The 288358-nt window shown below is 43.8% G+C and overlaps 18 protein-coding genes and 1 long non-coding RNA gene across 32 annotated transcripts in view; 6 read left to right on the top strand and 13 right to left on the bottom strand.

Annotated features, from left to right (window-relative positions):
* LOC129859912 (sodium/potassium-transporting ATPase subunit beta-233-like) overlaps positions 1-1828 on the bottom strand; it is a 10087-nt gene extending 8259 nt beyond the window's left edge. Inside the window, exon 1 of the mRNA XM_055930145.1 lies at positions 1560-1828. Within this exon, the coding sequence (XP_055786120.1) occupies positions 1560-1650 (91 nt within the window). The 5' untranslated portion in view covers positions 1651-1828. The remainder of the gene's footprint in view (positions 1-1559) is intronic.
* Positions 1829-55246: 53418 nt separating this feature from the next.
* pcid2 (PCI domain containing 2) lies at positions 55247-62760 on the top strand. Its single transcript, XM_055930155.1, has 13 exons — positions 55247-55350; positions 55890-55944; positions 56107-56196; positions 56326-56465; positions 56646-56687; positions 56794-56848; positions 57599-57702; positions 60772-60847; positions 60963-61205; positions 61338-61411; positions 61528-61653; positions 62312-62435; positions 62552-62760. The coding sequence occupies exons 2-13, from the start codon at positions 55909-55911 to the stop codon at positions 62639-62641; spliced, it is 1200 nt and encodes a 399-aa protein (XP_055786130.1). The 5' UTR covers positions 55247-55350; positions 55890-55908; the 3' UTR covers positions 62642-62760.
* Positions 62761-62764: 4 nt separating this feature from the next.
* Positions 62765-66717, bottom strand: prozb (protein Z, vitamin K-dependent plasma glycoprotein b). 2 transcript variants are annotated; one of them, XM_055930150.1, is made up of 8 exons: positions 65942-66717; positions 64786-64949; positions 64589-64613; positions 64375-64488; positions 64135-64266; positions 63962-64047; positions 63691-63811; positions 62765-63578 (listed from the first exon to the last, which is right to left on the bottom strand). In XM_055930150.1, the coding sequence occupies exons 1-8, from the start codon at positions 66141-66143 to the stop codon at positions 62953-62955; spliced, it is 1470 nt and encodes a 489-aa protein (XP_055786125.1). In that variant the 5' UTR covers positions 66144-66717; the 3' UTR covers positions 62765-62952. The 2 variants fall into 2 exon arrangements, with proteins under 2 accessions (XP_055786125.1, XP_055786126.1); XM_055930151.1 differs by lacking the exon at positions 64135-64266 and having other exon boundaries at positions 63962-64067; positions 64335-64488.
* Positions 66718-66819: 102 nt separating this feature from the next.
* On the bottom strand, positions 66820-70889 carry f10 (coagulation factor X). Of its 2 annotated transcripts, XM_055930149.1 has the most exons (10): positions 70874-70889; positions 70527-70678; positions 69866-70026; positions 69588-69612; positions 69220-69333; positions 68910-69041; positions 68360-68637; positions 67936-68053; positions 67473-67660; positions 66820-67306 (listed from the first exon to the last, which is right to left on the bottom strand). In XM_055930149.1, exons 2-10 carry the CDS (start codon positions 70585-70587, stop codon positions 66884-66886), a joined length of 1500 nt encoding a protein of 499 aa, XP_055786124.1. In that variant the 5' UTR covers positions 70588-70678; positions 70874-70889; the 3' UTR covers positions 66820-66883. The 2 variants fall into 2 exon arrangements, with proteins under 2 accessions (XP_055786124.1, XP_055786123.1); XM_055930148.1 differs by lacking the exon at positions 70874-70889 and having other exon boundaries at positions 70527-70744.
* A 453-nt stretch (positions 70890-71342) lies between these two features.
* On the bottom strand, positions 71343-75330 carry f7i (coagulation factor VIIi). Its single transcript, XM_055930153.1, has 8 exons — positions 75156-75330; positions 74840-75003; positions 74655-74679; positions 74299-74412; positions 73627-73764; positions 73350-73456; positions 72789-72909; positions 71343-72661 (listed from the first exon to the last, which is right to left on the bottom strand). Exons 1-8 carry the CDS (start codon positions 75211-75213, stop codon positions 71952-71954), a joined length of 1437 nt encoding a protein of 478 aa, XP_055786128.1. The 5' UTR covers positions 75214-75330; the 3' UTR covers positions 71343-71951.
* Positions 75331-79042: 3712 nt separating this feature from the next.
* On the bottom strand, positions 79043-85335 carry LOC129859913 (coagulation factor VII-like). Its single transcript, XM_055930147.1, has 8 exons — positions 85205-85335; positions 84656-84819; positions 84496-84520; positions 84248-84364; positions 84013-84153; positions 82062-82189; positions 81838-81958; positions 79043-81749 (listed from the first exon to the last, which is right to left on the bottom strand). Exons 1-8 carry the CDS (start codon positions 85260-85262, stop codon positions 80977-80979), a joined length of 1527 nt encoding a protein of 508 aa, XP_055786122.1. The 5' UTR covers positions 85263-85335; the 3' UTR covers positions 79043-80976.
* Positions 85336-85520: 185 nt separating this feature from the next.
* On the bottom strand, positions 85521-88758 carry f7l (coagulation factor VII, like). The gene is made up of 8 exons (XM_055930152.1): positions 88579-88758; positions 88071-88243; positions 87938-87962; positions 87345-87458; positions 87077-87220; positions 86677-86771; positions 86462-86582; positions 85521-86333 (listed from the first exon to the last, which is right to left on the bottom strand). The coding sequence occupies exons 1-8, from the start codon at positions 88673-88675 to the stop codon at positions 85789-85791; spliced, it is 1314 nt and encodes a 437-aa protein (XP_055786127.1). The 5' UTR covers positions 88676-88758; the 3' UTR covers positions 85521-85788.
* A 661-nt stretch (positions 88759-89419) lies between these two features.
* LOC129859922 (uncharacterized) lies at positions 89420-92742 on the bottom strand. Of its 2 annotated transcripts, none has more exons than XM_055930168.1 (8): positions 92605-92742; positions 92192-92402; positions 91875-91997; positions 91463-91695; positions 91084-91215; positions 90562-90835; positions 90358-90441; positions 89420-90264 (listed from the first exon to the last, which is right to left on the bottom strand). In XM_055930168.1, the coding sequence occupies exons 4-8, from the start codon at positions 91559-91561 to the stop codon at positions 90116-90118; spliced, it is 738 nt and encodes a 245-aa protein (XP_055786143.1). In that variant the 5' UTR covers positions 91562-91695; positions 91875-91997; positions 92192-92402; positions 92605-92742; the 3' UTR covers positions 89420-90115. The 2 variants fall into 2 exon arrangements, with proteins under 2 accessions (XP_055786143.1, XP_055786142.1); XM_055930167.1 differs by having other exon boundaries at positions 92572-92742.
* Positions 92743-93189: 447 nt separating this feature from the next.
* setdb2 (SET domain bifurcated histone lysine methyltransferase 2) lies at positions 93190-98451 on the top strand. Of its 4 annotated transcripts, none has more exons than XM_055930158.1 (10): positions 93190-93293; positions 93588-93664; positions 93805-93918; positions 93989-94141; positions 94289-95129; positions 95260-95429; positions 97127-97402; positions 97614-97825; positions 97905-97993; positions 98106-98451. In XM_055930158.1, the coding sequence occupies exons 2-10, from the start codon at positions 93637-93639 to the stop codon at positions 98221-98223; spliced, it is 2001 nt and encodes a 666-aa protein (XP_055786133.1). In that variant the 5' UTR covers positions 93190-93293; positions 93588-93636; the 3' UTR covers positions 98224-98451. The 4 variants fall into 4 exon arrangements, with proteins under 4 accessions (XP_055786133.1, XP_055786134.1, XP_055786135.1 ...); XM_055930159.1 differs by having other exon boundaries at positions 93210-93297; XM_055930160.1 differs by having other exon boundaries at positions 93220-93293; positions 93591-93664.
* A 2689-nt stretch (positions 98452-101140) lies between these two features.
* creg1 (cellular repressor of E1A-stimulated genes 1) lies at positions 101141-104621 on the top strand. Its single transcript, XM_055930169.1, has 4 exons — positions 101141-101862; positions 102478-102597; positions 102699-102899; positions 103229-104621. The coding sequence occupies exons 1-3, from the start codon at positions 101569-101571 to the stop codon at positions 102897-102899; spliced, it is 615 nt and encodes a 204-aa protein (XP_055786144.1). The 5' UTR covers positions 101141-101568; the 3' UTR covers positions 103229-104621.
* A 99-nt stretch (positions 104622-104720) lies between these two features.
* cd247 (CD247 molecule) lies at positions 104721-118964 on the top strand. The gene is made up of 7 exons (XM_055930170.1): positions 104721-105289; positions 116350-116450; positions 116578-116619; positions 116714-116788; positions 116893-116922; positions 117015-117104; positions 117409-118964. The coding sequence occupies exons 1-7, from the start codon at positions 105229-105231 to the stop codon at positions 117475-117477; spliced, it is 468 nt and encodes a 155-aa protein (XP_055786145.1). The 5' UTR covers positions 104721-105228; the 3' UTR covers positions 117478-118964.
* A 62-nt stretch (positions 118965-119026) lies between these two features.
* On the bottom strand, positions 119027-131543 carry LOC129859921 (POU domain, class 2, transcription factor 1-like). Of its 4 annotated transcripts, none has more exons than XM_055930165.1 (13): positions 131436-131543; positions 128318-128380; positions 127954-128036; positions 127074-127265; positions 126880-126988; positions 126701-126789; positions 126389-126565; positions 125927-126068; positions 125620-125774; positions 125172-125418; positions 123725-123959; positions 123566-123624; positions 119027-123335 (listed from the first exon to the last, which is right to left on the bottom strand). In XM_055930165.1, the coding sequence occupies exons 1-13, from the start codon at positions 131479-131481 to the stop codon at positions 123067-123069; spliced, it is 1866 nt and encodes a 621-aa protein (XP_055786140.1). In that variant the 5' UTR covers positions 131482-131543; the 3' UTR covers positions 119027-123066. The 4 variants fall into 4 exon arrangements, with proteins under 4 accessions (XP_055786140.1, XP_055786139.1, XP_055786141.1 ...); XM_055930164.1 differs by having other exon boundaries at positions 123554-123624; XM_055930166.1 differs by having other exon boundaries at positions 126862-126988.
* Positions 131544-132211: 668 nt separating this feature from the next.
* dusp27 (dual specificity phosphatase 27) lies at positions 132212-143526 on the bottom strand. 2 transcript variants are annotated; one of them, XM_055930157.1, is made up of 6 exons: positions 143423-143526; positions 142506-142643; positions 140624-140742; positions 137498-137729; positions 136615-136832; positions 132212-135534 (listed from the first exon to the last, which is right to left on the bottom strand). In XM_055930157.1, the coding sequence occupies exons 2-6, from the start codon at positions 142616-142618 to the stop codon at positions 132794-132796; spliced, it is 3423 nt and encodes a 1140-aa protein (XP_055786132.1). In that variant the 5' UTR covers positions 142619-142643; positions 143423-143526; the 3' UTR covers positions 132212-132793. The 2 variants fall into 2 exon arrangements, with proteins under 2 accessions (XP_055786132.1, XP_055786131.1); XM_055930156.1 differs by having other exon boundaries at positions 142506-142672.
* A 9730-nt stretch (positions 143527-153256) lies between these two features.
* Positions 153257-208652, bottom strand: LOC129859925 (prolactin receptor-like). The gene is made up of 9 exons (XM_055930171.1): positions 208066-208652; positions 181364-181476; positions 164566-164707; positions 162404-162573; positions 159290-159468; positions 158445-158598; positions 158212-158299; positions 157886-157955; positions 153257-156860 (listed from the first exon to the last, which is right to left on the bottom strand). The coding sequence occupies exons 1-9, from the start codon at positions 208077-208079 to the stop codon at positions 156147-156149; spliced, it is 1644 nt and encodes a 547-aa protein (XP_055786146.1). The 5' UTR covers positions 208080-208652; the 3' UTR covers positions 153257-156146.
* Positions 208653-214136: 5484 nt separating this feature from the next.
* On the bottom strand, positions 214137-215607 carry LOC129858862 (uncharacterized). The gene is made up of 3 exons (XR_008760105.1): positions 215326-215607; positions 214536-214619; positions 214137-214312 (listed from the first exon to the last, which is right to left on the bottom strand). It is a non-coding gene; the product is annotated as an uncharacterized LOC129858862 (long non-coding RNA).
* Positions 215608-244934: 29327 nt separating this feature from the next.
* Positions 244935-251459, top strand: LOC129859927 (cytochrome b-245 heavy chain). The gene is made up of 13 exons (XM_055930177.1): positions 244935-245043; positions 245140-245232; positions 245782-245892; positions 245997-246081; positions 246218-246366; positions 247103-247284; positions 247508-247640; positions 247730-247822; positions 248051-248304; positions 248707-248869; positions 249317-249463; positions 249831-249955; positions 250109-251459. Exons 1-13 carry the CDS (start codon positions 244999-245001, stop codon positions 250224-250226), a joined length of 1698 nt encoding a protein of 565 aa, XP_055786152.1. The 5' UTR covers positions 244935-244998; the 3' UTR covers positions 250227-251459.
* On the bottom strand, positions 251202-254104 carry LOC129859930 (dynein light chain Tctex-type 3-like). Its single transcript, XM_055930180.1, has 5 exons — positions 253969-254104; positions 253585-253626; positions 253138-253261; positions 252889-252966; positions 251202-252429 (listed from the first exon to the last, which is right to left on the bottom strand). Exons 1-5 carry the CDS (start codon positions 253990-253992, stop codon positions 252353-252355), a joined length of 345 nt encoding a protein of 114 aa, XP_055786155.1. The 5' UTR covers positions 253993-254104; the 3' UTR covers positions 251202-252352.
* Positions 254105-254297: 193 nt separating this feature from the next.
* Positions 254298-268846, bottom strand: rpgrb (retinitis pigmentosa GTPase regulator b). Of its 4 annotated transcripts, XM_055930176.1 has the most exons (17): positions 267632-267863; positions 266367-266492; positions 266030-266122; positions 265241-265303; positions 263816-263974; positions 263473-263622; positions 263117-263275; positions 262654-262809; positions 262359-262483; positions 260533-260730; positions 259717-259909; positions 259372-259484; positions 259209-259268; positions 255489-255653; positions 255355-255403; positions 255097-255221; positions 254298-254966 (listed from the first exon to the last, which is right to left on the bottom strand). In XM_055930176.1, the coding sequence occupies exons 1-17, from the start codon at positions 267660-267662 to the stop codon at positions 254733-254735; spliced, it is 2199 nt and encodes a 732-aa protein (XP_055786151.1). In that variant the 5' UTR covers positions 267663-267863; the 3' UTR covers positions 254298-254732. The 4 variants fall into 4 exon arrangements, with proteins under 4 accessions (XP_055786151.1, XP_055786150.1, XP_055786148.1 ...); XM_055930175.1 differs by lacking the exons at positions 254298-254966; positions 255097-255221; positions 255355-255403; positions 255489-255653; positions 267632-267863 and adding exons at positions 255661-258860; positions 267892-268846; XM_055930173.1 differs by lacking the exons at positions 254298-254966; positions 255097-255221; positions 255355-255403; positions 255489-255653 and adding an exon at positions 255661-258860 and having other exon boundaries at positions 267632-267876.
* Positions 268847-269017: 171 nt separating this feature from the next.
* Positions 269018-288358, top strand: part of tspan7b (tetraspanin 7b) — a 64177-nt gene continuing 44836 nt past the window's right edge. The window contains exon 1 of the mRNA XM_055930178.1: positions 269018-269226. Within this exon, the coding sequence (XP_055786153.1) occupies positions 269146-269226 (81 nt within the window). The 5' untranslated portion in view covers positions 269018-269145. The remainder of the gene's footprint in view (positions 269227-288358) is intronic.

A 288358-nucleotide genomic window follows, 5' to 3' on the forward strand; every position in this document is an offset into this window, starting at 1 on the left:
GCATGACTTAAGATATCGCATGTTCCTTGGCAGAATTATAAGGACATCACAACCACTCTAAGGTGTCTTATCCAGATCATGCGTTTCCCTGATCACAATTGGCCGGTACAAGGGTGCGTATATTATCCATATTATAGACGAGGGTTCAACATCTCTCTCTCCATGCATCACACCAGATAAAACATATGTTCTTGCATAGTAGACAGATTAAATTAATCATGCAAGTGGCCGAATGGAGACGAGTCGTCATTAAAGTCATGGATAGTGTCACACACATCGTACAAAATGATGCACCACTTAAATTGGATGGATAAGGAGCACCAGTTTTGGTCGGAGACATGTTGAATGGGTGGGTTTGGGGGAGTGGGGTTGGAGGCTCACTTCTTTATGTTTCCTTCTCATTTTATTGAACTGAATATGAAATTATATGTTGTATCTGTAACCCCCCCCCCCCCCCTCCAAACAAGAAAAATGACTAAATAAATAAAAAAATATGGTCACCACAAAAATGAAAAGATCCAAACAAGTTTTGGCCTTGAGATAATACACACAAAACACAGTTGAAGTAAATGACCAAACCAACCAACTTGAGGGCGTTAGTTAAATAAGCAAAATTGCAACATGAATTGTCGCTCAGCTGGTCATCCTCTGAATACCGAAAACGTAGGGTAGTTGTGTGACATTGAGACAAGGGAAGACATAGGTGCAGATGGAAACGAGAAAGTAAAATTTGTCTAGTTAATACACTTCCATTGTTAATTAAAGTGACACAGAATCCACATCGAATAGTAACACTAGAAGGAATGTCCTCTCCATAATTCCAAGAAGGCCCCATCACCTTGAATCACCTTGGACTATGATGCATTTTTAACCCTTTGATTGTGTCATTTTACAACGGAAATGAAACTAAGTCTCTACAGCATGTACATATGGTGTAATTCCATCCTAATACTTATAGATCATGTCACTGCGATGGGGAGTTCTAGTCTCCTTCCAGGCATAGGCGGCTGCGTCTCTGCAGTGTGATCAACTCGCCTACTGTACTATTAGGATTCGAACCTTTAGAATAACATGTTCTAATGGATGTATGATGCATATTCCCACCACCGTCTTTCAACGACCTATTTGGATTCTCATATTGATTTAAGATGTGTAATTTAAATGAAAACCCATCTTTGCTTGGAACAGTCGGTAGGCTGTTCTTTTGAATAAGGCAGTAGGTACCTAGCAAGGACATGTGACAGTGAAATATGAGCAAAAACTGGTCGCATGTTCACCGTATGCTATTACTCACAACACAGACATGGAGAACCATGAACAACGAGTGGCGATGGGCAATGATATGGAGTCGGTGACACCGTACCATTGTAGCACATATTGCTGCAAAGTCAAATCGAACAGGTGCTATGCACCAAGATGAAAGGAAGACTCGGTGCGCGTTCCATACTGCCCAATAGGCGTTCGATCATGCCATATGAGATCCATCACAATTTCGATTAAAACCTCCGGCCACGAATGGCCAATTAACGTGATCAGAAATATCAGAATGGCATACTTACACCAACTCCCCCCTGTGCGTCCACAAAATTCCCCCTTGTCCGAATCCCATATAAACTTCTTCCATCCACCATCGTCTTTATTCGAAGACATTTTCGACTGTGTGTTTCAGTTCCTTTTAGTGTGGTGCTCTTTCTTTATTCAGTTCCCTTCGCTTCTCTCTGCCGATCCCTCTCCGGAGTACCAAATTCCAAAAACCGACGGACTTGTACACGGCTTGTTCCTACGTACTCACTGCACACAGATATATCCCAGTTGCAGTCGACTCCGCCCGAAAACTATTTTAACAAGTCACCTACTAGGAGGGAGGGCCAGCTCTCGCGAATCACAAACGAGCGTCCTCTCTGCGTAATGTTATCGTTTGTGGAGAGTCGGGAGCAGGGTTTTGCTCCACCCTTGGACGTAGTATACGTCAGAATGTCCTTTACGATGCGACCCTGCGATTTCAACAGAAGAGAACTCACATGAATAAAGATTCAGAGGCATAGTACATCGATTCACAGCGCCAGCTATACATTACAAATTGCCACCGTTGTCTTCATTATCTGGAGACCTAATTCACTCAAACTGGGATTTACAATGTGGGTAAACTTAAAATGTTAAAAATGACAGAAGTATGATGGCCTACCATAATTACTATTCATACTTATATGATCATCTGATGAAGCCAAGATGACTTGGCCATTCCTCAATTGTAATTGGAGAAAAACACACATCCCTGCTAGCACATTTGATTCCCTTGGAAGTTGTGGGAACTTATGTTTTTGGTGTAGCTGCAACCTGAGGTTGAAGAGGCGCTGTTGCGCCTTCTTCACCACACTATCTGTGTGGATGGACCATTTCAGGTTGTCAGTGATGTACACCCCCAAGGAACTTTAAGCTTTTCACCCTCTCCACTGCGGCCCTGTCAATGTGGATGGGGGCGTGCTCCCTCTGCTGTTTCCTGAAGTTCACGATCAGCTCCTTTGTTTTGTTGACGTTGAGGGGGAGGTTATTTTCCTGGCAACACTCCACCAGGGCCCTCACCTCCTCCCTGTAGGCTGTCTCGTTGTTGTTGGTAATCAGGTCTACGACTGTTGTGTTTTCTGCAAACTTGATGATTGAATTGGAGACGTGCGTGGCCATGCAGTCATGGGTGAACAGGGAGTACAGGAGGGGGCTGAGCACGCACCCTTGTGGGCCCCCGTGTTGATGATCAGCGTAGCGGAGGTGTTGTTGCCTACCTTCACCACCTGGGGCCGCCCCGTCAGGAAGTCCAGGACCTAGTTTCACAAGGCGGGATTCAGACATAGGTCACCAAGCTTAGTGATGAGCTTGGAGTGCAATATGGTGTTAAAGGCTGCAGCTGTATTCGATGAACAGCATTTTTACATAGGTATTCCTCTTGTCGAGATGGGATAGGGCAGTGTGATTGCGTCATCCGTGGATCTATTGGGACGGTATGCAAATTGTAGTGGGTCAAGGGTGTTGGGTAATGTGGAGGTGATATGATCCTTAACTAGCCTCTCAAAGCACGTCATGATGACAGAAGTGAGTGCCGTGGGGCGACATTCATTTAGTTCAGTTACCTTCACTTTCTTGGTTACGGGAACAATGGTGGACATCTTGACGCAAGTCAGGACAACAGACTGGTATAGGGAGAGATTGAATATGTCCTTAAACACTCCAGCCAGCTGGTAAGGGTTAGGAGTTAGGTTAAAGGGCTAAGATTAGGGGAAGGGTTAGATAACATGCTAAGTAGTTGCAAAGTAGCTAAAAAGTAATAAGTGGTTGCTAAAATGTTAAACTTGTCCGTGATGAGAAGCAAACACACAACCTTTGAGTTGCTAGATGTTTGCGTTAACCATACTCCTTTCCTTTTTGCCTTAAGTAACCTACTGTCATACCAAACGTAACATATCATACTCATTTGAGTGTTCCAGATTTACTTAGGCCAATTTCATGGTGCTACGGATTTTAGTCAAAAAATATATGTTTTGCTTTGAGACCAGGCTGTTCCTTTTCCTGTTCCAAGAACATTCAATTTTAGTTTGCTGGAAGGTTTTGAAAATGTTTTATTATGGTTCCATAAAAGTTTTCCTGGGAGGTTTTATTAGCGTTGTTCTCTAAATGTTGTGAATCATTCCTTCTAACATTCCTTCTAATGTTCACTGAATGTTTGACTAAGACTTTTAATAAAACGGCTATCACAGGTTAACTGTTTTGAACTACAAGCACAGATAGGACACATGGAAATCATTTGCTTAGTCATTAATCATGCAAACACATCTATTTTTTTATTGTGACGGAGCATCAGTGAGTTTGAAACCTATGATCTTCTGTTCTCTATCCATGGAATTAGTCCAGTGTGCCACCAGGATGGCACTTGCATGCTGTTTATTTATTTAACTCATACAAAGCTGTTCATTTTAGTCTATTCAAACAGACCCCATTCCAAAGGAAATAAGCACTCATTAAGATCAGGTGAGGACAATTACTGAGCGCGACCGGCACATCTTAACACACATAGAGGATAGAGAGAGTTTTGTTGTTGCTGAGATCAGAATGTATATGTTTTTAAAAATCATTCTTAGAACATTCTTTGAACCCTATTAAAGTTTTCAGAAATTCCCACAGAAGAACGTTGTTTCTTAACGTTCTATGAACATTCTAACAACATTACTTTATATAGAACCATGAGGAAACCTGTAGGAAACATTATACTGAAATTCCCACAGAAATTGTTGTTTCTTAATGTTCTTGGGAACAATTTGAGAAGATGACTTTAAGTAGAACCATGAATAAACTTGTAGGAAGTTATGCTGAAGTACTGAATTCCTACAGAAGACCATTGTTTCTTAACCTTCTCTGAACTATTTGAGAACATTCCCAATGTCAAACCAATTGGAAACCATTCCTAGAACATTCCCAATGTCAAACCAATTGGAAACCATTCCTAGAACATTCCCAATGTCAAACCAATTGGAAACCATTCCTAGAACATTCCCAATGTTAAACCAATTGGAAACCATTCCTAGAACATTCCCAATGTTAAACCAATTGGAAACCATTCCTAGAACATTCCCAGTGTCAAACCAATTGGAAACCATTCCTAGAACATTCCCAATGTCAAACCAATTGGAAACCATTCCTAGAACATTCCCAATGTCAAACCAATTGGAAACCATTCCTAGAACATTCCCAATGTCAAACCAATTGGAAACCATTCCTAGAACATTCCCAATGTTAAACCAATTGGAAACCATTCCTAGAACATTCCCAATGTCAAACCAATTGGAAACCATTCCTAGAACATTCCCAATGTCAAACCAATTGGAAACCATTCCTAGAACATTCCCAATGTCAAACCAATTGGAAACCATTCCTAGAACATTACCAAAATTGTAACCATGTTAGAACCTTTAGGAAACCTTCTGTAATGATATGCCAAGAAAACAACTTTTTTCTGTCAACTTCCTTAAATGTGCTGAGGATGTTCCAAAGCCAAGCAACTATTCTGCACAATCCCAGAAAGTTGTGGGAATAACCATAGGACAACTTCGCACTCACCATGCTCTAAGAACCATATGGTTCTCAGAACGTTATGTGCTAACTGGGATGTGACTCATACAAAAATGTATTAAAAAGTAATAATAATTTAATCAAATTTTGCTGAAATGTTCAATGGGATTGTGCTGCTTTACTAATAGGTCACTAGTTGTTGTGCAGTGTGAAGTCAGTGTAAAGCACTGCACACAAAGCTCTATGTTATTCAATGTTACACAGGACCCTCTGTATAGTAGTAGCCATAATCCTCTATGTATGAATGTAACTCTACTTGCAAGTGGGTGTCAAAATGACAATGTAATGTTTTACCTAGACAAACACTATCCAGTATTCCCACTATAGGACGCATATGTTTATATCATGACTACTGGGCAGCCACCCTATGGCTTCGAGAAACAGTCGGGTGCCAATAAGAGAGAGAGAGGGGAAGGTTAAATCTAGAGGTTAGACAAAACAATGGTAACACTTTCTATGGACCACCACTAGCCTATTGACCGCCTATGGACCACCACTAGCCTATAGACCACCACTAGCCTATAGACCGCCTATTGACCACCACTAGGCTATAGACCACCACTAGCCTATTGAACACCACTAGCCTATGGACCACCACTAGCCTATTGACCGCCACTAGCCTATTGACCGCCACTAGCCTATTGACCGCCACTAGCCTATTGACCACCACTAGCCTATTGACCGCCACTAGCCTATTGACCGCCACTAGCCTATTGACCACCACTAGCCAATTGACCACCACTAGCCTATTGACCGCCACTAGCCTATTGACCACCACTAGCCAATTGACCGCCACTAGCCTATTGACCGCCGCTAGCCAATTGACCACCACTAGCCTATTGACCGCCACTAGCCTATTGACCACCACTAGCCAATTGACCGCCACTAGCCTATTGACCGCCACTAGCCTATTGACCACCACTAGCCAATTGACCACCACTAGCCTATTGACCGCCACTAGCCTATTGACCACCACTAGCCAATTGACCGCCACTAGCCTATTGACCACCACTAGTCTATTGACCACCACTAGCCTATTGACCGCCACTAGCCTATTGACCACCACTAGCCTATTGACCACCACTAGCCTATTGACCGCCACTAGCCTATTGACCGCCTATTGACCACCACTAGTCTATTGACCACCACTAGCCTATTGACCGCCTATGGACCACCACTAGCCTATTGACCACCACTAGCCTATTGACCACCATTAGCCTATGCCATTTAAATTACATATCCTCCATAACTTTATCACTGAATAAACCGTTCCATTTAAATGTCATCAAACTGGACACCAGTAGGCCTACTGTATTGAAGCACATCAGGTATAATCTGTCAGATATCCACTCTGGTTTTAGACATGGAGGATCTCCTCCCTCCTGTGTTGTTGTGTACATGTACGCGCTGAGGACCACACCCTGGTAGCTTTGCTGTTCCTCTCCCAGGGATAATAAGCTCTGGTTACACACCGCTGCCAAGAGCACATACAACCGAGCTAGCTCTCCCTAGGCTGGATGCCAACACCCCTAACACCCTTCTGAAGGGGGCTCAAGGGTAAAACCTCCCTCCTGTGCCAGAGACAACATAATAAGGCAATTCCTCAATTTCATGTTTTGCAAATGGGGTTGGATTTATTTATATGCTTGAGTATACTGCTGGACCAGTGTGTGTGTGTGTGTGTGTGGGAGGGGGGGGGGGATACATGTGTGTGTGCACATAAACATGTTTGTGTGTGTGTGTGTGCGTATGTGCATGTGTTTGCACATAAACATGTTTGTGTGCATGTGTACCCACATGAAAAAAATACTACAGTAAACTATGGTATAAATACTATAGTATTCACTAAAGTGTTTTGCAGACAGTACTGTAGTATTCACTAATGTATTTTAGTTGAAAGTGGGGGCTTTCTCCTTTGGGAAATCAACTGAAGAGAGCTAATACTAAAAGAGCTAATTTTCCATAACCTGTAGGTAGGTAGGTAGGACTGTTGTCTGAACAGATAGTCAGAGCTTCTGCTTTTTTCTATAAACTGTAGGGAACACAATATTTGGTCTATACTTGGCATGTAGGTTTCTCACTTATGACTGGCACAAATTGAGATATGGGGGTGGGGAATGGGCAGAGTATATGCAAATTAAATACTGTAGTATTTACTATAGTTTAAAAAAAAGTTGTGTTTTTGATGATATTACTGTAGTATTTACTAGTGTTTTTTAGTGGATAATAATGTAGTGTTTACTATAGTATTCTACAGTATACTACAACATTCTATAGTAAGTACTATACATGATCAAGATATACTACTGTGTGTAGTACAGTATTCTACAGTATACTACATTTTACTATAGAATTCTATATTAAGTACTATATTATTCTATAGTAAACTGTAGTATTTTTCATGTGGGTATGTGTGTGTGGATGTGTTTGCACATGTGAGAGTGTTTGTTTGTGTGTTCCATTAATCACTTGCTCTCAGGCAGCCATGGACTCATGCTCCATTAACGATAATTCCCCTGCTCTGCCACAGTAAATGACCTTAGATCGTCATGACTGGAAAATAAAGGAGTGTATTGTGCCCCAAAAGCACAAAACAAGATTTATTTGGAGCTTTTTCAATAGCCATAGTGTGTGCATATTAGCTACAGACCAATAGTCAGCTGGCCATACTGTCTGATTAGGAGATTAGACCCTTGAAGTTTGTAATATTATTTTATGTATTTCAGAATAGATCCTACACAGAGAAACCATAAAGGGATTGTTCTCAAATTAACTTCAAATCCAGTTGTATAGCACCTTGGCAGTTGATTTGTGACTGTGTACTGCAATGACGCCTTTCAGGGTAGTTTATAAAATCCGTAATTTTGTCATTTAGGGGACTAGCCCTTTAAAACCATATCTAAGCTGATTTGAAGTGGTTATATAACAGAACAAGGTGAATGAGTGAGAGACTCTTCTGATACATATCTTATCAGGATACAGAGAGAGCCCCTCTGTTGTGCGTGTGTGCGTGTGTCAGTGTCAGTGCACCTGCCTCCTGTAGCTGAAGCAGTGGCCTCAGATTTTGGTAATAGATGTCAGACAGTGGCATCTGTCATCTACACAACACCGTTTCTCTCTCCCTCTCTCCCCTGGACCAGCTGCCATTGTTTTGCTCCACTCTGCTCCTCCACACTGCAGAGAGAGACAGAGACTCACACCCTGTCCTCAATAAAGTACCACGGTATGAGTCATAATACCCATAAAACCTAGCAGTCAAACAGGGAAATGGTTCCAATTGTTTTTCCACCATTCATTTAGAAACACTTAAAATAACGGCTGTGTTTTGTGTAGGCTTACCCTGGGGTGACATTTTGATAACTGTGTAAATCTCTCTCGGACAAGGTGACTTTTATCAATATATTAGGCTGTATTTATCCCCAACAAATAAAATGCTAATTAGCTGCTAATGTGGCTATCATAAAGAACTACAAATGCCATGATGACCTGAACTAGACTGCCGAATCAAGGCAAAGGTATAAATCTCTGGATTAACTTTCTAATGTTATTTAAATGTAGTAATTCATAAATTGGCTACACTTCTTTAAATATACCTGTTAGCAAAGGTACCAGCTAGAGATGACTTGCAGCAGCTTGCAGGGATCAGTAGTCTTGCATGATGTCTACTTTGACGCTAATTAGCATTTTTTGACTCATTTTTTGAGTAAATAGAGACGAATATACTGATAAAAGTCACCTGTCCGAGAGTGATTTACATTGTTATCACAACGTCACGTCAGGGTAAGCCTACACGAAACACAGCCCTTATTTGAAATGTTTCTGAAATCCCCTATGGGGAAAAGAATAGTGGAAAAACAATTGGAGCCATTTCCCTGTCTGACTGCTAGGTTTTATGGGTATTATGACACCTCCACAGTGGTCTATGGACTATTTACTAACTGGGGATCTTTCAATAATGGAGCAATTTTAAGAGAAATTCTATCCACTCTCTAAAACCCTATTCGGACAAGATTAGTTTAACTGGGGGAAGTCGGTAATGTAATTATGTGCACGAGCACAAAACACTACATTCGTAATTTTAGTCCCGTTCGAATCTGCCATGTCAGTTATTTTCACATGGTGGAAGTAATAATTCCAGCCAGAATCATTTTGTTTTTGACAAACTCTAAGATCCTCTGATAATACTTATCCTGTGCAGTAATTGATAACTCGCCAAATATGTCAGTTTAATGTCTGCATACAGTTCATGGTTCTTATTTAGACATTCTATGAACTGAAAGCCAATATCAGGCTATCCATAGACAAGTTGAACTATCTTCACGCCGAGAACAGTCGCCAGGCTTCCGTCATAACGTTCAATAAAAAATAATTACAGGGGGCAGTTTGGTATTTATTTTTTACTCTGGAAAAAAAGACACGATGGGGTAATAATTACATAACCAACGTTCTATAGTAATAGAAGTCCCATGCAAATAGGGCTTTGCTTTGTCATGCATGTATTGTTTTGATGGGGCTTGAAGGTGTTTGACAGTGTGAGTGCGCAAGTAACACTTGCACATTAGGGTTACTTTAAATGGCACAACTACCAGACTACGCCAGTTCCTGTTCAATGAGGGGGAACAACTCAACTAGTCCATAAGACACACATTTGTGACAGGCCACCTTTGAGTTGGATCATGATCAATGTAATGGACCAGACAACGCTTAATCAAAAATATAACATTTTATTACAATTGATCGTTCCGCTTTTTCAGTATAAATAACAGTCAATCGATACATATCCGGATTGTTGCTTGCACAATACTCAAGACAATAAATACCTAGGCCTTCAAATCATGAACAGTCACTTTAAATGAATTAGGTAGGTCACATATCCTATTGTCACTGAGGATCATTACAAATACCTAACGAGGGAGGGGGGACGATAGCAGACGATAGCCGAAAACCTGAACTTATGGCGAACTATGTTTAGGACGGATGCCACTACGAGCTAGTTCCAATTAGAGCTCTGCAGCTCAGACCTTTACAGTTTGGACCGACAGCTTGTTTCTTGGACTCCAGAGCCACAGACCCGCTTCTGCTCCCTGCTCTGCCCTAACAGAGGTGCTCGACCTCGACCACAGGTTATAAAGAGGCAGAGGGTCTGAACTGCAATTAGAGCGAGACAGTAGTTTAGGGAACTCTCCAATTACAGGAAGAGGGTGGTTAAAACAGTTTATTTAATGGAGGGGGTTCTATCATTGTGGAACCGGGCTACCTCCAGACCATGAGATTTGGCTGAAGGCAAAGTCGGCTCAAAACAGAAATGAAGTAGGTTAAGCACGTGGAATAATGAGTAGGATTCTGTGTTTTCACATGCAAACGGGATTGCTTTTGATAAACACTTTATCTGCATTCAAATGAAAACTAGTTTGAAAATTCATACATACAGTACCAGTCAAAGATCTGTACACACCTACTCATTCAAGGGATTTTCTTTATTTATACTATTTTGTACATTGTAGAATAATAGTGAAGACATCAAAACTAAGAAATAACACATATGGAATCCTGTAGTAACCAAAAAAATGTTAAACAAATCTAAATATATTTTTTATTTGAGATTCTTCAAATTAGCCACCCTTTGCCTTGATGACAGTTTTGCACACTCTTGGCATTCTCTCAACCAGGTTTATGAGGTAGTCACCTGGAATGCATGTCAATTAACAGATGTGCCTTGTTAAAAGTTTATTTGTTGAATTTCTTAATTTCTTAATGCATTTGAGCCAATCAGTTGTGTTGTGACAAGGTAGGGGTGGTATACAAAGCATAGCCCTATTTGGTAAAAGACCAAGTTCATATTATGGCAAGAACAGCTCAAATAAGCAAGACAAAAAGTTCAGTCAATACGGAAAATTTCAAGAAGTTTTAAAGTTTCTTCAAGTGCAGTCGCAAAAACCATCAAGCGCTATGATGAAACTGGCTCTCATGAGGACCACAACAGGAAAGGAAGAACCAGAGTTACCTCTGCTGCAGAGGATATGTTCATTAGAGTTAACTGCACCTCAGATTTTTAATTGATTTTATTTCACCTCTATTTAACCAGGTAGGCCAGTTGAGAACAAGTTCTCATTTACAACTGCGACCTGGCCAAGATAAAGCAAAGCAGTGTGACACAAACAACACAGAGTTACACATGGGATAAACAAACGTACAGTCATTAACACAATAGAAAAAATCTATATACAGTGTGTGCAGATGTAGTAAGATTAGGGAGGTAAGGCAATAAATAGGCCAGATTGCAGCCCAAATTAGTGCTTCACAGAGTTCAAGTAACAGACACATCTCAACATCAACTGTTCAGAGGAGACTGCGTAAAATCAGGCTTTTATGGTCGAATTGCTGCAAAGAAACCACTACTAAAGGACACCAATAAGAAGAAGAGACTTGCTTGGGCCAAGAAACACGAGCAATGGACATTAGACCAGTGGAAATCTGTTCTTTGGTCCAAGTCTAAATTTGAGATTTTTGGGTCCAATCGCCGTGTCTTTGTGAGACGCAGAGTAGATGAACGGTTGATCTCCACATGTGTGGTTCCCACCGTGAAGCATGGAGGAGGAGGTGTGATGGTGTGGGGGTGCTTTGCTGTTGACACGGTTGTGATTTGTTTAGAATTCAAGGCACACTTAACCAGCATGGCTACCACAGCATTCTGTAGCGATACGCCATCCCATCTGGTTTGTGCTTAGTGGGACTTTCATTTGTTTTTCAACAAGACAATGACCCAACACACCTCCAGGCTGTGTAAGGGCTATTTGACCAAGACGGAGAGGGATGGAGAGCTGCATCCGATGACTTGGCCTCCACAATCACTCGACCTCAACCCAATTGAGATGGTTTGGGATGAATTGTACCACAGAGTGAAGGAAAAGCAGGCAACAAGTGCTCAGCATATATGGGAACTCCTTCAAGATTGTTGGAAAAGCATTCCAGGTGAAGCTGGTTGAGAGAATTCCAAGAGTGTGCAAAGCTGTCATCAAGGCAAAGGGTGGCTACTTTGAAGAATCTATAATCTAAAATAGATTTTGATTTGTTTAACACTTTTTTGCTTACTACATGATTCCATATATGTTATTTCATAGTTTTGATGTCTTCACTATTATTCTACAATGTAGAAAATAGTATAAATAAAGAAAAACCCTTGAATGAGTAGGTGTGTAAAAACTTTTGACTGGTACTGTATATTCTATGGAACATCTATGTTGTATGTTTCTGAACGACGTATCATGACACCTTGTTGACAACATGACCGAGCCGCGCAGATTACTGTTCTATTTGAGAAGGTCGCTCCCTCCCTCACGGCTTTTGCCTGTTCACGTCACGTCACGTGGCTCAGGTTGATTAAACTCCCTCAGTTAAGCAAATCTTCAAGTCACAGCACACACATGCAATCCATTAAGGTCAAAAAGCAATCAATTCAGGTTAAGCGTTGGTAAAAGCATTCAAAGATCAGTAAAAATTCAGTTAAATAAGAAAGCTAAAGTCCACCCTATGACATGTATAGGTTGGAGGGTGTGTGTGCATGTGCACAGTGTGTGTGTGTGTGTGTGTGTGTGTGTGTGTGTGTGTGTGTGTGTGTGTGTGTGTGTGTGTGTGTGTGTGTGTGTGTGTGTGTATGAAGAGTGTGTGTGATTCCTCACGGCCGTTATCACCTGGATGTCTAAGTCGTGGAGTGTGTCTGGCAGCAGTGAATTGTAACAGGGTCAGGCGAAATGTCAAGTCAGTTATGCTAACTCACCCAGCAGCACCGGCAGCATTGGCTTTTAAATACCACTTAACTCAAGGTCAGCAGTAATAAAGCCAAAGTCAAAGTAATTCCTATTCCCAAACCAGAATCATTGGGTTGAACCCAACCATGTCCACCCAAGGCTCAGTCCAAAGCAATACTGAGAGGACCAAACGGCATCTTTGCTAAAGCAGTCCCGCTAATGTAATAGGTTTGATGTTGTCCTAAAGGGAATCATTAAATCCACCTGTACTTTACTGTCTTAACCTGCTGAGGACAGAGGGCGATGTTTTCACTTTGGGGGGAAATCGGGCCCAATTTAAACGGCCTCGTACTCAATTCTTGCTCGTACAATATGCATATAATTATTACTATTGGATAGAAAACACTCTTTAGTTTCTAAAACCGTTTGAATTATATCTGTGAGTAAAACAGAACTCATTTTGCAGCAAACTTCCTGACAGGAAGTGGAAATTCTGAAATCGATGCTCTGTTCTAGGGCCTGCCTATAAATGTCCTTGATATTTATTAGTGTACATGCACTTCATACGTCTTCCACTAGATGTCGACAGGCAGTGAGAGAAGAAATGGAGAGTATAACTTGATCTGTGGTCGAATAAAAGCTCTTGGCATGACGTGTCACCAGTTTCCTGTTTTCTGGAGCGCGCGAGAAGGGACCTGGTATTGCCTTCTGAAAAGCTGTCGTTATAGACGACTAATATCTACGGCTTTGATTTTATTTGATAAATGTGACAATATCATCGTAAAGTATGTTTTTTCAATATAGTTTTATTAGATTATTGAAATTTATTCGGGACGTTAGGCGTGTTGCGTTGTGTGCCTTTGTTCAGGAAGGAGAGCTTCACGCTACTTTGCTAGCTTTTCGTGCTAATTGACTGGAGAAGAGGACATTCTAAAACCAAACAACGATTGTTCTGGACAAAGGACCCCTTGTACAACATTCTGATGGAAGATCATCAAAAGTAGGACCCATTTTATGATGCTATTTCATATATCTGTCGAACATGTGAAATAGTAGTTTGCGCTCAGATTTTGGGCACTCTCTCGCTATAACTAAGCTGGATGTCGTAATGAAGTTATTTTTAGAATTCTAACACGGCGATTGCATTAAGAACTAGTGTATCTATCATTTCCTATACAACATGTATTTTCTAGTAACGTTTATGAATAGTTATTTGGTCAGAATAGTTGAGTGTCATAAAAATATCTGCACATTCTGGGAAAAAGATGCTACGTTAGCACAATGTATAACCACTGATTTCAGCTCTAAATATGCACATTTTTGAACAAAACATAAGTGTATGTATAACTTGATGTTATAGGACTGTCCTCTGATGAAGGTTTATGAAGGTTAGTGAAAATTAATATCTTTTGCTGGTTTATTCGCTATCACTAACGTGCCTATTGCTATCGCTAACGTGCCTTGATGAATGAATGCGGTAGTGTGGAAGGCTATTGTAGTAAGCTAATATAATGCTATATTGTGTTTTCGCTGTAAAACACTTAAAAAAATCGGAAATATTGGCTGGATTCACAAGATGTTTATCTTTAATTTGCTGTACACCATCGATTTTTCAGAAATGTTTTATGATGAGTATTTAGGTATTTGACGTTGGTGTCTGTAATTACTCTGGCTGCTTCGGTGCTATTTCTGACGGTAGCTGTGATGGTAGCTGCAATGTAAAACTGATTTATACCTCAAATATGCAAATTTTTCAAACAAAACATAGATTTATTGTATAACATGTTATAAGACTGTCATCTGATGAAGTTGTTTCTTGGTTAGTTTGGTTGGTTCTTGGTTAGTTAGGGTGGCTTTGTGCATGCTACCTGTGCTTTGAAAAATGTCTGTCCTTTTTTGTATTTGGTGGTGAGCTAACATAAATATATGTGGTGTTTTCGCTGTAAAACATTTAAAAAATCGGACATGTTGACTGGATTCACAAGATGTGTATCTTTCATTTGCTGTTCCGCTAGCTGAACCCCGGTGCCAGACAGGTTAACATACACACCACAGGAGACGATTCTACTGTGCCCGGGACAGATGGGGAGGCAGAGAGATGTATTATCAATTATTACTATGCAATAAAGCAATGATGATGTAGGCGATAGTGATTAAATAGGCCTCCACAAACAGGCTTCCACAAACAGGCTTCCAGAAACAGGCCTCCACAAACTCCACAAACAGGCCTCCACAAACAGGCTTCCACAAATAGGCCTCCACAAACAGACCTAGACAAACAGGCCTCCACAAACAGGCTTCCACAAATAGGCCTCCACAAACAGGCCTCCACAAACAGGCCTCCACAATTAGGCCTCCACAAACAGGCCTCCACAAACAGGCCTCCACAAACAGGCCTCCACAAACAGGCCTCCACAAACAGGCCTCCACAAACAGGCCTCCACAAACAGGCCTCCACAAACAAGCCTTCAGGAGTGTGAAGGATTAATTTGAAAGACTTTGATGCTAGATTTAGTCAGGTTAATTAATCCAGCGCACCCAATATTTTCAGGCCACTGGTTTTCATGAATTCCTCTTTATAGCGTTGTTATCAGTAGAGTACCATGCTGCTTGGAGCCAGCAGTCACTACCTCCCTGGCAGGCAGCTCTGATCACCCAGAATCCAAGGGGGCATGGTAATCATGCAAACACTCAGCAGTGCAATTTGACAAGAAGAAACAAACAATACGTTACACACACACACACACACACACACACACACACACACACACACAATGGTTCAGCTTCAAGGACGGCTCTCGCCAATGTCAACTGTGTCCTCTTGAGAGGAGAGGCTCCTCATTGGTGGATGCCCCTGAACCACAAGCCTAGTGTTTGTTTTAGTGTGGTGTGTATTGTGAAAGATTCATGAAGTCAATCATCGAAGCCAAGCAACCATTTTAAACCCAAGTAAACACTGGAGGACCCCATTGTCTAAGGACAATGGTGTTTACTGCTTTGTGACCTCTCATACGAGATGGAACTAGGCCATGAGTGTTGAGCTATACGTCACCAGCTTTGTTATGCTGATGAAGGAGGACCCAAAAGCGACGTAATAGAAACAGAGTCTTTATTCCAGTCTTAGACAAAAACGATACTCCTGATATATCTAAGGTAAAAACAAAACAGGAAAACTGAAATCCTCTCGTCAGTAGAGATGAACGACTGGAGACGCGACCACTAGTGACAAGCTTGTTGTGATCGGAGCCTGATTTGAGAAATGGTGACGTTACCTTTTTTGGCTTCTAATAGCAATGCGATGCTCCAGATCAATCAGCACAAAGGTTTTGAGCCACAAGCGATGACAGGGAGAAGTCAAATTAATAATTTACCTATACACTAGATGACTTACTGCTTTGAAGCCATCACACCTCCATCTTGGCACTCCCTCACCGGTGTAAAATATATTTTGGAAGCTACATAAAATATAGAAGCTATATAAACTATAGAACCTATATAAACTATAGAACCTATATAAACTATAGAACCTATATAAACTACACTGCTCAAAAAAATAAAGGGAACACTTAAACAACACAATGTAACTCCAAGTCAATCACACTTCTGTGAAATCAAACTGTCCACTTAGGAAGCAACACTGATTGACAATAAATTTCACATGCTGTTGTGCAAATGGAATAGACAAAAGGTGGAAATTATAGGCAATTAGCAAGACACCCCCCAAAACAGGAGTGATTCTGCAGGTGGTGACCACAGACCACTTCTCAGTTCCTATGCTTCCTGGCTGATGTTTTGGTCACTTTTGAATGCTGGCGGTGCTCTCACTCTAGTGGTAGCATGAGACGGAGTCTACAACCCACACAAGTGGCTCAGGTAGTGCAGTTCATCCAGGATGGCACATCAATGCGAGCTGTGGCAAAAAGGTTTGCTGTGTCTGTCAGCGTAGTGTCCAGAGCATGCAGGCGCTACCAGGAGACAGGCCAGTACATCAGGAGACGTGGATGAGGCCGTAGGAGGACAACAACCCAGCAGCAGGACCGGTACCTCCGCCTTTGTGCAAGGAGGTGCACTGCCAGCGCCCTGCAAAATGACCTCCAGCAGGCCACAAATGTGCATGTCTGCTCAAACGGTCAGAAACAGACTCCATGAGGGTGGTATGAGGGCCCGACGTCCACAGGTGGGGGTTGTGCTTACAGCCCAACACCGTGCAGGACGTTTGGCATTTGCCAGAGAACACCAAGATTGGCAAATTCGCCCCTGGCGCCCTGTGCTCGTCACAGATGAAAGCAGGTTCACACTGAGCACATGAGCACATGTGACAGACGTGACAGAGTCTGGAGACGCCGTGGAGAACGTTCTGCTGCCTGCAACATCCTCCAGCATGACCGGTTTGGCGATAGGTCAGTCATGGTGTGGGGTGGCATTTCTTTGTGGGGCCGCACAGCCCTCCATGTGCTCGCCAGAGGTAGCCTGACTGCCATTAGGCACCGAGATGAGATCCTCAGACCCCTTGTAAGACCATATGCTGACACATGCACATTTGTGGCCTGCTGGAGGTCATTTTGCAGGGCTCTGGCAGTGCACCTCCTTGCACTAAGGTGGAGGTACCGGTCCTGCTGCTGGGTTGTTGCTCTCCTACGGCCTCCTCCACGTCTCCTGATGTACTGGCCTGTCTCCTGGTAGCGCCTCCATGCTCTGGACACTACGCTGACAGACACAGCAAACCTTTTTGCCACTGCTCGCATTGATGATACCTGAGCCACTTGTGTGGGTTGTAGACTCCGTCTCATGCTACCACTAGAGTGAGAGCACCGCCAGCATTCAAAAGTGACCAAAACATCAGCCAGGAAGCATAGGAACTGAGAAGTGGTCTGTGGTCACCACCTGCAGAATCACTCCTGTTTTGGGGGGTGTCTTGCTAATTGCCTATAATTTCCACCTTTTGTCTATTCCATTTGCACAACAGCATGTGAAATTTATTGTCAATCAGTGTTGCTTCCTAAGTGGACAGTTTGATTTCACAGAAGTGTGATTGACTTGGAGTTACATTGTGTTGTTTAAGTGTTCCCTTTATTTTTTTGAGCAGTGTATATAAACAACAGAAGCTATAGAAGCTACAGAAGCTATAGAAGCTATATAAACTATAGAAGCTATATAAGCTATAGAAGCTATATAAACTACAGAAGCTATAGAAGCTATATAAACTACAGAAGCTATAGAAGCTATATAAACTACAGAAGCTACATAAACTACATAAGCTATATAAACTATAGAAGCTATATAAACTATAGAAGCTATATAAACTATATAAGCTACATAAACTACAGAAGCTATATAAACTATAGAAGCTACAGAAGCTATATAAACTATAGAAGCTATATAAACTACAGAAGCTATAGAAGCTATATAAACTACAGAAGCTATAGAAGCTATATAAACTATAGAAGCTACATAAACTACAGAAGCTATATAAACTATAGAAGCTACAGAAGCTACATAAACTACAGAAGCTATATAAACTATAGAAGCTACAGAAGCTACATAAACTACAGAAGCTATATAAATTATAGAAGCTACAGAAGCTATATAAACTATAGAAGCTACAGAAGCTATATAAACTACAGAAGCTATATAAACTATATAAACTATAGAAGCTATATAAACTATATAAACTATAGAAGCTATATAAACTATAGAAGCTACAGAAGCTATATACACTATATAAACTATAGAAGCTATATAAATTATAGAAGCTATGTAAACTATATAAACTATAGAAGCTATATAAACTATATAAACTACAGAAGCTATATAAACTATATAAACTATAGAAGCTATATAAACTATATAAACTATAGAAGCTATATAAACTATATAAACTACAGAAGCTATATAAACTATATAAACTATAGAAGCTATATAAACTATATAAACTACAGAAGCTATATAAACTATATAAACTACAGAAGCTATATAAACTATATAAACTATAGAAGCTATATAAACTACAGAAGCTATAGAAGCTATATACACTAGAGAAGCTATAGAAGCTATATAAACTATAGAAGCTACATAAACTACAGAAGCTATATAAACTATATAAACTATAGAAGCTATATAAACTATAGAAGCTATATAAACTATATAAACTATATAAGCTATATAAGCTACATAAGCTATAGAAGCTATAGAAGCTACAGAAGCTATAGAAGCTACAGAAGCTATATAAATTATAGAAGCTACAGAAGCTATATAAACTACAGAAGCTATATAAACTATATAAACTATAGAAGCTATATAAGCTATGGAAGCTATTGAAGCTATGGAAGCTATATAAACTATAGAAGCTATGGAAGCTATATAAGCTATGGAAGCTATTGAAGCTATGGAAGCTATATAAACTATAGAAGCTATAGAAGCTATGGAAGCTATAGAAATGCATTTATTAATATCTCCATTTGTTTTTGCCTGGTTAATTCTATTACAAATCAAATAAAAGTTAATTTGTCACGTGTCCTGAATACAACATGTGTAGACCTTACAGTAGACCCAACAGTGCAATTTTTAAGTAAAAAAATAGGTATTAGGTGAACAAAAGATAAGTAAAGAAATAAAAAACAACAGTAAAAAGACAGCAAAAAATAACAGTGGCGAGGCTATATACAGTAGTGAGGCTATAAACAGTAGCAAGGCTATAACAGTATCGAGGCTATAACAGTAGCGAGGCTATATACAGGCACCGGTTAGTCGGGCTAATTGAGGTAGTATGTACATGTACTGTAGGTATGGTTAAAGTGTCTATGCATATATGATAAACAGAGAGTAGCAGTAGCGTAAAAGAGTGGTTGGCGGGTGGTGCGTGGCGGGACACAATGCAGATAGTCCGGGTAACCAATGTGCGGGGGCACCGATTAGTCGGGCTAATTGAGGTAGTATGTACATGAATGTATAGTTAAAGTGTCTATGCATATATGATAAACAGAGAGTAGCAGCAGCGTAAAAGAGGAGTGGGGGGGCAATGCAAATAGTCCAGGTAGCCATTCAATTACCTGTTCAGGAGTCTTATGGCTTGGGGATAAAAGCTGTTGAGAAGCCTTTTGGTCCTAGACTTGGCGCTCCGGTACCGCTTGCCATGCGGTAGTAGAGAGAACAGTCTATGACTGGGGGGGCTGGGTGCCTTCCTCTGACACCACCTGTTGTAGAGGTCCTGGATGGCAGGCAGCTTAGCCCCAGTGTAGTGCCTTGCGGTCGGAGGCCAAGCAGTTGCCGTACCAGGCAGTGACGCAACCAGTCAGAATGCTATCGATGTTGCAGCTGTAGAACCTTTTGAGGATCTCAGGACCCATGCCAAATCTTTTTAGTTTCCTGGAGGGGGAATAGGCTTTGTCGTGTCCTCTTCGCGACTGTCTTGGTGTGTTTGGACCATTCTAGTTTGTTGCTGATGTGGACACCAAGGAACTTGAAGCTCTCAACTTGCTCCACTACAGCCCCGTCGATGAGAATGGGGGCGTGCTCAGTCCTCATTTTCCTGTAGTCCACAATCATCTCGTTTGTCTTGGTCACGTTGAGGGATAGGTTGTTGTCCTGGCACCACCCGGCCAGGTCTCTGACCTCCTCCCTATAGGCTGTCTCGTCATTGTCGGTGATCAGGCCTACCACTGTTGTGTCGTCTGCAAACTTAATGATGGTGTTGGAGTCGTGCCTGGCCATGCAGTCGTGGGTGAACAGGGAGTACAGAAGGGGACTGAGCACGCACCCCTGAGGGGCTCCAGTGTTGAGGATCAGCGTGGCAGATGTGTTACTACCTACCCTCACCACTTGGGGGCGGCCCGTCAGGAAGTCCAGGATCCAGTTGCAGAGGGAGGTGTTTAGTCCCAAGATCCTTAGCTTAGTGATGAGCTTTGAGGGTACTCAATGTAGTCATTGAATAACATTCTCACGTAGGTGTTCCTTTTGTCCAGGTGGGAAAGGGCAGTGTGGAGTGCAATAGAGATTACATCATCTGTGGATCTGTTTGGTCAGTATGGAAATTCGAGTGGGTCTAGGGTTTCTGGGATAATGGTGTTGATGTGAGCCATTACCAGCCTTTCAAAGCAGACTTCTTAATGCATAATTTTAAATGATATGTGAGCTAAACATAAAAATAAGAAATCAAACAATATATTTATTTTTTTTATCCTAAAAATATTATTTTTGAAAGTTCTGTTACTGTCCCCACTACAACAACAAAAATACTTTTATACAGTAATTTAATGAATCTACTGCAGAATTCCATTAATTCCCATGGAGGACAGCTTCTTCTGGGGAGGGCCAATATGGCTGACTGGTGGCTTCAAAGCCTTTCGCTGGCCAATACATAGCATCAGCAATCAAGAGTTTATATACATCATTGGTTGGTTAAGTCAAAGCACTGATGCTTTGACTAGCGTTAGAGCAATTGCTAACTAGTGTTGCTAGCTAAGGCAATTGTTAACTAGCGCAATGACTGGAAGTCTATGGGTATCATGAAGTATCCCTTTAAGGCATACAGTAGCCAGCAGATTATCTTGCTCACTGCCCTATCAACTCATTCCCCTTATCTAAAGGGAAATTAAGATTGTATAGTAGCAGTTTATCAACGTTCATACAAACAGGCACTAATGCAAATAAATAATAAATCAAACAGATGTTACATCAACTACTTATTAAGAATAATGTAATCTGATAGGTCATGTGTAGGGACAGATGTGTCCTAACCTGTAAATGACCAGGAAAAACTACAGTGGTGAGAAGAAGGGCCCGGCCCTATTCATGTGTGCTCCCTTCGTGTCATTTACAGACGGCATTTTTCATAATTTGCAGTTTCCAACTGTGATCTCTGTCTCCCAGCTGAGCCTATTACCCGATGAACAGATGGTGGCTACAGTCAATATTACATGAGGAGGACATTTTCATCTTCACATTAGGAGGCAGTGTGATCAGTCTGTCCTGGGATTCACAAGATGGAGTGTTGATTAAAAAAGGAAAGTGTGATAGAGTGATGGAGGAGAGAGAAGACTGAAAATGGTGCATAATTAAATCCCATTCTCATGTGTGTATTCCGTCATTGTCAGCTCTGGTCTCACGCACACACCCTCCAAGGGACCATGATTCAGTATGTACTTCATCCAACTAATTTCAACATCAGCATTGTCATGCCATACATGTAGGCTTTAGCGGATAGATGGAACCTAATCTCGCATGCTAGACTGTACAGCTAAAGCTTATAGTAGATGGTCGAAGTTGCACACATCTGGTTCTGCAAGATTAGATGTGGCAAGGCTACAGAACAGCCTTTTCCCCACCCCCAACAAACCTTAATGAGTTGTCTTGGATATGCTATTATGGCCCTGTGTATCAAGCAAAAGGTTAAGGGGTTCTATCCCTAAGAAAACTCCATGTCACTTTAAATGTCTTATTATGATCTTATCGTTCATGTTTTAAGTCAAAGGCATTAGCAAACTTCCTGGATACAGATGTAGGATCTTAATTTGAGCCAGTTTGCTACAGCAGGAAAATAATCCTGCAGCAACAGGAAATTTGAATTATTATGTGGAGTATAACTAATGGATTTTTTTTTAGGGGTTGATACACTTTTTAGTGGAAATTATTAACTTTTTAAATGTCAAATACACTACACATTTTACAAGTTCTCCTGCAAAAGGGTGATCAAATTAAGATCCTATATTTGTAAATTCCTCTGTTTTCACAAAGGAGCCGTTGTGTTACACTGACTTACTGTCATTCTGCCGCGAGGTGTCTGAAAAATTATATTAATCTCCTACATGGGTGGTGTTTTTTTTGCCACCACTGGGCTGTAGAAAAACTTACAGGGAAATACAGGTCAAAGGCTGATGCAGTGTAGGTGGTTTAAAAAACAATGAAAGAAAGAGAGAAAGAGAGAGGAGAGAGGAGAGAGAGTGTGTGTGTGTGTGTGTGTGTGTGTGTGTGTGACCAAATCATGAACCAAGCCGGTAGACAAAGTCTGCAGTCACAATGTTTACAGGTGAATCAGGAGTAGGAGTCTACTCTGGCATGCCTGCCACACACGGCAAGTAGGTATAGGCAGATAGTAACTTTCCTATCAAAAGTATAAGATAAATTATTTGATAATTGTTAACCATATTATTTACAGCATTACTACATTTACAGCATTACCCCTCGCCACCTTTAAGTGTCTCCCCTCTTGACAGTGGAGAGAAAAAGTTTTAGAGTTCATTACCTGCAATTCTACACATTTTGCCATGGGGCGTAGATAACATTTTGTAGTTTTAAAGCAAGTTTGTTGAAATTCTACACATTTTGCCATGGGGCGGAAAGAAGATTTTGCCATTTTACAACTAATTTCATGCAATTCAACTAATTTTGTGATGGGGCAGAGAGACAAAAATGCAGTTTTACAGCTAATTTCCTGCAATTCTAAACTGCTGATGCACAACAACATTTCCAAATTGCACCTAGTGAATTCTACTATTCTAACTCTCATTCTAGTGTCTTGTAAATGTATCATAATGCTCATTATAGACCAGGGATTGGCACCTCCGCCGCAAGTTGACCATCCCTGGTCTATAATAGGATTATGATACATTTACATGACACTTCAACATTCTATGGCAGCCATGTTAGCGCCCCATTAACACTGCATGGGGAATATTTAAACCATGCTATGAATGTCTAGAATTAGAACAATATTTAAAATTCTAAAAGTTGGCCTCTAAATGTAAGGCCCTGTTTGCAGTGGAGGCTGCTGAGGGGAGGACGGCTCATAAAAATGTCTGGAATGGAGCTGGAATGGAGCAAACGGAACCATGGTTTCCATGTGTTTGATGTTTTTAATACAATTCCACTGATTCCGTTCCATCCATTACCATGAGCCCATCCTCCCCAATTAAGGTGCCACCAACTTCCTGTGCCTGGTTGGTCCTTGTCCATACCCTGCTGCCTCTGCCCTTTGCAGGGAGCACTCTATAGGGAGGGAGGAATGTCAATGCCCCCATTACTTGATGTCCCACCTTTGACATTCCTCTTTCTTAAACCTCATGTCGCAAGTTCCAAACCATATCACAAAGTTCAATAATTAACAGAAGCTCATTATGGAAAGTTTAAATGTCTTAAATTGATTGCACTGGTTAATGTGTAGAATGTTTGAAGAAATTATTATAGTAACATCCACGTGCCTCAGAGTCTGTTTGAAAGCTCCTCCACTGGTCACGGGAAAGGACCTATAACAGTTCTTGTACAGATTCATGTTATGTCATTTATATCCAAAAGGGACCAGGTTGTTTAATTTGTCTGTGACCAAGATGGGGCTGGTTTTCTTTTTGTAATCCCTGATTGTCTGTGGCACATACATCTCGTGTTTGAGCCGTTGAATTGCAACTCTACTTTGTCTCTATACTGACGCTTTGCTTGTTTGATTGCCTTGCGGAGGGAAAAACTACACCGTTTGTATTCGGTCATGTTTCCAGTCGCCTTGCCATGATTAAGTGCGGTAGTTCGCACTTTCAGTTTTGCGTGAATGCTACCATCAGTCCACGGTTTCTGGTTAGGGAAGATTTGAATAGTCCCAATGGATACAACATCTCCAATCCACTTCCTAATAAACTTCGTCAATGTTATTGTCTGAGCCTAAACATATCCCAGTCCATGTGATTGAAGCAATCTTGAAGCATGGAATACGATTGGTCAGACCAGCGTTGGATAGACCTAAGCACGGGCGCTTCCTGTTTTAGTTTCTGCCTATAGGAGGGGAGCAACAAGATGGAGTCATGGTCAGATTTGCCGAAGGGAGGGCATTGTATGCATCGCGGAAGTTAGAGTAGCAGTGGTCCAGTGTTTTGCTCGAGTGGGTACTACAATCAATGTGCTGGTAGAATTTAGGTAGCATTGTTCTCAAATTAGCTTTGTTAAAATCCCCAGCTACCTGCTTCTGGGGGAATATACACAGCTGTGACTATAATCGAAGAGAATTCTCTTGGGAGATAATGCTGTCAGCATTTGATTGTAAGGAATTCTAGGTCAGGTGAACAAAAGGACTTGAGTTCCTGTATGTTGTTATGATTACACCATGAGTCGTTAATCATGCGGCATACATCCCCGCCCTTCTTCTTACCAGAGAGATGTTTGTTTCTGTCGGTGCGACGCATGAAGAAACCCGGTGGCTGTATCGACTCTGACAACATATCCCGAGTGAGCCATGTTTCCGTGAAACAGAGAATGTTACAATCTCTGTCTCTTTGGAAGGCAACTCGTGCCCTAATTTTCTCCACCTTGTTGTCTAGAAACTGGACATTGGCGAGTAATATACTCGGAAGCGGTGGATGGTGTGCTCGCCTTCTAAGTCTGACCAGGAGGCCGCTCCGTCTGCCTCTCCTGCGGCGACGACGTTGTTTTGGGTCGGCCTCTGGGATAAGATCCCATGTCCAGGGTGGAGGTGTGAACAAAAGATTTGCTTAGGGAAAGTCGTATTCCTGGTCGTAATGTTGGTATGTTGACGTCACTCTTATATCCAATAGTTCTTCCCAACTGTATGTAATAACACTTAAGATGTTCTGGGCTAACACTGTAAGAAATAATACATAAAAAACTATTTATTGCATAGTATCCTAAGGACTTGAAGAGAGGCGACCATCTCTGTCGGCACCATCTTGCTACACAAGCTGGGCGCACAATTACGCAGGTACTTTCCCGAAACGGATGACACAAACAACTGGTTTCGTTATCTCTTTCATGCCCTGCCTCCACTACACTTAACGATATCTGAACAAGAGGGCCTCATCGAAATTGCAACAAGTGGTTCTGTGAAAATTGAATTTAATCAGAAGCCACTGCCAGATTTCTGGATAAGGCTGTGTTCAGAGTTTCTTGCCTTGGCAAATCGCGCTGTTAAGTTGCTGATGCCCTTTGCAACCACGTACCTATGTGAGAGTGGATTCTTGGCCCTCACTGGCATGAAAACTAAATACAGGCACAGACTGTGTGTGGAAAATGATTTAAGACTGAGACTCTCTCCAATACAACCCAACATTGCGTAGTTATGTGCATCCTTTCAAGCACACCCTTCTCATTAACCTGTGGTGAGTTATTCACAATTTTTGATGAACAAATAAGATGTTATATGTAAGATGACTAAACAAAGAGCAAAATTATTGATTATTATTATATTATTATTTGTACCCTGGTCCTATAAGAGCTCTTTGTCACTTCCCATGAGCCGGGTTGTGACAAAACTCACACTCATTCTTATGTTTAATACATTTATCGTATAGTGTGTGACAGGTTTACAAGGATGGCAAAAAACAACATTTGAGAGTGCGCTGACCCTAGTGCTAGAGAGGGTACGCAGCTGGAGGTTGAATGTTTGAAGGGGTACGGGACTATAAAAAGCCTCAGCCAGATGGGGGTCTAGGGGTACTGAATGTGGATCTAGGGGTGGCTGATAGGGGGCCTAGTCTAGGGGTGCCAGATAAGGCTCTAGGGGTGCCAGACAGGGGTCTATGGTTGCCAGACAGGGGTCTAGTCTAGCCGTGCCAGATAGGGGCCTAGTCTAGGGGTGCCAGATAGGGACCTAGTCTAGGGGTGCCAGATAGGGGCCTAGTCTAGGGGTGCCAGATAGGGACCTAGTCTAGGGGTGCCAGATAGGGACCTAGTCTAGGGGTGCCAGATAGGGTCCTAGTCTAGGGGTGCCAGATAGGGACCTAGTCTAGGGGTGCCAGATAGGGACCTAGTCTAGGGGTGCCAGATAGGGACCTAGTCTAGGGGTGCCAGATAGGGGCCTAGTCTAGGGGTGCCAGATAGGGACCTAGTCTAGGGGTGCCAGATAGGGGCCTAGTCTAGGGGTGCCAGATAGGGACCTAGTCTAGGGGTGCCTGAGAACCTGCCCCTTTGCCCTCCTATGACAAAAGTGCCCTTGCAGTTTTATTTTATGAATTTATGAATGCCACTACGTTAATGTCAAATTCACAGAACTCCCTTTACAGTGTATATGTAGTTCATTCATATTTAAGCCAGATAGCTAACAATGGAATTCATGTAGGATAGAGACTCATCCCAGGCTATGTTCCAATATCCACACTAGTCTTCTGATGAACCACTAACCTGTTCAGAGGTAATGTGTGTGGGGGAGTTATTTTTCTACAGTGTGCCAGACACCAGTAACCTCCAACCCATCCTGCTAGTCTGAGACCTTAGTTGTAGGGAATAATGAAACAGCCTGTGTCTGTGTCCCAAATGGCATTCCCTATGTAGTGCACTATATAGGGAATATGGTGTTGTAGTGCACTATATATAGGGAATAGGGTGTCATTGGCCTACATGCAGCGTTCTCTCAGCTGTCAGACTCATGTGAGGTTCGGCTCAATTGATGACCTTGTTAATTCTGTTCAATATTCCCAGATAATTAAATGCTGGGGAGATTGATTCAAGCCGTTACATTAGATGAAGCTCTGACATTTCAGCCGGTCCAGAATCAATTACAGTCTGTGAACAACATGCCCATCAAGAAGCAGCACTTGAACGTGTAACACTCTCCCCTCCTCTCCACCACAGGGGAGTTGTCAGAGGGCTGGCACCCACCTCCCTTGATGGTTGATCATTATTCAATGCCAGTGAGTTACCATTGAACATGTATCTAACTTGAATATTTTCCCTATGTTCATTTTCAAATGTATTTATTTGAATAGATTAGGAGCATATACAAATGAACATTTGAAACAGTTATTCAATACAATGCATCATAGTTTTAGCCAATTTTCAACGCTTTTTGTGATATAATTTTGCTGATTTCTTATGGCCACTCTTGACTGGTTCTTGGTCCCCCCTTCGCCCTGCCATTAACACCTTCCTGGAAACGCCCCTGCTCCTTCAGCTCAGAGTGAAACCATGTTTGTTGACGGTGTAGCTCTCTGGGTTGTGATCCGTAAAGGCGGTTGTCGTCACAATAGACCTAGCGACGTCCGGTTCGGGGTGTAATCAACCTCTTGCCATCTACAACCCTCTGTCATGGTAACAGTGTCTAGACAGAATCCCTAACAACTACTCCAGTTCCATCATTAGCATCAGTTATAATGTAAGAAGCTTATGACACTGATGACAGGATCCTGATAATTTCTTTTGACCAGAGGATATTGGATATTCTTGTCATGAAGGAGACTTAGTCCTGATTTATCTACAGTGCTGTGAAAAAGTATTTGCCCCCTTCCTGATTTCTTATTTTTTTGCACATTTGTCACACTTAAATGTTTCAGATCAAACTAATTTTAATATTACACAAAGATAACCCAAGTAAACACAAAATGCAGTTTTTAAGTGATGATTTTATTTATTAAGGGAAAAAAGCTATCCGAACCTTCATGGCCCTATGTGAAAAAGTAATTGCCCCTTAAACCTAATAACTGGTTGTGCCACCCTCAGCAGTAACAACTGCAATCAAGCGTTTGTGATAACTGGCGATGAGTCTTTCACATCGCTGTGGAGGAATTTTGGCCCACTCTTCTTTGCAGAATCAGCCACATTGGGCGGATTTCGAGCATGAACCACCTTTTTAAGGTCAGGCCACAGCATCTCAATCGGATTCATGTCCGGACTTTGACTAAAACCTTCATTTAGTTTTTTTAAGCCATTCAGAGGTGGACTTGCTGGTGTGTTCTGGATCATTGTCCTGCTGCAGAACCCAAGTGCGCTTCAGCTTGAGGTCAAGAACTGATGGCCGGACATTCTCTTTCAGGATTTTTTGGTAGAGAGCAGAATTCATGGTTCCATCAATCACAGCAAGTCGTCCAGGTCCTGAGGCAGCAAAGCAGTCCCAGACCACAACACTACCACCACCATATTTGACTGTTGGTATGAGGTTCTTTTTCTGAAATGCTGTGTTACTTTTACGCCAGATGTAACGGGACACACGCCTTCCAAAAAGTTCAACTTTTGTCTCGTCAGTCCACAGAATATTTCCCCAAAAGTCTTGGGGATCATCAAGATGTTTTTTGCCAAAAGTGAGACGAGCATTTATGTTATTTTTAGTCTGCAGTGGTTTTCACCTTGGAACTCTGCCATGGATGCCATTTTTTGCCCAGTCTCTTTCTTATGGTTGAGTCATGAACACTGACCTTAACTGAGGCAAGTGAGAACTGCAGTGCTTTAGATGTTGTTGTGGGTTCTTTTGTGACCTCTTGGATGAGTCGTTGCTGTACTCTTGGGGTAATTTTGGTAGGCCGGCCACTCCTGTGAAGGTTCACCACTGTTCAAAATGTTCTCAATTTGTGGATAATGGCTCTCACCATGGTTTGCTGGAGTCCCAAAGATTTAGAAATGGCTTTGTAACCCTTTCCAGACTGATAGATGTCAATTACTTTGTTTCTCATCTGTTCCTGAATTTCTTTGGATCGCGGCATGATGTCTTGCTTTTTGAGATCTTTTGGCCTACTTCACTTTGTCAGACAGGTTCTATTTAAGTGATTTATTGATTCAACAGGTCTGGCAGTAATCAGGCCTGGGTGTGGCTAGTGAAATAGAACTCAGCTTTCCAAATAATGTGATTAACCACAGTAAATTCATGATTTAACAAGGGGGGGGCAATTACTTTGTCACATAGGGCCATGAAGGTTTGGATAGCTTTTTTCCCTTAATAAATAAAATGAGCACTTAAAAACTGCATTTTGTATTTACTTGGGTTATCTTTGTGTAATATAAAATGTATTTGATGATCTGAAACATTTAAGTGTGACAAATGTGCAAAAAAATAACAAATCAGGAAGGGGGCAAATACTTTTTCACAGCACTGTAGATAAAGTACTAAGCCCATCGAGCATTTCCCTTCACCTTGTGCCATGTCAAGGACGAGCTGTAAACTGTACAGTCCGTCCCATTTTCAGATGTCCTTTATGCACTGGCGTGTTGAGGGTAAACGTTGTCCGGAGACTTTGTTTTACCTTTCAACACTTGCTAATTCTGGCTCAGACCTTGGTACTTTGCATTTCTCTATCAGAGAGTGACTCAGTAAGGGATGTGTAGAGGGCACCTCTGAGCAGGGACAAGTATGTAGCACAGAGATCTCAAACAGCGATCCGAAGAGTCTAAGAAGTTCACGGTTCAAGGGGTTCATGGTCAAACACAGAGAAGAGAATAAGGGTGGTTCTGCATCCCAAAGGAACCCTATTCCCTATTTAGTGCACTACTTTTGACCAGGACACTAAAGGAACTAGCGAGCCATTTGGGATGTAGTCAGGGTAAATGGGATGGTTCAGGGAAACAGCTCATTGAGGGAAGGATGTTCATCTCAATATAGGTGAAATCTATAGGGAGCTCCATTCACCCTATGGAAAATCCCACGATTGGAATGGAGAAGTCCTAACCACAGACAGAAGACAATGGACTATATCACTGGGTTTTATGCAGTGGTGTAAAGTACTTAAGTAAAAATACTTTAAAGTGCTACAAGTAGTTTCTGTACTTTACTATTTATATTTTTGACAACTTTTACTTTTACTTCACTACATTCCTAAAGAAAATATAGCATTTTCCCTGACAACCCAAAGTACTCGTTACATTTTGAATGCTTAGCAGAACAGGAAAATTGTGAAATTCACACACTAATCAAGAGAACACGTGCTCATCCCTACTGCCTATGTTCTGGCGGACTCACTAAACACACATGCATCTTTTGTTAATAAGTGTTGGACTGTGCCCCTGTCTATCCAAACATTTTTTAAACAAGAAAATGGTGCCATCTGCTTTACTTAATATAAGACATTTGAAATTATTTATACTTTTACATTGTGATACTTAAGTATATTTTAGCAATTACATGTACTTTTGATACTTAAGTATATTTAAAAGCAAATACTTTTAGACTTTTACTCAAGTAGTATTTTACTGGGTGACATTCACTTTTACTTGAGTAACTTTCTATGAAGGTATCTATACTTTTACTCAAGTATGACAATTGGGTACTTTTTCCACCATTGGTTTTATGGGAGCTTCCTCTGATTCTACACACAGTGGCTCTTTGCCCTAAACCAGCTTCATAAACCCATAAACTAACACAACTCTGGATATTAATGTGTTCACTATGAATCTGGCTACAAGTCATGCTGACAACCTCAGCCAGTACACATTAGCGATACATACGCTATTTGTTTTGGAATGTTGTGTTATACTACCTATCGCTGTCCGGGGGCCTGAGACTGTGCAGAGAAAAAGAGACTAAACACCAACTCCAGGACTCTTTGAGAAAACTCATCAACGTCAACAATAGGAAAAGCCACTGTTGCAAAAGAGGAGAGTGGGGTGAAACATGAAACGATCTCTGAAAGGCTCAGGAAACAAGAAAAGGAGGTTGACATTCATTGGAGTTCCGTGCCAAGACAAACAGGAAATATCAGTCAGGAAGTAGTGTTCATGTAACGACTCAGCAACACTAAGAGCCGGCCGGACGGCCAGTCTCTCTACAGGACGTCACAGAACACAGTAGAACAATAGGGAACTGCATCATCACATTGCCCCCCAACAGGCTGGCTAAGGAGCACTAGACATTGACATTGAACAAACCCTGGGACTAAAGAGAATCTTAGGTCATTATCGTGGTGCAAACAGGAAGAGACTGGACTATAATGTTGGCACTGCAGGTCAGAGAGTATCTTCACATCAGCCATTGACATTTGCTGTGTTATTAGTCATATGAATTAAGCCACACAATATGAACAGAAAATTAACTCAAATTAATTACGTTTCTAAATCTTGTACATTGCAATTTTGTCCTAAAATCCTATGGTATGGGAGCAGCAAATTCAGAATCTTTGTTACTGGGACAGTGGAGTGTTTAGTCAACCCTGCTGCTGAGCTACAGGGGACTAATAGGGTCGAGGTGCATTAGAAGCCTATCTCTGATAGAGTATGGTAGTATAGTGTCCTATGGTGTCATCAGATGTTCTCTCAGTTCATGAATTCACACATCCTCATCTACAGAAAAACGAACACAAATGAGCCACTGGTGGTTTTTCTGTTAAACAGGTGTGAAATAATTCATGCATCGTTTTCTAAATGTTTTTCTACGCTTTAACAGGGTATTTCCAAGCAACCACACCATGAGCAAGAGAGAGAGAGAGAGAGAGAGAGAGAGAGAGAGCTAGAGAGAGAAGAGAGAGCTAGAGGGAGAGAGAGAGAGAATCAGCAGGTAACAGTGTAATTTGACCGCCAGTGTGTTCCAAATCATGTGTCCTAACACTTGCCATCGCTTCTCAGTCTGTGTGTGTGTGTGTGTGTGTGTGTGTGTGTGTGTGTGTGTGTGTGTGTGTGTGTGTGTGTGTGTGTGTGTGTGTGTGTGTGTGTGTGTGTGTGTGTGTGTGTGTGTGTGTGTGTGTGTGTGTGTGTGTGTGTGTGTGTGTGTGTGTGCGTGCGTGTGCGCACATGCGGCGTGCTGCAATTCTAGTTCTAATTTTGTTACTCTGAAACTAGTCAACAGTTCTCTCACGGCTTCATGGTAGAATAAACACATCCTGTATGTCCAGCTATATAAAGTATAGTACAAGCCTCATTCACATGCATCGCCTTAAACTGAGATGGTTTGGAATTTTCTACAACCAAAGCCTGTAATTATTCCACCCAAGAGACCGTTTCCTCACTAAGGTACAACCCACTCACAACAAGAAAGGGAAAACATTTAATACTACATACTACTCCCTTTTCCATCCCATTTCTCCGCCAACATGAATTGCCATGGTAACATAGGGTGATGCAGGTCTGACTGGCACTAAAAGGTGGAGGTGGCTGTGAGAGGATCTGCACAATGGTCTGACGTCTGACTTCCAATCAAGGTTCTGACTTCCAATCAAGGGTCTGACTTCCAATCAAGGGTCTGACTTCCAATCAAGGGTCTGACTTCCAATCAAGGGTCTGACTTCCAATCAAGGGTCTGACTTCCAATCAAGGGTCTGACTTCCAACCAAGAGTCTGACTTCCAACCAAGAGTCTGACTTCCAACCAAGAGTCTGACTTCCAACCAAGAGTCTGACTTCCAACCTTTTCCTTTACTTATTTCACCTACAAAAGCAAATTGCCGTCATGATCATTATGACTCCCTGGCCTTTAGAAGAGTCATGGTCATTATGACTCCCTGGCCTTTAGAGGAGTCATGGTCATTATGACTCCCTGGCCTTTAGAGGAGTCATGGTCATTATGACTCCCTGGCCTTTTGAAGAGTCATGGTCATTATGACTCCCTGGCCTTTAGAAGAGTCATGGTCATTATGACTCCCTGGCCTTTAGAAGAGTCATGGTCATTATGACTCCCTGGCCTTTAGAAGAGGCATGATCATTATGACTCCCTGGCCTTTAGAAGAGTCATGATCATTATGACTCCCTGGCCTTTAGAAGAGTCATGATCTTTATGACTCCCTGGCCTTTAGAGGAGTCATGGTCATTATGACTCCCTGGCCTTTAGAGGAGTCATGGTCATTATGACTCCCTGGCCTTTTGAAGAGTCATGGTCATTATGACTCCCTGGCCTTTAGAAGAGTCATGGTCATTATGACTCCCTGGCCTTTAGAAGAGTCATGGTCATTATGACTCCCTGGCCTTTAGAAGAGGCATGATCATTATGACTCCCTGGCCTTTAGAAGAGTCATGATCATTATGACTCCCTGGCCTTTAGAAGAGTCATGATCTTTATGACTCCCTGGCCTTTAGAGGAGTCATGGTCATTATGACTCCCTGGCCTTTAGAAGAGGCATGATCATTATGACTCCCTGGCCTTTAGAAGAGGCATGATCATTATGACTCCCTGGCCTTTAGAAGAGTCATGATCTTTATGACTCCCTGGCCTTTAGAAGAGTCATGATCTTTATGACTCCCTGGCCTTTAGAAGAGTCATGATCATTATGACTTCCTGGCCTTTAGAAGAGTCATGATCATTATGACTCCCAGGCCTTTAGAAGATGGTGTCATGGTGTCACTGCAGGGGCTGTTTCAGCATATTACCCAGCATGCCTATAGGCATTTAATTTTAAATGTTTGTACAATACTGCTAGGCTATATCTGGATCATAATGAATTATTATTTTAGACTATCATTCTGCCATAAAGTCCTTTTTATTCTGCAATTCTTTTGATGTTTTAAAATGAATTGCATTAGCCCTCAGGAATATCTAGGGCACCATCCAATCAAGCCCTGTCACCAGGTTTCCAGGGTAAAAAGTCAAACATATCATTTGTCTTCCACTGCAGTGAGCCAGAAACACATTTCCACGACAACGGTGTCACAGTGGCGTTATCAGTAGTGACACTCTGAACACTGTGGAAGACAATTACATATTTGGAATGATGCCATAGTCAACATCTCACTGGAAAATCCCATCGGTCCCTGTCTAGACAAACATAGTCAACATCCCACTGGAAAATCCCATCGGTCCCTGTCTAGACGAACATAGTAAACATCTCACTGGAAAATCCCATCGGTCCCTGTCTAGACGAACATAGTAAACATCTCACTGGAAAATCCCATCGGTCCATGTCTAGACGAACATAGTCAACGTCTCACTGGAAAATCCCACCGGTCCCTGTCTAGACGAACATAGTCAACATCTCACTGGAAAATCCCATCGGTCCCTGTCTAGACGAACATAGTCATCCTCTACTGGAAAATCCCATCGGTCCCTGTCTAGATGAACATAGTCAACATCTCACTGGAAAATCCCATCGGTCCCTGTCTAGACGAACATAGTCATCATCTACTGGAAAATCCCATCGGTCCCTGTCTAGACGAACATAGTAAACATCTCACTGGAAAATCCCATTGGTCCCTGTCTAGACGAACATAGTCAACATCTCACTGGAAAATCCCATCGGTCCCTGTCTAGACGAATAGTCAACATCTCACTGGAAAATCCCATCGGTCCCTGTCTAGACGAATAGTCAACATCTCACTGGAAAATCCCATCGGTCTCTGTCTAGACGAACATAGTCATCATCTACTGGAAAATCCCATCGGTCCCTGTCTAGATGAACATAGTCAACATCTCACTGGAAAATCCCATCGGTCCCTGTCTAGATGAACATAGTCATCATCTACTGGAAAATCCCATCGGTCCCTGTCTAGACGAACATAGTAAACATCTCACTGGAAAATCCCATTGGTCCCTGTCTAGACGAACATAGTCAACATCTCACTGGAAAATCCCATCGGTCCCTGTCTAGATGAACATAGTCAACATCTCACTGGAAAATCCCATCGGTCCCTGTCTAGACGAATAGTCAACATCTCACTGGAAAATCCCATCGGTCCCTGTCTAGACAAACATAGTCAACATCTCACTGGAAAATCCCATCGGTCCCTGTCTAGACGAATAGTCAACATCTCACTGGAAAATCCCATTGGTCCCTGTCTAGACGAACATAGTAATCTCTGGATTCTTTCCTTGCTAGAGTGCAACACTGTACACGCCACTTACTACCAGGTTCTGTTTGGCTAGTCTAGTCCACGGCCGCAGGAAGATGTTTTGGATTTGGGGTGCTGTCGACGGGGGGGGTGCTGACGAGTGTTTTAAATACTACACTAGTAAAGGCCTAGTTCACACACATTTTGGGAAAAATATTATTATTACAATATAGATATAGATTTTTTAAAATGTATTTATCAGGGGGTGCTGCAGCACCCTCAGCACCCCTACTTCCCACGGCTATGGTCTAGTCCACTTGGCACTCACTCTGCTCTGCTCGTCTGTTTGTCTGTCTGTCTGTCGGTCTGTGTTTGGTGGCGGTGAGTGGGGGTGGTATTTGTGTGTGTGTGTGTGTGTGTGTGTGTGTGTGTGTGTGTCATCTGGCCCATAAGCTTGGTGGCTCTCAGCATTACACTTTCTATCTATTCATGGCGACTACTTGGCCAAACGTCACAATGGTAACTATCTGTTCCCATGGGTCTAGCTGTCAACACCGTAACACTGAGTCAGGCCTGCTTGTGATGAGGCACAACACAAGTGTCTTAGTGTCAGTCTGGAGTTAGGCAGATCTATTCATAGTCCCTAATCTAATGCATTCATAGTGCCCTCTATCAACCAACAGTATATTATAAGACCATAACCACTGGACACAGACGTTAGTTTTGATTTACATTTGGTTGAGTTGTCAACTAACGTGAAATCAATGTAAAATCAATGTAAAATGATGTGGAAACAACGTTGATTGAACCAGTTTTTACCCAGTGGGTATAAGCATTCATAACAGTTCATGGCTTCTTATAGCAGCTAATATCAATACATAAATCCAAAGCCATTCATTAATAAGGTGTTATATACAGCTGGCTCATATAAAGGGTTGTCAGCTGTCTATGTACTATATATAACTCTGCAGTAGGAAAAACTGCAGCTGGCAGAAAACCTGGTGGATTCTGGGTAACAAATGTCCTTTAATGTGTCTGTATGTGTGCACATGTGCATGCATGTGCGTGTGCGTGCTTGTGTCCCCATCTCTGGGACTGACAGCGAGGGACAGTCAGTCGGTCGGTGGAGAGGATTACACCTTTCATCCTTTCACACACAGCTGCATTCTCTGCTGAGTCATCTGCCGACGTTACCATGGTAACGGCTGGTAGTACTGTAGCATGGGGGCGTCCATCTGTCTGTACTGCGAGAGTACCGGCTGGGAATTAATTTCACTAGCGAGCAGCTCTGGGAGGCAGGACGCTGCATGGATGATGAAACTGGAGCAGGACCAAGTCACGACTTCTTTGCGAGGAAAGATGGGACACGGAGCAATGCGGATTGTGTTTGAGCCTCACGACATTCAATTAAACAGCTGTCTTTGGTAGGGAGAAAAACATCATGCTTGATGCTACCAGATAGACAGTGTATACAGTAAGTAGAGGTAGGTGTAGAGGTAGACGTAGAGGTAGACGTAGAGGTAGGGGTAGAGGTAGAGGTAAGAGTAGAGGTGGGGTTATGGGTAGAGGTAGGGTTACGGGTAGAGGTAGGGGTAGGAGTGGAGGTAGGGGTAGAGGTAAAGGTAGAGGTATACAGAGAGGTAGATGTAGAGATAGGTGTAGGGGTATAGGTAGAGGTAAAGGTATAAATGGAGGTAGGGGTAGAGGTAGAGATAGGTGTAGGGGTAGAGGTAAAGGTATAAATGGAGGTAGGGGTAGAGGTAGAGGTAGGGGTAGAGATAGGTGTAGGGGTAGAGGTAAAGGTATAAATGGAGGTAGGGGTAGAGGTAGAGGTAGGGGTAGAGGTAGAGTCAGGGGTAGAGGTATAAATGGAGGTGGGGTAGAGGTAGGGGTAGAGGTAGAAGTAGAGGTGAGGGTATAGGTAGGGCTGGAGGTAGAGGTAGGGGTAGAGGTAGAGTTTGAGGTGGGGTTAGAGGTAGAGTTAGGGTAGAGGTAGAAGTAGGGTTAGAGGGAGGGTTAGAGGTAGGGTTAGGGTAGAGGTAGAAGTAGGGTTAGATGTAGGGTTAGAGGTAGGGGTAGGGTTAGAGGTGAGGGTTAGAGGTAGGGTTAGATGTAGGGGTAAGGTTAGAGGTAGGGTTAGAGGTAGAGGTAGGGGTAGGAGTGGAGGTAGGGGTAGAAGTAAAGGTAGAGGTATACAGAGAGGTAGATGTAGAGATAGGTGTAGGGGTAGAGGTAAAGGTATAAATGGAGGTAGGGGTAGAGGTAGAGGTAGGGGTAGAGATAGGTGTAGGGGTAGAGGTAAAGGTATAAATGGAGGTAGGGGTAGAGGTAGAGGTAGGGGTAGATGTAGAGATAGAGTTAGGGGTAGAGGTATAAATGGAGGTGGGGTAGAGGTAGGGGTAGAGGTAGAAGTAGAGGTGAGGGTATAGGTAGGGCTGGAGGTAGAGGTAGGGGTAGAGGCAGGGGTAGAGGTAGGGTTTGAGGTGGGGTTAGAGGTAGGGTTAGGGTAGAGGTAGAAGTAGGGTTAGAGGTAGGGTTAGAGGGAGGGTTAGAGGTAGGGTTAGGGTAGAGGTAGAAGTAGGGTTAGAGGTAGGGTTAGAGGTAGGGTTAGAGGTGAGGGTTAGAGGTAGAGGTAGGGTTAGAGGTAGGGGTAGGGTTAGAGGTGAGGGTTAGAGGTAGGGTTAGAGGTAGGGTTAGAGGTAGAGGTAGGGGTAGGAGTGGAGGTAGGGGTAGAGGTAAAGGTAGAGGTATACAGAGAGGTAGATGTAGAGATAGGTGTAGGGGATGAGATAAAGGTATAAATGGAGGTAGGGGTAGAGGTAGGGGTAGAGGTAGAGATAGGTGTAGGGGTAGAGGTAAAGGTATAAATGGAGGTAGGGGTAGAGGTAGAGGTAGGGGTAGATTTAGAGATAGAGTTAGGGGTAGAGGTATAAATGGAGGTGGGGTAGAGGTAGGGGTAGAGGTAGAGGTAGGGGTAGAGGTAAAGGTAGGGTTTGAGGTGGGGTTAGAGGTAGGGTTAGGGTAGAGGTAGAAGTAGGGTTAGAGGGTATATTATAAGTTGTTCTGCCCCTGAGCAAGGCAGTTAACCCACTGTTCCTAGGCCGTCATCTTAACTGACTTGCCTAGTTAAATAAAGGGTAAAAAAAAGTAGGGGTATAGTATTTGAGAGAAACACTATGTTCCATTCCATCAAAAGCAGTGTCTACTTCCTAATCAGTGACATAAACAAAATCATTTGAAGACACAGTGTCTTAGTTTGATGATTAGCTACTACTTACAGTATATACATGAAGCAAGAACATGACTTGTGTCTTCAAATTCAACCTGATCAACGAAGGATGAAGAACTATGCCCGAGGCTGGTGGTGGGTCTGGGAGGCATGAATAACTTGAACCCACTGATCCAGACAGCTGAGAAAATGCAACAGTGGCCAGGATGGCTCCTGTGACCCCCACAGAGGACACATACCTCAGACCACCCAGAGGGACACACACATGCATGCACACATGCATGCACACACACACACACACACACACACACACACACACACACACACACACACACACACACACACACACACACACACACACACACACACACACACACACACACACACACACACACACACACACACACACACACACACACACACACACAGAGACAGCCACGCATGTTATTCAGAAACCCTCCAGGATCTTTCACTGCTCTCCCTGGAAAATGTAAACTATTCCATTGCATCATGTCCCACATGCAGCAACTGTTAGTGATGACAGTAGACATATACAGTCCCTCACTATATATACACTACCAAACCTTTTAGCACTACAGTATATGCCTTTTTAGGGGTGAGGAAGTTCCCATTCCGTTAGACAGCACCTCACCTTCCCACCTCACAAACTTTTTGGGGCATACATCTACCTACTTATTTTATCGACTTAAACCCACACTGGTAAACGTCTCCCAACTTGTTCTACCGTAAGCCTGAGTAATTATCCCTCTGCTTTCAAAACAAAACAAAGACTCGTGCCTTGGAACACTGGTAATGTGTATACAGTAAACCTGGGTAAATTGTTCCCACAACGCTGACCCTTCACCGGGCACATGCACAGATAGAGGTCTAAGGGTGCCTGAGCACCTGACCTTTTCCCTCCTATGAGAAAAGTGCCCTTTCAGATTGGTGGTGGTTTGGAATTATTACATTTTAATTTCATTTCATTTTCTCTCGTTACTTAAATGAATTGCCCATCAAACTAGGTATTTTCTCCTTTTTGGATCTTGTAAAAATTCCCCTACCCTGCTTTTATGCCCCACATGAGCATGTGCACTGCGCTAGCGGCACTGAACGGTAGTGTAGAAGGGCTCCCTTGTGAGGTGCATGTGTGATCTCACGGTCAGGAACATGGAAGATTTCTATTTGACTGTTTGTTAGGAGGCCTAAGAGGCATACGTCAGCAGCAGAACAAACTCCAATCACAGGGAAAGACTAGTTAGATTGTTCCAACAGCATCGCTAACTAGCTCGCTAACTAGCTGATTTACATCATATATTTTCATTATGATCAGCTGATAACCAACCTCTCTTTGAGCAGTAGGCTGTAAGCTTGCTTACAGTGGGATAAGTGGGATGATTTTGCAGAAAGTCAATGAGGCCTATGCTTAATAATATATGTTGAGCATTAGATAATTAGCTATGAATGTAAGACATGTAAGTAAACTTGTGTGTGTAACTTTGAACACCTGCCCCGCCACAGGTCTGTGCACGGCCCTGCCCTTCACACTGTGTGGGATTGTGGAGATGGATTGGTGACATTCCTGATAGGCTTGGACAAGTTGTAGATTAGTTTTCTCAGTCATATTAGCTTTGGCTTTCATTGACTTCAATGAAGAATCCTCAAAACATAGGCCTCCCACTGAGGGAGACACACCTAAATAGCATACTTGAGGCAGGTGTGTGAGCTAATCAAGGGATTGTTGATTCATTGAATCAGATCAGGTGTGTTAGTGCAGGGCAAGAACAAAAATGTGCACCCCTGTAGGTCCCCAAGGACCAGATCAAGAAACTCTTAAGCTAAGTGAAATGGTGAAATAGCATGATCCCTTCCCCCTCTCCTCCTTAGCAGACACCACTACACCTGTCTCCAGCATCTGTCCCTGACAGTAATGTGCTGCTGTTTCATAATGTAGTATAATTAGTCACTAACCCTCCTCCACACCGCTTGGCCATTTGCACTAGCACCATGCCAGTGACCATGTGGGCAGCGGGATTATCCCCAACTTCCTGGTGGAGCGCCAAAAGCATGATGGGAAACAGGAAATTGACAAGTGACCTGACAGGAGGACTGTCATCTGCTGCGGAGCTGAGTGAAGCCAAGATGACATAACAACATGGTTGCTAAAACGTTTTGTTTTAGATTACATTTCCTTTTGTTTTACGTGTCTCCGTGAAATATCTAGGTAAATACTTGGTACACAAGAATTTAATGCAATAATGTACCATTCCTCTCAGCGGTTAGTACTGTGTACTTAGCTAGATAGATATGTTCTGCTGCTTGGCTGACTCTGGATGTATTACAAATGTGAACAATTGATCTGAACAAATGTCTGTCTTTACACCGCATGTGAACATGGCCTTCTGTCCGCATGCAGGACCTCTCCTAAAGGACAAAGACAGTCTCAGATTTCACCCAATAAAACAATTGTTCTGCTCTAAAGTCACCTTGTCTCTGCAGTAGCAGCAGCACACTGCAGAGAAGGCCCTCAGCTACTCTCTCTCCCCCCTCCTCTCTGCTACTTCCAGGGTTGGGCAGTAACTGATTACATGTAATCTGATTACCAAAAAAACTGTGTAATCAGGTACATCACCAGAAAAAATATTGCAATCAAATTACAGATACGTTTGAAAAAAAACTAGATGATTACTTCTTGGATTACTTTTCAATTCAGAAAGGATGATTGTGAAAATAAATACATTGACACCATTCTATTTTCTCAATGACATTAAATTCAGCATTGAAAAAAGTTGGTTCAAGTTGGTTCCACCTGAGCGTGTCTGACCACAAGTCAGAGACCACTATGATGACACAACAAATATGTTTGTTGGATCCTTTTTGTCTTCTTTTAATGCCTCTTAAGAGGAAAGTAATCCGATTACATTACTGAGTTTGGGTAACCCAAAAGTTACGTTAATGATTACAATTTTGGACAGGTAGCTAGAAACTCTAACAGATTACAAGTAGAAAGTAACCTAGCCAACCCTGGCTACTTGCTCCTCTACCTCTATCTGTAATCACAGAGTACCATTAGGTTCATGCTACCTGCATAGGTTTAAGTTCCTCCTGAGCGCCTTACAGTAGTGGTTTAGTAAGGTGAGCCACCCAGTTTACAGGGATGGATGACTGCATCTCCTCCATGCTGGTCAGTGACAGACAGTGTGGGCAAACCCGTCCTGCAGGTAGGTGTATGAGGACTCCTGCAGGAGTGAGAGTAGAGGACTGTGGCTGTGGTGGCCGACCGTGCTGATCTCTAGATTATTGGCACGATAACTATTCTACGTGCGTGAAAAGCAAATCAATCACCTGCACTGACTCACAGGGGCCCTTTTCCTTGCAGCAGACTCCTCCTCCTTCTGAATCCTTCTCCTGTGAGTGGAGGGCTGGGAGAAGAGGCCCCGCCCCCAGCAGATCACATGGGCTAGGGGAACAGGAACAGGAAGAAAGTGAAGTCTGCTGCAGTTACTGTGGACTGGAGTGTCCTTCCTGCATGCTAACCTTCAACTTCCCAGGCTCTCACTCCCACAACAAACCTATAGCCTACTGCCTGCTCCTATTTCCATCATAGATGCACTGTTCCTTCATCAGATAATGCCCATAATGCAGCAGATAGAATATATGGATTATTATTTCAAACTGAAATATACAGTATGTGAAATGTATTGAGATGTATACTGCTCCATGTATTTCATAGATGACTGCCTTGTCAGTCCTGTTCTAAGTAACGTTGGGAGAGAGATACCCATGAAGCCCCACACGGCCCCACACAGCCATGAAGGTCACACAGTCTTGTTTCTGCAATTATAATTGAGAGGAGCCTTCAGTGTGTGTCCTACTCCCACATGCTCCTCCACACACTAGCACACACACACACACACACACACACACACACACACACACACACACACACACACACACACACACACACACACACACACACACACACACACACACACACACACACACACACACACACACACACACACACACACACACACACACACACACACACACACACACACACACACACACACACACACACACACACACACACACACACACACACACACACAGCCAGGAGGGAAAGAGCCCTTTGCCCAGCCCGGGAAGCTGTGTTATTAATAGCAACAATGCATTTGGAGCTCAGAGAAAGAGAGTGTGAGAGAGAGAGGTAGAAAGAGAGAGAGAGATAGAAAGAGAGAGAGAGAGATAGTAGAGATAGATATACCAAGACAGAGAGTAGAGAGAGATAGTATAGAGAGGAAGAGAGAGAGTCAGATTGCAGGGAGTCGTCCTATAAGTGCAGTGTTTCTACATCGAGGCTGTGTCCTCCACAGACGTCACTAGGAGTGACGGAAAAGTACCACAGTTGACCGACAGACCGAGCGCTGCTTCTCTCTGTCTGCACCCCTCAGGAGCACATTGGGATTGAGAGATCATCAATCTTCACTCTCATTTATCTCCCCTCTCAGAGCCCAGCAGACAGGGAGCTTTGTCTTTCTATGAAAGAAGCATTCCTTTACTTGTCACTACAATCACCTTCATCTTCCATATGCTGTAAATTGGTTTGAACAACATGAGTAAGTTAGTCAACACCATTGTAAAGTGTCAACATGCATCTCAGTGTGAATAGCATGTTCTGGCTTCAGTTTAGATCAACATCTGAGCATGTTTAATTAGGATGAAGCAGAATATGAACACTTATAGGAATGTGTGGTTTTAAAGCATAAAGAAAAACTCTAAAGGTCATTCCATTTTACTTGAAATGATTAGGTTCAATTCCTTTGACTGATTAAAGACTAGAGGTATGCACCGATATTAGCCTTTTCTCAAAATGTAGACTACCACCTAGTCACTTTAATAATGTTTACATATTTCTCATTACTCATCTCATATTTATATACTATATTCTATTCTACTGTATTTTAGTCTATGCCGCTCAGACATTGTTCATCCAAATCTTTATATATTCTTAATTCCATTTCTTTACATTAGATGTATGTGAATTGTGTGTATTGTTGTGAAATTGTTAGCTATTACTGCACTCTTGGAGCTAGAAACACAAGCATTTTACTACACCCGCAATAACATTTGCTAAACATGTGTATGTGACCAATACAATTTGATTTGAGTTCTAGTTTGATGTCACAGATATTGGAGGTGGCCCCCTACTGACAGACAGCCTCCATTGCAGGCTGAGCAAAGTCAAACAAGGCCATGGGACACAATTATAGAAGAGTTTTACATGGCTAGTCATCTCTAGTGGACATTGAGCATCTGACCAAGTTACGCACGATTTGGGTTAACTAAGATTACATGGCTAATCGTCCTATTAAACGGTGCCAATCATTCCCCTTAATTTAGGATTTAGGAGGCTGGCAGATGTTCTTGTAAAGCTGTAGGGTCAGATACATCAGATAGCATGGCATAGGAATCCACTGAACCTCTTTTGAAGTATGGAAACTTAGATTTTAGGGTGAAGAATCTCTTTAAGCTCATTACGTTTTCAGAGCCATTATAACTCATTATAACAGTGCCAGTGGTTATTAGAGTTAACTTCTAGCTACTTACTGCCACTCCAGGCATGTTGTCAGCCCATCAGCGCCAAATACCCACACACTAGGCCTAATCAAAGGCCCTAATATGCTGGAGGCAGGGAACCTGTCCTTGACTGTCCTTTATCTCCAGACTCTGTGCTCCCTAGCTACCCAGACTCTATAGGGACTAAGCTGAGAAGAGAGAGAAATAAATGAACCCAGAGCTCAAAAAACTCATCTAACTTTGCAGCTTACGTTTGGATTACCCCGCACTAAGCGCGTCAGTGGCATCGGGCAGAACGAAACCCATGCCAATCAGTCGGTAACAAAAGATGCCAGCATGAGAGAAAAATGTGCGTGTGTGTGTGTACAGTGTCGTTTTTCCCCATGGTGAAAGCAGAGACACACCAACACCGTATTAGATAAACATGGTCTTTGTGGAGCTCGTAACCAGAGCCAGGTCACTTGAAACCCATCTCAATGGTGTCATTGTCCTGCTGAATGGTTTGATTACCAGGGCAACAGTCAGGGTTGTCATTATGACTGACATTATCTTTTCTTCCAAATCAAAACAACAATTTGCCTCTTTCTGGTTCCCTTGGGATGTTCACTGTATCTAATTGAGCAAAGGCTTTGGTGTAGTGTAAAACTTCTGTGCGCTTTGCCCCAGTTAGAAATAGTAATTCCCTTGTTCTGCAAGCTATATTTACCTTAATACAGTACAGATGTTGGATCTTAATTTGACCTATATTGGCACACAAAATAATCCAGCAGCAACAGGATTTGAACGTTTAATTGCTTGATCTTTGGTAAGGCTAATAACTGGTCAAAAGTAAGCAACATGAAAAGTGCCATACTGTTAATAGAACTGTGTGTTAGTGTGGGTTTTCAGTGAATTTATGTAAATCACGAAGCTGCAGAAATATTCTCAGCAACAAAAGAGTGATCAAATTAACATCCTACACCTGTAGCACCTCTAAGCTCTGACAATGACAAAAGACCACCAAGTGAAACAAAGTCAGGTGAAAATTACAGTATTAAAACTGAATTAGCTTTAGGTCCAGGGTAACAATAAAATGTTTACTGTTGGGGGTACTTGAGGACTGGAGTTGGGAAACACTGGTCTAGTGCACTAGATCCTGAACACTGTTCCTGAACACTAGATCCTGAACACTGCTGACTGTCAACAGAGGATGTGAGAATGTGCACCGCACTGCAGACAGTGCTTACAGTACACACTAAACACACACAAGAACACAACTGGGAAATAAGTGCCTAGCAACCACCACACCCATAACTCCTCATAATGTATTACTGTACCCATTGTGTCTAGAAGTATATTTCTATTTTATCCATATTTGATCTATTATGCAAACTGTAAGAGTTTAATTTCTCTGCAAACTATGCACGGTTTTAGATTCCTACGACTTATCATCCTTTATCTCCCTCCCTCCCGCTTCCTGCTGCGTCTCGCCTCACCTGCTCTGCGTCATGGCAGGATGATAAATAGAGACAAAGCCTGCACCGTGCCTCTCCATATTACTGCCATGCAGTAGATGAACTCTGCGACACGCCATCCAATGAGAAAGTGACTCGCATCAAGGTTACTAGACACCGCCTTCAGTCACAAGGGAGATCACTCACTTGACGTGTCACTACACCTGAGAAATGAACCACTTTCAACAACTACAGAACTAATCAGAAACAACATGAGTTTCCATATCTGCCGCTTTCACTGCAGCACAAGTTTGGCTGAAATCTTAGCTTTCTCTCTTACAGGGAAAACAATCCACAGTATAGGAAGATGAGTGTGCATTGTTCCTTACTGCTGACTAGACTTAGACTCAGGACTCTGCGGCCCTATAGAACGTGTCACATATGCAGATAGTACACGTCACAGGCTGAAACAGTAGACCTCAGCTGCAGAATGCTCAGGCTCTGGAGCTCAGTAACAAAAGGTAGAACACTTTGGGGTTTCATGTAAAACCCTTTCCACAGAGGGGGGCAACAGAAGAACCCTTTTGGTACCCTTTTTTCTAAGAGTGTACTTGTTTTTGTTATTGCTGATTACTCTCATAGAGATCCTATTAAATTGCTAAACCTTATTTGTTCATCGAAAATTGTGAATAATTCACCACAGGTTAATGAGAAGGGTGTGCTTGAAAAGATGCACATAACTCTGCAATGTTGGGTTGTATTGGAGAGAGTCTCAGTCTTAAATCCTTTTCCACACACAGTCTGTGCCTGTATTTAGTTTTCATGCTAGTGAGGGCTGAGAATCCACTCTCACATAGGTACGTGGTTGCAAAGGGCATCAGAGTCTTAACAGTGCGATTTGCCAAGGCATGATACTCTGAGCACAGCCCAATGCATAAATCTGGCAGTGGCTTCTGATTAAATTCAATTTTCACAGAACCGCTTGTTGCAATTTGGATGAGGCTCTCTTGTTCAGATATCGGTAAGTGGACTGGAGGCAGGGCATGAAAGGGATAACGAATCCAGTTGTTTGTGTCATCCGTTTCGGGAAAGTACTTGCGTATTTGCGCATTCAACTGACTCAGGTGCTTCGCTATATCACATTTTACATTTTCCGTAAGCTTGAGTTCATTTGCACACAAAAAAATCATACAATGATGGAAAGACCTGTGTGTTGTCCTTGTTAATGCAGACAGAGAAGAGCTCCAACTTCTTAATCATAGCCTCAATTTTGTCCCGCACATTGAATATAGTTGCGGAGAGTCCCTGTAATCCTAGATTCAGATCATTCAGACGAGAAAAAACATCACCCAGATAGGCCAGTCGTGTGACAAACTGATCATCATGCAAGCGGTCAGACAAGTGAAAATTATGGTCAGTAAAGAAAACTTTAAGCTTGTTTCTCAATTTAAAAAAAAATGTCAATACTTTGCCCCTTGATAACCAGCGCACTTCTGTATGTTGTAAAAGCGTTACATGGTCGCTGCACATATCATTGCACAGTGCAGAAAATACACGAGGGTTCAGGGGCCTTGCTTTAACAAAGTTAACCATTTTCACTGTAGTGTCCAAAATGTTTTTCAAGTTGTCAGGCATTCCCTTGGCACCAATAGCCTCTCGGTGGATGCTGTAGTGTACCCAAGTGGCAACTGCTTGCACGCGCGTTACCACTCCACTATGTCTCCCTGTCATGGCTTTTGCGCCATCAGTACAGATACCAACATGAGCAGCAGCTACGTTTGGCTAAATACGGACCGATAGAGGAATTCCCGTGAGAGAGTAACGGTTAATGTGATTGGATGTTAATTATTTGACTAGGCTACCTGTATTTGACATTGTGTTGTTATTTCGCTGAACACTAGATGGTTTAATTAGATTTAAGGCAGTGAAACGAGGCTACTCAGGTGAGAAAAGAACCTCACCTAAATGTATAGCCCCATTGGAATTTGTTAATCACATTTTTATTTGGTGTACCCCCGACGGCATTGTGCGTACCCCTGGTGGTGCCCCAGTTAGGGAATACCTGCTGTAGACTAACATTTCGTTTTCAACAGTGGAGATTTGTATACATCTTCCTGTCTGTCTCTTCGACATTTGCAACATTGTTTCAATATTCAAATTAGATCTCCAGCTGTCCCATAGTAATGAACGTGTCGGGAGTCGGGACGAAACAGACAGGCAGGCAGCGTTTCTCTGCCAGTCGAAATCATGAATCAGCTGGCATAATTTTTATGGATATATACAAAGAACTGTCAATTGAAAAAAGGTCAAACGTGCAGCTAGTTAGCAGTCTTTACAGCTTGAAGTGATTGTCTAAACTGTGTTGTTGGCTAGCTCCTCTGAACAACAGTTAGCCGTAGTTGACTAGCTAGCAAGCAAGGGATAAGAACGTTTCCAGCCAGTATGGCAATGGAACATTTAGAACGAACGACAGGGTTGCGTCCATAGATACAGAACAAGAAGACTGAACGACTGGGTCCCGTCTCTAGCAACCGAACCAATAGAACGAGCACCAGCCGGCTTGGGTGGCAACCCTAGATTTGTGTCGGGACTACATCTTGTGGAAGGATGAAATAGTATGAATAAATTCATTCAAATAAAGTTTTTAATGAAAATACGTCAATCACTATTTGAATATGTTGGTAACCCATTTGTTACGTTCCCCAGTTTCTGTGTTCTGTTTTGTATTTGAGTGTGTGTTTCAGGAGATGGCTTCCTGAAGTACTCCCCAACCAGCTGATTGGTCAACCCCAGGCTAATTGGTGATTGGAGCTGACCCCGCCCCCTCGTCAAGAAGCAGCTGACACTAATCACCATTGCCACCTGAAGATAAAAGCCAGTGTTCGGCCCAGGAGTTGTAGCAGGGAGTTGCGTTCCCTCTTCTCAGAGGCGTGCGTAACATAATGGTGCACCTGCTAAGGCGTGCGTAACATAATGGTGCATCTGCTATGTTAACTAGACGCTGAAAAATGCACCTGCTACTTTTCAGCGTCTAGTTAACATTGTGTTTGCAGATGTGCCAAATTGTACTGCATACCTTGATGATGTGGTGATACATTCGCCTACTTGGTCTGATCATCTCTCCACTTTGAAAAGTGTGTTTCAGCGGTTGGAGAATGCTTCTTTAACCCTCAATTTGGCCAAGTGTGAGTTTGGGAAGGCTACGGTGACTTACTTAGGGAAACAAGTGGGACGAGGTCAAGTGCGCCCAGTAACTGGCAAGGTGGAGGCAATTGTTGCTTTTCCTGCTCCCACGACTCGACGCCAGTTGCGCAGATTCCTAGGGATGGTAGGGTACTATCGTACATTCTGTAAGAATTTCTCGACGGTAGTAGCTCCCCTTTCATCTCTGCTTAGTCCCAAGGTACCATTTAGGTGGTCCAAGGACTGTAACCATGCTTTTGAGTCCGCTAAAGCGCTACTTTGTAGTGCCCCAGTGCTTGCCGCCCCCAACTTTGACAAACCTTTTAAGTTGGAGGTTGACGCTAGTATAGTGGGGGTGGGTGCGGTTCTCTTACAGGAAGATGAAGACGGAGTGGATCGGCCCGTCAGTTTCTTCTCCCGTAAGTTCAACTCGTGTCAGTCAAGGTACTCCACAATTGAACAAGAGACGCTAGCTTTATTGCTAGCCTTACAGTTCTTTGAGGTATACGTGGGATCCAGTGCCTTGCCTGTAATGGTCTTCACGGACCATAATCCTTTAGTGTTCTTAAAGCAAATGTACAATCAGAACCGCCGCCTTATGCGGTGGGCTCTGATTGTACAAGGATATAATGTACAGATAGCCTATGTGAAGGGCTCAGCGAATGTGGTTGCTGACGCTCTATCACGGGTTTACTAACTGGGGAAGCGTTGGTTTTTGTTATTACAAACTGTATGTTTGCAAATTTTGTGGTGGGCGTGTTACGTTCCCCAGTTTCTGTGTTCTGTTTTGTATTTTAGTGTGTGTGTTTCAGGAGATGGCTTCCTGAAGTACTCCCCAACCAGCTGATTGGTCAACCCCAGGCTAATTGGTGATTGGAGCTGACCCCGCCCCCTCGTCAAGAAGCAGCTGACTCTAATCACCATTGCCACCTGAAGATAAAAGCCAGTGTTCTGCCCAAGAGAGAAAAAATTGAGAGGAGAGAGGAGAGAGATGAGATAAGGAGTAGAGATTTGGAGATTGAGAGAGAGAAAAATTAGATTGTGATATAGTGTTGGTTGTGTATCAGAAAGTGTGGTATGTACTGTTGTTGTTGGTAGCAGTTCTGTTGTTGTTGGTAGCAGTTTTTCTATGTCCTGTGTTTGTGAGTGTTTGTGAAATCGTTAAAAATTACTCTGTTTCGTTTGTTCCCAGGGGGGAAGGAGAAGGCACTTTGGGAGTGCTTAGGCAAGAGGCCCGCGGGCATACATATACCCGTAGTATATTTACTGTCTAAGCACACTAGGTAAGACCTGGGCGGACCACCCCCTTGTATTTTGGTTAGGGCACCAGGCGGTGTTAAGTTAGGTAAGTTAAGTGGGTAGGCAGGTTAGATAGGAGAGGGGGAACTTTGATATTTACTTTCTTTGCTTTGGTTCCGTCCAGCCCCTTTTCCCCATATTACCGTGTAAGAAAATAAATTCTAGTAAACGGTAAATTCTGCTTTTGTGTCATCCTTACTCGCACCTACAGTCCATACCTCTTGCACTTCAGAGAGTTGAGTTGTAGCAGGGAGTTGCGTTCCCTCTTCTCAGAGGCGTGCGTAACACCATTGTATAAAAGTGATAATGCCCTCGAAGACGGTGTTTGGAGAATATATTGACTTCGTCTCGGGCCTATCAACCATGCCAATATATCCTCCAAACACCGGCTTCTCGGGCATTATCACTGAATTAATTAGGAAAATGTATGGAATCATTCTTCTAAAATTGGCTGGCTAGCTAGTTAAAAAACATACAGTGCAGATAAATTCTTCACATTAACTGTTTTACTAAATATCTTATCACAGCACTGGCAAACCATGGTCGACCAACATGGCTGACCTTTGGACCATCATAAGAAGGTTCATCTCCATTCTAGTATTCTAATTCGTAATTCTATGATATTTCTTACTGGCTGCCACTTTTTCAGGTGGCTTTGTTAACCCAATAGCCACAGAATATGCAATGCAAAGCAGCATTGTCACCTGTGAGAGCAAATGTATTTAATACCTGTTGTCATATATTCTAAGACATTTATCTGACAATTTTTTGCTTATTGGCTTCCTGGGATTTTTTAATTCAAATTTACCTCATTAGGAAAAGTAGAATAGCAAAACTAAATGAGTCAGCTAAAGCTGACGTTACAAGGCAATTAACTAAGGTCAACGCTAATGTGACTCGAAGGAGGTTTTCTGATTAGTGTAGCCCAGCCTGCAGTATTACAGTGCATCTGTCAGAGGGACGCCAGCAGAAAACTTTGATTCATGTCAATTCTCAAAAATAAGTATTTAATCTACTTGTCTATCGATTTAATTCATTAGTAATTACAAGTTATGTGACAGGAAGGTCAGACTGAGGTCAACATAAGGTTCCTCTGCCCTCATCGGCTGGACTGGGCCTATTGTAAATTATGCATGTGTGCAGTTACTGTATGTCTCATTATCACGCAAACTAATCTGACAGTCGACCTCATAAGTGTAGTTTATAACGCAGTTTTGTGAGGAGAGCTTTAAGCTTCAGACAACACAGCTAATCCACAGCAGGAACTTCCATATATGGGCATTGTCTCCTGTATTGAAATTCAGCCTTAGAGCAGGAACTCCATATATGGGTACAGACTTTCATATTGGAAGTTGCTCGGAGGAGGAACTCCATGTATGGGCCCAGACACCAAAATTGGAATGCGGCCTATTAGCAAAGAACTCCAAATATGGACATAGAGCCATGACCATGCCAATTGCTCACCTGAATCCTGTCTTTTACGAATACCCTGCCGGGAGGCCACCTACCAGCCTCAGTCCATGACCAGGGTCTGGCCTCCCCATCAACTCACACCCTAGGCTTCCTGCACAATGGTGGGCCAGCTCAACCCCGGTCTATGACCAGTGGCTGGCCCTGTCAGCAGGCTGGCTAGCACAACCTTGGCTTACGGCCGGGGATTGGCCCTGTCAGCAGGGGGGCTAGCACAACCTTGGCTTACGGCCAGGGATTGGCCCTGCCAGCATGGGGCAGCTCAACCTCGGGCCATGACTATGGGCTGGGTTCTCCGACCACCATCCACACCAAAACCCTCATACAAAACTCTATGAACTACTACCCCTTCCGACATGTTCGTCAGATGGCGAGAAGACGAACTTGTGAGAGCAGACATGGTTTAATCAATACTACATCAGTATAGTAAAGCTAACAGTAACAGGGCTTGGGGATTGGCTGTACAGGGCTTGGGGATTGGCTGCCCTGTCACACAATAGTGACAGGGCACTCGTTAAGATTTCTACTATCAATGCCGAGGCCAAGGACAAAGCTTCAACGCTTCAACACTAAAGAAGGGCACAGATAGTATAACTAAGGCACAGAAGGTTTTTTTTAGCAGGCAAAATGTCCTTATGAAGAGCAGTCAGATTCTATTAAGCACCACTTAAAGGGTAATTCCACCACTTTTCAACCTCATATTTATTATCTCCAGCACAATACCAGTGAATACATAATTGAAAACTGACCATTTCTTTTTGTTTTGTAAAAATATATTTAGTTAAAAAGTTCTACCCGATGACATCAAACGTAAAAACATTTTAAAAACAGTGATTTTAAAACACAATAAAATGTTTGGTTGTGTGGGTAGCAAGAAAATACCCTCCCTCTGGCTAGAAACTTCAGTTCAATCACAGTTTTTCCTTCATTTGAATCCAACCCTGTGATGTCACAGAGAAGCATTGTTTTTACGACCTTTCTTCTGATCTTTTTAACCACAGATCATAGAAACGTGACATTTTTACATACAGTATGGAGACACTGGTATGGTGCTGGAGATAATGATTATGAGGTTGAAAAGTGGCGGAATTGCCCTTTAAAAAAGAGGTAATTTTGGAAGGTTATTCAAACTGAGTAGATTAGGATTTCACATGTGGGTCAACTAGTGTCAGCCACGACATGAAACACCCATCAGGCGAGCTCTAGCACAATGACACTCATGCCAGCACAGCAAAATGTAGGAAGATCAAATAGGTGTTTTATTTACAGTAAACAGACTGTATGGCTCCCTGTAAACACAAAGCTATACTAAGTTTATAGGCTCCTTATATGTTGCTATGCCAAACAGGTTTTACAGTACAGAGTACAGAGTACAGTTTGTCCTAATTTTTGGCTCTGGGTAGCAGCGTTCAATGTGATACTTTACCCTGTCTTTCCCATCAGAGGTACCCACGGAAAAAAGATGCTCTCTGAGGTATTGTGGGAACAAAAAGAGAGCTTTCTCATACAGCTCCCCTGAACATGGATTGAGACAGCAATTCGAAAGAGTCCTAGTAAGGAGAGTCATTTGCAGTCAGTGTACGTACATTGGTGGCATTTCTGTTGCGTCTGTACAAAGACACAGAGTTGGATGAAGGAGGGATGAAGAGCTTTTGGTGTGCCAAAATTGGAAATTTTCTGAAATCATGTCACAATTGTGCCCAGCAGTGACCCCAAATAGACGCCTGGCTATTACTAATGTGACTCCTGAGTTTGACATCATCAAAACAGGGGCAGCAGGTTGCTAGGCAACAGAGGGGACAGCTGCGAAATCTACAGTAAGCAGATGTTCTTGGATGTAATGACAACGCTGTTGTTTTATGAGGGCAAAGAGAATTAAAATGTATGATTTTGACAGGTCTTTCAGAGAACTGAAGTTACTGCAGTGTCACCTACAGTGTCCTTGTTCTAGCTGTGCTGTGTCGGCATCTCTGGATGTTGCAAGGCTCCCGTAGGAAAGCCTCTCTCCCTCCGACACACACACACACGCATACAGGGCTTCATGGCCTATACCAAAGTCACTGTAGAGGGCATGCCGGCAATCCATACCCCGGCTGGGATCCAATATGTTGCTGTGATACCTCAGCAACCTGAGAAGATGAGCTGCGGAAGGATAGAGAATGGAGAGAGTGTGGGGGGGGGGGGGGGTTAGAGGGAGTGGAGGGGGTTAGAGGGAATGGATGGGGTTAGAGGGAGTGGATGGGGTTAGAGGGAGTGGAGGGATTTGAGGGGGGTGGTTCGAGGGATTGGAGGGGGTTAGAGGGAATGGATGGGGTTAGACGGAGTGGATGGGGTTAGAGGGAGTGGAGGGGTTAGAGGGGGGTGGTTAGAGGGATTGGAGGGGGTTAGACGGAGTGGATGGGGTTAGAAGGAGTGGATGGGGTTAGAGGGAGTGGATGAGTTAGAGGGGGGTACAAAGACACAGAGTTGGATGAAGGAGGGATGAAGAGCTTTTGGTGTGCCGAAATTGAAAATCTTCTGAAATCATGTCACAATTGTGCCCAGCAGTGACCCCAAATAGACGCCTGGCTATTACTAATGTGACTCCTGAGTTTGACATCATCAAAACAGGGGCAGCAGGTTGCTAGGCAACAGAGGGGGGAGCTGCAAAATCTACAGTAAGCAGATGTTCTTGGATGTAATGACAACACTGTTGTTTTATGAGGGCAAAGAGATTTCAAATGTATGATTTTGACAGGGGGTTAGAGGGAGTGGAGGGGGTTAGAGGGGGGGGGGGGGTTAGAGGGAGTTAGACGGAGTGGATGGGGTTAGAGGGAGTGGAGGGGGTTAGAGGGGGGGGGGGGGGTTAGAGGGAGTTAGAGGGAGTGGATGGGGTTAGAGGGAGTGGAGGAGTTAGAGGGGGGGGGGGGTTAGAGGGAGTGGAGTGGGTTAGAGGGAATGGATGGGTTAGAGGGAGTGGATGGGGTTAGAGGGAGTGGAGGGGTTAGAGGGGGGTGGTTAGAGGGATTGGAGGGGGTTAGACGGAGTGTATAGAATAACTATCTTCAAAGTAATGACTCGGGACGTCGGGTTTGATATGAAAGCTTCTTTTAGTAATAATTCTTGATCACGTTACATTTAACAACTTTAGATTCTACAGAACAATGCCAGTAAGATGCTAGCGCAAAAGGAGCTAAACGTTCACCTGTTAATTGCACTTAACTAGCGCGTTCACTCTCTACTTCTTGTCGCAAGGCATTCTGGAACTTGCAGTCAAAAGCGTAATTCAATACTAACCAATACAATTAAATATGTAAATAACTGTAAAGAAATATCTTTAAATACAGCTCAATGAATTAACTTAAACATTAACTCTGTAACACATTAAAGTTACAACAGAGTGGAGGGGGAGAGACTGGGCCACGTGCTGAGCTGAGGAAGGTAGAATCACTGTGATATAACATTGTGAACAGGTTTGCAGGACACACAGGAACGCACACACACAGACACACAAGGCTAGCGGCACTCTGCAGGTTCTATTTTAAGAGCCCATTCTCACTCCTCCATTAATCACACAGTGTAGCGTGAAACACTCCCTCCCACAAGGCCAGACACATCATAGATCACGGAGGCACTGTGTGTGTGTGTGTGTGTGTGTGTGTGTGTGTGTGTGTGTGTGTGTGTGTGTGTGTGTGTGTGTGTGTGTGTGTGTGTGTGTGTGTTTGAGAGCGAGAGATTGCGAGAGCAGAGATTTCATTGTGCATAGCTTCTAATAAGCACAGGGAGGCGACAAAGTTATATCTAGACTATTGTAGTACGTGGGGGACTTTTATTTTGAAGGCTGAAGGAATACATTGACCCGGAAGTGATTCGTGTAGCTACAGCTCAACAACATGAATACATTTTAAACAGAAATTTAACCACAACAGGTAGCTATAGACGGATACATTGGAATTGTGTCATTAGGTTAGTCCAGTGGTTCCCAACCAACCAGGGGTACTAGGAGCCCTGGTTTACTTGGATTATCTACAGGGGGTGCTTGAGAAGACGCATGAGACCATAGGCTTTTACTGGTAAAATGCGCATGAGGGGGTACTTCAGGAGTACAATACTCTGGGCAGAGCAACATTTTGTTGGTGGTACAATAACCGAAAATAATTGGGAACCACTGGCTTTGTAAACTAGCTAGCTAACGTTAGTTACACGTTGATGTATCTTATCAGCTACAATCTAGCAGTCCTTGGACAGTTATGAATGAATGCATGCTACCTAGCTAGCGTTAGTTAAAGCGATACAAAAAAGTTCAATTATATTGATCACAATTTAATCATCACACTAGTAACGTTAGTTAGCTAGATAAATTGCCAATAGCCATAGCACAGTAGGTATGATGTTGTTGTCAGATTGAGCTTTTGCTACTTAGCGGATTTGCTTAAACATCTGTTTTATTATTTAAACTTTTTCGTAGGTTCACATCCCTGGCCGCAATGGCGCACATAACAATCAACCAGTATCTCCAACAGGTAGCCATTTTTCTATTTTATCTTACCGGTTATCAAGTGAGCCCCTATACCTAGCAGTCTTCTTCCTTAGCACAGACTTTCATCTAGCTATTCTTTGTGTTCACAACGTTCACCATTAGTCGCGCATGCTCAGTTCACACCATGTTGCTTACCTGTTCCCAGGTGTATGATGCCATTGATAATCATGAGGGGACCTTTTGTGCAGAACTGCTGTCATTCAAACACCCGCATGTGGCCAACCCACGTCTCCAGGTGAGGCTATTCAGGCTGCCTGAACCTTCCATACCTTCAAGTCCTGCTGACCTGTTGTTACACTTGTATCTCTTCAGATAACACCCTCTGTGTTTTGCTCTAAAAACATGACTGTATGTATGCCTGCAGCTCGCCAGTCCAGAGGAGAAGTGCCAACAGGTGCTGGAAGTCCCGTACGATGAGATGGTTGCAGCACACTTGAGGTGCACCTATGCAGTGTCCAACCACGACTTTGTTGAGGCGTACAAATGTCAGACGTTGGTGGTCCAATATCCTTTTGGCCTTTCTGGAGATGACTTTGGATACATATTCTCATCACTCCCCATCCCTGCCTGACAAATATATACATACACACAGGATATATGTGGAAGCACATATTGTGCTATAGACTGGTCCATTTCCAAACTGTTCTGTCATGGTTTCTCTGCGGTTTCTCCTTGACTTTCTACGTCATTCTTGAGGGCCTTCCAATCTCACAAAGAGGAGAACTGGTAAGGATAAGCATGCAAAAAAATACACTTTTGATAAATCTGGCCTTAGTGTTTCTCTATTCTACATATACACGCCTGTGGGATGACTGCTCCATGTACTGTTTAGGGCCTTGCCAGTGATGTTCGCTGTTACGCTGGACCTGCGGATATTTGCCAACAATGTAAGTGAACATAATCTATTGTGCTCTAAAGTGCTTCTGATCCAGTGATGGAAAAGTCATGTCCTATAGGAGAGGTTTGATGATTGTAGTATTATTGTCCTATAGGAGGGGTTTGATAATTGTAGTGTTATTGTCCTATAGGAGGGGTTTGATGATTGTAGTGTTATTGTCCTATAGGAGGGGTTTGATAATTGTAGTGTTATTGTCCTATAGGAGGGGTTTGATGATTGTAGTGTTATTGTCCTATAGGAGGGGTTTGATGATTGTAGTGTTGTTGTCCTATAGGAGAGGTTTGATGATTGTAGTGTTGTTGTCCTATAGGAGAGGTTTGATGATTGTAGTGTTGTTGTCCTATAGGAGAGGTTTGATGATTGTAGTGTTATTGTCCTATAGGAGGGGTTTGATGATTGTAGTGTTATTGTCCTATAGGAGGGGTTTGATAATTGTAGTGTTATTGTCCTATAGGAGGGGTTTGATGATTGTAGTGTTATTGTCCTATAGGAGGGGTTTGATAATTGTAGTGTTATTGTCCTATAGGAGGGGTTTGATGATTGTAGTATTATTGTCCTATAGGAGAGGTTTGATGATTGTAGTGTTATTGTCCTATAGGAGGGGTTTGATGATTGTAGTGTTATTGTCCTATAGGAGAGGTTTGATGATTGTAGTGTTATTGTCCTATAGGAGAGGTTTGATGATTGTAGTGTTATTGTCCTATAGGAGGGGTTTGATAATTGTAGTATTATTGTCCAGGCAGAGCAGCAGCTCCTGAGGAAGGGAAAAGGCAAACTGGGAGACATGCTGGAGAAAGCTGCTGAACAACTGATGGGCTGTTTCAGAGTGTGTGCCAGCGACAAGTGAGTCTCACAGGACATGGACACTATTAACAGCATATTACACTATATATCTAACAACATATTCAACAATCTATCTTACAGCATTGGACATTATTGACAGCATATTACACTATATATCTTACAGCATATTAAACTATCTATCTTACAGCATTGGACATTATTGACAGCATATTAAACTATATATCTTACAGCATATTCAACAATCTATCTTACAGCATTGGACATTATTGACAGCATATTAAACTATTTATCTTACAGCATATTCAACAATCTATCTTACAGCATTGGACATTATTGACAGCATATTAAACTATATATCTGACAGCATATTCAACAATCTATCTTACAGCATTGGACATTATTGACAGCATATTAAACTATATATCTGACAGCATATTAAACTATATATCTTACAGCATATTAAACTATATATCTAACAGCATATTCAACTATATATCTTACAGCATATTCAACTATATATCTTACAGCATATTCAACTATATATCTTACAGCATATTCAACTATATATCTTACATCATATTAAACTACACTGCTCAAAAAAATAAAGGGAACACTTAAACAACACAATGTAACTCCAAGTCAATCACACTTCTGTGAAATCAAACTGTCCACTTAGGAAGCAACACTGATTGACAATAAATTTCACATGCTGTTGTACAAATGGAATAGACAAAATGTGGAAATTATAGGCAATTAGCAAGACACCCCCCAAAACAGGAGTGATTCTGCAGGTGGTGACCACAGACCACTTCTCAGTTCCTATGCTTCCTGGCTGATGTTTTGGTCACTTTTGAATGCTGGCGGTGCTCTCACTCTAGTGGTAGCATGAGACGGAGTCTACAACCCACACAAGTGGCTCAGGTAGTGCAGTTCATCCAGGATGGCACATCAATGCGAACTGTGGCAAAAAGGTTTGCTGTGTCTGTCAGCGTAGTGTCCAGAGCATGCAGGCGCTACCAGGAGACAGGCCAGTACATCAGGAGACGTGGAGGAGGCCGTAGGAGGGCAACAACCCAGCAGCAGGACCGCTACCTCCGCCTTAGTGCAAGGAGGTGCACTGCCAGCGCCCTGCAAAATGACCTCCAGCAGGCCACAAATGTGCATGTGTCAGCATATGGTCTCACAAGGGGTCTGAGGATCTCATCTCGGTACCTAATGGCAGTCAGGCTACCTATGGCGAGCACATGGAGGGCTGTGCGGCCCCACAAAGAAATGCCACCCCACACCATGACTGACCCATCGCCAAACCGGTCATGCTGTAGGATGTTGCAGGCAGCAGAACGTTCTCCACGGCGTCTGCAGACTCTGTCACGTCTGTCACATGTGCTCATGTGCTCAGTGTGAACCTGCTTTCATCTGTGAAGAGCACAGGGCGCCAGTGGCGAATTTGCCAATCTTGGTGTTCTCTGGCAAATGCCAAACGTCCTGCACGGTGTTGGGCTGTAAGCACAACCCCCACCTGTGGACGTCGGGCCCTTATACCACCCTCATGGAGTCTGGTTCTGACCGTTTGAGCAGACACATGCACATTTGTGGCCTGCTGGAGGTCATTTTGCAGGGCGTTGGCAGTGCACCTCCTTGCACAAAGGCGGAGGTAGCGGTCCTGCTGCTGGGTTGTTGCCCTCCTACGGCCTCCTCCACGTCTCCTGATGTACTGGCCTGTCTCCTGGTAGCGCCTGCATGCTCTGGACACTACGCTGACAGACACAGCAAACCTTTTTGCCACAGTTCGCATTGATGTGCCATCCTGGATGAACTGCACTACCTGAGCCACTTGTGTGGGTTGTAGACTCCGTCTCATGCTACCACTAGAGTGAGAGCACCGCCAGCATTCAAAAGTGACCAAAACATCAGCCAGGAAGCATAGGAACTGAGAAGTGGTCTGTGGTCACCACCTGCAGAATCACTCCTGTTTTGGGGGGTGTCTTGCTAATTGCCTATAATTTCCACCTTTTGTCTATTCCATTTGCACAACAGCATGTGAAATTTATTGTCAATCAGTGTTGCTTCCTAAGTGGACAGTTTGATTTCACAGAAGTGTGATTGACTTGGAGTTACATTGTGTTGTTTAAGTGTTCCCTTTATTTTTTTGAGCAGTGTATATATCTTACAGCATATTAAACTATATATCTTACAGCATATTCAACTATGTATCTTACAGCATATTCAACTATGTATCTTACAGCATATTCAACTATATATCTTACAGCATATTCAACTATATATCTTACAGCATATTCAACTATATATCTTACAGCATATTCAACTATATATCTTACAGCATATTCAACTATATATCTTACAGCATATTCAACTATATATCTTACAGCATATTCAACTATTTATCTTACAGCATATTAAACTATATATCTTACAGCATATTCAACTATATATCTTACAGCATATTCAACTATATATCTTACAGCATATTAAACTATCTTACAGCATATTAAACTATCTTACAGCATATTAAACTATCTTACAGCATATTAAACTATCTTACAGCATATTCAACTATCTTACAGCATATTCAACTATCTTACAGCATATTCAACTATCTTACAGCATATTCAACTATATATCTTACAGCATATTCAACTATATATCTTACAGCATATTCAACTATATATCTTACAGCATATTCAACTATATATCTTACAGCATATTCAACTATATATCTTACAGCATATTCAACTATATATCTTACAGCATATTCAACTATATATCTTACAGCATATTCAACTATTTATCTTACAGCATATTCAACTATATATCTATCAGCATATTAAACTATATATCTAACAGCATATTAAACTATCTTACAGCATATTAAACTATCTTACAGCATATTAAACTATATATCTTACAGCATATTAAACTATATTTCTTACAGCATATTAAACTATATATCTTACAGCATATTAAACTATATATCTTACAGCATATTAAACTATTTATCTTACAGCATATTAAACTATATATCTTACAGCCTTTACCGTAGCAACCATAGCCCCTTGCTCATTATGTCTTGACTGTTATCATTTACAGTCGGGCTGGGATTGACGACTCCAAGAAGTGGGGAATGTTGTTTCTCATCAATCAGCTCTTCAAGATCTACTTCAAGGTAAGGCAGTAGAGTGATTGGGTGAAGTTTTGTTTACATGAATAGGCCCTACTTTGTGTGCGTGAGTGTGTGTACATCTCTGTGTGTCTAAACGGTTGTGTGTGTGTGTGTACAGATCAACAAGCTACACCTGTGTAAGCCACTGATCCGAGCCATCGACAGCTCCAACCTGAAGGATGATTACAGTATGGCCCAGAGAGTCACCTACAAATACTACGTAGGCCGCAAGGCCATGTTCGACAGCGACTACAAGCCAGCCGAGGAGTACCTGTCCTTCTCCTTCCAGCACTGCCACCGCTCCAGCCAGAGGAACAAACGCATGATCCTCATCTACCTACTGCCTGTCAAGATGTTGCTGGTGAGACAGAGCGCCTCACTGAGAGAGTTCAAACATACACTCATCTAGCCACACACGTCTGAATTCAAATCAAATTCAAAAAGCTTGACTGTCAATCAGAGACTAAGACTGGTGTTGCTCATGTTGATTCAGGGTCACATGCCTAATCACCAGCTGCTCAGGAAGTACGACCTCATGCAGTTTGCCGACGTCACGAAAGCTGTGAGGTGAGTGTCACCACTCGCCCGCTCCTCGCCATCTCTCTTTCTCCTCTCTCTCCCTACTCCCTCCTTCCCCCTCTTTTTCTGATTTCTCTCTCTCTGTCTCTCTGTTTCTGTAACAGTGAGGGCAACCTGCTGCTGTTGAACGAGGCCTTGGCCAAGCATGAGACCTTCTTCATCCGCTGTGGCATCTTCCTCATCCTCGAGAAGCTCAAGATCATCACCTACCGGAACCTCTTCAAGAAAGTGTGAGTCTACTCAGCCAAGTCCAACGGTACTGGACTGACCTGGTTACACTTTTAACACTACTGAGCCAAGTCCAGCTGGACTGGGCTGGCCTGGTTACACTTTTAATACTACTGAGCCAAGTCCAGCTGGACTGGGCTGGCCCGGTTACACTTTTAACACTACTGAGCCAAGTCCAGCTGGACTGGGCTGGCCTGGTTACACTTTTAACACTACTGAGCCAAGTCCAGCTGGACTGGGCTGGCCTGGTTACACTTTTAACACTACTGAGCCAAGTCCAGCTGGACTGGGCTGGCCTGGTTACACTTTTAACACTACTGAGCCAAGTCCAGCTGGACTGGGCTGGCCTGGTTACACTTTTAACACTACTGAGCCAAGTCCAGCTGGACTGGGCTGGCCTGGTTACACTTTTAACACTACTGAGCCAAGTCCAGCTGGACTGGGCTGGCCCGGTTACACATCCATCATAGCTGCTGGAACCGCACTGAAAGGACAATGTGAAAATAAATGATCTGAGGCAGCACAGTACGATTCAGCTCAGCCCTATAGTGTGAATTGGCATTTGTGGAGTAGGAACTAGTGTGTGTGTGTGTGTGTTAACCTATGCGCGATATTGACTTTCTGTTAACATGTTTGTGGTATGGACTTAATGTGGGTTAGGTACCAACTGCTGAAGACTCACCAGTTACCCCTAGATGCCTTCCTGGTAGCTCTGAAAATGATGCAGGTGGAAGAGGTGGACATTGACGAGGTGCAGTGTATCCTGGCCAACCTAATCTGTGAGGTGAGATCCCACCACACACACCTTTTCCTCTGACCATACTAAGTGCTTCCACCTGATATTTCAGACAGTAGTAAAACATGAAGCAGCAGATGAACTCTCTTCTTCCTCTCTTCTAGGGTCACATCAAGGGCTACATCTCTCACCAGCACCAGAAACTGGTCGTCAGCAAGGCCAATCCATTCCCTCTGCTGTCATCATCTTCCTAATCCACGTATCCCAGAATCCCCTTCACCCAGAAACTCCCAGAAATATATTTCCTTATTTTTTAGGTTGCATTTTATTTTGTCATATTTTTTACATTTGGAATAAAAGTCTTTTTTTTGTACTCCTTGTACCAGATTTTTGTTTATTAAGGAAGTGTGGAAGATAAATTATTTATATAATTATAGTACACTTTACAATATAACCACTCGCTTTCATTTACATTGTTAACCTGGGAAAAAAATTAAATCTTGAACACAACCCTGTTGGCTGTATGTCCAGTGTAGGTAGGGATCAGGCTAACCCTTAGTTGGGGTTACACATAAGGTCCAGGTGGGTCGTGGGTCATTTGTGGTGTCATCCTCATCTCTGTCATCTCCAGGCGCTGCTGGATCCATTGCAAGTAGCGAGACAGCTTGGTGAACAACAGGGTTTGTTCACAGCCATGTGACGTGGGTGGCGTAAGGAGCAGGCCTGTTAGGAACGCTGTACCCCTCTCCACAGTCACAACGGGGGTCCCGGACAAGAGGCTGCAGTTCCTCGTTAGTCCTGGTTTGAGGTCTGTCTCATTAAACCTAGTAAACTTAGTCCCACAGAATCCCTTCTGGCTCCCCATACAGAACATCTTGTTGGTGAGGGGCTGGGAGACGTTCACCTGGTTTCGACAGCCCTCCGCTTTCAGGTAGGAGAGAACAGGGGGGCCGTGGGATTCCCCCCGGAACTTGTCCGGACCCCTGGCCACCCCCTCCCTTCCTGGACTCATCAACACATTCTCACTGAAATCCTTAGTGGGCAGGCACAGGTGGGAGACAGAGGGGCCATAGGGAAGGGGCTCATTCAGTCTCACCAAGGCCAGGTCGTCCTCCAGACTGCCTCTCTCGTGGCGGTTGTGAATGTACAACTGGGTCGATAGAGGGATCCTCACACTATTATCTGAGGCACCTTAGGGGATGAATGGAAACCGTTAGATTTCAGAAAGATTTGAATCTGCCTGAGCTGGAGGTTTATACACTACCAGATCAAACATCAGTGTTTTTATCACTGTGGGACTCACCTGTCTGCATGCTGTGGACTTTCTTTCCCATGTACAGGCAGCTAGCTGAGGTCAGGACTGCCTGAGGCCCCAGGATCACCCCGCTACACAGCTCCACACCAGCCTCATCCACAAACACCACCTGCCAATCACAAAGTCACAGGTTAAAGGGGAAGTTCAGTATTTCACAAATTAATGTTCCTCACCTTGAAAGTAGTAGATAGGCCAGGAGAAACAGACTTCCCCTTTAACTCACCATGCTCTACATTGTTCTGGTAGGGGAGGGACTTACTTGCCATGGACAGCGGTTGTGTGGACAGACGTGATAAGCTATGTTGATTTGGTTTGTTGGCTGGAGTCTTCCACAGGGGTGCTTAACTAAGGAAACGGAGACGTCTCTGTTTAAAGTGTGTGAGAGAGAGAGTGTTACAGATGTCTAATTCAAAAGAATAGGTAGACGTTAACCTGCAGGTATGCAGCTCCTCTTATCACTGTGAATCTTGTACCCTGTGGTGCAGGAGCACTGGTATGATCCAAAGTTGGGACTGCAGAAGTGGTCACAGGAGAAGGGCCCCTTAGTGGGGCACTGAGAGATATCTGTTATGACACACAAACATATCTCTTAGCCTACTCGCATAAATATGAACTCACACTAACACACTCACACACACTTATAAAGAGTTCTACGGTAGGTGTTCTGTTGACCTATTTCACAGTTCCACCCGTGGTACAGCTCTGTGCAGCTACAGGTGTAACCTCCAATGCTGTCCTTGCAGCTGCCACCATGGAGACAGGGATTGGGTTTGCACTGGTCCCCATCTGGGGAGGAAGAGGAGGAAGAAGTGGGGGGGGATTCAATATCTGGAGTGGGGAGAAAACCCAACACCCCTCTGCCGTGATTCAAAAGAATGAGACTTACCTACGTAGACATTCCAGAAAGTGTCCTATTGAGGTATAAGAGAGAGAGAGAGAAACAATGGACACAGGGTTTAAATCAGAAAACTACTGCATTAGTTATGGATAAGGGGATTGCCTATGTTGTCAGATCAGTGCAGTTGAAGGAAAGGAATACATTTTAGACTATTGAGATGCACCCTGTAGGCCTAAACTTCTCACAGTTTTGGGTGTGTCTTCAAAGTACTCCCTGGCCTCCTCGTAGTTGCAGGTCTCCTCATAACACTCTCTCTCCAGGTTCCCCTGAAGCATCTCCTCCAAGAAGAACGCATTCGCTCGCTTCGACCGTAGGAAGACGGTGCTGGCGTGCGCAGGGGGTCTGAACACTGAGGATCAGAGAAGTGGAGGTGGATGAAGAGCAGGAGGGATAGGAGGAGGAGGTAGATGAAGGGTGGATGAAGAGGAGGGGAGGTGGATGTAGAGGGGGAGGTGGATGAGGAGGGGATGAGGGGCAGGTTGATGAAGAGGAGGGGAAGGAAGAAGGGGAGGTGGATGAACGGGAGGAGGGGAAAGAGGATGAAGAGGGGGGGGAGGTGGATGAAGGGAAGGGGTAGGAGGATGAGGTGGATGAAGAGGAGGGGAATGAGGATGAGGGGGAGGTGGATGAAGAGGAGGAGAGGAAGGGAAGGAGGATAAGGTGGATGAAGAGGAGGGGAATGAGGAGGAGGTGGATGAAGAGGAGGAGAGGAAGGGAAGGAGGATAAGGTGGATGAAGAGGAGGGGAATGAGGATGAGGGGGAGGTGGATGAAGAGGAGGAGAGGAAGGGAAGGAGGAGGGGTGGATGAAGAGGAGGGGAATGAGGGGGAGGTGGATGAAGAGGAGGAGAGGAGGGGAAGGAGGAGGGAGAAGACATAGGGAACAACAACAACTGAAAAGTGAGACAAACCAGAAGTGACTCAGTATTCATTCTTCTCCTTCCAGGTTGAGGATAATATGTTAAATGGTGGAAAGTTAAACATGGAGCAATGGGATTTTGGTGAAGATTATTCACTTTATGTGGTCCCATCATTGAGTTTCATGCCATTGAATTACATACAGAACAGTTTGCTTAATGTATACCCGTGGAGGCTGCTAAGGGGACAAAACATGGTTTTCATAGGTTTGATACCGTTCCATTCCCTCCATTCCATCTATTAAACTCCATTCCAGCCATTATTATGAGCCGTTCTCCCCTCAGCAGCCTCCACTGCTGTATACCCACACTGTGCTGGTCATATGTAGACTGGAAAACTATGCTAGCAAAGTCATTGTCAGCCTGAACGTATGATTAACAAAATGTCTACTTGGTCCTGTAGCTTTCACAGTGGAGTGGCTTACCTCTCCCATAGCTGCAGACCAGGAGGACACCGCTCAGAAGAGAGAGAGACAGAAACCACCATCGCCTCCACGAGCCCATTACAATCCACATCCACACCGTACCCACAAGCCTCTCTGCCTGTGCCAAGGTCCTGTCTGTAGCCCTGTCTATCTCTGTCTCTTGCGCTCTCTCTCTACCTTTCTGTCTGACACACACAACCATGCTGCCGTGTTAACATTGCCAAGTAAACCCCCACCCGCTTGCCAGCCCAAATGTCAGTTTTTAGTCATTGCTATATACGCCAACAAAGTTGCGCTTATATGGTGTGAATTTCTCCAGGATAGCGTAATTTATGTGGACCTCCCTGTCACCTGACGTAATAAATGTAGCTGGTGCCAGCTCTAGACAGTTTAAAGATGGTGCCTCGTTAGCAATTGTATGTAATTTAATAGCTACCAAATATGCTACTAATATGCTAATTTGTTATGAAGATAAATTGAGATGAAACGTTCAGTAAAACTCATTGTATCACATTAGGTCTTCACAAACACAATGTCCCACAGATGGACTCTAGACTGTACACACAGTAGAGCAAACAGCAAACCCACCTATCCTTGTGTGCTCGGTACTTACACCAGCAATGATTCAAGTCAATGGTGACCTTTGAACCCTGCTGTTTTTCTGATACGATCGATTCAGTTTGTACTTTAAAAAAAAACAGGAACAGTAGGAACATTTCTGTCTAATGGCACTCCTGACTCAACTATATAGTGTGTAACGTAGTTTAATGTTGCTATGTGATGACTGGACATTCAAACAAAACATGTTTTTTTTCTTTACCATAAGTTACTTGGTCTTGGATACATTTTGTGAAAAATAATGCTAAACCACACAACAATGTTTATTGCCCATAATTCCCCAAGCATCTTTATTGATTGGTTCTCCTCTCTCCTTTGTCTCCCTCAAACCCACATCATTGAGTGCATTCTACCTGTCCCCCTCGTCTTCCTCTTCCCTCCCTCCTTGGGGAGAAACTTTCCCATGACCGCCCGGATCCAGTCGATGTACTTGGACACCTGCGTGTAGATGCCGTACTTTCCCTCACGGGCGCACCCCTCGCCCCAGCTCACCACGCCCGTCACAAACCAAGTGTCCCCGTAACGGGTGACGTGGGGTCCGCCGCTGTCCCCCTGGCATGCGTCCTTCTTCTCCTTATCGTAGCCGGCGCAGAACATGCGGTTGGAGATCTTGTGCTGGCTGGACTGAAGGCAGGTGGCCCGGGGTACGTAGGGCACGGTCAGACGCAGCAGGATGGTGGACGGCTGCTTGGCCTCCCCCACACGGCCGAACCCACTCACCAGCCCGTCGGGCTGTTTCATCAACACCTTGTATTGATAAGTAGACAGGACACCATTATGTTAGGTTAGGGAACATCTTAACTAAGATATAAACCATAGACAGATTCATTATATACTGTATGTTTATATGCGTCACTGGATGAAAACGGAAATGTCACACAGAGAATTATGGGTAGTACATCATGCTACAGACCTTCTCTGCAAAGTCGCGTTCGGGCAGGCAGGCGGGGAGGAGGAACTGGGTGAACTTGATAGGTTCCTTCAGCATGACGAGGGAGATGTCGTTGTGATAGGTGGTGGAGATGTAGGACCTGTGGATGAACACCTGTTCCACCTGGTGGATGGCCTCCCGCCCATCCTTCACCTCCGTGTCAAACTCTCCTGAAGGCAGACGGACAGACGGACCGATGGGGAGGTTTGATTTCAATCAATTCAATTCATTTGAGAGGCTGCTACAACTTAGGCTATGTATGTGTGGTATGGTTATTGACTGTTGTTATTTCACCCAGTAAACAACTATGCTGTACACAGCAATATACTTTAATGATAAAGTTTTGTGATTATGGCACAATTATATTATATAGGATATGATTAACTTAAAAGCAATTCCTAGATGTAGAGACCACAGTTAAAGGTGATTGGCTAACGGTACCTACCGAGGACAACGTAAAAGGAGCGTGTCTGGTTCATGCAATGTGCTGCCGTTAAGATGAAGTACTTATTCAGGATGGTTCCTCCACAGAAGCCCCTGTCCTCGTGGTTTACCAGGAAAGCCTGTGGAGAGAGGGAGAGAAAGAGAGAGAAAGAATGAAAGAGAGAGAGATAGACAGAGAAAGATAGACAGAGAAAAAGAGATAGAGAAAAAGAAACAAACAGAGAGAGAGAAAGAATGAGAGAGAAAGAAAGAAAGAGAGAGAGAAAGAATGAAAGAGATATATAGATATATATATATAGAGAGAGAAAGATAGAGAAAGAAAGAGGGAGAGAGAAAGAAAGAGAGAGAGACAGAGTTGCAGAAACAAACAACCCTGAATGCTATTTAGAGGGAACCCCACTAGAGGTTTCTCTACTCTACTATACCTGCCAGGGACATTCTCCTGGAGGACACTCCTCCCCATTGACAATACGGGTGTTGCCTCTCAACTCGGCAAAGATTGGCTTCTCCTTCACCATGTCGATAACGTCATCCTCTAATGTAAATTGGATTTCTCTCTGTTGGGTAACGTTCCTGGCCGTTTCCCTGATAGGGTCCTCCATCATGTTGGTCTTTTCAGTGGTGTTGGTGGCAGTGGTGTTAGGCTGGTAGATGAAGATGGTGCGGGTGTTCTTGGATACCACAAAGCCACACTTAAAGGCCTCTTCAATGACAAAAGGGCAACAATGTTATTAGGTACTAACTAAGCCCAACCTTCAACCTACTACCAGTCCATGTTGGAGAATGGATCATAGATCATTTGTCTCTCGATCTCTCTGTTGCTCTGTCGTTCTGTCTGTCTGTCTCTCTCTGTCTCTCTCTGTCTCTCTCGGTCGTTCTGTCTGTCTGTCTGTCTGTCTGTCTGTCTGTCTGTCTGTCTGTCTGTCTCTCTTTCTCTCTTTCTCTCTTTCTCTATCTATCTCTCCTTCCTCTCACCGTTCGAAAGGCAGGACTTGTCGTCTGTGTCCAGATAGTAGCCATCGGCACAGGAGCATTGCACACTGTCCTTCTTCACGTGGCAGAAGTGATCACAGTCTCCATTCTTATTCTCACACAGCTCAGGAATGGCTGCAGAACAGCATCACATCAAGGATCCAGATTAGACACAGATCACAGTCATGATTAGAGCCAGGTGTTGTTCCTGACTATGGAGTAACCTGGAGTCAAGATATTTCTAGCGTCTATGTGGGAGTCGGGAATGAGATTGTTTGTCAAAGTTCAAGAGGAAAGGGTGAAGAAGACATACCAATCTCACAGTTGTGCCCCTGGAATCCAGCGAGACAGAAGCAGGTGTACAACCCAATCCCGTCCTTGCAGACCCCATTGTGGACACATGGCTTAGACACACAGGCATCTCCATCTGTCAAACACAGTTTATTTCTTGCCATGGACCTACCAGCACAGCAACACCAAACACACTGCAAACAATCAATTTATGAATTGAAAATAGCCCATTGTTTTGGTGTGTGGTCGTGAGTCCTTTACTTCCTGAACTGACTAGGTTGACCCCAATCTGACACCAACCTGACTCCAACCCAGCTCTAATCAGAAAACTCCATCCAATCCCTAGCCTCTTGCACCAACCCTTAGCCTCAACAGACTCCTGGGCCTTACCGTAATATGTGTTCCAGAATTCAGTCTGAGGGAAAGAGGTAAAAAGAGACACAACTGTCACAAATTCAAACCAGAAAGGTCATGATTCCAAAAACAAAGCAATTTCTAGTTGAAATCATGAGCGTGTAAAGGTGGTGTGAATGAGTGCAAAGTGAGTAGTGACTAAACAGGAATGTGAACAGGTCTGTGATTTATGTGACTGGAACGCAAACAGACATATGTTTCCGGTTTAAAGAGAGATAGATAGAGAGAAGTAAAGATGGAGTATGGCAATTTACAGTCAGTTTGTCGTCCTCAAAGATTTCCCTAGCCTCCTCTCTGTCACAGCGTTCCTCCATACACTCTCTCTCCATGTCTCCCTGCCGCCACTCCTCAAATGGGCTGTTGGCCCGCCGCCGCCGGTTCAGAACCTGGTTAGCATCGTCACTGTTCAGGAAGACTGGGGACACAGGGAAAAATCGGTATCAGTGGCAGCAGGGCACCATCATCATCATCACCCTCATCATCATCACCATCGTCATCATCATGATCACCATCTTTATCACTACCATCATCATCACCGTCATCATCATCACCATCTTCATCACTATCATTACCATCATCATCACCATCATTATCACCATATTAATGACTATCATCATCATCATCATCATCACCATCATCATTATCCTCATCATCTTTTTCATCTTGATCATCAATTAGGCTGTTGTCATCATCACAACATGCTTGTCTAGCACACAGTCATCACAATCATCAAAGCAATCAGAGATACAGACACACCATAAAATATATCAACACACACATCCCAGTCACCCGCCCTCACCCGTACTCACACACTGACCGCAATCACTGACACTGACTAAACCCCAGAGTATCCCTCACTTTCTCTCTATGTAACTATTTGTCAACTGTTTGAGACGGTGGGGTGTTTGAACGTACCCTCGGACGCCACGCCGTGCAGCAGCAGGAGAAGGAAACAGGTCTGGGACAGCCGAAACATGGCCTGATCTCTGGGTGAGGCACCTCTCTACTCCTGGCTGCTCTGTGGAGCACAACTCTGAAGAGAGCAGGCAGAGAGGGAGGGCAATGACCTGAGAGACAGGAAGAGAGAGAACATGCTGAAGAGAGAGGGAGCGGAAGGAATGTATGTGTGTTTGTGTGTGTGGGGGGGTAGAAAATAAAAAGGGGAAGAGAGAAAGAAAGGGGGAGGACAATAGAGGGTAAAAAAAGAGGGATTAGGGATGTTTGAGAGAGAAAGAGTGGAGAGAGAGAGAGGGAGGACTCACTTCAAATCCAGTCTTCACCACTCAGAGAGGCAAGGCCTTGTCCACACCACCATTAAGCTCTGCACTCTTCAGCATGACAGACAGCCCTTATTTGAGCCAATCAGAACAGCTCTCAGGAAGGGGCAGAAAATCCTCAGTGATCATGTGATCAGTGTTCTGAGGTCCAAATCACTGAACTAATATTGACACTAAAGGATCTATTCCAATGGTTAAGCCTGCTGTGTTGTGGCGCCTTAAACGGCAAGTCTAAAGACATGCGTATGATTCAGATAAAATGCATTTCAAAGAAAATACCATGTAGATAAGCTACTGCTGAAGTATGGCTATGGATACATTTGGACTTTTCACTCACTCACTCACGCACGCACGCACGCACGCACGCACGCACGCACGCACGCACGCACACACACACACACACACACACACACACACACACACACACACACAAATAACACAAATGAGGCCAAGATTTAGTTTGTCAGCGAGTAATATTTATTCTTCAGCTATCAGAGAGGAAACTTTGGAAGTAAATGTACATATTGGGAAGCAAACATTCTGTATGGCATCAGGTCAAACATTCTGTATGGCATCAGGTCAGACATTCTGTATGGCATCAGGTCAGACATTCTGTATGGCATCAGGTCAAACATTCTGTATGGCATCAGGTCAAATATTCTGTATGGCATCAGGTCAAACATTCTGTATGGCATCAGGTCAAATATTCTGTATGGCATCAGGCCAAACATTCTGTATGGCATCAGGTCAAACATTCTGTATGGCATCAGGTCAAACATTCTGTATGGCATCAGGTCAAACATTCTGTATGGCATCAGGTCAAACATTCTGTATGGCATCAGGTCATCCAAATCACCACTTGCAATGTACACTTTACATTAAGAGTCAAATGAAAAGAATAGCAGAGTGAAAAAGTGATGAAACAGGACGATATGCTACACCATTAGCATGATATACTGTAGCTTCCATGTACTATAAACATCCTTATTAATGTTATGTGACAATAGATTCACTGTAATGACAATTGGTGTTGTGTGGTGACTGGTGACAAATTTAATGAGAGTTAGCCAATGCTCTGCACTTTGGGAGGTGGTGGCAATAACTTCTCCGTAGCCTGCTGAATCTGAACCTCATCTAATGCCATCTCTAGCAGGAATGGCATCACCGGGGCACTGACTGAAGGCACCGGGGCACTGACTGAAGGAGCATTCATCACCTCCTCAGCCCAGTCCAGGTAGTTGGCTACGGTAGTGTAGACGCCATAGTAACCCTGTTTGGGGCAGCCCTTCCCCCAGCCCACCACGCCCATCAGGAAGTGGGTGGTCCCGTAGTAAGTGACCAGGGGGCTCCCGTCGTCCCCCCTACAGGCCTCCTGGTTCCCCTCCATGTAGCCGGCACACAGCATGTTCTGGGTGAAGTTGAAGCCGCTCTTGAGGGTGCACTCAGAGTTGGGCAGGATGGGCACGGCTAGCCTGCGGAGGAAGGGCGAGGAGGGGGCTGGCGGGGTGCCAGGTTGGGGATCGTTGCCACCGTTGGTGCGCTTCCCCCAGCCGCTAAGGGTGTGAAAGCGGACGGCCGCCAGCTCGCTCTTGGCGAAGTGTTGCTGAGGCAGGCAGATGGGTACAGCGTCAGGGCCCAGAGTTACAGGCTCTCTCAGACGCAGCAGGGCGATGTCACTGTCACCTGTTGCCGGGTCGTACAGGTTGTAGGGTATGGCTCTGGCCACAGGAATCTTCTGCTCGCTGCCCTCTTCTACGTCAATGTTGTGTTCCCCTGGAAACAGTGGTGTTCATAAGGACAGTGTTTTGTTATGTGACATAGGGACACAAACAATGTTCTCACTATATGTTTCTAGAAGCTCTATGAAAGACACACAACCCACACCCACACCGTAACCTACCTGTGACCACCATCAGGTCCTTGGTGTCTCTATTCACGACACAGTGGGCAGCAGTGATGACCCAGTCAGGATGAACTATGACCCCACCACACAGACTAGTGCCTTTATGCTTCAATAGGACCTGCAACCACCAGTCCCATCACAAAGACAAATTGGCCACTCTTATCCATCACATCTCATTGTACATAAACCAAAATAATACTATGGAATTATTTAATACCTAATGGAAGAGGTGGTAATAGATACTAACCTAGTTAATATTACACCCTTTGACTTCAAGGACAGTGGTTGTATGGGAATTACTGTGGTTTAGTTATTCTACCAACTAAGCCACACAATGCCCTGTGTTGCTCAGTTGGTAGAGCATGGTGTTTGCAATTCCAGCATGGTGGGTTTAATTCCCATGGGGGAGAAGCACAAAAAATGCACTCACTACTCTAAGTCACTCTGGATAAGAGTGTCTGCTAAATGACAAAAATGTAGAAGAGTAGTATTGGCCAATCAAATGTGAAAGCGGTGGAAGGATCCATTGTGCTCTCCAGCCAGGCGTTGAGGTGTTACCTGCCATGGACAGGCTCCTTTGGGACAGTGGTTCCCACCGACCAGTCTGACTTGTGCCTGGCTCATCGGAGCTTCCAAGCCTGGGATTTTACCACACGGATACTGAACTGATAATAGACAGACAGACAAGTTGTTGTTTCTAACTCTAGTCATACATCAACAAATACACGCTGTCTCCTTTTGGTTCTGTAAATATCACAGTCTGTTTGTAACAAACAGGGATTTCCAGTCTTTAACAAAACATCTGGGCTCATCTACTGTCAGTTACAGCTAGTACCTTGGGCAACACACTCTCCTCCGTCCTCTCCCAGGGCGTAACCAGGAGCGCAGGAACACTTGCGTCTTGACCCAGAATTGTTACAGAAGTGCTCGCACTCCCCGTTAAGGGAGAGGCATTTCAGGGTGTCCTCAAATACTATAGTATGTTGGGATAAAGGGGAAAGGCAAGTAGGATAAGCATAATGGGGTCAACATATAATATCAGCCCACTAGCGAATGTGGGCAACACTTGACGTTACAGTGCTCTTACTACTGCGTAATTACAATAATCTATGGGTATGAAACTATTGTGAAAACCGGTGTTTCTTAATCCTGGTACTGGGAACCCAAAGGGGAGCACATTTCGGTCTTCACCCTAGCACTACACATCTGAGCACACATACTTTCTTAACACTTATTTTTCTTAAAACGGCATTGTTGGTTAAGGGCTTGTCTGTAAGCATGTTACTGTAAGGTCTACTACACCTGTTGTATTCGAAGCATGTGACAAATAAAATTTGATTTGATTCAACTAATCAACTCATTATCTAACATTTGATTAGTGGAATCGGGTGTGCAGTGCTAGGGCAAACACCGAAATGTGCACCTCTTTGTGTCCCCAGAACCAGGATTAAGAAACACTGGCGTAAACTATTGGTATAAAAATGGCAGCTAGGAATTCTCTTCCTACCTTTCTGACAGTATTTTCCTTCATAGCCTTCCGTACATTGACATGTGTAAGAGTCATCCATGTAAACACAAGTTCCGTTGTTTTTGCATGGGTTGACCAGACAGGGGTCCTGACCTTAGAGGGATCAATAGGGTAAAGGTTTATGACATTTGCTATTTGACATGCTGGACATATCTTGTACAAATAAATTAGGAATGTGATAACAGACATGGTAGTACCATATTGGATTTTTTACAACAATATAATTAGCATTTTATGAAAATGACTGAAAGCACATTTGAAAGCAATATTCTAACATATATTTTAGGCTGGTTGGAAATATTTGTGTACAGTCCACATAGAAAAATCTGATTTACCAGTGTATGTCAACCAAAACTTTTTCTGTGGAAACAAACCATACATAGTCAGTTTTAAGAGTTATCTCTGGAATTCTCACATGTTCCTATGCATTGCTAAATATTAAATTAAATTAAATTAAAATAGTGCTTCAATCAAAGTAATTGCAAATATTTCACCAACTGAAATTACTACAAAATTGCACCGTTTGGGCGTCGTCCTCGAAAACTTCCCGAGCCTCTTCATAGTTACAAATTTCCTCCACACACTCGCGCTCGAGGTTGCCCTGTTTCATCTCCTCGAAGTAGCCGCTGTTGGCGCGCCTGGCTCTGTCAAGCACCAGGTGCGCATCATCCTTCTTCAAGAAGACTTAAACATCGAATGACAAGCCATAAAAGAAAGACAACAACTGGTGCCAAACAACATTTGGCACCTCTCCATCTTAAAAAAAAAAGTATGACTTTATCATTTAACTAACTGTAACGCTAGATTCAAAATATATGTTTTCGAAACAAACTTACCAGCGGCAGAAATGACAGTTGAAATGGCCCAAAGTGCGCAAAATGTTTTCAGCAGCATCGTGGCAGACCTGAATCACCCAAAACTGAAGCGATTTGAGGTAAACAATGCCAGCTCATATGACTCCCACTCACTCCAACAGCTCACTCCCACTGCTCTGCAAACAGTTGCCACATCTGGGTGAGGGTGACCAGACCTGAACCAGAGGATCTGGCCTATGTCTTACACTACATGGACAAAATAATGTGGACACACCTTCAAATGAGTGGATTCGGCTATTTCAGTCACACCAGTTGCTGACGTGTATATAATCAAGCACACAGCCATGCAATCTCCATAGGAACAATGTCAGTAGAATGGCCCGTACTGAGCTCAGTGACGTCAGTTCCTTAAATTTCTGCTCTGCTAGAGCTGCCCGGTCATCTGTAAGTGCTGTTATTGTAAAGTGGAAATTTCTAGGAATAAGAACATCTCAGCCGGTAAGTGGTAGGCCACACAAGCTCACAGAACTGGACCGCCAAGTCCTTAGCGCTTTAAAAAATGCTGTCCTCGGCTGCAACACTCACTACTGAGTTCCAAACTGCCCCTGAGAGCAAAATCAGCACAATAACTGTTTGTTGGGAGCTTCATGAAATGGGTTTCCATGGCCGAGAAGATGCACAAAAGCCTAAGATCACCATGCACAATGCCAAGCGTCGGCTGGAGTGGTGTAAAGCTCGCCGCCATTGGACTCTGGAGCAGTGGAAATGCATTCTCTGGAGTGATGAATCACGCTTCACCGACTGGCAGTCCGATGGACGAATCTGGGTTTGGCAGATGCAAGGAAAACGCTACCTGCCCCAATGCATAGTGCCAAATGTAAAGTTTGGTAGAGGAGAAATAATAGTCTGAGGTTCTTTTTCATGGTTCAGGCTAGGGCCCTTAGTTCCAGTGAAGGGAAATCTTAACGCTACAATATTCTAGACAATTCTGTGTTTCCAACTTTGTGGCAACAGTTTTGGAATGAGATCTTCGACAAGCAGCTGTCCAAATACTTTTGGCCATGTAGTGTATCTTAAATATGACATTTGATCCCTATATTTACTTGTTATAATACATTTTTCACTATCCTTTGTAATATCATAATCGTTCACATATTTGATTTCATGATATGCATCATTGAATGTATGTACAGTGTCGTGGAAAATTGCAAGATTATGTTATAATGCTTGTATTGCATTATAATGGTTGTTTTATTCGACAATATATATTCGACAAAATAGAATATTCTGTTAACTAGGAAGCGGCGCAGGTCCTAATCCAGGCACTTGTCATCTCCCGTCTGGATTACTGCAACTCGCTGTTGGCTGGGCTCCCTGCCTGTGCCATTAAACCCCTACAACTCATCCAGAACGCCGCAGCCCGTCTGGTGTTCAACCTTCCCAAGTTCTCTCACGTCACCCCGCTCCTCCGCTCTCTCCACTGGCTTCCAGTTGAAGCTCGCATCCGCTACAAGACAATGGTGCTTGCCTACGGAGCTGTTAGGGGAACGGCACCTCCGTACCTTCAGGCTCTGATCAGGCCCTATACCCAAACAAGGGCACTGCGTTCATCCACCTCTGGCCTGCTCGCCTCCCTACCTCTGAGGAAGTACAGTTCCCGCTCAGCCCAGTCAAAACTGTTCGCCGCTGTGGCACCCCAATGGTGGAACAAACTCCCTCACGACACCAGGTCAGCGGAGTCAATCACCACCTTCCGGAGACACCTGAAACCCCACCTCATTAAGGAATACCTAGGATAGGATAAAGTAATCCTTCTAATCCCCCCCCCATCAAAGATTTAGAGGCAGTATTGTAAAGTGGCTGTTCCACTGGATATCATAAGGTGAATGCACCAATTTGTAAGTCGCTCTGGATAAGAGCGTCTGCTAAATGCCTTAAATGGAAATGTAACTATTGTGTGTGTGTGTTCTACTGAGGATGGGCCTCTATGAGATAACACTGACAGAGGAGATATACGATGTCTTTGGGTGATAAAACCTAAAGAGCATTCCAGAGAACATGAGCTAATGGTTCTGTTCTATGCCGTACCAGGAAGAGACGGTTTCTGTTTGGAGTAGGAGGGCCAGACAATGGTCTTTACAATGAAAACTGTTGACACAGCAGTAACTGTCTGCTAAGATTTATAGATATCTTTCATACAAATCTTAACCTTTGTGAACTGTTCCTAAGATCTGTGGTTCGTCATGTAAGTTGAGAGGGGTGTATCTTGGCTATAAAAGATCTTTGTACTTTTCTGTTGGTACTTTTCAATGGTTCATTAGAGATAGCGCATCATTGAAAGTCAAAAAAGGCTATTGCAAAGCTCTTATTAAAGATGTAGTTTAAGTATAACTCTGACTGGTGTGTGAAGTTTGTAACTCTCCTCATTTTGTAATGCAGAAATAAGTTTACATACACCTTAGCCAAATACATCTCAACTCAGTTTCACAATTCCTGACATTTAATCCAATTAAAGATTCCCTGTTTTAGGTCAGTTAGGATCACCACTTTATTTTAAGAATGTGAAATGTCAGAATAATAGTAAATGTCAGAATAAATAAATGTCAGAATAATGATTTATTTCAGCTTTTAGTTCTTTCATCACAATGGGTCATAAGTTTACATACACTAAATTAGTATTTGGTAGCATTGCCTTTAAATTGTTTAACTTGGGTCAAATGTTTCGGGTAGCCTTCCACAACCTTCCCACAATAAGTTGGGTGAATTTTGGCCCATTCCTCCTGACAGAGCTGGTGTAACTGAGTCAGGATTGTAGGCCTCCTTGCTCGCACATGCTTTTTCAGTTCTGCCCACAAAGTTTCTATAGGATTGAGGTCAGGGCTTTGTGATGGCCACTCCAATACCTTGACTTTGTTGCCCTTAAGCCATTTTGCCACAACACACAACAAAGGTCATTGTCCATTTGGAAGAATGAAATACATCCACAGGTACACCTCCAATTGTCTCAAATGATGCCAATTAGCCTATCAGAAGCTTCTAAAGCTATGACATCATTTTCTGGAATTTTCCAAGCTGTTTAAAGGCACAGTCAATTTAGTGGATGTAAACTTCTGACCCACTGGAATTGTGATACATTGAGTTATAAGTGAAATAATCTGTCTGTAAACAATTGTTGGAAAAAATACTTGTGTCATGCACAAAGTAGATGCCCTAACCAACTTGCCAAAACTATAGTTTGTTACCACGAAATTTGTGGAGTGGTTGAAAAACGAGTTAATGACTCCAACCTAAGTGTATGTAAACTTCCGACTTCAACTGTAACTACGGCCTATCTCTTGTTTGGAGGGTCCAAAGGTACCCCCAGTGTAAATAGACCCACTGATGCACAACAGGAGAAAGTAGCTAGGCTACAAAGGATTTAACCAACTTTATAGAATTGCTTGCTTGTTTCAATGCCTGTCCTAGTCCATGGGCCAGCGGGGAAAAAATCCACTTTGGGGTGGCGAAGGTTTGATGGTATTAAATTGTTCCCCACAAGCCCCTGATCAAATTTATATATGATAGCCCATCTACTAAACAGTAGATTACTATGTTTTTCAAACCTTTATATATCTTGTTGTTTGGGAGTCTAAGCAATACAATGTTCACAGGCTGATAAAGGAATGTTGAGACAAGTTGGAATGTTCACATGCTCATTGAAAATGACTATGTGAAACAACAATGGAACATTCTATTGTGTGGATCTCATCTTAAAAACCATAGGATTTGGTTAATGTTTTCCATCTGACCTAATGATTTACCTAGACTGACTCATGATTGAAAGTACAATGTTACAAATAGCCGAACTACATATTTGTTTTAGGGAAATCAGTCATACTGGGAAATGACACATGTTCAAGAGATCCAGACCTGGTTGTATATTGGTTTTTATTATTGCCATCTGTAATAGTCTGTTGTATAGCAATACTCAGCACGCTAAGATGAAAGGTGTGATCTGCTATTTGTTGAGTTGTCCCAGCAAGTTAACATGAATATTTAGGTAAACACAAACTATCTCAAAAAATGAACATCTCTTCTGTCCCTGACCATCATGATCTTAAAATAATGCTCTCTAACCTTACAAGTTATTTAATGAAATATGTTGCCTTATCATTTTGTAGCCATTAGTTCAGTTGCTGGTTGACAAATTTAATAGAAACAATTAAATTAGTGATTAGGAACAAATCCAGGCTTTTAGCACTAACCAATACATATCTCAGTAGGCTGTTTACTACAATAGACTATTTTTCCATTCATTGTGTAACTAGACACTATCTATAAAGGCTGTGAACCTAAGACTTTAGTACTCCACCAGCTATGTAAGTTGATGCCCTCATCAGCAGGCGGTTTGTTAGAATGTTATGTTGGAATGTCAGGATTCAATATCTAGATTTTACGTTTAACAATATGGCATAATATTGTATATCATTATAATCACTACAAACCAGTGAAAGAACCCTTTAGGGATATTATAATTTATTGTTTGAAAATAAAATACAGAAATTAGGGATCCAAATGCTAACCAAAGTCAGTTATATGAATAGAGTTTTTTGCAAATTTGTAGGAAAATTTTGCTAATATTTTACTAAGATTAGTTATTTTGCAAACCTGCCTAATTTGGTTGTTTTATCTGCATAACTATCATATTTTTTTTATTAGGATTAGGCATATTACACCTATTATTGTTGTGGCAATGACAGACTAATCCAGTTAAAGCTAATTGGAGCTGGTTGGGAAAATGTGTACCCTATGGTAAATTACTAATAGCTAGGAATTTGACTTGCTCTATGTAACGTTTGGTGGTACACCTGTAAAGGACAAATGCTGCTTGCTTGAGTACCACTTCCTCCCGATTCTGCCCACACCTGGCGCAAACTTGGGACCGCCCTCCTTAAGCGTCTTACCAGTCAGCGCCACGCGAAAAGCCAGCTATTCGTTGGCGCTTGTGGGGACACTTCAGGCTGAGGAGTAAGTTTCACACATGCCCATGTGCAACACACTCATTATGAAGACATTTTGCCAAAATGGGTAACCTGTACCTCTTTGCTGGATGTTATACATTCCAATGGGATTTCAAGTAGGGTGCAATATACGGGGAAGGTTTCACAACACATTTCTTCATTTTAACACAATTTACAGAATCATATTGCATATCATGTTAATTAATAGACATCAGTGGATGCATCTAGACCAGTGTTTTAATGTAATATATTTGAAACGGCTACAACACTCAAGAATTCTGACAGCTTTTGTGTTCATATGTTTACCACTATTCTGGTCGTATTTTGCTAAATACATATAAAATTGCCTTAGTTTGAGAAGACTGTTCCCTGATAATACAAAATTACATTTATACCCTCAATCCTGTTGGCCCAACTAACTGCATAGGGGTCATAACATATAATGCAGTGGCTATCCTCTTTCTTATAACATACAAAAATAGCCTGCCGGGTCTGAGCAGAATGCAAGCAGCTTTGTTTTAAGATGGCAAATGCATTGTAATTGAACACCAACTTACGTAAGAGTCAGTTTGCCTTAATGGTTATCATGACACAGCAGAAGTGTCAGTTTACTTTGGCATCAATCAAGCGTTTATTAAAAATAAAATAAAAATTCAGAGGGAAATCAAACCATAAAATCAACAAACATACAGAAAAACTTTAGAAAGTGTAGTTGAAGCACGAGAAACAAAACATGATAAATATAAATACTATAATCTGAAAGCCAAATATGGTTTCAGAGATGTACTACAAGTTGAACCCAATCAGGTACTGGGCTCAGCACTGCTCCTGTTCTGTGACACTTATAAGACTGCATTTGGATTGGCCGTGGTGTTTTGCAGTGTGGCCGTGGTGTTCTGCAGTGAGGCCGTGGTGTTTTGCAGTGAGGCCGTGGTGTTTTGCAGTGTGGCCGTGGTGTTTTGCAGTGTGGCCGTGGTGTTTTGCAGTGTGGCCGTGGTGTTTTGCAGTGAGGCCGTGGTGTTTTGCATTGTGGCCGTGGTGTTCTGCGTCTGCGTTGTCGGCTGCACTGTCGGCTGCTCTGCCGTGTAGTTGTGGATCCAGTCCAGGTAGTTGGACACGCGGGTGTAAATCCCGTAGTTCCCCGGCCGGGCGCACCCCTTTCCCCAGCTGACGATACCCAAAAGGAATGTGGTGTCTCTGTAGCGGGTGACCAGTGGTCCGCCGCTGTCCCCCTTACAGGAGTCCTGCCTGCCCTCGATGTAGCCGGCGCAGAACATGTTAGCCGTTAGCGTGACACCGCTCATCTCAACGCAGTCCTGGGTACGTATACGTGGCACCTCCAGCCGCCGGAGGACACGTGACGTAGGGCCGTTCTCGCTGCGCCGGCCCCAGCCACTCACCGTGTGGAGGTTGATGGCCCAGAGCTCACGCTCCGCCATCGAGCGGGTGGGCAGGCAGACGGGCACGGCGAAAGGCGTCATAGTGATGACACTCTTCAGACGTAGCAGGGCGATGTCGCTGTCCGCCGTGTCTGTCACGTAGCTGTTGTGCATGATGATCTCTGCCACATCTATGGTCTGTTCCGTACCCTCGTCTTTCTCTGTGTCGTGTTCACCTGGGTACATGCAGAAAAGGTTGAAACAACTCAGACTTCAACACACAACCGCTGTATTGACTCTTTTCTAAAGAAAAACAGTCCATACCTGCCACCACCTTCAGGTGCTGGGCCTTGATATTCTCCAAGCAGTGAGAGGCAGTGAGGATCCAAGTGGGTTTGTAGATGACTCCTCCACAAAAGCCCTTCCCATTTCTCACTAACAACACCTGTAGAAACACACCGTTGGGAAAGAGACTTCACCTCTACGTCAGATACATAAACATGTTCGCCGCTTTGTCTCTGAGCTCAGGCCACTGGTTCATACTGTACCTGCCAGGGGCAGTGACCCTTAGGGCACTCTGTTCCCCCCACGATGCGTGAACGGGGGTCCAACGGGACGTCTCCCTTCTCCGAGGCGCTGTTGTGCAGGACAGGAACCTTCCCACAGGCCATTGTTTCTGGAGCCACGAGAGAACAGAGGTCATACAGTGCCTTCGGATAGTATTCAGACCCCTTGACTTTTCCCACATTTTGTTACGTTCCAGCCTTATTCTAAAATGGATTAAATTAATACAAATCCATAGCAATCTACACACAATACCCCATAATCACAAAGCGAAAACAGGTTTTAACATTTTTGCACATTTATTACAAATAAAAAACAGAAATACCTATTTACATAAGTATTTAGACCCTTTACTATGAGACTCGAAATTGAGCTCAGGTGCATCCTGTTTCCATTGATCATCCTTCAGATGTTTCTACAACTTGATTGAAGTCCACCTGTGGTGACTTCAATTGATTGCACATGTTTTGGAAAGGCACACACCTGTCTATTTAAGGTCCCACAGTTGCCAGTGCATGTCAGAGAAAAAACCAAGCCATGAGGTCGAAGGATTGTCCGTAGAGCGCCGACATAGATCTGGGGAAGGGTACCAAAAAATGTCTGCAGCATTGAAGGTCCCCAAGAACAAAGTGGCCCACATTATTCTTAAATGGAAGAAGTTTGGAACCACTAAGACTCTTCCTAGAGCTGGCCGCCCGGGCAAACTGAGCAATCGGGGGAGAATGGCCTTGGTCAGGGATGTGAACAAGAACCTGATGGTAACTCTGACAGAGCTCTAGAGTTCCTCTGCGGAGATGGGAGTACCTTCCAGAAGGGAAACCACCTCTGCAGCACTCCACCAATCAGGCCTTTATGATAGTGTGGCCAGACGGAAGCCACACCTCAGTAAAAGGCAAATGACAGCCCGCTTGGAGTTTGCCAAAAGGCACCTAAAGACTCTCAGACCATGAGAAACAAGATTCTCTGCTATGATGAAACCAAGAATGAACGCTTTGTCCTGAATGCCAAGAGTCACGTCTGGAGGAAACCTGGCACCATCCCTACGGTGAAGCATGGTGGTGGCAGCATCATGCTGTGGGGATGTTTATCAGTAACAGGGACTGGGAGAATAGTCAGGATCGAGGCAAAGATGAACGAAGCAAAGTACAGAGAGATCTTTGATGTGCCTAGCTTGTAGCGTCATACCCAAGAAGACTCGAGGCTGTAATCACTACCAAAGGTGCTTCAACAAAATACTGAGTAAAGGGTCTGAATACTTGTAAATGTGATATCAGTTTCTTTTTTATTAGCAAACATTTCTAAAAACCTGTTTTTGCTTTGTCATTATGGGGTATTGTGTGAAGATTGATGAGGAAAAAGGCTGTAATGTAACAACATTTTTACAAAAAAGTAAAGGGGTCTGAGGACTTTCTGAATGCACTGTATATACTACAACCAGAGGGTGTATATACTACAACCAGAGGGTACGTCCCAAATGGCACCCCATTTCCCTATATAGTGCACTACTTTTGTTAAAGTACTACACTATACACTGAGTGTACAAAACGTTAGGAGCACTTGCTCTTTCCATGACATACTGCAGACTGATGGTGAAAGTTATGATCCCTTATTCATTCCGTGTAGATGAAAGGAAGGAGACAGGTTAAAGAAGGATTTTTAAGCCTTGAGACAATTGAGACAACTGTGGGAAGCATTGGAATCAACATGGGCCTCTGTGGAACGTTTTAGATACCTTGTAGAATCCATGCCCTGACGAATTGAGGCTGTTATGAGGGTAAAAGGGGATGCAACTCAATATTAAGAAAGTGTTCCTAATGTTTCGTACCCTCAGTGTATAGGACATAGGATGCCATTTGGGATGCATCCACAGATAACATCATACATGATGACAATACAACTGGTCATACAGCGTTGACATGGCCTGTGACTGCTAACCTTGTGTCAGGCAACGCTGTCCATCAGTCCCCAGGAAGTAGCCGTCCGCACATGAACAGTTGCGTCGGCCCCCCTCCTCCTCGCAGAAGTGCTCACAGCCCCCGTTCTCATGCAAGCAGGAGTCAGGAATGGCCTTGAATGCTGACATGAAGAATGGGTTTATGTAAGTAAATGGGAAAAAGAAACCTTAGAAACTAAAGTTTCCACAGAAACTTCTCCCATCAAGAATTCTTACCTAGCTCGCAGTTCCGTCCACTGAAGCCTGGCAGGCACAGGCAGGTGTAAGAAGATCCTGATATGCTAGAGCAGCTTCCTTTGTTCTGGCAGGGGTCAGATTGGCAGCTGTCTTGAACTGTAAGGATGAATACATTTGTGTACATTTGGGATCTCATGATCAACAAAGATGTTAAAATATTAAAATATAGTGGTGGTGGTGTCTGGGTATTTGTGACTGTAGAAATGACACACTGTACAGAAGCTCACCATTGTAGTTTCTCCAGAACTCCTCCTAAGGGAAGAGAATGGGGACAATTCACTGAGGATATCAGGTAGGAATCATGTTCAGAATCATTATTGTTTTTTTTGCCTATCATGCAGACTATGGTCTGTTCATGATCAGATTGTGGTTCAACCAGGCACTGACCGTAGCCTGTTCGTGCTCAAACACTTCCCGCGCCTCCTCTTTGGAACACTTCTCCTCAAGGCATTCTCGCTCCAGGTCCCCCCTTTTGAGCTCCTCGAACCAGCCGGTGTTGGCACGCTTAGGCCGGATGAGGAGGCCATGGGCCTGGTCCCGCGCCAAGAACACTGCAAGACCGGAGGAGAGGGGAGTTGTACACACACACACATAGACACATATGCACAAACACACACCGACACACACATAAAACACACACACACACACGCACGCACACACACACACACACACACACACACACACACACACACACACACACACACACACACACACACACACACACACACACACACACACACACACACACACACACACACACACACACACACACACACACACACACACACACATGCACAAACTGCATGCACACACACAAGCAAACAGGAAGATGACAGAGGTAGATATGTATTGTACATAAATGAATGCATATTTACAAACTAAAGTTAGAAACACACACACACACAAAAACACATACGCAGGGGTAAGTTAACTTACCCGAGGCGGGATGACAGCAGTGGAAACTTAATGTAAGACAGAGAACATGAAGCCACATGATGACTGTCCTCAGAATATCTAAGCACACTGTCACTCTCTGTTCCTTTCAGTCCACAGGTTCAAAGTCTGGACAAAATCCTGATTTGGGCCCTAACCCTCCCCTAACACATGCTTACCTTCCTCTGTCATTGACCCTATGCAGGCTCTTCCCTCCCTTTCACAGCCCCTCCCACTCTTTCAGTTACATCACTGATCTCATGGCTACATGCACGCTAAATTGTGTTATGTTTCTTATCAGTTAGGAAAACAATCCAACTTTATTTTCAAATAACTATTTATTTTTTCTGGCTGAATAAACTGTAATTTTCATCAAACACAGACATTAATAATTGGATCAAAGAAAATATATATGTTTGGTTTGTCTAAGAAACTATAAAGATTAATGTCATCATTATATTTAGAGTTTATATCTTAATCCAGATTCTAGTTTGGAGCAGGATTGTGTCTTGGCTATTATCCAGCATCATCCTTGAGGAGATCTGTCAGTGTTTTTTGGAGGGGTGTTTTTAAATGGACACTCCCACTCAGCCGGTCGCCATGGTCTGATTGATCCAGTCCAGGAAGTTAGAGACGCGGGTATAGATTCCGTAGACGTCCTCTTGGGCGCACCCTTTACCCCAGCTCACCACTCCCGTCAGAAACCAGGTGTTCTTGTAGCGGGTGACCAGGGGCCCTCCACTGTCCCCCTGGCACGCATCCTTTTTCCCGTCCCTGAACCCAGCACACAGCATGTTACTGGTCACATTGAGGCCTGTGGTGCGACACTCCTGTAGGGGGACCCGAGGAACCTCCAGCCTCTGGAGCAGAGTGGACGGGGGTCCCGACTGAGCCAGGCGGCCCCAGCCACTCACCACGGAGGTGCGCATGGCCCCCAGCGTGCGCCCGAAGGAGCCGTCCAAGGCGGGCAGGCACACAGGCACCACGAAGGGTCCAAGCACTACTTCCCTCTTGAGGTAGAGCAGAGACAGGTCCCGATCCGTGGAGGTGTGGTTGTATTGGGGGTGGATCAGCATCCTCGTCACCCGCCGAACCTGCTCCGTGCCCTCCTTCTTCGCACGATTGTGTTCACCTTGAAGGGGGAGGAAGTCATAATCAGTGGACAGTGAACACTCAGAGGTGATGGTTAGCATTGGGTTTTGTGGCAGGTGAGATACTGGTAGCGTTGAGAGAACACTGTAATACCATTTGCCCACTCACCCACTGTGACTTGCCAATGGGAGGCAGTCGTGTGCCACATGCAGTGGGCAGCAGTAAGGATCCAATGTGGAGCCAAGAGGATCCCCCCACATTTATATTCATTCATGTACTCCAGCATAACCTGCAGTGACAGAGGGAGAGGAGAGTGTGAGACAGACATAGATCTGGATCTAGCCACGTGTTGGTCAGTCAATAACTATAGTGCAATGCTATACCTGCCATGGGCACTCTCCCTTAGGACAAATTGTGCCTTTCACAATTCGGGGCCCGGGCCTGAACGTTTTCACAATTCTTCCACAGGGAAACGGAACTAAGATGAGAGAGAGCAAGAGAGCGAGAGAGAGAGAGAGAGAGAGAGAGAGCGAGAGAGAGAAAGAGAGAGAGAGAGAGAGAGAGAGAGAGAGAGAGAGAGAGAGAGAGAGAGAGAGAGAGAGAGAGAGAGAGAGAGAGAGAGAGAGAGAGAGAGAGAGGTTAGGAGTTGAGGATAAAGAGAGAATACAGGCAAGAGAAGGACTACAAAAGGAGAAGATTAAGTGCTTGTATGGAGATGGCCTCAAGCTGCACAGAGCTGTTGGGAGTTGTAGTTGTTAGGGTTTGGCCCAGTGTGATACAGACCTTGGGGTATGCAGCTAATGCTGTCATTGCCAAGGCTGTACCCAGGGGCACAGTGACAACGGTGAGACAGGTTTGGAAACTCTGTGCAGAAGTGCTCACATCCCCCATTTCTGTACAGACAACCATCATAAGAGTTCATCAAGGCTGTGGAGGTAGAGATAGAGACAGACAGGAACCAAGAGACAAGCGAAATGGAAACCATTATTGAAGAAGATCCAAGAGCCAATTTCAGTGATTCGACAGACAAATACAGGTGTGTTGTACCTACTTTGGCCACAGTTTCGTCCATCAAACCCAGGGAGACAAATGCAGATGTAGGTGTTCACCTGACCTACACAGGTAGCCCCATTCAAGCAGGGGCCAGACTCACACTGATCCACCACTACAGACAGAGACAATATTCGATTATTATTACAACCATTATAATGAGCAACGAGAAATATATGTAGATTTGGCAAAATGTACAGTACCAGTCGAAGGGTTGGACACACCTACTCATTCTAGGGTTTTTCTTTATTTTTACTATTTTCTACGTGATAGAATAATAGTGTAGACATCAACACTATGAAATAACACATATGGAATCATGTAGTAACCTAAAAGGTGTTAAACAAATCAAAATATATTTTAGATTCTTCAAAGAAGCCACCCTTTGCCTTGATGACAGCTTTTAACACTTGTTTGGTTACTAAATGATTCCATATGTGTTATTTCATAGTTTTGATGTCTTCACTATTATTCTACAATGTAGAAAATAGTAAAAATAAAGAAAACCCCTGGAATGAGTAGGTGTGTCCAAACTTTTGACTGGTACTGTAAGTTAAAGTTGAGTGTAGCTTTGAGTCCCCTGAAAATACCTACCTGAGTAGCTCTTCCAGAACTCCTCCTGCATAAAACAAGAGAGAGGGGTAATTTAAAAAGATTCCAATGTTCTGGGACAAATATTGAGAACCTACCTCCTCAGATTCCATCTGATCATTCAGTTTACACTCACCAATTGTTCGGGGAGGTTGAAGATCTCCCGTGCCTCCTCGTAGCCACATTGCTCCTCCAGACACTCTCTCTCCAGGTCTCCAAGTCTCAGCTCCTCCAGCAGGCTGTTAGCACGCCGCGAGCGCTGATGATGGAGCACCCCACTAGCCTCCTGTGTGCTCAGGAATACTGGAGCTGCCAGGACGGGACATGACTGCTTACACTACAAATACTTTCAATTGATAGACATCCAACAAACTTCCACAGGAACAGAGTACAAATACTAGGAAAAGGAAGAAGAATCCTAATGAAGACCATGATGGGTGGTTGAAAAGTTGCTATTACTGCACACACAAGGCTGTAAACAGTCTCTGTACACAAATACAGTCAGACTGACAGAAAGACAGATAGACAGACAGGAAGTCAAGCAGGGCATTGAATAGCCAGGAGCATGTGGTGCTGTATTTGAAAGGTACAGGGCTGATCCAAGAACCACCAAAGTAATTTACATCCTCAGATCTGAGACTCACCTCCAGGGAGTCCGGTGCAGGCTGGGATACAAAGGGCCAGCAGGATAAGGTGGCTGAGCTTCACTTTCAGAGAGTCCGTGGTCGTAGACGACTCCATTACTGAGCTCTCAGGGCTCGATCCAAGTTCAGTCCTCCCACAAACACATACTCCACAAACACACACACAGCAAATCAGTCTCTCTCTCCCCTCCCTGACAGAACATGTATCAGGGTAAACCCACGGGGCAGTTGGCTGGGAGACTAACATTGTGAAATACAGTGACTGGCCTGGAACCATGGAGGCATTACTAGTATCACACCAACAGGAGGTGCTGTTGTATAACAACACAGTGGAGGCAGGATATGTATCCACATGATAAAGCATGTATTCAATGTATCAAAAATGTAAATAACTAACTTTTGATCAAATGTGCAGTTACTGCTCTTCTGCACATCTATCACTCCAGTGTTTAATTGGTATATTCAAATTACTTCGCCACCATGGCCTATTTATTATCTTACCTCCATTATCTTACCTCATTTGCACACACTGTATTTAGACTTTTTCTACTGTATTATTGACTGTATGCTTGTTTATTCCATGTATAACTCTGTGTTGTTGTATGTGTCGAACTGCTTTGCTTTATCTTGGCCAGGTCGCAGTTGTAAATGAGAACTTGTTCTCAACTAGCCTACCTGGTTAAATGAAGGTGACTTGAAAAAAATAGGTCAGTGACAAAAAAACTCTCAATTTAATCCATGTAACACAATTTCTGGGGGGAAAAAGTCAAGGGGCGTGAATACTTTCTGAAGGCACTGTAATGATGAAGACGACAGTACAATTACAGTTGTTGACAGGTGGTTAGATTTGGTAATGAGACACCATTTATTGGTCTTGAAGGATAGAAAAATATATATAATAAACATGATCCACGTGAAAAGCAGCATGTACTGTAGATGTTAGATAATGAAGGTTTTCACACCTTAATCACAGTGCATAATTAGAGAGTGTAACAGTGTATACTATTGTATGTGCGCATAATCGACCAGCATAAATGCTTTTATTCAACTTTAAAACACAATGTGGCAGGGCATATTACCTTTCAAATAACTTCATTAGGTTCTATCCAAATGAAAATAAGACTGATAAAATAAGTTACTGAACTGCCATAATCAAATCACAATGTTTCCCTTCGCGTAACTTGGAAACAAGGAATGTAGAAATGTTGCAGGCTACTGTCTACCTGCTTCTGCAATCAATGTGTATGATCAAATGTACTTTAAAAAGGTTAAGTGTAAAATTGGGAAAATAAGCACTTTTACACAAGGTAATTATTTGTGCATAGTAATCTTTTTCATTGTAAGATACCTTTTTGTGCATACAACGACCAGCATGTGAATACCAAGGCCAATATAAGGCTCAAAATCATACCAAGGCCAATATAAGGCTCAAAATCAACAAACATATGTACACAGATGTTGTTTTGAGTTACACCAACCAAACGGAGGTAAGATATGTGTGTCAGTGCTCTGATGCACGCTTTAAATCCTATAGGGGTCAGTCTCTGAGCATCTTTAGTATTTCATGGATGGGTTCCTGTGCGTTCCTCAATCCATCTTTCCACTCCTGGGGTACAGATCCACCCGTGTACCCTGCCCTCGCACCCAGCAGAGCCCCCAAAGCAGAACCCCTGTTGCAGTTCTCTCCTGAAAAAGACACACAGACACTTTAGACTGACAATTCTCAAAACACACCTTAAAACAGATGAATTGGCACCACATGCAAACAAACAAACTTACCGCCACAATTGGTGTTTGCCAGGATCCCTCCATGATGGTCGCTGTGAAACTCGTGTGCTAGGTAGAACATACTACTGAGGGCACCTATAAAGGACACGCAAACTTCTATTAGACTCAGTGGACACTTGCATCACACACTTAAATGGAACTAAATCACACTGCTGTGGATAGGTAGAGAGAGTAGAGAGAGAGCGTGATAGACACCTTGGGTGTAGCAGGCCATGCCAAGCATTTCCACTGCACTCTGGTGAACCTTGAGCCCCTCTGCAGAAGAGGTTGGAAACCTGGCTGCTTTCTGTATGTAGGGCTTGCAAGTGTCCCATGCGTCCAGGTCGGGTGACTTGAGGGCGGCCTCCGCTTGCTGCTTCAGACATGCCCCATTCAGAGTGGCATGGAGGGCTCGGGCATACAGCGTCACATATTTCTCCACCTTGGGGTGGGGGTGGGTGAGCCGGACAAACTCTACCGCTGCAGACACCTGGGAGAGGAAGAGAGAAAGGACAGTAAAAAGAGGGGGAGAGAGAGAGAGAGTTTCATTGGGAAAATCTTCATTTCTTGTGTTCTCGTCTCCTTCTCAAAACTCATTGGATGAGAATTCAACGTTCTCTCCCCTCTGACCTTCTCATCCAATGGATTTTGAGATGAGGCAAGGAGAGAAGGATCAAGGAAATGCAATTGAGATTCTCCTATTCAAATATTCCAAAAAGGGGTAGGTGCAACACTTGCAGCTTGGTCCTCATTGGCTGTGGCAGAGAGAAGCACAAAGGGGATGGCCATGGGGAGGCAGCCAATAGCGTCTAGCTGGCTGTCGGGGACTGACATCTTCTGCTGGTAGCGCTGCTCTGCAAACTCCAACACCTGGAACACATAGACAAGACACAAACGTAACACCTGGAACACATAGACAAGACACAAACGTAACACCTGGAACACATAGACAAGACACACAAACGTAACACCTGGAACACATAGACAAGACACACAAACGTAACACCTGGAACACATAGACAAGACATGACTAACACCTGGAACACATAGACAAGACAAACTGTAAGACACTGTCTGGTTAGGTGTGTAACCTCATATGTGTGTGCGTGTGCATTACCTTGCTGGAGGAAGTGGGTCTGGGGTCTTGCCAGTCGGAGAAGAATGCTCTGTGGAAGGACTCTGCATAGGTGTCTCCATGTGTTCCTGGCGTGGTCATGAAGTGTACGTAATCAGCCAGCACTGCCCCCCTCGCCGCTGGTTCTGCCACGCTGGAAAACTTCCCCCTTGTCAGGGCCTGTGCCACCCTCAGGGAGCAGATGGCATTCAGGGTATTCTCACCTGCTTGGAGACCTGCACAGAGATATAGAGGTATACTTTACTGAATAATTGATAATATGTATTGTCAATAATTATTTTCCTTACAGAAACGCTTTTAAAGATGTATACAGACCAAGGTCAGAGACAGTTACTTTTTTCATTTAGTTACATTCATTCGTGAGATGAACTGAAATTAAGTGAGTAGTGAGTACCTTGGTGATAGTGGACCGATCCGCCTGATGCCTTCCAGAACTTGAGCTTGTTATGGAGGATTACGCTACCCACAACATGGGGCCTGTTCCCACCAGAGGACCATGCAGTGCGACCGCTCCCCGCTATGGACCGGAGGGAAAGAGAGAAGAGATTAAGGACTAACTCTAAATATTTCAATGTACCTATTGCCAGTTTGATGAACATCAGGTGAAGAATGAATGCTCCTGCATATATCAAACACTCATGTCATGCCATGTCATAATTCATGACCAATAAACAACAAATTTTCAAATTCAGTAAAGGTATGTTAACATACCTGAGTTGGAGAGGGTGAGGATGCTGGACGGGTGTCTGTTGTTGGGTGCATTGAAGCCGGTGATCTATCCTCCAAAATCTCTCTTGATGTCATCGATGTTGTAGTACCAGTGCACGGGCATGGACATGGCGTCGGCGGCACACATTCCCCACAGCGCCTCTCCCACCGACCTTCGCACCTGGGTCATCTCGGCAAGAGACTGGTGGTGTTACTTCAGAAATCAAACACAAAAACATGTATATTTAAATAATAATAGTAGTCTATGTTCAGATGGGTAACGTTATGCGAGCTGTAATAAAGAGTTCAAACGTGGACATAGACAGGACATAATTCCTTGACATTGTTTAGAGTGGTTTATTAAGAAACATATGCGGTCCTACCGTATGAATGAAAAATTGTAGAATGATCCTCACCCTTTTGAAGGTGTAGTTTCTGCTGCATGTATGAACACCAGAATGCGCATAATCATTTCGATATAGAACTTGCGTAAATGCATTATCGCTGTGTTACAAAACTACACAGGGGCGTATTCACTTGACACCAAACGGACCAAAACGGGGAGGGACTACCTAAACTTGCCCAATAAGAAACTCGTTGTCGTTGCAAAACGTTTCCGTTGCAAAACGTTTTGCTCTAATGAATAGATCTAGGAAATAGCCGGCTACATAACCATAGTTTGACATAACTACCAATGTACATATTGTAACCGTCAGACAATCAACTCTCGCCAACTGTACAAAAGTCCCTCAACTTGCAAGATGACGAACATTAAAGTCGAAGAATGTTTCATATTCGTAGTGAAATTGAACTGTTTCACTTTTCAACGGGGTCAATTCATGAAAAGCTAATGGAGAATAGATATATATTCAATTTTAAAAAGGAGACATTAAATATTGAAACGTTTGACTCAAGCGAATGTAAAATTGGTCAATTTATCTGATTCCCATTCCTTTGTTACGCAACTGTGGATTTGCAGATCGGTAATATGTTGGATTCGTCTTCTAGATTAACAAAATAGTGAAGTGCATTGTGGGTATTCGAATTTAATCAATGGAAGTAGACTAAAATGTCTCGATACCATCAGGGTTAAATAGATAAGGCAGTAGGTACATTAGCTTATGTTTTGAACGAAATGTAAATTGGTGTCGACACTTGTATAATGATGCTTTTTGCAAGCAACTTCCTGAAATCAATGCATGCAGCATAGCAAAGATAGCTAGAGATCTAGCTAATGTTGTGACTTACAACATCTTTACTTGTGTACGTTAGCTGGTAGTACTAGCTAGGCCATCGACGTTGGATACCAATAATATAGATGTAACTAGGTTGGTCTTTGGTAGGCTATATATCCGGCATAATATTGACTATGTTCCTAGCCAATTGCACATTTTCTTAGCAGGTATCAGAGGAATTCATAACCAGTTGACCATCCATCAATATTGAAAATGGATGGGTCAGAGAAAACAGAAGTTGGTGAGGAATTTTTACTTATACTGTTATATTGTTTCTAGTTTCACATACATCTAATCCAGATTGAAAGATGGAACCAGTTGTTGTTGGAGACCAACATGCAAATGATTTGTTCCTGACACAATTTTTTGCTCTAATTTCAGCGAGGGCAAAGTCATTCTGGGTACAGGTGGATGTGGAACAAGCATTTGATGAGCTGTATGAATATCTGACACACCTGAAGCATGCCATCAAGACCTGCAGTGCTACAGACAGAGGTACCATATATACAGTACACACACACACATACTAGCCATTCATGCAATAATTGTTCTGTTTTTGTTTCAGAATATGTCCAGGGGATGAATATGATTACCTTATTGGATTCCGGGCTGATTGTGACACCAGCAACTACAGGCCCAGCTACAACTACAGCCTCAGCTACAAATACAGCCCCTGCCACTGGGAATGAGTCTTTTGTGGAGGTGGTTATTGGTGCAGGTACATAGCCTACTTCACGCCCAGTATATCATTATAGTATCTCTGACTGTGAGGTTTGATTGGATCCAAACGTGGTCTCTGAGCTATCCCAATATCTCAGTTTGCTGCTAGCCTAACATCTTCCCAACATCTGTCTCCACCACACAGAAATCCTCACAGTTTCAGTCCCTGATATTGACGACCCCCAGACTCCACTGCCCCCCCAACAGACAGAGCCCGTCTCCCCTCCCTCACCCCTACGTTACGATGGCTCCATCATCCCCCTGTCGCCCCCCTACCCCAACAGAGAGGACCTCATGGCTCCCCTGCTGCCCCTCCAGCTCCCCTACCAGCTCCATACCTGCAGCCAGGCCTGTGTGCCCCACCTGCCCCCGTCCGCACACCACTTCCGGGGCCACAACCCTCTCAGGATCCCCCTACTCTGCTCTTTCCAGCGGCAGTGTGCTCCCACCCCACCTCTCACTACAGGGATTGAGACCGATTGTGATGGGACTGAACCAGACTCTAAGGGGGAGGGCTCTGAGGGTGCAGAGTTGGACTCTGAGGTCACGGAGCGGGGCGTTGTTTACAAGGCTCCATGTGGACTGATTCTCTGCACCCCAGGGGAGGTGCTATGTTTTCTGGTTGCCACAGAGAGTCACGGCGTTCTGCAGGTGGACGACTTCACCTTTGACCCCCTGGTGCAGTTGGAGTGTCTGCGGCCACCGCAGTGGCGCCCACCCGGTCTGGCCGAGAGGGACCTGAGCCGGGGGTCAGAGCCAACGCCGGTGGAGTTGTGCCTGAGGGAGGAAGGAGTGCGGCCGGAGGACTTCCGCTACAGGAAGGAGCGTTGGCCTCACGGCTGTTTCCTCAGTTCGGGCCCGTTGTTCACCACCTGCTGCGACTGCACTGACGGCTGTGGTGACGCGGAGAGCTGCGCCTGCGCTCGTCTGACCCCCGGCGGCAAACACTACTCCCACCAGAGGCTGTCTGAGCCTGTGCCCAAAGGGTGAGTTGGGCTGGGCGTCTGGGCCTTGTCAGCAATCCTGTTGTGTTAATGTCCTTTGTGTATCTATTGTGCCTGGTGAGTGCATGCCATTACTAATTACTCATGAGATATGTATCTGTGTGTCTGCTAGGCTGTACGAATGTGGTCCATGGTGTGGGTGTGACCGTGGCATGTGCCAGAACCGTGTGGTTCAGCGGGGTCTGCGTGTCCGGCTGCAGGTCTTCCCCACCGGAAACAAAGGATGGGGGGTGCGTTGCCGTGACGACCTGGACAAGGGCACGTTCGTGTGCACATACGCAGGTAGGGGAAAGTGACAGTTTGGTCTTGTACGCTTAAAATGATTGTTCAGCGAGAATGTACATACAGTGGCTTGCGAAAATATTTCACCTCCTTGGCATTTTTCCTATTTTGTTGCCTTACAACCTGGAATTAAAATGTATTTTGGGGGGGATTGTATCATTTGATTTACACAACATGCCTACCACTTTGAAGATGCAAAATATATTTTTTTGTGAAATACACAAGAACTATTCACCCCCCCAAAGTCAATACTTTGTAGAGCCACCTTTTGCAGCAATTACAGCTGCAAGTCTCTTGGGCTATGTCTCTATAAGCTTGACACATCTAGCCACTGACATTTTTGCCCCTTCCTCAAGGCAAAACTGCTCCAGCTCCTTCAAGTTGGATGGATTCCACTGGAGTACAGCAGTCTTAGTTGTACCACAGATTCTCAATTGGATTGTGGTCTGGGCTTTGACTAGGCCATTCCAAGACATTTAAATGACACTTAAACCACTCGAGTGTTGCTTTAGCAGTAGGTGGTGAACCTCCGTCCCAGTCCCAAATCTCTGGAAGACTGAAACAGGTTTCCCTCAAGAATTTCCCAGTATTTAGCGCCATCCATCGTTCCTTCAATTCTGACCAGTTTCCCAGTCCCTGCCGATTTAAAAATATCCCCACAGCATAATGCTGCCACCACACTGGGGATGGTGTTCTCGGAGTGATGAGAGATGTTGGGTTTGTGCCAGACACAGCGTTTTCCTTGATGGCCAAAAAGCTACATTTTAGTCTCATCTGACCAGAGTACCTTCTTCCATATGTTTGGGGAGTCTCGCAGATGCCTTTTGGCGAACACCAAACGTGTTTGCTTATTTTTTTATTTGCACAATGGCTTTTTTCTGGCAACTCTTCCATAAAGCCCAGCGCTGTGGAGTGTACCGCTTAACGTGGTCCTATAGACAGATACTCCAATCTCCGCTGTGGAGCTTTGCAGCTCCTTAAGGGTTATCTTAAGTCTCTTTGTTGCCTCTGATTAATACCCTCCTTGCCTGGTCCGTGAGTTTGTGGGCAGCCCTCTCTTGGCAGGTTTGTTGTGGTGGCATATTCTTTCAATTTTTAAATAATGGATTTAATGGTGCTCCGTGGGCTGTTCAAAGTTTCTGATATTTTTTTGTTGATCTGTACTTCTCCACAACTTCGTCCCTGAACTGTTTGGAGAGCTCCTTGGTGTTCATGGTGCTACTTGCTTAGTGGTGTTGCAGACTCTGGGGCCTTTCAGAACAGTTGTATATATACTGAGATCATGTGACAGATCATGTGACACTTAAATAAAGTCCACCTGTGTGCAATCTAACTAATTATGTGACTTCTGAAGGTAATTGGTTGCACCAGATCTTATGTAGGGGCTTCATAGCAAAGGTGGTGAATACATATGCACGCACCACTTTTCCATTTTGAATTTTTTTATTTTTTGAAACAAATTATTTTTTTCATTTCACTTCACCAATTTGGACTATTTTGTGTATGTCCATTACATGAAATCCAAATAAAAATCAATTTAAAGTACAGTTTGTAATGCAGCAAAATAAGAAAAACATCAAGGGGGATGAATACTTTTGTAAGGCACTGTATTTGCATAAGAACCATCCCTTTAATAAAGGCTGAACTGTGGATCCAAATCAAGGATCTGAAACGTTATTAACTTCCCTTCCTTTCAGGTGTAGTTCTCAGAGCAGGACTGGACTCTGACGAGCCCCTCCCACCCAAGCGCCAGAAGGCGGACCTTCCCTCCGACGACGAAGTGGAGGTGGTAGATGAGTGGCTGGCGCCGGCAGGGGAGGGGCGAATGCCTGCAGAGACCCTGGAGCCCTCGCCCCCCTCCTCACCTCCTGACGGGCTTCATGTGCCCGTTATCCAGAGGCCCGGGGTGGAGCTTTCTCCACAGATACAAGCCGTGTTGGTGGGGAGCTCCCTGCCAGTCCAACCTCTCACAGGTACTGGAAACTGGGCCAACGGATGCTTCAGGGGGCTTCATGGTTCCATTAGCCTGGTTACACCAGACTGACCGCTGCACTCACCATTGTTCCACTGGTTTAACCAGGCTATGGTTCCCAATGATGAACATTGAGAAATGAGGCATTGTGGGTGCCTAGATAATATGTAGTCTAACTTATTTTCTTTCCTGTTACACTTTTCCTTCTTCAGGCATGGAGGGTCTGGAGCAAGAGAATGGGGTACAGAAGCCACAGCTGAATTCCCAACCAGACATGAAAGAAGTGGACATAAAAGAAGTGGATGTGAAGCTGTCTGTGTCCACAAGCACAAGCCCCAAAAAACTGGGCCCAAAGCAGAACCCTATGGAGCACCTGTATTACCTAGATGCCACGAAGGAGGGGAACGTGGGAAGGTTCATAAATGTAGGTGTATAACTGTATGACTATCTACTCCCATTCTTTAACACACCCACTCATAACCTCTGACATCTTGTCTCTACAGCACAGCTGCGACCCCAACCTATTTGTGCAGAACGTCTTCACTGACTCTCATGATCCAAACTTCCCCGTCATTGCCTTCTTCACCACCAAGTAAGTGTCCGGAATAGTCCCTTTTTAATGGGTAACGATTTTGTGATAAAACTACACGATTGGGTTGAGTAGTACCAACAGCAGATTGTGCTTTTTCTATATTTTCTTGCAGAGTGGTGAAGGTGGGGACTGAGTTGACCTGGAACTACTCCCACAGCCCTGACAGTGACCCGGAACAGGAAGTGACATGTCAGTTTGGCTGTGAAGGCTGTCAAGGACTGCTGGTATGAACCTTGAGATTAACACAGAAACAAAATAGTCCATTATAGCCTGCTTCTAGACCCATTACATAGTCCGTTTGTGCTGTAACCAAATCTGCCTTCAGACCAGGCCACAAAGACCCCAAAATGTGTATGATAGTGGACAACCAGTTATGCTTTGCCCTCATCACCTTTGTCTATTAACCTGTAAATGGGTCTTTGTATACTTAACAAAAATAAACTCAGCAAAAATAGAAATGTCCTCTCACTGCATTTATTTTCAGAAAACTTAACGTGTAAATATTTGTATGAACATAAGATTCAACAACTGAGACATTAACTGAACAAGTTCCACAGACATGTGACAAACAGAAATGGAATAATGTGTCCCTGAACAAAGGGGGGGTCAAAATCAAAAGAAACAGTCAGTATCTGGTGTGGCCACCAGCTGTATTAGGTACTGCACAGTGGCGGTTCTAGACCATTTCATCTGGGGGGGCCAAGCTGGGGCCAGTTGTACTGTTAGAGGGGCCAGTTACATTAGACGTTATTGTTGTCATATTGTTTTCTTCACTGGATTGCAGGCATTAGCAGGCAAAAGACCATGTTCATAATCATCATTGTTGCCACTGTCTAATAATGGATGTAAAAAAAGAACGATAGCACAAATTTGTTATGTAAAAATGATTTCATAATCCACATTTAGGGGAGCCACAAGGGGGTCCAAAATTGTTGTCACAGGGCCCCCCCCCCCCAAAATTGTTGTTGCCATCCTGTACCTGTCCCGCAGGTGTGATGTTTTGATGTACCGATCTTGTGCAGGTGTTGTTACACGTGGTCTGCCACCGCAAGGACGATCAGCTGTCCGTCCTGTCTCCCTGTAGCGCTGTCTTAGGCGTCTCAGTACGGACATTGCAATTTATTTCCCTGGCCACATCTGCAGTCCTCATGCCTCCTTGCAGCATGCCTAAGGCACGTTCACGCAGATGAGCAGGGACCCTGGGCATCTTTCTATTGGTGTTTCTCAGTCAGTAGAAAGGCCTCTTTAGTGTCCTAAGTTTTCATAACTGTGACCTTAACTGCCTACCGTCTTTAAGCTGTTAGTGTCTTATCGACCGTTCCACAGGTGCATGTTCATTAATTGTTTATGGTTCATTGAACAAGCTGGGGAAACAGTATGTAAACACTTTACAATGAAGATCTGTTAAGTTATTTAGATTTTTACGAAGACAGGGTCCTGAAAAGGGATGTTTCTTTTTTTGTTGAGTTTATAAATGCAACATGCCACAATTTCATTGATTTGACTGAGTTGCAGTTCATATGAGGAAATCAGCCAATTGAAATAAATTCATTAGGCCCTAATCTCTGGATTTTACATGACTGGGAGTACAGATATACATCTGTTGGTCACAGATACCTTAAAAAAAATGGGCCTCACATTGGGCCTCAGGATCTCATCACGGTATTTTTGTGCATTCAAATTGCCATCAATAAAATCCAATTGTGGTTGTTGTCTGTAGCTTATGCCTGCCCATGCCATAACCCCACCGCCACCATGGGGCACTCTGTTCACAACGTTGACATCCGCAAACCGCTTGCTCAAACGACATCAAACACGTGGTCTGGTGTTGAGGCTGGTTGGACATACTGCAAAATTCTCTAAAATGATGTTGGAGGCAGCTTATGGTAGAGCAATGAACATTGAATTATCTGGCAACAGCTCTGTTGGCAGGTAGCTTAGCAGTTAAGAGCTTTGGGCTAGTAACTGAAAGGTTGCTGGTTCGAATCTCCAAACCGACTAGGTAAAAAAAAAAAACATCTGTCGATATGCCTTTGTGCAAAGCACATAACCTTAATTGTTCCTGTAAGTTTCTCTGGATAAGAGCGTTTACAAAATTACAAAAAAAGTATTCATGCAGTCAGCATACCAATTGCACACTCCCTCAAAACTTGAGATGTGGCATTGTGTTGTGGCAAAACTGCACATTTGAGAGGCCCTTTGTCCCCAGCACAAGGTGCAACAGTATAATGATTGTGCTGTTTAATCAGCTTCTAAATATGCCACACCTGTCAAGTGGATGGATAATTTTGGCAAAGGAGAAGTGCTCATTAACAAGGATATTAACAAATCTGTGCAGAAAATGACAACGCTTGGTGTGTATGGAACATTCATGGAATCTTTTATTTCAGCTCATGAAACATGGGACCAACACTTTACATGTTGCATTTTTGTTCAGTGTAGCAATTTGTAAAGCATGGGGCTTGTAATGCCAGGGTAGAGGGCTCAATTCCCAGGACCATCCATATGTAAAATGTGCACATGCATGACTAAGTCTCTTAGGCTAGAAGTATCTGCAAGACATTTTAGAAATGAGACCATTGTATGAGGTCCACCATTGAGTCAAATCAAGTTGTGTAGATTAAGTAGTCACTGAATGCTTTTAGTGGACCAGTTCAGTTGACTGTGTTGTCAACTAAGACCTGTAGAAATGTAAAGCAATTGATGGGGTTCAACTGTCTAGGAGTTTACCCTGTTGGAAATTCTAAAGGAAATGTTTTCCACATCAAAACCCTAGAACACTTACATACAAGAGGCAAATGTAGGCCAACTAGGGTCTTAGAACAATACTTATAGGAAACACAAATTATTACACTTAAGGTAAAAACATTGTACATTTTAAACTATTGACACTTGATGTCTTTGGCAGTACAGTCTTCTTAGAGGAGCAGCACGGCTTGGATGTTTGGAAGAACACACACGCATCTATCATAATTGTGAACGCCGCTGTGTGTTCAACTCCTCACAGCCAATTGGATGTGACGGGGAACAATGCGCCAGTTGTGTCATGGGCAGCATTACCCGACAGCTCGAGAATTTATGAACAGATAACAGCGATGTAGCTTGTCGCTCGTGTGCAGAAGCAGTTTTCCGGCGAAATCGGTCTACATAAACTGGCGACCTAGCGGAGCGGCGTGTCGGTCTTCTTTTTGGTGACAGCTTTCTTTCCACAACCAACCATCTTGGGGATTCTGAGAAGCGGAGTATAAAGTGTTTGTGGGCTGTTGAAGTAATTCACAGGTGTATTACATGGTCCGGTTTACCACCAACAGGAGGGATACAAATCTCCCCAAATATTGACTATGTTGAAATGGTCTTTCACGCTAGCCCTATTCTTAGAGTTTTCGTAGAAAGCAACTTATTTTCTATAATGGGAACAATTACTGGTAATTGAGTGTGCCTGGATTTGAGAAGAAAATGTTACGCTCGCGCCCAGCTGTAAAGTCACATGACACACGCCCCTGATCACGTGACCGCCGAAACACTCCTCGTTCCTTTCTACATGTGTTTACGACGTTCTTATACCTCAGTGGTTTATGGAGGAGATGGAAGTCAACATGAACACATTGCTGGCAGCAGGGCTTCTACTGCTTTTCGCTATGCCCGGCGAACTTTACAGAATCCCTCCGCACGAGGAAGTCGCTAGGATGGCTAGATTCGTCGCCAACCAGTGCAACTGGGCTTCCATGGCCACAATATCGACCCATGAGCCAGTGCAAGGACAACCCTTCTCCAATGCGTTCTCTACCAGTGACGGGCCAGTTGGGTCTGGGACTGGGGTGCCCTACATGTACCTCACCACTATGGAGATCTCTGTCCAGGATTTAAAGGTGGGTAGGACAATATTTCTGTCAATGGCAACGTAGGAAAGGTATGGATCACTGTTGCCAACAATGTCAAGACAATACAATGACGTAAAGTCGATGACAGATAAGGTTATTATTTGCATTATGTCGCCTACTGCAAGAAAAAGTCATTCTATTTGTAGATGACACTTCATTTCCATTTAGAGCCATGACTGAATGTTGTTAAATTATGCAACTCATTGGCCCATCATGAGTCAGCGGCTTTTGGGGAGTGACACAGCAATTTTTTGTAATGACGTCACATTTCAGTCTTATGTTGATGGTGGCAATGAATTGACAGCTCCTAGTCTGACCCAGCCAGCACCATGTATGCCAATTTACGACACACTCTTTGAGCTCAATTCAATCCGATCCGCTTTAGCCAACATCCGCATAGCGATTGTTTTGACGGTGTCAGATGTTGAACTGTGTTAGAGCTGTCCAATCCACAAGTGGCTCCTGGCATATACCTAAAGCGGGCAAAGCCATAGGCTAAACTTTTAACCTTTTTCTCTAATATATAACCTACACAGGCCTATATGTGATGCCATTCAAAAGGGATGTGCTGAAGAGTAAGGAGATACTGACTGTGTGTTTCAGGTGAACCCCCAGGCTTCCTTGTCCATGTCCCTGGCCCAGACAGACTTCTGTAAGAACCAAGGATACGACCCTCAGGATCCCCTTTGTGCCCACATCATCTTCTCTGGCTCTGTGCTGGAGGTGAGGGTTAATGACACACACACACAATCAGTCTCACTCACTTGCACAGAGTTTATCTTCATGAATCCTCACTGTTCTGTTTACCTGTATGTCTCTGACAGATTAACGGTACAGAGGCCACCTTTGCCAAGAAAGCCCTGTTCAGCCGCCACCCTGAGATGGTCGACTGGCCCACCGACCACAACTGGTTCTTTGCCAAGATGAACATCACCAAGGTGTGGGTTCTGGACTACTTTGGAGGGGTGAAGACAGTCACCCCAGAAGACTACTTCAAGGCTACACCCTACAAGAGACACCACTGAGTGAGTAGCTATTGATGCTTTTCTCTTGCCTCTGAGGCCCTGTCCAGAAACAACCCCTAGCCTCTGCCACTGGATCAGTGACTAGGGGTTTCACTGCCTGGTGCAAATAATCTTAGGATGCACTTTTGTGGAGTGCACCTCTGAAACAGAGTCTGATTGGTCAGATGTCATGGTGTTTGATCAATGTGTCATTGATATGGTTTATTGTCAGGAATGAAAGTAATGAATAGCACTAAGTGCATGTGACAAAAATGTACTGAGTCACTGTTTTAGTTTACAGTGGCTTCAGAACAGCTGACTGTTGTACTTCTGTCTTGTGATTCTTTTAGGAGGACACCACGGTCAGTTTGATGTGGAGGAATCCCGTGTGGTCCCGTGTGGCTCAGTTGGTAGAGCATGGCGCTTGCAACGCCAGTGTTGTGGGTTCATTCCCCACGGGGGCACCAGGATGAATATGTATGAACTTTCCAATTTGTAAGTCGCTAAGAGCGTCTGCTAAATGACTTAAATGTAATGTAAATGAATCCTAAGTGTTTCATAGTGATCTAGAAGGCAGGGGATGATGGACCCAATATTTGGAACAATGAAGCCGTTCCCCACCCCCCCCAACTAAATTTGCTCAATAATGGCCATTTGCTGAATTCCAAATAATGTAATATCTACTGGGGTGTCTGTGGGGGAAGGGGATGGTTTGGAATTCAGAGTTTCTCTCATATGCTTCCAATTTAAATGTATGGCTATAGGGATGGATCTCTGTGTGTAATTGCATGAGTGAGCAGGTTATACCCTTTAGGAAGCTCTCTTGTTGTGCAATATAATTATTTTAAGAAGGACTGCCTTTGTTGTTAGGGAGTTCATTTGGCTTTTGTAGTTCTAAGAAAGAATTGATGGCATCTCTCCCATGTGAGCAGTCATATGCAGTGTTGTATTTTTACCACAAGAGGGGAGGTGTGAGGCTTGGTACAGACAGAAGCAACTGGCTTGAAGGGTAGTTTGACCAAATGACATATGTTGTTGTAGTATGGAGGGGATTGTTTTTGTAATGCCATTTGGGGTATGCCAACAAGAGTACCATCACTCTATTGCTTTTGGACAATGCCACCAATAAGCTGTGACAAGGTAAACAAACCCACATTCTGGGTGGCAGACGCTAGCGCCATAGAATACATTTTAATGTAGCTATCCATCAAATTAGAATAAGTTGTCATTTGGGTGAACCATTTCTTCAAAGCAAAGGAAAAACATGACGCACGCTCTTGTTGAATTAAATTGTGTGTTATAGTTAGTGGTTTGTGTTGATTATGAGGCATTGCACTTGTCATCTACAAATCCATTTCTCATTTTACTAGTAAACCATTTTTAGTCTTCATTTAATCAGTTTGGGTCTAATTCATTTAAATTCAAATTCATGCCAAAATATAACTAAATATGACATGCATTTAAAACAAAATGTATTCAGTTTTACAACTTCACTTCTGATTTTTGCTGGAATTTAAATACATTCTTTGTATATTTTCTACGTGAAATAAGTATTTTATATATATATATATATGCTACTCTATTTGGAAAAAAACATCAGTGTCTGCAATGGCTTCATAACATTTTGTGATCACCACCTGTAAAACAAACGGATTGAAGTTTTGATGCTGACACGATACATATTTTTGTAAACAAAATGATGGATGATTTGTATAAATAAAGCTATATTTTGTATGTACAGTACTTTCCTTTGTTCTTGTTAAATGTAATATTTATCTTATTAAGTAATCAGGTTGGTTTTCCCATGTAGGATGCAAGTAAGCATGACTGGTCACACTGGGCTATTAGGTAGATGATTCCAATAGAACTAATAGCACACAGCTCTTCAGTCACTGGGCTACTAAGTAGATGAGTCCAATACAATTGTATAACACACATCTCTTCAGTCAAAAACAAATTCCTCTCAACATTGACAGGAAGTGCCTCCTCTGAGTAATGAGAAGGAGCCATGTCTTTAGAGTTGAGGATAAGGGAAGTGTAGGCCAGGCTGAGAGAGGCGTGTGTGTCTGTCTTGTGTAACCAGGTGGAGCAGCACTAAGCCACTTCCTGTACGCTAAGGCGAGGAGCCGCCAGCGAGTGGAGGCATCACTCAGCCTCAAGCAGCTGCTGTAGGAGGACAACACCACCCCAACACAGAGAGAGACAGGAGAACGAGAGGTTGCCCACAATACCCAGCTTTGGAGGGCCATCATCCCCCAAGGCCCAGGAAGACAGAAGAGAGGACAGCAGAGAGGAGTGTGGGACGGTTTCTAAGAGAAGGGGCTCGACCGCACCCATCCAGAGAGGAGCGATGGACCCTCGGAAGTGGACGGGAGGCCTGCTGGTTCTGTCTACTGCACTACCCTATGTCGGTAAGACCCCTCCAAACACTGTTTCTCTTTGCACCTGGGCTCATCCCTGACCCCTGTCAATCGTTGCTCAACCATCCGAAGCCTCCAACAACCTGGTATCATCAAAGAGCTGGTGTAACTCTGTAGTATTTAGCTGAAAGTCTAGTTTACTCATTATAGACCGCTGTACGGCTGTACAGGCACCCACTCAAATGGAGTCGTACTACCTATGATGCCTGCATGGTGCTTTGAATCCCGCTGGGTAAAACACAGCTCACTCACGGTGGTGTCCTCCGTTTCTCAACAAGAGTCGGCCATCTTTGATGAAGCAGGAAAAGACAAACGAGGGAGAGCAAAACACAGCGCTGTAGTCATATAGAGGGTTTAATAAAGACAAGAGTTCCAGATTCTCACACACAGGTGTTTAGAACCAGGGCATATTGTTAGAGGAAATAATAACTTGACCCATATTTAACTTCTTGGCCCTGAATGAAGGGACTTTTTTGCACTACATTTACTACTCTCCATCGTGTCAATGCCCTCACGTTGGTTTGGGTTGGCTTTCAAAGGTTACGTTACTGTGAAGTGTGTGTGATCTGTATTGTACACAAGTGAACAGACGGACAGAGACCCGACTCTGACTTTGAGTTGGGTTTCGATCATGTGGAGAATACAGAGGTGTCTGCTGTCTCCTTCCACTCTGATTGTTGTGTTCTCTCATCAAAGGGGACAGATTGAATATTTTTTTTGAAACACGCCAATTTAAAACATCTACCTAGATTTGTTAATTCCAGTAAAATGATCATATTCTTGTTTCCTGTTCCAAAGGTCATTCTCAAACCCTCACTGTCAGTGTAAGTTACGGTATGGTTGTTGTATTGTTATATTTAAGCAATAAGGCCCGAAGAAGGTGTAGTGTATGGCCAATATACCACGGCTAAGTGTTGTTCAAATGCACGACACAACGTGGAGTGCCTGGATAAAGCCCTTATCCGTGGTATATTGGCCATATTCCACAAACCCCTGAGGTACCTTATTGCTGGTATAAACTGGTTAGACATGTAATTAGAACAGTCAAAATAAATGTTTTGTCATACCCGTGGTATACGGTCTCAAATACCACGGCTTTCAGCCAATCCTTATTCAGGGCTCGAACCACCTAGTTTATAATATGGTGCAAAGTATGTGGTGCATTACTCTCAATCAATAATATTATTATATTGAAATTAGGGATAGTCTATCTGGACAAATACTGTTTTCATTGTGAGTAGCTATATACCTTACCATTACCTTGTCATTATCACTTAGCTCCGTGCCGTAATGTTCTACCAGAAAGGGTCATGTAATCCTAGAACACAACCAGTGAAATAAAGGTTATGGTAAGGTTTAGAAAAGGAGGAGAGAGAGCATCATAATTTGACTTTTTCTACTTTTTTTTCTCTCTCAAAGACAGAGAATGAGGGGTCCCTTGAAGAATATCTCATGCAGAAACATATTTTGAATTGGTTCACGCTAACAGCTAAATTGCTAATGATTACTTCATTTAAAAATATATATTTCATAATTGTAACTTTCTGATTTTGCAGAGTCAGTGTCGGCGACGTAGGCTAGTCTACAGTATATGTGACTGTTCGTGTGAGCGCTCGGGCCCCGTTTTCAACCAACTTGTATTTATTAGAGATCCCCCATTAGCTGCTGCCATTAGCTACTCTTCCTGGGGTCCAAACACATTAAGGCACTTGCATCACACATTAAACAAAAGATAAACAGTATATCATATATCATTATTACACCACTACATATCTACAAAACAAAATATATAATACCACCATACAACAATATTACAATGTACGTGTGTGTAGAGTGCGTGTGCGTTCGTATGCGTGTGAATGACGGTCAATGGTCAACTCTTTATTTAGATAAGCAATTTAAAATGCTGGGAAAGTTTTATGGTTACTGTACTATGCGTTTAAATAATGGTGGGTTCTTTTGGACAGTATACAAGTGTCCTATTCGGACGGTAAAGATGTATAGATTACGATATACTGGACAAGTCCTCTTACATGCTTATTAGAGAAAGTGTCAGTGTTGTCAATAGGTTCTACACTTTATGATTTGCTCATTGTGTTTGCATTAGAGAAACAATCAATGTATATCAACTTCTCCATTTAATTTTCAGTTAGCGGTTCGCTCCTTTCTGCCAGTTGGCTGTGTCATTTTGGGGAAGCTTTGTTTTTGTACCCATCATAGAACACCAAGTGTTTGGTGTGAGATACATTACTGTAACCATGACAGATTGGGGTTCTCTCTCACTCATATCCCACTGAGACAGAGAACTATGTAGGAGGGCCTTCTGTTTCCGCTCTGAACAACACTAGAGTTTGAAAGTTGATACTACCAGTTACACTATTAACTAATTAAATCCCAATGACAAAGGCAGGTCCATAAAATCTGAAATGACATGTAGTGATATTTATTTCATCACGGTGAGCAACATTTGGGGTTTAAGATACAGTTTATGTAAAATTACTAATGTGTTGATTTGCAGAATTTTTATTTAAAAAATGCAATAGTCTATTCAAAATGTTTTAATGCAGTTCATCCAGCTAAATTGCACCCTTAATTTCGGCCTGCGTGTTAAACTAAACTATGCTGTCATTGCTCAACAGGCTCTAAAGACTGATCAACAATCTCTGAAAAATAAAAAAAACATGTTTTTTTACTACTCAAATCATCTGATTGTGCAATTGAAACATAAACAGTCTGTCTTCAGAGGCAAAAGCTGAATGGAAATGTATTCACGTCTTCAAACGGAGTTTTCCGTGGGTGAAATCACATCACTCAATGACAGTACATCGAAGTTGCTGAGTGTCACTTTTTAAGCAAGGATTTTAAAACACCTACTTGTTTCTCTCTTTCCAACAAACTTCTACCGAGAAATGACAGATGTTGATGTCACCACACTGCAAAATAATCTATCAAAACAAAGATTTCAGTCAGTTTCCTTTTAGGAGACCAGTAGATAGATGGTATGTTCCATCAACACGGTCACTGGCAGTACATGACGCTAAAGTTAGCAATAAAAGACCTCAGCAGCAAACTCTTTAACAACAATTAAAAAGCTTGTAACCTTTGACCTTTACATTCAAATTGTCGCCGTTTACCTGTGGCCACTGCACTGATCAGGCCTGAGATGGACTAGACTGAGGCTACTATTCAATCAAACACACAATCCTCGTTTTAGGGGTGGGCTATTTCAAAATGAACTCTCCCCTTGCTGTAATAATCAATGTTGGATTCACATACTCAGTGAAAAACAGGCTAGGTAGACAAATTCTACACAAAGTCTACACAACGTAGACAAATTCCAATATTTCTGTTTAAAATATATTTTTTCTTGCAAATTCACATGCATACATTCACACACTCAAAATTGTGCAATATATTATACAACTGGACTCTAGCGTTCTCAGGGTTTGAGACACGAACTCTGACCGCAATGCAGAGAGAGAGAGATATGTTCTTGTAGCTATGCAGCTGTTTCTTAAAAATAGTTATTCGGAAACAACCTGTGGAGCTCATCATGTCAGGTCTGATAAACCCGCCCCCCACCACCTCTATCCATGCCCCCCCAGCCTCTCACTGACAGCTTCAAACTCAACGCTTCCTGTGTCAGATAATATCACTTCATGATAATCTAGCGATCTCGGACTTGACCGTAATCATACCTCACGTTTCATGGTGCGGGGGTTAATCACATTACATTTAATTTCCTGTCAGTAGGCCTCTTACAGGACATGTGGTTTCTCCATAGCCCTGTAATTCAGTTTGGAGTGTGGGTGTAGTTGACCCTAACTTAACGTGCACAACATGTAATCAGGGTTAACCTTCACTAGAGCTTGTTCACATGTAAATGTGTTGCACAATGGAAGTATTGCATAATATGGTGCTATAAAGCATCACATTTGAATATGAAGTGATGAAGAACACAGATCTATTTTTATTTACGTCAAATGATGAACTATCTGGAGCAAGTACTTTGAAGTGGAGACAAAGTATTGCTGTTCCTGTCACATGTGTTTGGCCCTTTCTGCAGAGGCCCCTGAGGAGGCTTTAACCACACTAGGGCTTACCTGTGGTGGGAAGGGAGAGACTGTCTGTGAGGCGACCACAGCCACGATCATGGCAGTGCTAGTGATGGTGGAAACGTCTCCCTCCTATGTCAAAAGACAAAAAGTTATTGAAAACAAATCAATTGTTGACTGAATGACCTCGTTGTAAATGTTGTTTCGTAGTTTGTACACATTAAAAGATGCTTCAAACACAGAACAAAGACTGTTCATCTAGTCAATCACTCACTCAAGGTCCAATTCCGCTCAGTAAACTGTAGGCCATCTGTCGTTAAACATCAGAATCAACTTTTATTCTTACACATGCCCAGAATATGACTTGGTGCTGCTAGCAATTAACAATATAGTGAAAGAAACAGAATTTACACAAATGTCTCTATTCAATCAGATCCACTTTATCCAACATCCGCATAGCAGTTGTTTCTGCTGTGTCAGACGTGGAACTGCGTTAGGAGCTGTCAAATCCACAAGCGGCTCCTGGCATTATACCTAAAGCGGACATTGCCATTGGCTGCACGGAGTGGCATGAACAGAAATCCCATGCAGCCTTGTTTGTAAGTCAGAACAGTGGAATATGAGATGTAATCTACACCTCCATTATGACGATAGAAACTATTTGGTTGAATGGTTTTCAATGTGAGCGTCATTATTTCTATACAGCCTTTCTCCTTCTGAACTTGTAACGCGAGTGGGACAGTGTGGCTTCGTGACAATGATCGCACGAGCAGCTGCTCGCCGATTTGTTGGCACCAACGCAGTTCCACCTCCTTCGACAACGGCAAAATATCCGCTATGCGGGTGTCTGCTATCGCCGGTTAACCCTTGATCTGATTGAAGCCAAAGTTTACATACATTATACAAAAAAGTGTGAATACAGTTGATGCGGTGTGCAACACTGTGCAGAGTGCTTTAGTCTCTACCGGTTACACTGAGTGTACAAAACATTAGGAACACCTGCTCTTTCCATGACAGACTGACCAGGTGAAGCTGTGATCCCTTATTGATGTTTCTTGTTAACTCCACTTCAATCAGTGTAGATGAAGGGGAGGAGACAGGTTAAAGAAGGATTTTTAAGCCTTGAGACAATTGAGACATGGGTTGTGTTTGTGTGCCATTCAGAGGGTGAATGGACAAGACAAAAGATTTAAGTGACTTTGAACAGAGTATGGTAGTAGGTGCCAGGCGCACCAGTTTGTGTCAAGAACTTCAACGCTGCTGGGTTTTTCATGCTCAACAGTTTACCGTGTGTATCAACAATGGAGTCAACATGGGCCAGCACCCCTGTGGAACGCTTTCGCCATGCCCCAACGATTTGATGCTGTTCTGAGAGCAAAAGGTGGTGCAACTCAATATTGGGAAGGTGTTCCTAATATTTTGTACACTCAGTGTATATTATGTTGACATAAGACTGCAGGAACAATCCCACACAGGACCTGTAGGACTTTGTTTTAAGGGTCAGGGTGCAACTTTATGCTTCTGATTCCACACTTTCAATAGCTCTGCCTCGTCACACTTTCAATAGCTCTGCCTCCGTCACACTTTCAACAGCTCTGCCTCCGTCACACTTTCAATAGCTCTGCCTTGTCACACTTTCAACAGCTCTGCCTCCGTCCCACTTTCAACAGCTCTGCCTCCGTCACACTTTCAATAGCTCTGCCTCTGTCACACTTTCAATAGCTCTGCCTCGTCACACTTTCAATAGCTTGGCCTCGTCACACTTTCAATAGCTCTGCCTCGTCACACTTTCAACAGCTCTGCCTCGTCACACTTTCAACAGCTCTGCCTCCGTCACACTTTCAACAGCTCTGCCTCCGTCACACTTTCAACAGCTCTGCCTCCGTCACACTTTCAACAGCTCTGCCTCGTCACACTTTCAATAGCTTGGCCTCGTCACACTTTCAATAGCTCGGCCTCGTCACACTTTCAATAGCTCTGCCTCGTCACACTTTCAATAGCTCTGCCTCGTCACACTTTCAACAGCTCTGCCTCCGTCACACTTTCAACAGCTCTGCCTCCGTCACACTTTCAACAGCTCTGCCTCGGTCACACTTTCAATAGCTCTGCCTCCGTCACACTTTCAATAACTCTGCCTCCGTCCCACTTTCAATAGCTCTGCCTCGTCACACTTTCAATAGCTCTGCCTCCGTCACACTTTCAATAGCTCTGCCTCCGTCACACGTTCAATAGCTCTGCCTCCGTCACACGTTCAACAGCTCTGCCTCCGTCACACTTTCAACAGCTCTGCCTCCGTCACACTTTCAACAGCTCTGCCTCGTCACACTTTCAACAGCTCTGCCTCGTCACACTTTCAACAGCTCTGCCTCGTCACACTTTCAACAGCTCTGCCTCCGTCACACTTTCAACAGCTCTGCCTCCGTCACACTTTCAACAGCTCTGCCTCCGTCACACTTTCAACAGCTCTGCCTCCGTCACACTTTCAACAGCTCTGCCTCGTCACACTTTCAATAGCTCTGCCTCGTCACACTTTCAACAGCTCTGCCTCCAACACACTTTCAACAGCTCTGCCTCCGTCACACTTTCAATAGCTCTGCCTCCATCACACTTTCAACAGCTCTGCCTCCGTCACACTTTCAACAGCTCTGCCTCCGTCACACTTTCAATAGCTCTGCCTCGTCACACTTTCAATAGCTCTGCCTCCGTCACACTCTGCCTCCTCTGCCTCCGTCCCACTTTCTGAGGATAAACGACAGAACAGACTAAGGGTCAGGGAGGATGAAGGAAATGCATTTGAAATGGAAATAACTTTGACATTGTGTTGCTGTAGTCTTTAGACAGAGCAGGCCTCAATGAAACAATTCACAAATTACCATACAATCTAGCTGTATTCTATAGCTGTTGCCATAGGTTTTATTATTTGCACAATTAATTAAATAAATGATTTGGATTCTGAAAGGCAAGGAAAACAAGCAGAAGGTTCAATTCTGAACTCAATCATCAAGCTGCAAACATTTTGAATTGAGTGTATCTTTTAGTCTCCTTGGATAAACGCATTCACCAAATGACTACATTATTACTTGATTAGACTAAGAAAGCATTTCCTGTTGTAATGTTTCGATGAGGCCCCTCTTACAGGATCCTAACAAGGTCGTCTTCATTAGCGCACACCTTAGCAAAACATTTTGCAACAGGGAACTAAAGCAAACGTTTATTATTGGACAATTTCAGCCGGCCCCTCCCTGTTTCAGTCCATTTTCTTCCGTCCAGGTACCTAATGAATACGACCCAGCACCAGTCTGCTACTGGAGCCCTGACCCTGTCTTCTATGAGTCAGATGCTGTGTTCTGCCATGGCTTTTAGTGCAAGTGACATGAGGCGAAGGACAATTTTATTTTAGGCTGGTTGAATAACCCTGGTGGTACAATGCTGCTAATGCAGACCACATGTCCTCCCTCTCTCATTCACTGACTGACACATAGACTACTGCACAGCCTCCTCTCTCATTCACTGACTGGCACATGTAGACTACTGCACAGCCTCCTCTCTCATTCACTGACTGGCACATGTAGACTACTGCACAGCCTCCTCTCTCATTCACTGACTGACACATATAGACTACTGCACAGCCTCCTCTCTCATTCACTGACTGACACATATAGACTACTGCACAGCCTCCTCTCTCATTCACTGACTGACACATATAGACTACTGCACAGCCTCCTCTCTCATTCACTGACTGGCACATGTAGACTACTGCACAGCCTCCTCTCTCATTCACTGACTGGCACATATAGACTACTGCACAGCCTCCTCTCTCATTCACTGACTGGCACATATAGACTACTGCACAGCCTCCTCTCTCATTCACTGACTGGCACATGTAGACTACTGCACAGCCTCCTCTCTCATTCACTGACTGGCACATATAGACTACTGCACAGCCTCCTCTCTCATTCACTGACTGGCACATATAGACTACTGCACAGCCTCCTCTCTCATTCACTGACTGGCACATATAGACTACTGCACAGCCTCCTCTCTCATTCACTGACTGACACATGTAGACTACTGCACAGCCTCCTCTCTCATTCACTGACTGACACATGTAGACTACTGCACAGCCTCCTCTCTCATTCACTGACTGACACATATAGACTACTGCACAGCCTCCTCTCATTCACTGACTGACACATATAGACTACTGCACAGCCTCCTCTCTCATTCACTGACTGGCACATATAGACTACTGCACAGCCTCCTCTCTCATTCACTGACTGGCACATATAGACTACTGCACAGCCTCCTCTCTCATTCACTGACTGGCACATATAGACTACTGCACAGCCTCGTCTCTCATTCACTGACTGACACATATAGACTACTGCACAGCCTACTCTCATTCACTGCAGGTGCAAGCAGATTGCAGTAGAAAACATGCATTTCCACATCTACAAATACATGTATTATTACTAAACAGCAAGGGCTCTGTGCATGCAGACAGTTACCTGGAGGTCACATGATCATCCAGACACACAGATCAGGAAAAAAGGAGAATTGTGATCTTTTCTGTATATGGAAGCACACACACACACACACACTTGCCTCTATATTCACCATGCTGAAGGTCTCCTCCTATTGTCCCTCTGAAAGGGAGAGAATAGATGGAGCAGCACCACATACAGGTAAACTCAGTTCAAGGCCAGGTGTTCCTAATGTTTGGTATACTCAGTGTATACTGTATATACTTCTTAAGAGCTTACTGACCACAGTGTTTCAGTTTCTCAGCCATCCTAAGGCCTGACCACAGTGTTTCAGTCAACCTAAGGCCTGACCACAGTGTTTCAGTCAACCTAAGGCCTGACCACAGTGTTTCAGTCAACCTAAGGCCTGACCACAGTGTTTCAGTCAACCTAAGGCCTGACCACAGTGTTTCAGTCAACCTAAGGCCTGACCACAGTGTTTCAGTCAACCTAAGGCCTGACCACAGTGTTTCAGTCAACCTAAGGCCTGACCACAGTGTTTCAGTCAACCTAAGGCCTGACCACAGTGCCTCAGTCAACCTAAGGCCTGACCACAGTGCTTCAGTCAACCTAAGGCCTGACCACAGTGCTTCAGTCAACCTAAGGCCTGACCACAGTGCTTCAGTCAACCCAAGGCCTGACCACAGTGCTTCAGTCAACCTAAGGCCTGACCACAGTGCTTCAGTCAACCTAAGGCCTGACCACAGTGATTCAGTCAACCTAAGGCCTGACCACAGTGATTCAGTCAACCTAAGGCCTGACCACAGTGTTTCAGTCAACCTAAGGCCTGACCACAGTGTTTCAGTCAACCTAAGGCCTGACCACAGTGCTTCAGTCAACCTAAGGCCTGACCACAGTGCTTCAGTCAACCTAAGGCCTGACCACAGTGCTTCAGTCAACCTAAGGCCTGACCACAGTGCTTCAGTCAACCTAAGGCCTGACCACAGTGCTTCAGTCAACCTAAGGCCTGACCACAGTGCTTCAGTCAACCTAAGGCCTGACCACAGTGCTTCAGTCAACCTAAGGCCTGACCACAGTGTTTCAGTCAACCTAAGGCCTGACCACAGTGTTTCAGTCAACCTAAGGCCTGACCACAGTGTTTCAGTCAACCTAAGGCCTGACCACAGTGTTTCAGTCAACCTACGGCCTGACCACAGTGTTTCAGTCAACCTACGGCCTGACCACAGTGTTTCAGTCAACCTAAGGCCTGACCACAGTGTTTCAGTGTCTCAGCCATCCTAAGGCCTGACCACAGTGTTTCAGTGTCTCAGCCATCCTAAGGCCTGACCACAGTGTTTCAGTGTCTCAGCCAACCTAAGGCCTGACCACAGTGTTTCAGTGTCTCAGCCATCATAAGGCCTGACCACAGTGTTTCAGTGTCTCAGCCATCCTAAGGCCTGACCACAGTGTTTCAGTGTCTCAGCCAACCTAAGGCCTGACCACAGTGTTTCAGTGTCTCAGCCATCCTAAGGCCTGACCACAGTGTTTCAGTGTCTCAGCCATCCTAAGGCCTGACCACAGTGTTTCAGTGTCTCAGCCATCCTAAGGCCTGACCACAGTGTTTCAGTGTCTCAGCCATCCTAAGGCCTGACCACAGTGTTTCAGTGTCTCAGCCATCCTAAGGCCTGACCACAGTGTTTCAGTGTCTCAGCCATCCTAAGGCCTGACCACAGTGTTTCAGTCAACCTAAGGCCTGACCACAGTGTTTCAGTCAACCTAAGGCCTGACCTCAGTGTCTCAGCCATCCTAAGGGTTTCATTGGCTTCTGTAATCCTGACTGCATCCTTATCGTCAGTCTCTCTCTTGAAGGGAGGCCAAACGGTTTCTAGATCAGATATGTCTTAGTGGAAATGACAGATAAGTAGAGGGGAGGGTGTATTTTACAGTCCATGGACCGATACCTATCGTTTCGATGTGGCTGATTTGGTCTCTAAGCTTTAGTCAGTCCTGGTACAAAGTAAGTTGGAAATAGGTCTTTGCTGATGCCATATAAGTAACAGAAACACACACCTGGGGCTCACATAGGCAGTTATACCACCTCAGACTCAGAACGTGTTGCAGCTGAGGAAACCACTGAGCTAGATACAGCTCTACTCACCCCCACCACAAAAAGGCTTAGAGTCACAGCAACCACACTGAGCCTGACTGTCATATGACTGTCTTCCTGAGACGCACAGAGAGAGAGAGAAGTGAAAAAGTTCTGAAACTGTTTCGGTTCAGTACATGAGAAAGAGTGTGTGTGTGTGTGTGTGTGTGTGTGTGTGTGTGTGTGTGTGTGTGTGTGTGTGTGTGTGTGTGTGTGTGTGTGTGTGTGTGTGTGTGTGAGAAAGTGAGTGCACATAGACACATACTCACTCGCACACACACCTACTTCCATTCACCTTCCTGACATAATCGTTCTAACAGTGAGGGGTGGGTTTTACCGGGGGTGTTTGTGTGTGTGTTCTCATTAATGTCAACCTCTCCCCTGCAGAGGCGATGACCCCACTGTACGACCCTAAACTCTGCTACATTCTGGACGGCTTCCTCCTGCTCTACGGTCTCATCATCACTGGACTGTTGCTCAGAGAGAAAGTGAGTCCAAGTTTACACACAAGTATATGGGTAGATGTAGATAAACCTCTGATTGGATATACAAGTACCAGTTTTATTAGAACCAGTTATTGTCTCAACATATTTGGCTGATCTCTCTGTCTTGTAGTTCTTCAAGTCCAAGATATTGGAGGATGATGATATCTACACTGTGAGTAGTCGTGTGTGTGTGTGTGTGTGTGTGTGTGGGGCTGGGGTGTGGGGTTGTGTTGATCAACCTGGAACACTGTCCCTGTGTTTTCTAGGATCTGAAACCTACGGACGGGGGCGGTTATGGACGAGTAAACAGAAGGGATCCAGAGAGTGCAACGGCACGCGATGTAAGTGTGTGTGGATCTATATCTCGTGTAGCAGAATGAGATTCGTATTACCCCAATCATGCATCAAAAGCCTGATTCTGTGTACCTTGTTATATTATTCACAGAATCGCAGGAATAATGACGACACTTACACGGTAAGTTCTTTACCCAACATACATTATAATTTCATGTTAGTTTAGATAGTATAATAGATATGTTTCTCATAACACAGTGTTTCCCTCCGCAGTCCCTTAAAAAACCAACAGACGACACGTACAGGGAGATTGCTGTGAAGGACAAGCAGCGCCGCAGGAACAAGAACGACCAGGTGTACCAGGTGTGTAAATTGTTTGTCGGATGCACAGGATACACATGGTTCACACAGTCCAACGAAATGCTTACTTGCATGTTCCCTATTGACCACGCCCCTCCGCTGAAACCAACCAATTAACAAGGCCGAATACACAAACATAACAGGCCTTGTTTCACTATTAGTTTCTCTGAGGGGACAGTGGTAGGGAAATAGATGAGAGGGAAGTGTACAGTGAGAGGTTTGGAATAAAGTGGACAAGGCAAGGGTTTAGTGAGAGATTTGGGATCAATCCTAGTTGACTGTGTCCCCCCCTCCATCTCTCTATCAGGGTTTGAGTGCCGCCACCAAGGATACCTATGACTCTCTCCAGATGCAGCCTCTCCCTCCGCCTCGCTAACAGAAACATCATGGAGGATCAGCCTCTCCCTCCGCCTCTCTAACAGAAACATCATGGAGGATCAGCCTCTCCCCCCGCCTCGCTAACAGAAACATCATGGAGGATCAGCCTCTCCCTCCGCCTCGCTAACAGAAACATCATGGAGGATCAGCCTCTCCCCCCGCCTCGCTAACAGAAACATCATGGAGGATCAGCCTCTCCCTCCGCCTCGCTAACAGAAACATCATGGAGGATCAGCCTCTCCCTCCGCCTCGCTAACAGAAACATCATGGAGGATCAGCCTCTCCCTCCGCCTCTCTAACAGAAACATCATGGAGGATCAGCCTCTCCCTCCGCCTCGCTAACAGAAACATCATGGAGGATCAGCCTCTCCCTCCGCCTCGCTAACAGAAACATCATGGAGGATCAGCCTCTCCCCCCGCCTCGCTAACAGAAACATCATGGAGGATCAGCCTCTCCCCCCGCCTCGCTAACAGAAACATCATGGAGGATCAGCCTCTCCCTCCGCCTCGCTAACAGAAACATCATGGAGGATCAGCCTCTCCCCCCGCCTCGCTAACAGAAACATCATGAAGGATCAGCCTCTCCCTCCGCCTCGCTAACAGAAACATCATGGAGGATCAGCCTCTCCCTCCGCCTCGCTAACAGAAACATCATGGAGGATCAGCCTCTCCCCCCGCCTCGCTAACAGAAACATCATGGAGGATCAGCCTCTCCCTCCGCCTCGCTAACAGAAACATCATGGAGGATCAGCCTCCCCCCCGCCTCGCTAACAGAAACATCATGGAGGATCAGCCTCTCCCCCCGCCTCGCTAACAGAAACATCATGGAGGATCAGCCTCTCCCTCCGCCTCGCTAACAGAAACATCATGGAGGATCAGCCTCTCCCCCCGCCTCGCTAACAGAAACATCATGGAGGATCAGCCTCTCCCTCCGCCTCGCTAACAGAAACATCATGGAGGATCAGCCTCTCCCCCCGCCTCGCTAACAGAAACATCATGGAGGATCAGCCTCTCCCTCCGCCTCGCTAACAGAAACATCATGGAGGATCAGCCTCTCCCTCCGCCTCGCTAACAGAAACATCATGGAGGATCAGCCTCTGATATCTAGAACAGTCCTTGTTGTGTAAAAAGTATGTTTGCAGTTGTGTTACTCCCTTTTTATCTTTCAAGCTTTTGTTGGAAAATCTGGAGACTTTTGCGCCAGTAACAATTTCATAGCTGTCTTAATATATGAACTTGATATTTTATCACTATTTTATGACTTTAGCTCCAGTCTGTAACCTTTGACCTTAACTCATTCTACCGACCCTACTGACCCTTCCTCATTGGCTACTACTTCTCTAGTTTATACCTGGAGTAATGTAATTAAAGAATAAATATGTAGGGTATTTTGCATACAGTGTACAGTGTAATTGTGTTCCCTTTCCCCTCATGTTTATAAGAAATAATGTGCCTCAGCACTATAATAAAGCATCTCATTACAAAGATCTGATTATCAGGTTTGTCCTTTACCACTGACTCTTCTTCTGCAAAGGAGACACAATGGCAACAATGTTACTACTTTTAATGATGTTTATAACAAAGTTACAGTAAGAGATTTTTCATATACATTTGTAAGTAAAAAAAAAAGTAATCCCCCAAATACAGCAGACAAACAGGGACATAGTTAAACGACTACAGTCTCCCTACGTTGTTCCTGTGACAACAGTGTGGCGTGATAGTAGTTGATATAGCAGTAGTAAGCTAGTATACTGTTGAGTGGGTGTGTTCATCATCTATGTAGTCTGCCAAGCAGTGACATCACACCTTGCATTGCCACAACCATGGGTGTCACCACCTAGAGTTAGTGTGACAACTGCTACCTCACTAAACGAGACAGGAGGAAGTAGGGACCAGATTTGGAGTGGTGTACAGAACGATTACAAAAAACTGTAATCCGTTAAATTATCAGCAAAAATATTGTAATCAGATTAGATACTTTTGAAAAACTAGATTACTTCTTGGTTTACAAAATTTTACATTGACACCTTTCTGTTTTATCAATTACATTAAATTAGGCATTGAAAGACATTTACGTTTATTTCCCCTGAGCGAGTCTGATCACAAGTCAGAGACTACTATGACACAACAAATGTGTTTGATGGATCATTTTTGTCTTCTTCTAATGCTTCTTAAGGGGAAACTAATTAGATTGTTACTGAGTAATCTAAAAGTTAGTTAACTCTTTACAATTTCAGATAACTAGTAACGGATTACATTTAGAAAGTAACCTACCCAACTTTGTGTGGGTGTTAGAAAAAGATATGCAGGCCTACACATTTTCTTTTTTTGTAAAAAAAAAGGTATTAAATCACGATACACAGGCAGTAAATCGAGTCACTGAATCCTAAAACATACAAAAATACCTTACATTTGACCATCTACCAACAGTAAGTTCATTCTGCATTGACATCCATACTGAATGAGAAAAAAAACAATTAAGCTCTTTTCAAAACACATTTTCTGCTTGACGATATCTTCCCTGAAATGTACCATAATATACATTGCGCTTTGGATGCCAGTGCTTGGTTCTGTATCGGTCTATTACAGTATAAATACGCTGTAGGGACGGGAGTAGAAAGATGAGCGTGAAGAGTGGGAAAGACCGTCAGAGGCCGGGATTCATTCCGGTCCTAGGTTATAAAGGTATTACGTATTTTAAAGGCAATGTTCCCTGCTTTTGCAGAGGTCCCATTCACGATAAATGCTGCATATGTTCAGCTCAATCAGAAATTGCCTTTAAAAGCCGCAACGCCTATAACCCCGCGATCGTATTGAATCCCGGCCAGAGTATTCTTTGGTATTTGTGTAGATGAAATATTTAACAGGATTTTTGCTTTGGAATACAGCTGGAGGAAAATATTTGCCCTCTACTTGACGTAGAAACAAAACAAACAAATGTTAAGGGGTGGGCAATCATCTAGACTCAAGGGCCACATCGGGATTTCAAAATTCAGTGGAGGGCCGCACTTTTTTGGGGATCGATTTGTTCGGCAAAAGCCATTTGTGGGCCAGAAAAAGGGCAGTTTTTTAAAAACGTAAAAGGTCCATTATAATTGAAATACTTTCTAGTTTTAAACGTTCAAAAGTTTCCTGGGTTGTTTTTTTGCTCTGACCGTATGTTGCCGACCCCTGCATTACTTGGTGTATAAATAAAACAATATGTAAGAGGTGTGATGACTAACTGCACAACATTCAGGTAAAGCAGCACCACTGATCTAAGTGTGTGTGGTAGAGAGTTATGTCTTTGGTTTCTTATGAGATGCTGCCTCCTGGTGTTGAATAGGCCCAACAGTCCCAGAAGAACCCAGCACTAGACAGCCTGTCCCTCCTCAAGACTGGAACCATCAGTTAGGATGTCAGTAAAGCTTTACAAACAGGTTTTCTAACCTGCATTAACATACAAGTAGTAGTCTGCAGATACCATATATCCCATCCATTAAGGCCACAAAATAAAACATTTTCTCCCTTGTGAAGTAAACATAAAGGCATGAAAAGTACACATTTGTGAAAACTTCTGGCTTTACATTTTTTTGATAAAACAGCACACACAAGAAAGTAAAAAACAAAACACAGTACATTTCCTTAGTTACAAGAGGACCATAATGGAAACAAGCATTTGGACTTTGTGTTTATATCCTCAGTTTGGTATGTGTATCTGTTGCCGGGTCAAAAAAATGTCATGGATTTTAAATTGTCAAATCAAATCATTAAACTGCAAGTCAACAGACAAAAAGGCCAGAAACGGATCAGTCCACACCCTGTGGTTTACTTTGGTCCAGAGTCACACTTAAACATTTCTATCCTACAGAGGATGTTAAAGATAATGCACTACATTCACTTACAGGAACCTACTAGTTCAGATAGAAAACAGGAATATTTCATGTATATATATTACTTGCATGTGAATATCGAGTGCTAGACGTAAAGTAAAAATGGCCCTCGGATACATATTTCAAAAACTTCACAAAATAGCAGAGCAAACCCACAACAAAAAGACTCAAGCAAGCAGATACAACTACATTTCCCATAAGGCGTTGCAGGAAACCCCCAGAACAAACAACCACCAAGAAAAGATCTACCCATCAAACCAGCTACAAAATGAAAACGCTAATGCTTTGGTATGTAGGATCAGACAATAAACTACAATTTCCGTGAATATATTACATAATAATAGCAGTAGTACTGGACACTGCAGTTACAGTGCATGTGGAGTCAGCTCATGTTGTGTATGATTCTCTGCTGTAGTCACCGTTTCAAACGTACAGCAAAGCTACAAAAAAACAAACAAACAGGTAAACATTTCTACATTCTTAGAATTGATGGTTTCAGTTTTGCTTGACTATATATATATATATTGTTTTCTTGCTGCTGAGGTATTTCAATATATTATGTTGAGTCAGTACTGATTGCAGTACCCAGGGCTCTAGTGGCAGCATATTTTGTCTTACGAGAAAGAATAAGCTCAGAGAAGGCCAGACCTGGACAATCTCCTTTAACTTGTACATGCAGGGACTCACTGGGAAATGGCTATCCTGAGTATTACTTCAAGATCATTACTCTTGTAAATACCTTCTTGAGCTCATGTAACCCAAGGCAGAGATTCAGTATGGGCCATGCAACCCCACTATACTACTGGACACCTTACCCTACCTTCTCCAGCCGCTCTTTTTGGTATCCTGCCTCTGTATTCTATAGACCTCGGCATAAGGGAGGAGAATATCAGAGAGAAACATCTTTGTTAGTCTTTGGAAAGTCCCCTTCAAAATATTGCATTAATCTCTCCCGCTCTGGAGGTCCATTAGATAAATCCCTATGCTACATTACACTAGTGTGATGATAATACAGAGCTAAGTCTAGTACACTAATATTATTTGGTTGGATAAAGGACATTCCAAGTTCTCTTGAAGTCCGCTGTTTTTAACTCTTCCCAGAGACTGCAGTAAAGCTCTTCCATAGCAAGTCTGCATCCAGGCTCTCTCACGGTCTAGTGATTCTTTTTAAAGAGTTGGAACTTTGTTGAAAAACATGTTAAAGCAACAAAACTTTTAATAAAAGTTTTGAAAAATGTACAAAAAATGTACAAACGGCAAATATCAGAGAGCACACAACTAACTGCACAAAGAACATTTTAGGTAACATGAAAAACAAGCATAGAAATGTAATCTTTAGTTGTAAATCTGATGTCAACGGTCAAGGCCTGTACAACGCCCTCAAGTAAAACTTAAAATTAGAGAACCTAACACACAGATCATCATGAAATCTCTCTAGAATGTTAAACCATGTCAGTTTCATTCAATACTCAGCAAAATAAAATCAAACGCACATTTTTGGTTTTAGAAGCAGTTCTGAGGCAAAAGAGATTCTATTGCCAAATCTCAATCAATCTTTGAAAGGACCGTTAGGACCCCTTGTGGCAGAGATAGGGAGGAAAACATCTTAAGAATATTTCCCAACAACTACTTTTTGGTGGTAGCAAAAAGAACAAAGATTAACTAACGACCAATGAAGAGGAAGAAACGGGCAGCGACCCGCCCCGCGAGTTCATTCATTGGGCCTTAGATGCTCTGACGATGGTGTTGACTGGTGTGGTTGCCGTGGTGATGGTGTTGGTGCCAGCTGTGAGTTGCAGGCTGAGGGCACTGGCGGGGATGAAGCTGACAGGGTTACTACCCAATAAGGACAGGCTCTGGGGGTTCAGGAAGAGGGGCGTGTTCACCATGCTGGGGGCGGAGCCAGACATGCTGGTGTTGGCGAATAGCAGGTTCCCGTTCCCGTCCAGGGTGGTGATGGGGAAGGACCCGCTGGAGGCCAGAGCTGTGAGGAAGGAGGAAGAGAGAAGGTTAGACTAGCATAGTGGCTGGGGATCATTTCTCCCTGATAAGACAAGAGAAAGCAAGGGTTCCACATCCCTTCTTGTAACCAAAACAACCCTATTTCAGAGCTCTAGTGACTTTTAAACAAGCCAGAAAGGAACACATTAAATGCATATTTAAGTATGTATATAAAGGTGCATAGTAGCGGGGTGTACTTGCCACTCAACACACCTTGGATGGTGGCTAGCGCTCCTCCAAAACCTGCAGTGGTTAGGTTCAGTAAGGCCCCCCTGGAGGAGTAATGAGTCACTTATGTGATAATGGACACAATACATATTTTTCACTTAGATAATGAGTGGAAACAGCACTTTGTGGCTGTGTGAGCCTCACCCTGTGTTGAACTGCGATGAGGGCATGAGACTCGGGCTGATTCCCGCCGCTGCAGCCGCCATTGCAGCCAGACCCCCGCCGTTGCTGTAGAGCATCTGCCCCGCCTGCGTCATGGTAACGGCTGGCTGTGACATGGTTGTCACGGAGGAGGAGGGTGTGAGGGACATAGAGGGGACTGTAGGGGTGCTGGAGATGACGGATGCTGTGTTGCCGGTGGCTGACGCCAGGGTCCTGTCTAGAACACAGGATGGTCAACATTACACCATATAAATAATATACTATCAACATCAAACAAATAGCTACAGGACAAAAGACAAGTCTGCATCACCTTCAACGATGAGGGGAAAAAACTAGCAATAGTTACAGTCTGGATATTATTTTGGACGGCATATCGTATCGTTTTGACAATATATTTTTTTGCGCTAGTTTGCTGTACCAGCACTATTTTTCCTTCATAGCTTCAAATCAAATTTTGTTTGTCACATACACGTGTTGAGCAGATGTTATTGGTCACATACACGTGTTGAGCAGATGTTATTGGTCACATACACGTGTTGAGCAGATGTTATTGGTCACATACACGTGTTGAGCAGATGTTATTGGTCACATACACGTGTTGAGCAGATGTTATTGGTCACATACACGTGTTGAGCAGATGTTATTGGTCACATACACGTGTTGAGCAGATGTTGCAAAATGCTTGTTCTCCATCTTCTTTTAAAATAGGGAGCCAATTTGTTTTCAGCACTTTTATTTCCCTGACTGATCTAAACCAGTTTTCTCATGGCTCTCCCTCATTCCTCTGCAGCAGACATATGGTGAGCAATATGTTTGGAACATCGAAGTCGCAATAAAAATCACAGTATCAAATCGCAATACATTGAGAAACACAATACACATCCTATCGCCACCTAAGTATGGCGATAATATGGTATGGTGAGGTCCCTGGCATTTCCCATGATCTTAATCTGGATAAACTAATGCGGAACTGCTACTACCCATCAGTGTTGGGATTAGTTACTTGAAAAAGTAATATTACTCATTACATTTAACAAAAGTAACGGTTTATATTACTTTGCGTTACTTTCAAGAAAAATATCTCAAAAGCTCAATTTGACCGTGAGAGAGAGCAAGGCATGCCGCTCGCTCTACTTACTACCTCAGCTTTGATCACTAGTTTCTCCTTTCATCCGTGGTGCTGCCTTCCTGTGTCAGTCTACAAGCGCTGTGCTATACAGTATATGGGCTGCTTAACTAGCCATATATAATGTAAGCCAAACATCAGCTATCAGTTGTGGTTAGCCTGCACGTATATGGACCCATAGAGATGCACAGAGGACACACTTTCCACTAGACGGTGAAGCCCTCTTTGGGCTTTGCCATCACAGAAACTATCAATGGCAAAGATCAGACGAGTACACCCAAGACTAGAAAAATACACACGTACCTGTGAAGCTGAAGCTGGTGACAGGCAGAGAGGGGGTGACGGTCACAGTGGTCTGGGGTACAGTGTTCACCAAGCTGGCAGTAGTAGGGGACGAGAAGATGGACTTCTGGAAAGCTGAGCTGCTGGGAGGGTTGATCCTCTTCTCCTTCTGCCGGCGGTTACAGAACCACACCCGGATCACCTCCTTCTCCATGTTCAGCTGGTCTGCTATCAGGGAGACCTCGTCTGACGACGGCTTCTGGTTTTGCTGCAAGGGGACAAAGAGCACCAGACTCAGTGAGGGAAAGTAGACACCTAGTGCTGGCAGTGGTCTGTAGACACCCCGACTACTTCTAAATGCACGGCGTACAGTCAAACATCCCGACATCCCTTTGGGTCGAGCTCTTCTAAAAGGCATCTAAATCTTGTCTTAACAGGTACAATCTTCTTTGTTAGAACCAGGTCTTACCTGGAGGAAGCTCTTTTCCAGGGCCACACGGATGTTGGTGTCGATGCTGGTCCTCTTTTTGCGGCGCCGGCTATTGAGGTCAGACGCCAGGCTGGGTGACCCGTGACCAGAGCCCAGGGGACTGAGGCTGGGGCTGGACTCTGAGCTCACATTCTCTGCAGCCAGGGGGACAAGGAGAGTGGGTCAGAAAACACAGAGGGAGAAAAACTCTCAGATACACTATCCAAATATAAAAATGTACATAATGACAGCATTAAAAAATAATAATAATAATGTAAACACGCACACCTCCCTTATGAGGACCTACCTGCGTCGTTGAGCCACTTCTCCAGCAGCGGTTTCAGCTTACACATGTTCTTGAAGCTCAGGTTGAGTGCTTCAAAGCGGGAGATGGTGGTCTGGCTGAAGTCATTACCATACAGCTTCCCCATGGCCAGCCCCACGTCACCCTGGAGGGAGAAGAGAGGGAGGGAGAAGAGAGGGGGAGAGGACGCAGGCTAAGTAAGACTGACATCAACCAGGTTGGTAGTATAGGGTGAGATTCCTTCCTTAAAAATGTAGTTTGAAGCACTGAGTTTTTAGGGAAAAAAACTAAAGTACAATATAAATGCAATCCATGGAACTCTTTCATATCTTGTTTCTATGGTAAAATAATGAGGGGAAAAAAATCTATTTTGGATGAAATAATTTATCACAAACACAAAAAATTAAATCCAATCTATTATGAGCGTATTACATCGGAAGCCAGTCCTGAGTCCCTGGGCCATACCTGTGTGAAGCCCAGTCTGATCCTCCTCTGTTTGAAGGCCTTGGAGAAAATCTCCAGCTCCTCCAGATCATTGGCGTCCTCCAGAGTGGGCGTGCCCAGACCCTTAGGGGGCGGGGTCTGGCTGTGGATGAGGAGCTGGCCGGGGGTGGCAGTTATGGTCCGCGTGGGAGCGGCCGGCTGTGTGCGATAGGAGAGAAAGATAGAGGGAGGAAGATAAGAGATGTGCATGGTCTGTGTTCCTGTCCTGAAACAACCCAACGCCACTAACAATTCGGCTATTGTGAAAAAGTGTGTGTGTGCGTTTCCCCTGACCTGTGGGGCGATTGTGATAGTTGGAGACTGTAGGAGGTTGGCTTGGCTCTGAGGTAGTTGAGTGAGAAGATTTTGGGCTTGCAGGAGATCTGTCAAATGAGAGACGGTTTAGTGAAAGGTCCCGAAACATGAAACTACTTCAGTGCTGGTGTATAGCTTACTATGATACTGAAACATACTGGGCTGTCCCTGTGGAGTCTGGGAGATGAAGAACTGAGGCTGTAGCTGGGTGGCCATGGAATGACCTGGCTGGACCAACACAAACTGCTGCAGGCCCTGCTGCTGGAGCTGAAAGAGAGAGAGAGAGCCAGTGTTAGACAAGTATGAGTCACTGTGTGTGAGTGAGTATATAACACTACAGTAGATCTCTTACAGGAGTGATGTGTATAGGCTGGGACAGTGGGAGTTGGGTGGTGATGGGGGTGGCTGCGGAGGCAGAGATGGCGGCCCCCGTGGTGCTGCTGTTCTGGGCCTGGCTGGCGGAGTGCTGCTGAACGGCTGCTGCAAGGAGCTGGGCCTGAGCCTGCTGGAGAAACAGCTGCTGCTGCGCTGGAGACAAGGTCAACTACACAAACAAACACACAGAGAGAGGGAGAGAGAGAGAGGAGATTGAGGGAGAGAGAGACAGATAGAGAGAAGAGATTGAGGGAGAGAGTGTGTGAGTAAGAGAGATAAAAGGGGGGGTGTAGGTGTGTATCAGAGATGTAATCTGTGGCTAAAACCCTACTACTTTTAAATTGTAAAAAGCCAGTGCAACCTATGGGGATATGACTGCAGAGAGCGAGAGAGGAGGTGGGAGTATTATAATCAAAGACTGGTTATGAGGCACATGTAAATTGCCCTACATTTGCATATCCACCCCCACCTGTTTCTAAGCGACAGTTGGAGTGGGCTAATTAGCATGCAGCAGACAGCGTGCTGGTTTTTTGTTTCAGCGAGAGGAGGCATGCCAGGCAGCAGGCTGCTGTACTTCCATTTTAACGGCTAGTTCCAAGCTGGCGCCAGGGTAGCGGGCTAAAGGCGTTACCATGGCAACGCTGGACGCAATGAATGGACCCCTTGAGTAGCCAAGGTGACGGGATCTTATCCATCTTGCCTTGGTGTTAGCATCATGTTGGCTATGGAGCTAACCGACTGATGGCTTGTAGAGTATTAGAGACTAAAAGTATGCAAATTAGCATTTCTGGCTTTTGTAAAAAAAAAAATACAAAATGATAATAAGAATATGAGTAATGCGTGGGAGTGTGTTTTACCTGTTGCAGCAGAGCCTGTGACTGTGCGTTGGTGAGGGACATGACAGTCTGCTTCTGAGAGTCCCGGCCATTGGTCAGCACGCCTAGAGAGACAGTCAGTCAGAACAACACAGTCAAAATCCTCCAACATACATCTTTACATTGGACCAAATATACAGACTCAAAGTTGTTACTACTCTGTTACCACAGTACAGCACCGAGGACAACACCATCGAACCTCAAGTCAGTTCAGGACTACATTTTCTGTGATGGAACTGAAACAGGCCATAATATATAAAGACGGCCAAGCTCATTCCAAGAAACACATATTCCATGACATACTAAAGGCTCTAGCTGTAATCAAAACAAGGCTGTAGGAACTCACCTTTGACTACGTCCCCGTTCTCCATGGTGCTTTTACTGGACACTGACAGGTTGATTATCGAGTCTGAAACAGAGAGGAAAAATAGAAGCTTATGTTACCAGACGGCTCGGAAACAGCACATGACAATTCAATTTATGCCTTCAGAAAACAAAAGAAAATGGCAAATTCAAAGGATCAACAAGTGTAGAATTCCACAAACCATCACAGGTGTTCTGGAATACTCTATTGTCATGACACGCGGTCCAATACCCATACTACTAGCATACCAATTGAATAGTACTGTATCCAAACCCAAAACATTGCTTCATTCAAGTGGTATGTTAGTGTGGATATTGGAACAGATCTCTCACACTGCTCTGCTCACCGGCTATTGCAGAGTCCACAGTCTGTGGCATCACCGGCGTGCCATCCAGGCCAGCTGGCACTGACCCTGCTCAGTTGGGCCCACTGACCAGGAGCAATCAGAACCCACAAGACTGGCACAGCCAGGTGTGTTAAACAGAACACAACAGGAGGAGATCCGTCTAGTGTTCTCTCTCGCTGATTGTAACAACTAGCTGCTCGGCACACCGTCTCTCTCACTGTGACAACTAGCTGCTCGGCACACCGTCTCTCTCACTGTGACAACTAGCTGCTCGGCACACCGTCTCTCTCACTGTGACAACTAGCTGCTCGACACACCGTCTCTCTCACTGTGACAACTAGCTGCTCGGCACACCGTCTCTCTCACTGTGACAACTAGCTGCTCGGCACACCGTCTCTCTCACTGTGACAACTAGCTGCTCGGCACACCGTCTCTCTCACTGTGACAACTAGCTGCTCGGCACACCATCTCTCTCACTGTGACAACTAGCTGCTCGGCACACCGCCTCTCTCACTGTAACAAATCAACAAGAGTGTGGCAAACAGTCCTCCTGTCTTTTTCTCCTCATTTTCTCTCTCACTCTCTCCCTGTGGAATGGAACAGAAACAAAGAGTGCAGCTGGCAGCGTAGCGCCCATAACGAAGCAGCGTAATCAGTATTCAGCTGATTAGAACCGTATGCAAATTCAGCCCCCCGTTTCTCATTAAGCCAAGGCGCCCGCTTTGAAGTTGCGGCGAGCAATTCATTTCACACAGAGCTCCGAAAGCTTTCTGCATAATTCAAAAAATCTCTATAAATATTTATCAGCTAATTTGCATATTAATTGGATAGCTTTTAAGGAGTACGTGGCATGTGCCAAATAAGTTCACTCTTGTGCGCACTCTCTCCCTCGCAACTCTTATAATTTGAGGGCGAGGGGGATAAATTACTTTCAAGCTGTAGGCCCCACTTTGCCATTTGATAGCAAACTGATAGTAAACTTTGTTTCCAAATCCAAGACAGGAAGGCGTGAGTGAGTGTAGCACTACTCAAACCCTTATCATGGCCTTCTCTTCAATGGCAAATCTCCAAAACAAAACATATGACATTGAATTTGTATGAGACTGATGGCTGTAGGCCTACATTGAAAATGTTTGAGCTTCAGCAGACAGTTGTGGATAAGAGCCTTGAGTTCCATAAACCTAATTGGCTCACAATGCATTATGCAAATCATTCAATTACTAGAATTTCAGATTAGCAATGAATTATGCTTTCATGTTATTGAAAGCCCAAATGCATAATGCAAAGTAGATAAGGGAGAGAGAGCGCACAGGAGAGAGGGGGCAGAGAGAGATGGCAGAGAAAATGAAAATTCAGCGTATTCAAATAACAGACATCCAAAATATGCAAAACATCGATCATATTCTGTCAAATTGGAGCTGAAAAATAAGATTCCTCCTGACCATTAGAGGCCCTGACACTCAGGGCTTTACGACACTCCGTAACATTCTATCAGAAGTCGTTTACCTTCAGGTAGACAACTATAGGACTAGACGGTAGTAAAAGGAAAAATGGGAAAGGAATAGGCTAAGTCAAAAATGTGATTGTTTTATAAGAGACTAACTAATGGGTAGCCTATATGATGAGTAGTCTACATGAGATCCACAGAAGACTGGTTCTTACATCAACCTCTAGTACACCGTGGGGCGGCTAGGGAGGGGTCTCTTACTCAACTGTGTCACTTCAGAAAACATAGGCTAAGCTAGTACTAGGACAACTATAAAAGTTATTCCACTGGCATGCCTGTAGGCCTAGCGGAGAAGACACAAACAATGACAAACTTTGACATTTCAATTTCAGTCTCCTTTCACTAACAAACAGAACAAACCAGTTGGGAACAATAGCCCTCTTTGCCCAAAAAGTATTCAACCTGATACCTAGTCTGTGACCTTGGCCTGGAACTTGGTACAGGTACTTGCCTGTAACCAGTTACAAACGTGGTGGCAAACTCCACTCCAAGCTGTTTAACATTTTATCAAAAAGTTAGTTCAAATCTCGAAGAGAAGTTAGGAGAACTACGCTATCAGGATGTCAACGTGTCCATGGATTTTCATAGTTTTTCGTTGGTGCGATCTCATTGATACAGTACCCAAAACGTTGACTGTGTTCATTGCTACAATCAAGTTACTGTAGTCAGCTAGTAATGAAAATAAGTGATCTCCTCCTAGCGGTAAACCCCTCCTCCCAACTCCATTGCAAATAATAGATTTACTGAATTAATGCAATTGTTGTATCAAGTCCTCGCTAGATCCTATAAAATTAATTCTAAGCATACCTCTGAGATAAATGAATATGCAAAATGTAGCTAGCTGCTAGTTAGCACGAAGTAACACTAGCTATTTGCTAGCTAGTGTCCATGCAAGCGAAGCTAGCTCGTTAACTATTGCCTTTTTTCTGTAGCTATGTTCCATTACAAATAAAAAAATAAGTGAAATAGTTAGAGCAAACAACTCAACAGCGTTGCCGGTTACAGATAAAATATGTTAAATCGCTGTGACTTTTGGCTATGAATATGTAACGCGCACCACACAAAGGAGGGAATGTCTTCTCCTCGAACGACAACAACAATCCTGGCTAGTTTTTTTTTTACACGCGCCGGGTAAGATTATAAACTAGAGCAACCATATGGTGCTGGTCTTTTCGTTTATTTGTCACGGAGTCAGGCCTAATAAAATATAATCTGCAAATGAATATGTAAAATGTAGTAATGATTACCTGGTCCTGAACTTTCATATTGGCTCATTACTCCTCCGTCAGCCATATTGAATATTTAAAACAAATGAATTCAGTCAACTATAGAAGCCCTCCCACCCGGGTCGTCACTATCTGACCATGCTAGAACCGACGGAAGTAGGCCTACAGCGCTTCAAAAACCTCAAACACGATTTTAAACACTTATACCCGACCAACCACCAACCCTAACATAATACATACATTCGTTTTAGAACAGATATCGTCTGTTCTAGCTCAGTTCTGCATATACTTTTGGCCGTCTAGCATGTCCATCTAGTCACTAGCCTAACACTCACCTGGCATCAATAGAGACAATAACACCACTACAAATAAACCATGGCAGAGAGTAGTAATGACATGTTTTTCTTTCGCAAAGTGGAACAGTAGCATTGACTATGTTATTTGTGCGCGTGTAACTGTGCGAGTGCATACAGTACATGCCCATACTTGTAGGGCTAGACAGACGCTCAATAGGATATTGACTGCCTTGTCCAAGTGTGTCTTGCTGTAGTCTTCTACCCATAATATAACAAGCAGATAGTATGTATGGGGTAAAATATTGTGATAAAAAGCACCCAGCTCAGTAGTGATGAACATGTTGAGTTCCCCCTTACAAGGTTCATGATTATCCTAGTTCCTTTTATTCTGTCTTCTATTCTTCTACTCTGTCTCATGTTTCCCATAAAGATGTGATCAACTAGAATCCTGGTCAGTGTCCTTAGGCATGAGGAATGAGATAAAAAAAAATAAAACAAGCAGATAATTACTTTAACATTTATTGCAATTATAAATGCTTTGAAATGGGTTGCGTTTGTGCTCCAAAAATTGTACAGCATAAATATTTGATGTCTTGAACAGTAATCTAGTTTAGATTGTTTTGTAGGTTAGTTGTTACATTTTACAATCAATGCAACAAACAGCAGACGTGTGTTACTCTACTTGCACTGCACAAGCAATGCAGTTAGGCTGAGGCAATATTTAAATATTTTGAATATGAATATTTTGCGTCCATTTGATAATAAAATTGACTATGAGAAATAAACTCGTTTGAGTTTAGAAAGCAAAGTGCACATTTTCCCTTTTCCATTATAATAAAGCTTAGATATTTGATTTAGATTAGTATTTACATGTCAGAATGATCTATAACAACTACCTATAGAATTATAAAGGTCACCCCACTTCTGAGACTAAAAAGACCACAAGTGATGTTCTAAGAAATCCCCATTGACTAGCGGTGGCATGTGTAGCAAGTGTGCAATTTTAATTTATTATCTGAAGAAACATATTAACATTGGATTGAGTTTCTTTCATACTGTAAGTGTGACACTATCTTTGATTGGTTAAGAGTCACTGCTTTTGTAACCATTTGACTTTGATTCTTGTTGTGCCCTCCAAGCTGCTACGATGTCATCGTCCTGCATTTCTGCCTCAGCCCGAGCCCGAGACCTCTGCCTAAGCTGGCTGAGGAATCTGTCGACATCTTCTTCCTCCTCCTTTTCTTCCTTCCTTTCTATTCTCCCCTCCGTCTCCCCTCCACTCTCATATTGTGAGTGATGAGTAAACTTCCTCTTCGATGTATAACTCTCTTCTTCTTCCTCCTCTTCCTCAGTGGTTGCGTAGGATCTTCTAGCCCTGTAGCTGCTGGAATCCATGCCGTTGGAAGAGAATTTGCCAAGTACACGTGACTCTGTGTCTGCCTGGAATCTGGAGCGATATCTGGATGCGACTTCATACTCCTCCTCTTCCTCTTCCTCCTCAAACAAGTCCCTCCGGCCTCCGAAGTTATACACAGAGGCAGATGGCCCTGGATCAGTCTCATCTTCTGCACTATAGGATGCTGGCTTCCTCGAAGGAGGCATGACGTTGGTTAGCCATTCATCAACACTAGTGTTCTTTTCTTTCTCCAGAGCGGTGGAGAGATTGAGGCAGCCCGAAAGGCCATAGCTTCGCGTAGGTGCTTTCTTTTTCTCTGGTGCAGGTGGGAGAGACGTCTTTATCTTTCCCGTTAAATAGTCATCCTCCTTCTCTTCCTCCTCTTCGCCCTCGTCCTTGGGCTTCTTCTTCTTGTAGAGTGTGCTGCGCTTGTTATCTTCCGCGATCTTCTTCACCCCGTAGCAGGCCATCTTGTTCCTCATCTCCGACTGCATCTGCTTGTCCATGGAGTCCAGCTTCTGTAGGTTGACCTGGTCCGCAAAGAGGCTGTAGAGGGGCACGCTGGTGGTGGTGATCTTGCTCCTGCGGGAGCCCAGACCGGAGACGCTGGAGAGATTACTGGTAGAAGAAGCAGCACTTCTACCGGAGAGCACAGACTCGGCCCTGTCAGCACTGACACCGTGATGAGCCAGCGAGCTCGAGTAGGACGCTCCACTCAGCATAGAAGCCTTGTCATCATCCAAGCCACGTCTTGCTGGCCCTACCACACTAGATGCCCCACCGAAACTTAGCACCGATCCAGCCTGGGACGGGGGGAGGCTCATCTCACGCTCCTTCTGGATGAGGGTCTCGGAAACCACATTGGCGATCCAGTTCTGAATGCTGGACAGGTCGACCATGGGCTCCCCACCAGGTCCCTGCATTGTGGGTACAGGGATCATGGGGACTTGGGGAATGCCCTGGGGAATTCCTGAGCCCATGGAGGCCTGAGATCTGGTGCTGCGGGCTTGGGATACAGAAGACCTGCCACTCAGCATGGACATGTTGTCATCATTGGTAACACTTCCGGCTTGCGAGCCGCCAGGCCGGGCGAAGAAGGCAGAGAGCGGCAGGGTGCTTCCGCTCACGGAGCTTTCCGTCTCCCAGCCGCACATGGACTGACTCTCCTCCAGCGTCTTCCGCGAGCGCTCCAGGAGCTCCTCCCGCCTCTGTCTCCTCTTGGCTGTGGCCGAGTCCTCGCCGCGGCTCATCTCCACAATGTCATCTTTTGTTGCCTTGTTGTCCTCTCCAAGCCGCTTTGCTTGTTTCATCTTCCAGGTCTGGTAGGCTGTGAGGTTGACGTCCTCCAGTGCCGGAGTGCGGGCCCCAGCATCGCCCTCTCCCTGCTCCCCACTGGCTCTTTTCTCCCCATCCCTCCCTTCATCGTTCTTATTCCAGCCAAACTGGATCCTCTTCACCCTCCAGCGCTCCAGGGGAGTTAGGTTCTCCTTGTTCCTCTTGCAGAAGTTGTACATGGAGCTGGTGTCCGAGAGCACGCTCTCCACGTCGTCCTCAATTGTCTGCTTCTTATTTGCTGTCCCCTCCATCGCCGTGCTCTCACTGTTGTTGTCATCGTCCTTCTTGCGGTAGCGCGCCGCCGCCTGCTCCTCGATCTCCTTCAGACGCTGCTTCCAAAGGTCAGAGTAGCTGCTGCAACTGGCCGTGGACACTGATTCTGAGGGGGAGCGCCGTGGGCGCCGCTTCAGGCGCTCCTTCATGGCCTGGACGTCCTCGCTGGTCACGCTCTCCAGGTCTTCTGGTGCCCCAGGACCCCGCATGCCCCCCAGGAGAGACTCCTCGTCCCCAGCCTCGCTCATCAGCTGTTGCTCCCACCACTCCTCGCTCTGGTACTTCTCGTTCCTCCTCTGCCACTCGCGGATCATGCTCATGCCATCTTCATCCCCATCCTCTGCATCCTCCCCACCGTCGCGAGCGTCTTTTCCAGGCAGGGCCAGGCCCTCTATCGTCTCTGCCCGTTCCAGGCTCATCCACTGCCCTCCAAAAACACCGTCCCTGAGGGCGGCGGCTGCGGCAGACGAGGCCACACTACTCATCACGCTTTGGCTGTCCTCCTCCTCCTCCATCATGATGGAGTGGGCCTTCACGTCCATCATGCTCTCTTCGTCGTCAAACAGGTGGGCGCGAGTGTGGGCGTCGATGACGGAGCACTGGCTAAGGGTGTCGTCATCATCGTCATCACGCTCCTCTAGTAGCGTCTCGTTGAGTTGACGCAGCTGCTTTAGGAAGCCCTCATTGGGGTTTATGGGCCGCTTCTTCCTCAGAGTGGTCAGTGCCTCCATGATGGTCATGTGTTGGAAAATCATGAGGTAGGCGGCCACCAGCACAGCGGAGCGGCTCTCGCCCATCATAGAGGACACCAGGACCTTACCTGCAGGAGAAGAAGACAAAAACACACTTACATTGGTTACCCTTGACATAAGAAATAACTATTTTCCAGGGTTTATATATAGTTAATTAAAGATACATTTGCAACATAAGGGATGAGCAAATCACAATAGTGATTTCATGAATCTGAAAGCATTAGGTACCAGTTTGATGATAACAGCTGTAGCTGTAGGAGGCTAATACATTTTATGTGCAGGTAGAGCACCATGATGTCTGCTCTGCAATGACACTCTATAACCAGCAGAGGGCTGTAATTCCCTTCCAGTTGTGAATGTTTCACTCCTAAGCACTGTACCCCCCCAGCTATAAACTCTGACATCATAACCCATGATATGATAACCCCCAAGGTGCCAGCTTTGAAATGTGATACGTTGCTTACTCCCTCCCTGTAGCGGAAAGGACAGCTAGGAACCGCAGACCCAAACCAATGTCAAGAATACTAGTCACTACTGCCTGACATTTAACCTGATTCTTAACAGCTATGTGTTTAATTAATTCAGAAGAGGTCAGTGGATCTAATCTATTTGGGGTTTAATTAGAGTTGGGGCGGAGGGAGGGGGGGTGAAAAGCTTTAGAAGATGATTCACCCGCCTAAACAGAGGCCAGATATAGCTAGGCTATCCCTGTCCATTGGCTCTGAGTGACCTCCCTAAAATAAGACTGACAGCCACCCCTGGTTATGATGAGTAATTAAGATTAGTCTAGAATCTAGATGGAACTCCAAGCAGTCTCTGGATTGGTCTAGAGATGGAATTTCAAGCCTCATCATCACTGGGTCCAGTTAAACCAAAGCAAACAATCCAGAGATTGGTTCTACTATGTCCAGGTCAGCCCAGACTCAACGCCAATGGAAATGGGAGAAAAACATGAGATCACACAAGAAGACGTTCATATCGTATCCATTAAATATCCTTGCTGTCTGATAGGCTAGGTGGAAGTTTCACCATATTACTTTCAAATCCTGGTAGTTCTACAAATGCATAGGGTGTAGGGTCTAAGGCGGGTCCATTTAGAATTGGGCCTTGATCCACCAATAAGAACACACAAAAGAACACTGACTCACCCTTGTGTGTCAACAGGGCCTCATCCAGGAACTCAGCACAGGTTCTGAAGTGAGGGGAGATGTCAGACTCTGCAAAGTCATCCACCTCGATACCCATGTAGCTGATGTTCATGCCAGCATAGAAGGCCTCCCCGGTGTAGACCCCGGTACCGTGGGCAGCGTTCAGGATGTGGGTGATACCCATGCGCTTCAGACGAGCTTTATTGACAGCCACGGATCTGCAAAACAGAGGAAGGAACAAGCAACGCTGTTGTTGTTGTGGTCATATAGTCCCGGTTATGAAATGGCTGGTAAGGACATGGAGTATCCATGACAAGTACACTGACCCGAAACAGACTGCAATACACAGGCCTCTTTTACAAAGTATTATAAACTGGGTGGTTCGAGGGATGAATGCTGACTGGCTGACAGCCGTGGTATATCAGACGGTATAACACGGGTACGACAAAACATGTCTTTTTACTGCTCTAATTACGTTGATAACCAGTTTATAATAGCAATGAGGCACCTCGGGGATTTGTGGTATATAGCCAATATACCACGGCTAAGGGCTGTATCCAGGCACTCTGCGTTGTGTTGTGCATAAGAACAGCCCTTAGCCGTGGTATATTGACCATATACCACACCCACTCGGGCCTTGTTGCTTAATTATACCGTAGGAGGTGAACAGCTATCTATCTGTCAATCTATTGACACTCAGTGAAGTAGTCTATGGTGGAAATGAGGTGGGGGTAAATCTGGCTGGCATGATGTTCCATGAGCTATGCATATATTACTGTATTTTGAAGGGCAGAGCATGTGTGTGTGTGTGTGCTTGTGTGTGATGGGTGTGTGGGGATATGTAATGCATACAGTAACTTCCATGGCACAGTGAGTGACTCACTTCTCAGCGATGAATATGTTGTTCCACACCTCGTCTACGGGGTTGTTGGGGGCCTCCAGGCGGTCCTGTACCATGGCCCGCTGGATGTCCATCACACAGGGGGTGTTATAGGGGCTGCGGTCATCGATCATGTCCTTCACCCGGTTGTACAGGTCCTCCACCATCAGCTGTTCCGCTGTCTCCAACATGCTGTCTGGGGTACTCTCTGCCCTGATACCCCGTTGTGGGAGCTCTGAGGAATGGAAAGAGCAGACTATTCAGATACACACACACACACACTCACACTCACACTCACACACACACACACACACACACACACACACACACACACACACACACACACACACACACACACACACACACACACACACACACCCTACTGCCTAATCCACAATATTACATAATTCATTGCATCTAAACATGTAAGTAGGCTACAGACAGTGGCTAGATTGAAGGAAATAACTTTGTGCTGCAAAAATCCCCACCCTCTGTGTCAGTCTTTACAAACCATACCAGGAGTATGTCACATTTGTAGACAGCATCCATTAAGGATAGACAGCTGCTGCAGGGACACACTGTTAGAAAGCAAAGTAACCTATTCAAAGTTAGCTAGGAGCATAATTGTGGTGTGTGGGCAAACTCATTACCCCAATCAGGCACTCTAGCTATGGATAATAGCTTGGACGTCTTAGCTGGATATTGCCATAATGAACACATTGTATTCTCAGGTAAGAGATAGAGGTGATTACTCTAACGCTACAGTATAATCAAATCAAACTTTATTTGTCACATGCGCCGAATACAATAAGTGTAGACCTTACTGTGAAATGCTTACTTACAAGCCCTTAATAACCTCATAAGGATCCGCCCCCTTTTTAAAAAAATTGCTTAAAATGACATACCCAAATCTAACTGCCTGTAGCTGAGGCCCTGAGGCAAGGATATGCATATTATTGATATCATTTGAAAGGAAACACTTTGAAGTTTGTGTAAATGTGAAAGGAATGTAGGAGAATATAACACATTAGATCTGGTAATGCAAGAGAAAGGCCATAATGTATTATTCCAGCACAGGTGCAATTTAGATTTTGGCCACTAGATGACAGCAGTGTATGTGCAAAGTTTTAGACTGATCCAATGAACCATTGCATTTCTGTTAAAAATGTTGGAAAGAAAACTGCCCAAATGAGCCTAATTTGTTTATTAATAACTTTCCAAGTTCAAAACTGTGCACTCTCCTCAAACAATAGCATAGTATTATTTCACTGTAATAGCTACTGTAAATTGGACAGTGCAGTTAGATTAACAAGAATTTAAACTTTCTGCCAACATCAGATATGTCTATGTCCTGAGAAATTTTCTTGTTACTTACAACCTCATGCTAATCGCATTAGCCTACGTTAGCTCAAACGTCCCGTGTGGGACCCACCGATCCAACAGTGCAGTTCAAGAAGAGTTAAGAAAATATATACCAAATAAACTGAAGTAAAATAATTTTTTTAAGTAACATAATAAAATAACAATAACGAGGCAATATACAGGGGGTACCGAGTCAGTGTGCATGTGTTAAGGATGTGAAATGGCTAGCTAGTTAGCGGGTACGCGCTAATAGCGTTTCAATCAGTTACGTCACTTGCTCTGAAACCTAGAAGTAGTGTTGCCCCTTGCTCTGCAAGGGCCGCAGCTTTTGTGGAGCAATGGCTAACGACGCTTCGTGGGTGCCAGTTGTTGATGTGTGCAGAGGGTCCCTGGTTCGCGCCCGTGTCGGGGCGAGGGGACGGTTTAAAGTTATACTGTTACACAGGGGTACAGGTTAGTTGAGGTAATTTGTACATGTAGGTAGGGGTGAAGTGACTTTGATTAGATAATGAACAGCGAGTAGCAGCAGTGTACAAAACAAATGGAGGGTGGGGGGGTGTCGATGTAAATAGAAATCTCTGGAGTGGCCATTTGATTAATTGTTCAGCAGTCTTATGGCTTGGGGGTAGAAGCTATTAAGACTTGGCGCTCCGGGACCGCTTGCCGTGTGGTAGCAGAGAAAACAGTCTATGACTTGGGTGACTAGAGTCTCTGACAATTGTATGGGCTTTCCTCCGACACCACCTATTACATAGGTCCTGGATAATAGAGCAGTGCAGTGCACGCTGTATGTATTCAAGGTCTCTCTGGAGTGTCTTGGATTGATTATTGAACTGCTTTTTAAGCAAAATACAATTAACCCTTGTATGTAATATAAGTATCTTTGTCAGGCCGAAGAGAAGTACCTTTGTCCGAGACATTGTGTAATGCAATGCAACCAAAATTGGCCTTCGGGGACAATAAAGTTCTATTGAATTGAATGGGGACAAACCGCAGAACTAAACTGCTTTATCTCTATGGGACAAATAGAATATGTACTGGAGCCAAGCACTCCCAATGTGCTTGGCACCAGTACAGTATTTTTTTAACTAGGCAAGTCAGTTAAGAGCAAATTCTTATTTACAATGACAGCCTACCAGGGACCAGTGGGTTATTTTTACCTTGTCAGCTCTGGGATTTGATCCAGCAACCTTTTGGTTACTGGCCCAACACTCTAACCACTAGGCTACCACTAGGCTACCTGCTGCCCCAAGGTGCTCTCTGTGTAAGGTGAACCTGCAAACATGACTAGTGGTGGCTGTTTTTCCCCGGCTTTCTTTGTGGTTCCACCCTTCAACTTTCTTTAACCTTTCGAGAGCTTGGGACTATAAGGTTCTATTTGTATTTTTGTCAACATGTAGTTATTGACAGCCTTGCTCTGTTCAATGTTCTCTACCTATACAGTAGTCTAAATACCTCAATTCATGTTAAGTTCAAAAGAATACAAGATAAAAGTAGTTCAAACTACTCATTCAAACCAATGAGGGTTCAGAACTTTAAAGCCAATTATCTCAGAATCATCTTTTTCTAGATAGAACCTTATAGTCCGAAGCGCTCACTTTGTCGACAGCCATGCTATTCTAGGTGAACAGCATTTCTAAAATTGTATTCTGCCAATATGAAAGCTTTCATTTAGATGTTTTAAATCGTAATGTTCAGATCCAGTCACCAAGCCACAAAAACAGCATGTGAGTTATGTGTGGTTGGTGGAATGAATCTGTGTCTCACCCTCGTTGATGATTTGTTTGGCAGCTATAGCTGAGGACAGGTGAATGGGCTCCATATAGATGCTCTCGGCATCCGACCCTGATATCATGGAGAATCTGGACTCAGATATCACGGAGAAACTGCAAAAGTATAGAGACATAGTCATAACCATATAAATATAATTACTAAGCAGACCGGGGGGGGGGGGGGGGGGGGGGGGGGTAATATGTAATGTCAAAAACTGGAGGTGTGATTGATTTAGCCTGACATGCAGGGTGGGCGGAGATGAAACTTTTGGGACTATTAAACAGCTTGGAAAATTCCAGAAAATGATGTAATGGCTTTAGAAGCTTCTGATAGGCTAACTGACATAATTTGAGTCATTGGGAGGTGTACCTGTGGATGTCTTTCAAACTCAGTGCCTCTTTGCTTGACATCATGGGAAAATCAAAAGAAATCAGCCAAGACCTCAGAAAATATTTGTAGACCTCCACAATTCTGGTTCACCCTTGAGAGCAATTTCCAAACGCCTGAAGGTACCACGTTCATCTGTACAAACAATAGTACGCAAGTATAAACACCATGGGACCACGCAGCCGTCATACCGCTCAGGAAGGAGACGCGTTTTGTCTTCTAGAGATGAACGTACTTTGGTGGGAAAGTGCAAATATATCTCAGCATAACAGCAAAGGACCTTGCGAAGATGCTGGAGGAAACAGGTACAAAAATATCTATATCCACAGTAAAACGAGTCCTATATCGACATAACCTGAAAGGCCACTCAGCAAGGAAGAAACCACTGCTCCAAAACCGCCATAAAAAAACCTGAATACGGTTTGCTAATGCACATTGGAACAAAGATCGTACTTTTTGGAGAAATGTCTTCTGGTCTGATGAAACAAAAATAGAACTGTTTGGCCATAATGACCATCGTTATGTTTGGAGGAAAAAGGGGGAGGCTTGCAAGCCGAAGAATACCATCCCAATCGTGAAGCATAGGGGTGGCAGCATCATGTTGTGGGGGTGCTTTGTTACAGGAGGGACTGGCGCACTTCACAAAATAGATGGCATCATGAGGTAGGAAATGTATGTGGATATATTGAAGCAACATCTCAAGACATCAGTCAGGAAGTTAAAGCTTTGTCACAAATGGGTCTTCCAATTGGACAATGACCCCAAGCATACTTCCAAATTTGTGGCAAAATGGCTTAAGGACAACAAAGTCAAGGTATTGGAGTAGCCATCACAAAGCCCTGACCTCAATCCTATAGAAAATTTGTGGGCAGAACTTAAAAAGCGTGTGCGAGCAAGGAGGCCTACAAACCTGACTCAGTTACACCAGCTCTGTCAGGAGGAATGGGCCAAAATTCACCCAACTTATTGTGGGACGCTTGTGGAAGGCTACCCGAAACGTTTGACCCAAGTTAAACAATTTAAAGGCAATGCTACCAAATACTAATTGAGTGTATGTAAACTTATGACCCACTGGGAATGTGATGAAAGAAATAAAAGCTGATATAAGTCATTCTCTATACTATTTTTCTGACATTTCACATTCTTCAAATAAAGTGGTGATCCTAACTGACCTAAGACAGGGAATTGTTACTAGGATTAAATGTCAGTTATTGTGAAAAACTGAGTTGAAATGTTTTTGGGTAAGGTGTATATAAACTTCCAACTTCAACTGTATGTATTTGACCCAGGTCTAGTGTGCATCATAGTGTGTGACAGTAGTAATCAGTTCTTGTGAGCACTTCTGGTGAAAGACGTTCTATGGACCAAATTGTGCTTGGAAGCTGAATTGAAGTTGAACAATACATTTATTTGACAAATTATTAGAGCCCTGGGTGGGTCGTTTCCCATTACAGAACTACAAGAACAGTGGGTCACCACGTATGCTTACCTGCTGGGGGAGGGACAGCGGAGATAGTGGGACTGAATAGATTTGACCTTAGTCGCCTCCTTTTCACTCTCTCCATCAGGCACCGTCTGATCGCCCTCGCTCGGTGACGCCATGGCAACGCAATCCTTCCTTTCTTGTCTTCAAGCATGTGGGAAACAGAAATTCCTCTTTTGATTCACAGAGGAAATTTTTTGGTGAAACAAGCTCAGATTAGAATTCAAGGAATGTACTAATGGACAAAACACAAACTATTGCAGACACAAATACACACAGAAAATGGTTGATAGTTACTCTGTTTTCACTGGATTCCCAAACACAATTATGTGTGTTATGAAAGCAGACATTACTCTTTCAAAAAAATACAGTTCTTGATCCCGGAAAGATGTTCCAGGAAATCTGAAAGTCTCTGCCATTACCATAACATTAAGTGCTAACCTTGCCTCATAAGAAGTGCATCGTTCTAACATATTGCTATTTCTTCACAGCCACATAAACATCTGAGACACACAGCCTCCATTTGTGGATCATGACAGACTACAGAGATGAAAAAAGGCTGTATCAACTGTTCATCACATAAGCCCAGTAAATATGATGAGGGACGTATGCTTCAGCACGGTGAACCCTACTGGTAGTCAACAGGTAGTCACTCACTGTCACAACTGAAAAACTGCAATCATCTGAGATTATACTGAAAGCATGAATGTGTGTATGTGTTGTCTGTGTGTGTATGTGTGTGTACATGTCAGCCTGAGTATTTATTTTTAGCAACAAGGACAGCTGCACAGAGCCTTCAGGCCCAGTGGTGTGACAGAGCAGTGAAAAGAGGGTGAAGACACCACAGTTCTGTCCCGTAACCACCCCTCCCCCCACAAAGGTGAACCTAACCTCGACCCCTAACCCCAGACGTTGTCTCTTACCTGAGCTGGTTTTAGCTGTGGTCCGCCTTTCACTGTCGGGACGTTGGGACTGTGGGATTGTAGGGGGCCAGGAGAGGGATCTAAACCAAACTTATAAGAGAGTCCCCAACCCTATCTGCCGCCCCCTCCCCCACCCTTACCCCTCTGTGGACACTCCCCCTGACACCTTACACCCCTGTGACATCACCACAGCTTCTCTCAGAGGAACATTATTAACCCTGTGAACCTGGGGTCCAGCCAAGTCCAGATACAAAGTTGCAGCAATTGGTTACACACACACACACACACACACACAGAAATATCTGTTTATTTAGATGGGCAATGGATGCACGTCCGATTAGTTTTATAAACCTGTTTTTATTTGTCTGTGTATGTGTGTGTGTGTGTGTGTGTGTGTGTGTGTGTGTGTGTGTGTGTGTGTGTGTGTGTGTGTGTGTGTGTGTGTGTGTGTGTGTGTGTGTGTGTGTGTGTGCGTGTGTGTGTGTGTGTGTGTGTGTGTTTGATTGTCATTCTATTTAGGGGGTCTGCAGTCTGTGCTATCTCGAGCTGACAATGCGTCTGGCTCTAAATATATATATATATATATATATATATAGAGAGAGAGAGAGAATACAGGCTAGTCAAATATATATATATATAGAGAGAGAATGCAGGCTCTCACACCTACCTAAGGACACACAGAGACACACACAGAGGCACACACAGAGACACACACAGAGACACACACAGAGACACATACACAGACACATACACAGACACACACTGAGACATACATAGACACACACACACTGAGACACACACACAGAGACATACACACAAACACAGAAAAACACACAGAGACACAAACAGAAACACAGACACACACACAGAGACACGCACAGCCACACACAGAGACACACACACACAGAGACACACACACACACACACTGAGACAAACAAAGACACGCACAGCCACACACACACACACACACACACAGAGAGAGAGAGAGAGAGACACACACCAAGACACACACACATACAGTACCAGTAAAAATTTTGGACTCACCTACTCATTCAAGGGTTTTTCTTTATTTCTACTATTTTCTACATTGTAGAATGATCGTGAAGACATCAAAACTATGAAATTATACATATGGAATCATGTAGTAACCAAAAAAATGTTAAACAAATCAAAATATATTCTAAATTTGAGATTCTTCAAAGTAGCCACCCTTTGCCTTGATGACAGCTTTGCATTCTCTCAACCAGCTTCACCTGGAATGCTTTTCCAAAATTATTTTATTTTTATTTTTATATACTTTGTTTTTATTGTAGGAACACAAAGAAAGTACAAATAAAGTAAAATAAAAGAACAACAAAAAAGATCTGGCAGTTATAGTGCACTTGTTCATACCTTCATCATATTAGTTACAATGACATCTTTGAATTAGACCTTTTTCAAGTACGAAACCCATTTTCCCCAATATTCCCGACCTCTCTCCTCTTGTGTTCTTAAAGAGCGAAGGTCATGCGGCTCCATATGGTGTATTTCTTTAGCAATGTCTATCCACTGTGTCACTGTGGGAGGGTCTTTTTGTAGCCATTTCCTAGTGATAGCCTTTTTACTAGCTGCCAGTAGGACTTTCAAGAAGTACTTTTCTCTATTGTGTAAGTTATCAGGTATTTCACCCAAGTACAAAGAAATTAATGTTTGTTCTATGTCAAATCCCATCATTTTCCAATGTTAGATCTTATTTCTCCCCAGTAGGTTTCGATTGCGGGGCAAGGCCAAAAGATATGAGAGTGATCCCCCCTCGATAGGCCGCATTCTCTCCAACAAGGATGTAGGGAGCCAGTCTGTTTTGATTTCAGTTTAGGTCTTATGAAGAAACGTACAACATTCTTCCAACAGAATTCACTCCATGATCTTGAGTTGGTTCAGCATTGTTGAGTCTCTAATATGTTCAACCATGTTTCATCAGTTATTTCAATGTTAAGTTCCTCCTCCCATTTATTTTTAATATAGTTTGTAGAATGTTTCTTTGAGGATTGAATACCCAAGTAGAGATTTGAGAGAGTTTTTCTGTTACTCCGCAAGTCGTATGCGTTAGTGAATACTTGGATAAATTTTGGAGGTGCTCGAGGGTCAGTCACTTTTATATCTCTTAAAGAAATAGTGTCGAACTTGTAGGTATCTGTAAAAATCTTGTTAATCCAAGCCATGTTTTTTACTTAGGTCCTGGAAGTTATCTAGGTCCCCATTCCTTATAATTGTACTGAATGATGTGATGCCTTTCTGCGTCCATTGTTTAAATCTGCTGTCCTGAGTTGCAGGGATGAAGCTGGGGTCGTATGCGGGCCAACTCAGCAGTTTGACCTCTCTGTCTAAATGATTTTGCTTAACTACCCTAAACCATGTCTTCAGAGAGAAATTAATCCACTGATTTTGTCTACCCTATATTTCTATTACCATGTCCTTATTTCTCAAAACTGACTGTATGGGTATCTCTGTATGGGTATCTCTGTCAAAGTAATCTCCATGTCTTTCCATTTGAATTGCACCAACACACCAGAGGTCTCATTGGGCTGACACATAATAATCTTTTAGGTTTGGTAAGGCCACACCCCCACAGTTGTTTGGTAATTGTAATGTTGTATATCTAGTTCTTGGTCTCTTACTGTTCCAGATAAACCTTGATATCCGTTTATCCCTAAACTGTTTAGGTGCGATTTCTATGGGCAGTGATTGGAACAAATACAGTAACCTGGCAGGATGTTAACTTTGATTGTTTCCATTCTACTACTAAGATCTAAAGGAAGTGAACTCCAGCTGTCCAGGTCATCATATATTTTCTTGTTGATGTGATCGTAATTCATGTGATAAAGTTTGGTTGTATCTTTTGGTAGGTATACTCCAAGATATTTAATGGATGAAGAGGTCCAGGTGAAGTTATACCTACTCTTCAGCTCTTCCTGTGGGGTATAATTATATACTAGGGTTTGGTCTTGTGTACGTTAAGCACATACCCTGAACATGTTCCAAATGTTTGTAGAACATCCATCAATCTAGGTACGCTTGAGCCTGGGTCTTTAAGGAATAACAGAACGTCATCAGCATACATCCATATCTTATGTTCACTGTCTCTTATTGTTATTCCCTCTAAGGTTGGGTCCTGTCTTATTGCCTGTGCTAATGGTTCGAGGTACAAGGAGAAGAGCGTGGGTGAAAGATTACAGCCTTGTCTTGCCCCTCGCTCTAATTTTAACGTGACTAATGTCCATTTATCTTTATTCTAGCGGTCGGACATGAATACAGTGTTTTGATGCATTGTATCACTTTTTTGTTGAAACCAAATCTTTCCATAACTTGGAATAGGTAATCCCATTCCACTGAATCAAATGGTTTTTCTGCATCTAGACTGATTAATATTGCACTTGTCTTATTCTGAGTAATGTGGTCCATGACATGTAGTGTTCTCCTTATGTTGTCTTGAGTCTGCCTATTTTGTATGAAACTGGTTTGATCTCAGTCAATCAATTCTGGGATTATGTTCTCCATTCTTTTGGTGCATATAGTTTATAATCCGTGTTAAGAATTGCGATAGGTCTATATGAACTGCATTCCTTCTTATCTTTACCCTCTTTTAGGATTACAGATATAATGACCTCTCTCCACGACGGTGGGAGACCCCCCTCCCGCAGAGTCCAGTTAAAACAGGCCTTAAGTAGAGGTGTTAGTTGTTCTCTGAAGGTCTTGACCCATTCTGAAGGGAAGCCATCAGGGCCTTAAGTAGAGGTGTTAGTTGTTCTCTGAAGGTCTTGACCCATTCTGAAGAGAAGCCATCAGGGCCTTAAGTAGAGGTGTTAGTTGTTCTCTGAAGGTCTTGACCCATTCTGAAGGGCAGCCATCAGGGCCTTAAGTAGAGGTGTTAGTTGTTCTCTGAAGGTCTTGACCCATTCTGAAGAGAAGCCATCAGGGCTTTAAGTAGAGGTGTTAGTTGTTCTCTGAAGGTCTTGACCCATTCTGAAGGGAAGCCATCAGGGCCTTAAGTAGAGGTGTTAGTTGTTCTCTGAAGGTCTTGACCCATTCTGAAGGGAAGCCATCAGGGTTCTTAAGTGGGGGTGTTAGTTGTTCTCTGAAGGTCTTGAACCATTCTGAAGGGAAGCCATCAGGGCCTGAAGTAGAGGTGTTAGTTGTTCTCTGAAGGTCTTGAACCATTTTCAAGGGAAGCCATCAGGGCCTTAAGTAGAGGTGTTAGTTGTTCTCTGAAGGTCTTGAACCATTCTGAAGAGAAGCCATCAGGGCCTTAAGTAGAGGTGTTAGTTGTTCTCTGAAGGTCTTGAACCATTCTGAAGGGAAGCCATCAGGGCCTTAAGTAGAGGTGTTAGTTGTTCTCGGAAGGTCTTGAACCATTCTGAAGGGAAGCCATCAGGGCCTTAAGTAGAGGTGTTAGTTGTTCTCGGAAGGTCTTGAACCATTCTGAAGGGAAGCCATCAGGGCCTTAAGTAGAGGTGTTAGTGGTTCTCTGAAGGTCTTGACCCATTCTGAAGGGAAGCCATCAGGGCCTTAAGTGGGGGTGTTAGTTGTTCTCTGAAGGTCTTGACCCATTCTGAAGGGAAGCCATCAGGGCCTTAAGTAGAGGTGTTAGTTGTTCTCTGAAGGTCTTGAACCATTCTGAAGGGAAGCCATCAGGGCCTGGAGACTTGTTTACTTTTAGTTGAGATGTTGCTTTATTAATTTCTTCAGTGGTTATTTCTGAAGGTAGTCTATCATTTTGCTCTGTCCCAATTGAGGGGAAGTGAGTTCAAAAATGACTCTATTGTCTGTGCATCTGCCTTCTCTGGTTGCTTGTACAGATTTGTGTAATATGATTCAAATGCATTCTGTATTTCATCTAATTTGCATGTGATCTTTTTTGTTTTGGGGTCTTTTATTTTGAAAATGGTATTCTGTGCTTGTTGTTTCCTGAGTCTCCATGCTAGTAATTTGGTTGCCTTTGAGCCTGCTTCCTAATATTGTTGTTTCAGGAACCTGAGCTTTTTCTCTACTTCTTCTCTATAAATCTGGTCAATTTCCTGTTTTACCTTTTGAATCTCTGGTAATATAAGAGGGTCTTTGTATTGACTATGAGATCGTTCTAAGTTTCTTAGAGTTTCTTGTAATTTCAGCAGTTTCTGTGCTTTAATCTTTTTCTTGAGAGATGATGTGGATATGATCTTTCCTCTAATAACTGCCTTAGCTGCATCCCACAATGTAGCAGGGGATACTTCCCCATTATCATTATTCTCCAGATAGATGTTCAATTCTGTCTTTATTGATTCCTTGAATTCTGGATCATTCAGCATGCTTGTATTAAGTCTCCATATAGTATTTATTGGTTTGCTATCAAGGTGTAGGGTTAGGTAAACTCTATAATGATCTGATAAGTCGCTCTGCCAGATCCTACAATCCTTAAGCCTGTGTCTATCTGCACTGTACATAAAAAATAGTCTAACCTGGAGTATTCAGTGTGGCGGGCTGAGTAGAAAGTATATTCCTTATCGGTCTTGCGGGTGTCACGCCATACATCGAGCAGTCCTAGATCCTGCAGTATCCTATTGATCTTTTTAGCAACTAGACTAATTTTCCTATTTTGATTTGTGCTGTCCAATTTTGAGTTTAAAATTGTGTTAAAATCCCCTCCACAGATAAGAGTGCCAGAGGTTTCTTTTATTTCTGACATAAGCTCAAAAGGAACTGAATTTGGTGTCAAGATTGCAACTCCCCTTCTACCCATTTTGTAAGAAGAAAAAAAAGTGTTCCTATATCCCATTTTCTTGAGTTTCTCGTGTTCAGGTGTGGATAAGTGAGTTTCCAGCCAGAACAGTATGTCAACTCTCTCCCGTTTCATCTTTGCTATTACCTTAGTTCTCTTGATGGCACTCCCCAGTCCGTTTACATTGAGACTGATGACCTTAAATTCCCGATGATGCATCGATAAATAAAAAAAATGTGCACCATATCTGCCTGCTTATCATGAACCTAAAAATGAACGAAAATTCAAGAACGATAATAAGGTAAACCAAAGTGGGAAAATACTTTGGTATTTGGACTCCCATGTCAGAGGACTGTCTCTTGCCTCTGGGGTTTGAGGGGATGAGCCTGTCCGCAGGATGGGCGCCTCGCTCAGATATGAAAATGCGTGACGTAGTCACAAACAAGACCTGTTGGAACCGAAAATAATAAGAGCACCTATTTCGTCGCTTATACACATCGGTTAATTACAAGTGAAAACTATATCGGTCATGCGTGCATATCATGAATCCTCCCCTTAATATGCCCTTTTGTCACCCCGTTGTCAATGTGTCATTAATCATTAGTTAAAATATATGTTATTAACGTGACGCTACTTAGTGTGTTCATAAAGAACACACTTTTGGCTACTCACCCTTCTTCAGCATTGGGGGAAAATACGGGAGATATTTTATCTATTGCCATGTCAACCGTAACAACCCAACATCTTAACAGCTCGCGGTAACTATTAATTCTGTTAAATCAAATACAGTGTCTTCCATCTTCCTGTTGGAAATGCCTGAGTCTCTCTCGGATGTGAATGTCCTCTCGCCGAGGTGGATTCCCTCTTTCTCCATGACTCTGCTTGTTGACAACGATCCATGAGAGAGCCTGCTCGAGTCTTTCCACTGGTGATGTCGCCTTTCTCCTGGCGGTATACTCCACTGGGATGCCCCTCGACTTCAGATCCTCAGCCGCCTCGTCTGCATGCTCGTATGTAACCGGGCCATTTTCCAGAAATACCCACATTTTTGCCGGGAATGGTGTTTGGAAGCGTATACCCTTGTCTTTAAGTGCTTTCTTAATGGAAGCTAACAGGCTTTTTCCAGGTTGCATGTAAGACTTTCTCTTTGACTGAGAATTTTAGGAACCATACTACCATGGATCTTGGTGGGGCGCTGCTGGGGGGTTTTGGGGTCAGAGCTCGGTGTGCTCTCTCAATTTCCAGGTCAGTGTCGTCTTCAAGTATGTCTTTGAATAGACCCTCCACGAATTTGGGCATAGAGTCTTTTTCTGCGCCCTCTACTACGTTATAAAGTCTAATGTTGTTTCGATGTGAGAAACCTTAGAGTTCTGTTACTTTTGCCTGTAGTGCGTGTTGGTTTTTCAGTGACTGTTCAAGAGTTCCATGTGTCCGTTTCCCCAATGCGCTGTTCTGCGTCCCTCATTCTTGTAGATATGCTGTGAAGTTCTTCTTTGTTTTCTTTAAGTTTCTGGTTAATGTCCTTCTTGAACTCATTTAGTTATTTTCTTACATCTTCTCGAAGTTCCTCTCGTAAGCCTGTGAGCGCCTTGCGCAATTCCTCCTTTTTCACCTCACGAAATGAGGGTTCTTTTGCTGCTGCTATCTTATTTGCGCTAGCATTAGCCATCTCGGGTTCATCGACGATTATATCTTCTGCTGTCTTGTTATGGGCTGTTGTTGTAGCTCCGCACCTTTTCCTATTTTTCCATTTTGCGTAAGTTATTACAATGCTCAGAGTAAATACTTGAATTTAGGGGGGGGGGGGGGGGGGGGGGGAATACCCAACCGATGTGCAGTGCGAAAAACTAGGCAGCCATTTCCTAAGTTGCGTCACTGGAACCCCCTTTTCCAAAAGTCTTGAAGGAGTTCCCACATATGCTGAGCACTTGTTGGCTGCTTTGCCTTCACTCTGTGGTCCAACTCATCTCAAACCATCTCAATTGGGTTGTGGTCGGGTGATTGTGGAGGCCAGGTCATCTGATGCAGCACTCCATCACTCTCCGTCTTGGTCAAATAGCTTTTACACAGCCTGGAGGTGTGTTTGGGTCATTGTCCTGTTGAAAAACAAATTATAGTCTCACTAAGAGCAAACCAGATGGGGTGGCATATCGCTGCAGAATGCTGTGGTAGCCATGCTGGTTAAGTGTGCCTTGAATTCTAAATAAATCACAGACAGTGTCACTTGCAAAGCACCATCACACCTCCTCCTCCATGCTTCACGGTGGGAACCACACATGTACTCTGCGTCTCACAAAGACACAGCGGTTGGAACCAAAAATCTCAAATTTGGACTCATCAGACCAAAGGACAGATTTCCACCGGTCTAATGTCCTTTGCTCGGGTTTCTTAGCCCAAGCAAGTCTCTTCGCCTTTTGGTGTTGTTCAGTAGTGGTTTCTTTGCAGCAATTCGACCATGAAGGCCTGATTCACAGTCTTCTCTGAACAGTTGATGTTGAGATGTGTCTGTTCCTTGAACTCTGTGAAGCATTTATTTGGGCTGCATTTTCTGAGGCTGGTAACTCTAAGGAATTTATCCTCTGCAGCAGGTCTTCCATTCCTGTGGCGGTCCTCATGAGAGGCAATTTCCTCATAGCACTTGATGTATTTTGCGACTGCACTTGAAGAAACTTTAAAAGTTCTTGACATTTTCCGTATTGACTGACCTTCATGTCTTAAAGTAATGATAGACTGTCATTTTTCTTTGCTTATTTGAGCTGTTCTTGCCATAATATGGACTTGGTCTTTTACCAAATAGGGCTGTCTTCTGTATACCACCCACCTCTGTATACCATACCACCAACACAACTGATTGTCTCAAATGCTTTAAGAAGGAAAGAAATTTAACAAGGCACACCTGTTAATTGAAATGCATTCCATGTGACTACTTCATGAAGCTGGTTGAGAGAATGCCAAGAGTGTGCAAAGCTGTCATCAAGGCAAAGGGTGGCTACTTTGTAGAATCTCAAATATATTTGGATTTGTTTAACACTTTTTTGGTTACTACGTGATTCCATATGTGTTATTTCATAGTTTTGATGTCTATTATTCTACAATGTAGAAAATAGTAAAGAATAAAGAAAAACCCTTGAATGAGTAGGTGTGTCCAAACTTTTGACTGGTACAGTACACACACACACAAACAAACACACACACACACACACACACACACACACACACACACACACACACACACACACACACACACACACACACACACACACACACACACACACACACACACACACACAGACACACACACACACACACACACACACACACAAATACAAATACACACACAAATACACAAATACACAAATACACAGAGACACACAGACACACATACAGTTTTCTGTCGACAGGTTGGCATTTCACTGACATTTTCATTGGATGACGTGGAATCGCATCTGCCCTTTAAATATTTGAATCCCAGCTGTGATAGATGATGGTTATTTTAGCTTTCAGTGCACTCACTGAAGTGCAACACTCGCTACTAGGGAATTCCTGCCAGAGTCAATGTCACGTTCCTGACCTGTTGTCTGTTATTTTTGTATGTGTTTAGTTGGTCAGGGCGTGAGTTGGGGTGGGCATTCTATGTTTTGTGTTTCTATGTTTAGGCCATTGGTAATTAGCCTTATATGGTTCTCAATCAGAGACAGGTGTTTGTCGTTTCCTCTGATTGGGAACCATATAAAGGTAGGGTGTTCACACTGTTTGTTTGTGGGTGGTTGTCTTCCGTGTCTGTATTGTATGTTCGTACCACACGGGACTGTAGCGTTTTGTTTGTAGTCATTACCTGTTCGTGCGTTCTTCGTGTTATATGTAAGTACTCTATTTCAGGTCTGTCTTCGTTCGTTTTGTTATTTTGTAATTATTCCAAGTGTTTCGTGTTCGTCTTCGTGGTTGAATAAATTCATTATGTTCTCAAAACCCGCTGCATTTTGGTCGGATCCCTACTCCTCCTCTTCGGACGAAGAGGAGGAGAACAAGCGTTACAGTCAATCAGAGGTAGTGGTGTGTCCGTGTGTGAGAGTGTTCAGGAGAATTGACGAGGCTGAAGTGGAGACAGGTCAGCAGTAGGCTTTATTCAATGCATGGGAAAGATCTTGCAGCAGGGGACATAGCTTCCAAAACAAACAACATAACTCACCCACCCCACTGTATCCAGTGTACAGAACAGAAACAATTTGACCTGACTGCTTCTACGTGTCCTATATGGCCTTCACAAATACCGCTGTTGTCTGTGTTATCGTGTGTGTGTGTGTGTCTATCTCATTAGAAAAATATATAATTTCAGTCTACCAGTGTGAGCCCTTCTAAGGACAGGAGAGTTCCACACAGTCAAGTCAAGGCACAAAGTTGAAGCGGCACAGCAGAGTACAACAGTGAACAAGAGTATGACAACACAGAGAAAAGCACTGCACAGGACTACTGATGGTGGAGAAACCACCTGACGTCATAGAGAGAGGAGGGGGGGAGCGAGAACAACCGAGAGACATTAAAAACATCAGTCATTTAAACCTTAAACATGTACCAACACGTAAAACAGACTGACAAAGGTCCATCCACAGGGCCAGTGTAACAGACTAACCAAGGTCCATCCACAGGGCCAGTGTAACAGACTAACCACGGTCCATCCACAGGGCCAGTGTAACAGACTAACCAAGGTCCATCCATAGGGCCAGTGTAACAGACTAACCAAGGTCCATCCGTAGGGCCAGTGTAACAGACTAACCCAGGTCCATCCACAGGGCCAGTGTAACAGACTAACCAAGGTCCATCCACAGGGCCAGTGTAACAGACTAACCCAGGTCCATCCGTAGGGCCAGTGTAACAGACTAACCCAGGTCCATCCGTAGGGCCAGTGTAACAGGGCCAGTGTAATAGGAACACAGTGTTTTAGTACAAAGTATTTAAGCTACTCGTTGCATCATATCGTACTGTGTGTGTTATCGTTATCCAGTGTGATGGCTGTTTACCAAGAAACTTTTTTGTTAAATGGCTAATGAACTGCTTCTGATGTAATTAAACTGTACCCCGACATTTCAAATGCCATGAGACTGGTTTATTTCACAGGTGATGCATATGATGTGTTTCTCCAAGTTTCTTTCAAAAAACAATGCATATATTTAGTGTAAAAATCCTCTGTCGATATTAGACTGCCATCCACACACCTCAAGGTCATCTTCCTAGCAACTGGGAGCGTCTTACTTTTGTCATTAAAAAAGCCTCCATTTTCTAAATAGCATACATGCCCTCCTATTCACCAGGAAAGCTTGTCAAAGAAGATTTTATGAAGAAATCACAAACACATCTACTCAAGTATGTGGGTGTGCTGAAAATGTCTTGTTCCTATACACGTCATTAGACGCTTTAACCATTGTCTGTCCTTGTTGTAATATCGGTCACCTTTAGAAGATGTGTTTTCTCCCTACTCGTCTGGTCGCCTCATTCTCTTTGTAAAAATCAATAAAATGATCACAGTGCTCTTTTCTTTAGCCTACTCTCGTTTCACCCCTGAGAGAGCTGCATGTGTTATGTTCTGGTAAAGTAAGTGCTTTCAAATCCAGCATGTAGTTAATTGTCAGAGCACATGTAGCAGTGCATAGTGAGGGCTGTTCTACAGACTGACAATTATAGATGTTACGAAAAATGATCATCACTTGTTTTGAATACAGTGCAATCTGTAGTTTCATTTCTGACCCAAAATTCAAGAAAAAATATATATTTTTTTGTTTTAGTGTATCCCGAGTTTCTGCATTTTTGTTCCATCACACGGGACTGAGAGTAGATTGCACCTTTACTGGGTTGACTTCCTACTGTATGCTTGGTTGAGTTCCTGAGTATGAAGCATACATTTAAATCTGTGATTTAGTTCATGGATTGAACCCAGACAGTTCACTTTATAAGTGTACTTTACTGTTATCATTATTGTTATTATAACATTGCCTCGTTATATTTCTGGTCAATAGTGCACTTGATATATTAAAGTATTTCCTCTGTAATTCATTCATTCTAATAATTACAATAATTTCTCTCTAAAAATGCATTTATATTTGAAGAAGTGTACTGCTCTCTTGGTCTGGGTGTTCAGATCTTTGGTGTGCTCCACTGTTCTCTAAATGCATGCTAACGTCTGCCAGGGCCTCACAACGGCTATGACTGGTCTCAGTGAGGTACAACTGGTATTCTTGCATTCGTCAAACTTTTCACCTCAATCCAATTAAATGAGTTCACAGAGCACTAAAACCTGACTGTTAACAAATCGAAGCGTCTTTCACAGAGTGGTTGGTCATTAATTCTACATCCAACAACAAGAGAGTTCGCAGGCATTATTTTCTAACAAGATTGGACTGAAGAACAGGTGAGTATAGTAACCTTTCAGTGACTCAGTCCACAAAACAAGAGTTGTAGTTCTACGGAGAATCTATTGTTATTGTTCAAGACACTTTGCAAGTTTATGTTTTTTTAATCTTGTCAGATTTTCTGCGTCAAAAGGAATCCATCTTGTATCCCGACCTCGGCTCTACTCTGAAAGAAAACCTCAGTCAAATGCTGCATCTCTGATTCCCCGCAGAGAGAATGTAGTCAGAACGTTGTCCCTGCCATATCAGCAGTGAACAGAGGTGGCAGCAGTGTCTGTCCAGCAGTGTCACGGTCATTTGGCAGGCAGGGGAGGTGGAGGGGGGGATAGACACAGAGGACTCATGTCCCAGGCCGGTGCACTCACAAAAACACATCATTATGTTAGTATATCAAGTAGGTATATTCAAAGGTCCATCCATGAGTTAACATCCTCATTTTAGCCTGGAGTAATTCCTGTTGCTGTGTGTGTGTGTGTGTGTGTGTGTGTGTGTGTGTGTGTGTGTGTGTGTGTGTGTGTGTGCGTGTGTGTGTGCGTGTGTGTGTGTGTGTGTGTGTGTGTGTGTGTGTGTGTGTGTGCTAACTGGTCACACCCTGTTGCCCTGTGTGCCAGTGTTTCCAGGCAGTAAAGGCACAGCCATTTCACTCTGCTCCACACTCTCTGTCTCCACCACTATCTCTCCCGGAGCACTCCCGTTGGCTACTGCCTTCATCTTCTTAGCCAGGTAGTCATCTAACTGGCTGCTCTTCTCCAGCCCTCCTTCCTCTAGCTCCTCCTCCAGCTGTACGTAGGGGCTGTGTTTCAGGTGGTTGGGCAGGCAGGGCACCAGATGCACTTGTCCGTTGTCACCCAGCACGTTCACGCACGTGTAGAAGTCCTGGGTGGATGATGGGGGCGGGGCCTGCTGGTCCGGAGGCGGGACGGGGGTGGGATCCACCATCATGCTGTAGTCAGTGCCCGGGAAGGCCAGAAGCTCCGGCTGGTCGGGGTTTGCTGTTGGCCATTCCCACGCAGTCTGGAAGGCTTCCACTGGAGCCTGGCAGTAAGGGGCGGGGACTGGGGTGTAAGAGGCAGGGACTGGTGTATAAGGGGCATGGCTGGAGGTGGTCTGGACCAGTAGTTGGCTGTGGATGGCCATATCATAATCCTCCTTCCGGACTGCTAGGACCCCCGGGGGAGCCTGGAGAGATTGGTTGCTGTCCATGCTGACAGGGTCCCAGACCTCCTCCTCGCTGTAGCTTGGGGGCTTATAGCCATGGAAGGAGATGAAATGACGGTTGATCTCATCAAAGCCCCCTTTCTGAGAGAGAAGGAAGGAAGAGAAAAGGAGAAAGGAAGAGGAGGGGTTAGAGAAGATGGGAAGAGGAGGGGATAGAGAAGATGGGAAGAGGAGGGGATAGAGAAGATGGGAAGAGGAGGGGTTAGAGAAGATGGGAAGAGGAGGGGTTAGAGAAGATAGGAAGAGGAGGGGTTAGAGAAGATGGGAAGAGGAGGGGTTAGAGAAGATGGGAAGAGGAGGGGTTAGAGAAGATGAGAAGAGGAGGGGTTAGAGAAGATGGGAAGAGGAGGGGTTAGAGAAGATGGGAAGAGGAGGGGTTAGAGAAGATGGGAAGAGGAGGGGTTAGAGAAGATGGGAAGAGGAGGGGTTAGAGAAGATGGGAAGAGGAGGGGTTAGAGAAGATAGGAAGAGGAGGGGTTAGAGAAGATAGGAAGAGGAGGGGTTAGAGAAGATAGGAAGAGGAGGGGTTAGAGAAGATGGGAAGAGGAGGGGTTAGAGAAGATGGGAAGAGGAGGGGTTAGAGAAGATGGGAAGAGGAGGGGTTAGAGAAGATGGGAAGAGGAGGGGTTAGAGAAGATGGGAAGAGGAGGGGATAGAGAAGATAGGAAGAGGAGGGGTTAGAGAAGATGGGAAGAGGAGGGGTTAGAGAAGATGGGAAGAGGAGGGGATAGAGAAGATAGGAAGAGGAGGGGTTAGAGAAGATGGGAAGAGGAGGGGTTAGAGAAGATGGGAAGAGGAGGGGTTAGAGAAGATGGGAAGAGGAGGGGATAGAGAAGATAGGAAGAGGAGGGGTTAGAGAAGATGGGAAGAGGATGGGTTAGAGAAGATGGGAAGAGGAGGGATTAGAGAAGATGGGAAGAGGAGGGGATAGAGAAGATAGGAAGGGGGGGTAGAGAAGATGGGAAGGGAATTGATGGATAGAAAAAAATACAAAAACAAATGACTCAGTGAAGCTTGAGTGAACAATGAGTTATAAGTCACCAGGTTGGTGTGTGTGTGTGTGTGTGTGTGTGTGTGTGTGTGTGTATGTGTGTGTGTGTATTTACCTTCAGAAGCAGGGGATTGATGCCTCTGATGCGTGGTTTGGGAATTGGAGGCAGAAGGAATGATTTTATCCTACAGAGAAAGACAGGGATCAGAGAGAACCATTAATACACTTTCTACATGTATATTTCATGATATTACAGCCTATGTAGCATGTGTCTGTAATATAGAAGGGTTTATATATCAATACAAGATCACTCCTGCACACATTTATCTCTAAACCTGTCCTTTATGTGATGAATAAAATGCTGTATCTTAATTATTTGAAAGAAATCAAACATGTATTTGATGTTTACATAGTTGTTTACGTGTGTGTGTGCTTCCCTACCTCTTGCCCTGTAGGATAATTCCAAAGCCGATGACTAGTAACAACATGACCCCAACACCGGTCACCAAAAGCAGAGCCAGCAGCTTATCTGTAAGGGACAAAGACAGCACACGCTTAGATCATTCCGTATGCCAACACTGTAATACAGGTCATATAACAGTGCTTCAGATTAGGAGTTGACTGTGGGTAGGTGCAGACAGTAACTGAATCATCAGACAGTTAAGAGTCCCTACCGGGGGTAGATTTGGCTGGGACACAGAGTAGGACAGGGGTGCTCCACTTGCTCCAGAGACCATTGTTGCGGGAACGGCATCTCACCCTGACAATGTATTCTCCTACCGGCAGATCCAGCAGCTCCAGCCAAGGCTCTCTCAGCAAGCCCTTCACCTGCAGACACACAGGGGGCGATAGAGAGCTGTCAGTAGCAGTTACAGTACACATACATCATTTAGCAGATGGTCTTATCCAGAGCGATTTACAGTAGTGAGTGCATACATTTTCATACTGGTCCCCCGTGGGAATCAAACCCACAACCCTGGCGTTGCAAGCGCCTTGGTCTACCATCTAAACCACACGGGATAGAGGTGACAGAAGGTGATAGAGTAGTATGATACTGGTTAAAGTGACAGTTTAAAAAAATCTGATACTGTTGAAATAATATATACTGTTAGTATATACTATATACTGTTAAAAAAAGATCCTTTTCCGTTCAGCCAGACTAAACCATGGAGCCATAGAGCTGTTGCGTTTCTGTTTGTTTCTGTTCCTTCTCTTCTCTCATCTGACAAAGAGGCAGGATCATCAGTCGTAACGTGGGTAACAGACAAACTCAAGGTTTAACTGTGAAATAAGCACATCTTCCTCTTAAAGAATCAATCATGGACATGACATGCCTCCCACGTCACATGCTTAACACCCTCAAATGCTGTTGATAAACACTGCACCTACACCCCTCTGTCTGTCTGTCTGTCTGTCTGTCTGTCTGTCTGTCTGTCTGTCTGTCTGTGTCTCTCTCTCTCTCTCTCTCTATCTCTCTCTCGCTCTCTCTCTCTTGCTCTCTCTCGCTCTCTCTCTGTACCTTCCAGTTGTTGGGCTCGGCGATGCTTCGGTACTGCAGCTCGAAGACCAGGGTGATCCAACCGTACTGGATGTGGGAGGGATTGGGGTAAACCCAGGACACCATGGCGGTGCGGCCCGCTTCCTCCTCCGTCTCATTCAACAGGGAGTAGGTCAAGTTAACCGGAGCCTCTGTCTCCACTGCAGACAGACAGAGAGACAGACAGACAGCGGAGAGAGCATTAGGACATGGACAGAAAGGGAAGAAGTGAAGCCAAGAAAACTGCATGGCGTGGGCTTGTTATGGTTGTATGCTTCACAGGGAGCAAAGAAGTGCTAAAAACGTAAATAGAGAAACAATGGGATGGGAGGAAGGTGAAAGGAAAAGGCCTAGACTGGCAGTCAGGGGGAGGGGTGAATACACAATGAACAGCAAACAGGATGTGGAGGAACAACAGAGGAGACAACAAGCAACATGCTGAGGTAATGGTACATGAATGGGGTTATCTTTTATAATGAACATGGAGAAAGGCCAGTTGGAAGGGGTTTCAGAGTAAGAAGGGGAAGCTGAATAGGTTCTGAATGACACATCTCTATTGTTACCGTGAGAAAAAGCCAAGAGCCTGGAGAGGAACCCTTCTATTTTCCTTCACGTGCGTTACTATTCTCTGTGCATACGGAAGCACAATGTAGACATGAGTGGTGACTGTTTGCAATGCGCATACAGTATTGAACATTCACATGCACATGCACGTGTACACAAACACACACACACAAATCAGGATGCTCTTTCCATCGGCTTTGAGAGTGCACTCACTGATGGAGAAGTAAGGGGGACAGAATGTCTCTGATGGGATCAGATGTGCCCTGCTGGGAGGGGACTAACTCCCATTGGACTGGGTTGAAATGAGGAAGAGCTGACGTCACACAAACAGGGAGAGGAGGCGTGGCTGACGCCAGACACACAGGAAGAGACATCACAAATATCAGACACAACAGTGGGTTAACACAACAGTCATAGGTTGAGCCGAAATAGCACCCTATTCCATATACTATAGTGTACTGAAATAGCACCCTATTCCATATACTATAGTGTACTGAAATAGCACCCTATTCCCCTTAGGTTCTGGTCAAAAGTAGCGCACTATCTAGGGCAACTAGATAGGCAACTAGATTCAGCTGCGGGACGACTTTTGTTGAAGCTAATGGTTGGGCGGCTGGAAAATAATGATAATAAATTGTACACTGCAAATAGACCACAACTATGCCCCAAAAGAGATCGTATTTGAAAATAACAGTAATTTCATACCTTGATTACATTGAGACATCACATATTTCTCTTTTTTTTTTCATTTGTGTGAATACTTGGGAACATATTTCCTAAATTAAACTCAATTTTAGCTGAATTGCTGCTGATTTTACAGTTTACAGTTTTTTGGGGGGGGACAAGTGAAATCACTAGCCAGATGGTTTTTGATCCCGGGAGCAGTGCCGTTCCAGACTGAGTGGAGCCCCCTGGTGGTCTATATCAGGGGTTCCCAAACTTTTCCACTTGGGGCCCCCATTCCAGCATTGGGGAACAGCCTGCCCCCCCCCCCACGCATGTGCCATGTCTATTTCTATGGGCACAAGCACTGTTCATGACACAAACTGTTCACACCTTTCTTGTCGGTGGAGAGAATTTTGCAGGTTTCTGTAATTCTACACATTTTGTCATGGGGTGTAAAGAACATTTAGCAGTTTTAAAGCTAATTTTATTGCAATTCTATTCATTTTGCCACGTCTAATGTGTATTCATGTTATATTTGAGTGACTAGAAACGTACAACAATATCTATGGGCTAAAAAACATATATAAATAAACTTTAGCTGACATGGGCTAGTTGAGCTGGACATTTCTGACAAGTTATAAATAGCTCTCTAAGTTATGTAATGACTAACATGATAAGAGGAACTGATTATGTACTACCCAATTTTGACCCAGTTTGGGAACCACTGGACTATATCACCCTGTTCCTATATCATCCACATCCAGGCAGTGGACTATATCACCCTGTACCTATATCATCCACATCCAGGCAGTGGTCTATATCACCCTGTACCTATATCATCCACATCCAGGCAGTGGTCTATATCACCCTGTACCTATATCATCCACATCCAGGCAGTGGTCTATATCACCCTGTACCAATATCATCCACATCCAGGCAGTGGTCTATATCACCCTGTACCTATATCATCCACATCCAGGCAGTGGTCTATATCACCCTGTACCAATATCATCCACATCCAGGCAGTGGTCTATATCACCCTGTACCTATATCATCCACATCCAGGCAGTGGTCTATATCACCCTGTACCTATATCATCCACATCCAGGTAGTGGTCTATATCACCCTGTACCTATATCATCCACATCCAGGCAGTGGTCTATATCACCCTGTACCTATATCATCCACATCCAGGCAGTGGTCTATATCACCCTGTACCTATATCATCCACATCCAGGCAGTGGTCTATATCACCCTGTACCTATATCATCCACATCCAGGCAGTGGTCTATATCACCCTGTACCTATATCATCCACATCCAGGCAGTGGTCTATATCACCCTGTACCTATATCATCCACATCCAGGCAGTGGTCTATATCACCCTGTACCTATATCATCCACATCCAGGCAGTGGTCTATATCACCCTGTACCTATATCATCCACATCCAGGCAGTGGTCTATATCACCCTGTTCCTATATCATCCACATCCAGGCAGTGGTCTATATCACCCTGTACCTATATCATCCACATCCAGGTAGTGATCTATATCACCCTGTTCCTATATCATCCACATCCAGGCAGTGGTCTATATCACCCTGTACCTATATTAGCCACATCCAGGCAGTGGTCTATATCACCCTGTACCTATATCATCCACATCCAGGTAGTGATCTATATCACCCTGTACCTATATCATCCACATCCAGGCAGTGGTCTATATCACCCTGTCCCTATATCATCCACATCCAGGCAGTGGTCTATATCACCCTGTACCTATATCATCCACATCCAGGTAGTGATCTATATCACCCTGTTCCTATATCATCAGCCGCACCCAGACAGTGATTTATATCTCACTGTACCTATATCAGCCACGTCCAGACAGTGGTCCTTGGAGCTGAACACTCCGTGGGAGGTCCTGGCCATCACGTTCATGCAGTATATGGTCCAGATGGACGTGTGGCCGCTGTCAAAGTGACAACTGTTGGGGCCGCCCGTTACATAGTCTGGACACTCACGCCTCGGCCCCTTTCTGTGACAAACAAGAAAGGAATGATATGGTCAATTCAATTCAACTCAACTCATTTCTTTGGGTCTCTTAGGGTACATTGGTACTACACGATGTGATAGAACGAAAATACCTGCATTTATTGGGGGAAAAAGCCTTGAAATTAAAAATTAATCTTAGAGTATTTCACAGCGTTTTTTAATGAATGCAGGATTTTATCCTCTACCAATCCTGCAACAAGGAGAGTACAAGGTGTGTACTGTGTATATATATATACAGTATATAGTACATGGTGTGTATATATATAGTATATCGTACATGGTGTGTATATATATAGTATATCGTACATGGTGTGTGTATATATACAGTATATAGTACATGGTGTGTGTATATATACAGTATATAGTACATGGTGTGTATATATACAGTATATAGTACATGGTGTGTGTATATATACAGTATATAGTACATGGTGTGTATATATACAGTATATAGTACATGGTGTGTGTATATACAGTATATAGTACATGGTGTGTATATATACAGTATATAGTACATGGTGTGTATATATACAGTATATAGTACATGGTGTGTGTATATACAGTGCCTTTGGAAAGTATTCAGACCCCTTGTCTTTTTCCACATTTTGTTACGTTATTCCTTTTTAGCCTTATTCTAAAATTGATTAAATAAAAAAAATCCCTCAGCAATCTACACACAATACACGATAATCACAAATCGAAAACAGGTTTGTTGAAATTTCTGCACATTCATAAAAAACTAAACAGAAATACCTTATTTACATAAGTATTCAGACCCTTTGCTATGAGACTCGAAATTGAGCTCAGGTGAATCCTGTTTCCATTGATCGTCCTTGAGATGTTTCTACAACTTGATTGGAGTCCACCTGTGGTAAATTCAATTGATTGGACATGATTTGGAAAGGCACACACCTGTCTATATAAGGTTCCACAGTTGACAGTGCATGTCAGAGCAAAAACCATGTTGTCTAAGGAATTGTCTGTAGAGCTTCAAGAGGATTGCGTCGAGGCACAGATCTGGGGAAGGGTACCAAAACATTCATGCAGCAATGAAGGTCCCCAAGAACACAGTGGCCTCCATCGTTCTGAAATGGAAGAAGTATGGAACCACAAAGACTTTTTCTAGAGCTGGCCGCCCAGCCAAACTGAGCAATCGGGGGAGAAGGGCCTTGGTCTGGGAGGTGACCAAGAACCCTATGGTTACTCTGAAAGAGCTCCAGAGTTCCTTCCAGATGGGAGAACCTTCCAGAAGGACAACCATCTCTGCAGCACTACATCAATCAGGCCTTTATGGTAGAGTGGCCAGACGGAAGTCACTCCACAGTAAAAGGCACATGACAGCCTGCTTGGAGTTTGCCAAAAGGCACCTAAAGGACTCTCAGACCATGAGAAACAAGAGTCTCTGGTCTGATGAAAACAAGATTGAACTCTTTGGCCTGAATGCCAAGCATCACGTCTGGAGGAAACCTGGCACCACTCCTACGGTGAAGCATGATGGTGGCAGCATCATGCTGCGGGGATGTTTTTCAGCGGCAGCGACTGGGAGACTAGTCAGGATTGAGGGAAAGATGAACAGAGCAAAGTACAGAGAGATCCTTGATGAAAACCTGCTCCAGAGCACTCAGGACCTCAAACTGGGGCAAAGGTTCACCTTCCAACAAGACAACAACCCTAAGCAAAATGCAGGAGTGGCTTCGGGGACAAGTCTCTGAATGTCCTTTAGAGGCCCAGCCAGATCCCGGACCTGAACCCGATCTAACATCTCTGGAGAGACCTGAAAATAGCTGTGTTTTCCATTTGTCATTATGGGGTATTGTGATGTCATTATGGGGTATTGTGATGTCATTATGGGGTATTGTGTGTAGATTGAGGAGGACATTTTTTTTATTTAATCCATTTTAGAATAAGGCTGTAACTTAAAAAATGTGGATCAAGGGGTTTGAATACGAATGCACTGTACAGTAATTATACGTACTCTAAGGAGTAGGTGAGGCTGTAGGTGATGTTGTCGTCACTCTCGGAGTTGTTGTCAAGGGGATGCCACCAGCAGGTGAAGACCTCCATGTTGGGCGAGCGGCAGTAGTAGATGTGGGGCCGGGTCGTCACGGCAACAGCACCTGGGGGATAAAACAAGAGGTTAATGACTCTAACCGTCTCTATGGATATCTGCATTCACTGTCGCTTTTTTTCGAACATATTTTTCTATGCACTTTTTTGGTGAATACACGCCGGATCAACAATTTATAAACATGAAGAAATACATGCCAAAATCATTCAGCTATCAAAATAATCCATATTATAATATGTCAGCCTCTTAACATTTCACCGGGCCTCTCAGGTGCCTTTGTTGTCAGGGCAACTCAAATCCAGGTTCATGACATTTGGACTAATGCAAAAAACTGTTAATCCAGGTTTATGACATTTGGGCGAACGCTAAAACCTGTTAATCCGTTAACCATTATAGAAGCTCACAAAGGGTGAGGTGAGTTTGTCTGGATGGGGATGCTGGAATAACCCCATGTGATACAAACTAAGGAAGTGTGAACACTAGTGTTTTGTGAAGTTCTTTTCTTCTTATGTCATTGAACTCGAAACAGAGATCTCATATGTTTGAAAACGAACAGTTGTAAAGCATAGCACACACACTGAAGGGGGGGTCTAGTTGCACCAAAAACAAGTTGAAGCTAATATACAGGTTGGTCTTATGACTCTTGTTGAGAGCAACAGCCGGTAGGAAACTGAACTGGACCCCAAATCAAACAGCAGGACCTCGTGAGAAGGATTACATCTACAACAGTGACACTCAGGCTGACTGGAACAAACAGTTACTGTTTAAATCCCTGTATTTCCCTGAAGAAGCACATTATGTAAGTTACAGTGACGTGGACACTTATGAGATAAACATTGTATAGACAGTACGTTTTGGTTTAATGATGAACCCATGATATATTTTATGAGGCTATTAAACCATGACAAGTTTTATGAGGCTAATGAACATGACCGTCTTGAATAATGCTGTTCAATTGACAGTTAATGTTCTATGTATTTCCCATGTCAGGAAATACAGTGTTTTTGAGGCAGTACGGTAGTGACAGACTGACTGTGTCGCACGTACGCACACACACACACACACACACACACACACACACACACACACACACACACACACACACACACACACACACACACACACACACACACACACACACACACACACACACACACACACACACACACACACACACACACACACACACACACACTCCCTGCTGTGGAGGTGCATCCAGATAAATCTGTTGAGAGACTAATAATGAGGTCATAATAATAATGAGAGAGAACAGGCCTTGACCTACCCATTGTCTAATGACTGACTGAGATTACTGGTCCATTGAGAAGTATTACTACATACTGTACTTCTTAATGGACCTGTAATCTCAGTCAGTCAGCAAATTAAACAAAAGCAAAGAACCTTGCCAAAGGATTTTTTCCGAATCACAAATCCTACTAGGAAAAGCAGGACCACTCTGGAAACTGGCCTTATAGACTACATGTGACAGGCCTGTATAACAGTACAGACACTGTGCTGTACTTTAGATAGATATGACATTGGCAGTTTCCTATTCATAGGCGCTTGGCAGTGTTTGAGGCACACATACAGCGCATTCGGAAAGTATTCAGACCCCTTCCCTTTTTCCACATTTTGTTACGGTACAGCCTCATTCTAAAATTAAATAAATAAATAAAAATCCTCATCAATCTACACACAATACCCCATAACTACAAACCGAAAACAGATTTTTAGAATTTTTTCTAATTTATTAAAAAATAAAAACTGAAATATCTTATTTACATAAGTATGAATTTGAGGCACATAATGAGTTATTCATGACCACAACGAACAACGGTATGTCAACCAGAGGGTCAATATACCAAGTCAACATACATACTGGTATGTCAACCAGAGGGTCAATATACCAAGTCAACATACATACTGGTATGTCAACCAGAGGGTCAATATACCAAGTCAACATACATACTGGTATGTCAACCAGAGGGTCAATATACCAAGTCAACATACATACTGGTATGTCAACCAGAGGGTCAATATACCAAGTCAACATACATACTGGTATGTCAACCAGAGGGTCAATATACCAAGTCAACATACATACTGGTATGTCAACCAGAGGGTCAATATACCAAGTCAACATACATACTGGTATGTCAACCAGAGGGTCAATATACCAAGTCAACATACATACTGGTATGTCAACCAGAGGGTCAATATACCAAGTCAACATACATACTGGTATGTCAACCAGAGGGTCAATATACCAAGTCAACATACATACTGGTATGTCAACCAGAGGGTCAATATACCAAGTCAACATACATACTGGTATGTCAACCAGAGGGTCAATATACCAAGTCAACATACATACTGGTATGTCAACCAGAGGGTCAATATACCAAGTCAACATACATACTGGTATGTCAACCAGAGGGTCAATATACCAAGTCAACATACATACTGGTATGTCAACCAGAGGGTCAATATACCAAGTCAACATACATACTGGTATGTCAACCAGAGGGTCAATATACCAAGTCAACATACATACTGGTATGTCAACCAGAGGGTCAATATACCAAGTCAACATACATACTGGTATGTCAACCAGAGGGTCAATATACCAAGTCAACATACATACTGGTATGTCAACCTGAGGGTCAATATACCAAGTCAACATACATACTGGTATGTCAACCAGAGGGTCAATATACCAAGTCAACATACATACTGGTATGTCAACCAGAGGGTCAATATACCAAGTCAACATACATACTGGTATGTCAACCAGAGGGTCAATATACCAAGTCAACATACATACTGGTATGTCAACCAGAGGGTCAATATACCAAGTCAACATACATACTGGTATGTCAACCAGAGGGTCAATATACCAAGTCAACATACATACTGGTATGTCAACCAGAGGGTCAATATACCAAGTCAACATACATACTGGTATGTCAACCAGAGGGTCAATATACCAAGTCAACATACATACTGGTATGTCAACCAGAGGGTCAATATACCAAGTCAACATACATACTGGTATGTCAACCAGAGGGTCAATATACCAAGTCAACATACATACTGGTATGTCAACCAGAGGGTCAATATACCAAGTCAACATACATACTGGTATGTCAACCAGAGGGTCAATATACCAAGTCAACATACATACTGGTATGTCAACCAGAGGGTCAATATACCAAGTCAACATACATACTGGTATGTCAACCAGAGGGTCAATATACCAAGTCAACATACATACTGGTATGTCAACCAGAGGGTCAATATACCAAGTCAACATACATACTGGTATGTCAACCAGAGGGTCAATATACTGGTGGGAGGAGCGATAGGAGGACGGTCTCATTGATGACGTGGATGTCAGGTTGGATTAAATACAGAAGACACATTTCAGTTGAATGCATTCAGTTGTACAACTGACTAGGTATCCCTCTTTCCCGTTCCTTTCATTGTAATGGAATACATGGAACTTTGACTCTATTACAACGAGCCCATCCTCCTATAGCTCCTCCCACCATCCTCCTAGGATGTCAAAATACAGTAGCGCTATATGCCAGTGTTTGTGGGTGGGGTCTCATTGTCTGAGCGAGATTAGCTGTCTGTAGGTGACGTGTGTGTGGACGTGTGTGTGCATGTGGGTGTGTGTGTGCATGTGGGTGTGTGCAACTAACACTGTTACTGTAGTGAATAGCCATTACCCTCTGGCTAATCCCAGCTGCAGATAGCAGTAAACAGGAAGTAGAGGAAACTAGATTTAGAAAAAGGACGACAATGCCTCTGAAGATGTTCCTCTTCTCTACGTCTTCTGCCATTCATGTGATCTGGATTTTCTCCCTTCCTTCCCTCCTGGGCAATGCAGTAATCACCTTACTGTGGCATGTATTTCCCATTCCAGTCTCAACTATACCCTGTCTGGGTTGGTTCAATACCATGGTTCTCCCTCCAGCACTAACCTACCCTACACACAGTCCTACGTCAACTCAGCTGTCAGTACCACTAAAGCAGACAGCAACAACTCCCTTCTGTGGTTTGATGGTTCAGCTAGTTCAGTACCGGGGCTGTGAGAGCTTACCTCCTCAACTAGCTGAGAGCTCCACTACATATTAAGACTATGAACAACCAGCTGAGAGCTCCAATACATATTAGACAATGAACAACCACCTGAGAGCTCCAATACATATTAGACTATGAACAACCAGCTGAGAGCTCCAATACATATTAGACTATGAACAACCAGCTGGGGGCTTACCTCCACTACATATTAGACTATGAACAACCAGCTGAGAGCTCCACTACATATTAGACTATGAACAAACAGCTGGGGGCTTACCTCCACTACATATTAAGACTATGAACAACCAGCTGAGAGCTCCACTACATATTAGACTATGAACAACCAGCTGAGAGCTCCACTACATATTAGACTATGAACAACCAGCTGAGGGCTTACCTGCACTACATATTAAGACTATGAACAACCAGCTGAGAGCTCCACTACATATTAGACTATGAACAACCAGCTGAGGGCTTACCTCCACTACATATTAGACTATGAACAACCAGCTGAGGGCTTACCTGTACTACATATTAAGACTATGAACAACCAGCTGAGAGCTCCACTACATATTAAGACTATGAACAACCAGCTGAGGGCTTACCTCCACTACATATTAGACTATGAACAACCAGCTGAGAGCTCCACTACATATTAGACTATGAACAACCAGCTGAGGGCTTACGTCCACTACATATTAAGACTATGAACAACCAGCTGAGAGCTCCACTACATATTAGACTATGAACAACCAGCTGAGGGCTTACCTCCACTACATATTAGACTATGAACAACCAGCTGAGAGCTCCACTACATATTAGACTATGAACAACCAGCTGAGGGCTTACGTCCACTACATATTAAGACTATGAACAACCAGCTGAGAGCTCCACTACATATTAGACTATGAACAAACAGCTGAGGGCTTACCTCCACTACATATTAAGACTATAAACAACCATCTGAGAGCTCCACTACATATTAAGACTATGAACAACCAGCTGAGGGCTTACCTCCACTACATATTAAGACTATGAACAACCATCTGAGAGCTCCACTACATATTAAGACTATGAACAACCAGCTGAGAGCTCCACTACATATTAGACTATGAACAACCATCTGAGAGCTCCACTACATATTAGACTATGAATAACTAGCTGAGGGCTTTCCTCCACTACATATTAGACTATGAACAACCATCTGAGAGCTCCACTACATATTAAGACTATGAACAACCAGCTGAGAGCTCCACTACATATTAGACTATGAACAACCATCTGAGAGCTCCACTACATATTAGACTATGAATAACTAGCTGAGGGCTTTCCTCCACTACATATTAGACTATGAACAACCATCTGAGAGCTCCACTACATATTAAGACTATGAACAACCAGCTGAGAGCTCCACTACATATTAGACTATGAACAACCATCTGAGAGCTCCACTACATATTAGACTATGAATAACTAGCTGAGGGCTTACCTCCACTACATATTAGACTACGAACAACCATCTGAGAGCTCCACTACATATTAGACTATGAACAACCAGCTGAGAGCTCCACTACATATTAAGACTATGAACAACCAGCTGAGAGCTCCACCACATATTAGACTATGAACAACCAGCTGAGGGCTTACCTCCACTACATATTAAGACTATGAACAACTAGCTGAGGGCTTACCTCCACTACATATTAAGACTATGAACAACTAGCTGAGAGCTCCACTACATATTAGACTATGAACAACCAGCTGAGGGCTTACCTCCACTACATATTAAGACTATGAACAACCAGCTGAGGGCTTACCTCCACTACATATTAGACTATGAACAACCATCTGAGAGCTCCAGTACATATTAGACTATGAACAACCAGCTGAGAGCTCCACTAAATATTAGACTATGAAACACCAGCTGAGAGCTTACCTCCACTACATATTAGACTATGAACAACCAGCTGAGAGCTCCACTACATATTAAGACTATGAACAACCAGCTGAGAGCTCCACCACATATTAGACTATGAACAACCAGCTGAGGGCTTACCTCCACTACATATTAAGACTATGAACAACCAGCTGAGAGCTCCACTACATATTAGACTATGAACAACCAGCTGAGGGCTTACCTCCACTACATATTAAGACTATGAACAACTAGCTGAGGGCTTACTTCCACTACATATTAGACTATGAACAACCAGCTGAGGCCTTACCTCCACTACATATTAGACTATGAACAACCAGCTGAGAGCTCCACTACATATTAGACTATGAACAACCAGCTGAGGGCTTACCTCCACTACATATTAAGACTATGAACAACCAGCTGAGAGCTCCACTACATATTAGACTATGAACAACCAGCTGAGGGCTCCACTACATATTAAGACTATGAACAACCAGCTGAGAGCTTACCTCCACTACATATTAGACTATGAACAACCAGCTGAGAGCTCCACTACATTTTAGACTATGAACAACCAGCCGAGGGCTCCACTACATTTTAGACTATGAACAACCAGCTGAGAGCTTACCTCCACTACATATTAGACTATGAACAACCAGCTGAGGGCTCCACTACATATTAGACTATGAACAACCAGCTGAGGGCTCCACTACATATTAGACTATGAACAACCAGCTGAGAGCTCCACTACATATTAGACTATGAACAACCAGCTGAGGGCTCCACTACATATTAGACTATGAACAACCAGCTGAGGGCTTACCTCCACTACATATTAAGACTATGAACAACCAGCTGAGGGCTTACCTCCACTACATATTAAGACTATGAACAACTAGCTGAGGGCTTACTTCCACTACATATTAGACTATGAACAACCAGCTGAGGGCTTACCTCCACTACATATTAGACTATGAACAACCAGCTGAGAGCTCCACTACATATTAGACTATCAACAACCAGCTGAGGGCTTACCTCCACTACATATTAAGACTATGAACAACCAGCTGAGAGCTCCACTACATATTAGACTATGAACAACCAGCCGAGGGCTCCACTACATATTAAGACTATGAACAACCAGCTGAGAGCTTACCTCCACTACATATTAGACTATGAACAACCAGCTGAGAGCTCCACTACATTTTAGACTATGAACAACCAGCTGAGGACTTACCTCCACTACATATTAGACTATGAACAACCATCTGAGAGCTCCACTACATATTAAGACTATGAACAACCAGCTGAGAGCTCCACTACATATTAAACTATGAACAACCATCTGAGAGCTCCACTACATATTAGACTATGAATAACTAGCTGAGGGCTTTCCTCCACTACATATTAGACTATGAACAACCATCTGAGAGCTCCACTACATATTAAGACTATGAACAACCAGCTGAGAGCTCCACTACATATTAGACTATGAACAACCATCTGAGAGCTCCACTACATATTAGACTATGAATAACTAGCTGAGGGCTTACCTCCACTACATATTAGACTACGAACAACCATCTGAGAGCTCCACTACATATTAGACTATGAACAACCAGCTGAGGGCTTACCTCCACTACATATTAAGACTATGAACAACTAGCTGAGGGCTTACCTCCACTACATATTAAGACTATGAACAACTAGCTGAGAGCTCCACTACATATTAGACTATGAACAACCATCTGAGAGCTCCACTACATATTAGACTATGAACAACCAGCTGAGAGCTCCACTACATTAGACTATGAACAACCAGCTGAGAGCTTACCCCCACTACATATTAGACTATGAACAACCAGCTGAGAGCTCCACTACATATTAGGCTATGAACAACCAGCTGAGAGCTCCACTACATATTAGACTATGAACAACCAGCTGAGAGCTTACCTCCACTACATATTAGACTATGAACAACCAGCTGAGAGCTCCACTACATATTAAGACTATGAACAACCAGCTGAGAGCTCCACCACATATTAGACTATGAACAACCAGCTGAGGGCTTACCTCCACTACATATTAAGACTATGAACAACCAGCTGAGGGCTTACCTCCACTACATATTAGACTATGAACAACCAGCTGAGGGCTTACCTCCACTACATATTAGACTATGAACAACCAGCTGAGAGCTCCACTACATATTAGACTATGAACAACCAGCTGAGGGCTCCACTACATATTAGACTATGAACAACCAGCTGAGGGCTTACCTCCACTACATATTAAGACTATGAACAACCAGCTGAGGGCTTACCTCCACTACATATTAAGACTATGAACAACTAGCTGAGGGCTTACTTCCACTACATATTAGACTATGAACAACCAGCTGAGGGCTTACCTCCACTACATATTAGACTATGAACAACCAGCTGAGAGCTCCACTACATATTAGACTATGAACAACCAGCTGAGGGCTTACCTCCACTACATATTAAGACTATGAACAACCAGCTGAGAGCTCCACTACATATTAGACTATGAACAACCAGCTGAGGGCTCCACTACATATTAAGACTATGAACAACCAGCTGAGAGCTTACCTCCACTACATATTAGACTATGAACAACCAGCTGAGAGCTCCACTACATTTTAGACTATGAACAACCAGCTGAGGGCTCCACTACATTTTAGACTATGAACAACCAGCTGAGAGCTTACCTCCACTACATATTAGACTATGAACAACCAGCTGAGAGCTCCACTACATTTTAGACTATGAACAACCAGCTGAGGGCTCCACTACATATTAGACTATGAACAACCAGCTGAGGGCTTACCTCCACTACATATTAGACTATGAACAACCATCTGAGAGCTCCACTACATATTAGACTATGAACAACCAGCTGAGAGCTCCACTACATATTAGACTATGAACAACCAGCTGAGGGCTTACCTCCACTACATATTAGACTATGAACAACTAGCTGAGGGCTTACCTCCACTACATATTAAGACTATGAACAACTAGCTGAGGGCTTACCTCCACTACATATTAGACTATGAACAACCAGCTGAGGGCTTACCTCCACTACACATTAAGACTATGAACAACTAGCTGAGGGCTTACCTCCACTACATATTAGACTATGAACAACCAGCTGAGAGCTCCACTACATTTTAGACTATGAACAACCAGCTGAGGGCTCCACTACATTTTAGACTATGAACAACCAGCTGAGAGCTTACCTCCACTACATATTAGACTATGAACAACCAGCTGAGGGCTCCACTACATATTAAGACTATGAACAACCAGCTGAGAGCTTACCTCCACTACATATTAGACTATGAACAACCAGCTGAGAGCTCCACTACATTTTAGACTATGAACAACCAGCTGAGGGCTCCACTACATTTTAGACTATGAACAACCAGCTGAGAGCTTACCTCCACTACATATTAGACTATGAACAACCAGCTGAGAGCTCCACTACATTTTAGACTATGAACAACCAGCTGAGGGCTCCACTACATATTAGACTATGAACAACCAGCTGAGGGCTTACCTCCACTACATATTAGACTATGAACAACCATCTGAGAGCTCCACTACATATTAGACTATGAACAACCAGCTGAGAGCTCCACTACATATTAGACTATGAACAACCAGCTGAGGGCTTACCTCCACTACATATTAGACTATGAACAACTAGCTGAGGGCTTACCTCCACTACATATTAAGACTATGAACAACTAGCTGAGGGCTTACCTCCACTACATATTAGACTATGAACAACCAGCTGAGGGCTTACCTCCACTACACATTAAGACTATGAACAACTAGCTGAGGGCTTACCTCCACTACATATTAGACTATGAACAACCAGCTGAGGGCTTACCTTCACTACATATTAGACTATGAACAACCAGCTGAGAGCTCCACTACATATTAGACTATGAACAATCAGCTGAGGGCTTACCTCCACTACATATTAGACTATGAACAACCAGCTGAGGGCTTACCTCCACTACATATTAGACTATGAACAACCAGCTGAGGGCTTACCTCCACTACATATTAGACTATGAACAACCAGCTGAGGGCTTACTTCCACTACATATTAGACTATGAACAACCAGCTGAGGGCTCCACTACATATTAGACTATGAATAACTAGCTGAGGGCTTACCTCCACTACATATTAAGACTATGAACAACCAGCTGAGAGCTCCACTACATATTAGACTATGAACAACCAGCTGAGAGCTTACCTCCTCTACATATTAGACTATGAACAACCAGCTGAGAGCTTACCTCCGCTACATTTTAGACTATGAACAACTAGCTGAGAGCTTACCTCCGCTACATATTAGACTATGAACAACTAGCTGAGAGTTTACCTACGATACATTTTAGACTATGAACAACTAGCTGAGAGTTTACCTCTGTTACATATTAGACTATGAACAACCAGCTGAGAGCTTACCTCCTCTACATATTGGACTATGAACAACCAGCTGAGAGCTTACCTCCTCTACATTTAGACTATGAACAACCAGCTGAGAGCTTACCTCCTCCACATATTAGACTATGAACAACCAGCTGAGAGCTTACCTCCGCTACATATTAGACTATGAACAACCAGCTGAGAGCTTACCTCCGCTACGTATTGGACTATGAACAACCAGCTGAGAGCTTACCTCCGCTACATATTAGACTATGAACGACTAGTTTACTGTACCTCCACTGTATTAGTGCTATGACTGTGGTCATAGAGGGGCTGTGCAGTGAGAGCTTACCTCCACTGCATTAGCACTATTAGGTGCCGTAGTCATAACACTAGTTAGAGACGGTCAGTGCTTAATTGAGCTGGATACAGAATACCTTAGACAAATTAGACTGGTCCAGTCAGAGTAAGGTCATTGGTCATGTGACCTGTTTACCAGATAAGCATCACTGACTTCAGTAGTAGTGTTGCAACATATACTGTAGGCAACCCATCATAATACTTACTGTAACTACACCATATACTGTAGGCAACCCATCATAATACTTACTGTAACTACAACATATACATAATTTATACATACATTACATACATACATACATACATACAGTACCAGTCAAAAGTTTGGACACACCTACTCATTCAAGGGTTTTTCTTTATTTTTACTATTTTCTACATTGTAGAATAATAGTGAAGACATCAAAACTATGAAATAACACATATGGAATCATGTAATAACCAAAAAAGTGTTAAACAAATCAAAATATATTTTAGATTCTTCAAAGTAGCCACCTTTTGCCTTGATGACAGCTTTGCACACTCTTGGCGTTCTCTCAACCAGCTTCTTGAGGAATGCTTTTCCAAAAGTCTTGAAGGAGTTCCTGTCACAATTCCGATGGTTGAAATGAAGGAGTCAGGTGCAGAGAGCAGGGTAATCTCAATCAAGTGGATTTATTATTTCACCCAGAAATAATCTCATAAACGGCGACGCCACACAAACAACGTGCGCGTCAAAATACTGTCCAACATAAATAGGACTGAAATCCACTATAAGAAACACCACCAACACAAACAGAAAAACAAGCCCGCACAAAAGTCAGCGGGCCAACTGGGTTTAAATAACCCCCTACCCTAAACACAAAACAGGTGATACAAATTAGACAAACTCAAAAGAAAACAGAAAAGGGGATCGGTGGCAGCTAGTAGACCGGAGACGACGACCGCCGAGCGCCGCCCGAACGGGAAGAGGCACCATCCTCGGCGGGATTCGTAACAGTTCCCATATACGCTGAGCACTTGTTGGCTCCTTTAACTTCACTCTGTGGTCCAACTCATCCCAAACCATCTCAATTGGGTTGAGGTCCGGTGATTGTGGAGCCCAGGTCATCTGATGCAGCACTCCATCACTCTCCTTCTTGCTCAAATGGGTCCTTACACAACCTGGAGGTGTGTTTTGGGTCATTGTCCTGTTGAAAAACACTAAGCGCAAATCAGATGGGATGGTGTATCATGGCCGAATGCTGTTGTAGCCATGCTGGTTAAGTGTGCCTTGAATTCTAAATAAATCTCTGACCGTGTCAAAAGCAAAGCACCCTCACACCATCACACCTCCTCCTCCATGCTTCATGGTGGGAACTACACACGCAGAGATCATCCGTTCATCTACTTTGCGTCTCACAAAGATACAGCGGTTGGAACCAAAAATCTCAAATTTGGACCAAAGGACAGATTTCCACCGGTCTAATGTCCATTGCTCGTGTTTCTTGGCCCAAGCAAGTCTCTTCTTATTATTGGTGTCCTTTAGTAGTGGTTTCTTTGCAGCAATTCGACCATGAACAGTTGATATTGAGATGTGTCTGTTACTTGAACTCTGCAATCTGAGGTGCTGTTAACTCTAATGAACTTATCCTCTGCAGCAGAGGTAACTCTGAGTCTTCCTTTCCTGTGGCGGTCTTCATGAGAACCAGTTTCATCAAAGCGGTTTTTGCAACTGCTCTTGGGGAGGGAGGTAGCCTAGTGGTTAGAGCGTTGGGCCAGTAACCAAAAGGTTGCTAGATCAAATTCCCGAGCTAAAGGGTAAAAATCTCTTGTTCTGCCCCTGAACAAGGCAATTAACCCACTGCTAGGCTGTCATTGTAAATAAGAATTTGTTCTTAACTGACTTGCCTAGTTAAATAAAGGTTTAAAAAAGGGAACTTTACAGTTCTTGAAACTTTCCACATTGACTGACCTTCATTTCTTCTTTGATTATTTGAGCTGTTCTTGCCATAATATGGACTTGGTCATGGACCAAATAGGGCTTTCTTCTGTATACCACCCCTACCTTGTCACAACACAACTGATTGGCTCAAACGCATTAAGAAGGAAAGAAATTCCACTCCTTCAAGACTGTTGGAAAAGCCTTGCTCATGAAGCTGGTTGAGAGAATGCCAAGAGTGTGCAAAGCTGTCATTGAGGCAAAGGGTGGCTACTTTGAAGAATCTAAAATATATATATTTGTTTAACACTTTTTTGGTTACTACATGATTCCATGTGTTATTTCATAGTTAGGATGTCTTCACTATTATTCTACAATGTAGGAAATAGTAAAAATAAAGAAAAGCCCTTGAATGAGTAGGTGTGTCTGTAACGGCAGCCTTCCCTCTCTTCACGAGAAGAGAGGTTGAAACAGGGATCGGACCAACACTCAGCGTAGCCAGTGCTCAACATGTTTAATAAAACGATAAACAGTGAACACTTAACACGATACAAAATAACAAATGTGGCAAACCGATACAGCCCTATCTGGTGCAGAGAAAACACAAAGACAGGAAACAACCACCCACAAACCCCAACACAAAACAAGCCACCTATATATGATTCCCAATCAGAGACAACACAAAACACCTGCCTCTGATTGAGAACCATATTAGGCCAAACATAGAAACAGACAAACTAGACACACAACATAGAATGCCCACCCAGCTCACGTCCTGACCAACACTAAAACAAGCAAAACACACAAGAACTATGGTCAGAACGTGACAGTGTCCAAACTTTTGACTGCTACTGTACATACATACATACATACATACATACATACATACATACATACATACATACATACATGCATACATACATATATATAAAGTAAGTCTTAAGATTGGATAAAACATTATGCAGTCAAGAAACCAAAGTGCAACAACAACACCAGCATTTTTAGCACCGGCGAATTGAATATCAATTGAATATTCATCTTACTAAATGAAGCACAATGAAAATGTCACTCATTTGTTCCCCTCTGTCCTTGATCAAGCTTCTGTTCTGTCAAAAGGGAATGTATTGTACTGTACTGTACTGGCCACATTGTCCATGATGAGTCTCCCACTGTGAGTTCTGAAGAGCTGCAGGGTACACAGACCAAACAGTGTAGGACGTAGTAGAATAGACAGCCTTCATGTCCTTCTCTCCACTCTATTCTCCCTGAATGAGTTTAAATGCAGACACATTATCTGTCGATGATAAACTCATGTAAGGGGAAGATGATGGACAGAAGAAATAGTCTAATACACCGTTACCTTAGCTCAACAACTGCTGCCTTACCTTAACAACTAGCAGGCTAAGCAGATGGCATAACCAGGAACAAACTGGTACCTCAGCAGCTCAGCTAAGTAGATGATTATTCAGTCTCTTCCATAAACCGATATCAAGGTTTAACCAGAGCAGCTGTCTGTCTTCCTCCCTCTGCAGAGGCAGCGTTGCTATGTCCGTGGAGGCCGGCAGGCAGGTAGGCCTGATATATAATTCACAACTCTTGTTCTGTTTTATTCACTGAACAAGCAGCGAAGAGCAGGGTATCACACAAATGACAAGCTGACGACCAGGTTCCACTATGAGAGGATTGCTGCCTGCCCCACATTTGTTACTCAGACTGGAGGGGGAACGAGACAACAGAATTAGGAGCACTGCCTGCTTTTGTTTCAGTTAAATGTTTTCCACAGAAAGGATGGAAATGCTGCGTAATAAACCCAAGTGACTGAATAAGGAAATTTCTTCAGTCCTGGTCGACAAGGGTGTTGACTGTGGAGGCATTTTTACATCCTAGAATAAACACAATTTATTATAAATGTAACTAATTATCTAATTATTGATTTAACTAATCGGCAAGCCCGTGATTAGTTTAATCAGGTGGTGATGCACTGACTGTAACTAAAACCTGGGTACCACCTGGACTGAAGAACACTGTTGTAAAGTATTCCACACTACAAAAGAACAAACAACAACATCGGAAGTCCCTGGACCGTTTCTAAAGGGAGCCGCCAGCAAGGCATTTGGTCTTAAGCATGGCAGTGGCTGATTCAATGGGGCACACTGGGCTCTCTGTGTCGACTTCTGAGAATTTAGACATTTTTCTCTTGAACTGAACGCTGCTCAACAAACAACAAACGGGTGCCATACAGGCTGAACCCATGGAACGACAGGAATTACCTCCTTTTCCCAAACAAAGTGGAACGGGAGGCACCAGAAATAGAATCAAATGTCAATTGGACCGCAATGTTGCGACTACTGCACAGAGAGACACAGATACACCCAGAGAGACACAGAGACACCCACAGAGAGACACAGAGACACCCACAGAGATACACAGAGACACCCACAGAGATACACAGAGATGGAAAGAGATACACAGCGGCACCCACAGAGATACACACAGACACCCACAGAGATACACTGAGACACCCAAAGAGATACACAGAGACACCCACAGAGATACACAGAGATTCACAGACACCCACAGAGATACACAGAGACACCCAAAGAAATACACAGAGACACCCACAGAGATACAAAGAGACACCCAAAGAGACACCCACAGAGATACACAGAGATGGACAGAGATACACAGAGGCACCCACAGAGACACCCACAGAGACACACAGAGACACCCACAGAGATACAAAAAGACACCCACAGAGATACACAGAGACACCCACAGAGAGACACCCACAGAGATACACAGAGACACCCAAAGAGATACACAGAGACATCCACAGAGATACACAGAGATTCACAGAGACACCCACAGAGATACACAGAGATACACAGACACCCACAGAGATACACAGAGACACCCAAAGAAATACACAGAGACACCCACAGAGATACAAAGAGACACCCAAAGAGACACCCACAGAGATACACAGAGATGGAAAGAGATACACAGAGGCACCCACAGAGACACCCACAGAGATACACAGAGACACCCACAGAGATACACAGAGACACCCACAGAGACACACAGAGACACCCACAGAGACACACAGAGACACCCACAGAGATACAAAAAGACACCCACAGAGATACACAGAGACACCCACAGAGACACACAGAGACACCCACAGAGACACACAGAGACATCCACAGAGATACACAGAGACACCCACAGAGACACACAGAGACACCCACAGAGATACAAAAAGACACCCACAGAGATACACAGAGACACCCACAGAGATACACAGAGACACCCACAGAGATACACAGAGACACCCACAGAGACACACAGAGACACCCACAGAGACACCCACAGAGATACACAGAGACACACAGAGACACCCACAGAGACACCCACAGAGACACACAGAGACACACAGAGACACCCACAGAGACACCCACAGAGATACACAGAGATTCACAGAGACACCCACATAGATACACAGAGATACACAGACATACCCACAGAGATACACAGAGACACCCACAGAGAAACACAGACACCCACAGAGATACACAGAGACACCCACAGAGAAACACAGAGATACACAGAGACACCGAAAGAGATACACAGACACCCACAGAGATACACAGAGACACCCAAAGAGATACACAGAGACACCCACAGAGATACACAGAAACAGCCGAAGAGATATACAGAGACACCCACAGATACACAGAGATTCACAGAGACACCCACAGAGACACCCACAGAGATACACAGAGACACCCACAGAGATACACCGACACCCACAGAGATACACAGAGACACCCACAGAGATGCACAGACACCCACAGACATACACAGAGACACCCACTGAGATACACAGAGACACCCACAGAGACACCCACAGAGATACTCACAGAGACAGTCTATCTAGTGGACTTTGAGGTCAGGGTGAAGTGGGGCGTGTGACTCACCGTCTCTGTGGTCATTGTCTGGCTGTAGAAGGTTCTGGGTCAGGGCACTGCATGCTACCCCGGGCAGGACAAGGACCAGCAGCCACAGCATCACACAGCTGTTCTCCAACGATCTGCCAACACACACACACACACACACACACACACACACACACACACACACACACACACACACACACACACACACACACACACACACACACACACACACACACACACACACACACACAGGATACAGTTACACAGCTGACTGTGGGCCTACTGTGTACTTATATAGTCATCAACATCTGGGTTCATCCCCTGATTCAAATCCCCCTGGGAACAGATGGACGTGTGAGTGTGTGGGTGTGTGTGTTCCCGTGCCTGTGTATAATTCCCTGGGACAAGTCTGACAAGCCCAAGCCAGTGCCTCTCATCTCAAGACTATTCATGATGGCAGACTGGGAGGTAAATAGAGCTAGAGAGTAGTAGCTTTTTCTACTAATCAAGACTAGTGTACATTTATTCAGTTATAGAAGCCCCTTGGAAAAGACCACCGAGCTCACTCAGTCATGTAGGACCAGCCAGCCACAAAGCCATCATTGTCCAATGGTAGCGCTGAGGGGATAATTATTTCATTTGTCTGTCTGGTTATCAGGGGTAAGTAAAGATAAACACGGTAAATAAAAGCTAAGTACTTTTATTTTTAATATTACTCAAAAGGTGCTCATTCTATTTTCCTAAACTTTCACTTTAAGGACAGTTTTTGTGATTCTAAGGTGATTTCAGTGTTCCTAGTTTACTGTTTCAGTTGGTGGTGGACTGTTGGGGGTTGTTTGAGGCTGTTTGGAGGGTCATCTGGTGACACAGCAGTCAGAACATGGTGACACGTGTTCCGACAAAGCCCAGTAAAGTGTGAGCATTTGAGCCCTAGATATCAAGCCTTTTAGAACTATACTCTAAAGACAAATACTGCACCAAAAAAGCTTAACAGCTTAAAACGGTCATCAAGAAAGACAAGAGATTTGCTCCAATCAACTCCCACCGGTCCCTATGTCATCAGACATTGGGGATAATCGTCTTTTTGATCTGTGGCTGAAGCAAGTCACCTGCCTCTCCTTCTCTAACCCCAGCCCCTGCCCTCGGCCTCTATCCCCCAGGGCTACACTCTTAGATAAAAGGCTTCCAAAAGGGTTCTTCAGCTGTCCCCATAGAAGAAACTTTTTTGTTCCAAATATAACCCTTTTTGGTTTCAAGTAGAATTCTTTTGGGTTCTATGTAGAACCCTCTGTTTAAAGTGTTCTAAATGGAACTCAAAAGGGTTCTACCTGCAACCGAAAAGGGTTATTCAAAGGGTTTTCCTATGGCGACAGCCGAAGAACCATTTCAAGAGTGTACGTCACTGCTCAAACCCCTGATCCGCTCAGAGGCTGGTGCTTTTTTCCCCTGCCCGCATCCTTCACCAAGCAACCCCTTCCTTCTACTCCTCCTTCCCAAGCTGCAGCCCCACAGCTTGGGCTGCCATCAGGAGCTGGAGGATAAGAAAGAATCGGCTGTCTCTCATTCTCTCAATTAATGGGCTTTAGTGGCATGGGAAACATATGATTACATAATAGATAATAAACAAAAGTGAAATAAACAATTAAAAAAAGAACGGTAAACATTACACTCACAAAAGTTCCAAAATAATAAAGACATTTCATATGTCATATTATGTCTATATACAGTGTTGTAACGATGTGCAAATAGTTAAAGTACAAAAGGGAAAATAAATCAACATAAATATGGGTTGTATTTACAATGGTGTTTGTTCTTCACTGGTTGCTGTCACGCCCGGATCTGTTTCACCTGTTCTTGTGATTGTCTCCACCCCCTCCAGGTGTCGCTTATGTTCCCCAGTGTATTTATCCCTGTGTTTCCTGTCTCTCTGTGCCAGTTCGTCTTGTATGTTTCCAAGTCAACCAGTGTATTTCCCGTTCTCCTGCTTTTTGCTATTCTCCTTTTTCTAGTCGTCCCGGTTTTGACCCTTTCCTGTTTATGAACTTTGTACCCGCCTGCCTGACCATTCTGCCTGCCTTGACCACGAGCCTGTCTGCCACTCTGTACCTCCTGGACTCTGAACTGGTTTTGACCCTTTGCCTGTCCACGACCATTCTCTGGCCTACTCCTTTGTATTAATAAACACTGTAAGACTCCAACCATCTGCCTCCTGTGTCTTTATTTGGGTCTCGCCTTGTGCCTTGATAGTTGCCCTTTTCTTGTGGCAACAGGTCACACATCTTGCTGCTGTGATGGCACACTGTGGTATTTCACCCAATAGATATGGGAGTTTATCAAAATTGTAATTCTCTTCAAATTCTTTGTGGGTCTGTGTAATCTGAGGGAAATATGGTCTCTCTCTCTCCCTCTCTTATTCTGTCCCAAGCAGGAGTATCTGGTCACCCTGTAACACCTTATGAGTGACAACGACCTACAACTAGTGTTCAGCCAACCACAGGGATGCACAATAACCCGCTACCCCTAAAGGGCAATCCTTTTCAAGTGAACCTGTTCATGTCCTGTGTCTGAATATTACTGTGCGTTATGACTGATTTATAAATATGCCTACTCATTGGCCACAAAGCCAATGGTCAGTTGAGTTGAACCTTGGAACAGTTGGATTATAGCTCTACCAGACACCACTTTACTGTATTGTTACTGTTTATATGAGTAACTCCCCTTGACTGTGGTCCGGAGGGAGGCGCTCACATCAGGTTTGCATGGTGAAGTAGGTTAAAATGATGAGCTATGTAGGGACTTAATGTCTGAGACGCCAGAACAGCATCCCAGACAACTGTCACAGGAACAGAACTAGCTCCTTGACCCTGTGCTATACACCGAGGGTACAAAACATTAGGAACACCTTCCTAATATTGAGTTGCAACCCCTTTTGAGCTAAGAACAGCCTCAATTCGTCAGAGCATGGACTCTACAAGGTGTCGAAAGCGTTCCACAGGGATGCTTTTGACTCTAATCCTTCCCACTGTTGTGTCAGATTGGCTCGATGTCCTTTGTGTGGTGGACCATTCTTGATACAAACGGGAAACTGTTCAGTGTTAAAAACCCAGCAGCGTGGCAGTTCTTGACATACTCAAACCAGTGCGCCTGGCACCTACTACCATACCCCATTCAAAAGACACTTATATGTTTTGTCTTGTCCATTCCCCTCTGAATGGCACATGACAATCCATGTCTCAATAGTCTTAAGGTTTAAAAATCCTCCCCTTCATCTACACTGATGGAAGTGGATTTAAAAAGTGACATCAATAAGGGATCATAGATTTCACCTGGATTCACCTGGTCAGTCTGTCATGGTGTTCTGAATGTTTTATACACTCAGTGTACATGTATAATACACACTTTTACATGTGTGAAACAGAACAAATAAAAGCACTCACCTAATTAGTTTTATAATTGTTTATTCGAATTCTTTGCGGAAGGGAAGTTCCACAATTTCCTAGAGAGACTGGGTGAACTTTTCTGAGATTGGGTAACCTTTCCAATAGTTGCTTAGAATACTGCAACTGTTTCAGTCTCCAGCCATCAATCATCGTCATCATATCTGCTAGCCTGCTTTCATGTCTGCCAGAGATTTCCACAGTAAGAAACATGAGCATTCTTCAACTGAATGGTTCACGCCTGATGCCCTCAATTGCCCTTCGTGCCCACCCCCCTACCCTATAATTCTGTATTTCTTTCTGACTGTAATGTGTATACAGGTAGGCCAGAAAAGCTACATCACTGGTTGGAAGATGAATGGCAACCCTGATTAGAAGCACCTGAGTGGCAACCCTGATTAGAAGCTAGCGGTCCTTACAGCCGGTCCTTACCGCTAGCAGTCCAACTGATGTTAGCTAGCGGTCCAGCTGCAACCAGCGGCCACAACGGCCCTCGAGGAAAAGCTAATCCAGCATTCAGAAGGGTCCCCCTAAAACTGTCACTAGGAATGATCATGTTGCCATTAATGGCTATTACATGTAGTGGGAATAGAAAAGTCATTTGCAGTTTGATTATTGTTGCTAAACTGCGACAGTTATCCTTACAAAAATGATCTGTTTGACATTTAACCGTGACATTTTGGAATGTTCAACTGAAATTGTAACTAAGTAACATGTTTGCTGCAAATAGAACCCTTGTTGAACTCACCTCAGGGAACACTGGAGCTCTGCCAACATTCCATTAGAGCTCTTTGTCCTCAGACAAATCTCTGATGACATTTTGACCTACTAAAACTCTTTCAATGGCCCTCACAACATCGCCTGAAGACCTCCTCAAAATAGCCTCCTACTCAGAAACCTTTCATCTCTTTTTAGAACCCAGGTAGACAGTCTAGTGGTGCAGTACTGTGACCCAAATACAGATCCTAAGGCATAGGGCCATGGCCCAGTGTCCAAGCCAATTCACTACATATGTGCAACTGACATTGACGTTTTGCTGTGCCATCACATAGGATGCTTAGTACACAGTGTACACATGTTCAGCCCCCTGGGTTGGAGTCAATTCCATCTTAACTTCTCGTCCCCAGTTAACTCTACAAACAGTAGTTGAGGACAGTAATGAAAGACGCCTCATAGAGAATGATTGGCCACTGCCACTGCACTTTAAAACTCACTGGTAAACAGACTTAGCCTTATTCATCATGTCATTCAGCCTCTCTGAATAAGATAGAAGGAGTTGATATTGCCCACAGAGTATTATTTGCCTCTCTTTCACCAGAAGAGTTACTGGACTGCAAAGCTGCTCCACTTTGATGGAACATCTTGTTTTTTTTTTTCATGTCCAGCGGCAACATAAAAAAATGAGAAGTGGTCGCCGTGGTACCAAGAGAAGGCTCTCCATGGTTACAAATGTAACTCTCTCTTGTGCAGCAACAACAGGGAGCCAACGTGTTCTCTTTTAGAGGTTTTGGCACATGGCTTATCTGATCTGGACAAAAGGCGATTGCTGGGTCACACAATTACACCTGGAGATTAAATCAATGCAACAGATGATTTTCCATGGACTTGGAAACAACTAATCCCCTGTTCTACTTTCTCTCACTTGCATAACAAACCAACATATTTTTTCTGAGATTAGTGAGGACTTTCAGATCCAGGGAATATAATAATAAAGCTGTAGGCTAGCTGGGAATATGGGATATAGGGACAATATGGGATATAGGGACAATATGGGATATAGGAACAATATGGGATATAGGAACAATATGGGATATAGGGACAATATGGGATATAGGAACAATATGGGATATAGGAACAATATGGGATATAGGAACAATATGGGATATAGGGACAATATGGGATATAGGAACAATATGGGATATAGGGACAATATGGGTTATAGGAACAATATGGGATATAGGAACAATATGGGATATAGGGACAATATGGGATATAGGAACAATATAGGACAATATGGGATATAGGGACAATATGGGATATATGGACAATATGGGATATAGGAACAATATGGGATATAGGAACAATATAGGGACAATATGGGATATAGGGACAATATGGGATATAGGAACAATATGGGATATAGGGACAATATGGGATATAGGGACAATATGGGATATAGGAACAATATGGGATATAGGGACAATATGGGATATAGGAACAATATGGGATATAGGACAATATGGGATATATGGACAATATTCTAAAATCACAGACCTGTCATTACTATAATGATGGTCCTTGAGGGTGGTGAAATCACAGGCCTGTCATTACTATAATGATGGTCCTTGAGGTTGGAGAAATCACAGACCTGTCATTACTATAATGATGGTCCTTGAGGGTGGTGAAATTACAGACCTGTCATTACTATAATGATGGTCCTTGTGGTTGGAGAAATCACAGACCTGTCATTACTATAATGATGGTCCTTGAGGGTAGTGAGATCACAGACCTGTCATTACTATAATGATGGTCCTTGAGGTTGGAGAAATCAGACCTGTCATTACTATAATGATGGTCCTTGAGGGTAGTGAGATCACAGACCTGTCATTACTATAATGATGGTACTTGAGGTTGGAGAGGTCACAGACCTGTCATTACTATAATGATGGTCCTTGAGTGAGATCACAGACCTGTCATTACTATGAAGATTGTTTTTAGTAGAAAGATTCTCATAATGTCTGGGGACCTTTGTAGTCGTCTTACTATCTGTGAATGTGTTATAGAGTTTGCCTGTAATGCTGCTTTGCTACTACTGTCATTGTGCATAATGTGAAGGAGGCCACTGGGCTTGTTTAACGGACCTCTTCTTCCCTTACCAGCTCACATCTAGACTGGGACTCAGGACCTTTGTCTCACAAACACATGTGACTGCCCCCTTGATGACGTCAGACATTTACGTCACCGATAACCTATTAGGTAGCTCGGGTGGAGACAATTCAAGCTGGGGAGTGACATGGTTAAATGCCCATCTGGAATGCGTCCTGTGTTATGTATTGTGTTAGGCATTTCCATCTGGATAAGTTATTCAATTCCAATATAATCCAATAATTCAATAAGCATCTTGGAGAAAAACAAAAGGGATAATGTCCACCAGTAAGTAAACAAAACATTTAGAAATAATTATCATGGTGTCACGTTCCTGACCTGTTTTCCTTTGTCTTGTATTTATTTTAGTTGGTCAGGACGTGAGTTGGGTGGGTTTGTCTATGGTTGATTTTCTATGTTGGGATTTTTGTGTTCGGCCTGGTATGATTCTCAATCAGAGGCAGCTGTCAATCGTTGTCCCTGATTGAGAATCATACTTAGGCAGCCTGGGTTTCACGTGTGTGTTGTGGGTGTTTGTCTTCCGTGTCAGTGTTTGTACCACACGGGACTGTATCGTTTGTTCTAGTCTGTACCTGTTCGTGCGTTCTTCGTGTTTATGTAAGTTCATATGTTCAGGTCGGTCTACGTCGTTTTTGTTTTGTAATTTCTCAAGTGTGTTACATGTTCGTCTTGTCTAAATAAATTCATCATGTCTTCACAACACGCTGCGTTTTGGTCCGATCCCTACACCTCCTCTTCAGACGAAGATGAGGAAATCAGCCGTTACAGAATCAACCACCAACCAAGGACCAAGTGGCGTGGGAGAAAGCAGCAGCAGCGATCGCAGGATTCCTGGACATGGGAAGAAATACTGGACGGTAAAGGTCATGGGCACAACCTGGAGAATATCGCCGCCCTCGTGAAGAGCTGGAGGCAGCTGAAGCCGAGAGGCGGCGGTATGAGGAGGCAGCACGGAAACAGGAGCAAAATCTGGACTACACTACGTGGGAGGAGATCGACAGGTGGGCGATCGACCCAGGGAGAAAGCCGGAACCCGCCTCGGATTCTTTGGCGCAGTGTGAGGAGGGATACCGGCGAATAGAGGCAGCACAACGACGCGGTAGGAAGCCTGTTAGTCAAGCCCAAAAATTTCTTGGGGGGGGGGGGGCTAAAGGGTAGTGTGGCGAAGTCAGGTAGGAGACCTGCGCCAACTTCCCGATCTTACCGTGGAGAGCGAGAGTACGGGCAGACACCGTGTTATGCGGTAGAGCGCACGGTGTCTCCTGTACGTGTGCATAGCCCGGTGCGGGTTATTCCACCTCCCCGCACTGGCAGGGCTAGATTGAGTATTGAGCCAGGTGCCATGAAGCCGGCTCAATGCGTCTGGTCTCCAGTGCGTCTCCTCAGGCCGGCATACATGGCACCAGCCTTACGCATGGTGTCCCCGGTTCGCCTACACAGCCAAGTGCGGGTTATTCCACCTCCCCGCACTGGTCGGGCTACGGGGAGCATACAACCAGGTAAGGTTGGGCAGGCTCAGTGCTCAAGGGAGCCAGTACGCCTGCATGGTCCGGTATATCCGGCGCCACCTCCCTGCCCCAGCCCAGTACCACCAGTGCTTACACCACGCACCAGGCTTCCTGTGCGTCTCCAGAGCCCTGTTCCTCCTCCACGCACTAGCCCTATGGTGCGTGTCTTCAGCCCGGTACCACCAGTCCCGCCACCACGCACCAAGCCTCCTGTGCGTCTCCAGAGCCCTGTTCCTCCTCCACGCACTAGCCCGGTGGTGCGTGTCTCCAGACCAGTACCTCCAGTTCCGGTACCACGCACCAAGCCTCCTGTGCGCCTCTAGAGTCCTGTGCGTCCTGTTGTTGCTCCCCCACTAGCCTTAAGGTGCCTGTCCTTAGCCCGGTACCTCCAGTTCCGGCACCACGCACCAGGCCTACAGTGCACCTCAGCCGGCCAGAGTCTGCCGTCTGCCAAGCGGCGCCTGAACTGCCCGTCTGCCCAATGCCGTCTGAGCTGTCCGTCTGCCAAGCGCCGCCTGCGCTGCCCGTCTGTACTGAGCCTTCAAAGCCGCCCGTCTATACTGAGCCTTCAAAGCCGCCCGTCTGTCCTGAGCCTTCAGAGCCGCCCGTCTGTCCTGAGCCTTCAGAGCCGCCCGTCTGTCCTGAGCCTTCAGAGCCGTCCGTCTGTCCTGAGTCGCTAGAACCTTCCGCCAGACAGGAGCCGCCAGAGCTGTCCGCCAGACAGGAGCCGCCAGAGCCTTCCGCCAGACAGGAGCCGCCAGAGCCTTCCGCCAGAAAGGAGCAGCCAGAGCCTTCCGCCAGACAGGAGCAGGCAGAGCCTTCCGCCAGCCATGAGCAGCCAGAGCCGTCAGCCAGCCATGAGCAGCCCGAGCCGTCAGCCAGTCATGAGCTGCCCTCCAGTCATGAGCTGCCCTCCAGTCATGAGCTGCCCTCCAGTCCTGAGCTGCCTTCCAGTCCTGAGCTGCCTTCCAGTCCTGAGCTGCCCTCCAGTCATGAGCTGCCCTCCAGTCATGAGCTGCCACTAGTCCGGAGCGACCATTCAGTTCAGAGCTGCCTCTCTGTCCGGAGCTACCTCTCTGTCCTGAGCTACCTCTCTGTCCTGAGCTACCTCTCTGTCCTGAGCTACCTCTCTGTCCTGAGCTACCTCTCTGTCCTGAGCTACCTCTCTGTCCTGAGCTGTCTGTCCTCTCTGTCCTGATCTCCTCTATCTAGGGGGGACCTTTGTTAAGGTTCCTAGACCAGGGTCGGGGGCGAGGATCGCCACTCAAAGGACGCTAAGGAGGGGGACAAAGACAATGGTGGAGTGGTGTCCTCGTCCTGCGCCGGAGCCGCCACCGCGGACAGATGCCCACCCAGACCCTCCCCTAGATTTTTAGGTGGTGCGCCCGGAGTTCGCACCGTGAGGGGGGGGGGGGGGGGGGGGGTAGGGTTTTTGTCACGTTCCTGACCTGTTTTCCTTTGTCTTGTATTTATTTTAGTTGGTCAGGGCGTGAGTTGGGTGGGTTTGTCTATGGTTGATTTTCTATGTTGGGATGTTTGTGTTCGGCCTGGTATGATTCTCAATCAGAGGCAGCTGTCAATCGTTGTCCCTGATTGAGAATCATACTTAGGCAGCCTGGGTTTCACGTGTGTGTTGTGGGTGTTTGTCTTCCGTGTCAGTGTTTGTACCACACGGGACTGTATCATTTGTTCTAGTCTGTACCTGTTCGTGCGTTCTTCGTGTTTATGTAAGTTCATGTGTTCAGGTCAGTCTACGTCGTTTTTGTTTTGTAATTTCTCAAGTGTGTTACATGTTCGTCTTGTCTAAATAAATTCATCATGTCTTCACAACACGCTGCGTTTTGGTCCGATCCCTACACCTCCTCTTCAGACGAAGAGGAGGAAATCAGCCGTTACACATGGGGCTTATTTTTCATATCAAGGCAATCTTGAAGAAAAACAAGAGTGTCTTGATGAGAGAAAAAATGAAGTCCTACAATACATTTTTCTACATTTTTTTATTTACTAAGTAGTGGTCATTATCCCCTTTATTTTTCTCCAAGATTCTGAATTAGTGAATTATATTGGAATATAATAATTTATCAAGTCATAGATGAGCCAAAGAGCACCTTATAACAAGCCTCAAAGATCTTATAGTTATTACACATTCAAGTGCACCAGCACATTGATTTTCCTCCCCAATAAACAAGTTATTTATCACCAATCAAATCCAGGAACAAGTACCAAGAGCTGGAGCAGCTGACGTTACTAAACTGCTATTACAATGCTATTCCAGAGTCAGTAAGCTAGTTATATTCTGTATCATGACGATAAAGCATTGTGAATCAGCAGTAAGTATCGTGTGCTTTGATTGGTCACTATGTACAGTACGGGGGGGGGGGGGTTAATACATAGCCTCAGCTGCAATCCACTAGTGCTAATTCTATTAAACATGAGGGTTACTGGGACAGCATCTGACACGGAAAGCTGCTCAACGTCTTGCACTCGTTTAACCTCTAATCCAAAATAAAGATGCACGCACAAACACAGACACAGTCTCTCGTGACAGGCTCGTCTCTAGTGACAGGCTCGTCTCTAGTGACAGGCTCGTCTCTAGTGACAAGCGAGCCCGTCACTAGAGACGAGCCTGTCACGAGAGACTGTGTCTGTGTTTGTGGGTGCATCTTTATTTTGGATTAGAGGTTAAACGAGTGCAAGACGTTGAGCCTCTCGTGACAGGCTCGCCTCTCGTGACAGGCTCGCCTCTCGTGACAGGCTCGCCTCTCGTGACAGGCTCGCCTCTCGTGACAGGCTCGCCTCTCGTGACAGGCTGTTAACATAACTGACCAGTGTATACGTGAGATTTGGCTCTGGGTTCTGACACACATGCTACAAAATTATAGCCTGCAAATGTCTACTGTTTTGAATGTGTATTTTGCTGCAAGGACTTTTTTGGTGAAAAGTATCAACTATATACATCAATATACGGTACGGTGCATTCAGAAAGTATTCAGACCCCTTCCCTTTTTCAACATTTTGTTACATTACAGCCTTATTCTAAAGTGGATTAAATAAAACATTTTCCTCATCAATCTACACACAATACCCCCTAATGACAAAGTGAAAACAGGTTTTTAGAAATGCTTGCATATGTATGAAACATATAAAACAGAAATACCTTATTTACATAACTATTCAGACCGTTTCCTATGAGACTCAAAATTGAGCTCAGGTGAATCCTGTTTCCATTAATAATTATTGAGATGTTTCTACAACTTGATTGAAGTCCACCTGTTGTAAATTCAATTGATTGGACATGATTTGGAAAGGCAAACACCTGTCTATATAAGGTCCCACAGTTGACAGTGCATGTCAGAGCAAAAACTAAGCCATTATGTCTAAGGAATTGTCCGTAGAGTTCCGAGACGGGATTGTGTCGAGGCACAGATCTGGTGAAGGATACCAAAAAGTGTCTGCAGTATTTAATGTCCCAAAGAACAGACTGGCCTCCATCATTCTTAAATGGAAGAAGTATGGAACCACCAAGACTTTTCCTAGAGCTGGCCGCCCGGCCAAACTGAGCAATCGGGGAGGTGACCAAGAACCCAATGGTCACTCTGACAGAGTGAACCCAATGGTCACTCTAGAGTACCTCTTTGGAGATGGGAGAAACTTCCAGAAGGACAACCATTTCTGGACGACTCCACCAATCAGACCTTTATGGTAGAGTGGCCAGACAGAAACCACTCCTCAGTAAAAGGCACATGACAGCCTGCTAGGAGTTTGCCAAAAGGCACCTAAGGGACTCTCAGACCATGAGAAACAAGATTCTCTGGTCTGATGAAACCAAGATGGAACTCTGTGGCCTGAATGCCAAGTGTCTGGAGGAAACCTGGCACCATCCCTACGGTGTAGCATGGGGGTGGCAGCATCAAACTGTGGGGATGTTTTTCAGCGTCAGGGACTGGGAGACTAGTCAGGATATGATGGAAAGATGAACAGAGCAAAGTACAGAGAGATCCTTGATGAAAACCTGCTCCAGAGCACTCAGGACCTTCCAACAGAACAACAACCCTAAGCACACAGCCAAGACAACACAGGAGTGGCTTCAGGACAAGTCTCTGAATGTCCTTGAGTGGTCCAGCCAGAGCCGGGACTTGAACCCAATTGAACATCTCTGGAGAGACCTGAAAATAGCCGTGCAGCGGCGCTCCCCATCCTGCCTGACAGAGCTTGAGAGGATCTGCAGAGAAGAATGGGAGAAACTCCCCAAATACAGGTGTGTCAAGCTTGTAGTATCATACCCAAGAAGACTCGAGGCTGTAATTGCTGCCAAAGGTGCTTCAACAAAGTACTGAGTAGGGATGCACGATACATCGGTGAACACATCGGTGAACATATTAGAATCAACCAATATTATCTAAAAATGCCAACATCGGTATCGGCCCGATGTCTAGTCTAACGCCAATGTGCAAAACCGATGTTAAAGCTGACTTGCATACCTATATAACGTAGGTACATGACGTAGTGACCTCACGTAAAATTTTGCACTACACACGCAACACAGCATTCCTAACCTAGCCCACAATGTCTGCTGTGTGGATCGAGCAATCAACAAGTCGAGCAGTCATTTGAAAGAGTAAGAAAATTTCAGCGAGACAACTCAAAGGTGAAATCCATGACAAGCAACCATTCTCTGTCGTGGGTGATGTTGGCTTTCGCCGAATGGTAGATGGCCGGTACACACTACCAAGTGCGCTATTTTTCAGATGTTGCCATACCGGAGTTACACAGTAATAGCGTCACTGCTATTAGCTTCACCACATACTATGGAATGTCGTTTGGGTCTTTGCGTGTCAAAAAAGATACACGTCAAATAACACTATTTGACACATTAAATAAGCTTTAAATTAAACACGTCAAATAACACAGTTCTATTATAGAATGTTGTGTGTTCTGAATTTGCACGTGCAAGCCAAGCGCCACCACTACTATCAGTAGTGCTGTCAAAACTGTACAAAAATGTCTGTAAACAAGCAAACACCGGCCACAAACGATGTGTTTACAATACTGCGTTGGTAATAAATCATTATTTGTTCGACTGCAAATTCTGGGGTACCTATTAAAACCAGCCTGAAACCAATGACCAGTAGAAACTGCAGTCATTTTTACTATTCTTAGCAATGATTTAGGAATCCTTGTGAGTAAGTATTAGCTAGGTAGCCACTTGTTGTTCGCCTAATGAAATTGAACTTCAGTTCATAAAATAAATTCTAAAGTATAATACTTCCAGTGTGATTTCAACAGATTTTTGTCAAATTAACAAATTATTGTCTTTTGTTGATTTTATATAACAACATTCCAACCTCGTTTAGCATGATCTATTCAATTATGGCAAAATTCTGCTATTTGTATTCATTTGCATCACTGTCAATGACATACTTTTATTTTGAAGGCTAACCGCAAAGTCCACTATTGTGGCTAATCCTTATTGTGGCTGGCTTCACATAGATGGGTCCGCCCACTATTAATCAAATAAGAACTGTCTTGTAAATGAGGGTTATTTAGATGATGACACCTAGCTATATAGTTAGCTAGCTAGCTAACTATGTAGCTACTGAAACAGATGATGTCGTTTTGCTATGTTTTTGGGGAAGAACATTGTTTGCATCCATGCAGCGGCTGGCCCTCGCTACATGTTCGTCATCAGACCCACTGGCTCCAGGTCATCTACAAGGCTATGCTAGGTAAAGTGCCGCCTTATCTCAGTTCACTGGTCACGATGGCTACACCCACCCGTAGCACGCGCTCCAGCAGGTGTATCTCACTGATCATCCCTAAAGCCAAAACCTCATTTGGACGCCTTTCCTTCCAGTTCTCTGCTGCCTACGAGTGGAACGAATTGCAAAAATCTCTGAAGTTGGAGACTTTTATCTCCCTCAACAACTTTAAAAATCTGCTATCCGAGCAGCTAACCGATCGCTGCAGCTGTACATAGTCCATCTGTAAACTACCCACCCAATTTACCTACCTCACCCCCCATACTGCTTTTATTTATTTACTTTTCTGCTACACCAGTATCTCTTCTTGCACATGATCATCTGATGATTTATCACTCCAGTGTTAATCTGCTAAATTGTAATTATTCGATTTATTGCCTACCTCATGCCTTTTGCACACATTGTATATAGATTCTCTTTTTTTTCTACCATGTTATTGACTTGTTTATTGTTTAATCCATGTGTAACTCTGTGTTGTTGTCTGTTCACACTGCTATGCTTTATCTTGGCCAGGTCGCAGTTGCAAATGAGAACTTGTTCTCAACTAGCCTACCTGGTTAAATAAAGGTGAAATAAATAAAAAAAAAAAAAAATCCATGAGCTAGCTAGATTTTTTTTATGACCAGCACTGTAGGTGCGCGAGACAACTTTACCAGCATCATAGCATACGTATCGATGAATCGTTGTGACATATGAAATATGAGTGATAGTGTAATCAATGTGTAATAACTACGTAAGAAATGAATGAACGCGCTAAATTGTTATTATTATTATCAGGTCCTGATTGGTCAACAAGCTTATCTGGCACGTCAAATAGTGTTATTTGACACATCAAATAGTGTTATTTGACACGCAAAGACCCAAACGTTGTTCCATAGAAATCCTGGGAATTAAATGACTGAACATAAATGAAACAGCACAGCAAGTAAGTGAAATGAATAGGTTTTGATTATGTTTTACTGGTAATGGGGACATACGTAAATGCCAACAAAATAACCTTTTGGTCAGTGTGGTGTGTGTGTGTAACCTTTATTTAACTAGGCAAGTCTGTTAAGAACTAATTCTTATGACGGCCTACCCCGGCCAAACCTGGACGACGCTGGGCCAATTGTGCGCCGCCCTATGGGACTCCCAATCACGGCCGGATGTGATACAGCTTGGATTCGAACCAGGGACTGTAGTGACGCCTCTTGCACTGAGATGCCGTGCCTTAGACCACTGCGTCCATGTGTGTGTCTTAACTATTTAACTGTACTAGAATGCTTAAAAGGCCCTTAAAATGTTAAATATCGGTTATCGGTATTGTTTTTTTTTGCAAGGAAAATATCGGATATCGGTATCAGCCAAAAATGTCATATTGGTGCATCACTAGTACGGAGTAAAGGAGTACTTATGTAAATGTGATATTTCTGTTTTTTATTTTTAATAAATTTGCTAAAATTTATAATAACCAGTTTTGCTTTGTCACTATGGGGTATTGTGTGTAGATTGATGAGGGGGGGGGGGGGGGGGGGGACTATTGAATACTTTCCGAATGCACTGTACATCTCAAAATGGACATTGATGATCTCCCTGTCTCTCTCAGAGATAAAACAAAATATACATGCCACAAAAATGTGTGTATGAAAGTTTCCTTAGCAACAGATACAGTTACCTTGCAAAAGCATTCGGACCCCTTGGATTTCTTCACATTTTATTGTGTTACAAAGTGGGATTAAAATGGATTTAGTTGTAATTTTTTTGTCAACAATCTACAAAAACTACTCTAATGTCAAAGTATAATATATTTTTTCCATTTTTTTTTTAGATAAATAAAAAATTACAACTAAAATATAATTGTTGCTTAAGTATCCAGCCCGTTTGTTTAGGCACGCCTGAATCAGACCAGGAGTCAAATTTGGCTTAAATATCACATAATAAATTACATGGACTCTGTGTGAAATAATAGGGGTTGACATAATTTATGGCTAACCCTTCCTCTGTCCCCCATACATACATCTGTAAGCGATCCTCAGTCAAGTATTGAATTTCAAGCACAGATTCAACTACAAAGACCAGGAAGCTTTTCGAAAGCCTCATAAAGAAGGGCAGTGATTGGTAGATGGGTAACAATAACAAATCAGACAATGAATATCTCTTTAATCATGGTCAAGTTAATAATTATGCTGTGGATTATGTATTAAATCACCGTCCTTCTGAACTGAGATTCAGGACAGGAATGAAACTGAATAGGGATGTTACCATGAGGTCATTGGTGATTTTAAAACAGTTACAGAGTTCAATGGATGTGATGGGAGAAAACTGAGGATGGATTAACAACATTGTAGTGACTCCATGATAATTACTTAAATGACAGTGAAAATAATACAAATATACAGAAAAAAAGATTCCAAGTAAGGCATCTTGTATGCAACAAGGCACTAAAGTAATACTGAAAAAAAAATATATATACTGCAAAGGAATACACTTTTTGGCCTGAATGCAAATCCCCAAATGTTTGGGGCAAATCCAACCCAAAACATTAAAACATTTCAGGATAAAAATAAACAGGATGGAGCTAAGTACAGGCAAAGTCCTAAAGAAAAACCTGGTTCAGTCTGATTTACACCAGACACTGGGAGAGGAATTCACCTTTCAGCAAGACAATAACCTACAACACAAAGCCAAATCTACACTGGAGTTGCTTATTAAGAAGACTGTAAATGTTACTGCGTGGCCAAGTTACAGTTTTGACTTAAATCTGTTTTAAAAAACATAATTTTGCAAAGCACTGTACATGTGGTTCTATTTTGTTTATAATAACCCTGCTGTCTGTCTGTCTGTCTGCCTGTGTTTCTGTTTCTGGAAGGCCAGGGATTTACACAACGTGCTGACAGCTGAGGGAATGTCCTTGGAGCCTGGCTGCACGTGGCACTAAAACTCTCGTAAAGTCCCTCTCCCTTTCTCTCCGTTCTCCCTCTTTTTTCACACGTTTATCTCACACTCTGTCCATGATAAGGCCCCAGCTCAAAGTCCCCCTGCACATGCCATTCAGAACTCGGTGAACTCTGAACTCGGTGACCTCTGGAATACAGCGTATTTGGTGTTTTATAAGTGATGATGTAATGTGTTCAGATGGCTGGAGAGGAGGAACACGATCATGTAAGATAAAGGTGTGAAAACAGACATACCACCTAGTGGAACAGGGCCATCGGCCAAATACTGGAAAAGAAGAGTGGGACCTGTTGTATTAGGGGTTGGGTGAGGCAAGAGCAACAGAATGTCTAGTAATCTGATCATTGGCAAATGAGTGAAGGAGTAGATGTTCTATTGGGCTTTTGATACAATCATTTCAGGTCTCCCGCGTAAAAGACTAGCCTGACTTCAATGGGACTTCCTGGATAAATAAATAAAAAGCCAATAATGGTTATAAATACTAGCATGGCCAGTGGCCACCTGCCAATCACCTCGGATACAGACAGTATCATCATATCATTATTATCTCTGTCATATTATTATTATAATCTCACGCTGTTCTTTTGTTATTGTAAATGAGCATCAAGTTCAAGACACTTGACCCTCTGGGCTCTTTAGTCATCCTAAACCTGTTATGATGACTAGGCCGGTCTTACATGTGCATATGGGTTGAAGTGAGGTCCTCTATGTGTACTGATGCACCACCTGGAGCACACTGTAATTCTGTCTCTCTGGCCTCTAGGTAAGTGATACTAGTACATTGCTACTTCTATGTACAATCTCGAACGTAGTTTGTGGATCTATTTTCAAACTACTGGCTCAGTAAAAGTGCCCTTTGGGTACGAGGGAGTTCTATAGGTATTCATTATGATAATATTATGATAATACCTGGCTGACAGATAAACCGTCCATATTGTATTCAGTTCACACATGCAATATGTATCAGAGACACTGAGAAGGCGGAGGAGAGAGGGGATCAGAACCCATGACAACGCCAGAGCCTAGCACTGAGACACACACACACACACACAAACACACACACACACACACAGTGTGTTAGCTGTAGTCATGCCGACATATCTAATGAAGCAGAGCTTTTCTGTTAGCTGCTCCCCATGGGCCCGGTTATGGCAGCCTCTAATTCATTGTTACGTTCCCCAGTTTCTGTGTTCTGTTTTGTATTTGAGTGTGTGTTTCAGGAGATGGCTTCCTGAAGTACTCCCCAACCAGCTGTTTGGTCAACCCCAGGCTAATTGGTGATTGGAGCTGACCCCGCCCCCTCGTCAAGAAGCAGCTGACTCTAATCACCATTGCCACCTGAAGATAAAAGCCAGTGTTCTGCCCAAGAGAAGAGGGGAGAGAGGAGAGACTTGGAGATTGAGACTTGGAGATTGAGACTTGGAGATTGAGACTTGGAGATTGAGACTTGGAGATTGAGACTTGGAGATTGAGACTTGGAGATTGAGACTTGGAGATTGAGACTTGGAGATTGAGACTTGGAGATTGAGACTTGGAGATTGAGACTTGGAGATTGAGAGAGAAATTAGATTGTGATATAGTGTTGGTTGTGTATCAGAAAGTGTGGCATGTACTGTTGTTGTTGTTAGCAGTTCTGTTGTTGTTGGTAGCAGTTTTTCTATGTCCTGTGTTTGTGAGTGTTTGTGAAATCGTTAATAATTACTCTGTTTCGTTTGTTCCCAGGGGGGAAGGAGAAGGCACTTTGGGAGTGCTTAGGCAAGAGGCCCGAGGGCATACATATACCCGTAGTATATTTACTGTCTAGGCACACTAGGTAAGACCTGGGCGGACCACCCCCTGTATTTTGGTTAGGGCACCAGACGGTGTTAAGTTAGGTAAGTTAAGTGGGTAGGCAGGTTAGATAGGAGAGGGGGAACTTTGATATTTACTTTCTTTGCTTTGGTTCCGTCCAGCCCCTTTTCCCCATATTACCGTGTAAGAAAATAAATCCAAGTAAACGGTAAAATCTGCTTTTGTGTCATCCTTGCTCGCACCTACAGTCCATACCTCTTGCACTTCAGAGAGTTGAGTTGTAGCAGGGAGTTGCGTTCCCTCTTCTCAGAGGCGTGCGTAACATTCATCAATATTCTATTCTCCCATTTAGTCATCTTCTCTGCTAATCATTTTTCTCCATGGAATTTGACTATTTCATAAGGGTAATTTTTTTAATGTAAGTTTCTATCAATATTATTTAACAAAAATCTTAAGGATTTGTTGAATTATTTGTTATTTTAACATTATGTTTACCCATGTGTGTGTTCAAACAGATTAATGAATCAATAAAGAATTAAAGAATTAGGCGACAAAGAGTTATGAAGCCAAACTCTCCAACATGCCTCTGGTCTCAGCAACAGGATGTAATCCAGACCAAAGAGGCCTGGAGGGGTTTTCTCCCTTACGTTTACCCCAGATCCCCTTTAACATTTTTATCAGCCATACTGAATTCAAACCAATTAAAAATGGGATTATTAAAACAGTGTGGGGCTGAAGATGCATCAGGCATACCAGCTGAATCAAAGTGTCCACAGGAAAACATGGAGACTTTCCTATAGCTGCAGTGGACCAAGTCATACTGAACAACTGTGAGATGGTCGGTTCTGCTGACTTTTTAAAAGGTAAATGAATGACTATTAAATTATGCTGACACCAATCTAAAATATAATTTCTCCATCCAGAAATAAGTCACATATTGGTCCATTTGATCAGAAAGGTGTGCTATTTAGCAATAAGCATTATCACCTGTAGCCCAACTGATGCAGCATAGTGTCAATAAAGAAATAGGCTGAAGCATAGTGTCAATAAAGAAATAGGCTGAAGCATAGTGTCAATAAAGAAATAGACTGAAGCATAGGGATGATAAAGAAATAGGCTGAAGCATAGTGTCAATAAAGAAATAGGTTGAAGCATAGTGTCAATAAAGAAATAGGCTGAAGTATAGTGTCAATAAAGAAATAGGCTGAAGCATAGTGTCAATAAAGAAATAGGCTGAAGCATAGTGTCAATAAAGAAATAGGCTGAAGCATAGTGTCAATAAAGAAATAGGTTGAAGCATAGTGTCAATAAAGAAATAGGCTGAAGTATAGTGTCAATAAAGAAATAGGCTGAAGCATAGTGTCAATAAAGAAATATGCTGAAGCATAGTGTCAATAAAGAAATAGGCTGAAGCATAGTGTCAATAAAGAAATAGGTTGAAGCATAGTGTCAATAAAGAAATAGGTTGAAGAATAGTGTCAATAAAGAAATAGGCTGAAGCATAGTGTCAATAAAGAAATAGGCTGAAGTATAGTGTCAATAAAGAAATAGGCTGAAGCATAGGGATGATAAAGAAATAGACTGAAGCATAGGGTTGATAAAGAAATAGACTGAAGCATAGGGATGATAAAGAAATAGACTGAAGCATAGGGATGATAAAGAAATAGACTGAAGCATAGGGATGATAAAGAAATAGACTGAAGCATAGGGTTTATAAAGAAATAGACTGAAGCATAGGGTTTTTATTTTTTATTATTATTATTTATTTTTTTTGTGCCCCTTTTCTTCCCAATTTTCGTGGTATCCAATTGCTAGTAATTACTATCTTGACTCATCGCTACAACTCCCGTACGGGCTCGGGAGAGACGAAGGTCGAAAGCCATGCGACCTCCGAAACGCAACCCAAACAAGCCGCACTGCTTCTTAACACAGCGCGCCTCCAACCCGGAAGCCAGCCGCACCAATGTGTCGGAGGAAACACCGTGCACATGGCTCCCTTGGTTAGCGCGCACTGCGCCCGGCCCGCCACAGGAGTCGCTGGTGCGCGATGAGACAAGGATATCCCTACCGGCCAAATCCTCCCTAACCCGGACGACGCTAGGCCAATTGTGCGTCGCCCCACGGACCTCCCGGTCGCGGCCGGCTGCGACAGAGCCTGGGCGCGAACCCAGCGTCTCTGGTGGCGCAGCTAGCGCTGCGATGCAGTGCCCTAGACCACTGCGCCACCCGGGAGGCCCAAGCATAGGGTTTATAAAGAAATAGACTGAAGCATAGGGATGATAAAGAAAAAGGCTGAAGCATAGGGTTTATAAAGAAATAGACTGAAGCATAGGGTTTATAAAGAAATAGACTGAACCATAGGGATGATAAAGAAATAGACAGAAGCATAGGGATGCTAAGAAATAGACTGAAGCATAGGGTTGATAAAGAAATTGTAACGTCCTGACCAGAGTTCGTATGTGTTTTGCTTGTTTAGTGTTGGTCAGGACGTGAGCTGGGTGGGAATTCTATGTTGTGTGTCTAGTTTGTCTGTTTCTATGTTGGGTTAAATGTGTTGCCTGATATGGTTCTCAATTAGAGGCAGGTGTTTGACGTTTCCTCTGATTTAGAACCATATTAAGGTAGGCTGTTCTCACTGTTTGTTTGTGGGTGATTGTTCCTGTGTCAGTGTTGGTGCTACACGGGACTGTGACGGTTAGTGTGTTTTGTCAGTTTGTATAGTGTCTTGTTTTGTTTGATTAAATTCATTATGTCTAATTACCACGCTGCACATTGGTCCTCTGATCCTTCTCGCCTCTCCTCGTCCGAGGAGGAGGAAGAGCTAGACTGCCGTTACAGAAATAGACTGAAGCATAGGGTTGATAAAGAAATAGACTGAACCATAGGGATGATAAAGAAATAGACTGAAGCATAGGGTTGATAAAGAAATAGGCTGAAGCATAGGGATGATAAAGAAATAGACTGAAGCATAGGGATGATAAAGAAGTAGACTGAAGCATAGGGATGATAAAGAAATCGACTGAAGCATAGGGTTTATAAAGAAATAGGCTGAAGCATAGGGATGATAAAGAAATAGACTGAAGCATAGGGTTTATAAAGAAATAGACTGAAGCATAGGGTTGATAAAGAAATAGACTGAAGCATAGGGATGATAAAGAAATAGACTGAAGCATAGGGTTTATAAAGAAATAGACTGAAGCATAGGGTTGCCTATCTGCATTTACACTATTAGGCTAATCATGATGCTAAAAGTTAGCAATATATTGATGACTTCAATGTCACAAAAAAAACTCTGGTTTAAACACTATAATGTAGTGTTTCACTTAACCCCAGTCTTCCTTACAGTATGTGCTCATGGTGAACCGTGGAGACTAAATCATGTTGCCTCTAAAAGCTCTGGTGCAGCTTGCTCAGTTCGCTCATAGATGTAGGTGTGATACTCCACTTTTAACAATGGCCATTAAAACTGCTTTCAAATGTGTTTTCCCGGCGGGCCCCGGCACAATTTAACCCTTGACCTTAAATCCCCTGGTACCCAACTGATATCAGGGCTGACCAATCAGAGATCTGGGTGCCTTGCTTTCTTCCGTTACCATAGCAACACCCTCCATAGCTGGGTTCAGAAGAACGGGGGGGGGGGGGGGATTTACAGTGGCTCTGTTGAGCTCTGTCAATATAGATGAAAGCCAAATCGATATGGTACGAAGGGATTTCACAGCTCACTGAGGCGTGTGGATCAGCCAGCAAGCAGCCAGTGCCCAGTACACATACCATCTGGGTCAGAGAGCTGCACTGAACCATTACACACACACACACACACACACACACACACACACACACACACACACACACACACACACACACACACACACACACACACACACACACACACACACACACACACCACACACCACACACGCCACAGGTTGCATATACACACTGATAGCTAGGCACACACTCAAACTAATGCTAAAGCCAAACAAAAAAGGTCATATGGGCACGCGCACACCAAAGCACACACTCCCTGCAGAGCAGATAAAGACTAACACAGTGCGCTGACCCGTGAATAACCAGAGAAGCACTGCAGTCTTCTGCCATTAATTAGACACCTACTAATTAATGAGGAGCCACACACTGCTTCACAAAGGAACTACTGAGATAAACACACCCCCACGGCCACCCAGCAGCCTGGCTTAACTCATATGTAAACAACAACAATAAAGAAATACAAGATTGTTATCCCTCCTCTGGTTATTGACATTTTATTTGTAAATGTCAGAAATTCGGGAAGCAACAACCATTCTTCCACAAGAGCAAGGAGAGGAATCAGCTCAGCTGTCTGTCTTGATCAAATCCCCAAAAAGCCCATGTTTAGTTCCTTGTTAAATCTTATTAATGAAATTCCTACTGAAGAACACAAGGCTAGAAGAGTAAAAGGTTTGACTCCATTACCATGTAAATACTAAGCAGAATAATTGCAAATGGCATTACAATGTTTGTTACTATACTGCAGGGTTCCCCAACTAGCACGGTTTTATTTGGCCCCCCAAGTTTTCTGAGCAAAAATACGATTTTGTTTTATTTTTTACATTGTCATTGTTGGACATAAACGACTTTAAAAACACCAGGAAATCAGATCCAATTGATTTTAATTTTGGAAATCTGTTCCCAAGTATTCCCACGCATAATACAGAGACATGATTGTATACAAATGTAAGCAAGGTTTGAAATTATTATGTTTCAGTCAAATATTGTATCTGTCTGGGATTCTTGCAGTCAATTTCCAGTCTACAATTGATCTATAATTATGTTCTGGCTCCCCGACCATCCGCTCAAGAAAGAAATAGTCCCGCGGCTCAATCTAGTTGATGATCCATGCTATACTGCTATAAACGCTTGACTCCATTACCATGTAAATACTAAGCAGAATAAATACAAATACAAACGTCATTATAATGTTGTTACTATAGTATACTGTGTACACAGGTACAGTATTTATAAGATCAGTTATCATTGTTTCCTCCTTGGCACTTAATTGATCAATCAATGTCACAGGTTGGCTGGAGAATGCACATGCATCCAATCAATCAGCACCCAATCAATCCAATCAAATAAGCTCCTATCTGGACAGCAATTGACTAATTCAATGCTTCAGATGGTACAGAACGGAGTAGGCTGACCACATACAGACCTGATGCCTGTTATCACTCCTGAATTACACCTGATAAGACCAGCCAATGCATTAGTCCAATTAAGAACCAATGCCTTCAGACATTCACTTTCATGTGAATACCTGAGTAGTAATGAATTCGGTTCAGCCACACAGATTTTCTTTCAGCCATCAAACCTATGAGGTGTTGTACTGACTCAAACAATGTTTGAAGGGAAAATGGCAAGTTCAATTTACAGTGGCTCTGAAGAGATTTGTCAAAAGAATTTCAATCAATCAAACTATTGATTGATTGATTGATCAATTGATTGATACAGAAAGTTGCTCCTTTGGAAGGTCAACAAGTGTTTGACAGTCCAGATAAGTCTCTGACCTAAACATATGGTCCAACGGTAATCCCAAGACACCCTCAAAGCCTTTACATGCTCACACACATGCAGGACAAGAAGTATGTTAGTGGCCTTGTAACTACAATGTCATGTTAGTGTCTGTGCATTTGTTTTAGTATTCATATGTAGACTCATTTCTTTTGGCCATGTGACCTGACTAGAAAAAGTGTGTGTGTGTACGTGTGTGTATGAATATACTGTGTATCCTCTGTATATATATGTGTATGTGTCTACTGTGTATGTGTATATATGTACAGTATGTTTAAATATGCATATTCACACTTTTACTTTCCCATTTTGCTCATGCAAAAACAATCAGTGATCAAACCATCATATCATTGTAACTAGAGGAGACAGCAGCACATCATCAGAAGCCAGTTCCAAATATTACAATTGACGATTTTGTGATGTGCAACACATTTTACCACTGTTTACTTACACACATTGGTTGAATTATAATTTCCTCCTCGGTCCTCACTGACAGAGAAAGAGTCACGACATCAGCCTCATCAGTCCTACAGTAGGCCAGTAGGTATTCTTCACACACTTCAGGTCTGTTTGGATCCGGCAAAATGACTCTGTCATGGCCGACTCTTCCGCTTGAGCTGCCGTTAGCGCAGACCAGAAGGTCTGGAGAGGTACATCACATGCAGCTATCTTTGTCCTTCTCCTGACTGCCGTGGCTGATCCACAGCTGATGAGGTTTAGCACACAAGTGTGTGTGTCTACGTACTAGCACGGAGCTCCGGCTTGACCCATTCTCTATCCGCCTGGTTTCTGATAAACCACAGCCCATAGCACGGTGACAGCACCCCCGGGCAGCGTACTCACGCAGGCAGGCAGACAGAGGCACGGAGGCATTCGATCGGCATAACAGAGACACTTGGGGTCACTGATGCTGACAGAGTAGGCCTCCTTATCAAGTGGGTAGATAGATCGAAACACATACAAGCATTCCGATGCACATATGTTTTGTCCAATTGAATATGTATATTCACACATACGGACGGACGGATGCACACATGCATACACACACACACACACACACACACACATGCATACACGCACACACACATGCATACATGCATACACGCACACACAAACATGATCTATACTCACTCAATACATAAACCTTGGAATAACTTATTTTTCTCATTATTGTATTAACAGCTGTAAAGCTTCTTTATCACAATCACCCTTTTTGATTAAACAGACACCCTTATCGTATGCTAAATGTTTTATTAACAGAATATGATATGGAGATAAGTATTTATATAACGTTGAGGGTGTAGTGTGTTTCAATAGTCAATGTGTCAACAAGATGAATGTTTGACCCAGAGTTCCATAGTTCCAGCTTGTATAAGACATATGTTGATGATCGTACGCATGATCACCCCAGTCAACCTGGCCCATTGGGAAGTGGTTAGTGATACGCTTCATGGGACTGTGAATACATGCTTGACAAAGAGATGGAAGTCATCACTGAACAAAATTACAAATAACAAACAAGCACATTTATTTCCCTCTTAATTATTGACAAATTGTACATTTTTGTTGTAACCTTCTTTCATATCAAGTTGCAGCAATAAGTATGTTTTAAAGGTGATTTGAAAAGTGGTTCTCTGGCAAAGACGCTCTCTGTCCTCCAAAATGGGAGAAGAGGTACATATTGCATATTATGAATTTTTGCTTGTTTGTTTGATATTTGTATGTTATTTATTTCAATCTGTGTTTTTTATTCATGTTTTTGCCAAATGAGACAGAGAAGTTGCAGATTGCACCTCTAAATTGTGTTCAGGTGATTCCTTTCTTTATGAAATACTATTTAAGTATTAGAAAAAGCAACTTTGCTGCTGTGTTAAGGAAATGTTGTTGCATTTTAGAATGACCCAAGTACAACTCCTTGACATAATGGTGTGGTGCTAAAGTCTGGCTGAGCTAAGGAGCCGGGTATATACAGCTGGGTAGGCTGTAGTTTGAGTTTATTATTTTATGTTTTTATTGTCACATACTGGCGCCAGGAAGGGAATTTAAGGATTTTGGGCACTGGCCAGCCAGGTTAGTAGAATGACATTTCTACTAGCCCAGGTGACATTCTCTGTAGCCAAGGGTCCAAAAGCCCAGTCTGAAAAGCACTGGCTATGGGCTAGCTTCATTTCCATCCCTGGTCGGCGGTGTTGCTGCTTATCAATTTGGATGGACCAAAATGTTGTTTCTTGAAGAGAAGAGACCTTTAGATTTCCTCACAAAATCTATTACAAATTCATTTACATTAACTCTGCCTTAATAAATCACATATTGTAGCCTACCAATAAACATCTGGGCTTCATACCAGAGCATTGCATCTCATAGTGAATATTGATGGTATTTGGTTAGGCAGCTTTCAGATTTTATACTAATTTCATTTAAATATCTATGCTCCAGCTCGTGATGCCTTTCCAAATGTTTTCACATGCAAATTCACATATTTAAAATATTGACATTTTTTAAACAACATTCTGCATCAAAAATAGGCTAGCCTACCATACAACTTTGTTAATTTAGAAGCTGCCTGCAATGAAATGTAGTAGGCTAGGCTACTATTGGTGTTAGCTATTGCATGTAGTAGCCTGCTTTTGGTGTTAGGCTATTGCATGTAGTAGCCTACTTTTGGTGTTAGGCTATTGCATGCGTTAGACAAATGCAGAGAACTAATTAATCCATTGCAACAAATGTAGCCAATACAATGCACAGTAAGTAATAGTAACTTCACACAGATAAAACAAAACAGAAAATAAGAATAGGCTAAACTACAGTAATGAAATCAAAAACAATGGATTTAAAAGTGACACCCGGATGTGGGAATTTACCTTAGAAATAACATGAATGTCCCCTCTCTCCTTCGGAATCTCCCTGGTCCCAAACTCTGAGCAACTGTCTGCTTCTCACGCGGATTTTGCTCAGTGATGGCGCACGGAATTATCAAAGAGACCTTCGAGGAAATCTTCGGGTAATTAGACAGAAGACCATGGCTAGTCACCCGCTTCACACGCTCGTGTAATTGTGCCTTGAAGGTGAAGTCCTAAAGATATGTATTCTTCCAATAATAACGAGTCAGTGACATGCCAAAATATGTAACGCATACGCCAAATTCCTCAAACCATCGGTGTCTGTACGCGGTCAACGATTGTTCGCTATGTTCGTATCTTGCCTTGCTTCATTTGCACGTTATCTCTCTGCAGCCAGCGCACGGGTTGGCGGTTGGTTGGCGCGCGCCTCACGGATTATTGCCCGGCCCCCTCGTGCTTTCCAATACCTTGACACATTGTTATGGCTTTCTCCCTTTATTTTTACGAGTGACCCGCGGCCAAGTTATTAGTCTACACATAATTACAAATCTGTGCAACTGGAGTCAAGTAAACGTGTCTGCTGCTGATTGCAAATTGACACACTTGGTCTTGGCAATATGACAGCTCCCCACACACTCACTCAGTAACATATGACTGAAGGCAGTTCACTTACTGTAGCCAAATAATCATTTTACATGAATTACATTTTTTGTTAGCATACTTTATGGCTTGCAAGCATGACAGGTCAACGTTAGCCTGTATTTAGGTTAGGTATCTATAGATGGTTCATGTGTGTGTCCCATCTCCTATGTACTATATTATAAACTGGGTGGTTTGAGCCCTGAACGCTGATTGACTGACAGCCATGATATATCAGACCTATACCACGGGTATGAAAAAACATTTATTTCTACAGCTCTAGTTATGTTGGTAACCATTTATTAATAGCAGTAAGGCACCTCGGGGGTTTGTGATATATGGCCAATATACATACCATGGCTAGCTAAGGGCTGTGTCCAGGAACTCCGCGTTGTGTTGTGCATAAGAGCAGACCTTAGCTGTGGTATATTGGCCATATACCACACCTTCTCAGGCCTTATTACTTAAATACACACACACACACACACACACACACACAGGCCCCTACACATACCCAACACTGTGAACAGTTTGATAAACAAACTGTGGTCTTTCTCAGAGTTGAATCCTCACTCTCTCAGTGTGGGAGTCTCTGACTGCATCTGTGTGGACTGGAGTGTGCTGCTAGCTGGTCTTGCTGGGACCGGAGCTGAAAGAAGAGAGAAGTGTTATCCTAATTACATTTAACTGCCTGGTGTAATCTGCTTCATCTGTTTCAACTAGAGACAAGGGTCTAATTGTGTCCCCCGCAGACGGTGGCAGGGTGGGGGCCGCTCCCTACCAGCCAGCAGCCTGACCCATGACCAGAGAGAATCAGCCAGAGTCAGGAGACTCTCCCCAGGGATACAGGCTTCTTATGAACCTCCCATTCCTCTGACTTACATCTAGACATGTGTTAAAGCACATGTGGTTATGATAAAGCCATCCGTATGGGGTTATGATAGGTTAGGGTAGGCCGATTCTGCTCCTACTGCTGCAGGGTGACAGATACTGTATCTATACTGGAGCATATATAACCTAGCAAGCTTTAAACCCAACGCTGAAATGTAGGACTATTCCCTCATTGATTTGGGCTACTTTGTGTGGGAGAGAGAGCACCCAGCCTCAGGGTGTTTGACGAAGGAGAAATCCACCTGCAACTCCCCATTATCACTAGACCTGGGCTCTGAAGCACCCATTCAGTAGAAGCTCTGGTTGGACTGAGGGGGGATGAATACTTCACATCTATGATGACTAGATGACCTCTGCTTCAACAGCACCGTGCAAATCAAACTGATTGCCATAGCAATGGTCCTGGATAAAAGGGTCCGAGAACAATATTTCTATACCCGAAACACTTCTATCCAACCCTTATGCCTATCACAGAGTCCCTTACTGAGGATGAGGATTACAATATCAACCATCTCAATACCGATATGAACAAAATACAAAACTTATCTGCATTCTATTGTATAGATGTTGATGTTTATATCATGTGTGGACAGTAACACTGAGACAAATTCCTTGCAACTACTTGTTGCATGGCAATAACATTTTCTCATTAATTGAGATTCTGATTAATTACAAAAGGTGTTATATAAAGATTCACATGATCTAAATTGATTGGATAAGGGTGTCCTTGTCCTCGCCTGCCTGTCAACATGTAAGTCCAATACAAAGGACTACACCACAGTGTGTGTGTGTGATATCGATCTTGTATTTATTTATTTACTGTTGTTAACAAATGAGTTATGCCAGGCTGCTGGGTGGCCGTGGAGGTGTGTTTATCTCAGTAGTTCCTTTGTGAAGCAGTGTGTGGCTCTGCATTAATTAGTAGGTGTCTAATGGCAGAGGACTGCAGTGCTTCTCTGGTTAATCACGTGTCAGCACATTGAATTAGTCTCATCTGCTCTGCAGGGAGTGTGTGAGAGTGTGTTAGTGACGACACCATGGTATTTCAGGTATGGTGCACTGTGTGTATGATACGTTGGAAAAGCGCTTTACAACTGAAGTTGCAGTTGTGGTAGCCTATGTCCTGTGCAGTATGTTCATGCCTACACATGTGGTCACATGTCCAGACAACTCGGAGACATCCAGGGATACAGCTATTCATTAGGTTTCACTTCCCTGTCAACTCCTTGAAAAGATGAACCATGACATTCCATCATGTTTTAGTCAATTTGAAACACCTGCTCCCCTCAGAATCAGAACTGATTGGCACTCCCTGCAATCCCTGGTCGTCGATGTATAGAATAGGCCTTAGCTACAGTATGCCATGCGTCTGTATACCAAGCATCTGTCTGTGTACCCTGCTCTGTCTCTCTGTACCCATGCCATGGTGGAATTTCATAGGAGAGGGCTCTAGAGTGTATTCATATGTGTCTTGTGATCAGACAGTCTATTCGAGGTAGACTGAGCGATATGGTGCACAAAGTAAACAGCATAGTGGGTCAATTTCCGCAACAAATAAGAGCTTTGAAGCGCGAGGCTAAACTTCTCTGCTGTTTTGGTCTCGTACCTACCACACTATAGCAGAGTGAAGCGAACCCTCGCACAGTCGCAGATACCGTGTGTGACTGTGTGAGAGTCAGGGGCGAAAATCTGATATCAACCTTGGAGGGGACAATTACATGAAATTTTCTCAGGAGCAATTCCTGAGGGGGACAACAAAAGTAGTGCTGTAACACATAGCCTACGTTGTAATATGTTAAATGTATATTGAGGGACCATAATCACTACTACTGGATAATTGTTAGGTACAGTAGTTAACTGAAGGGTTGTCCCAACTTGTTTAAATCATTATAATACTACTACTAATAATAGTTATAGCAGTGTTCCTTATCAGTCCAGTATGTATGCAGGTATTCGTACTTACAACCAGCAATATCAAGAAAGGCCATTAGGCGGCAATGGTACTGTACACTGTATGGGTGTAGTTTTCATAAATACAATGAACATGGTGTGATCTCATCGTAAAGAATCTTCATTGAGAACCATCACAAAGTTGGTCTCCTGTCACGTTCCTGACCTATTTCTGTTAGTTTGTTATATGTGTTAGTTGGTCAGGACGTGAGTTTGGGTGGGCATTCTATGTTTTCTGTTTCTATGTTGGTTTTTGGGTTGCCTGGTATGGCTCTTAATTAGAGGCAGGTGTTTGGCGTTCCTCTAATTAAGAGTCATATTTAGGTAGGCGTTGTCACAGTGTTCGTTGTGGGTGATTGTCTTCCGTGTCTGTGTCTGTACACCACGCAGGACTGTTTACGGTTTGTTCGGTTTGTGTAGTCTATGTTCTCCTATCCGTGCGTTCTTCTTGTTTTATGTAAGTTCGTCGTTTAGGTCTGTCTACACCGTTTGTTGTTTTTGTTAGTTTAGTCAAGTTCGTGTTTTCGTTAATAAAATATGTCATTTCACTACGCTGCGCCTTGGTTCCCTCAATACTCCTCCTCTTCAGATGAAGAGGAGGAGGACTGCCGTTACATCTCCGTATTGAATTGACCTTTTAATTTGACTTTGTGATACATTTATATAGTCATTAAATATGTGCACCTGGCCTGAGTCTACTACAATATCTTTACAAGAACAAAAAGCTTAAAATAAGTACAGTTCTAAAAGCAAAATAACTACTTCAATGAAAAACCCAAATAAATCAAACAAAATATCCTTCAGTCAGTGTCTCAACTCTTCAAACAGCAGCTATGGACAAGTATGTCACACAAAGTATGCAATTTTAAATAAAATAACATGAAATAATAATAAGAATTTGTAAGTGTACTGTCATGTACTAAAAACTGAAAACTACTAAACAAAATAACAAATATCAATTACACCAGGGGTTCTCAAACAGGGGTCCATGGACTAATTGCAAGGTGTCCGTCAAATAAAATAAAGTGTAATGAACGTATTCAGTACCACAAGGTTTCCAGTAAGTTTACATATAATATAGAGGGGGTGGAGGTCCCTGAGGACCGCTCAAAACCTTGCCTGCCTTGCCTCAAAATATGCAGGGGTTCCAGTACCCAAAAAAGGTTGAGAACCACTGCTATACACACTACTGAACAAAAGAACCGAACATATGTTTGCGGGTTTCAATGGATCCAACAAATTGCTGGCAGATATTTTCCCTCTTGAGACTGTCCAGCCTGTCTTTATGTACATTACAGACAACTACGCTGTTCAGTCTCTCTTGGCCCATGCTAGCCCATAGCCAAGTCTTTAACCTGCGGAGTGCACTGAAACTCCTCTCAGCCTCACATGAACACACTGGCACCACAGACAAAATTCTGATCAGCACCTCAACTTGGTCAAACAACCCCCGCACCTCCACTGGAAGCCTCCTGAGGACCTCTGCTGCCTCTCAACTGCTGCTACAGGGGTATTTGTTGTGAAAGAGAGGGATCTGCACTGAAAGAGAATCTATGTTCAGCTCAGGGTACTGATCTAGAGACTCATCCAACTCGCCCGTGAGAAGCGCTCTTTCCAACTTTTGCAGGACGTTTAGACTGTCCTGGTCAAAACGGTCGCCAAACTGAACCTCCACACCATCCAACACTTAAAAAAATTCTGCCCTATAGTGATCCAATGCTTTGCCAGCAAATCGTCTTGAGTGCGTCTCAATGGATTCAATGGATTCAATAGAGTCAATCAAAGTTGTTGCTTTCTCATACAGTGCAAGGTAGCTTTCGTCATTTCTCTTGCCCCTAAGAGATGACCGCACACACTCGACTGCAGCCTGCATACCAGAGACAGGGTGTCGGAGACAACAGGCGAGTCCTCGTGAGGGACAAGGTCATGGTCAACATAACGCAGACAGACACTCTCCTGTTCAGCACCAGAGACATCTTGAGTACCATCAACAATTAATGAAAATTGTACAATCGGAAGAGACCTAATCTCAGCTGCAATGCCTCGAATGACTGTATTGGCCATGTTCAGAATTTAATTCTGTGCTTTGGGGCCTGTGTACATTGTGGTACGCTCTGTTAACCACTTCAGTAAAATGGGATCATCCTCTTCTGCCCTGAGTTTCAAAAGCTGGTATAAATTCCCACTGTCATCCGTGTGGCCTCTAAAGGCTTGTCCCTGTCTTACTACATGCCGCACCGAACTAACAATTTTCATCAAGCAATGCCTTGCGTCCTCCTGCTGTTTACTCCACGCGCTGGATAACTGGACACTGATTGGATTTAGCTGGTGTGCTGTTACAGTTACAAAGTGGCGGTGGGTTTGGCAGTTTTGATGTGCTGTGAATTTTTCAATGGCTTTTCTCCAGTTCCTAAATCCTGCACTAATGAAGGCAGAATCTGCTCTTTGGCCAAAAGATGGCTGGCTTGAAAACCCTTGGCTACAGTGAAAACACAACACTCCTTTTATTAATGGATTATAATGTAGCCAGGGGAAATTGCGAAACCATCTCTTGAAACGTCAACACTCTGTTGGCAAGAGTTTGCGGTTCTATAAATTGTGGGTTTGGCTGATATGGTTTTGTGCCATCACTGAGGTAACTGGACGATGCTGTGCCACTGTCCCCTATACTGGTGCTGCTGGCAACAAGGGTGACACCTGGTCCTGCCGTGGCTGTGACACTGTCCTCTGAAGTCTCTCTCCTTGGCTCTTTCCCTTTCACCACCCTCACTGACTCACAGTCTGACTCCTAGAAAAGAAATAAGGTGTTTGCTGTACTCCTAACTACCGGTACCCAAAACTACACAATTAATCACAACAGCAATACCATTGCCTTTAACAAATCTTAGTTTAGTCACCAGTTTAAGTTAAGAGTGGGGGTATCCATGGCATTTTCCAATTATGTCCCTATTTTACAAATCAAAAAAATTGAGAACCTTTCATAATGTTGCCAAACAAAGACTCAAACTTACCTGAGACTCCCTGTCTCTGCCAGTCTGTCCCTGCATATCTGTCCCCAACTCAGCTGTCTGTGTGCCATCTGTTGCCTGCTCTGCCTAATGACATCATTGTGAAACAGTTCCATTAGCATTTCACTTCTTTCTTATGAACATTTTATCAACTCGTCTTTGAGATATTAGGCTACTAGAGTTCTTACTTTGCGTTTTGGTGTACTGAAAAATACTCTGATGTCCGTCTTGTTACTTTTTTCTGACATTTTTCTACCTGGCTGGCCGGTCTAGCTGCACACACACACATTTACACAACACATGCTGCAACCTTTTGTAATTTTAACATAGTTTGTTTCATATTGGCTAGCTTCCAACAATAGCTGAATTTGCAAAGCTAGCGAGCACCAATTCCGTTTCTGTGGTGTTTGCTATAATCTTTGCTACCTGGTTAAATAAAGGTGAAAAAAAATAAAAAATCACTAGCGACAATTTAGCTTTTGCAACGAGACCATTAAATATATTTAAGACAATGGTATAAGAGAGTGTAGTTCTGTTCAGTTTGGACTTCAGTTTATCGCTAACCTTATCACAGGGACTTTGAAGCACTACAGCTGCATGCTAATCTTGGAATAAACTGACGATAGCAAATATTCCATCTTTGACGACGCCACATAAATGGAATAGGTACTAGCTAGCTTGATAGTTAATGTTTGCTTTAGTTTGCGCGTTAGCTCTGCAAATTCAGCTAGTGTGTGAACCCTGCAACATTAGAAAAATATATACATTGCTATGGCGCAATTGACTGAATTACCTCACGTCAGTTACGTACATCGAGTGCCTTTCGGACAGTAGATACGAACCCTCTATTACCTTGCAAGCTAAAGAACTGGCAGTGGATCAAACCATCGTGAGGCAAAGGGCGGGGGGGTCGCAATCTTGTGAAACTTAAAAACGCGCTATTAAGTGTCTATAATCAGCACAAGTGCTTTCATTGCGTATTATTAATATTATTGAAATTACATAGTTATGTTTACAGTGATATATTGGGGGGGACAAGTCATATTTTTCCCAGGATGGGGGGGTCGTGTCCCCCCCGTCCCCCCTGGGATTTCCGCCTATGGTGAGAGTGAGGTCTTGCATCTCGCTCATCTCAACATCTGCGGTGCTGCTCGTGGCAATGTCATTTTGCTGAGTCTATCTTCAAGGGAATAGTTTTTTTATGGCCATATGTAGTATAGGTAGTGTGTGACTTGACATGGCCACATTATCTCCCTGTAGTAGGGATCATGGGTTGACATGGCCACAGTATCTCCCTGTAGTAGTGATCATGGGTTGACATGGCCACAGTATCTCCCTGTAGTAGGGATCATGGGTTGACATGGCCACAGTATCTCCCTGTAGTAGTGATCATGGGTTGACATGGCCACAGTATCTCCCTGTAGTAGTGATCATGGGTTGACATGGCCACAGTATCTCCATGTAGTGAGGGATCATGGGTTGACATGGCCACAGTATCTCCCTGTGGTAGTGATCATGGGTTGACATGGCCACAGTATCTCCCTGTAGTAGTGATCATGGGTTGACATGGCCACATTATCTCCCTGTAGTAGGGATCATGGGTTGACATGGCCACAGTATCTCCCTGTAGAAGTGATCATGGGTTGACATGGCCACATTATCTCCCTGTAGTAGTGATCATGGGTTGACATGGCCACAGTATCTCCCTAGTAGGGATCATGGGTTGACATGGCCACAGTATCTCCCTGTGGTAGTGATCATGGGTTGACATGGCCACAGTATCTCCCTGTAGTAGGAAATAATGGGATGACATGGCCACAGTATCTCCATGTAGTAGGAAATAATGGGTTGACATGGCCACATTATCTCCCTGTAGTAGTGATCATGGGTTGACATGGCCACAGTATCTCCCTGTAGTAGGAAATAATGGGTTGACATGGCCACAGTATCTCCCTGTAGTAGTGATCATGGGTTGACATGGCCACAGTATCTCCCTGTAGTAGTGATCATGGGTTGACATGGCCACAGTATCTCCCTGTAGTAGTGATCATGGGTTGACATGGCCACATTATCTCCCTGTAGTAGGGATCATGGGTTGACATGGCCACAGTATCTCCCTGTAGTAGTGATCATGGGTTGACATGGCCACATTATCTCCCTGTAGTAGTGATCATGGGTTGACATGGCCACAGTATCTCCCTGTAGTAGTGATCATGGGTTGACATGGCCACATTATCTCCCTGTAGTAGGGATCATGGGTTGACATGGCCACAGTATCTCCCTGTAGAAGTGATCATGGGTTGACATGGCCACAGTATCTCCCTGTAGTAGGAAATAATGGGTTGACATGGCCACAGTATCTCCATGTAGTAATGATCATGGGTTGACATGGCCACAGTATCTCCCTGTAGTAGGAAATAATGGGTTGACATGGCCACAGTATCTCCCTGTAGTAGTGATCATGGGTTGACATGGCCACATTATCTCCCTGTAGTAGGGATCATGGGTTGACATGGCCACATTATCTCCCTGTAGTGGGAAATAATGGGTTGACATGGCCACATTATCTCCCTGTAGTAGGGATCATGGGTTGATATGTTCTATGGTTTTAGAGGGATGTTGATTGCCTGTTAGAACCTACTGGTTTGATAAAGCCTGTGTTGTTTAGTGCTGCTGGGATACACACACACACACTGACCCATTTTATTTCTGATCTGTGTACTGCGTGCGTGCGTGCGTGCGTGCGTGCGAATTGTAAACAAACAACAATTTGACCAGCTAGGGACATTTAGTTAGTCCCCACAAGGTCAAATACTATATCTAGCAGGTTTAGGGTTAAGGTTAGAATTAGTGTTAGAATTACGTTAATGGTTAGGGTTAGGAGCTAGGGTTAGGTTTAGTGTTAGGAGCTAGGGTTAGGTTTAGGGTTAGGGTTAAAGTTAGGTTTTGGGCTTAAGGTTAGGGTTAGGATTAAGGTTAGGGTTAGAGTACTGATTACGGTTAGGTTAAGGGTTAGGGTTAGGGGTTAGGGGAAGAAGGATTTTGAATGGGACTGAATTATGTGTCCTCACAAGGTTAGTTTATGGATGAGTTTGTGGATTAATTGAATTTTCCACTCAATCAGTATGGTTTTACTCAGTACATGATCATGAAGAGATTATCACATTATGTTACATTATGCTACATACTTTATATAATTTAATAGAGGAATTTGGCTGTTTTGTCTGGAAATAAGGTTGGAAGCATTTTGGACAAACTTGTACGACATGTATGTTTGGGGCTATAGTTCAAAGGTTAGAAAGCATTTGTGTTTAGGTTAAAAAACACAATTGACACAGTATGGGAAAGCACAGTCATTTCCTGGTTAAGACAATAAGAAATGTAGTTTTACTCAGGACATGATTATCAAGAGATAATCAAATTATGTTACATTATGTCACATAATTTATATAATTTATTAGAGGCTGGTTGAAAACATTTTGGACAAACATTTTGGACAAACTTATACAATATGTACAGTACTGTAGTAGTCAAAAGTTTGAACACACCTACTCATTCCAGGGTTTTTCTATATTTTGACTATTTTCTACATTGTAGAATAAAAGTGAAGACATCAAAACTATGATATAACACATATGGAATCATGTAGTAACCAAAAAAAGTGTTAAACAAATCAAAAAATATGTTATATTTGAGGTTCTTCAAAGTAGCCACCCTTTGCCTTGATGACAACTTTGCACACTCTTGGCATTTTCTCAAGCTGGTTAAGTGTGCATTGAATTCTAAGTAAATCACAGACAGTGTCACCAGCAAAGCACCCCACACCATCACACCTCCTCCTCCATGCTTCATGGTGGAACCACACATGTGGAGATGTGTGGTTCCACCTACTCTGCATCTCACAAAGACACGGCGGTTGGAACCAAAAATCTCAAATTTGGACTCATTAGACGAAAGGAGAGATTTCCACCGGTCTAATGTCCATTGCTCATATTTCTTGGCCCAAGCAAGTCTCTTCTTCTCATTGGTGTCTTTTAGTAGTAGTTTCTTTGCAGCAATTCGACCATGAAGGTCTGATTTCCACAGTCTTCTCTGAACAGTTGATGTGTCTGTTACTTGAACTCTGTGAAGCATTTTTTTACTTGAACTCTGTGGCTGCAATTTCTGAGGCTGGTAACTCTAATGAACTTATCTTCTGCAGCAGAGGTAACTCTGGGTCTTCCTTTCCTGTGGCGGTCCTCATGAAAGACAGTTTCATCATAGTGCTTGATGATTTTTGCGACTGCACTTTTTCCGGATTGACTGACCTTCATGTCTTAAAATAATGATGGACTGTCATTTCTCTTTGCTTATTTGAGCTGATCTTGCCATAATATGGACTTGGTCTTTTATCAAATAGGGCAATATTCTGTATACTGTACCACCCGTACCTTGTCATAAAACTGATTGGCTCAAACGGATTAAGATGGAAAGAAATTCCACAAAGGAACTTTTAATAAGGCACACCTGTTAATTGAAATGCATTTCAGGTGACTACCTCATGAAGCTGGTTGAGAGAATGCCAAGAGTGTGCAAAGCTGTCATGATTCTGCATGATTCCATATGTGTTATTTCATAGTTTTGATGTCTTCACTATTATTCTACAATGTAGAAAATAGTACAAATAAAGAAAAAACCTTGATTGAGTGGGTGTGTCCAAACTTTTGACTGCTACTGTATGCTGGATTTATTTCAAGCCATTATATCTGTGTTGTATCTGTTTCTGATTCTGGTATGTTCTAGAGTTTTGACTTTTAAATCGTATGTAACCAAAAGGCTGTGGACACAATTTTCTTCTGTGTGGACAGCAATGAATCTATCGCTCTCTCTATCTACACATGTCAAGTGCGGTGAGGTTAAAGCAAATTTTTAGGTTCCAGAATTGGTGCACCTGACTACCGAGACCCACTATCTCTCTTTTCATCTCACTTTTCTCGTCTTTTTTTAATCATCTGCAATCGGTAAAGATGAAAGATCCTGTGCACTGTCCACACTCAACAAAAGCGGGAAATAAATGGAAGACGATACAAGCAGATGATATAACAGTCATATCAGTGAGGATAATCACTGGTGTTGGTTGAAATAGGTATTTGCTAACTGTTTTAGGTTAATTAAGTGTATTCATGTGATTGAGTACATTAAGTCCAGGATGTGGTATTGTTGTAGCAAACAGTGGGACAGGGAAGCGAACCCGGGTCGAGTGAGGTGAAAGGTGAACATCCTACGCATCGCACTACTAGGGTTAACCCAGTTGGTGGGAATTGTAATATAATAATAAATTGTTGTTCCACCTCAAAAAGCACAAGAAAGGTTTAAACACCCACCGTCTCAGATTTTTCTGAAATCGTTTCTGTAGTTAGAAACAGATAAGGTTAGCATTACTGAGACATTATTTTGTTGAAAGATTATTTGAACTCTAAAATATAGCTAATTGATAGCACCTAAATTGTTCATTTAAATGTATAGGATTCATATAATATTCAATAAATATAGTACCCAACATCATCATCACAACCATTTCAGAACAAATTAATAATAAGTTGGTGAGTGCCTATATTTGTCTAATTTACAAGAGCGCTTTACATGCATGACTGGGAAATGTGTTGCATATCTCCCTGAGAGGTCACAGCCTGGGTTTGCCATTATCAACAGTGATCGTGGAGCAATTACCTGCCTTGCTCAAGGGTACATTGCCAGAATTTTCATCTTGTTGGCTTGGGAATTTTTACTAGCAACTTCTTGGTTAATGGCCCAGCGCTCAAACCGCAAGGCCACCCACTAGGCTCACATAGTTACATTATTATGGTGTGTGAACACGATAATCATCTCCTACAGTTCCGTGATTCTGCGAGCTATCCACACTGCAGCTATTATGGTCTGTAGGTAAGATATTCAAACCCACACATTCAGCACCACTAGTCATGAGATCCCTGCAGACTCCAATTAACCAATGACGCAAGACATTCGTCTAAAGACATGTGACTCAAATGAGATATGGAGTGTTTTGGTCAATGATTCATGGGGCCTATCCAAGACATCCAGCTCTCTGGTGGGCCTGTGCGGGATGGGGATGCAGCCAAGCGAGAGACAAGGCCGGCTAATGAGGGAGCGGATGTCCTGTCCTCTAGGCCTGATGATGTTTGAAAACATCATATTTTTCCCTTTTTAAACTGCAAATAGCATTTCAGCTTGGTTAACGATATATACTATACCTCCAGTTTGTGAAAGACACTGTCTGGTTGTACAAGAGGCTTTCATAGCAAAGCAGTGAGATGTGTGGGAGTGTGCAGAGTAAAAAAAAAAAAAAACGTTTTACTTTGAGAGATTAGCGTCCTTTCATGGTCATCAAAAACAGGTGGATATTCCATGTGAAAACAATACATAATATATTGCAGTACATACCTGCTTGGTTGTACATGAGGCTTCCACCACGTAGAGGGGAGGGGGTAATGCAGGTTCAGCCATCTTTAATAAAAAACAGTTTTCACATTTCATGTATTATAGCGAAAGATTCTTTAATACATAGGAGAGATTAGTACTCTTTCATGGTCATCAAAAACAGGTGGATTTATTTTCATTGTATATAGTCGGTAAACATTTTAATATATGGTGTACTCCTGTTGTAGTCTTTCATGTGACAAATAAACTTTGATTTGATTTAATTTGATTATTTGTAAGAGTACTCCCATCAAAATATGGTGGGTATTTCATATGTAAAAAACAACCAGATATAGGAGTACTCTCATCAAAATCGTTAATGTGAAAACATAACATGCACAAGATATATATACTGGTGCTCCCCTTTCTGCCCTGGGGAGCCCTTCTGACCTCATGATGCTCCAGAGGGGAGCTGCTGCTTTAGGACTAACATCATGCACCTTGTTAATGAACGTCATTCCAGGGCTCATCATACAAAACAAATTAAAAAGTAGCAGATTCTCTCTCCAATTGCCCCAACAAGGAATTGAATCAACGCAGGGATTTAGAGTGATTACTTAAAGTACCCAATACGGAATCACTAAGATTACACAGTGGCTAGTGCTTACTGCTGGACGAGGATAAGTGGGGAATAGAGCGTCTGTAAACAAAGGTGTAAGGATACAGAGCATAGAGTATACCCCAAAATAGAAGCTTAGATGGAGAAACAAATGAATGCTGTGTTTTAGACATGATGAGCAATGGAAGGTGTACAGTGAATAATGTGTCTGGTACAATTATGCAACTTTCTCCATTGACATTGGGAGGAGCAGACACCAGCGTACATGTATGTGCTTGCAAAACACTTTCCATTTTCAGAATGGCTTTGGCTGTTTTTCTATGCAAGTCTCTTATTACACAATGTGTCCAGAACACACACTCATATGATACATGACACCGGAGAATGTAATGCAGGAAAGTACGGTCCAACAATGATTGGACTGGTTTAGCAAGTACTTGGAAACACAGGTGGCTGGTGGCACCTTAATTGAGGAGGACAGGCTTATAGTAATGTCTGCAACGGAATTAACGGAATGGTATCAATCACATGGTCTCTATCTGTTCTAATCCCATTCCAGACTTTATTATGAGCAGCCCTCCCCTCACCAGCCTCCTGTGCTCGGAACGCACTATGACTATAGAGAACACATCCTGTAGTGTGCAGGCCACTAGGCTTCCTGTCCACTATGACTATAGAGAACACATCCTGTAGTGTGCAGGCCACTAAGCTTCCTGTCCACTATGACTATAGAGAACACATCCTGTAGTGTGCAGGCCACCAAGCTTCCTGTCCACTATGACTATAGAGAACACATCCTGTAGTGTGCAGGCCACTAAGCTTCCTGCCCACTATGACTATAGAGAACACATCCTGTAGTGTGCAGGCCACTAGGCTTCCTGTCCACTATGACTATAGAGAACACATCCTGTAGTGTGCAGGCCACTAAGCTTCCTGTCCACTATGACTATAGAGAACACATCCTGTAGTGTGCAGGCCACCAAGCTTCCTGTCCACTATGACTATAGAGAACACATCCTGTAGTGTGCGGGCCACTAGGCTTCCTGTCCACTATGACTACAGAGAACACATCCTGTAGTGTGCGGGCCACTAGGCTTCCTGTCCACTATGACTATAGAGAACACATCCTGTAGTGTGCGGGCCATTAGGCTTCCTGTCCACTATGACTATAGAGAACACATCCTGTAGTGTGCGGGCCACTCGGCTTCCTGTCCACTATGACTATAGAGAACACATCCTGTAGTGTGCGGGCCACCAGGCTTCCTGTCCACTATGACTATAGAGAACACATCCTGTAGTGTGCAGGCCACCAGGCTTCCTGTCCACTATGACTATAGAGAACACATCCTGTAGTGTGCGGGCCACTAAGATTCCTGTCCACTATGACTATAGAGAACACATCCTGTAGTGTGCAGGCCACTAGGCTTCCTGTCCACTATGACTATAGAGAACACATCCTGTAGTGTGCGGGCCACTAGGCTTCCTGTCCACTATGACTATAGAGAACACATCCTGTAGTGTGCGGGCCACTAGGCTTCCTGTCCACTATGACTATAGAGAACACATCCTGTAGTGTGCAGGCCACTAGGCTTCCTGTCCACTATGACTATAGAGAACACATCCTGTAGTGCAGGCCACTAGGCTTCCTGTCCACTATGACTATAGAGAACACATCCTGTAGTGTGCAGGCCACTAGGCTTCCTGTCCACTATGACTATAGAGAACACATCCTGTAGTGTGCAGGCCACTAAGCTTCCTGTCCACTATGACTATAGAGAACACATCCTGTAGTGTGCAGGCCACTAAGCTTCCTGTCCACTATGACTATAGAGAACACATCCTGTAGTGTGCAGGCCACTAGGCTTCCTGTCCACTATGACTATAGAGAACACATCCTGTAGTGTGCGGGCCACTAGGCTTCCTGTCCACTATGACTATAGAGAACACATCCTGTAGTGTGCAGGCCACTAGGCTTCCTGTCCACTATGACTATAGAGAACACATCCTGTAGTGCAGGCCACTAGGCTTCCTGTCCACTATGACTATAGAGAACACATCCTGTAGTGCAGGCCACTAGGCTTCCTGTCCACTATGACTATAGAGAACACATCCTGTAGTGTGCAGGCCACTAGGCTTCCTGTCCACTATGACTATAGAGAACACATCCTGTAGTGTGCAGGCCACTAGGCTTCCTGTCCACTATGACTATAGAGAACACATCCTGTAGTGTGCAGGCCACTAAGCTTCCTGTCCACTATGACTATAGAGAACACATCCTGTAATGTGCAGGCCACTAAGCTTCCTGTCCACTATGACTATAGAGAACACATCCTGTAGTGTGCAGGCCACTAGGCTTCCTGTCCACTATGACTATAGAGAACACATCCTGTAGTGTGCGGGCCACTAGGCTTCCTGTCCACTATGACTATAGAGAACACATCCTGTAGTGTGCGGGCCACTAGGCTTCCTGTCCACTATGACTATAGAGAACACATCCTGTAGTGCAGGCCACTAGGCTTCCTGTCCACTATGACTATAGAGAACACATCCTGTAGTGTGCAGGCCACCAGGCTTCCTGTCCACTATGACTATAGAGAACACATCCTGTAGTGTGCAGGCCACTAGGCTTCCTGTCCACTATGACTATAGAGAACACATCCTGTAGTGTGCAGGCCACTAGGCTTCCTGTCCACTATGACTATAGAGAACACATCCTGTAGTGTGCGGGCCACTAGGCTTCCTGTCCACTATGACTATAGAGAACACATCCTGTAGTGTGCAGGCCACTAAGCTTCCTGTCCACTATGACTATAGAGAACACATTCTGTAGTGTGCAGGCCACCAGGCTTCCTGTCCACTATGACTATAGAGAACACATCCTGTAGTGTGCAGGCCACCAGGCTTCCTGTCCACTATGACTATAGAGAACACATCCTGTAGTGTGCAGGCCACTAGGCTTCCTGTCCACTATGACTATAGAGAACACATCCTGTAGTGTGCAGGCCACCAGGCTTCCTGTCCACTATGACTATAGAGAACACATCCTGTAGTGTGCAGGCCACCAGGCTTCCTGTCCACTATGACTATAGAGAACACATCCTGTAGTGTGCGGGCCACTAGGCTTCCTGTCCACTATGACTATAGAGAACACATCCTGTAGTGCAGGCCACTAGGCTTCCTGTCCACTATGACTATAGAGAACACATCCTGTAGTGTGCGGGCCACCAGGCTTCCTGTCCACTATGACTATAGAGAACACATCCTGTAGTGTGCAGGCCACTAAGCTTCCTGTCCACTATGACTATAGAGAACACATCCTGTAGTGTGCAGGCCACTAAGCTTCCTGTCCACTATGACTATATAGAACACATCCTGTAGTGTGCGGGCCACTAGGCTTCCTGTCCACTATGACTATAGAGAACACATCCTGTAGTGTGCAGGCCACCAGGCTTCCTGTCCACTATGACTATAGAGAACACATCCTGTAGTGTGCAGGCCACTAGGCTTCCTGTCCACTATGACTATAGAGAACACATCCTGTAGTGTGCAGGCCACTAGGCTTCCTGTCCACTATGACTATAGAGAACACATCCTGTAGTGTGCGGGCCACCAGGCTTCCTGTCCACTATGACTATAGAGAACACATCCTGTAGTGTGCAGGCCACTAGGCTTCCTGTCCACTATGACTATAGAGAACACATCCTGTAGTGTGCAGGCCACCAGGCTTCCTGTCCACTATGACTATAGAGAACACATCCTGTAGTGTGCGGGCCACTAGGCTTCCTGTCCACTATGACTATAGAGAACACATCCTGTAGTGTGCGGGCCACTAGGCTTCCTGTCCACTATGACTATAGAGAACACATCCTGTAGTGTGCAGGCCACTAGGCTTCCTGTCCACTATGACTATAGAGAACACATCCTGTAGTGCAGGCCACTAGGCTTCCTGTCCACTATGACTATAGAGAACACATCCTGTAGTGTGCAGGCCACTAGGCTTCCTGTCCACTATGACTATAGAGAACACATCCTGTAGTGTGCAGGCCACTAGGCTTCCTGTTCATCATCTCACTCTCTCACCTGTGGAGAATCTTCACACCTGAGGCTGACATTGGTTCGGTTACAGATGAAAGCAAGTAGGGGATAGATCTAATACATTCTGATTCATTAGGGAGTAAACTCTATCCTCCCCCTCTTTCTCTCTCTCCTCCCCTCTTTCACTCTCTCTTCCTCATAAAATGCCTGATGTGTTGCCTTCACTCTCTCCATCTCTCTCTTTAAGATGGTGCCCACCCTCGTAATGCTTGAGAAGGATGGAGTCTTTGCTGTTGAAGGTCACACACACTTCCCAACTGCAGCAGCAGGGACTTGCTCAGGGACACAGAGATCACAGTTACAAACCAAGAGGTCATATGTTGGATCACTTGTAATATAGATGACCAGATTCTATTGGCCATGTGGGGCCTGTGGTGCTGTTTTGGGATAGTGGAAGCCATCTAAAAATAGACTGCCATAATAATTAAATCTATGTTCAACCCTGGTTTGTTTCTGTACAGAAAGTACTCTTCTCGCTCTCTCTTTCTCCCCCTCTCCCAGTCTCCTCCTCTCTCTCTTTTCCCCCTCTCTCTGCCCTGTAGCGGCTGTCAGAATGGATGAAATTCTCTCACATCAGGAAGATGTTCTGGAGTGAGAGAGGGAGTGAGAGAGGAGAGAGGGAGTAGAGAGAGAGAGGAGAGAGGGAGTAGAGAGAGAGGGAGTAGAGAGATGTGAGAGAGGGAGGAGAGAAGTAGAGAGAAAGGAAAAAGAGAGGGAGTAAGGAGAGAGGGGAGAAGGAGTAGAGAGAGAGGAGAGGAGTAGAGAGAGGAGAGAGGGCGTAAGGAGAGAGGAGAGAAGGAGTAGAGAGAGAGGAGAGGAGTAGAGAGAGGAGAGAGGGCGTAAGGAGAGAGGAGAGAAGGAGTAGAGAGAGAGGAGAGGAGTAGAGAGAGGAGAGAGGGCGTAAGGAGAGAGGAGAGAAGGAGTAGAGAGAGAGGAGAGAGGAGAGAGAAAGGAGAGATGGCGTAAGGAGAGAGAAGGAGTAGAGAGAAAGGAGAGAGGAGAGAAGGAGTAGAGAGAGAGGAGAGAGGGCGTAAGGAGAGAGGAGAGAAGGAGTAGAGAGAAAGGAGAGAGGGCGTAAGGAGAGAGAAGAGAAGGAGTAGAAAGAGAGGAGACAAGGAGGAGAGAGGGAGTAAGGAGAGAGGGAGTAAGGAGGCCAGATGAAAGTAAGCTCTGGGGATTCAGGTCTTTTCATTTCAGTCAGATGGTTTCAGTTCTGGACACAAAGCGTGGTCGTGGTAGAGATGAGAGTGTGGGGTAAGTGCGTGTGTTTACATTGCGTATATTGTCTAAGGGATGAAGAATCAAGGGGCAAAATGCACAGCTTCAAAAGTTCAACATTGCACTTATCACCAGATTCTGTGACTTTTCAACAGAATTGTAAAAAGAGTAGTGGGAATGAATTACCCCGACAACTAGAGCTATAGCAGTAACACATCTGACTATTCTGTAAGACAGGCGGCATGGGGACAGCACTTTTCACCACAGTCATCTACTACAGTATAGTAGTACTATTCCATGCAATACTCATAATAACAGTACTGTCAGAGCTGTAATTTTCCATGATCCATGTCCATCACTGAGACAGCTGCTAGCTTTCTTGAACTCCCGTGTATCATCATAAATGTATCAGCACTCTTGGTTTTCTCCTCCAGTTCCGACTCCAGCGCCTACTGAATACAGCACCCTACTTTGACCTTGAAACCATGGCCTTGAGAAGTGTTCTAATCCCCCTGAATACAGGGCATGGCTGCAATGACGGTCAGGGTCATATGAACCACCCAGGGGCTTAAAATATAATGCTCTTTCTTTTTTTACTGCACCCGCCAACCGCAGGAGACCAGCCCCTATTAGAGTAGAGAGCCTAGTGCCTCTCTGCTGGTCATCAGATAGGGGAAGGAGGTTCCACCAGCCTGCTGCCTTGGTTGGGTGACTGATTTATTAGAAAAGCCAAAAAGACATCACAGCTGTTAATCAAACAGGTGAAAGTAAGCAAGTACGGTCCAGTACGGAGTCCTGACCAAATAAATAGTGGGGGTACCCCGTAGGCTTACCGGTAAAACATGAGGCTATCACAACGATCAAGCATTTGCTCATCCGGCCCTGGTGGTGGCAGCCTCCAGCAAGCTAGACTACTTCAGTTTTAAGTAATAAGCAGAGATGGAGGTCAAGCTGGTTCATCCAGTAGACTGCCAACAGAGGCCTGGTTGGCTGGTCTACCTCGTTACTGGCCAAAGCTCCCAGAGCTCCCAGAGAAGACTATATTAAGTACATTAAAGTACATTAAGTACTATTCCAGGTTCCACCACCTGTGTTATTGATAATATTTGCACTGTGGTATGGTCACTGTGGAATGGTCACTGTGGTATGGTCACTGTGGTATGGTCAGTGTGGTATGGTCATCTTGTTATGGTCACTGTGGTATGGTCACTGTGGTATGGTCACTGTGGTATGGTCACTGTGGTATGGTCACTGTGGTATGGTCACTGTGGTATGGTCACTGTGGTATGGTCATCTTGGTATGGTCACTGTGGTATGGTCACTGGGGTATGGTCACTGTGGTATGGTCATCTTGGTATGGTCACTGTGGTATGGTCACTGTGGTATGGTCACTGTGGTATGGTCACTGTGGTATGGTCATCTTGGTATGGTCACTGTGGTATGGTCACTGTGGTATGGTCACTGTGGTATGGTCATCTTGGTATGGTCACTGTGGTATGGTCACTGTGGTATGGTCACTGTGGTATGGTCACTGTGGTATGGTCACCGTGGTATGGTCACCGTGGTATGGTCACTGTGAAATGGTCACTGTGGTATGGTCACTGTGGTATGGTCACTGTGGTATGGTCACTGTGGTATGGTCACTGTGGTATGGTCATCTTGGTATGGCCACTGTGGTATGGTCACTGTGGTATGGTCACTGTGGTATGGTCACTGTGGTATGGTCACTGTGGAATGGTCACTGTGGAATGGTCACTGTGGTATGGTCACTGTGGTATGGTCACTGTGGAATGGTCACTGTGGAATGGTCACTGTGGAATGGTCACTGTGGTATGGTCACTGTGGTATGGTCACTGTGAAATGGTCATCTTGGTATGGTCACTGTGGTATGGTCACTGTGGTATGGTCACTGTGGTATGGTCATCTTGGTATGGTCATCTTGGTATGGTCACTGTGGTATGGTCACTGTGGTATGGTCATCTTGGTATGGTCATCTTTGTATGGTCATCTTGGTATGGTCACTGTGGTATGGTCATCTTGGTATGGCCACTGTGGTATGGTCATCTTGGTATGGTCACTGTGGTATGGTCTCCGACGATACCCCCGGACAGGGCCAAACAGGCAGGATTTAACCCCACCCGCTTTGCCAAAGCACAGCCCCCACACCACTAGAGGATATCTTCAACCACCAACTTACCATCCTGAGACAAGGCCGAATATAGCCCACAAAGATCTCCGCCACGGCACAACCCAAGGGGGGGTGCCAACCCGGACAGGAAGATCACATCAGTGACTCAACCCACTCAAGTGACGCACCCCTCCAGGGACGGCATGGAAGAGCACCAGTAAGCCAGTGACTCAGCCCCTGTAATAGGGTTAGAAGCAGAGAATCCCAGCAGAGAGAGGGGAACCGGCCAGGCAGAGACAGCAAGGGCAGTCCGTTCACCTTCAGACTTAAAGGTTGAGACCGAGTCTGCGTCTCTCACATGGGTCGGCAGACCATTCCATAAAAATTGAGCTCTATAGGAGAAAGCCCTGCCTCCAGCTGTTTGCTAAGAAATTCTAGGGCCAGTAAGGAGGCCTGCGTCTTGTGACCGTAGCGTACGTGTAGGTATGTACGGCAGAACCAAATCGGAAAGATAGGTCATCGTGGTATGGTGTATGTGGTACAGTCACCATGGTACGGTCATCGTGGTATGGTCTACGTGTCATTCGTTTAGGTTACGAGGACTCTTCCATACAATGCTTTTCATACTCCTTTTCGATCGCTAACAATTGTCTAAATGTGATGTCTAATGGCTAAATGGCTAAAAACACAACGTGATCCCCTGTTCAACTGGAGAACACTATTATCCAGAGCATGAGAGCACTTTGCAGGAAATCGCTTCATGTTGCTCTTTATACTTTTCCTGTATATACATCACCGCTGGGTTTTGGTTGGTTGGTTGGTCCTCAGAGGCTTCATCAGTGACGGTTGGGAAATATTCCCCCATCATCCCCCCCAATGATCCCTAGAGCATCTCCTGTTTGTCATCATCGTCATGTGCCGTCATCAGAGAGCAAGGCAAGACAACAACCATTACACTACAACCATCCAGTAGAAAAGAAGGAATTAACCAAGAGCCTTTGCTCATTAGTATTAGCAGACGATGCATTGTGGTGAACATTGTTGAGGAGAAAAACAGTGATTTGAAATGCTGAGCTCACCTCTATGCACAAGACGCAGCAACGCTGAACACTACCTGAGAATTGTTAGAGCCAATCAACACCCTGGACATGGAATCTCCACAATAAATTCTAGATGTGCACTGCCAGACAATGCACCACACTATTTAGCCTGCATTAACAGTACTCAGCTCCATGATTAAACCCTGGTTGTCCCTGGGTAGGTGTCCTGGAACGTACTCCAGTCTTTAAAGATCTAGATCATCTCCGCAGGCAGGCAGGCAGGCAGTGAGTGAGTGAGTGAGTGAGTGAGTGAGTGAGTGAGTGAGTGAGAGAAGGGTACACATTTGGTACTGGTGCAATCATCACATTTGGTATAATCCTGACCTGTCTTGTATTACTCTGTGGCACTGTGTGATAGGCCAGTGACCCAGTACTAGTGGATGCACAACAGAAACACAAACCAACATTGTTGAGTGTAATGAGCCAACATTAAAATAGAAAGTTCTGATAAGCAAAACTTGACCAGAGGTTAGGGAGGCACCGGAGGGGGACTTGATCAAGGCTCATGGGGACTGAGAGCAGTCCATGGGGTTATGAAGAGGCACAGGGGGGGGACTTGATCAAGGCTCATGGGGACTGAGAGCAGTCCATGGGGTTATGAAAAGGCACAGGGGGGGACTTGATCAAGGCTCATGGGGACTGAGAGCAGTCCATGGGGTTATGAAGAGGCACAGGGGGGGGACTTGATCAAGGCTCATGGGGACTGAGAGCAGTCCATGGGGTTATGAAGAGGCACAGGGGGGGGACTTGATCAAGGCTCATGGGGACTGAGAGCAGTCCATGGGGTTATGAAGAGGCACAGGGGGGGGACTTGATCAAGGCTCATGGGGACTGAGAGCAGTCCATGGGGTTATGAAGAGGCTCATGGGGACTGAGAGCAGTCCATGGGGTTATGAAGAGGCTCATGGGTACTGAGAGCAGTCCATGGGGTTATGAAGAGGCTCATGGGTACTGAGAGCAGTCCATGGGGTTATGAAGAGGCTCATGGGTACTGAGAGCAGTCCATGGGGTTATGAAGAGGCTCATGGGTACTGAGAGCAGTCCATGGGGTTATGAAGAGGCTCATGGGTACTGAGAGCAGTCCATGGGGTTATGAAGAGGCTCATGGGTACTGAGAGCAGTCCATGGGGTTATGAAGAGGCTCATGGGGACTGAGAGCAGTCCATGGGGTTATGAAGAGGCTCATGGGTACTGAGAGCAGTCCATGGGGTTATGAAGAGGCTCATGGGTACTGAGAGCAGTCCATGGGGTTATGAAGAGGCTCATGGGTACTGAGAGCAGTCCATGGGGTTATGAAGAGGCTCATGGGGACTGAGAGCAGTCCATGGGGTTATGAAGAGGCTCAGGGGGACTGAGAGCAGTCCATGGGGTTATGAAGAGGCTCATGGGTACTGAGAGCAGTCCATGGGGTTATGAAGAGGCACAGGGGGGAAATACAACATAACAGAGAACAGAAAGCAGGCTTTAGACTGGAGAAGGGTACCATTTGGGATGGAGCCGGAGGCAGCCTTTTAGCCATGCCAGGCTGATTGCTGGGTTGATGATTGCAGTCTGTAGACTGGCTTCAGGTGAATTGGTTTGGAGCTATCGACAGATCTGCAAAAGTGGAGGGCAAAGTCTCCTGTAATGGTGATTGCAGAGTAGCCTCAGGAGGAATGGCTAGTTCAGAGAAACCGGAGGTAGACGGTGGTAAAGGACATGCCTGGTGCCACTGTCCAGGTTCCTGTCATGTGTAGAGGAGGTGCTGAAGGGACAACTTCAGGGTGTGATTCTCTGGACAGCGGGTACTACTAATACTAATGCGTTGTCAGGATAATAGTCATCATGTGCTACAATGTTGCAGGGGCTCCATGCAGTCAAAAAGGCAGAACCCAGTTTGAATAAATACCACCGGGGGAAATCAAGCCATTTTCTCCCTAGAAAGTGTAGACATACCAGGTCACAGATAGTGATGTATTGAGCGTCTTCTAAACACTCAGTCACACCATGGATACACTGTACTGTACAAACATCCAAGTCAACATAACATTTGAAAGAAGATAATATATATGAGAAGAAACACTCAGTATGTCTTCTAATCGTGCATGCAGAGAGGGGTTCCCCCGTGTTTATGAATTATTAACATACCAAGGAGACCATTACATTCCAGTGCATCAAAGACATCAGCCAGTCATTAGTGACTGGACATGAAATATTTACAGGCCCTGTTCTGTCAGTCAGCTAATATACATTAGCAGGGTCTTTCTTAGGAGCTGACCAGAGTTAATATTCATGACAATGAGAAGCGTGAACATAACGAGGAAGGAGAGTTATGCGTCAAGTCAACTTTATTAGTCTACCTCCAGAAAATAAATTAAGAGCCAGATAATTCAGCACCAAACATTAATGAAATTGTAACTGTATAACTTTACTAGGGGAACATTAGGTCCAGTCATTTAGATGACATTTACATGTTAGCTTTTATTGTTTCAGATCAAGGTTACAGTGTAGGTTGAATAAAGCTCCTCTTCAATCATTAGAGCTTGTATGCAGAACATAATGAATACTCAGGGAGAAAGAGGTGTAGATTCACGCGCAGGGCGCGGCAGGTGTTAATTTCGCCTTCGCAGAAAGCAAGAATCGTGGTCACAGGCAGGCAATGGTCATACACAAGTAGGCAAACAGGCAGGCAATGGTCATACACAAGTAGGCAAACAGGCAGGCAATGGTCATACACAAGTAGGCAAACAGGCAGGTGAATCAAAACTAGGACTGAAGGCTATAATTGTTTCTCACAAACAAGCTACAAAAAGGCTTAGTAGAGTCAAAACGAACAATACCTCACAAAGGCACAAACAGAATGAACTGAACTAAATAAGGAGCTGAATAAGGAGCTGATGAGACCAGGTGAAATCAATGAACAAAAATGTAGGACAGGGCTACGTTCAAGAACACAAAGAAACAGAACATAAGGTTGACTAAGAAAATAAATACAGAACCTTACACAGAATTAACATGTGATGAATTACTGTATACATGATTGATTTCAACACCCTTGGAATGTAATATCTCATACAAGACTGACGTCAGCTCTCAAAAATAGCCTTATCTTTTCGACTGGGTATTAAGTTAAACTGAGGCAAATTAAAAACAAGGGTGACCTTTTACTGGGTGTCAGGAGCCAATAAGGACTTGGAACCACAGAGCTGTTGCATTAATATAGATTCGAGCTGCAACACATTCATGCATGACCACCTGATCACTTCAAAGGCTGTAGCCTATACTGTAGTCTATACTGTAGTCTATACTGTAGTCTCTGCTGTAGTCTCTACTGTAGTCTCTACTGTAGTCTCTACTGTAGTCTATGCTGTAGTCTCTGCTGTAGTCTCTGCTGTAGTCTCTGCTGTAGTCTCTACTGTAGTCTCTGCTGTAGTCTCTGCTGTAGTCTATACTGTAGTCTATACTGTAGTCTATACTGTAGTCTCTGCTGTAGTCTCTGCTGTAGTCTATACTGTAGTCTATGCTGTAGTCTCTGCTGTAGTCTCTGCTGTAGTCTATACTGTAGTCTATACTGTAGTCTATACTGTAGTCTCTGTTGTAGTCTATACTGTAGTCTATACTGTAGTCTCTGCTGTAGTCTCTACTGTAGTCTCTGCTGTAGTCTCTGCTGTAGTCTCTGCTGTAGTCTATACTGTAGTCTATACTGTAGTCTCTGCTGTAGTCTCTGCTGTAGTCTATACTGTAGTCTATGCTGTAGTCTCTGCTGTAGTCTCTGCTGTAGTCTATACTGTAGTCTATACTGTAGTCTATACTGTAGTCTATACTGTAGTCTCTGTTGTAGTCTATACTGTAGTCTATACTGTAGTCTCTGCTGTAGTCTCTGCTGTAGTCTCTACTGTAGTCTATACTGTAGTCTCTACTGTAGTCTATACTGTAGTCTCTGCTGTAGTCTCTGCTGTAGTCTCTGCTGTAGTCTCTGCTGTAGTCTATACTGTAGTCTATAATGTGGTCTCTGTTGTAGTCTCTGTTGTAGTCTCTGCTGTAGTCTCTGCTGTAGTCTCTGCTGTAGTCTCTGCTGTAGTCTATACTGTGGTCTCTAATGTGGTCTCTGTTGTAGTCTACACTGTAGTCTCTGCTGTAGTCTCTGCTGTAGTCTCTGCTGTAGTCTATGCTGTAGTCTCTGCTGTAGTCTCTGCTGTAGTCTCTGCTGTAGTCTCTGCTGTAGTCTATACTGTAGTCTCTGCTGTAGTCTCTGTTGTAGTCTCTGTTGTAGTCTCTGCTGTAGTCTCTGCTGTAGTCTCTGCTGTAGTCTCTGCTGTAGTCTATACTGTAGTCTATACTGTAGTCTATAATGTAGTCTCTGTTGTAGTCTCTGTTGTAGTCTCTGCTGTAGTCTCTGCTGTAGTCTCTGCTGTAGTCTTTACTGTAGTCTCTGCTGTAGTCTATACTGTAGTCTCTGCTGTAGTCTATAATGTGGTCTCTGTTGTAGTCTACACTGTAGTCTCTGCTGTGGTCTCTGCTGTGGTCTCTGCTGTGGTCTCTGCTGTAGTCTCTGCTGTAGTCTCTGCTGTAGTCTCTGCTGTGGTCTCTGCTGTGGTCTCTGCTGTAGTCTCTGCTCTGGCTTTGGCCATACAGGGAGTGTGTCTGAAATGGCACCCTATTCCCTGTAACAATTTTGACTAGAGGCATGTGGGCCTTCGTAGTGCACTCTAAAGGAGATTAGGGGCCATTTGGGACACAACCAGGGATTCAAACAGCATTAATGACATAGAGAAGAACCAGAGTGTTGTTATGGTAGGTGACCCATGCTACATGTATGTAATGTTGGTGATGTGCTGCTTTACCTCTGTCTACATGCACACTGACGTCCTGTCTGACTGCTTTACCTCTGTCTACATGATGTCCTGTCTGACAGCTTTACCTCTGTCTACATGATGTCCTGCATGACTGCTTTACCTCTGTCTACATGACATCCTGTCTGACTGCTTTACCTCTGTCTACATGATGTCCTGTCTGACTGCTTTACCTCTGTCTACATGACGTCCTGTCTGACTGCTTTACCTCTGTCTACATGATGTCCTGTCTGACTGATTTACCTCTGTCTACATGACGTCCTGTCTGACTGCTTTACCTCTGTCTACATGACGTCCTGTCTGACTGCTTTACCTCTGTCTACATGACGTCCTGTCTGACTGCTTTACCTCTGTCTACATGACGTCCTGTCTGACTGCTTTACCTCTGTCTACATGACGCCCTGTCTGACTGCTTTACCTCTGTCTACATGACGTCCTGTCTGACTGCTTTACCTCTGTCTACATGACGTCCTGTCTGACTGCTTTACCTCTGTCTACATGACGTCCTGTCTGACTGCTTTACCTCTGTCTACATGACGTCCTGTCTGACCGCTTTACCTCTGTCTACATGACGTCCTGTCTGACCGCTTTACCTCTATCTACATGACGTCCTGTCTGACCGCTTTACCTCTGTCTACATGACGTCCTGTCTGACTGCTTTACCTCTGTCTACATGACGTCCTGTCTGACCGCTTTACCTCTATCTACATGACGTCCTGTCTGACTGCTTTACCTCTGTCTACATGACGTCCTGTCTGACTGCTTTACCTCTGTCTACATGACGTCCTGTCTGACCGCTTTACCTCTATCTACATGACGTCCTGTCTGACTGCTTTACCTCTGTCTACATGACGTCCTGTCTGACCGCTTTACCTCTGTCTACATGACGTCCTGTCTGACCGCTTTACCTCTGTCTACATGACGTCCTGTCTGACCGCTTTACCTCTGTCTACATGACGTCCTGTCTGACCGCTTTACCTCTGTCTACATGACGTCCTGTATGACATAATAAATCCCAGGGCTATGGCCAAATGAAGTGCACTACATAGGGAATAGGGTACCATTTGGGACACATCCTGTGTGTCTCTGGGAAGGCCCTGTCACTGAGCCCCGTGAGGCCCCAGGATGATGTCCATCACACGCTGGAATGTTGTAGGGGCAGCAGGTAGCCTAGTGGTTAAGAGCCTTGGGCCAGTAACCGAAAGGTCGCTGGTTTGAATGCCTGAGCCGAAGAGGTGAATCACCTGCCGATGTGCCCTTGAGCAAGGGACGTAACCCTAACTGCTCCTGTAAGTTGCTCTTGATAAGAGGGTTTACATGTTTAAGGATCTGTGATGTACACTCCTAATGAAGCTGAGAGCTGTAATCATACAGATCCTGGGTCAGCCAGTAAGGGTATCTCCAGGGTGGGGTCTCCTTCCCCAGCTCCCCACTGGAAGTGGTTTCATTGGATTAGCTGTGCTTGTGCAGTGGGTTACACCAACACTACTGTATACCAGAACAAACCAGCTTTATCAGGACTATAGCTTGACCCAGACCTGAGCCTTGTAAACATTGTCTACATTTTCAACTACAGTCCTATTTCTCAATGACCCAGATGTTTTAGTCAGATTCAGGAGGCATGGTCATAGAAATCTGGAAACACTGGACAGTTATTTTAGGGTGTATAAAACTGCAATCTAATAACCTTACTGGTAAGCAGTAAGGCCAGAGAAGCAGTGAGTCACTGTAGTTCAATTAGTTGGCTGGCTCATTCATATCAAATGTCATCCTGTGGCCAGGGAATAACAGCCTACATGCAGAGTTGACATTTGATATAGTTATTTTAAGAACTTTGGATTTAACAATAATTTGGGGAATTTCCCCGGCAAGCCATGACCCATCTCAGTATGACATGGAAATTAAATTTTAAGTGCTTGTTAATCACTTCTTATTGAGATACTCTTCCCGGCACAGCCAGAAGAGGACTGGCCACCCCTCATAGCCTGGTTCCTCTCTAGGTTTTGGCCTTTCTAGGGAGTTTTTCCTAGCCATCGTGCTTCTACACCTGCATTACTAGCTGTTTGGGGTTTTAGGCTGGGTTTCTGTACAGCACTTCGAGATATTAGCTGATGTACGAAGGGCTATATAAAATTTAAAAAAATAAACTTGATTGATATAAAAACACTGTAGGCTTACACCAATGGACAGAAATCAGTCACATGTGGGTACATTACATCGCATAGTGTCAGATTTTTGGGGAGAAATGATTGAGACATTTCCAGTACTTTCTTCTCATAAATATCCCCCTGCCCCTTCCCATATTCTGTGGCTCATATCTTCAGACGGCACTAGGAAACGTTAAATAACTCATTGAATTCAGTGCAACTGTGCCCACGCCTGGCCCCAACGTGGCTACATATTGAAAACCAGCTGATTAGCATGCCTTCTACAGTATCTCTAGTACTCCTCATCACCTTGATCAAAACAGCCAGCTTACTACAGCAGGGCCCCACTTATGACCAATCAGAATCCACTTCCACTACTCAGAGCAAATCAGGAACCAATTAGGACAGAGCACGGAGCATTTAATGTTATTTGCTAAATGAATGCCTCCATGTTGTAGACTGAAGATAAGTAATTTAGCATTGATTGGGAAACTGACATTTGTACCCTCTTTAATCCAATTTAACTCAGAGAGTACAAGCCCTATTTGATTAAATCCAGTAACTGGGTTACTGAGATAAAGTTAGAAGTAAGGACATTTATAATGCAGGACTCCACATAGTGTACCAGAGCCTAGTTGGTTATTGCTTCACTGATACTTGGACTCGTGACACATGGACATAAACACACACCATCTCTCTCTCACACAATCTCACACACATCACAGGGGTCAAGGGAAAAGAGCACAGAGTAATCGCTAGCTTTGGAAGTTGTCAGGTTAGACTGACTGGAAGGGAGATGGAGAGAGAGAGACATTAGTCTCATGTTGCTACAGATGGGATGGCCTTTCTGCAGAGGGAAGATAAGCCTCGGTCACCTGAAAGTGGCAGACACAACAGCAGCTGGAGGCCTAGATGATATGGCTCATAGACAGATGGAGCGTTGTCGTATCACGGCTACAACTGAGCCGTCGATACAGGGAGAGACGAACAGCGTTCAGTTGCAGAACTTTATTGCTATAGTAGCATGGTTTAGATGGGGTGAGAGAGATAGAGAGGTTGTGTGTGTGTGTGTGTGTGGCCTAAGAGTTAGGAGACAGCAGCAGTGTTACACATCATGAACACACGTTACCATGGCAAAACATGTGAAGCAATCACAAGGCAGGATTAGTTTGACCTCTACAACATACCTGCATTATGTATATGCTCTGGGCAGTATGTGTCCTTTAGATAGAATGGAGAGTTGAAGGTGGATGTGTTGCAGCCGCATGGCCCTTCTCAAGACAATCTCTCCCATTCAGACCACAGGAGGCTGGTAGCACCTTACAGATTTTTTTTTTTTTTTCAATGGCTAACAAGCATCGGTCAATACTGAAGCCCCTTTCTCAAAACACTTCACACAGTCTGCATTACCAACATGCATCTTGGCCAAACAGTTCCTCTCACCACCAAAGCACTTCATACATGTCTCAAAATAAGCTCGTTCGACCATAACACTGGCAACAATTCTCACTCAGAAAGCGTACATTGTCACTCATAACACACTGACCTAAAAAAAGCACAAAGAACAGGGAGCATTACATGAATTATGAACTTTTCTCTTTGGCATAATGATTTGTGAAAAATCATTCAAACTTCAAAGAGAAAAGTTCATAATTCAGGGTTTCATTATAGAATAAGAATAACACCTTTTCACTTTATTGACTGTACTAAAGTATATGTAACAAGAATGAGTCAGAAACACAGACATTTGCTTCAATAGCCTTTATTTTCTATATCTTTGCATATAGTAATTTACTTGTAAAAAATGAAGTTGAAACAAAAAACAAATTCCTGAAATTCCAGTACTGCAATAATAATAAAATAAAACCCTCATCAACATGTATAGTATAATCACTCATACTGTACAGTACTGTGAGGGTTCTAGTTCTCATCAACATGTATAGTATAACACTCATACTGTACAGTACTGTGAGGGTTCTAGTTCTCATCAACATGTATAGTATAACACTCATACTGTACAGTACTGTGAGGGTTCTAGTTATCATCAACATGTATAATTTAATCACTCATACTGTACAGTACTGTGAGGGTTCTAGTTCTCATCAACATGTATAGTATAACCACTCATATTGTACAGTACTGTGAGGGTTCTAGTTATCATCAACATGTATAATTTAATCACTCATACTATACAGTACTGTGAGGGTTCTAGTTATCATCAACATGTATAGTATAATCACTCATACTGTACAGTACTGTGAGGGTTCTGGTTATCATCAACCTGTATAATTTAATCACTCATACTGTACAGTACTGTGAGGGTTCTAGTTCTTATCAACATGTATAGCATAACACTCATACTGTACAGTACTGTGAGGGTTCTAGTTCTCATCAACATGTATAGTATAACACTCATACTGTACAGTACTGTGAGGGTTCTAGTTCTCATCAACATGTATAGTATAATCACTCATACTGTACAGTACTGTGAGGGTTCTAGTTCTCATCAACATGTATAGTATAATCATTCATACTGTACAGTACTGTGAGGGTTCTAGTTCTCATCAACATGTATTGTGTAATCAATCATACTGTACAGTACTGTGAGGGTTCTAGTTCTCATCAACATGTATAGTACAATCACTCATACTGTACAGTACTGTGAGGGTTCTAGTTCTCATCAACATGTATAGTATAACACTCATACTGTACAGTACTGTGAGGGTTCTAGTTATCATCAACATGTATAATTTAATCACTCATACTATACAGTACTGTGAGGGTTCTAGTTATCATCAACATGTATAGTATAATCACTCATACTGTACAGTACTGTGAGGGTTCTAGTTCTCATCAACATGTATAGTATAACACTCATACTGTACAGTACTGTGAGGGTTCTAGTTCTCATCAACATGTATAGTATAACACTCATACTGTACAGTACTGTGAGGGTTCTAGTTATCATCAACATGTATAATTTAATCACTCATACTATACAGTACTGTGAGGGTTCTAGTTATCATCAACATGTATAGTATAATCACTCATACTGTACAGTACTGTGAGGGTTCTAGTTCTCATCAACATGTATAATATAACCACTCATACTGTACAGTACTGTGAGGGTTCTAGTTCTCATCAACATGTATAGTATAACCACTCATATTGTACAGTACTGTGAGGGTTCTAGTTATCATCAACATGTATAATTTAATCACTCATACTATACAGTACTGTGAGGGTTCTAGTTATCATCAACATGTATAGTATAATCACTCATACTGTACAGTACTGTGAGGGTTCTGGTTATCATCAACCTGTATAATTTAATCACTCATACTGTACAGTACTGTGAGGGTTCTAGTTCTTATCAACATGTATAGCATAACACTCATACTGTACAGTACTGTGAGGGTTCTAGTTCTCATCAAAATGTATAGTATAACACTCATACTGTACAGTACTGTGAGGGTTCTAGTTCTCATCAACATGTATAGTATAATCACTCATACTGTACAGTACTGTGAGGGTTCTAGTTCTCATCAACATGTATAGTATAATCATTCATACTGTACAGTACTGTGAGGGTTCTAGTTCTCATCAACATGTATTGTGTAATCAATCATACTGTACAGTACTGTGAGGGTTCTAGTTCTCATCAACATGTATAGTACAATCACTCATACTGTACAGTACTGTGAGGGTTCTAGTTCTCATCAACATGTATAGTATAACACTCATACTGTACAGTACTGTGAGGGTTCTAGTTATCATCAACATGTATAATTTAATCACTCATACTATACAGTACTGTGAGGGTTCTAGTTATCATCAACATGTATAGTATAATCACTCATACTGTACAGTACTGTGAGGGTTCTAGTTCTCATCAACATGTATAGTATAACCACTCATATTGTACAGTACTGTGAGGGTTCTAGTTATCATCAACATGTATAATTTAATCACTCATACTATACAGTACTGTGAGGGTTCTAGTTATCATCAACATGTATAGTATAATCACTCATACTGTACAGTACTGTGAGGGTTCTGGTTATCATCAACCTGTATAATTTAATCACTCATACTGTACAGTACTGTGAGGGTTCTAGTTCTTATCAACATGTATAGCATAACACTCATACTGTACAGTACTGTGAGGGTTCTAGTTCTCATCAACATGTATAGTATAACACTCATACTGTACAGTACTGTGAGGGTTCTAGTTCTCATCAACATGTATAGTATAATCACTCATACTGTACAGTACTGTGAGGGTTCTAGTTCTCATCAACATGTATAGTATAATCATTCATACTGTACAGTACTGTGAGGGTTCTAGTTCTCATCAACATGTATTGTGTAATCAATCATACTGTACAGTACTGTGAGGGTTCTAGTTCTCATCAACATGTATAGTACAATCACTCATACTGTACAGTACTGAGAGGCAGGAATAGTACTGACATCCTGGGATGTGCAGCAAACCAGTCTGTGACTGCAGCAGAGTGGTGGAATGCCACATTATCCCACACAACAACGAAGGTAGGGGAGTTTCTTGCTAATCTCTCCTCCGCTGGCACAAGTCAATTATGCAGGTCATCAAGAAAATAAATTAGCCTCTCTGTTGTAGGGGCCAATGAATGGTTTGTGTAACAGCAAACCATCATTGGACAGTGCAGCACACATTGTGATGTTAGCTCTACTCTGTCCAATCACATTTCTTCCCCTGCGGCGTGTTTTTGCCAGGTTGAATCCAGCTTCATCCACAAAGATGAATGTATGTGCAGTTTGCCTGGCTTCCATCTCCATTACGCTCTAAAATACAGTAAATCCACAGTACTTTACATTATGCATAGCTGTGTATGTACCCTGTTTGGTTATTGGACAGACATCTTACCTGGACATATTGATACCGGACTTCTTTCACACGTTCACCGTTTCACTCAAAGTGTACAGCTGCTTCATCCTTATTTTATGTTTCTCTGGGACTCTGGCAACTGTCGTTGTGCTGACCGTATTCACATTTCCAAAAGTGATATTGTCTGCCAGCACTCTGTCCCGAATTTCCCGCAGTTTTATTGTATTGTTGCCAATTAGCATGTCAACAATGGCAATTTCCTGTACATCTGATAATATTCTGCCTCTCCCTCCTGTGGGAGGCAACCTTTGGATCCTACTGAAAAACACAAAACAATCAATATATTTCTAAATGTCAGTACATGTAAAAATGTGAACATACTAAACTGTACTGCACTGTAATATGTAGTTCAATTATCAGTGAAGGATGCACATCTCACCTGTTGTTTTGCCGGAAAATTTGTACTACTGATGCAACGGTTGCACCCTTAATGGTTATGGTTTAAAACATGGTCAATAATTGTGGCCCTGATCTCATCAGAGACCACCGCTCCTGGTCTTCCTCTCCTTTGTCCTCCATGTATTCTTCCTCTCCTTTGTCCTCCATGTATTCTCCCTCTCCCTGCCACTCTTCTTTCCCCACCAACCTGTCTTCCTTGATCCATGTTTCCAAATGAAATCATTCCCAAGCCGTCCTCTTTTGTCTGTTTGGTAACAAGACTAAAAACAGGAGACTTGGGTAGGCTTTCAGCTGAAATTGCAATCAGCTGTGTTTGGAATGATTAAATATTCTGCTGAGATTGTCCATATGTTTCAATCTGGTTACTGCAGAAATGCAAAACATTTGCCATCATTCTGTTTTGAATGTGTTTTTAACAGTTTTGGAAACAGTGTGTTTGCATTTGAAAACATGTGTTGCAAATAGATAGTTTAGCGGGTGGTGGAGTATGAATGAGAAAAGAGTTTATGGATTTCGGAGAATGTGGTCATTTGTAACGATGTGCGCTGACAGTCGGGAAGCAAGTTCAGGGAGTGGGTGTTTTAATAAAATAAACACAACATAATACAAAACAAGAAACACGACCAAGGCACAGACATGACACTGAAACAGTAACTATAACGCCTGGGGAAGGAACCAAAAGGAGTGACATATACGGAAGGTAATCAGGGAAGTGACGGAGTTCAGGTGAGTCTGATGACGCGCAGGTGCGCGTAACGATGGTGACAGGTGTGCGCCAAAACGAGCAGCCTGGTGACCTAGAGGCCGGAGAGGGAGCACACATGACATCATTGAATGCATTTTGTGTGAAAGCAATGAAAAATTATTCACAGTTTGGTCCACATACATTTCTGTTTCGCTGACTGGGTGAAGAGTTTTGACAATGCATTTTAGCAATTGAAAAACGGTTTAATTGGGGAGGACCGGCTCGTGGTAATGACTGGAGCGGAATCGGTGGAATAGTATCAAATACATCAAACAAACCAGGTGTTTGATGCCATTCCATTTGCACTGTTCCAGCCATTGTTATGAGCCGTCCTCCCCTCAGCAGCCTCCGCTGATTCAGAGGCTGTATTGTTTTGTTGGGCATCAGTACAAGTACTAGTGCTTTCACGTCATAGTCTTCATAATGTTGAGCTACAGCTGGAGTGAATGCTATCGCTATGGCAGACTAGTATAAGAATACAGTCAGGTAACAACTCATTGCAATTGTGTAGGCCTACTCATAGAAGTACGGTTATTGTAGTCTAATGACAGTCTGTTCATGTTATGTGACTCACAGTGCGACTGGCTCCAACTACATTGAGGTTTCAAAGGCAAAGAGAATAGGAGAATAATGATTTTCTGTCTGTCCTCCATTTCCCTTTCATCAATCTGTAGAATCACATTAAGTCAATATATTATATCTTACTAGGACCCACGCAGTGGACGATTCTACAGCGGTTTTGCTGAGAGAGGTATAAATTCACAGACATTGAATGATCTAATTTTGCATTAGTTAATTCACACTTTTAAATTGTGAAATGAATTACGTCTCCTTTGACCATTCTTTTTAACGTCTTGTCCAAATGAGTCAAGAACATGTACTTGTAAGAGTAGGATAGGTCCATTGAAGAACTGATGTAGTATAGCGACCTCTTGTGGTCATAAGGGGCTCTCACAGGGTTATTGTCTGCTTGACTTAGATCAACGTCTAACCATTTGTGGCCTACTTCTTTGGAATATTTAATATTTCATGATATTTTCACTTATTCTGACTGAAAAAGCAATGCAATCAAACTAGTTTAGAATAATGACTAGACCTAATTATCTGATATAGGTTTAGTTTGTCTTTCATATTTTACATATTTACATACACTTTTAAATATATACTTGTTTTTTTTAAATGAAAAACTACATACAACTTGATTAGAGATTTCACTTCTCCTGTGGAAATCCTTCACTTCTGCTGCATTAAAGTCACTGTGTCGCCATTCAGAGATGACTTCCTTTTGGAAGAGAAAGCGGGCCAGCCGATGGTCAAATATAGAAATAAAAGACTGTCATGGTGCAATACTTTGGGATGACAAAAGAGGTTGCTACATGTACTTCCCTAATGAAATAGCATGCAGTATTGGTGCATCTCATACTGAAGTGGCTTCCTTTCCTCCATCCCTACTAGGCACACACTGGTTGAATCAACGCTGTTTCCACGTAATTTCAATGAACCAACGTGGAATAGATGTTGAATTGACGTCTGTGCCCAGTGGGTCTGCACATATGTCGTTGGATAGAGTTGGACAGGTTAAAGCAAATACCTGATAAAGGTAATCACCATGTTGCTTTCACCTTTGATCAGTGCAGATGAGGAAGTTGAGAAGAAAAGAGGAAGCAGTGTTAGACTATTGAGATGCACCCTCACTCACAGGGGTAGTGGTGGAAACCACATGTCCTGGTCTGTAGTGCAGTAGTCTATATAACTCAGCACATCACTGTCCCCCTTCCACTTTTCACTCTCTCTCTCTCTCACTCTCACACACACACACACACTCAATCATCATTTCACATGGGCAACTTTGCTGCCAACGAGGGACTTTCGGTCTTTGTCATTGTAAGTCTGTCAAATTAAATTCTAGAATTACTCTACATTTCTGTTTTGGGGTGTAATGTCCTACTGATCTAACCAGGTGAATTGGGTCTGTCTTAGCTGGTATGGCTGGGAATCAACGCGTACCTGTTTGTCCAGTTCTACATGAACTTCCTTACTGAGAGATGGTTCTACACACGGGTCCTTCTTGGGGTAAGTTTGAGAACCAAAGTCCTTAGATTTTCTATTTAAGAAATGGAGGTCAGTTTAAGATTTCATACTCTGCTCTTAGTGTATTAGACATCTTGGCAACCCAGAACCAAACCTGGAGTGCTGGCCTCAGGCCAACTGTTGTCATCTGTCAGCAGGGCCGGCTGTATTACATATTTAGCACGTAGACCTTTATTCTTATTTTATTTTTATACATGTATATTGTACAGTTAGTAGGTCATTCATATTGAATATGTGTCGTCCATATTATGTCTGACAGAGATTGAAACAAAACAGGAATCACAAGTTGATGTGAGATCTTTACTCTGTGGTTACAGCTGTGTGCACGACTGACTACATGTTCCTCACAGGAAGCCCAGGTGGCTAAACCAAAAGTAGCAATGACCAGAAGTGAAACTGAGTCTGCACTCTACTCTACCCCCCTCTCACTCCTGCTCAGTCCCTGAGGGCCCCTTTCAATTGAAACCAGTAACCAGAAGTTTAAATCTCTCTCTCCCCCTCTCTATCTAACCCTACTATCACTCCCCTCAGGATGCCCTCTCCTGGGCCAGGGCTCCTGCAGCCTGCCTCAACTTTAACTGTCTGCTTATTCTGCTGCCAGTCTGCCGGAACCTTCTGTCCTTCCTCCGCGGCTCCATTCAGGTAACACAGACACACCCCGACCCTATTTAATTAAAATGTGTATGGGTAGTCATCTATAAATAATAGCTGTATCACATTTTTTCAACCGTTTCCTACACGTTCAGTGTTGCAGTCGCACAGCTGCTCGACAACTGGACAGAAACATCACCTTTCACAAGCTGGTGGCTTACATGATAGCATTTCACACAGGTACCCTACTCACTCACTTAGTTTGCTTTACATTTGCCTTTGATCGTCTTCATTCGTCTTCATTGTTCATCTTCATTGTTCATCAAACAGAGTCTGTACAGATTGTAATCTTTACTTTGCCTTTGTCCTTGCCTAGCGGTCCACATCATCGCCCACCTGTTTAACTTTGAGTGGTTCATGGGAGCCCAGCTGTACAGGAACAGCAGCTCTCTGCCCTTTGTGCTGTCCCAGATTGGCAACGGAGACAATGCCTCCTACCTAAACCCCATCAGGACCGACCAGACCGTGAGTATTCTATTAGCTACAGATTTTCATTGTTCATTATGTCTACTACCTAGGACACTGTGTCATTATGTTTATAACTGCCTAGGACACTGTGTTCATTATGTTTATAACTGCTAGGACACTGTGTTCATTATGTTTATAACTGCTAGGACACTGTGTTCATTATGTTTTTAACTGCTAGGACACTGTGTTCATTATGTTTAGAACTGTCTAGGACACTGTGTTCATTATGTTTAGAACTGCCTAGGACACGTTCTAATGTCTTATGTAGTGTTACAAAGGCTTTAGGAATGCATAAAGTGTTACAGAGTATTCTGTATTTAATGTAGCTATGTCAAGAGGTCAGTTCTGACCAAGGACAGAATGTTGACACTTGATAGCAGATTATGACAGAGAGGAATCCCCCAGCATAGAAATAGAATGAATAGAATGATAATGTATTTCTATGTTCCTCAGCCCATAACACACTATGACTCCTTCATTACTCATCGGCTGCCTCCTCTGAACAGAGAGATATAATATATGACTAAAACAGATCGTAAAATGGTCAGCAAATGTCCCACTTCTTGTAATATTAAAGCAAGTTCATTATGCTGAGTCAGAAGGAAGCATTTCTGAACATTACCGACTTCCCTAAATAGGTTGAGCAGATAGTCCCAAACACAGCCTCCACACTCCCTCCGAGGCAACAACATGACTGCATTACTCTGAAATCCCCCTTCTCTGATTGGGTCAGAACCCAACCATAGTGATGTTCACTACCATCGCGGGGTTAACGGGCGTGGTCATCACCTTGGCCCTCATCCTCATCATTACATCATCCATGGAGGTCATCCGCAGGTCATACTTCGAGGTTTTCTGGTACACCCATCACCTCTTCATCATCTTCTTCATCGGACTCGTCTTCCACGGCTTCGGGTGAGTCAGTTAAAACTCTCACAAAAATGTGTGCACATTCATTGTTTCTCCATAATACCCCTTTTGAGTCAGTTGAACATTTCCTACAGAGACATAACATATTATTAGCCTCATTTTAAGATATTAAAGGGGTTCATACATATAACAAGTAATAAAAGCATTATACCTGCAGGTAAAGCCCTACCGTTTTAGGTTTAAATCTTTCTAATACGGTTTGCCACAGGCGAATTGTCCGAGGGCAGACCGCTACAAGTCTCCTGGAGAACAAGCCATCGCAGTGTGCAGATCAGTTTGAGTCATGGGGAAAGAACGGGACCTTCTGCCCTAAGCCAGAGTTTGCTGGGAACCCTCCTATGGTGAGCTATGACAGTTTGGTTTTTTACATGACTTAAGTGTGCTGCTTCTTTTATGTAAATAACATTTTCTCTGTCGGTTTCCTCTTCAGACATGGAAGTGGGTGGTGGGGCCTATGATCTTGTATGTGTGTGAGAGGCTGGTCCGATTCTACCGCTCCCAACAGAAGGTGGTCATCACCAAGGTCAGTACTGTTCATCAAGCCAGCTAGTACATTCCCAACAGGCAATTTCTCTAACGGCCAATTTCTTTTAAATTCAAAGCCAGCGTGATTGAGACAGTCGTCCTTGTTAGAAGGCAGCCCTGGCCAATAACCAGAATCATGCACTATGCAGTTCATGTCTACTCATCCAACAGTTAGTTGTCTCTTTTGGCCTCCATCTTGTTTTTCTCCCATCCTCCTCCTCTCCAGGTGGTGATGCACCCGTCCAAGACCCTGGAGCTCCAGATGAAGAGGAAGGGCTTCAGGATGGAGGTCGGCCAGTACGTCTTTATGCAGTGTCCCTGCGTCTCCCAGCTGGAGTGGCATCCCTTCACCCTCACCTCCGCCCCCGAGGAGGATCACTTCAGCGTCCACATCCGTATCGTGGGCGACTGGACCCAGGGCCTGTACGAGGCCTGCGGAGGGGACAAGAACGAGACCCAGGAGGCATGGAAACTGCCCAAGTATGTGCTTGAATGCAGAGAGCAAACATTTTCTACGACCCCGTCCCCTTAACTAATCTTCGGTTAAATATCCATTAGGTTGAATGTTAATTTGGTTTTTATACTGCTATTTCTGCCCTTAATGTTGCTACTTGACCACATAGTGTCGTTAGTGGGCTGTCATTTAGAACGTGACGATAGGGTAGTAGTGTTTTCTTTTTACTGTGAAATAACGGTGAGGGGAAGTGCCATAAGAGAGGAAACATGGTTTTCAGGAGTAGTACATTTCAGTAATGGCAACATTGTGTAATTGTTTAACCAGAAAGTATCCAGTATATTAGATTATTTCATGTTTTTACCATATCAATGTAACTAGAAGACTATTAAACTGTTATAGGACTGTAACTCTCTCCTTGTATGCAGAATGGCGATAGATGGCCCGTTTGGTACTGCCAGTGAGGACGTGTTCGGCTATGAAGTGGTCATGCTGGTGGGTGCTGGCATTGGGGTCACCCCCTTCGCCTCCGTCCTCAAGTCAGTGTGGTACAAACACATCCAGGAGAACCAGAACGTCTTCACCAAGAAGGTGAGAGAGGGGCTCTGTCTGTCTGGTTTATTGTCTTTCTAAATTGCAGTATAGGGTACTTCCCCATTTCATTCCACAAATGTTTCAGCTGAAATGTTCTTCATTGCATTGTGATTTTCTTTTCTATTTCAATTCATCAAGTGAGAGAAAATCTCACTGCTATGAGTGCAATGTTCATTTATTTTCAACGTTTACATCGTTCCTTTAGTCTGCTCTTCACTCCTTGTTATATGTCCAATATGTGATTCAAAATTCAAAAGAGCACTCACACATCTGAGCTATCTTTGTTGCTGGTGCACGGTAACAGTTGAATAAGATGAGGAAAAAGAAGAAACCCGCACACTGCTCTTTATTAAGCTTCACGTTGCGGCCTCAAGGCCTTCGTCAGAGCTTTGTTTTGTCCAATATGTGAAACGGACAATCTTTCTTCCATCTCCTCTATGCCAGATCTACTTCTATTGGCTGTGTCCTGAGACCCAGGCCTTTGAGTGGTTTGCTGACCTGCTGCAGTCTCTGGAGGGACAGATGACAGAGAAAGGCATGGTGGACTTCCTCAGCTACAACATCTACCTGACCCGCTGGAAAGAGACCGAGGTCAGCACACCACACTTTTCAGCAGGGGCGCAACTTTGGTTTTAGAAGTGGGGGGGACATCTTTAAAAAAGATATGCATATCCAGGCGGACAAAACACTCCAAACAGCCTACCCGACCGCATGGAGATGTCCGCATGGTCCTGCTTTTCAGAGTAATACTGATGAGAACTAACATTTTCTTCAACTCAAAAGACACACCAATGTACAAATACACAGCACTAACACACACATATTTATGTTGTATGTACAAGGATGAAAGCTAAAAAATGTGCGATGTCTCAAACTGAATAACTATTGCCCATAGATGAGAGTGGGACAATGCATAATCACAAAATGAATCTCAAAAAGTGATTATTTTTTACAAAAGGCTGCTCACTTCAGAGTTCACCATGAGGCAGAGAATGACCCTATCACAGGGCTGAAGCAGAAGACTCTGTATGGGAAACCTAACTGGGACAATGAGTTTACTGCTATTGGGACAAAGCATCCAGAGTGAGTGCCTTTCAGCCTCTTCTAATCTAAATTACAGCCAACAGAAATGGCATTTCCAGAGAGACACGAGTTAGATGTACTCAAATTGTAAAATGTGTTACATGTATTGTTCACAACTTGTGGACTATTCGTAATTAATGTGTGTGTGTCCAGGAAAAAAGTAGGAGTGTTCCTGTGCGGTCCCACCCAGCTGGCTGACGTCTTGGAGAAGCAGTGTCGGTCTCATTCTGAGGCTGGTGTCAAGTTCATCTTCAACAAGGAAAACTTCTGAGACCCCAACACCCCTCCAAGAGCACCAATGAGGCAATAGCAATATTCCTACTTTGTTATCAAAGTTAGCTTTCAATATTGCTCAGACCCAGAGTATCCTCTGTCTTGTAAGCGGTTTCACATTCCTAAACTGTTCTGTTGGATTCTTGGGTGAATCACTTTTTTTTTAAACTTAAGTGCCCTTATCTCACAACAGTTTATCAGATCATAGCACCAAAAATGGAAGTAAACTTCACTGTTCTAATGATCACAACCTTCTACACCCCTCCTCCTCAGGGACATTTCACAATTGGTTTCTTGCACAAATCTGTGAAGAAATGACCAAACCTCCCCGCATTTACCACAGAGGCTAGAACGTTATTCTTGTTCTGCAATACAACATGCAAACACGGAAACTCTAGTGTCAAAACTCTCTAGTTCCACTTCCTGTTTCTGGTGTTGTATTTACAAGTTTGTGTAAGCAAAATAGTATGCATAAAGCTTACTGCATTTGAAAAAATATTTTCTTTTCTTTTCACTGCACCAGGGATAGCCTACCAGACATTTTGCCTTTACAGCTTTCTTCAGTGTGTAGGTACAGCAAAAGTTTGTCTAAAATGAAAATGAGCAGCAACAAAAAGCTGTTTGGGATGTGATATTCTAGTTATCCCAGCTGCAGCTTCTCCTGCTGGACTCAATAGCAGCTGAGAGTTTCTTTAGGCTGGCCAAGTGAGTGATACATTTCAGCGACCAGTGAGCACACTGAGACATGTCAGTCCTATGTGTGTACGTGTAGGAGTTCAGCTTCTCTTTTACTGAGGTCAGAGTCAAATAAACCTAAAATGCTGGTGAGGAAAAGTCTTGCAGCTTGTGGCTGATCAACTAGACCGCATAAAGTATTGTATTGAAGCTTGGCTAGTGTTGTTAAATACCTATGGATCTGCACGGTGTTGTATTTGTGCTGCTTGATATAACAGTTATACACAGACACCATAAAAAGGGTTAATTTGAACGTTTAATGACATTCAGCAATGGGTCCTACAGTCTATCGATGGCATCTTCCACCCCACAAAAATACAGGAATATTATTATTTCTATGGAAACTTGTTTATTCTTCATTTGTTTAAACAATGATTGCAACTTGAAATCGTATCTGTATACAATATCCTGTGATCTGTTTCCATAGCATTTCCTAAAGCAAGTTCATCTGATCTGTGGTGTAAAATAATGTACATAAACACACTGCTTTTCCTCACCTTATATCAAGTGGGACATCAGGACAAATAGAAGCACCCTCCAAAATAAGGATTTATTCATTATAAGTAAAGCCAACATTATAGTTGGAACATTGGTATCGTATGGTAGCAGCTTTGAAGCCAAGCTGTCATAATAGGAAGATTTCAACTGATGCATTTAAAGTCAATGAATAAAGTCTCTTCAGGGTAGACAGCATTTCAGCCCATCCAGAGCACTTCAATAGATGCAGTAAATAGGTCAATGGAACGCAGACCGTGGGGATAGAAGGACGCAGGATTGGTGCACATTCAACAAATCTGATCCAACAAAGTATATATTTGTCAAATCCGTCATGATTGATGTATTGTAACGGGCCAACAATGTGGTTACTAAAGTTCGATTTGGATATACTTGGCTGTTTTCACTGCATAACATTTAGAAGTAGTCCCTTTTCAGGTTTAGAAGTGACTGCTAAATGCTAACTCTCATTCCTATAAGCTGGTAGCATAGCTAGCATACAGAAGTCAGTGGTGGTCGTCAGTTGGTTTATCTTCTTCTAGTATTACATTGTTTTTGATCACTGCACTGTTGGGTTTTGAGTTTGCAAGAAAGACATGTCACTGTACTTGTGCATGTGACATTAAAAACGTGACTCTTGATGGCATGAACATGTCTTGTCAAATCAGAAAAATAAGGTTATTGTTTGTGTGAGGGCAATTAGGAGAGTCAGGATCTTTCCTACATGCATTTCCATTGTTTTGGTCGAGTTCCATTCACCACTTTACCACATCTATAGCCGTCTCGCTGCTTGTCCCATTCAGCATAGAATGTACAGTGAGCTACTGAATACCTCCCCTGCAGGATGAGTGAAGCATTGCACCTACTATAAGCAGTATCAGGGTTGGTGCTGGTCTAGGGGGTTAAGGCCACAGCAAACACACTGACCACACAATACATGGTGCGGTTCTCCCATTTCACTGTGCAGCTCCCTGAGAGAAAGGAACAGACAGTGCATGAGTCAGTTTGATAAGCAGTGTTTCCTAGGCAGCTGGGGAGGGCTGGTTTAGTGAAGAGACATGTGGTTCCACCCCAAAGTACCGCATGTCACAATGACACCTGTTTTGTTGAATGAAAGAAGATTTGAAATAGACAAGATGGCGGCATTCACATTGACGATTACTTCATGGAGTAATTTTTTTAAATAACGGCGCGTTTTCTAAATTAAACACCACCTGCCACTGGACATGTTATAATATACACATTTGGCTGAATCAAGAATGAAGTATCGCCAAGTTAAGGTTGGTCAAATTCTCTGTGCAACCAAACAGTACTTAACCTGTAACTCCCAGTAATAGATACCAACAATCTTTGGTTAAATATCATTATCTGGTGTAAGAATTTGTAGCTAGGAACCCCTTTGAACTGAGCAGTGGTGGATGTTATCTTACCATCGGTAACAGTGTCCCAGTAGCAGGAGTTAGCTGTGTGGAGACCAGCACCACTCTTCTGCATGACAGCACAACTAACTGTATAGAGAGGAACAGGCAGGGGTCAAATTATGATCATCGTTAACAAAATATCAGTAAGCAATTGTGTTTTGTCACATGTTTTTCACCATTGGCACCATACAATAAGTTTGCATACTGGATTTACAGTAATATTAGTCTGTGTTCAATAGGAGATGAAGGCAGCCATACCAATGTACTTGTATGACTTAGTCTGTTTGACCAGCAGGGTGAGGGCTTGCTCCACAATCTTGGCTGTCCACTGGTTCACAGTGTCCTGTCTGTAGCTCTCTTCTCCAATGATACTCTGAATACACTGCAAGACAGACAGTTTGGACAATGACACACACACAAACACATCTGAGAAGGCTGGCCCCTTTAGGCATGTGGGGAGCATGGGACCTGATGTGAACAGTGCTGTATTCAGAGTCACGTCTATACTGGGGATATGAGTGTTTGTCTTGAGTAATCAGGGGACAGACAGACTGCGAGGCTGGATACTGTTTCACGTGATACCTCACTGTCAATTTACACTAAGTAATAGCTAGCTAAATCTATTTTTCAAAATCCATCTTAAATATCCATATTCCCATTTGGTTATTCAAACGTATTGATGCTGAATCAACAGATAGTTGTTACCTCTTTCACGGAGTTACTGGCCTCTTCAGAGTTGAAAGAGCCCTAGAAACAATGAAGAGTCAGACTTGTACTGGCATTTCTTCAACTCATCACACCTTTCACTGCAGTAAGAATGGTCACAACTCTAGGACTACAACTGAAATGTAGTAATATCAAGGTAGTTAGGTAAATGCTGTAACGGAGCGATTATGTCTAGGTAGTTTAAACAATAGCTAGCTAGTTGTCTTTTCCACTATAATTGTATGGCTCTTTGGCTAGCTAAGAAGATAACTCGGCTAAGTTAGCTAACAGGCGTTGTTGTGCCAGCCAGTTAGCTAGCTATCTACATTTTGGATTTAATACTCAGGAGTATAGCAAAGAAATAGTTGGTAGCATATTCAGTACCTCTTCACCAGAAAATTCCTCCATTCTCGCCTTCTTAAAATTTATAAAAATAGCTGCTTTTCCAGTGAAAATCTGCTTGATAAATGTTTGAGATTTCCTGTTTGCCGTCACAGGTGGTTAACGAGTGGAGGAAAGCAGGTCACAGCCCCAAGAAATGAACTGCGGTTCTGTGAACACTGCCACCTAGCGAGCGAGCCTTAAAATAACACAGGATAAAAGAGGACGGCGCATTCCAGCAATCTCGTTGCATTAAAATGAAAAATGATCAAAGCTTTTACATAAAGTTGTTTTACTAGTAACCAAATCATGAGATGATTGTCACACCAGAACCAAGTTCAAACGGTTTATGAGACAATGAAAATAAAATATCAGAACACACACAAATGTCATATTTCCCTGAAAAACACACAATAAGGTTACATTTAAAGTGCAATTGTGCATTTGGGATCATTTCAGTCAGCAATAAATAGTATATCCTCACAATTTATAACACACAACTACGTTATAAAAACACGTTAAAAACACACTGTGGTTAATTAAAGACATTTTTGTGCACGTTAAATACATTTATACACATTTATAATACACTTTCGCATATGGGAAGTTTGGGAACTGAATGTCAATAAATAGGTCACTTTGTGAGAAGTTCGCTAGTGTTCAAAGTGGAGTGGTTGTTTGTTGTGTACAGTCAATGTGCATCCTCTTCAAGGGTTTATTGGTTGTTGGCGCTGCCAGTCCAGTTCTCCAACACCCAGTGAGTGGCGTCACAGCAGGGTGCAGGTGGTAGAGCGGCCACCTCTTCCACCAGGGTCCGAGGGTGCTCTCAGAGGGGGTTGGGCACCACTAGCGCTGGTCTCTGATGGATCTCTGTTCTCCAGCCCTGCAGAGGGACTCTTGGCACTGGCAGGCAGCTCCCCCATGCCGGTTACCTCTGCTGGGGCTTCCGCACTGTCCTCTGTCTGCTTGGCTTTGGAGGACAGGCGTTTGAACAGCAACAGCTGAGGGAAGTAGAGAGGAGAGAACACAGTGACATCTGACCTACTCAATCACTGACGATCACAGAGCTTTATGAAGTGGTTTCCTGTTGTTTAGCTTATGCCTCTTTGTTCCAATGACTTTCTGTTATACCTTTCTGTTGGTCCTTGGTTGCTTCTTGGGTTTCTCTTCTGTTGTTCGATTCTGCAGCTGAGTGCTGGATGCAGAGCTCTCCTCTGTCGGAGCCAAAGGACTGGGCTGACCTGAGTCCTCTGCAACTATACACAACAGACACTTCATGATAATCCATCTACCCGTAGCACAGATACAGTAAAGCATTAACCACATAAATAGTTCAAGACAAAGTTCACCTGTTTGTCAGACATTTCAGAAAACCTCTTTTATGCTCACCTTTCTGCACACCATCTGGGAGAGTTTCTTCTTTCACACCCTCTAGTCCCTAGAAAGAGGGAATTCTGTTTTAGAAGTTAACAAACATACAGGTCCTAGACCTGTAGATTATGGTCATCTGTGGGGTAGCGTACCTGGAGCGATTCTGCTGTGGACTGGCTCTGACCCTGTAATGATTGTCCCTCCATGTCCTCAGATTTCTCTTTCTCCTCTGCTTTGTTGTTCTCCTCCTCCTCCTCTTCTTCCTCCTCCTCTTCTTCATCATCCTTATGTCCTTCCCCCTCTTCAGCTCTTAAATCCTGCAAAAAGGGATGAGAGTGAGTGGGGCAGACTGGTTAAAACAAGCGATAGTAAGTTAGGTAACAGATACAACTTAGTCACAGGGGAGAAACTGCACTCTGGCGCACACACACACACACACACACACACACAAGGGAGAGTCAGCACTAAACAGACTTGAGGAAGACTAGAGGTGGGTGCTTCACATTGGATATGGATAGTGGAGTCACAACAGGGAGCTAAGGGATTACAGACAGGGATAAAGGAAGAAAAGGGATCCCACCTGCCACTGGAACAGTTTAATGCAAACAGCACTATCTATTCATGTGTAGAGAATGTGTTCAACACAAATTATATGATATCATACGTGATGGGACTAGTCTTGACACTGATTTTGATCGTTTTAGAACAACAAATATTTATTTAAACATATATCAAACTATTCTGTAATATTCATTATATCAAACAAATCATGATAAAGAAAAAGTTGTACAAAATCATTGGAGGGCATGCCTGGAAAATAGTAGCTACTATTAGTAAATTGTCTTTACAGAAGAACAAAGTTGAAAAGGGGATTTAAAAAAAGCATTTTAGCATCAAATCTTAACTGCCATGTAAAATGGTAAAGGACTATACAAGGAAATTGAAAGACAAGGCTGTGGACATTCAGTTGATAAAGTAAAACAAAATGGAAGTTGTGAATAAAAACAGTGAGACAGTAAAGGCAGTTGATATAAAGTAAAACAAAATGGAAGTTGTGAATAAAAACAGTGAGACAGTAAAGGCAGTTGATATAAAGTAAATCAAAATGGAAGTCGTGAATAAAAACAGTGAGACAGTAAAGGCAGTTGATATAAAGTAAAACAAAATGGAAGTCGTGAATAAAAACAGTGAGACAGTAAAGGCAGTTGATATAAAGTAAAACAAAATGGAAGTCGTGAATAAAAACAGTGAGACAGTAAAGGCAGTTGATATACAGTAAAACAAAATGGAAGTCGTGAATAAAAACAGTAGGAGGCATTAAAATGCTCAATTAAGAGTGTTCCTGAGAGAAGTTGACAGAGCACTGGTTTGGAACAGAACAGATAGGGCTATCATTTGAGATTGAGGTACTGAGGTAAAACATTGTCCCAGAACTCTTCCCCTTTCCCTGACCTCTGTTTGGACCCGTTACCTCTGGCCGCAGCATTCTGATGACTCTCCTGGCCTTTTTTACCTTTTCTTTTGTCAACCACCTCTTCTTCCTCCTCATGTTTACTCTCCTCCTCCTCCTCTCTGGCTTCATTTTCTTCTTTTCCTTCTTCTTCCTCACCTTCACTCTCTTCCTCCTCTCCAGGATCTTCTTCTTCCTCATCTTCACTCTCCTCCTCCTCTCCAGGATCTTCTTCTTCCTCATCTTCACTCTCCTCCTCCTCTCCAGCTTCTTCCTCATCTTCACTCTCCTCTCCAGGTTTTTCTTCTTCTTTCTCATCATCTTCACTCTCCTCCTCTCCAGCTTCTTCCTCATCTTCACTCTCCTCCTCCTCTCCGGCTTCTTCTTCTGTCTCCTCCTCCTCTCCGGCTTCTTCTTCTTCAGTCTCCTCCTCTTCACTCTTATCCTCTTCTTCCCTCTCCTCTGCAGTACTGCTCTCTTCCTCTCCTGCCTCTGTTCCACTGTCTGCCTCATTCCCATCATCCTCCTCTACAGATCCTACACTCTCATCCTCTTCCTCACCTTCTTCCTCTTTCTCTCCATCTTCTTCTTCATCCTCCTCTTCATAATTGGATTCCTTACTCTTGCTCTCAGTGTCACTATGCGATACTTCCCCACTCTCTTCCTCCTCCTTGCTCTCTCCCTCCCCTTCTTCTTCCTCCTCCTCTCCCACACTCTCTCCCTCTCCTCCCACTGGGCTACTCGTCCCGTCACCCTCCTCCTCTTCCTCCAGTCCACTCTCCTCTTTCTCTGCATCCTCTAACTCACTTTCTGCTCCCTGATCTGTTTCAGTCTTACATTGCTCATCTCCTCCCTCGCTCTCCTTCTCTAATTCAGAGATCCCTCCATCCTCCTCCTCTACCTTCACTGTGTCATCATCCTCACTGTTTTCCTCATCTGTCACCTCATCATGGCTCTTGGCCACTTCTTTTCCACCCCCACTTTCTGCCCTCCTCGTTCCAACCCCTCCCTCACTCTCTTCCTCCTCACCCTCACTATCCTGCTTGGTCGGTGTCTGATCGCCGCTGCTCCCTGTCTCGTCTCCACTCTCCTCCCCTCTCCTCTCCTCCTGTCCTCTGTTGTCTGGGGGACCAGAGTAGGACCTGCATTGCTCCTCCTCCACCCCCTGATCAGAGCTCCCCGGGGCGGGGATGATGTTGATGCGGACTGCTGTTCTCTTGTCTCCTGGTTCGGAGGCCATGGATGCAGACGAATGGCTCCAGGAAGACTGGGCGTCCTCAGCACTCTGTCTGCTGAATCTCTGGGCCCTGCTCTGACTCCGGACTGACTCACTGTCTGAGGGAGAACCAAACTGTCTGGCTGCCACTAGCCCCACACCTGACCCCAGAGAGGACACTCCGGTCAGTAAGCCGCGCAGCGGTGTCCGTTCAGGTGGTTCAGTCTTTGGTTTGCTCTTTTCTCTTTCTGTGTTTTCATTCGTCGTTTTTTGTGGCACTTCAGACACCAGGTCTGGTTCAGTTGTCTTGTCCACAGGCAGTGCATCAGTTAGCTTAAGGCCTTGTGAATGTCTGCCACTCTTTCTATTTGGTGTCCTCCTAACAGCTACATGTTGACTTTTCACCTTTGTAGATATAGGGTTGACCTCTAAGAGAGTCTTTTTGACCTCTGCACTTTGACCTTTGGCTGCGCCCTTTATTTGGATTGCCTTAGAATCCATGACAAATCTCTCCCTCACTTTTCTCTCAACTGCTAACAGTTGTTTTTTCTGTGCGGACGGACAGGGTTTGGACTTGGCCTTGCTAATGTCCTCTATGCTGGAGGGCTTGGCAGGGCCAGCCTTCGGCTCAGGAGGCTTTATTGCCTCCAGAGCCACAACGAGGTTCTCCTTGCCACTGCCTTTGCCCTGGGCAGCCCTGTGGCGCGGTCTCTTCTCTACCACCAGAGACCTACCACTGGAGCTCCTCAGCAGCTCTGTGGGCAGTGCCCCCCGCGGGGTGGGATCCACCCTCCTATGGGTATAGAGTTCTGGCTGTTTCCCAGCGTTACCATGCCCTTTCACAAGCTTACCCTTCCTCTATCACCAGCGCCAGGAAGCAGAGGATGAAGAAAATATGAAAGAGTTAGAGGAAAATAGTAAACATGCAGAGAAAACAGAGTGAAGAACTCAATAGAACTCAACGCTGAAAGAAAAACACAGACAGATGGTAGTCACTGTAAATGATACAGGGAAGCAGAATGGCTAGCGTGACGTAAATTAAAGTGTATGCCCTGAGTTCCTCAGTCAGACTGTCCCTTGTTCAGGGAGACATATTGATAGTGCTGAGTAATTTTGCAAGGAGCTTGCTGGTCGGTGCGCAGAAGCTGCTTGATCATAATAAGAAAAATCCTTAGTTGACAGTTATGCTGTGTGTGTGTGTCTTACCTTCTGTACAGGGGACAACGTCAACGTCTTGTCACTGGGGTCCATTTTCATCACATGAGTCTGCCACAAAGAAGAGATTTTTGTTCAGAACTTTTTTGATAACTTCTGTATGAAAGCGCCACAGAATGTACACGACAGAATTGGGTCAGAGTTGGTGACTCACCATGTTGAGGAAGTCCGTGGTGTCTCCCAGATCTTTAACACTCTCGTTGTCCATCATGTTCTCCACAGCGCTGCTGTCTCCCTCATCTCTTCCCTTCTCAGCCGACCTCTTTTCTGCCATCAACAAAATATCACAAGAATCTTTTGACTTCTTAAAAAGGAATATATAGGCTCAAGAAAAGTTAGGAGAAATGTGAACGGTTGCATTGTGATGTGTTAATGAAAAAGGGACCATGCTAGCTGTTGGAAATGCAATGAAGGAATATGCGTGTTTTCTAAATAGTTCAACATTCAAAACAGATATGCCTGCAATGTAATGTAATGCAATGTAGTTCAGTGTAGATACCCTTCTTGTTAGACTCAGTGCTCCTGTGTTGGTGAATGCCGTTGTGCACCTTTCTGTTGGTTAGCTCCTTGGGGGACAGGCTGGAGGGGATGGTCTGGCTGGACACGGGCAGGGATGCAGAGGTATTGAGGTGTCCGGACATCAGGGGGGGCAGGGTCCGGAACATGAGCCCAAACTGCTCCGGGGAACGCTCCTGAAACACAGAACACAGGGTTAGTTAGCTGTGTTTGGTTACCTACCTGTTAGGCCCATAATTAGGCTCCATGTTGTTACTTATATTCACTACCTGTTAGGCTCATGATTAGGCTCCATGTTGTTACTTATATTCACTACCTGTTAGGCTCATGATTAGGCTCCATGTTGTTACTTATATTCACTACCTGTTAGGCTCATGATTAGGTCCCATGTTGTTATTCATCTCCACTACCTGTTAGGCCCATGATTAGGCTCCATGTTGTTATTCATCTCCACTACCTGTTAGGCCCATGATTAGGCTCCATGTTGTTATTCATATCCACTACCTGTTAGGCCCATGATTAGGCTCCATGTTGTTATTCATCTCCACTACCTGTTAGGCCCATGATTAGGCTCCTTGTTGACAGTGCTAAAAGGTGGAGGATGTCTAGTTAGGGATCTCCTTAGAGAACCAGGCCGCTAACATTAAAACAAACACTGACTCAATAGTTTCAGACAACTATCTGAGGAACTAGACCGCAACATCCCAGGGACATGTGGTGGTTCAGGGAATGGATGTTGAAACTCCCAACACTCCCACTTTTACATGTGTTGACCCCCAGGCCAGTACCCAGTACACACCCTCTCTCTCCTCCTGACCCGGGCAGAGAGGCTACTGTTCAGGGTAGCAGGGGTGGAGGTGATGGTGTCCACTAAGAGCTCTGTGTAGGACTTCTCCAGGTAGTCCTCTGTGACATCATTCTCCTCCAGAGTCACTTCCTGACAGCTCTCGTCTCTGGGCTTGGCTAGAACCAGCATGTGGCAACCTCCGCATGTCACCTGGAACAAAGACTAAATGTAATTGACCTGAATCTTGCACTAGACAAAATTATATGAGAAGACTGGATGTCCAACTATCGTCACTTTTTTATGCTTTCAGGAAAAAAACTAAACTTGAGATAAATGTGCAGAACTTTAAATTTGGCACCAGCCATGCTATGATGTCAAAGTGAAATTCTCAAATTATAATTCAGCAATCAGTTGAAAACATGAGGTACAGTTGAAGTCGGAAGTTTACATACACTTAGGTTGGAGTCATTAAAACTAGTTTTTCAACCACTCCACAAATTTCTTGTTAACAAACTATAGTTTTGGCAAGTCGGTTAGGACATCTACTTTGTGCATTACACAAGTCATTTTTCCAACAATTGTTTACAGACAGATTATTTGACTTATAATTTACTGTATCACAATTCCAGTGGGTCAGAAGTTTACATACACTAAGTTGACTGTCTTTAAACAGCTTGGAAAAAAGCTGAAAATTATGTCATGGCTTTAGAAGCTTCTGATAGGCTAATTGACGTCATGTGTGTCATTTGGAGGTGTACCTGTGGATGTATTTCAAGGCCTACCTTCAAACTCAGTGCCTCTTTGCTTGACATCATGAGAAAATCAAAAGAAATCAGCCAAGACCTCAGAAAAAACATTGTAGACCTCCACAAGTCTGGTTCATCCTTGGGAGCAATTTCTGTATCCACAGTAAAACGAGTCCTATATCGACATAACCTGAAAAGCGGCTCCGCAAGGAAGAAACCACTGTTCCAAAACCGCCATAAAAAAGCCAGACTACGGTTTGCAACTGCACATGGGGACAAAGATCGTACTTTTTGGAGAAATGTCCTCTGGTCTGATGAAACAAAAATAGAACTGTTTGGCCATAATCACCATTGTTATGTTTGTAGGAAAAAGGGGGAGGCTTGCAAGCCGAAGAACACCATCCCAACCGTGAAGCACGGGAGTGGCAGCATCATGTTGTGGGGGTGCTTTGCTGCAGGAGGGACTGGTGCAATTCACAAAATAGATGGCATCATGAGGTAAGAAAATTATGTAGATATATTGAAGCAACATCTCAAGACATCAGTCAGGAAGTTAAAGCTTGGTCGCAAATGCGTCTTCCAAATGGACAATGACCCCAAGCATACTTCCAAAGTTGTGGCAAAATGGCTTAAGGACAACAAAGTCAAGGTATTGGAGTGGCCATCACAAAGCCCTGACCTCAATCCTATAGAAAATTTGTGGGCAGAACTGAAAAAGCGTGTGCAAGCAAGGAGGCCTACAAACCCGACTCAGTTACACCAGCTCTGTCAGGAGGAATGTGCCAAAATTCACCCAACTTATTGTGGAAAGCTACCCGAAACATTTGGCCCAAGTTAAACAATTTAAAGGCAATGATACCAAATACTAATTGAGTGTATGTAAACTTCTGACCCACTGGATGAAAGAAATAAAAGCTGAAATAAATCACTCTCTATTATTCTGACATTTCACATTCTTAAAATAAAGTGGTGATCTTAACTGACCTAAGACAGGGAATTTTTACTCTGATTAAATGTCAGGAATTGTGAAAAACTAAGTTTAAATGTATTTGGCTAAGGTGTATGTAAACTTCCGACTTCAACTGTACATACTGCTTGGACGTTGTACTTGAGGAAACGTGGACAGAGAGTGGGCTTGAATTGATTGGTGAAGTTCTCCTCTCCCAGACCCAGCTTCCCATGTCTCCCGTCCCCAAAGGTATAGAGAAGACCATTGTCTGAAACCATGACAACTACATGTCAGCCAACTTAATAGACGCAAGCAATGTTATCATGGCAAATGGCAATGGAGGTTATTCATAAAATGCTAGCACCACTGTTGTATAATTTTTTTCTTCTGAATTATAACTGTTTTGGGGTGAAAATTGTGTCCCCTAGGCTTGTTTACCTGTGATGACAGCAGTGTGGTTCTCCCCACACATCACCTGTCGTACTCGGCCCTTCCTGAAGTGATCCACCGCTCTGGGCAGCCTCGCCTCAAAGATGAAGGTCCCCTGGCCCAGCTGACCAAACTGACCCAGGCCAAAGGTGTACAGGTCGTCCTCTAGAGTCAAATCAAACACAGCGCTACATGGTTAACCCACTATCTCCTGATGCTTTGTGCCATAGAGAAAAAACCCAGACAGTTTCATTACGCATATAAAACAAAGTAGTACACAACCACAAACAGGTACAACAAAATCTTACAACAATGTGCATTTAGACTTTACACGACCTAACTTCACTATTTGGATAAATACAAGCATTTTAAGAACACTTTCAAAGTGGGACATAAACTTGTTCATGGGACATGCTGAAAGCCACAGCCTTGTGAGAGTCAACTGTCCACTGGTTGACACCAAGCTGCCTACCTGTCACAGCCACGGTGTGCCCGCCTCCACATGCCACCTGGGTCACCTGGTCTGTGATGCCCTTCACCAGCTGGGGCACGCGGTGTCCATCCAGCTGACCCGTGGCCAGGCCCAGTTTGCCGCTGTCGCGCTCCCCAAATGTGTACAGGCCCCCGTCAACTGTGACAAAAGAGATTCCCTGTTGATTCATTGCATTAACATATTTACCTATTTTATATCTAGACATTATTCTACCAACCCAAGAAAAATGACATGTTCATACACAATGGGGTAACTCCCTATTCCTACAAAGTTGTGGAATCATGTGACCTGCCACGCTGACAGTGCTGAAGTAGGCAATGCCATTGTCCCCTCACCAGTGACGAAGGCAGAGTGGTAGTACCCACAGGACACCCAGGCCACTGGCCGACCCACAGTGACCTCCCGGGGGGTCAGGGCACTGCTCTCCTTCCCCAGGCCGATCTGACCCTCAGTGTTGTCACCCCACATGAACAGCGTCCCACTCTCTAGAACAAGGACATCATCACAGTGATTATTTCCAGCAAAAACAAGGTCAGGAGGAGCAACAGAAATATAGACAGTTGAAAGTAAATTAGTGCAACTCTGGCCCATGAAGTAAAAATGTAAGTCATCAATATGAACCAGAAGACACTCATAGTTGTAACTCAGAGGTTGTGACTTATAACGGGAGAGTCCTACCCGTGAGGGCAGCAGAGGTGTTGGAGCCGGCAGCAAGCATTTTGATTGGTCCATGTGAACTGAAGAAGTCCACCAATTGGAAGGCTGTCCTCTCCTCACAGTCTCCCAGACCTAGCTGACCTTCGTTGTTTCCACCGGTAGAGTACACGTTTCCCCGAGCTGTGGACAGGACATATACAGGAATCAGTCTCAGTTCTACTACAACAAGGATTAGAATATAAAACATTAAAAGGCATAACTTCACTATCCTGTGTTTATTATTTATATATCACATACACCACACACACACACACGGTCAAATGTTTTAGAACACCTATGCATTCAAGGGTTTTACTTTATTTTTACTATTTTCTACATTGCAAAATAATAGTGAAGACATCAAAACTATGAAATAACACATGGAATCATGTAGTAACCAAAAAAGTGTTAAAGCTTTTTTTATTTTTTTATTCTTCAAAGTAGCCACCCTTTGCCTTGATGACAGCTTTGCACACTCTTGGCATTCTCTCAACCGGCTTCATCAGGTAGTCACCCGGAATGCATTTCAATTAACAGGTGTGCCTTGTTAAAAGTTAATTTGTGGAATTTATGTCCTTCTTAATGCATTTGAGCCAATCAGTTGTTTTGTGACAAGGTATGGGTGGTATACAGAAGATGGCCCTATTTTGTAAAAGACCAAGTCCATATTAAGGCAAGAACAGCTCAAATAAGCAAAGAGAAACGACAGTCCATCATTACTTTAAGACATGAAAGTCAGTCAATACGGAAAATATCAAGAACTTTGGAAGTTACTTCAAGTGCAGTTGCAATGAGTAAAAATGTCAAAACCTTTGACTGGTACTGTATGTAAGTTATGTATGTATGTATGTATGTATGTACACTACCATTCAAAAGTTTGGGGTCACTTAGAAATGTTCTTGTTTTTGAAAGAAAAGGAATTTTTTTGTCCATTAAAATAACATCGAATTGATCAGAAATACAGTGTAGACATTGTTAATGACTATTGTAGCTGGAAATTGCTTATTTTTTATGGAATATCTACATAGGTGGAAAGAGGCCCATTATCAGCAACCATCACTCCTGTGTTCCAATGGCACGTTGTGTTTGTTAATCCAATTTTATCATTTTAAAAAGGCTAATTGATCATTAGAAAACCCTTTTGCAATTATGTTAGCACAGCTGAAAACTGTTGTTCTGATTAAAGAAGCAATAAAACTGCCCTTCTTTAGACTAGTTGAGTATCTGGAGCAGCAACATTTGTGGGTTCGATTACAGGCTCAAAATGGCCAGAAACAAAGAACTTTCTTCTGAAACTCTGTAAAAGCTCCTTGCAGGACACAGAGTCAACTTTCACTTAGTAATATGATCATAATTTGGTACATGTCATCATTTATATTGTACCTGTGGTCATAACTGTGTACTTACAAGTGTAAACTATAGTGTGATTTCTTCCACAGGCTGCAAGCTGCACCTTTTCAGACTTCAAAGCTTAGAGAAAGACAAGAATGAGAAAGACACCCATTTTCAGATTGCAATCAGACACAATTTACATTTACATTTTACATTTTAGTCATTTAGCAGACGCTCTTATCCAGAGCGACTTACAGTAGAGTGCATACATTTTATTACATTTTACATACTGAGACAAGGATATCCCTACCGGCCAAACCCTCCCTAACCCGGACGACGCTATGCCAATTGTGCATCGCCCCACGGACCTCCCGGTCGCGGCCGGCTGCGACAGAGCCTGGGCACGAACCAAGAGACTCTGGTGGCGCAGCTAGCACTGCGATGCAGTGCCCTAGACCACTGCGCCACCCGGGAGACACACAATAGCAGGCCAACCCTCTCTTTCTCTCCTCTGCTGCCCTCCTGCTCGGGAGATTAGATTAGATGTATTATTCCAGATTACAGACCCCTCCAGATTGGGATTACAGCAGTGAAAAATCTCTCTTGGTCTCCTGCTACTAGTATACCCATTCACAATTTACAAAACAACAGCATCAACACTTAGTTTAAGCCACAGAAAATCCAACTAATTTTGTGGGGGAAAAACATCATGGGACATTTGATTTCAGTGGCTACATTGTCTGTTGTCGTCCCCCACTCCCTCTTGTCTAGTACACGCAAGGGGAGATAAGCAGCTGTGTATGGCAGCAATACAAGAGAGTACTGCTTTTGAACCAAAACAAAGGGAGAGCAATTTAGACCCACCTTTCACACAAGTGGGCTTGTTCACCATGGTCTTTGATCCCAAACCCAGCTGACCCCAGTTGTTACTGCCAAACATGAAAAGCTTGCCATTCTCTGTTGAAAAATAAATACATAAAACCACTTGAGAAAGCTACAGGAACAGGGACATTAATACTAATAGCAGCTGCAGTTGAGCAGCATTTCATTTGCATAAAAAATGTATTTGAAATGTGTGATAGGGTGTGTTAGCAAGTTCTTTTATCTTATTTCAGATGTTGCATGTTCTTCAGAATTGCAGGCCTATATTCATATGGCTCTGATCACTACTATCAATTTGAAAACGTAATCAGTCACTGACCTGTTATCAATGCTGTGTGCTCATCCCCACAGGCGATTTTCAGGGGTACATCATTTTTCAGCCAAAATTTACTGGGGACGTTATCTGAAAATTTGCTTTTTCCAAAGGTGAAGACTGCTCCCGTTTCTGTTAGAACATAAACAACATGGCTAATAATACACAGTCATTGCTAGATGGGATAAAAATTGATGTCAAATTATGCATTTTAGCTAACCCTAACCCAATTTTTTATTTATTTATCTAACTTGGCAAATCATTTAACTACAAATTCTTATTTACAATGAACGCCTACCCCGGCCAAACCTGGACGACACTGGGCCAATTGTGTGCTGCCCTATGGGACTCCCAATCACGGCCGGATGTGATACTGCCTGGATTTGAACCAGTGACTGTAGTGACGCCTCGTGCACTGAGATGCATTGCGTTAGGCCGCTGCACCACTCGGGAGCCCGAAAAGTTCCAATACAGCCATTTTTTTTTAATCTCAATATCAAATCATTTCTGGGTGACAATGATGTACCTTAATGTGATTGTTTTCAATAAAAATAAACAAAAATAGTTATCAAATACTAGCAAATTCTCAAACAATGTTAGTAGGACTGTCGGTGTGGTCTGAACGGGAAGGGGGAAACTGAAAACTAGCCGTTATTGGCAGGGGTTTGGAACTCTTTCTTATTGGTCTTTTAACTCATTTACCCCCAAACTTCATCCCACCAAAGCAGGCTGACATTACAGGTGTACTTTTTCAAACAGCTAAAAGGGCATTGTCATAATTTCCACAATTTCACAGTATTATTGCAACCTCAAAGTATGGAAATATATATAAACACTGGGAAATCACGTTGTTGGCTGCACCGGCCCTTTAACCCAATTCTCATAACCTGCTACTAAAAGTCCACTCTGATATAAACTGTATCCCATCTAGTCCAAACAATAATACACCACTATAAGCTAATTTAGATAGCTTACTACCTGTTAACCACATTATCAAAGACACTGATAACTTTTCCCTTTTTCCTGTGACATTATTCTTCGTGACAGACGTAAACAACGGCGCACATGGAGGCTGTCCCTTGTTGCCAGCTGTTAGCTAATTTTCACTAGTGTTATCTTGCCTGGCTACTTTGCTCATGCGTGATAGTTTATGTTAGCTAGCACACTAGCTAACGTTAGCAAGCGATATATTTCATGTTCATTCCGAAACGTTTGCAAACGGGTGAATAATGTTAACTAGCTAACGTTAGCTATATAGCGCGCTATCTTACCAGGTATCTCGTCTTCTGCCTCCCCTGCCATCGTAGTGTCAAATCGGCTTAGCAACTACACTACACAGGGTTAGCTGCTTTTATGCTTGTTGTGTGTTGTTTTCGTCCGAAACAACCCGGATGTAAACAAAATTTCACCAGTAGCAACCAAGGCTGCGTCTCATTTTGAATCGAGTCGCACCCTCCCTTGTGCCATTTGTTCAGTCCCCCTCGTACATCTGGGGCGTCTGTTGAAAGCAAATGGCAGAAATAATGTTTACCTTTTGCTTACATTCATCCAGTGGTCTCAGATCTGAAGGGGAATGAGGCAGGGCAGAGGGAAGGAAGCATTTTTTTAAACTGAAACCCAGCCCAGGGATCAACTTCTATTGTGCAGCCATACGTTACGTTCCCTTAGTCAACGAATGGTTGCGTGCAACGTCATCGATTGTGTCGTCGACTAACAGATTGCTATAACACTGTGATGTGGTAGCTGATATGTTAAATACCTATCCAGGCGTTGTAAGATGTGGCAGCCGTAAGGAACGCCTGGGCAGAGAAACGTGCGGACAGATAGGCGGGTTAGGTAGTTACCGGTATCTTTGGTGCGGTCAGTGCCAGGAGTGTATTCATTAGTCGGATACCGTTTACTCCAAACGTAAAATCAATAGTTTTTATTGGACAAATTCAGTTAGGCCCCTCCCCGTTTCGTTCAAACCGCTTTTGCAACAGACAATCAACTGAATCAACTAATGATACACCCATGGTCAAAGATGGTTTTTAACTCTGTGGCTAGGTTTCCCTTAGTCTGGCTATAACACCTAACTCTCGAAGTCCTCCCGACTTCACAGTTAGCCTGGACGAGGTTAACTGGCCTATTAGACTATGTTTGTGGAGCCTATGCCCCCTTTGGTTGCTAAGATCTTTCCCTTGCAGGTTCACGATAAGTTGCAATCTCCAGCATCTCACATGGAACACCAGCCTGTAAATTCTGTTACCAGTCTGTGAACTCTTTTCACACCTGGTCAGATGATCACATGAACTTTAGTCACTCTCCAAATGGCAATACCTCCTCCGCAGCCAACCGTCTTGCTTTTACATTGAGCAAAATACTTGTGGCTTAATTTGTGGATTAATTTCTTTCCAATAGTTGTACCTCTAATAGTTAAAAAAAATATTAAGTGCAATAAATAGGCGTTTGTCTTTAAACCAGTATTATAATGTTTTTGTAACGACTTTCACATAAAATGCAACACATTTTATTAAATGATTAATCGACTTTGTAACACCTGTTATATACACCCCATAATAATCATTGATCAGGGTTTTCACAGTAACCCGTGAACCCCACCAGACGGCGCATGGAGAGGTCTGAGGCCTGTACAACCACCTGCAGCGCATTCATTTACGGCCAGTGAGGAGAGAGCGACTGCGCTGTGAAAGACTGCGGGTGGATCAACTGAACCAACGAAGCCCAGTGGAGAATCACAGCAACGCAGCCCCGCTGAAAACCCAGAGCCCCATTTTACTGTAGAATGGCATCAAGAAGAATGGAGACCAAACCAGTGATAACCTGCCTCAAAACGCTCCTTGTCGTCTATTCCTTCGTGTTTTGGGTAAGCAGACATGACAAAGCGATAGTTTATTGTCGTCCTAAATGTCATATGTAGGTAATAATCTAGTTTGTTAACGGTATAATTGAATAGTTTACGTTGATAAAAACGGATGTTGTGCCGTGCGCATGTTTATTAGTGGGCGCGCTGTGTGGACCGTTATCTTTATTATAGGATATCATTATTATAACGTTTGAGGGTATTTTTTCTTCTATGGGCTAGGAAAAATATTTGTATCAAGTAGGCTATAAATATTGAAACAAATGTTGATTATGTGAAATGTCGTTAATATTTTTTCGCTAATGCTGACATCATTTATTTTTTATTTTTTTACATTTCATTTTCCTGTGATTTTGTAAGTGGACACTAACATTCGCATGCTATTGTAAGAATGTTAAGAATAGTCCAACAGGTAACCTAATCAACATCTGGTCACACTTTATTTGGATAGTCCGGATTTTCCGTCTGTAGATGCTCTACAGATGGTCATGCTATCAACAAACTATCTGTTAAGCAACTGCTTCATAAGGTTACAGTTATGGTTATGTTTAGAATAAGGGTTAGGGGTTAGGCTTAGAATAAGGGTTAGGGGTTAGGCTTAGAATAAGTGTTAGGGGTTAGGCTTAGAATAAGGGTTAGGGGTTAGACTTAGAATAAGGGTTAGGGGTTAGGCTTAGAATAAGGGTTAGGGGTTAGGCTTAGAATAGGGTTAGGGCTAAGGTTAGGGTTAGTAGATAGTTAGTTGAAATGTTACTGATCGCCTGTAGATAATCTGTAGAGCATCTACAGATGGACTATCCAAATAATGTGATACCCAACATCCTTGCATCAAATGGTGGCAGGTTCTCAAAGTACCATGATGGACACTGTGCACATTAAAGCAAATGCGCAAACTCTCCTGTAGCACCACCCCAATTGGTTGAATTATGTGTGTGAGACAGAGTACTGTTTGGGTGTTATGCCTGTTATTTATTGAGATAGCCTATAATTGTCTCACTGTATTGGATGAATGATCTTATTGCTTTTCAGGAAGGAAAGGGGCAAGTAAGTTACCCAGGTTGTAATCAAAGGCCAGTAGTCTACAGCTATTTTAGCACAGGGCTGGGCATCCCCTCTCTCTGCATTTACATACATGGGTCCATATGGAATATATGCTTGTGACGGATGAGAGTAGGCGTGGCTCAGTCAGTCCCATAGGTTAGTGGGGCTGGAGTCCCTTACACAAGGCATAGCAGCAGTGGTGGAAAAAGTACTCAATTGTCATACTTGAGTAAAAGTAAAGATACCCTAATAGAAAATGTCTCAAGTAAAGTGAAAGTCACTCAGTAAAAAATATACTTTAGTATTAAAAGTAAATGGAATTGCTCAAATGTACTTAAGTATCAAAAGTAAAAGTATAAACCATTTAAAATTCCTTATTTTAAGTAAACCAGACTGATAGCCAGGGGCACACTCCAACACTCAGACATAATTTACAAATGAAGCATTTGTGTTTAGTGAGTCCACCAGATCAGAGGCGGTAGGGATGACCAGGGATGTTCTCTTGATAAGTGTGTGAATTGGAGCATTTTCCTGTCAAAATAAGTTATTTTGGGTGTCGGAAAATGTATGGAGTAAAAAGTACATTATTTTCTTTAGGAATGTAGTGAAGTAAAAGTTGGCAAAATTATAAATAGTAAAGTAAAGTACAGATACCCCAAAAAACGACTTAAGTAGTACTTTAAAGTATTTTTACTTAAGTACTTTACACCACTGCATAGCAGAGATGAGCTACCTCAACGAGCTCCTGAGTGGCGCAGCGGTCTTATGCACTGCATCTCAGGGCTAGAGGCGTCACTACAAACCAGGGTTTGATCCCAGGCTGTATTACAACCGGCCGTGATCGGGAGTCCCACAGGGCGGCGCACAAATTGGCCCAGCATCATCAGGGTTAGAGGAGGGTTTGGCCGGGGGGGGGGGGGGCTTTACAAGTAGGCCGTTATTGTAAATAATAATAAAAAAATTAACTGACTTGCCTAGTTCAATAAATTCCTAGTTAAATAATGGTTAAATTTTAAAAAGGTGCTACCGTACTTATTGGGGCATCAGTAAGGCAGTTAGGCAGAACCCACACCTCCCATCAGCAAACACATATTTCCAGCTCTAATCTCATCCATCCATCCATCCATCCATCCCATCTATTATGTCTGTGACCCACATTCTCTCTGCGTCCCAAATGGCACCCTATTCTCTATATAGTGCACTACTTTTAACCAGGACCAGTGTCCCTCAACCCCTTCTCCATCCGTGGCAACGGGGGTCTGACTAATACCTTGCCACCCTCTATGCAGTCCATATCTGCAAGGGGACATACAGAAGAAATAGGCTTTCACGTCATCTCACAGGATTACAGCATGTTGTCACAGGATTGATCATGATTTCTCGGGATGAGGTTTTTGTCACCTCCTATGTAGTGAATGAAAGGATGGTGATGGTGGTGGTGGTTAGGGGGGAGGGGATTTGATCCCTGTACTGACATGTCATTGATGTAGGCTACCTAGTCCACTTTAGATTGATGCCATGGCTGCTGGCAACAGTTGGGTTGTGGGCTGCTTGGCATTCAAAGGAAAGTCTTCCACATGTTTTTTTTGTTTGTTCCTCATGCAAGTGGGGAGGCCGATGACATCACGACTTCCTATCAAACCAAGTCCTTAAAGTTTGCAGTTGTGTAAAAAAACAAAACTATTTTGCTCAAAACATATTTGTTTACCCTTTAGTGTGTGTACTTTAATGCACACTACCGTTCAAAAGTTTGGGATCACTTAGAAATGTCCTTGTTTTTGAAACAAAAGCATATTTTTTGTCCATTAAAATAGCATCAAATTGATCAGAAATACAGTGTAGACATTGTTAATGTTGTAAATGACTATTGTAGCTGGAAACGGCTGATATTCTTTGGAATATCTACATAGTCGTACAGAGGCCATAGTTATCAGCAACCATCACTCCTGTGTTCCAATGGCACGTTGTGTTAGCTAATCCAAGTTTATCATTTTAAAAGGCTAATTGATCATTAGAAAACCCTTTTGCAATTGTGCTAGCACAGCTGAAAATTGTTGTGCTGATTGAAGAAGCAATAAAACTGGCCTTCTTTAGACTAGTTGAGTATCTGGAGCATCAGCATTTGTGGGTTCGATTACAGGCTCAAAATGGCCAGAAACAAAGAACTTTCTTCTGAAACTCGTCAGTCTATTCTTGTTCTGAGAAAGGAAGGCTATTCCATGTGAGAAATTGCCAAGAAACTGAAGATCATTTACAACATTAACAATGTTTACACTTTATTTCTGATCAATTTTATGTTATTTTAATGGACAAAAAATGTGCTTTTGTTTCAAAACAAGGACATTTCTAAGTGACCCCAAACTTTTGAACGGAAGTGAATATTCATACTTGGGTTATCACTTTTCAACAGAAAAAGATAAAAAATCACTGGAGGATGTCTTTAAGGAGTACATCGACTACAGGGCATTACCACTTAGACTGTGATTGAACAGAAAGACCCACTCCAATGAGATAAATTGCTCAGATTATATGTAGTGGACAGGTATTGTGTTCACTCTGGGATGCAACATTACAATACAAGAATGTGGAGGGAGTCGGATACAAATAAAATTGGCTCGTTCATCATGACACAATAGGACCAGTAATCGTAGTTCTGATCACATTTTCTCCCCATTCAATTTTGACATGTTATTCTCTTTGTTTATTGGCTTCTTGAAGTTGGGTTGGGCTTTGGAGGGATGTTTGATGTTATATGCACAGCGCAACAGCAACAACCTACGTTTCTATCTTATTGAATATTATAAACCGGGTGGTTTGAGCCCTGAATGCTGATTGTCTGAAAGACTGTAAACCACGGGTATGACAAAAAAGTACATTTTACTGTTCTAATTAACTTGGTAACCAGTTTATAATAGCAATAAGGCACCTCTGGGGTTTGTGGTATATGGCCAATATACCACGGCTAGCGGCTGTATCCTGAACAGCCCTTACCCGTGGTATAATGGCCATATAACACACCCCGTTGTGCCTTATTGCTTAAACAGCCAAACCAGACCCACCGACCTTGACCCATCCACCCAGCCAGCCACCCTGACTCATCCGCCCTGACCCATCCACCCTGACCCACCCACCCACCTTGACCCACCCTGACCCATCCACCCTGACCCACCCGCCCTGACCCACCCGCCCTGACCGATCCGCCCTGACCCACCTGCCCTGATCCATCCCCCCTGACCCATTCGCCCTGATCCACCCACCCTGACGCATCCACCCTGGCCCGCCCACCCTGACACGCACCCACTCACCCACCCTGACACATCCACCCAGCCAGCCAGCCACCCGCTGCAGCTATACTTGTATTAAAATAGACCCATTCCTTCTCCAACAAGCAGACTCCATTGATGTTGACCAGAGCGCCACTTAAACAAAGAAAGCCATATGGCCTGCTTAACTAAACATATTAGAGGCTGTTTTCCTCCCTAGCCAGACAGACAGATGTTGGACTGCAGAGAGAGATAGATAAACAGAGACAGGAGGAGACAGGATAAGACAGAGGGCCACTGCTCTGCTGTCTTACTTGTTTTGAGAGCTTGGCTGAGGGAGGTTGTTTGAGAACTTGGCAGGGGGAGGTTGTTTGAGAGCTTACCAGGGGGAGGTTGTTTGAGAGCTTACCAGGGGGAGGTTGTTTGAGAGCTTGGCAGGGAGAGGCTGTTTGAGAGCTTACCAGGGGGAGGTTGTTTGAGAGCTTACCAGGGGGAGGTTGTTTGAGAGCTTGGCAGGGGGAGGTTGTTTGAGAGCTTGGCAGGGGGAGATTGTTTGAGAGCTTACCAGGGGGAGGTTGTTTGAGAGCTTGGCAGGGGGAGGTTGTCTGAGAGCTTGGCAGGGGGAGGTTGTTTGAGAGCTTACCAGGGGGAGGTTGTTTGAGAGCTTGGCAGGGGGAGGTTGTTTGAGAGCTTGGCAGGGGGAGGTTGTTTGAGAGCTTACCAGGGGGAGGTTGTTTGAGAGCTTGGCAGGGGGAGGTTGTTTGAGAGCTTGGCAGGGGGAGGTTGTTTGAGAGCTTGGCAGGGGGAGGTTGTTTGAGAGCTTGGCAGGGGGAGGTTGTTTGAGAGCTTGGCAGGGGGAGGTTGTTTGAGAGCTTGGCAGGGGGAGGTTGTTTGAGAGCTTGGCAGGGGGAGGTTGTTTGAGAGCTTACCAGGGGGAGGTTGTTTGAGAGCTTGGCAGGGGGAGGTTGTTTTGAGAGCTTGGCAGGGGGAGGTTGTTTGAGAGCTTGGCAGGGGGAGGTTGTTTGAGAGCTTGGCAGGGGGAGGTTGTTTGAGAGCTTGGCAGGGGGAGGTTGTTTGAGAGCTTGGCAGGGGGAGGTTGTTTGAGAGCTTGGCAGGGGGAGGTTGTTTGAGAGCTTGGCAGGGGGAGGTTGTTTGAGAGCTTGGCAGGGGGAGGTTGTTTGAGGCCAGCTCAGCTGTCATTCTGCTCTGGGTGCCTACTCTTTTTGTCTCTAACTTCTATGCCAAGAGCTTCAACCCCAACAATGGCTACACTCTTAGAAAAAAAGTGTTCCAAAGGCGTTATGTGGCTGTCCCCATCTGAGAACCCTTTTTGGTTCCAGGTAGAACCCATTTTGGTTCCAGGTAGAACCATTTTGGGTTCCATGTAGAACCCTCTGTGGAAAGGGTTCTACATGGAACCTAAAATTGTTCTACCTGGAACCAAAAGGGGTTCATCAAAAGGTTCTACTATGGGGACAACCTAATATCTTTTTAGATTATAGATAGCACATTTATTTCTTAGAGTGTACCTAGAGCCTGGCTATCAATCTGTTATTTACTGCTGTTGCCTGGACCAGTACCAGAAAGGTTCTTTGCATGATTACTGTGAGAGTATCTGACAAATCTGGCATAATTACTCAGCACTTCTCACTCCGTTTGTCACATTGTAGTAAACCAAGGGCTTAGCATTGTGTAACGTATATGCCGGGAGTCAGCAAAATGGTGAAGGTGATTTTAATAAAGAACCGAAGCAAATGAACAATCATGACACAATAGGACCAGTAATCGTAGTTCTGATCACATTTTCTCCCCATTCAATTTTGACATGTTATTCTCTGTGTTTATTGGCTTCTTGAAGTACATAACGTGAGAGAAAACAATAACACCTCGTGACTGAAGACAACTGAGGGATAAATAAAGGGGGAGTAATCAAGGAGAAAACTATCAGCAGGTGAGCGCAATGTGGGTTGCCAGGACCGGTGGTTAGTAGATCGGCGATGTCAAGCGCCGGAGGGAGGGCGTGACACATTGTTAGATTTACTTCTGTTATTTTGGAGAAATATCGTTTTGGGTACAAGACTGTCGGTGTCAAGACAACAACTAACTTTTATTTTGAAATGCTGTTTTGCACAAGCACCTTTTAACCGTCTAATTAACCTGATAATAACGTGTAACTCTGCTCTCGAACATGGTAGCTGGTAGGGTCAGGCTGTTAAAGGCATCATTTAGTGTCAGGCTGCCTGTCATTTCCTCAATTAAGATTTCTGCAGGGACTGAAGATTGACCTAGTTGTCCTTAGGTTTGAGTTGTAAATGTACACCGTCACCATTGGCCAGACTTATTTTTATGGGTTGGTTTTCAACTTGTACACTCTTAGAAAAAAAAGGTGCTATCTAGAACCAAAATGGGTTCTTCGGCTGTCCCCATAAGAGAACCCTTGGAAGAACTCATTTTGGTTCCAGGTAGAACCCTTTTGGGTTCCATGTAGAACTATTTCCACAGAGGGTTCTACATGGAACCAAAAAGAGTTCTCCCTGGATCCAAAAAGGGTTCTCCTCTGGGGACAGCCGCAAAGCCCGTATGGAACCTTTCTTTCCAAGAGTGTAAGATGGTCTGATTTTATGGATAACATTTATGTTTTCAAGTCCACTCAGGCCATACCCTTTTGCAGAGTTTCTCACCTTCATATACACGTTTTCTATGAACTGTAGCTTGAAGGTAGCTTGAAGACTGCATATATTTGCTGAAACAAGCCTACAGATGCAGTACATTGATAGACAATCCCATAGCCTCTTGGTATTAGGCTTCTCTGTGTAGTAGGAACGGCATCTTGTTCAGTAGGCTAAGAACAGACAGACTCCCTAAGATTTGGCCTAATTCATGCTGTGGAGGCATATTATTAATGCCCAGATGGGAATAAGAAGCATAATGTATTGTGTGTTTTGTGTTCCCTCTGTACCAGGCTTTTGTTGGGGCTTATTCCTCTGAGAATGTGATTGTGCGTCTTATTGTACCGCATTTAAATGGCTGTGCTCAGCTAAAGTTATTTCTAAATAATCATAGGAAATTGGCTAGGCTGCCAACTGAGCAAAGACATCAGATCAATATTCAATTTTGGCTCACATATCATTGTCAACAAACGTAAATTAAACTTCAAATAAATATTATTATTTTTTTAAACCTAATGTTGATTCTGTGTTAAAATATGGGTTAAAATGTCATCAAGAGAAGTTGAAATAACAAGGCGTTAAAACCTTTACCGATCTACTTCAGCCAGCTAGAAGGATGGTTAACAGAGACAAACAGTTGTACTGCACCAGCCCAGCACACATCTCCCAGGCAACCATATCAGTAGTCGCCTCCTTGTCCACTCTGTTAGCGCTGTTTATACAGATGTGGGATCTTCCTTTGAGCCAGTTTGCTACAGCAGGAAAATAATCCTGCAGCAACAGGAGGAATTATTATGTGGATTATAATTCATGGAAATTCTTGTACATTTTTTCGTAAGGCAAAAGTAGAAATTACAAACTTCAGAAGCCTTTTTAAACCTGAAATTCACTACAAGAAAGGTGTCCTGCAACAGGTTGATCAAATTAAGATCCTACATGTATCTGTTTCTCAGTATTCATTAAAAATCCCCCTCAACACTATCATCATCTCCACCGACTGGTGGACTCCCTCCTCAGACCGACATTAGCCTAGCTAGCTCACCTCTGTCTGAATCCCATTACTGAAGGCCTCAAGAGGAAGAGGAAGCAACCTCTGGTCTCCAGGCTGAAAGCTAGGCTGTAGAAGCTCCAGCGGAAGCTTACAATGTATAAGGCTTAGCCGTGGCTGTGTTAGCGAACGGGTAATGCATTTAAATCTGCCTGATAGGAGCTGCCTGGATCTGATCTGGATCTGGCCTGTCACCGCTTAGTTACATTGGTTGCTTGGCAACAGCATTTACACTGGTCCAAAGGTCACTTATTTTCTTCTCAGAAAGGGAAAACAACGTAAATGGGGCAATCTGCAGTTGCAACATGAATTTTTTTAACTCATAAATTAATGATATGTACCCATTGATTCGTGAAGAATATAACTTATAAAAGCCTCATGAGGTTTGTTCAACTGTTGTACCCCATCATAACCCACAATATAACCTTGTTTTACTCCAATGTTTGTAAACAAAGTAAATGTAAACAAACATTGTAAAGACTCAAAACATGGTTAAAATTATACTTTTGATATTAGTTATTTTGCATACATAGCTCTGTCTATTAATTTGAGAGTGGTTACATTTCTCCAGCACCACCCCCAGCTTTTTACCGAAACCGTGGCGGGGAACACCCTTTGTTATTGTTTCAACTGCGGATTGCCCCTTTAAAGGGTAAAACACAAAGAGAGTGAAAGTTACAGGGGAATTGAATGAATAAGACCTCGCCTCCCTTGCAGAAGAGATGATTAATAAAAGAACCTAAGGACTACAGTAACACTACACAAGAGACTGAAGAAAGTAAGGGATTTAGAGTGATGAACTTCTGGTCTCGGTGCATATAGATCTCTCCGGGCAGCCGAGAAACTGCCCATCACTGAGGCAGCTAGAAAATATCTCATTAAGAACTTCCCTTCAGACTTCCAACCGAGTGGGGTTCAAAGGTGAAATAGCCACAGAGGTCATCCAGTGCTGGCCATCCATCCAATTAGTCTGTGATTGAGGAATTCCAAGGTGTCTGAAAATTCCAGTAATTGTGTGGTGTGTTAGATTTAGAACCAATAGACGTTGAACAAACAGTGTCTCTCTCTTAGTCAGGGCTTTACATGTTGCCGGTAATGAAATATGGCCTAAAATTATCCTGCAGCCAGGGAGGAGGTGCTGAATGCTTTGGATTTACTTTGATCGCTCTCCATAATTCCCTATGTGTGAGTGAACACAGTAGAGTGAGTAGGCAGCTGTTAGCATCTCAGCTATGTTCAGCATGTGGTGATTTGGACGCTCACCCAACAAACGCATTCTCAATGGCTAGGTCATTTGACTCTTTCACAGCACTACCGATTGTCATTATGGGAAATGTACAGGTGTTTAACAGTTCACTTGTCACAAATCAACACTCTGGATGAGCATTATATTGTAGACTAGTGATCACCTGTATAAATTCAGCTGTAGACTTACTGACAATATGCACTGCAGTGTTGTTATAGCATATGTCCTTCATTGTTGACGATTTAAAGCCATATATCCAAATCTGTATTGCTTTGAAAGCAGACCTTCAAACCTCTTGCACCTGGCATTTAATCCTTTGTTTTGCCTCTTTATCTTATAAAACATAATGTGTTCCTTGTAGTAGATACACTATATTTGCATGAATTTAGATCCATTTCAGAGATTGGCTTTGTCACGATCGTCTTGATGAGGAAGAGTGGACCAAGGCGCAGCGTGATACGAATACTTATTTTTATTAGTGAAGATGAAACACGAAACGAAACACTTTGACAAACTAACAAAAACAACAAAGAAGCTACAAACGAAAGTGCACACACAAGCTACTAACGTTAGACATAGACAATTACCCACAACAGCCTAATGCCTATGGCTGCCTTAAATATGGCTCCCAATCAGAGACAATGAAAGACAGCTGTCTCTGACTGAGAACCACTCAGGCAACCATAGACATACCTAGACACCTACACTGAACACAACCCCATAAACTCTACAAAACCCCCTATACAATACAACCACCCAAGACAAGACAAATACACACAAACATCCCCCCTGTCACACCCTGACCTAACTAAAATAATACAGAAAACAAAGATAACTAAGGCCAGGGCGTGACAGTACCCCCCCCCCCCCCAAAGGTGCGGACTCTGGCCGCAAAACTTGACACAGAAGGGGAGTGTCCGGGTGGGCCTTCCTACGGCGGCGGCTCGGGTGCGGGACGTGGCCCCCACTCCACCATAGTTAATACCCGCTTTGGTGGATCTGGCAGATCCTGGCTGACTGGCGGCACTGGCAGATCCTGGCTGGCTGGCGGCTCTGGCAGATCCTGGCTGGCTGGCGGCTCTGGCAGGTCATGGCTGGCTGGCGGCTCTGGCTGGTCATGGCTGGCGGGCGGCTCTGGCTGCTCCTGGCTGGCGGGCGGCTCTGGCTGCTCCTGGCTGGCGGGTGTCTCTGGCTGCTCCTGGCTGGCGGGCGGCTCTGGCTGCTCCTGGCTGGCGGGCGGCTCTGGCTGCGCCTGTCTGGCGGACGGCTCTGGCTGCTCCTGTCTGGCGGACGGCTCTGGCTGCTCCTGTCTGGCGGACGGCTCTAGCGTCTCCTGACTGACGGACGGCTCTAGCGGCTCAGGACAGACGGGCGGCTTTGAAGGCTCAGGACAGACGGGCGGCTTTGAAGGCTCAGGACAGACGGGCAGCGCAGGCGGCGCTTGGCAGACGGGCAGCTCCGACGGCGTTGGGCAGGCGGGCAGTGCAGGCGACGCTGGGCAGATGGACAGCGCAGACGGCTCCGGGCAGGCAGGTAGCTCAGATAGCGCTGGGCAGACGGCAGACTCTGGCCGGCTGAGGCGCACAGTAGGCCTGGTGCGTGGTACCGGAACTGGAGGTACCGAGCTAAGGACACGCACCTCAAGGCTAGTGCGGGGAGCAGCAACAGGATGCACAGGACTCTGGAGACGCACAGGAGGCTTGGTGCGTGGTGCCGGAACTGGTGGTACCGGGCTGGAGACACGCACCATAGGGCGAGTGCGTGGAGGAGGAACAGGGCTCTGGAGACACACTGGAAGCCTGGTGCGTGGTGTTGGCACTGGTGGTACTGGGCTGGGGCGGGGAGGTGGCGCCGGATATACCGGACTGTGCAGGCGTACTGGCTCCCTTGAGCACTTAGCCTGCCCAACCTTACCTGGTTGAATGATCCCCGTAGCCCGACCAGTGCGGGGAGGTGGAATAACCCAAGGGCAAGGCTAGCTATGGCTGGGGGTTGCTTGATCCCCCAATAAGTGATGTGGCATTCACAGGGGATCTTGCTATTCCCTGGTCTAGTAGGAAGGCTATATCCGACAGGAAGACATTAAACATGAGTCATTGTTGACCCGTGGACCAATGACAGTGAGCCGCTGGATCAGGGGGAATATTAAGTGCAGTGATGTCTGTTTGCCTGTCTGATGGCGTGAGAGTGTTACCGTGCTTCACGTCTTTAACATGCATGTAGTGCTCAGCTCACACATTAAGTTTGGCTGTCCTGCAAAGCCATCAGGTGACTGTAATATGTCATATGTAATATACCGTATGACTAATAATAATTGCAACAAATGAATCAATAAAGACTATAAGATGAATCACTATGGTGCCCTTCAAAAGACTTTTAAACAAGACGATATCCTCCTTCAGATAGGCCTACTGTCTTTTCAATGTTCTCGCCCGGTTCCTGAAGGCAAGAACCTCAGAAATGTCCAATATGCTGTTTGTAAACTGCTAGTACAAGTCTAGATATTTCACTTCGGTCCCTGAAAGTGAGACCCTCCAAAATGTCCAGTATGTTTGTAAACACATAGGCCTGCAGAACCCAGAATGTGCTTCTGAGACCCTGTGTAAGCAAGGCCACTGTGGTATGGTGTGCCAATAAAATGTCTCAGGGCCAACCATTTGTTTGGGGGTCACACTGACAGCCACCTGACTCAGCAGGTGGAGGGGAACAGGCTCCTCACTGGCTGGCTTGTCACCTGTTGTGAAACATTTGTGTCGTGTTTGTACTAGCTAGCGACTCACAAGGCCTAATGTCACGCTGGACTCCAGGTCAATAAAAACAGGCTTATTTCCAGACACCATACCTCCACTGGAGATATGTAAACAATATGAAGTATATCTTATCTATCCCATACCAGGAAGTCTCACAGGGCATGGGCAGAGGAGAAAAGGGATGCTGCTAATCCCTCAGTGGGACTGGAGAGCCAGGCAGTGCAAAACCCAAACAATGCTGCTGCCTGTTGTTACACCTATCCAATAACAACGCTGTTACCTACCAGGCTGCCTGTTATTACACCTATTCAATGACAACACTGCTGCCTGCCAGGCTGCCTGTTATTACACTTATCCAATGACAACACTGCTGCCTACAAGGCTGCCTGTTATTACACCTATCCAATGACAACAATGCTGCCTGCCAGGCTGCCTGTTATTACACCTATCAAATAACAACACTGTTGCCTACCAGGCTGCCTGTTATTACACCTATCTAATAACAATGCTGGTGCCTACCAGGCTGCCTGTTATTACCCCTATCTAATAACAACGCTGGTGCCTACCAGGCTGCCTGTTATTACACCTATCCAATAACAACACTGCTGCCTGCCAGGCAGCCTGTTATTACACCTATCCAATAACAACACTGCTGCCTGCCAGGCTGCCTGTTATTACACCTATCCAATAACAACACTGCTGCCTGCCAGGCTGCCTGTTAATACACATATCCAATAACAACACTGCTGCCTGCCAGGCTGCCTGTTATTACACCTATCCAATAACAACATTGCTGCCTGCCAGTCTGCCTGCTACTACACCTATCCAATAACAACACTGCTGCCTGCCAGGCTGCCTGTTATTACACATATCCAATGACAACACTGCTGCCTGCCAGGCTGCCTGTTATTACACCTATCCAATAACAACACTGCTGCCTGCCAGGTTGCCTGTTATTACACATATCCAATGACAACACTGTTGTCTGCCGGGCTGCCTGTTGTTACACCTATCCAATAACAACACTGCTGCCTGCTAGGCTGCCTGTTATTACACCTATCCAATAACAACAATGCTGCCTGCCAGGCTGCTTGTTATTACACCTATCCAATAACAACACTGCTGCCTACCAGGCTGCCTGTTATTACACCTATTTAATAACAACGCTGTTGCCTGCCAGGCAGCCTGTTATTACACATATCCAATAACAACACTGTTGCCTGCCAGGCTGCCTGTTATTACACCTATCCAATAACAACACTGCTGCCTACCAGGCTGCCTGTTAATACACATATCCAATGACAACACTGCTGCCTGCCAGGCTGCCTGTTATTACACCTATCTAATAACAATGCTGGTGCCTACCAGGCTGCCTGTTATTACCCCTATCTAATAACAACGCTGGTGCCTACCAGGCTGCCTGTTATTACACCTATCCAATAACAACACTGCTGCCTGCCAGGCAGCCTGTTATTACACCTATCCAATAACAACACTGCTGCCTGCCAGGCTGCCTGTTATTACACCTATCCAATAACAACACTGCTGCCTGCCAGGCTGCCTGTTAATACACATATCCAATAACAACACTGCTGCCTGCCAGGCTGCCTGTTATTACACCTATCCAATAACAACATTGCTGCCTGCCAGTCTGCCTGCTACTACACCTATCCAATAACAACACTGCTGCCTGCCAGGCTGCCTGTTATTACACATATCCAATGACAACACTGCTGCCTGCCAGGCTGCCTGTTATTACACCTATCCAATAACAACACTGCTGCCTGCCAGGTTGCCTGTTATTACACATATCCAATGACAACACTGTTGTCTGCCGGGCTGCCTGTTGTTACACCTATCCAATAACAACACTGCTGCCTGCTAGGCTGCCTGTTATTACACCTATCCAATAACAACAATGCTGCCTGCCAGGCTGCTTGTTATTACACCTATCCAATAACAACACTGCTGCCTACCAGGCTGCCTGTTATTACACCTATTTAATAACAACGCTGTTGCCTGCCAGGCAGCCTGTTATTACACATATCCAATAACAACACTGTTGCCTGCCAGGCTGCCTGTTATTACACCTATCCAATAACAACACTGCTGCCTACCAGGCTGCCTGTTAATACACATATCCAATGACAACACTGCTGCCTGCCAGGCTGCCTGTTATTACACCTATCCAATAACAACACTGTTGCCTGCCAGGCTGCCTGTTGTTTCACCTATCCAATAACAACACTGCTGCCTGCCAGGCTGCCTGTTATTACACCTATCCAATAACAACACTGCTGCCTCCCAGGCTGCCTGTTGTTACACATATCCAATAACAACACTGCTGCCTGCCAGGCTGCCTGTTATTACACCTATCCAATAACAACACTGTTACCTGCCAGGCTGCCTGTTGTTACACCTATCCAATAACAACACTGATGCCTGCCAGGCTGCCTGTTGTTACACCTATCCAATAACAACACTGCTGCCTGCCAGGCTGCCTGTTGTTACACCTATCCAATAACAACACTGTTGCCTGCCAGGCTGCCTGTTGTTACACCTATCCAATAACAACACTGCTGCCTGCCAGGCTGCCTGTTGTTACACCTATCCAATAACAACACTGCTGCCTGCCAGGCTGCCTGTTATTACACCTATCCAATAACAACACTGCTGCCTGCCAGGCTGCCTGTTATTACACCTATCCAATAACAACACTGCTGCCTGCCAGGCTGCCTGTTAATACACATATCCAATAACAACACTGCTGCCTGCCAGGCTGCCTGTTATTACACCTATCCAATAACAACATTGCTGCCTGCCAGGCTGCCTGCTATTACACTTATCCAATAACAACACTGCTGCCTGCCAGGCTGCCTGTTGTTACACCTATCCAATAACAACACTGCTTCCTGCCAGGCTGCCTGTTGTTACACCTATCCAATAACAACACTGCTGCCTGCCAGGCTGCCTGTTATTACACCTATCCAATAACAACACTGCTGCCTGCCAGGCTGCCTGTTATTACACCTATCCAATAACAACACTGCTGCCTGCCAGGCTGCCTGTTGTTACACCTATCCAATAACAACACTGCTGCCTGCCAGGCTGCCTGTTGTTACACCTATCCAATAACAACACTGCTGCCTGCCAGGCTGCCTGTTGTTACACCTATCCAATAACAACACTGCTGCCTGCCAGGCTGCCTGTTGTTACACCTATCCAATAACAATGCTGCCTGCCAGGCTGCCTGTTGTTACACCTATCCAATAACAACACTGCTGCCTGCCAGGCTGCCTGTTGTTACACCTATCCAATAACAACACTGCTGCCTGCCAGGCTGCCTGTTATTACACCTATCCAATAACAACACTGCTGCCTGCCAGGCTGCCTGTTATTACTCCTATCCAATAACAACAATGTTGCCTCCCAGGCTGCCTGCTATTACACCTATCCAATAACAACACTGCTGCCTGCCAGGCTGCCTGTTATTACACCTATCCAATAACAACACTGCTGCCTGCCAGGCTGCCTGTTGTTACACCTATCCAATAACAACACTGCGGCCTGCCAGGCTGCCTGTTATTACACCTATCCAATAACAACACTGCTGCCTGCCAGGCTGCCTGTTGTTACACCTATCCAATAACAACACTGCTGCCTGCCAGGCTGCCTGTTATTACACCTATCCAATAACAACACTGTTGCCTGCCAGGCTGCCTGTTGTTTCCCCTATCCAATGACAACACTGCTGCCTGCCAGGCTGCCTGTTATTACACCTATCCAATAACAACACTGCTGCCTCCCAGGCTGCCTGTTGTTACACATATTAAATAACAACACTGCTGCCTGCCAGGCTGCCTGTTATTACACCTATCCAATAACAACACTGTTACCTGCCAGGCTGCCTGTTGTTACACCTATCCAATAACAACACTGATGCCTGCCAGGCTGCCTGTTGTTACACCTATCCAATAACAACACTGCTGCCTGCCAGGCTGCCTGTTATTACACCTATCCAATAACAACACTGTTGCCTGCCAGGCTGCCTGTTGTTACACCTATCCAATAACAACACTGCTGCCTGCCAGGCTGCCTGTTGTTACACCTATCCAATAACAACACTGCTGCCTGCCAGGCTGCCTGTTATTACACCTATCCAATAACAACACTGCTGCCTGCCAGGCTGCCTGTTATTACACCTATCCAATAACAACACTGCTGCCTGCCAGGCTGCCTGTTAATACACATATCCAATAACAACACTGCTGCCTGCCAGGCTGCCTGTTATTACACCTATCCAATAACAACATTGCTGCCTGCCAGGCTGCCTGCTATTACACTTATCCAATAACAACACTGCTGCCTGCCAGGCTGCCTGTTATTACACATATCCAATGACAACACTGCTGCCTGCCAGGCTGCCTGTTATTACACCTATCCAATAACAACACTGCTGCCTGCCAGGTTGCCTGTTATTACACATATCCAATAACAACACTGTTGTCTGCCAGGCTGCCTGTTGTTACACCTATCCAATAACAACACTGCTGCCTGCTAGGCTGCCTGTTATTACACCTATCCAATAACAACACTGCTGCCTGCCAGGCTGCTTGTTATTACACCTATCCAATAACAACATTGCTGCCTACCAGGCTGCCTGTTATTACACCTATTTAATAACAACACTGCTGCCTGCCAGGCAGCCTGTTATTACACATATCCAATAACAACACTGTTGCCTGCCAGGCTGCCTGTTATTACACCTATCCAATAACAACACTGCTGCCTGCCAGGCTGCCTGTTGTTACACCTATCCAATAACAACACTGCTGCCTGCCAGGCTGCCTGTTGTTACACCTATCCAATAACAATGCTGCCTGCCAGGCTGCCTGTTGTTACACCTATCCAATAACAACACTGCTGCCTGCCAGGCTGCCTGTTGTTACACCTATCCAATAACAACACTGCTGCCTGCCAGGCTGCCTGTTATTACACCTATCCAATAACAACACTGCTGCCTGCCAGGCTGCCTGTTATTACACCTATCCAATAACAACAATGTTGCCTCCCAGGCTGCCTGCTATTACACCTATCCAATAACAACACTGCTGCCTGCCAGGCTGCCTGTTATTACACCTATCCAATAACAACACTGCTGCCTGCCAGGCTGCCTGTTGTTACACCTATCCAATAACAACACTGCGGCCTGCCAGGCTGCCTGTTGTTAAACCTATCCAATAACAACACTGCTGCCTGCCAGGCTGCCTGTTGTTACACCTATCCAATAACAACACTGCTGCCTGCCAGGCTGTCTGTTATTACACCTATCCAATAACAACACTGTTGCCTGCCAGGCTGCCTGTTGTTTCACCTATCCAATGACAACACTGCTGCCTGCCAGGCTGCCTGTTATTACACCTATCCAATAACAACACTGCTGCCTCCCAGGCTGCCTGTTGTTACACATATCCAATAACAACACTGCTGCCTGCCAGGCTGCCTGTTATTACACCTATCCAATAACAACACTGTTACCTGCCAGGCTGCCTGTTGTTACACCTATCCAATAACAACACTGATGCCTGCCAGGCTGCCTGTTGTTACACCTATCCAATAACAACACTGCTGCCTGCCAGGCTGCCTGTTATAACACCTATCCAATAACAACACTGTTGCCTGCCAGGCTGCCTGTTGTTACACCTATCCAATAACAACACTGCTGCCTGCCAGGCTGCCTGTTGTTACACCTATCCAATAACAACACTGCTGCCTGCCAGGCTGCCTGTTATTACACCTATCCAATAACAACACTGCTGCCTGCCAGGCTGCCTGTTATTACACCTATCCAATAACAACACTGCTGCCTGCCAGGCTGCCTGTTAATACACATATCCAATAACAACACTGCTGCCTGCCAGGTTGCCTGTTATTACACCTATCCAATAACAACATTGCCGCCTGCCAGGCTGCCTGCTATTACACTTATCCAATAACAACACTGCTGCCTGCCGGGCTGCCTGTTATTACACATATCCAATGACAACACTGCTGCCTGCCGGGCTGCCTGTTATTACACCTATCCAATAACAACACTGCTGCCTGCCAGGTTGCCTGTTATTACACATATCCAATAACAACACTGTTGTCTGCCAGGCTGCCTGTTGTTACACCTATCCAATAACAACACTGCTGCCTGCTAGGCTGCCTGTTATTACACCTATCCAATAACAACACTGCTGCCTGCCAGGCTGCTTGTTATTACACCTATCCAATAACAACATTGCTGCCTACCAGGCTGCCTGTTATTACACCTATTTAATAACAACGCTGTTGCCTGCCAGGCAGCCTGTTATTACACATATCCAATAACAACACTGCTGCCTGCCAGGCTGCCTGTTATTACACCTATCCAATAAGAACACTGTTGCCTGCCAGGCTGCCTGTTGTTTCACCTATCCAATAACAACACTGCTGCCTGCCAGGCTGCCTGTTATTACACCTATCCAATAACAACACTGCTGCCTCCCAGGCTGCCTGTTATTACACATATCCAATAACAACACTGCTGCCTGCCAGGCTGCCTGTTATTACACCTATCCAATAACAACACTGTTGCCTGCCAGGCTGCCTGTTGTTACACCTATCCAATAACAACACTGATGCCTGCCAGGCTGCCTGTTGTTACACCTATCCAATAACAACACTGCTGCCTGCCAGGCTGCCTGTTATTACACCTATCCAATAACAACACTGTTGCCTGCCAGGCTGCCTGTTGTTACACCTATCCAATAACAACACTGCTGCCTGCCAGGCTGCCTGTTATTACACCTATCCAATAACAACACTGCTGCCTGCCAGGCTGCCTGTTAATACACATATCCAATAACAACACTGCTGCCTGCCAGGCTGCCTGTTATTACACCTATCCAATAACAACATTGCTGCCTGCCAGTCTGCCTGCTACTACACCTATCCAATAACAACACTGCTGCCTGCCAGGCTGCCTGTTATTACACATATCCAATGACAACACTGCTGCCTGCCAGGCTGCCTGTTATTACACCTATCCAATAACAACACTGCTGCCTGCCAGGTTGCCTGTTATTACACATATC

Source organism: Salvelinus fontinalis, chromosome 7 (assembly GCF_029448725.1).
Source record: "Salvelinus fontinalis isolate EN_2023a chromosome 7, ASM2944872v1, whole genome shotgun sequence".
NCBI classification, from domain to species: domain Eukaryota; kingdom Metazoa; phylum Chordata; class Actinopteri; order Salmoniformes; family Salmonidae; genus Salvelinus; species Salvelinus fontinalis.

Bases quoted from the DNA above. Each gene is read 5' to 3' on its own strand.
- rpgrb (XM_055930173.1), bottom strand. From the start codon at position 267,662: ATGGCAGGGGAGGCAGAAGACGAGATACCTG. The intron at 266,123-266,366 runs GTCAGTGACTGA...ATTTTTCAACAG, and splicing joins GCACACAGCATTGATAACAG to AGAATGGCAAGCTTTTCATG. The intron at 259,485-259,716 runs GTATCTACACTG...TGTTGATGGCAG, and splicing joins CACTGAGTCTAACAAGAAGG to AAAAGAGGTCGGCTGAGAAG.
- setdb2 (XM_055930158.1), top strand. From the start codon at position 93,637: ATGGATGGGTCAGAGAAAACAGAAGTTG. The intron at 95,430-97,126 runs GTAGGGGAAAGT...CCTTCCTTTCAG, and splicing joins GTTCGTGTGCACATACGCAG to GTGTAGTTCTCAGAGCAGGA. The intron at 97,403-97,613 runs GTACTGGAAACT...TTCCTTCTTCAG, and splicing joins GCCAGTCCAACCTCTCACAG to GCATGGAGGGTCTGGAGCAA.
- f7l (XM_055930152.1), bottom strand. From the start codon at position 88,675: ATGGAGTCGTCTACGACCACGGACTCTCTGAAAGTGAAGCTCAGCCAC. The intron at 88,244-88,578 runs GTGAGTCTCAGA...CCGTCCTGGCAG, and splicing joins CTGCACCGGACTCCCTGGAG to CTCCAGTATTCCTGAGCACA. The intron at 87,459-87,937 runs GTAGGTATTTTC...CTCTGTCTGTAG, and splicing joins GTTCTGGAAGAGCTACTCAG to TGGTGGATCAGTGTGAGTCT.
- prozb (XM_055930150.1), bottom strand. From the start codon at position 66,143: ATGGTTGTGTGTGTCAGACAGAAAGGTAGAGAGAGAGCGCAAGAGACA. The intron at 64,489-64,588 runs GTAAGTCTCATT...CTTCCTCCCCAG, and splicing joins TTTCTGGAATGTCTACGTAG to ATGGGGACCAGTGCAAACCC. The intron at 63,579-63,690 runs GTGAGTCCCACA...TCATCCCCTAAG, and splicing joins AGTCCACAGCATGCAGACAG to GTGCCTCAGATAATAGTGTG.
- LOC129859927 (XM_055930177.1), top strand. From the start codon at position 244,999: ATGGGCAACTTTGCTGCCAACGAGGGACTTTCGGTCTTTGTCATT. The intron at 245,044-245,139 runs GTAAGTCTGTCA...GGTCTGTCTTAG, and splicing joins GACTTTCGGTCTTTGTCATT to CTGGTATGGCTGGGAATCAA. The intron at 249,464-249,830 runs GTCAGCACACCA...TTTTTACAAAAG, and splicing joins CCCGCTGGAAAGAGACCGAG to GCTGCTCACTTCAGAGTTCA.
- LOC129859930 (XM_055930180.1), bottom strand. From the start codon at position 253,992: ATGGAGGAATTTTCTGGTGAAGAG. The intron at 253,627-253,968 runs GTACTGAATATG...CATTGTTTCTAG, and splicing joins AGGAATTTTCTGGTGAAGAG to GGCTCTTTCAACTCTGAAGA. The intron at 253,262-253,584 runs GTAACAACTATC...TCTGTCTTGCAG, and splicing joins CCAGTAACTCCGTGAAAGAG to TGTATTCAGAGTATCATTGG.
- creg1 (XM_055930169.1), top strand. From the start codon at position 101,569: ATGGAGGAGATGGAAGTCAACATGAACACATTGCTGGCAGCAGGGCTT. The intron at 101,863-102,477 runs GTGGGTAGGACA...TGTGTGTTTCAG, and splicing joins TCTCTGTCCAGGATTTAAAG to GTGAACCCCCAGGCTTCCTT. The intron at 102,598-102,698 runs GTGAGGGTTAAT...TGTCTCTGACAG, and splicing joins TCTCTGGCTCTGTGCTGGAG to ATTAACGGTACAGAGGCCAC.
- dusp27 (XM_055930157.1), bottom strand. From the start codon at position 142,618: ATGGCGTCACCGAGCGAGGGCGATCAGACGGTGCCTGATGGAGAGAGT. The intron at 136,833-137,497 runs GTGAGTCACTCA...TCTGTTTTGCAG, and splicing joins AACATATTCATCGCTGAGAA to ATCCGTGGCTGTCAATAAAG. The intron at 135,535-136,614 runs GTGAGTCAGTGT...CTTCTCCTGCAG, and splicing joins GGCCCTGTTGACACACAAGG to GTAAGGTCCTGGTGTCCTCT.
- LOC129859925 (XM_055930171.1), bottom strand. The intron at 162,574-164,565 runs GTACGTATAATT...TGTTTGTCACAG, and splicing joins AGCCTCACCTACTCCTTAGA to AAAGGGGCCGAGGCGTGAGT. The intron at 157,956-158,211 runs GTAGGGAAGCAC...CTTTCTCTGTAG, and splicing joins ATTATCCTACAGGGCAAGAG to GATAAAATCATTCCTTCTGC.
- LOC129859913 (XM_055930147.1), bottom strand. From the start codon at position 85,262: ATGTGGCTTCATGTTCTCTGTCTTACATTAAGTTTCCACTGCTGTCAT. The intron at 84,365-84,495 runs GTGAGCTTCTGT...TCATCCTTACAG, and splicing joins GTTCTGGAGAAACTACAATG to TTCAAGACAGCTGCCAATCT. The intron at 84,154-84,247 runs GTAAGAATTCTT...TCTTCATGTCAG, and splicing joins TGGACGGAACTGCGAGCTAG to CATTCAAGGCCATTCCTGAC.
- cd247 (XM_055930170.1), top strand. From the start codon at position 105,229: ATGGACCCTCGGAAGTGGACGGGAGGCCTGCTGGTTCTGTCTACTGCA. The intron at 116,620-116,713 runs GTGAGTAGTCGT...TGTGTTTTCTAG, and splicing joins AGGATGATGATATCTACACT to GATCTGAAACCTACGGACGG. The intron at 116,789-116,892 runs GTAAGTGTGTGT...TATTATTCACAG, and splicing joins AGAGTGCAACGGCACGCGAT to AATCGCAGGAATAATGACGA.
- LOC129859921 (XM_055930162.1), bottom strand. From the start codon at position 131,481: ATGGCTGACGGAGGAGTAATGAGCCAATATGAAAGTTCAGGACCAG. The intron at 123,625-123,724 runs GTGAGGCTCACA...TTACTCCTCCAG, and splicing joins TCATCGCAGTTCAACACAGG to GGGGGCCTTACTGAACCTAA. The intron at 123,336-123,553 runs GCAAGTACACCC...CCTTCCTCACAG, and splicing joins CATCCAAGGTGTGTTGAGTG to CTCTGGCCTCCAGCGGGTCC.
- LOC129859922 (XM_055930168.1), bottom strand. From the start codon at position 91,561: ATGACCACGCCAGGAACACATGGAGACACCTATGCAGAGTCCTTCCAC. The intron at 91,216-91,462 runs GTAATGCACACG...TATGTGTTCCAG, and splicing joins GACCCACTTCCTCCAGCAAG to GTGTTGGAGTTTGCAGAGCA. The intron at 90,265-90,357 runs GTAAGTTTGTTT...TGTCTTTTTCAG, and splicing joins GGCAAACACCAATTGTGGCG to GAGAGAACTGCAACAGGGGT.
- f10 (XM_055930149.1), bottom strand. From the start codon at position 70,587: ATGTTTCGGCTGTCCCAGACCTGTTTCCTTCTCCTGCTGCTGCACGGC. The intron at 69,613-69,865 runs GTAAATTGCCAT...TCTTTCCCTCAG, and splicing joins TTGAGGACGACAAACTGACT to ACTGAATTCTGGAACACATA. The intron at 68,638-68,909 runs GTGAGAGGAAGG...TTGTCATTGAAG, and splicing joins CAAGTCCTGCCTTTCGAACG to AGGCCTTTAAGTGTGGCTTT.
- pcid2 (XM_055930155.1), top strand. From the start codon at position 55,909: ATGGCGCACATAACAATCAACCAGTATCTCCAACAG. The intron at 61,412-61,527 runs GTGAGTGTCACC...TTTCTGTAACAG, and splicing joins GACGTCACGAAAGCTGTGAG to TGAGGGCAACCTGCTGCTGT. The intron at 62,436-62,551 runs GTGAGATCCCAC...CCTCTCTTCTAG, and splicing joins TGGCCAACCTAATCTGTGAG to GGTCACATCAAGGGCTACAT.
- f7i (XM_055930153.1), bottom strand. From the start codon at position 75,213: ATGCTGCTGAAAACATTTTGCGCACTTTGGGCCATTTCAACTGTCATT. The intron at 74,413-74,654 runs GTAAATCAGATT...GATCCCTCTAAG, and splicing joins GTTTTGGTTGACATACACTG to GTCAGGACCCCTGTCTGGTC. The intron at 72,662-72,788 runs GTAGGTTACGGT...CACTGTTTCCAG, and splicing joins GGACCTGATGGTGGTCACAG to GGGAACACAACATTGACGTA.